At 44.1% G+C, this 288358-nt stretch overlaps 1 protein-coding gene and 1 non-coding gene across 2 annotated transcripts; both read left to right on the top strand.

Moving 5' to 3' along the window:
• The first annotated feature begins 103751 nt into the window (after positions 1 to 103751).
• Positions 103752 to 103858, top strand: LOC122469695. The gene has a single exon (XR_006293590.1). It is a non-coding gene; the product is annotated as a U6 spliceosomal RNA (small nuclear RNA).
• A 2067-nt stretch (positions 103859 to 105925) lies between these two features.
• Positions 105926 to 265912, top strand: LIPC (lipase C, hepatic type). Its single transcript, XM_043555323.1, has 10 exons — positions 105926 to 106165; positions 126900 to 127026; positions 235535 to 235722; positions 240109 to 240291; positions 241063 to 241180; positions 243439 to 243672; positions 246481 to 246726; positions 258666 to 258783; positions 260436 to 260654; positions 265673 to 265912. Exons 2-10 carry the CDS (start codon positions 126942 to 126944, stop codon positions 265782 to 265784), a joined length of 1503 nt encoding a protein of 500 aa, XP_043411258.1. The 5' UTR covers positions 105926 to 106165; positions 126900 to 126941; the 3' UTR covers positions 265785 to 265912.
• The last annotated feature ends 22446 nt before the right edge of the window (positions 265913 to 288358 follow it).

Below are 288358 nucleotides of genomic sequence, written 5' to 3'. Positions count from 1 at the left end.
ACAGTGGCATCTCAAATTCCTGTGTGCACACACATAACAGCTGTGGCATGCCTGCACCCTCAAAGTTGTTTCCTGCCTGCCCAGCAAGTGTGAACCCGCTCAAGTCTAGGCAGCTGAATAAGCTTCTCTGCCTTCCTGTGAGCTGAACCACACCTCAGTCAAGTCTGACCCTAGCCTTGGGGAAACCCCCCATTCCAAGTTTTTCCTTCCTTTTAGCATCCTCTTTATAGATTTTTATACACTTTTACCATAGCTTAACAATCCCTTATATTACACTTAAGTTTAATTTAAATTATTCTGTGGCTTCTGTCTCCTGATTAGGCCTATAGTAATATAACCGAGAAATCAAAACCCTTGGCCTATGTCTTATTAAGGCTTCAAATTTACATTACAAAAACATTGGGAAGAAATAGTTCCTCAATCTAGTTTGTACAGCATTCTCACAAATACAGCATGCTGAATATGAATTCACAATTCAAAAATTTAAAACTCAAAACTCACAAAAAATGTAATCCTTCTTCAGGAAGTGTTATCAAATATAATAATTATGGGGCTTAGAACTATAATAAATCAAAAATCTAAAAAGATTATTTAACTATGCTTCAAAAATTGGCAACATAGAAGAAATTACTAAATGTAAATGGACTAAATAATTCAGCTAAAATACAAAGATTATGAAATCTTTGTTTTATTTCCTGACTTGGATGGTGTCACATGGATTTGTTTACACTGTGAACATTTTATACAGCCACGTTTTTATGGTTACACACTTTTCTGAATGTATCATCTATTTCCTATGTATGTTTGTAAAAATATACGTACTTATACATAATTTGTAGGTCAAAGTAATAAATCACTAAATAAAATATAGCATATCAAAATTTGGGAGATAGAGATAAAGCAGTATTTATAGAAAAGAAATTACGACTTTAAATAGCCTTATTAATTAAAAAAAAAGTCTAACTAAGAAATTAGACAAAGAAATTAGATAAAATAGAATAAATTCAAAGAGCATGGAAGGAAGGAAATCAAAAGGTTAGGAAAAACATGCCTGAGAAATTGCAAATATTAATTGCTTTTCCAGTTTTAGTTTGTCCTTGCCTTCATGGAAAGTCCATCTATGTAAGTAGGACACCTGAGCATTACAACTACTTTTGCCCTGAGGGCTTTTGCTGATCTAGGCAAACTTGGACTTCAGTTTTGGTGTTCTCATGGAGTAAGAAAAAAAAGAAGTAAGTGCCCCGAGTTTACTCTGATACGGGCAATCTAATAGGACACCCTCTTTCATATCAAGCTTGTCCCAAAAGACCACACCCTCAGAATAAGGCAAACCAGAAGTATATCTGCCCCTAACCCAACCCAGGGCACTACAGTAAAGGTCATCTCTGTGCTGAGCGCAGGTGGTGTTGAACTTGCTTGTCTGGTTCCTCCTTTCCCTTAAATTCTAGCCTGATAGTGGTTTTTTTCTTTTTTAAAATATAATTTTGTCAGTTCTTTAACACTTTTACTAGATTTTAAAATATAGCCTAGAAAAAAATCTCTATATATACTTTAGACAGCATTTAGGTATATATATCACAAGGAAGGCTTGAATTATCTAGCCCAGCATTATCAGAAACCAAGCTTCTATATGTGGTAAAAGTATAAAAATCCATGTAGGAGTTACATACACCAACTTCAGGATAATGGTTAGTTCTGGAGTGGAAAGGAGGGAAAAGAGATGCAGATAGGCCTTTAGTTTTATTGTCATAGTTTATGTCTTTAAAAGAAAAAGATCTGAAGCAAATTTTCAGAATATTAACATCTCTCTCTCTCTTTTTAAATATTAACATCTCTTAAATCCTAGTAGTAGGTAACAGCAGACATTGGTGGGTTGTTTGCCCAATATCTATTATCTCTTTCTTTCTTATTAATGGAACTCGAATTTTGATGAGATTGGTTATGTTACTTTGTCAAAGCCCCTTGTGGCCTTGGAATGGCGTCATGAACATAGTTCTGGCCAAAGCAAGGTATGCAGAAGTCCCAGGGAAGGACTTCCTGACACAATAAAACAAAAAGACAACCAAGTTCTGTGTATGGAGAAGCCACTCTTCTGTGTTCTTGCTGCCTGAGATAAAAAAGGTGGTGGTGGCAATGACCATCTTCACATCATGAGGACGGAAGTCACCCAAGATGGTGCTAAAGGTGGAGAAGGAGCAAGAAAAAAGGATGGTCGCTGCAGACATCTCTAAGATACTGTATTAGCTTTGGACTGCCTACATTCAAACTTCTTCTCATGGTCAAAAAATAAACATTTTTAAGCCACTAATCTTCATTTTTTTGTTACAAGCTCCTGAACCTATTCCTATTAATACACTAGTACATGGATATTGTTATTTTCTTTATGTGGAAATATCTCATAAATTATTTAAGAATTTTAAAATGATAGCAGAAAATACAGGAAAATAGAAACAGTTTTACCACATGAGTGTAGCTTCTCTGGTCCGTTTAGATTGGCTGAAGGGAACAAATGGCTGTACAATGTCATTCCTTCTATTTATAAAAAGTCTCTTATGCAGAATCTCCATTTCCAAGTTTATAAAAGAAATCACAGTAAAGTAGTGTTCAGTTCTACTATATCAAATAACTTCTTCTATGGTTCTAAACACAGTGGAGAGAAAGACTGTCTTCTTGTCTGCTTAATAATACTACAATTCCAGCTTGTTGAATAAGTGGGTTTGACCAATGTCACCAACATCACTTAACTGTAACATGTTCAGTGGCCTGTGACCCTCAGTCATATTGTATCATAAAGGGAATCACATTTGGGTAGTTTGTTAGCAAACAGCAGAAAATAACTCTGTAGTCTTGGCAGAAAGAGACTTTCTGAGAAGGAAGTTTCCATGGCTTGAGCTGACCAAGGAAACCAAGTGAGGAAGAGGCAGAAATAGATATATTCAAAGGTGTCAGTGGCAGGACAGCTCAGAGACCTTGGCAGATCATCAACTGACTAAATGACTCCAATTATTTATCTCTTCTTTGAGACAAATTCAAAGGGGTGTGTGTGTGTGAGTGCATGTGTGTGTGTGTGTGTGTGTGTGTGTGTGTGTGTGTGTGTGTGCATGTGTATGACAGAAAGAGACAGAAAGAGAGAGAGAAGGTGAGACAGAGACATAAAGGGAAAGAGGCTTAATAACTAAGCATAAGCCTAAGGCCTTCTTACTGCTACCAAGATTTGGAATTGAAGACTCTGACAGACAGAGCCCTTAGATTCCGAAAGGATGCACATCCACTGATGTGCCATTTCCCTGCACATAGTTAAGAACGCTGCTGCTCTGAAAGAAATTTGAGCCACTATAAGGAGGGGTGTGGGTGCCAGGAGGCTAAAGCAATGATGAATACCTGCTGCTGACGTTCAAGTGCAGAAGGAAGGGACGTGGTCCTAGAGACTCTCTTAACCACTATTTCCCTACAGCATTGAACTACACAAACTGCTAGTGAAGAATCCCATTTTTGCAGATACTGTTGAAAGTATATTTCTAAGTGTTTTTGTCAAGTGAATATATGAGTATTATTATCAGCTGAAAAGGATACTGCCCAAAGCATGGGCTTGCTAGACATTAAAAACAAAAAAAGAGCAACTTTGAAACTTATTTTCAAGAAGGCTTTTAAACTATTGCCATGTAAGTAGCCCATCGCCTCCGTGAATAAGAGTGATTAATATTCCAAAAACTCAAATACTATTTCAAAATAGAATGTCGTTACCTCATGGCATCATTTATTCAAATGATCAAATAAGTACGTAGACAATGACCCCTTTCATACAATAAGCTAGACTTTCTTTTGAAAAAAGCTTTGAAAATCTTTGGAAGTTACTTTCTGAAAGTGTTAAATATTTTTTCATCATTTTGAACTTCATTAACTAAATGACAATTTTGTTTTCCTTAGAACTTATCTTGACATTTCTATTTTCTTTTCATCTCTTTTTTTACTGTGCAGTTAAAACCACCAATGAACAAAGCAGAGCATATTTAAATCTTAAGTTTAAAAAACCTGTTCTGCTTTGCAGTTCAGAATAATGCATGAACACACACACACTTATCTCCTCTTTTTCCAGAGCCTACGTGAACATGAAACTAAAGGAACAAAAAGGGACAAAGTCAACAACAATGTAGAATATTAGAAGAGCCAATGGGTGGAGGTGAAATGTTAGCACACATATACAGGATGACAGTGGATAGACTTCCACTCTGGGAGCACAGTGGGCTGAATATTCTGAAGGGTCCAGCTGCTAAAAACTAAGTCTCATATAAGTTGCAACAAACATGATTTCAAATGCAATGCTCAGATCACAAGAAAGTGAAGGAAGTCTCTAAAAACCAAAAGTCCAAAAGAAAAAAAAAAAGGAATAGAGGGAAAAGAGAGAAAAGGAGACAGAGAGGAGCAAAGGAAAATGATAAGTGAGCCAGACCCATGGGAGGGAGTAGCGACCAGTATAACATAACTTCATGTTTCATGCCCTATATATGCCTGCATTATTTTCACCAAGCTATGGAACTTTGCATAATAAAATGAACAGGACACACAGGAAATCTAGGATTGGGGAAAACACTCCAAAGCTGTACATAAAAAATTCACTGAAATTTAATAATAAAAGTAAATAAATGCATACATAATGCTACTGCCACTTTGTTTTCTAATAAATAAATATTATCATAGTCATAGACAAAACATATCTGTTTGTTTGCTGTGGTGAACTGTAGCTTCCAAGACATGGAGAAGAGGTGGAAGGAAGAATAAGGTTCTTAGGCTGAAATGTTGCCACAGCAGAGATGGAGGGTTCCGGTTCATTGTCTGTTTTCCTTTCTTTTCCTCTGGCTTAAAATAGAAACCCTACCTTTGTTGTTTCCCAGTTTTCTTCTTTCACAAAGAAGCTGCACACACAGCTCAATGCGGCCAGACACAGAGTGCCATCCTGCTGCTCTGAGCACTGTACTGTCTGCTCCAATCCTCACAAACGCTTCCCAGTCCCAATTAGCACAGATGATAACTGGGATGTGTCTATCTCTCCTCTCTTTATTTTTGTCACAGTGCTGTCTCTGATAGAATGCAGTGTGGACTCCTTATTTCTTGGATATCACATGTTCATATGTTTCTTTTAAAATCATAATTCCAAACTTCCTCTCAATACTTTAAGTCTGTTTTGTTGTTGTTGTTCACGACTTGGATTCATATAACCAGAATGTTTACTTGTGCTTGAAATGCCATCTTAAATATTTATATTAAAAAGAATACACAAGCTTTGGAGAACAGTGCAATACATACTTGCAGGTTATATTAGTAAATCGAGGAAAGAGAGAGAAATTGAAGGGTATGTACATGCATGTGTGTGTGTGTCTGTGTGTGCGTGCTGAGTAGGCTTGCATGAGATGCTATGTTTGGCAGTGTGGCCTTTTTTTTTTTTTTTTAATCTGATGTTTGGCTAAAGCATAAGCATAGTCAAAATGTGAAAAACTGTGGAAAGGCTAACACAGTTTCTAGCTTTGGTGATTTTATTCCTTGCTTATTTATCTTGAATATATAAATGTACCCATTACAAAACAAAAACAAAAACAAAAACAAAAGAGATGGTAATGAGGCAAAAGGCAAGATTGACCCAGAGGCAAATGTTGATAACACCTCTGCAATCTGAAGACTAACTCTTTGGCCCAGGGCAAGGTGTGTGAGCTTAATCTGAAATTCATCCATTAATATAAGACTCTTAAAGGGGGCTGAAGTATTATTGGTAGCACCACTAATTCTTGGGTGCTACCAGGACCAGAAACAAATGCACAGACTCTCTGGATGAAAGTAACCAAATTTAGGCTCTCGGGATTCCCACAGGCTAATCGTCTTCATGAACACAAAAGCATAAATTTTAAACAAATTATTAACAAAGCAAATCCAGTGCTATATAAAGGAATTATACAACACAATCCAATAGGGTTTTTCTAACAATTCAAGGGTAACTTAATATTTGTGAATCAGTTCATGTAATTCACTACATTAACAACAAAAAAGGTGGAGGATAGAACATACAGTCATCTCAATAGGTAGAGTAAAACCTTCTGATAATTTACTCTTAGCAGATTAGGAATAGAAGTAAATTTCCTTAATCTGATAGAGTGTCCATACAAAAATCTACTGCAAATACCTTTATGATGAAATATTGTAGACATCCCCTAGAGATGAGAAATGAAACAAGGATGTCTTTTTTTTTTTTTTTTAACAAGGATGCCTTCTATATTCACTTTCATTCATCATTGTACTGGTTGTAGCCAATGCAATAAGGCAAGAAAAGAGATCACAAAGATTGGGAAGAAAGAAATAATACTGATTTATTCACAAATGATATGGTTATGTAGATAAAAACGTAAAAACATAAAAACATCAAAAGGTAACTGGCCAAATGCAGGGCCAGATGTGGGGCTTGAACTCACAAATCGTGAAATCATGACTTCAGCCAAAGTCAGACACTCAACCAACTGAGCCACCCAGGCACCAGAAACTTCAGTATTTTAAAACAGCAATCATTTGTTATGTCTCATGATTCTGTGGAGTTCCTCCATTGATTTTTCTTGGGCTCACCCTAGGCTATATTCTCAAAAAACAGCTGGGCTGGCCAGTACAAGGTGGCCCTACCTGAACATCTGGCTGTTAATGCCAGCTGTCTACTGGGGTTCATCATTTCTCATCTACATGACATCTCACTCTTCTGTAGGCTAGATCAATGTCCTTAAATGACAGTCTCAGGACAGCATTCCAAAAGGTCAAAAGAATAAGGTGAAAGGTCCATTGAGGCCTAGCTTTAGATTTTGCAAAATGTCACTTCTGCCTTATGCTACTGGACACAGGAAGTCCCAGGGCCAACCCAGAATCAAGGCGGGGGGTGGGGGAGGGGTGGAAATAGACCTTGCCTTTGATGGAAGGGGTTGCAAAGTCACCTTGCAAAGGGGTGAACATAACAGGATAGGAGGAATTTGTGACTATTATTCACAACGCTACTATCTGCCCTCTGCCCACCGTTATTTACATGTCCATCATGTGCAGAAGAAATGAAAACAAAACATTAAAATTGATTGTCTCTGAGAAAGAGAATAGGGGGTAAGGAAGAGTGGGGACAAAGGTTTTTTCATTCTAGGCCCTTCCATACTCTTCTTTTTAAACACATGCACGCTCTATAAAAACAAATGTTTCTGATGTTCTATAAGGTGCATATAAATCCCTTGCTTTAAAAAGAAAAACTGGAAGGATAGTTTCTCCTATCCTCATCAAATAAATAATGAACAGTATTTACTGAATAGGTATTCTAAGAACTGCAAGATTCTTAAACTACTCAGATTCAACCTTGTTCAGTTTTATTCTGCCTCCTAAGAATTCAATTAAAAAATGTGATTGTGTGTATGAAAAATGCTTCCTAAGTTATAAATGTTTTATAACTCACTATACATTATCCACTGCAACTGTTCCTACGTTGTGTCCAGCACTGTATTAAGCTGTGCAGAGGCCACAAAAGGACCAGAAAATAAGTTTTCTGCCAGCAAGAAATTAACAGTCTAGGTGAAGAGACCAGATGATACGCACAAACCAATTACAGTACATTACGCTAGACTGTACGAGTCCGTGCAGACAGTACTCTTTGCTCAATGTAGCCTCATCAGGACCCCACATACAATAAGACCTTGATAAATATGCACTGATGGAGGGATAGATCAATTACCTGGCAGCCTATAACTCAGAGCCTGGTCACAGTACCAATTGCAAATGCTGGAGGCATCTGAGAAGCAGCGATCAGAGGAGTTGGTTGTACTCAGCCAGGCACCCAGGCTGGGCTTTATTTCCAACCAGGATATGACAAAAAGAAAAGACTCAGAGATGGGAAGGAGGTCAAACCAGGGAAGTGGTAAGAGGGCTATAAGATCTCCCAGAGCACCCACCTTCTGCCCTTGCAGCAGGCATCTGGGCAGACAGGAAGCAGGGCTGGGGAGGAGTGGACAGGATGGGCTGGCAAGGGACAGGAAGCACTTGGAGCACCAGGGAGGAAGGGAGGGGACAAATCCCACCACCTAGCAGACCACAGGAAAGCCCCAATCATGGGCACTTCTGGCCTTCCCCACAGAAGAATCCTGCCTTTTCCTCCACACTGAAATTGGCAGCAGAAACAAAGGTGAATTGGACATTCTCCCACTCACCAGGATATTAGTGCCTCTTACAGGGGGACAAACACCAGTGACATAAATAATCAAGGGCCTTGAAGCATCCCGAATGACAGCAAGCCAGGACTCTGAGATGGAACTAGGCACACCGGAGTTCCTATCCTGATTCCAGGCCCAAGATCCTAAGGTAAGTTAACCTTTGTACACCTCAGTTTTGTTACCTGAGACTAGTCCCTGCCTCACAGGTTGTGAGGATGAAATAAGGTCCCCCACATAAAGCTCTCAGAGGACTCCTTGAGCCTTAGTATTGTTGGAGAGAGCCACAGCTGTGGGACCTGGGAGGCTCAGAGGAGGTGCTGGGGACTTGAAAATGAGCAGAATTTAGACCAGCAGAGATGGGGGATCCAGGGCAGCCCAGGTGAGGGCAAGAATCAAGCCCCAGCACAGGAAACTAGGGTGTGGGGGTAGCCGTGAAGTTTTCCCTTTGACTGGCTGTGGGGAGGGGAGCAAGGGAACTACCTCTGGAAGGGCAGATGGGGTATTCTGTGGATACTGGCATGTCCAGAGCAAGAAACCAGACCTTGTTCTGGAGTCAACTGGGAGCTGTGAAGTGTTTGAACAGGGTGACCAGGTGAGCAGTGGGAGGTGGGATAGGAGGCGGATGAGGTGGACTAGTGCAGGGAGGTCATGGGGCCCAGGCACAGCTCTTGGAGAGGGGTGGGAATGTGGCTGCCTTTCAAATAGATCAACTCTGACACATTCTGGGAAGGACCTAGGGTGGAGATAGAATTCTAATTCTTAGGACTTTATCTCTTTCACAACTAGCTTCAAAGGGGAGAAGGCTGGGTGACAAGGGAGGAGATAAAGGGCCACGTTAATGATTGGAGAGGCCATATGGTGCAGGAAAACATCGATACACCTCGTCTAATCATTCACAAGGAAAGTGGCTGCAAGAGAGGAGTGAGAGATGAACAGCTCTGCAACCTCACCAGGGAGCTGTAGTCCAGATGTGGTCTGGCCTTGGGAGACATGAAAAATGGATTGCTTCCTCAATCTCCCTGAAATGTCTTTACGGTCCCATTGCCCTATTAGGACTACCCTTTCCCTCAATTGCCCAGACCTCATGGCCACACCCAAATACACTATGCTTCCATGTGAGGGTGTGGTGTAGACATCTGAAAGCTCACAGTGCTACTCCCCACCTATGGCACTTCGGGCAGATGACTTATATTGGTCCCTTGAGACCTCTGTAGTAAATTGAGATGCAGATGAATCCTTCAGCAGTGGACTTAACAACTTGGAGCCTCAGTCTCAGAAATCTGTTGAAACTCTGACCTCAACTGACTGCTGAGCGTACCATGAGAGAGTTCATGTGTTTCCCTTTCAAGTTGACCCTAAGTCCACAGATGTTGTTTGCTCTTAATACGAAGATATGTCCCAATCTGTGAGAACACCTGAATTTGCGATAAACTTAGAGTCAGGTGCCAGGGTACATGTTCCAGAGACTTGTAGGTGTTCTAAGCCCCATTTTTTTTTCTGAAGAAATTACTTGAAGTATTGACACTGGTGAAACATTTCCAAAATGCAACCCGATTCAGTACATCTTCCTGAAGAGAAATGGCAGGAAAACCGAAGGCTACACAAGAAGGCAGTAATCCAAATGCAGAGAAAAGTAAAATGTCATATGATTTTAAGCAACTGGTATATTGAAAGAAAAGAAATACCATTTGACTTTGACTTTATGGTGCCTCTTTCCCCTTTGAGTAGCTCACAGGTCCTGACAATGGATCCATAGAGAGGACCATGTGATCCCAGCGTATTGACCCTCCCTGTGGTGGGAAATAATGAACTGATGGTAATAACACAAGTGCATTTTTTATGGGTTATAACTTTTTAAATCAACCATAGAGAAAGCCTCTATTACAATTGCAAAACTGAACAGAGAGCTTGTGAATGTTGACAATATTAAAAATGAAAGTGTCACTGACAAAGGGGCTCCAGATTAATTCAGTGGGTTGGCTTGCATCCTCTAGAAAAGTGAAATTCCTGAGGAGGAATCCAAAGCAATCACATCAACATGAAATGCCCAAATCCTACATTTGGTAAATTTGGCAGATTTGTTATTCATCAAACTGCATTTTAGAGAATTGGGCTGCTTCTTACAGAAGGTAGGAGATGAAAGATGAAGAGTGACCTTGCCTTTCAGAGAGGGAAGTAAATTACTGACTGAAGATGAATAGAACAAAAAATAGAGGTTAAAGAATAATATTTAAAGTTAAAAATATCAGCAATTGAGGAATTTTTAGGAAATAATAATTATCAAACCTTAGGAAAAGAAGAGGTAGGGGAAGTACAGAATCATGTGACCTAAATCCTCATCGTATTTTCATAACAAGGAGTCAAAAGACTGTTGTAAATCTGAGGAAATTAAGAAACACTGGTATAAGATTGTTGTTTTGGGGGCCTTGATTTCAGCTCAGGTCAAGACCTCACAGTTCATGGGATGGAGCCCCATGTCGGGCTCTGCACTGAGACTGCAGAGCCTGCTTGGGATTCTCTCTGTTCCTCTTTCTCTGCCCCTCCCATGCTTGTGGTGTGTCTCAAAATAAATAAATAAACTTAAAAAAAATAAGCTTATTGTTTTGAATTATGGAATAAACCACAGAAGAATGAAAAAGAGAAACAGGAGAACAGGACTATGTTTGGGGCACATAAACCAGGAGAGCATTGCTTTGCATTGCAAGCTTTCTTTTGCTATTTTGTTTTTTACCAGGTACATCAATGTGTCAATAATATGTTTAGGGTGTGTGTGTGTGTGTGTGTGTGTGTGTGTGTGTCCCTTATAGGCAAGGACCATGACATAGCCATCTTTTTTTCCCTAGGTCTACCCTTGTAATTGGCACAATAGCAATAAATTAACAACAATAATAGGAAAACCATCTGTTAGTTAAGTGCCTACCATGCCCAGAGGCTGAGCCAAGCGCTTCACAAATATATTGTTATTCCTTACACAGCCCTGCAAGATAAACATTCTGTCCATCCAATGAGGAAGTGGATGTAAAGGAGTTCAAAAAGAAGAAGAAGAAGAAGAAGAAGAAGAAGAAGAAGAAGAAGAAAAACAAAGAAAGAAAGAAAGAAAGAAAGAAAGAAAGAAAGAAAGAAAAGAAAAGAAAAGAAAAGAAAAGAAAAAAGAAAACAAAAACAGAATTGTCCAAGGAAAAACAACTGATTAATGACAGGATTTGAGCCCATGTCCTGAAATCTAGCAGGATTTAAAACTAAATCTGACTATCTCTAAGACCTGGGGATTTTGTTTGTTTGTTCTTTTTAAAACTAAACCACCATTTGAATGAATAATTGTGAATAAATGATGGTGAATAAGTCAATGCATATGAAACTTAAAATGATGTCAGTTATGTAGTTCCATGCCTCAAGAATATTCTATCAAGTATCACTATCTAGGTCCAAAAAGCTTTAGACTCATAAGCTTACTATGCCTGAAATAACTGGAAGAGAGTATTGTAAAGTCATAAATAAGGCCTGGTAGAAGCCAGAGGGAAAATTTAGATTCTTAAAGTAAGTGGCAAGATTTTGTCCAGTAATGGAACAAATTGAAGTAATCCAGGCTGAAAGAACACTGGGTAGTAAATATACATTGAATCAACCTCAACACTTACAGCTTTCTGGACTAAAATATTATTTTCATGCAGATTTAAATGGCTTAGGCATTAGGGCTTACTGCAAAATTAGTTTAAGTGGCTATGTCTTTGAGCCCAAAGAAGGTCATACAGATGCAAGAGTGTGTTCAGCCTTAGAAGAAAGAAACAGAATGTCCTCATATAGGTATCTACAAAGTATATTCTGATATACTGGATTAAGATACACATTATAGCACATGCATAAAAATAAGAAACGTAAAAGGATGAACTGAATACTGCATATAAACACAAGTTCTACTTTTTCTTCTTACTCCCCAATTGGTAGTCTTATACAACCCCAGCTACAGTCCACTCAAAAGAATACTGGTATATGGGGTGGATTATCATATACTGAGCAAGAAATGATAGAGAATAAATGGTCTACAGGAGGAAATAAAAGTATTATAATTAGAGTCAACATTTATCAAGAACTTACCCTGTACTAGGCACTGTTCTAAGCAGTTTGTATTAACTCATGGAATCCTTATAACAACCCTATGGGCAGGTTGTATGGTTAATCTCCATTTCACAAGAGACGAGACTGAGGCACTGAAAGATTAAATAATTTACCTGAGGTCACACAGCTAGTGAGTGTTGGAACTAAAAGGCCTTTTTAAAATAAAACATTTGATTTTGGAATAATGTTTGATTTACAGAAAAATTGCAAAGATAGCACAGAGAACTCCCGTATACCTGTCAAACAGCCTCCCCATGGTTAACATCTCATCTCACCATGGTGTACTGGCACACTAAGAAACCAACATTAGTACATCACTATTAACTAAACTCCAGGTTTATTTGGATTTCAACAGTGTTCTCACTAATGTCCTCTTTCTGTTCCAGGACCAAATTTGGATATCTCGTTGATCTAACTGTCCTGTCTCCCAAGCCTCCTCTGGTCTTTGACAGTTTCTTAGTCTTTCTTTGTTGTTGTTTTTAATGGCATTAACATCTATGGGAGTATCAGACAGGTATTTTGTAGAATGTCTCTCAATTTGGGTTTGTTTGATGTTTTTCTTATGATTCGCCGGGGGTTATGAGCTTTTGGAAAGAAGACCACAAAAATGAAGTGTACTTCTCATTATATCACGTCAGGGAACACAGGATATCAACACGACATCACCATTGACGCTACTTTTCATCACTTGATTAAGGTGGTGGTTGCCAGTTTTTTCTCCCGGGTAAAGTTACCATTTTTCCCATTCTATACTCTGTACTTTGGAAGCAAGTCAATAAGCCTAACCTACCCTGGGGAGGGGAAGGAGATTAAGCTCCACATTCTAGAGTGAGGAGTATCTACATCTACATATATTATTTGGAATTCTGTAAGGAAATTTTGTCCCTTCTCCCTTATTTATGTATTCATTCATTCATTCATTCATTCATTCATTCATTTACAATAATATGGATGCATATGCCTCTATTTTATAGTTGGGGTTATACTGCAGTACTATGTTAGTTGTTTTGTTGTTTAAATTATTTCAGTGTTAGCCATTGGGTACTCTTTCAGGCTGGCTCCTGTGTCTCTTTGACATAGCCCCCATCAGTGTAGTTGGGTTTATTATTTGTTTTGCTCTAGCTCCTTCTTATTCTCTGGTGCTACAAGATACTCCAAACTCATCTTGTATATTTCTTGCCCTAATCCTAGAATTAGTCATTTCTCCAAAGAGCCCTGGTTCCTTTCATTGGAAAATAATATTAGAAATCAAGATCTGGGTGCTAGGTGCTCATTGCTACCAGGGCATCATTGCTTCTAGGTCCTCTCAGGGAACAGAGCAAGGAAATACACATATGTATATACACATCTCAACAATTGTTCCTGTGTCTGTCCGTCTATCATCTACCTACCTACCTACCTACCTATCTAAACATGAGTTCATATTGATGGCTTTAGACTCTAATTCAGTACCACAGAGTTTGTTTTAGCTTCTTTCTTGATTACCTGTAACTTCCTTCCCTGACAATGAGAAACCAGGCTCCCACCATCTGCCACCCATTACTTATTTGTTAAACCCTGGTCTACAATAAAGCCGTTTCAGAACTGTTAGCCTGTACCCTGTGAGAAACAACTTTACTAAGTGGAATACAGTGTTTTTGTGCACTTTCTTTGCCTTTAGCTTGACAGTTTCTGGTTAAAATAACTTCTTCCAGAATTACTTAGTTCAGCTTCTTTGGTCCCCACCCACTTCAGTGCTATTATATCATCATTTTGCATCAGTCAGGGTTCTGTCAGAGAAATTGAGTCACAGTAGAATATGGAGATGGCTACACATATGGTGCTCCTTTGCTTGTAGGTGACTATCTCCTCTCTGAATCTGCACATCATCATCCTTCTATACATGTCCATGTGTCTAAATTTCCCCCTTTATAAAGACACAGTCATATTGGATTAGGGCCCACCCTAGAACCTCATCTTAATCATCAGCAAAGATCCGATTTCCAAGGAAGATCACAATAACAGGTACAGGGGTGACAACTCCAACATCTTTGGGGAAGGGGGGGCACAATTCAACCCATAACTCTAGGCACGTCTGAAATCCATAGGGCAGACCATCAGAAGGGCAGGCTGGAAACTCTCAGGCAGAGACTGAGCTGCTAACCACAGGCAGAATCTTCACCTCTGCTCTGAGATCCTTCAGCTGATTGAATGAGGCTCATCCAGATTATCTAGGATAATCATCTTCCTCATTTAAAGTAAACTTATTATGGACTTTAATCACATCTACAGAATACCTCTGCAACCAAATCTAGCTTAGGTGTTTGATTGAATAAGTAGGGACTGTAGCAAAGCCAAACTGACCATCCCACATTGTGATGTGTTTATATTCATTTGCCATAGTCTGCATTCCACAGGATGCCTCCTGAGGTCAGAGAATATCCAAACCAAACCCAGAAACTGCTGTAACTATGAACCCAAGTGGGATTACATTTTATACCTCTCACTACTTTATACATGTTTAAACAGAAAGGGACTGTTTTTTTTTTTAATTATTTTTTAATTATCTTAGAGAGAGAGAGAGAGAGAGAGAGAGAGAGAGAGCAAGTGGGGGAGAGGGGCAGAGGGAGAGAGAATCCCAAGCAAGCTCCATACTCAGCGCAGAGCTGGGCATGGGGCTCAATTCCATGACTCTGAGATCATGACCTGAGTAGAAGTCAAGAGTCAGACACTCAACCAACTGAGCCATCCAGGCATCCTGGGGCTTTTTTTTTTTTTTAAGGGGTTACAAGATTGTTTCCCTAAAACAGCAGCAAAGCCAGGAGCAGAGTCTTGGGGCAGCAGAAGGAGCTTCCAAATGCACAGTTGCCCACCTGCAGCCCTGACCAGCTCACTTGGAGCTCTGACATGCAGGTCAGAGGCCAACATCAAGACACAGGTAACATTTTCAGGAAAGAACGAGCAATTTCACAACCCTGGAAATCTGTTCAGTCTACTCCAAGTTGCCCACACAACCTACTCCACCCCCCAACAGATGAGACCCAACGCTTTACCCCCGACAAGTTCCACGGCTACTTCTCAAAGGCCACTGTGAACAATAGTGACCCAAATGGACCCCTGACACCCTTGGGCATCTTTGGGAAATCCTCTCTTGCTTTCTAGCCAGAATCTCAGATCCGTCTGAGAAGGGCAGAATCAAACTTTACCCTCCCCTGCTGAAGGAGGTAGCCTGGAGTCAAGGGTGTTACAATGTGAGGCTAATTACTGTAGCCTTTTAATATTCTCTTCTCTGAGGCCCTCCCGGGAAGGATAAAATAAAACTCTGCATAATAATAGGTGAAATGAACGATGGACTGGGAACCTTCAGTAGCTGTGTGACCTTGGACAAAGCAGTTGACCCAGACTGGCTATCTCATTAACACAAAGGGAAAGAGAGTGAGAGAAAAGGCCCCTTCTCCTTGCCAGGGCAAGGAGGATCAGGCTGGAGCCAGGGCATGTCAGAGAGAACACTCCTCTGTAAAACAGACCCAGGGAGGCAGTGCTGCCTTGTGGGAGACACGGTGCCCAGTTCCTCCGCCTGGGGTCTTCTGTTATATCGCCCCACAATTTTTGTCCAATTGACAGTCTCAGTTGTATTTGCCCAACAGCTTTTGTTTTGTTTTGTTTTGTTTTGTTTTCATCACGCACTGTATCATATACACGGAAGGATATAAAAAAGCTTCTGTACAGTTTGGAAAGTAATAATAACATAACACCAGTGTATTCACCATTCAGGAAAAGAAATAGAATCTTACCAAACCTGAAAATCCTCATGTGCCACCTCCAGGTCACTTTTTCCTCCTTTCTCCCACCCAGCCAGCTAAACTTCCTAGCCTGATTTTTGTGCTAACAGCCTCTCCTGCCTTTTCTTATCACCTAGAAATGTGACCTCTAAAAATTAATTTTGTTTTTGACATTTATATCAGGAGCACCAGACTGTCACGAGTTAAACTGTGATTTGCTCCTTGTGTTTGGTTTTATGTTTTTAAGACCCCTTCATGTTGCGGCCCCTGGGTGCCTCAGTTAAGTGTCCGACTCATGAGTTCAGCTCAGATCATGATCTCACATGAGATGGAGCCCCTGCATCCAGCTCCACACTGACAGGGTGGAGCCTGCTTGGGATTCTTTCTCTGCCCCTTCTGCACATGCTCGCTCTCTCTCTCTCTCTCTCTCTCTCTCTCTCAGAATAAATAAATAAACTTAAAACAAAAACAAAAAAACTCAGAGGAGCCAAGATGGCAGAACAGCATGGGTCTCCCGTGCATAAAATACAGCCAGACCAACACTAAACCATCCTGCCCACCTAGAAAACTGATCTGAGGATTAACACAACAATCCGCACAACCTGAACCACAGAATTCAGCAGGTGCGAGGCACGGAGAGGTGAAGTGGGGGAGAGAGAAGCTGCAGGGGGCAGGGGAGCCACTTTTGCATGTGGAGAGAGGACGGAGACGGGGGGAGGGGGGAGAATACGGGAAAAGCATCCCCTTCCCCAAAAAGCAGCTGGAGGGAAAGTGGAAAAGTGGAAACAGCCGCAGGCACTGAACTAAAAAGGGAGAAACGAGAGGGTTTAAATTCCATTAAGACCATCAACAGGGGAAGCGCTGAGTCTGAAACTCCGCAGCTCAATACCTGGTGGTGCTCTGGTGGGAAGGGCGAATCCCCGGGAGCAGAGTGGGGTCCGGAGGTCTTCAGGCCACGTGGAGAGAGGCGGTTCCCCTGCTGGGAGAACACCTGGTAGAAGCTGTGTGGGTCCCCCAAAGGCAAGGCCCCAGTGGACCTGGGAGAACGACCACATTCGCTGGTACTGGAACAAGGTCGTTAAGGGTGAAGCCTGGTGCCAGATGTGTGTTGTGATTTTCCATAGTCCCTGAGGCGCTGCTGCTACACTATCTCGCGAACTTTTTCTGGGGCGGGCTGGCACCTGGCCTCACTCTCTGGGCATCGGCAGCAGCAGGGTCCAGCAAGCGTTGCTGGCACCCCGCCATTGCTGGGCGAGACCCTCCTGCAGACGGGCAGAACAGGTCAAAGCCACAGTCCCTCACAAGCAAGGGGTCAGGAAAAACAGCCGCATCTGAGACCAAACTCAGGAGGGAGGTGCTGCCTAGGGCTTGGTCACGGACTGTGTAAAAGCGGGGAGTGGATGGAAGCCGAAGACGAAGGACGGGTGCGCGATTGCTGATCCGGGAGAACAGCTCTGACACTAGACGTCGGGTAGTCGGGTGACGCCATTTTTGCCGCTCCCGCGCATGCGCATACGCACCTACAAGCGCCATAACAATCCATCCCAGTAAGCTAAGCAACGCCATCTAGTGGAGAATGGGGCCATTACACTAAGCCCCGCCCAGCTGGGCCAACCTCGCTCTTCAGGAACACAAGTCTCTCCGCCTGCTTAGTTTATGGACTATAAAGCGCTTCCTAATTTGACTTCTAGGGGGAAACGAAGTCATTTCACTCGTATTTCAGTCTGTTCGCTGGTCCATCTATTCAATTTTCTTTCTTTTTTTTCTCTCTTCTTTGTTTCTCTTTCTTGAATACAGAAAGAGAAAAAATTCATTTTTACTTTCAATTTTTATGAAAAATATTTTTCTTTAATTTTTTTCTACCATATTTTCTACTGTTGTGTAAATTTTTTCAAATTATATTTTACTTCCATCATTTCATTTTAGTCTGCTTCAGGGTATTCATTTTTTCAAATTTTCAAACGATTTCCTTTTTTTTTCTTTCCCCTCTTTTCTCTAATCTATCAAGCCCCTTTCAACACCCAGACCAAAACACACCCAGGATCTAGCATCATTTATTCCAATTTGTCTGTGTGTGTGTGTGTTTTGTTTTTAATTTTTTAATTTTAGTATTTTAAATTTTTTTTATTTTAATTTTTTTAATTTTAATTTTTTTTAACCTCATTTAATTCCTCTTCTCCCTTCAAAATGACAAAACGAAGGAATTCACCCCAAAATAAACAGCACGAAGAAACGACAGCCAGGGACTTAACCAACACAGATACAAGCAAAGTGTCTGAACCAGAATTTAGAATCATGATAATAAGAGTACTAGCTGGAGTCAAAAATAGATTCTAATCCCTTTCTGTGGAGATAAGGGCGGCAAGGATGGATGAGGCAGAACAGAGAATCAGCGATATAGAGGACAAACTTATAGAGAATAATGAAGCAGAAAAAAAGAGGGAGATTAAGGCAAAAGAGCACAATTTAAGAATTAGAGAAATCAGTGACTCTTTAAAAAGGAACAACATCAAGGGGCACCTGGGGGCTCAGTTAGTTAAGCGGCCGACTTCAGCTCAGTTCATGATCTCACAGTTTGTGAGTTCGAGCCTCCCATTGGGCTCTGTGCTAACAGCTTGGAGCCTGGAGCTTGCTTCGGATTCTGCGTCTCCCTCCCTCTCTGTTCCTCCCCTGCTCTCACTTTGTCTCTCTCTCAAAAATAAATAAAGATTAAAAAAAATTTTTTTAAAAAGGAACAACATCAGAATTATAGGGGTCCCAGAAGAGGAGGAGAGAGAAATAGGGATAGAAGGGTTATGTGAGTAAATCATAGCAGAAAACTTTCCTAACCTGGGGAAAGACACAGACATCAAAATCGAGGAAGCACAGAGGACTCTCATTAGATTCAACCAAAACCGACCATCAACAAGGCATATCATAGTCAAATTCACAAAATACTCAGGCAAGGAAGGAATCATGAAAGCAGCAAGGGGAAAAAAGTCCTTAACCTATAAGGGATGATAGATCAGGTTTGCAGCAGACCTATCCACAGAAACTTGGCAGGCCAGAAAGGAGTGGCAGGATATATTCAATGTGCTGAATCAGAAAAATATGCAGCCAAGAATTCTTTATCCAGAAAGGCTGTCATCCAAAATAGAAGAAGAGATAAAAAGTTTCCCAGACAAACAAAAATTAAAGGAGTTTGTGACCACTAAACCAGCCCTGCAAGAAATTTTAAAGGGGACTCTCTGAGGGGAGAAAAGATGAAAAAAAAAACCCAAATAAATAAAGACCAAAAGCAACAAAGACTAGAAAGGACCAGAGAGCCCTACCAGAAACTCCAACTCTACAAGCAACATCATGGCAATAAATTCATATCTTTCACTACTCACTCTAAACGTCATTGGACTAAATGCTCCAATCAAAAGACACAGGGTAGCATAAAGGATAAGAAAATAAGATCCATCTATATGCTATTTACAAGAGACTGATTTTAGACATAAAGTCACCTTCAGGTTGAAAGTAAGGGGATGGAGAACCATCTACCAAACTAATGGTCAACAAAAGAAAGCCAGAGTAGCCATACTTATATCAGACAATCTAGACTTTAAAATAAAGACTGTAACAAGAGATTAAGAAGGGAATTATATCATAATTAAGGGGTCTATCCATCAAGAAGACCTAACAATTGTAAACATTTATGTGCCAAATGTGGATGCACCCAAATATATAAATCGATTGATCACAAACATAAAGAAACTCATTGATAGTAATACCATAATAGTAGGGGACTTAAACACCCCACTCACAGCAATGGACAGATCATCTAATCAAAAAATCAACTAGGAAACAATGGCTTTGAATGACACACTGGACCAGACGGACTTAACAGATACATTCAGAACATTTCATCCTAAAGCAGTGGAATATACATTCTTCTCCAGTGCACATGGAACATTCTCCAGAATAGACCACATACTCAGACACAAATCAGCTCTCAACAGGTACAAAAAGATCAAGATCATACCATGCACATTTTCAGACCACAACACTATGAAACTCGAAATCAACCACAAGAAAAAATTTGGAAAGGTAACAAATACTTGGAGACTAAAGAACATCCTACTAAAGAATGAATGGGCTAACCAAGAAGTTAAAGATGAAGTTAAAAAGTTCATGGAAGCCAATAAAAATGATAACACCACAATCCAAAACCTCTGGGACACAGGAAAGGTGGTCATAAGAGGAAAGTATATAGTAATTCAGGCCTTCCTAAAGAAGGAAGAAAGATCTCAGGTACACAACCTAACCTTACGCCTTAAAGAGCTGGAAAAATAACAGCAAATAAAACCCCAAAACAGCAGAAGACAGGAAATAATAAAGATTAGAGCTGAAATTAATGCTATCAAAACCAAAAAAACTAGTAGAACAGATCAATGAGACCAGAAGCTGGTTCTTTGAAAGAATTAACAAAATTGATAAACCACTAGCCAGTTTGATCAAAAAGAAAAAGGAAAGGACCCAAATAAATAAAATCAGAATGAGAGAGGAGAGATCACAACCAACACAGCAGAAATAAAAACAATAATAAGAGAATATTATGAGCAATTATATGCCAATAAAATGGGCAATCTGGAAGAAATGGACAAATTCCTAGAAACATATACACTACCAAAACTGAAACAGGAAGAAATAGAAAATTTGAACAGACCCATAACCAGTAAAGAAATCAAATTAGTAATCAAAAATCTGCCAAAAAAACAAGAGTCCAGGGCCAGGTGGCTTTCCAGAGGAATTCTACCAAACATTTAAGGAAGAGTTAACACCTATTCTCTTGAAGCTGTTCCAAAAAGAAAAATATAAGGAAAACTTCCAAACTCTTTCTATGAAGCCAGCATTACCTTGATTCCAAAACCAGACAGAGACCCCACTAAAAAGGAGAACTATAGACCAATTTCCCTGATGAATATGGATGTAAAACTCCTCAACAAGATATTAGCCAACCAGATCCATGAATAATTCTTCTTCCATGAAGAATTATTCACCACAACCAAGTGGGATTTATACCTGGGATACAGGGCTGGTTCAATATCCACAAAACAATCAATGTGATGCATTACGTCAATAAAGAAAGAGAAAAGAACCACATGATCTTCTCAATAGATGTAGAGAAATCATTTGACAAAATACAGCACCCTTTCTCCATAAAAACTCTCAAGAAAGTGGGGATAGAAGGATCATACCTCAAGATCATAAAAGCCATATATGAAAGACCCAACGCTAATATCATCCTCAATGGGGAAAAACTGAGAGCTTTTATCCTAAGGTCAGGAACAAGAAAGGGATGTCCACTCTCACCACTGTTATCCAACATAGTATTGGAAGTATTAGCCTCTGCAATCAGACAACACAAAGAAATAAAAGGCATCCAAATTGTCCAGGAGGAGGTAAAACTTTCACTCTTCGCAGACGACATGGTACTCTATATGGAAAGCCCAAAAGATTCCACCAAAAAACTGTTAGAACTGATCCATGAATTCAGCAAAGTGGCAGGATATAAAATCAATGCACAGAAATCAGTTGCATCCCTATACACCAACAACGAAGCAACAGAAAGAGAAATTAAGGAATCGATCCCATTAATAATTGCACCAAAAACCATAAAATATCTAGGAATAAATCTAACCAAAGAGGGGAAAAGTCTACACACTGAAAACTACAGAAAGCTTATTAAAGAAATTGAAGAAGACACAAAAATGGGAAAAGATTTCATGCTCCTGGATAGGAAGAACAAATATTGTTAAAATGTCGATACTACCCAAAGCAATCTACATACTCAATGCAATCCCTATCAAACTAACACCAGCATTCTTCACAGAGCTAGAACAAATAATCCTATAATTTGTGTGGAACCATAAAAGACCCTGAACAGCCAAAGCAATCTTGAAAAAGAAAACCAAAACAGGAGACATCACAATCCCAGACTTCAAGATGTATTACAAAGTTGTAATCATCAAGAAAAAGTGGTTTTGGCACAAAAACACTCAGATCAATGGAACAGAATAGAGAACCCAGAAATGGGCCCACAAACGTATGGCCAAGTAATCTTTGACTAAGCAGGAAAGAACATACAATGGAATAGACAGTCTCTTCAGCCAGTGGTGCTGGGAAAACTGGACAGCGACATGCAGAAGAATGAACCTAGATCACTTTCTTACACCATACACAAAAATAAAATGGATGAAAAGACCTCATGTAAGATGGGCAGCCATCAAAATCCTCAAGGAGAAAGCAGGCTAAAACCTCTTTGACCTTGGCCACGGCAACTTCTTACTCAACACGTCTATGGAGGCAAGGGAAACAAAAGCAAAAATGAACTATGGGGACCTCATCAAAATAAAAAGCTTCTTCACAGCGAAGGAAACAATCAGCAAAACTAAAAGGCAACTGACGGAATGGGAGAAGATACTTGTAAACAACATATCACATAAAGGGTTAGTATCCAAAATCTATAGAGAACTTATCAAACTCAACACCTAAAAAACAAATAATCCAGTGAAGAAATGGGCAAAAGACATGAATAGACACTTCTCCAAAGAAGACATTCAGATGGCCAACCAACACATGAAAAAAAAGGTACACATCACTCATCGTCAGGGAAATACAAATCAAAACCACCATGAGATACCACCTTACACCTGTCAGAATTAACATTAACAACTAACATTAACAACTCAGGCAACAACAGATGTTGGCGACGATGCAGAGAAAGAGGATCTCTTTTGCATTGCTGGTAGGAATGCAAGCTGGTGCAGCCACTCTGGAAAACAGTATGGAGGTTCCTCAAAAAATTAAAAATAGAACTATCCTACAACCCAGTAATTGCACTACTAGGTATTTATCCAAGGGATACAGGTATGCTGTTTCAAAGGGACACATGCACACCCATGTTTATAGCAGCACTATCAACAATAGCCAAAATATGGAAAGAGCCCAAATGTCCATGGATGGATGGATGAATGGATAAAGATGTGGTATATATATATATATATATATACACACATATATATACATATACATATATATGTGTATATATACACACACACACACACAATGGAGTATTACTTGACAATCAAAAAGAATGAAATCTTGCCATGTGCAACTACGTGGATGGAACTGGAGGGTATTATGCTAAGCGAAATTAGTCAGAGAAAGACAAATATCATATGGCTTCACTCATATGAGGACTTTAAGACACAGAACAGTTGAACATAAGGGAAGGGAAGCAAAAATAATATAAAAACAAAGAGGGGGACAAAACATAAGAGACTCTTGAATATGGAGAACAAACAGAGGGTTGCTGGGAGGGTTGTGGGAGGGGGGATGGGCTAAATGGGTAAGGGGCATTAAGGAATCTACTCCTGAAATGGCTGTTGCACTATATACTAACTAATTTGGATGTAAATTAAAAAAATAAAATTAAAAAAAATAAAACTCCTTCATGTTACTGAAGGTAGCTGTGTGGGGTTTGATGAAGTTTTGGGGTGATGGTGGGTGGTCCAGAGCCGACAACCAAGAAAGAATTCTTGAAGACATCTTTGGTGCAGAAAGGTGATTTTATTAAAACATAGGGACAGGACCCACTGGGCAGGAATAGCTGCACTGGGGTTGTGACAGGTAACTCATTACATACCCTCAGGGTGGGAGGGGGTCAGGGATAAAGTAAGTCTCTAAGGTATTTTGAAAGCAAGGTTTCCAGGACTTTGAGAGGCTAGCTGTTGGTAAGGAAATGCCACTTACTACCATTTAATAAAACCGCAGTCATGAGACCCTTCAGATGTATATTGGGGGGCCATAAGCTTGGAGTATGGTTGCCAGCATATATCTTGGGGCAGTTAATATAAAGGAAGTAGACTTACAGGATCCTCCAGATGGGGATAAGGTTAAGCTAAGGTTCTCTTTTTCCCCTAGAAAAGTGTCATCATTGAGGCAGCTGAGCTCCTAGAGGGCAGTCACTCTGCCTGTGACTTGTCAATGGGTTTTGGGCAGTGAGGGAATTTAATTTTTCATTTGCCTTAGTTTCCCACATTACCATGGCAAGCACTTAAACCCCTTTCCTTTGTTCTTGGGTAGCCAGGAATGTCCGAGGAATATCACACATAATCCACCTGGGCCAGGGGGAGGGGTGCCAGTCTGTATTTTGCCCTCAGTTTGCCCCATGCCCCCTCATCAGGGTTCATTCATTTTCATGGCTGTGTGGTATTTCTTCATGCACTGAATCACATCTGCCACAGTTCATTCATTCTACTGTGGATGAGCATTCACGTTGTTTCGAGTTTGGAGCCATTAGGAACAATGCAGCTGTGAAGGTTCTTGCACGTGGCTCCTGCACATGCATGTGGTAGTTTCTTCAGACGGGAGTCAGCCTTACTGGGTCATATTCCTTAACACCACACTGTTTTTCAAAGTGGTTGTACCAACTTAGACTCCCACTAGCAGCGTGTGATTTCCCCTCTACAACACTGTAAATTATCAACCTTGCTGTTTTTGCTAATTTGGTGGTATAAAATGGTTTTACACTGTAGTTTTAATGCAGAATTCCCTCATGAATAATGAGATTGGACATCTTTTCATGCGAGTATGAGTCAGATGTGTATTCCCCTTCTATCAAATGCCTGTTCGTGTCTTGCCCACTGTTCTACTGATTTATTTGTTTTCTTCTTATTGCTTCATGAAAGTTGGTGTATATTCTGGAAGGCTTTTATAGTTATAGATTGCAAATCTCTCTCCCCATTTGTGCTATTTGTATCACCTGTTTACTGTCTTAAAGTTGTCTTCTGGAAAGAAAAAAGTTCTTAGGTTGAACATAGCTGAATTTGCAATGATTTATCAGAAGCTTTGATCTGTAGTACGCATAGTCCCACCACCTGCTGTTGCTTCTTCAACATTGTCTTGACCATCCTTGGACTTTTGATCTTCTATACAAATTTAAGAATCTGCTAGTTATGTTCTACCAAACAATTTAAAAACACAAACTCCTACTGGAATTTCACTAAATCTATAGATCACAAAAGGAGAAATTTACATCTTTATAATATTGCTTTCCTATTCAAAATGTAAGCATGGTGTATGCCATGGTTTTAGGACTAATTTAAAGTTTTTCAGTAAAATTTTAGAGTTTTATCTATAAAGACTTACATCTCTTTTATAAATGTCCTACTAAGTGCTTCCTATTTTTTGTTGCTAATGTAAATAGTTTCTTTTAAAATTATATATTTCTAACTAATTACCTCTGCTATATAGAAATGCAACTGATTTTTATAATATAGAAATGCAACTGATTTCTATATTAATTTTATGTGCAGTCATCTGTCTAAACTCTTAACCCTAATAATAAAGATACAGATTGTCTTGGACTTTCTAGATCTGAAAACAGTTTTTTTCTTCCTTTCCAATTCTTGTACTTTTCGTTTATTTTCCTTGTTTTACTGTCCTAGCTATGACCTCAACTACATTGTTGAATAGGAATATTGGAAGTGGGCATTTAGATCTTATCCTTTGAATTTAAACTTTTGACTATTAATGATATTTGTTGTAGGTTTTTAAGAGGTCCTTTTTCAGATGAACAAATATCTGTTCTATTCCTAGTTTGCTTTAATTGCATTCCAGAAGTTTCAAAACAATATTTTCATCATATTCACTTTATGTATTTTTAAATTTCCATTATGATATTTCCTTTGATCTGTGAGTTGTTAAAGCATGTTTTCCATTTCCAAATGTAAGGGGTTTTTTTGCATTATAATTTTTGTTACTGATTTCCAGCTTAATTACATTTGAAATTTATTCATAGAAAATTCCATTTATGTTTAAAAAGAAGTAATCTCCAACTGCGGAGCGCAATGTTCTCTATATGCCCCCTTTATCAAGCTTATTAATGTAGTCTTTAAATCTTCTATATGCTTAATGATATTTATCTGCTGAATCTATGAGCCACTGAGAGAGATGTGTAAATTCTCCTACTAGCACAATGGATTGGTCTAGCTTCCCTTGTAGTGCTGTCATTTGCTTTATGTATTTTGAGCATAAATAGATAGAAAATGATAGATAGACAGGCAGATAGATAGATTGATAGAGTCTTACAAGTTTGAAATTGTTTCACGTGTTTGGGGTATTAAGCATTTTACCACAATGCAGTGACCTTTTTATCACTCATAAAACTATTTACCTTAAAATCTGTTTGTTTTTTTTTTCTGGGGGCACCTAGGTGGCTCAGCCAGGTAAGCATCTGACTTCAGCTCAGGTCATGATCTCATGGCCTGTGAGTTCGAGCCCTGTGCCAGACTCTGTGCTGACAGCTGGGAGCCTGGAGCCTGCTTCAGATACTGTGTCTCTCTCTCTGCCCCTCCCCTACTTGCATTCTGTCTCTCCCTCTCTCTCTCAAAAAATAAAAATAAATATGTTTTTTTCTGATACTATCATATTTTCCAGATTTCTTTTAATTAGTATTTGCCTATTGTATCTTTCTCACTCTTTTAACTTCCAAGATTTCTACATACTTATGTTTGAAATGTGTCTCATGTAAGTAGCATATGCTAGATTCTATTTTTTTATCCAGGCTATCAGTTTTTGTCTTTTTTTTCCCCCAAGTTTTTATTTAAATTCCAGTTAATATATAATGTAGTATTGGTTTCAGGAGTAGAATTCAGTGATTCATAGCTCACATATTACAACCAGGGCTCATCACATATGCCCTCCTTAATACCCATCACCCATCTAACACATCCTACACCCACCTCCCTCTGTCAACCCTCAGTTTGTCTTCTATCGTTAAGAGTCTCTTATGGTTTGTTTCCCTCTCTCTCTCTTTTTTTTTCTTTCCCCTATGTTTATCTGTTTTGCTTCTTAAATTCCACATATGAGTGAAATCATATGGTATTTGTCTTTCTCTGACTGACTTATTTTGCTTAGCATAATACTCCCTAACTCCATCCACATTGTGGAAAATGGCAAGATGTCTTTCCTTTTGATGACTGAGTAATATTCCATTGTATATGTGTACCACATCTGCTTTATCCATCCATTAGTCGATGGATACTTGAACTCTTCCATAATTTGGCTATTGTTGATTCAATTTTTGTCTTTTAACTGAGGAGTTTAGTCCTGTTATATTTATCATAATTACTAATACATTTGAATTTATTTCTACAACCCTACTGTGTGTTTTACATTTGTCTAACTTTTTCTGTTTTCCCACCTCCCTTCCTTGCAAATTAATTGAGGTTTTTTTTTTAATTTATTCACTTGTATTTCATTGTTTTTCCCCTTCTTTGGCTTCTATTTGTTTGGAAGTGACATTGTCCACATCTTTTCTTCTTGTGATTGCCCTAAAATTTTTAAGATGCATTTTTAATAATTCTAAAATTAATATCCTTAACCTCCTCCTGAAAAATTCATGGTCTTTAAGTTTTTTTAAAATTCCAGTTATTCCCCCACTCAGTCCAACATTTATTTGTCTGATATCTTACTTCTCCTATGTTTTTCCACTGGAAATTTGATATTATTATCACTTTATATAGTTAAGGTTTATTTAGATTTAAGGTTTATTCATGCTTGTCCACACACTATTCCTTCTCGCATCACACTTTCTCCCTCTTGGATCATTTTCTCCCACCGATATTGTGTAGAATTTCATTTAGTGGAGATGTTCTGGTGGTAAATATCTGTTTTATTTCTTTTATGCTAAACATCTTTACTTTGCCTTCATTTTTAAAAAATCATTTGGCCAGACATAGAATTTTTGTTACCAGCTATTTTCTGTCAGCACATTATGCCTTTGGCTTCCATTATAGTGAAAAGAAGTCAGAAATAACACTAATTGCCACGATTTTGTAGAAGACCCATCTTTCCTCTCTGGCTGCTTTCAACATCACCTCTTTTTCTTTATTCTGTAGTTAATATGTCTAGGAGTGTGTTTCCTTTTATTCATCCTCATTTGGATTTGTTGAAAATTAATGTCTTCCAAGAGTTCTCGAAAATTCTCAGCCATCATCTGTTGGAATGAAATCCTCTCCCCATATCTGACTGAGACATCTCATTTGGTTCTCTCTCTCTTTTTATCACTTTTGCCTTTTCTTAATATTGCTTAACTTCTCAAATTTATATCCATGATAATGTCATTGCATCCATCTTCATTATTTCTCTCCAACTGTATCTAATCTTCTGGTTATTCCATCGTTTGAGGTTTTAATTTCAATTATTAATTTTTCACATTTGGGAGTTATATTTGGTTGGTTCTTTTTCAAATCTACTTGCTCCCTGCTCGATTTTTCAAGATTCATTTACCTCCCAGAGTTCTTGGTTTCAGTCTGTGTGGGAACTGAGAGAATTTCTTATTTCCATGTCAGCTCAGAGATACATTTGTAAAGATTAAAAAAAAAAAAAAAAACTCTATCCAGCATTTCAGTTGTTTTGGATGGGAAAAGTGTTCTGGCTACCTAATCCACTCTATTGCTGGAAACAGAAATGATCAAGCTGTTTTATTTTTAGCCAAAGCTAATTTCCAGATTACTCTGCACCTGTAAACCTAAAACAATCTGTATGAATGCTCCTTCCTTTTTTAGCTAAAAAGAATTTCCAAAGATGATAACCAATAAACTTCAGTTAGAGGAAAACATACCAGTCTATCTGTCCCAGAGGCTCCCAGAATGACATTTCTTTTTAAAAAAACTTTTTTAAACATTTATTTATTTTTGAGACAGAGAGAGACAGAGCATGAACAGGGGAGGGGCAGAGAGAGAGAGGGAGACACAGAATCTGAAACAGGCTGCAGGCTCTGAGCGGTCAGCACAGAGCCCGACGTGGGGCTCGAACTCACGGACCATGAGATCATGACCTGAGCCGAAGTTGGACGCTTAACCAACCAAGCCACCCAGGCGCCCCCCAGAATGACATTTCTAACTCACATTTGAAACCATCATGTCAAATGTACTAAAAAATTATCATTAGCTAGTTCATCAGAGTAAGGCTTATTATTGTTTGCCAAACATACGCGAATAATATGTATTATAATTTTGCCACCACCTTCTGAGGTAGTTATTATTACTAGTTCCATTTTACAGATGAGAAACTGAGGAGAGACATGGTTACATATTTTGCCCAAAGAACATGGTGGAAGTGGGAAGCAGTTGGGCTCCAGAGTGCACACTTACTCTCAGCTTCCATGCTCTGCTATCTCTGTTAGAAGATGAGCAGTCAGTGGATAACTAGCTGCCTGAGAAAGATGGCCCATAATGGCTTGTTCAGGAGAAATTATCCCTCTAACACCACGGTTCTTAACCTGCATAGCCCATCAGAAGCACCCAGAGAGTGTGTTCAAAATACACTTGGCACCTCCCAAGCAGAGATTCTGAGTTGGTTGGGGTGGGGCCGCATGCCAGGTCTCCCCTGCAGTTCCGTGGACCCCCTCTTGATCAGAACCACTCCTCTGTGGGTTTTCCAGGGCTTCACCCCTTGTTCACATGTTAGAATGCTTTACCCGGTTTCAGCTTCCCGGAAACATGGACGTTGGGCAAGAAAGAGAGCTGTCATCTCCCCAGTCACCATCTGGTTGTCCTTGAGCAATTCCCTCCCCCAGATCTGAGCCTCAGCTTCTTCCGGTTTAAATGAGAGACTGTTTTCGGGCTAACATTTAAGGTTCTCAGTCACTGAATAAGCCCTGTCTCTTTTGGATGAGCACTGTGTAGCAGGAGGTCAGGGCTCGGAGAAGGGCAGTTCTGGCTTAAATTAGGCCTGGGGATTATTGATGGATTTCATATATCCATTGCTCCGTATGCATGGATGTTTGGGAGTGAGAGTCCCCACTGGATGCTGCCACCTAGGTGATCCTGAATGATTTCCAGCACAGAAGACCCTTGCTGAAAGCCCGTGCTCTCTCCTCGCTAGTTAAGTGCTAGAAAAGCACCAAGTACAATTTAACTGGGGAAGAGTCACTAAGGGACAAAGTCCTAAAAAAAGATGGGGAGGCCCAGACTGAGAATGCCACCCACCACCACACACACACACACACACACACACACACCCTTCTGTCAAGGCTGCTGAACCATCTGGTCAGAAAGAAGCTGCTTTTAAGGAATTTGGCTTTGTTGGGCCTGCATATAAAATTCCAACACAGATGTTCCTTGGCAACCAAGCACCTGACTTCTCTGGACCGACATGGCCACAACTCTCCCTCTCTGGCTGCTTCTGGCCCCAAGTTAGTCCTTCCATTCTGTGCCTCTGGCCCGAGCCCTCCTAACTGTGCTATATCTCTCCCCAAAGGCAACCAAATATTTCCCCACAGGGTTGAGCTGACATGTCCTCCTCCCCAATGCTCCCCACCCTGTGCTCTATAGGATTTAATGGCTCTGCTTTGTCCACTCACAGTACTCCCAACCCCAGAAGTCCAGGAGAAGTCCCTCTATGTGTAGTTAGATATGTGAAGGTTATATGCTGAGCTTTCTGAGGACCCCAAGCAGCCATGGGTGTTGATTCATAACTCAGCCTCACTCATTCGGGTGGAACTGCCCTGAGAGATGACCTGGCTTCCTTGCCAGCCCCCAGCCTGTCTCTGGATCACCACCTAAGCCTGGTCCTATCTCCTAGACGCCCTTGGCCTCCTGTAGTTGCCTCTGAAAATCCCAGGTGAGATGTCAGACAGGTCATCAGTTCTTAAGGAGAGGGGTTAGGCCTCCATTCTGCTTCCCTCACAGAGGGTGCTTAGGCCACTTGGCAGGGGGTTGACAGAGAGCGCTGAAAAAACAGAAGTTCAGAGAAGTTAAGTAATTTGTCCAATGTCACACAGCTAGCAGCAGTCTGGATTCAGATGCAAAAGAGTCCAACTCCAAAATCTGGACACACTATTCTAGGCTGTCTTAACTCCCTTACAAAATGGCAAGCTTCTCAATGCATTTGTTTCTCTTTTTTTCTAAGTTTATTTATTTATTTTGAGAGAGAGAGAGTGCACACAGAAGGGGCAGAGAGAGAGGGAAAGAGAGAGAATCCCAAGCAGGCTCCGTGCTGTCAGCGCAGAATGCAACACGGGCCTCAATCCCACAAACCATGAGATCATGACCGAGCCGAGATCATGACCAAGCCGAGATCAAGAGTCAGACGCGTAACCAGGTGAGCCACCCAGGTGCCCTTGTCCTAGGTTATTTTGATTTTAAGGAAGATAGCCGGGAGGAAAGTCTCTCTGGGAGCAATGCCATGGAGTGATGAAGGAGGCAGACTCTCGTGACATATCCGTCAGGGTTCTCCAGAGAAACAGAGCCAGTAGAGGCAGGAGTTGATGCTGCAGTCTTGAGGCAGAATTTCTTCTCCAGGAAATTTCAGCTTTTGCTTTTAAGGTCTTCAACTGATTGAATGAGGCTTACCCACGTAATTGAGAGGAATCCTCTTAACTTAAAATCAACTGATTGTAGATGTTAACTACATCTACAAAATGTCTTCACGGCAAAACTTTGATTAGTATTTAATTAAATAATGGGTAGTATAGCCTCTCCAAATTGCCATAAAACTAATCATCACACATGCATATCCAGGAACAGGAACTTCCTATCATGGCCTCATGAAGCCAGAACAAAGAACTGTTCTGGATCTACTAGTACCCAGAAATTAATGTGATTCAGCCACTTCTTCCCAATCTCTTCTACTCCCAAATGGCACATTCTTTTTGTACGTTCAGTTCAGATTTCTAAGAGAGTAAACATATTGATTCAGGACATTTTTTTCCCCAGGCCATGTTAAGGCCAGTGTGAGGATTGGTTGTCCTGGAGTCAGGTGATCTCCCCATGGCCCAGTGACTCTTTGACCCTGTGCACATGCCAGCAAGGGGTCTGTCTCAGAGGAGGGAGGAGGGCTGTGAGCCAAGGAGCTTCAGCTCAGTGAGAATGTGGAGCACAGCAGGACCCCTGAATACACACCTACACCACGCCCTTCTACCTTCACAGCACCAACCCCTTGTATCCTAATCACACACATCCCTGCACACCACTCACCTCTCCCAGCAAGGAGACAACCAAAGGTGCTTGTCCAGGAGGCAGTGTGTGCAGTGGCCGTGTTGGGTGGGTCTCAACGTTATTTCTCAGCATCAAGTCCACAATCCCCTGATGAGACTCACTCCTTCCATGTTCCCTCTGCAACCTTTTCTGGGGGTTATTCCTTACCCTTTTGCAAATGAAAGGCACGTGGTGAACGTGACCACTGCCAACATACTTAATAACTATGATGGAAGGAAAACAGAACATTCTTAAGTTGCAATAACTGAAGTAATGACATCCACCTTAAAAACAAAAAAGCAGGGGCGCCTGGGTGGCACAGTCGGTTAAGCGTCCGACTTCAGCCAGGTCACGATCTCGCGGTCCCGGAGTTCGAGCCCCGCGTCAGGCTCTAGGCTGATGGCTCAGAGCCTGGAGCCTGTTTCCGATTCTGTGTCTCCCTCTCTCTCTGCCCCTCCCCCGTTCATGCTCTGTCTCTCTCTGTCCCAAAAATAAATAAACGTTGAAAAAAAAATTAAAAAAAAAAAAACAAAAAAGCAGAGGGGCTCCTGGGTGGCTCAGTCAGTTGAACGTCTGACTCTTCATTTCTGCTCAGGTCATGATCTCAGATTTGTCAGACTGCGACCCATCTCGGACTCTGTGCTGACTGCACAGAGGCTGCTTAAGATTTTTTTGTCTCCCTCTCTCTCCGCCCCTCCTCTGCTTTCTCTCTCTCTCTCTCTCTCTCTCTCTCTCTCTCTCTCTTTCGAAATAAATAAACAGAGGAGAATATGGTATAATTACCCAATTTTCAGATACTTTGGCAGGGAGGGGAAAATAACCCTGAAAAAATGGAAGGTACCATGCCCTTAATTCTAGACTTTGTCCCAAGGCTGTAACTAACGTTCCCTTCCTTGCTTCATCCATGTGGCCTTTGCTTTTTGTTCAATGGAGCTGTCTAACTTTTGCTATCAGAAAGTCTTTTGGCTGCAAATAATAGAAAATCCAACTAATAGTGGCTTAAATAAATAGGGATTTGTTTCTTTCATATAACAAGATGCAGAAAGCAATTTCTAGTATTGGCTTAGCAATAATGTCAGGAATCTAGGGGCCACATCTCTGTTTCACTGTCACTCTGCCTCCTGATCGCAAGATGCCACTGTGGGGTCCTGGCCACGTTCAAGGCGGGACGACTAGAAAGGGATTGACACCGGCTGCATCTTGACTTTTTGTCAGCAAAGCCAAAGCTTTTCTAGGAGCATCCAGCAGGGCGCTCCTTCTGTCTTCTTGGCCAGAACTCCATCACAAGACCACTCATAGCAACACTCGAGGCTGTGAAACCAAATATCTAGCAAAGATATGAGAGAAAGAAATGTCATAACAGACTTAAAGCAAATATGATTTTTTGACTGGGTCATGGCAGATTACCTTCCTCCAAACAAAATGAGCAAGAAGGAGGTAGGAAAATGGCTGTGTAGTTGGTGCGTTTGCTTACATGACATAGTCACAGTGTTCTGCTACCTTTTATAGTTCCCTCTACCCTATTTGACAATAACAGATTCCCTGGATAATCAACATCAATCTCTTTTGCCAGTGTCCTGTAGCCCCAGCATTTATGAAACCCCCAGTGGAAGACCTAGTTCCATAGGGTTTTTATCATGATCCTCAGTGGAAGTATCTCTCCCATGGGTAGTGAAATTTCAAGACCAGTAGAGTCCAGCTGCAGTGGTAAAAATGCATCCTCAGGTTTAAGCATGAGTGGATCCCCACCTCCACCTAGAGACTCCTGGCTCTTTGTTCCTGGCTGTGGGTGGAAATGGAGCCATATGAAGGAACTTAAAATTGTTAATGAATTCAGAGTTGCTTTTTCTCATTGTATCTTTTCTCAACCACTCATTACCAGACAAGAATGATATGAGTGTCTGTGAAATGGTTTTGACTTTCAAAAGGGTTCCTTATGCTTGAAGGAAGACAGAGGCCCACTGGTCCAGTGGGAAGATGTCCAGGAGTTAGGAGCATTTTGTGCTAAGTCTGGGTCTGCAGCTACCTGCCCAGCTGTGCTTCCTTGGAGAGACCATCTCCCCTGCCAGGACCTCGGTGGCATGCCCTGTAAGATCAGCAGGATGGACTAGATAATGACAAAAGTCCCTTCCAGCTTGCAACATCTTCTACTAATTTATTAGGATTAGGATTAATATATTATGATTTTCAATTTATTAGGAAATTTACTAGGATTATAAATTAGGATCTATTAATACATCTTGCAATTCTAAAGTCTTATGAGCCTATTACTTCTAGGGTTGAACTTCCTTGCTGTTCTCAGTTTGCCTTCATTTCAGAAGATAGACATCTTCTCATTTCCCCTGAAGGGAATGGCTTTCTCTCTAGATTCACCATCTAGAGTTACTGCCACAGCATGTAGGAGGACTCCCAGTGGTCATTGGCTATACTGTATTATTCACAACTTCTATTTTCAACAATAAGAAAAAAGAAAAGAAGGAAGGAGTTCAGTTCAAAAACTCTTACATCCCCTGAAAGAAAAATAAAACAAATTGAAACTGTCTGGATATTATTGGGGCCTTTCACCTTCTAGGCTAATTGGCAATGCATCAAAAGTAACACAAGGTTCCAAGAGAATTCATTAATGCCAAAGTTCATTTATTCACACTTGGTACAGAAATGACGGTGTACCAGGGTGAAATAAATCTTCATTTAAAAAATAAATGTCAAGGAAGTTTGAAGAGTTTTTGAAAATTGTTTGAGTTTTGGGGTGCCTGGGTGGCTCAGTCCAAGAAGCATCTGACTCTTTATTTTGGCTTAGGTCACGATCTCATGGTTTGTGAGTTAGAGCCCTGTATCCTCTCTCTCTCTCTCTCTCTCTCTCTCTCCTCTCTCTCTCTCTCTCTCTCCCCGCTCCCCTCCCCCACTCACTCACTCTCTCACTCTCACTCTCAAAAAAAAAAAAAAAATTAAAAAACACATTAAAAAGCTTAAATAAAATTAAAATTGTTTAAGTTTTTATACCTTTTTTTCTTACGCATAAATAATTATGTTGTGTGCTATGGGGCACACGGAGCCAGGAATCAGTTATCAAAAACCATTGGTTTCAGTAACTGTGTGATCTTAACCAAGTCCTTTTAAATTCTTTAGCTTCAAAAGAGAAATGATAATAATTAACACTAAAGGCTTTGGTGAGCATCAAATCATACCAGAAGCAATACGGTAATATATGCCAAAGTCTTTGTAAGCTATAAAATGACATAATTAAAAATAAAGATACCTGTGAGCTAATGTGGAGATGATTTTAAAATAATGGAAAATATATAATTTGTGATTAATAATTTTGTTTGATGTTCAAAAGATCTTCTACATCTGAGATTTTTTTTAGGTATATTTGCCCAAATCCAAAGCAGCTGAACTCCTATAGATACACATACACACATGCACACTCTCTTCTTTAGTAGGATTTTAGAAATTTGTTTTCATTTATTCAGAAAAAAAGAAAAACAAAACATTTCCAATACCCTAAATGTGGTTATTGTTTTGTGGGTGTATACATGTCAAACCTTATCAAATTGCACACTTCAAATACATACAATTTATTATATATCAATTATATCTTAATAAGATATTAAGATATATTTATATTAAAATAATATTATTTTATAAATAATATTTCATATTTTAATGTTTTATTTTAGAAATATATAAATATATTATTATAAAATAATGTTTTATGTTTTATAAATATAGAAATGTTTGTATTTATACATACAAAAATATTTATATTTTATAAATAATAAAAATATTAATTCTAAAAGGTCATTTAACATGGAAGATTATATTCTGGGTGACTCACTCTTCTGGCTTCCTTGTCCTGCATTTTCCTTCATTCCTGGAAATGTCCCGGGAGAAAATAGCACACATTCCTAGCATTAAGCTACTTCCAGTTGGAGTTAACACTTCAAGACTTCCTACCACCTCTGGCAGTCAGGAGGCAGAAATTGAAGACCAGAACTCTGGAAGAAATCTCTGTCCCTGGCAGGAACCCAGCTTTAAGGTAGCGGGTGGGGGTAGAACCAGCCACTGCCCCTTCCTGGCATTCCACACCCAACTGCTTGGCTTATCTTTCTCTGGAATTCAGCACTGAAGGGCAAGCTCATCAGCTCATTCCCCAGGGAAATAAATGGAAGAGGAGGGAGAGAGAGACAAAGAGACAGACAGACAGACAGACAGACAAAGGAAGAGGAAGAATGACCAGGCCTGAGGTTTGAGTCAAATGCAAAAGCAAGGAAAGTATGGTTGCCTTGAGACAACTAGCCCCCCAGCATCCTTCCCCTTCCCCTAATGTTTGCCTGCAGAACACATTTAGGGGAGGCCACACATGAGAACAGACTCTACTGAAGTCATTTCACCCAACACAGAGAATTCTTTTCTTTTCTCTTTTCTTTTCTTTTCTTCTCTTCTCTTCTCTTCTCTTCTCCTTTGAGAGAGAGGGAGCAAGTGAGCGAGGGCGAGACAGAGAGGGAGAGAGAGGGAGAGAGAGAAGCTCACCCAAAGTGGGGCTCAAACTCGTGAACCATGAGATCATGACCCGAGACGAAGTCAGATGCTTAACCGACTGAGCCACCCAGGTGCCCCAACCCAACACAGATTTCTAAACAGAGAGACCATTTTAGGCTTAATACAGGGACAGAAGAGAGATAGGACATTTGCAAAACTACAGAAGTTTCGACAGAGATGCTAAAGAGAAAGCTACTCTGCCCAAATTAAGTCCTTTCCTACCAGCAGCAGTTAGTGATTTATTCCTTTGCTTTAAGGTTTTGACTTTTATACAAAGTAAATTCTCTCAGAAGTGCACTGCTCAGATAATATTTTTATTCTCAGAGGGGTTTGATGAGGGTCAGAAAGCCCTAGCAGAGGTTCTCAGGATTGCTTCCTGGTTGAAATTACCTTATTAGGTTATTAAACTACTGATATCAATCTCTCACCTCCACAGATTCTGATTTCAGTGGCTTGGGCTTGACTAGAGGGATTTTTTTAAGTCCCACAAATGATTTTAATGTGCAACCAAGGTTGAACACCACCTCTCTTGGGCAGTGTACCCACACACCCGACTGATAATCAGATTCCCTAGAAGCCTGGTGAACATACAGTTGTGTGGACCCTCCGCAGAGCTTCTGCCTCGGAATCTCAGGTAGTTTACGCCACAGCCATCCACTGGTGCTGGTGCTAAGACCTCCAAGGAAGTACCCACATCCACTGCCACCCACTCTCCCTTCACCTACAGGGTAAGGCCAAAGCAGTGCTTCTCAATTGTGCATACTGATTACCTGATGATCTTATCAAAATGCAGATTTTGGGGCACCTGGGTGGTTCAGTTAGTTAAACCTCCGACTTCGACTCAGGTCATGATATAGCTCAAGAGTTCAAGCCCTGCCTCAGGCTCTGTGTTGACAGCTCAGAGCCTGGAGGCTGCTTTGGATTCTGTGTCTCTCTCTCTCTCTGCCCCTCTCCTGCTCTCTCTCTCTCTCTTTCTCTGTCCCTCAAAAATAAATAAACATCAGGGTGCCTGGGTGGCTCAGTCTGTTAAGTGTCTGACTTCGCCTCAGGTCATGATCTCACGGTTCGTGGGTTTGAGCCCCAGGTGGGGCTCTGTGGTGACAGCTCAGAGCCTGGAGTCTGCTTCTGATTCTGTGTCTCCCACTCTCTCTGCCCCTCTCCTGCTCTCTCTCTCTCTCTCTCTCTCTCTCTCTCTCTCTCTTTCTCTCCCTCTCAAAAACAAATAAACATTAAAAAAATTATAATAAAAATGCAGATTCTGATTCATAAGGAAGGAGTCTGGGACTCTGCATTTCTTTTTAATTTTCTTTTAATGTTTATTTATTTTTGAGAGAGAGACAGAGACAGAGTGTGAGCTGGAGAGGGGCAGAGAGAGAGAGAGACACAGAATCCAAAGCAGGCTCTAGGCTCTGAGCTGTCAGCACACAGTCCGATGCAGGGCTCGAACTCACAGACCACAAGATCATGATGTGAGCCAAAGTCGGCTACTTAACTCACTAGCCACCCAGGCACCCCATGAGACTCTGCATTTCTAACTAGCTCCCCCCTGATGCCCAAGCTGCTGGTCTGCGGACCCCATTTTAAGGAGCAAGGGCCTACAGCAATGTTTTTCAACCCTGGCTACGAGCTGAAAATCCTGATGTCTGATGCAATTGGCCTGGGGTTCAGCCATACTGGGATTGCTTTTAAGGTGCTCCAGGCAATTCTTGGGTGCAGCCAAGGTTGAGAACCACAAATAAGCAAAACCAGAAAACTATGTTAAAGGTACACCTGCTTTAGGATTTTGTGATGCTTTATTTTATGAGAGGAACAAAAATGTTAAAATAATAGTATGTGTGATTTCTCTGGAGACAACGGATGTTGAGAAAGAGCCTTTTGTTTGCTGAAGAGAGGGCACAAATGCAGAAGCTGATAGTGGAAAGTGAACCCTTTCTACCTAAGAAAGCGCACAGATCTCTGAGGGAAAATGACACACTGAGAGAGATAAAAAGCAGCGGCTGGAGGATGGAACTTGGGTAAGAGGAAGAAATGTCTATAGAGAAATTTAAGACCCTTTCACTGTGCGTAGGGCCGTGTAACCTCCTCCCTCAGTGTCCAGGAACCTTCAACAAAGATCTAGTCCAAATCATATTCAGACTCCCCATCTGTGGTGGATTTTGTTTGTTTTTTTTTACCTGAGTCACTGTACCTAGCAGGGTTCTCCTAACAATCCTATTATTGCCTTTAGAGAAGGTGAACGATATGCCCCACATCTCGTGACAGCCAGGCAGAGCCAGAGCTAAAACCTGAGTATGGCAGAGGGAATCAACCAGACAGCCCAGGCTCTGACCTGCCAGAGAGAGACTGAGGCCTGGTCTTGACTTGAATGGGAAGGGACAAGGCCTCCAGGAAGAGAAAATAAGGAGCTAGATGGAGAGATGAGGCTTTTGCTGAAGGCAGGAAGGCGGCCGGCTCAGCACCAACCTGCCACTCAGACCCCACTCCAGGCCTGAACCCCAGAGAAAGACAGGGGCGGGGGAGAGGACTCAGGAAGTGAGAAGCATAAGGGCTTCTTCAGGCATCTCTCTGCAGAGCTGGGGGCCCAAGATAGCCTCAAGAACCAAATAACAGGGAAACACAGAGGTAGGCCAGGGGTTCTTCTGCTTTAGCAGGAAACATGGCTTCAGGAACTCTATGGAAGACAGCATTCAGTCAACAAAACATTTATTTGGCTCCTACTGTGTGCCCAGTGTTGAGGTTTCCATAACGAGCAATTCTAGTGCTAGAATGAAAATGCTCCTCCAAAGATGTAAAGCTCACCAGAATCTTGTGCCCAGTTCACTGAGGGCAGAGGTGCCCTTTCCGTATGTTTTTCTGCCTACCCACACATCTTGAACATTGCTCATTTCTCCAGTGAAAAATTATTTCTTTTCGGGGGGGGGGGAGGGGCAGAGAGAGGCAGAGACAGAGACAGAGACAGAGAGAGAGAGAACCTTAAGCAGGCTCTACACTCAGCGCAAAGCCCAATACGGGCCTCTGTCTCACGACCCTGAGATCATGACCTGAGCCGAAATCAAGAGTTGGACACTTAATCGACAGAGCCACCCAGACTCCCCTAAAGGAATAATTCTCACATTGGGGGTGGGGGGTGGAGTGTTGAGATTCCCCTCCAGAATCTGAAGAAGGCTGTGGAATGTATCCCTGGGAGAAAAGAGACGTTTTGCACAAGCACACAAAACACTGCCTAGGATTCCAGTTCCCGGCCCCCCTGAATCCCCATCACAGACCTGCTAGGATCTGTGAGACCTGAATTGAGCATGCCCAACCTGGAGGAAAGGGTGGACAGCACACTCTTCGGGGCACCCTTTGTACCCATTCTTGCAACTGGGCTCTAGAGAAAAATGAGGCAGCCATGAATTTAAGGTCATGTTTTCAACAAGAGGCTGAAGTAGCTGCCACTCCACAGTGACATCATAAACACAGGAAATTCATCATGGCTTCTCTGGCCCATCTAACTCCTGCAATTGAAACCCCCACCTCCTCAGTGTACCTCACTTCAGGTGGTTTTGAAGAGGCATCATCTTAAATAACCCACCTGAGACAGAAATGACTAATAGCCCCAAACCCATCCGGGGATAATTTCCACTTCAAAAAGTGGCTGTGTTTACCCATATGGTGACATTTCAGAATAAGTGACAAAGGAAAATAATTCCAGAAGGACAAAAGAAGCGCCTAATACACGTCAGGCACCTCACATATTCATCTGATTTTCCCAGTGTTGTTGTCCACTCTTTGCCAAGAAGGAAGCCGATGCCCAAAAGACAAAATAACTTAATTCCATAGAGCAGGGTTCTCAACGTGTGTGCACGTTGGAATCACCTGGGGAGCTTCAAAGACACTGGGTCCCACCCCAGAGATTGTAGCCTTGGCTTTGGTATTTTTAAAAGATGCTCTGAGGATTCAACTATGCAGACAGTTTGGGAGCCACTGTCAGAGACTAGATGGTGGAGATGTTAATTGTCCCAGTTTTTTCTTACTTGAGGGCATATATTCTGCTAGGTACATCCACACAGTCACCCAAGTTGTATACATTTTGAACTAGTTTTGTATCAGTTGTTACCTAGCTGTCGACTCAAGCCCCTCTTGTCCACCATTACCCCCATCCTTGCTCTGCTTTCCTGGTACTCTCTGTGCTTGCTTGGAGTTGGAAAGCTCTGCGAGGAATGTTGTCAAATATCTTGGAGATCATCCCTGGCAGTTTCCGTGCTATATATGTGAGCAAGGTCAGAAATAAAATTTGGGGTAGTTTTCTGGGCATTAGTTGCACAAAGCTGAAAATCCTTACCCCACCTGTTCACCATATTGACCCTAACTGGAAATACCAACAGCAAATCCGGACCTTTGCTCAGTTTTTGCAAGAAACAGCTCAGGGCTCTGAAGTCAATACATGTTTTGTTCTCAAATGTACCAGATCCATTGTCAGGTGGTCTCCTCGAGTTGTCCAGAAAATAAGAGATACTAAGAAAGAAAAAAGGCTCAGGAAATGATCTCAGACTTCCCAGCTGACTACACTTTCCTGTAATACAAACAGCAGGCCAGGCAAATCTGAGGTTTGAGCAAGAAATTCCTGTCTTTTGGGGCAAAGAGCAGGCGAGTACAGCTTTCCATCATTAACCAGGGTAAACCACATTAAGTGGGACAGTCAGGCAGCAGGCAAAAACAAGCTGGAAGCATCCGGCCTCTATTTATCTGGTCAGAGACAGTAAATACAGAAAATGAAAACAATACATGTCACAATTAGTTCAATCCCTTTCATAATTAACTGCAGAAGAACATAAGTAGTGATAAAGATCTTTATCTTACATCTCTCTGTGCACCCCCACTTTAGTGCCTGTAATAAGTGTGCCCTTCTTTTTTCATTTAACAAACATCAATAGAGTGGCCACTATCTGCCAGGACCTCTGCTAGGAGATAGTGTGGAGTGTAAGCCTGAGTAGGACATGATATTGGCTCTCAGGAACCCACAATCCAGCAGAAACACACACAAATTATTATAATGTGCTCTGAGAAAAAGTAGTAACCAATGTTCATGCAAGGTGCATGGGAGCTGAGAGCAATGAGTGATTATATTGGCTGCTGGGTTAGGAAAGAACTCATGGGGATGCCACATCTGACATGATACTACGGACGGATGGGTCTAGTTGATTCCTACTGTTTATTCCAACCCTCTCTTCAGATTTTATAAAAGAAGAGAGACAGACACACTGGGAGCAGACCTGGATCAAGCATGAATAAAGCCCAGAACAAAGGTTGAAAACATCTTATGCCTCGCTGAGGCCCCTAAGAGTGGCCTGTTAATATCTGCTGGATCTTGAAAAATGTCAGACTAAGGTACGACTTGGAGATTATGTCATGACATTTAATTGCCTTTAAGTAAGAAAATGACATATCCTTTCACTATGAAGCATGCCTTTCCCAGAAGCCTCTGATTCCCTGAAATCTCCTTTGGGGCTCCTCACATGAAGTAACGAGCACCATTTTTGATCATGTTTGTCTTGTCGTTCCAGTAAGGAAAACTGGGCTTAATCTTTCACATTGAAGATTTCATTTCTTCACTTCCTCGCCTGCTGCTTCTTTTTATGGGCTGGCTTGGAGTGGTGACTTAAAATAAAATTTAAGAAGAAACTCCTGAAATTCCTAAACAGAGGCTTTCGGGAAAACTCGACAACGCCTTGGAAGTATAAATGGAGTCACTGAACGCTAAAGAAAAGCCTTCTTTCAACGCCCACTGTCTGGAAGCTGAAGGCATGTCAGGGCAGGGGAGGAGAGAAATTTATTCCAAAAGTAAATCTGAAAGCAAAAGATTTGAGCAAAATGAGCCAAAATGACCCCTCTCATTCCCATCCAACAATCACTGCAGGTAGGGGCTTTTCCCATAAACATGGTTGGTATGTTCATCATTGTATTTACTGAGCATCTATACAACTCAGGAACTGGAGGTGAGGAATTGGAATTATAGGGTGAACGACAATGCTCTCAAAGGATTATATACTTTAATTACACACACGTACAGTGATTTTATTTTTTAAAAATCTTGAACAAATAGAGCATGGTGCTGAGTGTGGAAGTGGCCAGTCTCAGCCTCTAAACTAGAATCAACACTTTTTTCATTATCTTATGGCATTTTTTCTTGCAAAATCTATATAGTTACAATCATTTTGAATACATAATTTGAAGGGGTTTTTAAAGTTTATTTTATTTATTTTAAGAGCGAGAGAGAGAGAGCGCAAAAGGATGTGCATGAGCAGGGGAGAGGCAGAGAGAGAATCCTAAGTAGGCTCTGCACTATAAGCATTGAGCCCAATGTGGGGCTCGATCTCATGAACCATAAGATCATGATATGAACCAAGATCAAGAGTGGGACACTTAACCAACTGAGCCACTCAGGCATCCCTAGAGTGTTTTCTTAGGTTTATATGTAAAAAAAACATGTCCCCTATCATGAAAACATCCTAGTCAATATCATTTTTAAGTAATTTCCTGGTATTACATTGCATGGGTGTACTATAATTCATACAACTTCCACAGTTGGGCATTTAGGCTGCTTTGGCAAAAAATAAATAACACAGTGATTAACATCTGTGCCCATACGTCTTTGTCTGCATTTCTGATTATTTCTCTAAAAGATTCCCAGAAAAGGAATTACTAAGTAAAGAGTATGAATATTTAAGGCTTCTTCAAGCCCATTGCCAAATTGCTTTCCTGTACATAGGGAGCCATGCTTTTCTCCCCACACACTCACCAGCCTTGAGTTGTGCCATAGTCCTAACCTTGCATGATGCAGCAAGGGGCAAATAGTATTTTATTGTTGTGACTTACATTTCTGTGATTACCAGTAAAGCTGAATGTTTTCCCATATATTTGTAAGCTGCTTTTATTTCCTTATCTGTGAACTGTCTGTTCACACTATCTACCTACTTTCCTATATTAATGTTTTGGTGTTTTTCTTATCAAAGTAAAAACTGTTTAAAGACTGAGGCTATTAACTCCTTTTCTACCACATTTGTAATAAATACTTATTTTTAGTTGGCTTTTAATTATTTTGTGGTTTTTTTTAAACATGCACTTACCATATATCCTAGTCCAATTCATTTCCTTCACATTCTCATCAATTTTCCTATGCCTAGTAACTCAGGGTGGTGTATTCTAGAGAAGCCACCATGTGAGCGATAGCTTGGACTCTGGAGAAAGATGATAAGGCCAGGAAAGAGGGGCTGGAAGAACAGGGCTCTGCTGGGGAGCAGGTAGGATATACAGCTAAATGTATGAGGAGGAAATAAACAGGTAAGATGAAGCAAAGGGAAAATGAAGGTGGGAACATAAACAGAGCCAAGAATGAAGCCTATTCAGAAATGCATGCCAAGTTCCACACTCTTGTTATGGGTTGGCTCTCTCAACCTTTTAGCATCGAAGAGTGAAAAGGTGTGAAAAGGCTGTGGTCAGTCAGAGAAATACCGTGGGAGAGAGTTGAGGTACGTATGGAAGGAACCAGAAAACAGAGAGGGAAAAAAGGCAGAGTGCCCATGATAGATGTTTACTAAAGCTCAGTCACCTTCAGACGAGGGTGCTGTGATATTATAGACTCAGTGTGTGAAACACAACAACTTCACCATCTCTTGATGGTGACGTATTAGGTTGGCCACAGAGAAGTGCTAAGATTGATAACATCTGACATTTATACAAAGTCTGGGAGACATACTGCAGAGTGAAACATATACCTCTGCAAATGGCACTGAGCTCTCCAGAAACCAAGGTGCCAAGACTACCAGGGTAGGAAGCATGAAGATCACCACAGCCTACAAGTGTGGGCGCAACATGGACTGAGAGCTGTTGGATCAAACACAGATGGCACCGTAGCATGGAGCTTCTTCTCTACACTGGGAAAAGCATTGCTTGGATTTTTCAGGTTCAAGTAATGGCGTACTAGGTAATTTAGACCAACCTCCCATCAAAGATAATTTAATGGAGGACAGCGAAATGATCTATGTAAAAAACCCGACAGAATACAAATGGTTGTAGGACACAAAATAAATATGCAAAAGTCAATTTTGTCTCTATATACACTAGCCACGATCAGAAATTGCAATTATTAGACAAAACAGACTTTAAGTGGAAAAACTCCCACAGAAGACGAAGAAGGACATTATGTAATGATCAAAGACTCAATCCACCAGTAAGCTATAACAACTATAAGTATATATGCACCCCAGATCAGATTATCTAAATATACAAAACAAATGTTAACAGGACTGAAGGGTGAACTAGACAACGATAACAGTAAGACTTTTCAATACTCCATTTTCAATAATGAAAAATCAACCAGACAGAGTATCAACAAAGAATGGACTTAAAGAATATCATATGCAAAATGGACTAAACAGAAATATACAGAATGTTCAACCCATCAGTAACAGAATATATATTCTTTTCTTTTCAAGCACATAAGGAATATTCTCCAGAAGAAATCACAGGTCACAAAACAAGTCTTAACAAATTTAAGAAGTTGAAATCTTATAAAGTATCTCCTCTGACCACAAAAGAAATTGCAATTAAAAACCAGTACCATTTACAACAGCATCAAAAAATGAAATAGGAGTAAATCTGAAAAAATGATGTGAAAGACCCAAAACTGAAAGCTATAAAATAGTACTGAAATAAATGGAAGAAGACCTAAACAAATAGAGAAATAGATCTAGTTCATGGATTGGAAAGTTCAATATTGTTAAGAAGTCAGTTTTCCTCAAACTGTTGTACAGATTCAAAACTATCCCAATAAAAATCCTAGATGGCAATTTTAAAGAAATTAATAAGCTGGTTCAAAAAAACCTTGAATAACTAAAACAAATCTGAAAGAGAACGAAGTTGAATGGCTAATGCTACCTAGTTTCAAAAATTATTACAAAGCTATAGCAATCCAAACAATTTGGTATTTACATAAAGACAGACAGATCACTGGAACAGAAGAGGATTCAGAGATAAACCTGCATATATGCAGACAACTAATTTTTGACAAAGTCTCAAAGGCAACATAGTCCAGAAACAATAGCTTTTTCAACAAATCACAGTGAGATACCACTTCACACCCAACAAGACGGCTTCTAACAAAAACATTTTAAAAATTAAAAAAATAATAATAATAAGCATTGGTGAGGATGTGGAGAAATTGGAACTTTGTGCATTGTTGGTGGAAATGTAAAATGGTGTAGTTGCTATGTAAAACCATATGACATTTCCTCAAAAAATGAACAATAGAACTACCATTTGATTCAGCAGTCCAGTTATGGGTCTAGACCCAAAAGAATTGCAATCAGGACCTCAAGGAGTTATTTGTACACCCATGTTCACAGCAGCATTACTCACAATACCCAAGAGGCAGAAGTAACTCAAGTGTCCATCAACAGATGAATGGATAAACAAAATGTGGCCTATACATAGAATATTATTCAGCTTTAAAAAGGAAAGAAATTTTGGGAACGCCTGGATGGTTTAGTCGGTTAACCATCTGACTCTTGATTCTAGCTCAGGTCTTGACCTCAGGGTCATGAGTTCAAGCCCTAAGTTGGGTTCCATACTGGGCGTGAAACCTACTGAAAAAAAAAAAGAAGGAAGGAGATTCTGACGTATGCCACCCAAGATTCACATGGGTGAATCCTGAGGACATTACAGTAAGTGAAATAAGCTAGTCACCAAGAAAAAATATTATATAGTTCCATTTATGGAGGTAACTAGAAGAGTCAATAGTGGGTTGGGGAAGAGGATGAGATTCCACTTTGGATATCTGAGTTTGAGATGCCTGCAAAGTTCAAGTGTCAAATTTGTATTGGCAGTTGAAAATATAGATCTGAAGCTAACAAGAGTCTTTCAAAGCTAGAGATACATCAAAGTATCTTTTTAAATAATAGGCGTGACTGAAAAACTGGAGTGGGTGGGGGGAGGCAATTGTTTTGAGAAAAGAAATGAGCCCTGAGGGGTTGTTGGTAAATTGAAGTCCGGAAGAGAGAAGGTAGTATCACCCCATTTTATAAATGAGGAAGAGGAGAAGGTTCGGAGAAGAGTAGGCAGCTTGCCCCAAATCACACAAGTCAGTAAGGGGCAGGGCCTGGATTTGGACTTGTTATCCACCCTTGGCCACTATCCTCCTCCCACCATAAAACAAAACAAAACAAAACTCACCCAAGCAGGAGAGCGTGCCTTGCCAACAGCTGCCTCCTGGGGTGAGGCCCCCTTGCCAGCTGAGACCTGGTGTCCTCGCCTGCAAAATGGAGAAAATGTGACCTCTCTTTCCTAGTGCACAGGGCTGTGGCGAGAGCCAGGTGAATCACAGATACAGACAACTGTCAACAGTGAAATGTTCGGTGGGGCTACAGCCTCTGTGCACTGGTCTCTGAACAAGGGAAGACCCTCCTCACAGCTGTCCTGCAGTAACCTTAAAGGCAGAGGTCAGAATCTTCCCACGAATCTAGACCAATAGCCCAGTTAATGAGTTCGACCTCAGACCCACTGCCTCATGTTTACCTTTCTCTGGGAACCGTCAGACCCAGCCCGGTTCACAGGCTCTGCCAGTTCTATGCCAAGCTGGGGCCACCCGATCCCCACCTACGGGCCCAGCCCCCTCTCTGCAGACCAAATGCCCAGTGCAGGAAATTGAACGCTTATCCTGTTCTAACACTTTGAGACTAGAAACTGCCTTGTTTTTGGCAGGGACCCACCTCAGTGTCAGGACTGGAACCTGGGTAAAGGCAGGAGTCTGCAGGTGGATGGTGCTGTCTAGCCAGGACTCCTGAGAATCACCTAAGGCTAAGAACTGCTGGCCACTGGCCCCTGCCCACTGACCACTTTGTGGCCTCAGGCTCATGGCCTGCGTGGACCATACCCTTGTCTTAGAGTCGCAAACATACTGGCTGCTGTGTGTGTACCGCTCACCAGGCTACCCATTCTTTCAGCAGCCGCCATGGGGCCCCCACCCTTTACCCAGCATCCCCATCCACCAGTGCCTATCCCCTTCGTGGCCTCCATGGCCTTTTTTTTCCTGTACCCCTCACCCCCAAATGTGCATGTTTCCTAAGATTTTATCCCAATGTAAATTTTCTTCTCTGGATCTATTGTCCTTTGACAATCTTACCTACTCCTGGGGTTTTAACTAGCACCCCCAAGTGGAAGAGGCCCAAGGATATAAAAATCATTTTCAAATTAGAATGACCAGGGCCTTGGGGCTCCTGGGTGGCGCAGTCGGTTGAGCGTCCGACTTCAGCCAGGTCACGATCTCGCGGTCCGTGAGTTCGAGCCCCGCGTCGGGCTCTGGGCTGATGGCTCAGAGCCTGGAGCCAGTTTCCGATTCTGTGTCTCCCTCTCGCTCTGCCCCTCCCCCGTTCATGCTCTGTCTCTCTCTGTTCCAAAAATAGATAAACGTTGAAAAAAAAATTAAAAAAAAAAAAAAAAGAATGACCAGGGCCCAAGCCTGATTGATGGGGGAGGAAGAAAAAGGGTGAGAGTCAAAGGGGAGCCTGGGTCCCAAGAAGGATGGCGCTTCACCATAGCGGTGGAGGAAAAAAGCCAGGTCCCTGTGTTCTCTGAATCCTCCAGGCCTAGCACAGTTCCAGGCATAGGTGGGTACAGAGTCTCTGCTGGATGGATGAATGAATGAATGAATGAATGAACAAGTTGGTGCTTCCCTCTCTGGGTCCTAGTGCATTTTCTGGGGCCAACCTTGCTCTGGATAGGAGGCATACACAAAGCCAGGAGAGGAAGTAAGGAGGCAGCCAAGTAGAGAGAGGAAACATTAGTCCCTATGAGATCTGCCCAGGAACAGGAGACCAAGAGAGAAATAGAATGGGCACCCAGCACCCCAGCGCCTACTGTCTCCCTACAAAACTTGGGTCCTGCAGGCTTTTGTTTTCTCTGAACCACACCATTGCTGGGGTTACTGGCAGGCTAAGCCCCGACTGCTTTTATCTTGTTTAATCCTCCCAAAGACCTTCTGAGGTAGGTACTATTATTTTCTCCACTTTACAGATGAGAATATAGAGGCAGGAGGTCCAGTAACCTGACTGAGATCCCACAGCTTACAAAAGTAACAGACCTGGGATTTTTTTTTTTCTTTTTACTGCAATGGTGCTATTTCATCTTTAAAATACCAGCAATTTGTCCACATGCTCGGCTTTGCTAGGATGTGTTATTTTCAGACCCAGCAATGAACTACAGCATGGTAGAAGTGGAAAAGCCTTTGAGATGAATTAGCCCAGGCCAGAGCTGGGGAGAAAGGGGGAGGAGGGCTGAGCATACAGGCTGCGCATCCTCCCCTCCCTCTTCCTTCAGCTCCTAAAATAAAACAGAACAAAAGCCTGGAAAGTTACCGGATTCGAGAATTCAGCATCTCCCTCCTAACTCCCTGTGATTTTATTATTCAGGATAGCAAGCAGGACCTACTTCCCAGAGCAAGATAGGAGCTACGATGTCTCTGCTGGTGGATGTGATTTTGAAAGTGCAAAAGGGCAGGAGCGTCTGGGTCCCTGCTTCCAGGGGAGGGCCTCCTGCTAGAGCCCTCTCCGGGATGCTGGGAAGCTGCAGACAGCAAATCCAGGGCCTGAGGCCTTCCCAGGATCGGCTCCCCAGGAAGTCAGCCCTGTCCTTCCACAAGCCCTCCCCTCCCCTCTGCATCCCTAATTGGCGTCTTCTGGTGACTTCATTTTTCACTCTTGGCTAAAATGGGCCTCTGATGATTTATTCTATCCTAGGTGTTGACAAGCTCAAGAAGTTGTGCGGGGCCTGCTGCCAGGCACTGGTGGTGACAAAGCGTGACTCACCACTCCCAGGTCAGCGGGGGGGGGGGGGGGGGGGGGGGGGGGGTAGGAGGCAGGGGAGCCAGCTGACGGCGCTCGCTGCATCGCTGGGCCTTCTGCCCTCTTGCGAGGCAGCTCCACTCCTGGATGGGAAACAGACACCCCAGAACCCTGTGACGGAGACAGGACTGGCAGCCCACAGGTCTGTCACATCCCAAGGCTGCTTCTCTGTGTTGTTTCCCACCCCCAGTGCCAAATGCTAAACTGCCTTTCAGAGAGAGCTCTAACAGAGAAGTATCAGCCAGCCCCTTCCTTGAGTCCCCTCAATCACATGTTCACAGAACATGAGCAGTTGGGAGGGGGGAGCCAAAGACTTACAGGTCATTTAACTCAATCTTTTTATTTTGTGAGAAAGAATTTGTGGCCCAAAGGGGCACCTGGGTGGCTCAGTCTGTTAGGCATCTGATTCTTGATTTCACTCAGGTCATGATCTCAGTTTCATGAGTTTGAGCCCCACGTTGGGCTCTGGGCTGACTCTGCAGAGCCTGCTTGGGATTCTCTCTCTCTGCCCCTCCCCAGATGGCACTCTCTCTGTCTCTCTCAAAATAAATCAATGCATTTTTAAAAATTATTAAAAAAAAAAAAGAATTTGAGGCCTTGACTTTGAGAGGTCAAGCAATTTGACCAAGGTCACAAAGTGAGGTCAAGGTGGAGCTAGGACTAGAACCCGGGTGTTTGTTCCAGTCTTGTGCTCTCTTGTCAACCAAGATGTTAGGAGAATGTCACCAGCGCTCCTTGGGGGAAAGGAGGCTGGCTCTCCTCCAGGAAAAGGGGCAAGAAGCACTTGCCCAAGGCGAGATGAGCTGGCTGGACTTTGGCTTTTCCCTTTGATCCTCTCTGATGGGTCTCTGTGGTTTCCTGGCTTATGGGGAACCCAGAGTCCTTGGTGCTCTGGGCTGAGCATCCCCTCTCCCAGGGATGATGCTTCGCTCACAGGAACGTGCCAACGGCGGGTGATCCACAGACTGTTCCTTGGCTTAGCCAAGAGCAAGTTGCCCTCATAAGACTCTGTTGCATCAGGCTGCTAAATGACCTCACTTCTCTTTTTCTGTCTACTGACCTTTTCTGGGTAAACAGTTTGTGAGTTCAGGGAGACTTAAATTCATGGAGCCAGTAAATGAAAAGGGGCCACACAATTCCTCTGGTCTGTACCAACTACACTCAATCCAGGGACCGCCTCCACAACACCCCAGGCCGACACTACCCTCAGCTTGAACACTTCTCAGGATGAACCATTCTGCTGTCCTCACTCCCGGCTCCTCTGTGGCTGGGCAAACCCAAGTAATAGAGATGACTCTCTAGTCCTGCCTGGACTCAGCCACACTGTGATGTCCCTTAGGTTGATATGAACAGAGTGAGTATTTACCCTTCTTGGACTACAGCTTGTGTCTGTGCTCATGACTTATAGGGATGAGCCCAAACAGATATAACCATTCTTGATCCTCTAAGCCTCAGTGTCTGTTTGGTGGGCTAGATAGGGTTCTCACTGCCCATCTGATCTCCAGGAATAAAAAAAAAAAGAAAGAAAGAAAGAAAGAAAGAAAGAAAGAAAGAAAGAAAGAAAGAAAGAGAAAAATAAAAAGAAAGCTTGCCCACCTCCCCTAGAGAAACTGAATGTAAGAAGAAAAGATAAATGCCAAACTTGTCCATTTGCGTCTTGCTAGCAATTCTGCTGGAAAGTCTGACTCAGGAGGAGGTTGGCCCCACCCAGGGTAAGATGCCAGTCATCTGTTCTCTGAAATTAACCTCCTTCTTCCTCTTTCCCTCACAGTTGAAGAAGACCATGAAAAGTATTATTATTGTTCTAACTTCCTTATTCCATTCCTTTTAGAAACCACATTAGAGTTTCATCCAGTGACAAAACTCAATTATTATACACCAGGCAGGATTCCAGGAGATATACTAGTGAATGAAGCAAAGTTCCTGACCCCCATAAAACTTACTACTCCAGCAGACAAGGCAAGATAGTGATAGTTAAACACTGTAACATTATAAACATTGTAACAGGGGTTAACATGCACTACAAAGGAAGACAAAGCAACATAAAGGCAAGAGGTGATGTTATTTTGGGTAAGAGGGTGGGGGCAGGCCTGGGAGGTGATGTTGGAGCAGAGGCTGGAGTGGAGGAAGGGATCCCTCCTTGGGAATATCTGGGGGAAGTGTTCTAAGATGAAAGAACTGTAAGAACCAAAATAAACCCCAGAACAGTGTACAACTGGGATCAACTAGAATGAGTTCCAACTAAGGTTTCATAGGTGGAAATCATTTATTTGCAAGCCACATTTTGCCAATAGCTGAAATATTCAACATGACATGACTTGCACTTAGAAGCCTCTAGTATTCATGACCCGATTTCCAGCAGGTGGGACCGTCAGTATCTGAATGAAGTGATCAAACAGTCTTACCTCTGTGGAAAGCTCTATCACATACCATCTTTTTAAATAATCACAACAACCCCACAAAGTAGATATTATAATTGGCAACAGTGTCACAGATGGGGAAACTGAGGTTCTGGGCAGTAAAGTATCACACGCATGGCAGAACCAAGACTAACAATCTGGTGTCTTGACTCCAGTCCCAACCGAGGCCATCAGTATGTAGAAGGGCCCCATTTCTAAAGGAACCTAACCTGTTTCACTGAAACACGAAGTATGGAGAAAAGTTCAAGAACATCTGGGCTTGTAAATTTAACTTCAAATCAGCACAAGATTTGATATCAGAGATCAATATCTCTGTGGCGGTGTGGCTGTGCACCACTACTCGGCTCTCCTTCAAGATGACCTGCCAAGGGGAGCAGAGTTCCTGATGGCCCCCGTGAATGTCCTGTGGACCTGGAAGTGTCAAGGCCACCCTTCTCCCAGCTGCTCCCAGCCATTGGCTGAGCATGGCGTGGGATTCAGGGCAGGCCCATCCTGCTTGCCTCACGTCGCCTCCAAAGGCAGCTTTTGAGCTCTGGGACTACTGCTGGACTGCCCGAGCCCCTGTCAGAAATGGACTGCATACTGGGGGCACCCGGGCGGCTCAGTCGGTTGAGCGACAGACTTCGGCTCAGGTCATGATCTCACAGTTCGTGAGTTTGAGCCCCCCGTTGGGCTCTGTGCTGACAGCTCAGAGCCTGGGGCCTGCTTCGGATTCTGTGTATCCCTCACTCTCTGTTCCTCCCCCGCTCATGTTCTCTCTCTCTCTCTCTCTCTCTCTCAAAAATAAAAATTTAAAAAAACATTTTAAAATTAAAAAAAAAAAAAAAAGATGGCAGACTGAAAATCTACGTAATTCTTCCTTCCCTCTTTACTCTCACAGTGCCAGACCTGCATTACAGTATGAAGGCTCCCTCATCATCTCCTGAGAACACCCTCTCCTCCCTCATAGACATTTCTCCCAGTAAACCCACTGCCTGCCCAAGCTCATCACCCGGTATCTGCTACCCAGAGGATCCACACTGACATCATTTCTAATCTCAATAGTTTCATTTTACCTCTTTATAAAAGGACTGTATTATTAGTTCATTTTATCTTGTCTTTCTGAACCTAAAAACACATAAGAGAAAAAAAGTATTTTGTCAACTACCAGTGTCAGACTTTTGGCCTCATTAATGGTCCATTTTCACCAAAATGTAAGGGGGAATTCTGGAATTTTACTGGTGTTAACTGAGGTGAAGTTTTGGCCTGAGTTCCACCAACAGCCTTTTACCTTAGCAGCCTCCAATCTGCTTGCACAGGTCCTGCCGAAGAACATTTCACTGCTTTGTTTCCAGGCTGTGAACTCCAGCTCAGAGCTAATATGGGCTGTCAGTGCATATTCCAAAGTATCTAAGTGGTTACAGGCGGTCACAGGGGGTGCTGTAGGCAGACGCAGGGGTCTGAACCAGCACTGTCCAAAGGAAATACAATGTGAGCCACATATGTAATTTCCATTTTCTAGTAGTCACATTTGAAAGGAGAGAGAAACAAGTAAAATTAATTATAATGATATGTTTTGTTTAACCCGGGTGCATCTAAATTATTACCATATCAACCTGGAATCGTACTTAAACATTATTGATGAGATAATTTATATTTTTGCCACACTAGGTCTTTAGATGAGGCACATTTCAAGTGCTCAATAGACACCACATACAGCTGGTGGCTCCCATACCGGATGGTGCAGGTCTAAGAACTTTTGATTCTGAGAAAGAATATTTGAATATGGAGAAGCTGACAGCTCTTTTCTTAGTGTTCCTCTAAACCACTTATAGATCCCCAACCCACCGAGGAATTTTCAAATCATCACCCAAGGGGATTTTTATTCAGAACTTTTTTTGTTGTTGGCTAGGAAATAGAAAATATTCATTCTGATATAAAATATAAAATGAGACGGATTGAGTTCTTAGGCATATATAAGATATCAGCTCCCACAATTATTTTAAATAAATCTTTGTAGCTGGAGAATCCAGAGTGCAAACGTTAAGAAGCTATTTCCTTTTCCCAAAAGTGTCTGAGTCTAGCAGCTTTCAAAGGTCCCATTCTGTGACTGATTTCTTTGGCCTCATCCCCAAAGTAGCCACCTCTTGCCCACCCCCCACAATTTACACCCCCAGCACAGACCACCAATCATACTGTTACTATTGCAAGAAAACACTGATACCTCAATTTTTAAGCCAGAATCATACATTTAAAAGCCACTCCAGGGGCGTCTGGGTGGCTCAGTCGGTTGAGCATTCGACTCTTGATTTCGGCTGAGGTCATGATCCCAGGGTCATTCGATCAAGCCCCACATCAGCCTCTGGGCTGAGCATAGAGTCTGCTTCAGATTCTCTCTCTCCCTCTCTCTCTGCCCCTTCCCCACTTGCGTGTGCTCTCTCTCTCTCTCTCAAATTAAAAAAAAAATTAAAAGCTACTTTACATGAGGCAAGTATTTGTGTCGTCATGTGCTGACTTATTTTTCAACTTTATATTTTTCTCTCCATTTTACTGTTTGAAGAAATCAAGTTTCAGGAAGTTAAGTAACTTGCCTGATGCCACATTGCTAATCATTCTACAACCCTTTAAAAGTTGGCACTGGGAGACTGACATCCTGAACCAATTTACAATGTTGATGGTGTTGTAAATTGGTTCAATCTTTTCTGAGATTAACTTGGCAATGTTTAACAAGTTGTAAAATGGCCCATGCCTTTTTATATACAATGAAGTTGGAATTTACTCTAAGGTAATACATAAAATATATATGGACACCCACATCAGCTTGTGCAAAGAGATTTATGACAGACAACCTATGTAATTAAAAAAAAAATTTTAGATACCCCAATTTGATATTTATTTAGCAAACATTTCTTGTCTACCATGGGCCAAGCACATGCCAAGGATTCAGCAGTGGGGGAAAAAAAAAAGGACAACCATGATCCCTGTTTTGATGGAGAAGCTTATACATAAAGATCATAGAGGTATAAAAGAATGGATAATGAGAGCCACATACATGATTTTAAGTTGTCTAGTAGCCATATTAAAAAGGTAAAAAGAAACAGGAGAAATTATTCTTTTTTTTTTAATTTTTTTTTTCAACGTTTATTGTATTTTTGGGACAGAGAGAGACAGAGCATGAACGGGCGAGGGGCAGAGAGAGAGGGAGACACAGAATCGGAAACAGGCTCCAGGCTCTGAGCCATCAGCCCAGAGCCCGACGCGGGGCTTGAACTCACGGACCGCGAGATCATGACCTGGCTGAAGTCGGACGCTTAACCGACTGCACCACCCAGGCGCCCCGGAGAAATTATTCTTAATAATATATTTTATTTACCTCAATGTTTCCAAAATATTATTCCAACATGTAATCAACCAAGAAACTAATAAGATATTTTGCATTCTTTTTTCATACTGTCTCCAAAATCCAGTGCGTATTTTTACCTCTAGCACATCTCTGAACAACAAATTTTCTTCAGAATTACTAGATTTGTATTTAGATGTCATAAAACTCACCATTAAAAAATTAGATTCACACAACCAAGGTGTTCCAAACATACTTAAAGATTCCCAATAATTCAGTTGAATATCAAAAATAATTTTCTGTTAATATTTGTATCCATATCGACCAAGAGAGTTCAATTTTTAGAAGGAAGGATTTGACTTCTGAGCAAAAGCATGACCACTTTCAAAACGATTTTTGTCCAAGTTAGGTAAACTCAGTACTTCTTGGGTTGGCTCAGTCTTATTGACACAAATTCAAAAGGATATTACATAAACTGAAAAGCAACTCTAAATTTATCAAAAGCAGCAAAGTGTTCTTCAAGTTCTTCTTGCAATATTTTCAGCCAAACTGTATAACACTGTTGATTATGACTGAAATCTTCTGCAATTGATTCACATTAGAAAAAAAATTAATAAAATTGTTCTCATTGATTTGGATTATAAAAAGTTTCAGTTTCAATACAGGTTCTTGTGCCTATCTTGCTAGGTCACAAATAAGCTTTTTCTTTACTTGGAACTTCAAATTTACCTTGTCCTTTTGCAGTGTAATATCAGCGAGAAAAACAAATCCCACTGCCATTTTGTCTTTGTTTATTGACCACTTGGCAACTATTTCTTTTGTTTCAAGGGGGAAAAATGAACTTACTAGTGCAGTAAATCTTTGTAAAATTTTCCCACAATTCAAACAATCAGTAATGGCAAAGAGCAATGAATTCATTACATCCATTGTCTTCTTTTTTTTTTCAACAGCTCTGTAAACTGGGGGTGATTCATAGCATTTCTATGTGTATACTGAACAGTCTTAACAATTTCATCCACAACACCTTTCTTAGAGTCTCCTTCAGAAAACGGAGTTCAAATATTGCCAGAAAGTATCACACAGAGTGGGATGAAGCAATCAGAAAAAGTCTCTCATTTCAAAATTCCAATAAATCTGGATATTTAAAGCGATATACCTAGATCACAGTACATCGTGATAGAAACAAATTTCAGTAAGTTCTTAAAAGATAGAATAAAACATCCTACCATAACAACAATGTTATGTTTAACAGAATAATATTTTATACCGCTGAAACTTTTGAGTTAAATTAGATTCATTTAAATTAGATTAATAATTCCATCCCTCAGTCACTTTGTCCACATTTCAAGGGTCAGGTAGCAACAGGTGACTGGTATTGGACAGGGAAGAAGCTAGTGGAAGACAGGAAGAGACTCCAGATCACCGGACGTCTTCAGAGCTGCCTGGGGTTGCCTTGAGGTTCCATGAGTTTGGAGGAGAGAGACAAAGCCCTGGGTGGGCTCCCAGGCACTCCCTTCACTTCAACCAAGATGGCTACCCTTCCACTTGTTTTATTTACTGAATCTTCACATTAAGATTTGGTTGGGAAAAGGGTCTCAGTGTTTTTCATCAAGACTTTGGACACTTTGGTGCTCTACTTCCTTGCTTCTCAAAGTGGTGGATCTAGCGTTGGCATCCCCAGAGAGCTGGGGGAAATGCATGTTCTCAGGCCCCACTCCAGATGATACACATGCACATTACAGTTTAAGAAACAGTGGGATACGTGGTTTTTTCAGCCCCATGATCTCCTTTCCCTGTGAATCACACACACACACACACACACACACACACACACACACGCATGCACGCACGCGCAGTGTGTTTTAATGAGGAATTTGCCCATCATGAAACCATAGCCAAACTGTAGCATTTTAGACACAATCACAGGTCAGGGAATATAGCCCTTAGCACCTCCTTTCCCCAGCTGTGACCTGTGTGGAGCTCCTGGATTCTGAGTGACTGTCCCAGCACTTCTATCCCACCCCGGATGTTGCCGTCCTTGATGGAGCCCCCAGGAGCACTGTTACTGTAGAAGACACTTCACTGACATGGTGGAGAAGATATGCTTAGTAGTGAATGAACTCTGGAGTCAAACTGAGTGGATTTAAATCCCAAATTCTATCACTCTCTAGCTCTGCAACCTTGGGAAAGTGTCCTTGGATGATGATGATGATGTGTCAGCATAGGTTCATCAGTTGCAACAAAAGTATCACTCTGGTGGGGGATGGCGACGGTGGGGGAGGCTATACATGTGGGGGGGGGTGGGGAGGACATGAGAAATCTCTGTAACTTCCTCTTAATTTTACTGTGAACCTAAATTTGCTTTAAAAAAAACTTTCTTTTTCTAAAAAGCCATTCAAGTATTCATTTGGTGGTGGACACTGTGATAAGCCCCCAGATGAGAATAGAAGCTGGAATTGACATCTGCTCCCAGTTCCGTGGTTGAAGTTATAAAGATGATGGCGAGAAGGCCCTTGTGTTGGATTGTCACTATTTGGAGGATGAGGTTGGACAAGACGAAGAGAACAAGAGTGACATTTTCTCCATCGGGGAAGTGAGGTTTCAGTCCATTGGAGAATTGGAATGGAAGAACATGTATTAAATACTCAACACAGATTCTCTGGACTGGGCTTTGTATGATCGCCTAACGGATTTCCTTGTGGACCAAGGGGTGGAGGACACTTTTTCAGATGAGCTCAGCATGGCCCTGGGTCACCAGGAGAACAAAGCTTTTCTCAGAGACCTCAAAGGTTTTGTCAAGAGCTAGTAGAACAGACAAGATGCTGACTACCTTGATTTTAAGGCATGCTTTGGCCAATGAACAAAACCTACTCTGAAGCCAGACACGTGTGCTTTGAAATGGTTTTCATCTTTTTTTTTTTTTTTAACATTTATTTATTTTTGGGACAGAGAGAGACAGAGCATGAACGGGGGAGGGGCAGAGAGAGAGGGAGACACAGAATCAGAAGCAGGCTCCAGGCTCTGAGCCATCAGCCCAGAGCCTGACGCGGGGCTCGAACTCACGGACCGCGAGATCGTGACCTGGCTGAAGTCGGACGCTTAACCGACTGCGCCACCCAGGCACCCCTGAAATGGTTTTCATCTTAATATCATAGAAAATAATTCAAATTCGTTTCGGTTGCCTTCCTATTTACTATTCCTTTGTTTCTTCTCTGCAAATCCATTATTTTCAGAAATTTGTGTAACATAGTGATAGACAATAAAATTGGTTTACCCACCCCCTCCAAAAAAGAGAAAGGAACGAAGGACTTCCCTCGGCTGTGGAGGACAACACTCCATGGTCAGCAGCTCGGGAACTGCCTCAGCTGAATGAAGAGTCACTTCCCCAAGGTCATCTGGCATTTATGATTGATACAGAGATAGAAATACCCAGCTCTCCTGTCTCAACTCAGGACTGTTCTGAAGGATCATCCATCTTTAGAACTGCCCGCAGGGCCACTGTCGCAGCTTCTCTTGAGACTCCATCACAGCCAGACTACGTACTCTGCCGAATCAACTCCCTTACCAAGGACATCCCTGGTAAACATCCCACATGCTGAGCTCTCAGAGTCTGCTTTCTGGGGAACCCAGAAATGAGCTGTCCATTTTCAAAGAAAGGAAGTCACACACACAGTATTCATTCAGAGTTTCTAAATTACAGACATGTAAGTTAACTTCATGACATAAAGTTCCTTTGATTTTGGCTAATTTCCCTATTTGATACCTCCCACAGATGAGAACCTACTCATTTATACTTCTATATTTATAGAGAGGTGTATATGTTTATTAGATGATAATTATACCTTCCCCGGGATAGTGTTGCTCATCATTACTATAAAAGAAAGTTGAAAGAAGTAGATAATTCACCAGAACTCTTTTTAGTTTTTGTCAATTATTAAGTGAAAAACTGGTGATCACCTTGTTCTTTTAATTGGCATTGCCCCAACCAGTGAGGTTGAGAACATCTGCAGGTGTTTATTAGGCAGGTAAATTCCTCTCCTGTGAATTGTCTATTCATACACTTTTGCCCATTTTTCTTTTTGATTCGCTTGTGTTTTCCATAATAATTGGTAATACATTGTTGGATATATGTTGCTTTCTTGGCTTTCTTGAATGGTGGCTTTCATCACTTATTAATGTGTTGGTTTGGGGAGGGTTATTTTTGTTTTGGTTTTAAAAGCCCATATATACAGAAGTAGTATCTAATAAACGAAATAACTATCTTAGTCCATTCCTGCTGCTATAACAAAAATAGCTTATAAACAACAGAAATGTATTTCTCACAGTTCTAGAGACGGAGAAGTCCAAGATCAAGGCACCCACAGACTCAGTGTCTGCTGAGGGCCTGCTTCCTGGTTCCTAGATGACTATCTTTTTGCTGTGTCCTCACATGATCAAAGTAGCAAAGGATCTTTCTGGGGTCCCTTTTATAAGGCACGAATTCCATTCATAAGAGCTTTGCCCTCATGACTTGAGCACCTCCCAAATGCCTCATATCCAAGTACCATCACACTGAGGATTAGGTTCCAATATATGAAATTGGTGGGATAGGGTGCACAAACATTCTGTCTATAGCAGCAATAATCACTTAAAATTTCTCCACTTAAAGAAATTACTTTGAAATTTTTCATTTTTTCTTGAAATTTTTCCATGCCCAGTTTTCAAAGTGAAATAATATATTAAACTTCATATGTAGTTTTGAATTTTTTTCATCTAATATAACCCAACCATTTCCCCAGGTCATTAAAGCCTTAATAAACATCATTTAAACCGCTGTCTAATAGTTTATCAAATGGATAAATCATCATTGGGTGTAATCCCTTCAGAAATGTTAGACGTGTGGATCATTTCCAATTCCTCACTACAAATAATACTGTGATGAGCCTATGCAGAAGTATCTGTTTGTATTTCATATTACCTCTTTAAATACATTCTCTAGATTGGAAGTGAGTTAAAAATAAAAGCATGTAAGGGCTCTTGTTATATATCTCAGTTCGTTTTTGAGGAGTCATTTGCAAACCAATGTTTTACTGCAGAGAAATACTGCAATGAAAACATTACATTCAAACTTAGCCCAAGCATTGGAGGCCCCAGCCTTCAATCGCATTTGATCAAGCAAATGTATCTTACACCTTCTACTTACGAGCAACTGTTTTAGGCACCAGAGGGATGCCAATAATGTTGAGCAGAATCCTGACTGCTGTCAAAGAGCAAAGAGTCTGAGAGAAAAATGAGCAATAATTGATTAACCATAACACAAGAAAGCATGAAACAAATCTTTAACAAAATGGTAAGTCAGTGCAGGTGGGGGATGTGGTGAAACAGTGAGGCCAGGAAGATAAGTTGTTATATTATGGTCTCGTAAACACCCTTGAGGGCGCTGGGACCTTCATAGATTCAATACTGGAAGTACATGAATGCCCAGTCTAGGATTTGGAATGTGGATTCAGGATTTTGCATAATGACATAGCTAATGATTTTTACAGCTTTGCTTTTATGATCTGCTATTGGTCAACACTATGACTTTCTTGAAACCAGGTTACTGGCATTCAGCCTCCATGTTTTTCCTAGAGAGTTACATCCTCCAGAAGCCCACTCTGCACCGTGGGCTTAAGGACTGCAGGGTGTCTTCAAAGCAAAGACCACTTGTATTCCTGGATGGTTCAGTATATGTGCTGCTCAGCCCTGGGAGGCCCCGGTAGGTGGAGATAGACCTGATGGCTCCCAGCAGAGTGTGCCTTCTCTACTGCTCTGAAGCTGACAGGACCCCACACACCATATCTCAACCTGAATGACCTAAAGGCAACATGGTGGATGGCCATGGAGGTAGAGTTCTGAATTTGACCTTTGCTTTTCTCACTTAGCAACCCTCTGACCTGGACAACCAGTTTAAACCCCTCATCTTTCTTTCCTCAACCATAAAACAGAGCCAAGAGTGGTCATGAAAAGACAGAAAGATAATGGATGTGAGAGCACTTAAAAAGAGGAAACTGTCTTTGAAATATCAGCATTTATTATGTTTTGCGAAATCTAAACAAAAGATTTTCTAGTCCCTCTTCTCTGAACAAATGTTGATGTCCACGGGGATGGAGAGCCAGAAGCTGTAGTTCACTGATTTATTCTTTGTTAATTGTTAAAAGGCCTGCCTTAAAGCAATGTGACAGAAGAACTCTTTTACTGGCTTTGCTATATCACTAGAGACTCAGACTTTGGCTAGCTGAGAACACATTTTTGTGTGCATGTAGGGTTTTGAAAGTTAAGAGGGGAGTCTCGTAGAGGGTTAAGTGAGAAAGTTTCTTTAGGGTCTACAGGCTGATTTCAGGCTCTACCCCATAACCATGCAGACTCTGCACCGTCGGGGACTTACCTTCCACTCCATCATGTATGAAGGGGCCCCTGGGGAAGCAGATTCTAACATGATGGGGGAGATTTAGCCAATCTCCTGGACAAGAGAAGCTCAAAGGATTTTCTAGCAGGGATTTTCAGAGAAGCACCTCCACTCTGTGAGCTTATGAGGAAACCTGCAGAATTGTTGTGTATCCCACTTTTGTTGGGTGGAGAAAATATACAACTTCTTTAAAAGCCTACCCACAAAGTGAAGGAAGCATTACCCTGAGTGGTGTAGTTAGACACACAGAGAGGCCAACTCAAAGGGACTATACCTTCATTCAGAGATGCTCAGGAGAGAGACAGAAGTGACCAGACCATGCTCCCCAATATATCTACCCATCCCCTCGACAGCCAGCCACATGACAGCCAGCCACGTAACAGCCCCTGGAGAGCAGGACTAAGGCATCCCTCCTCACTCAGCCCCCAATTTCCATCTTCACTGGCACGCGGACATGGACAGAGTCCAGGCAGACAAGGAACTGGCCCTCTGCTGGCCACCCTTCTGCTTTCCCAGACTGCCTTCAAGGACCCTCTTCTGTCCCTGAAATGTCCCAAAGCGCCTCCCTCTCCAGGTGAAACCCAGGCCTTCACGACTGATGTCTCCCATGGCCTCTCCCCAGCCACTGGGCAAGGTCACCCCATTTACCTCTGCTTCAGGCTTCCATGTCATCACTGTTCCCTAAGGATCCCCTTTCTACTCTCTGCTCTGAGATCTCCATGCATGCCTGTGCTTGAAAGAGGGTCCAGAAAATCCCCAGGACACTCTAAATATAACTCAGCTCCTGTCCTATGAATTCTCAGCTCCAGGCAGAAACAAGTGGAGCCTTGCCTCAGCTCCCCACCCTGGAGAAGTGGTATTTTTAGAGGCATTGCTGATGGGAGAGAGTCAGCCCAAGTGAAAGGGCAGGTCTGCTGAATAGAAACATCTCTTAGAGAATAATAATCCTAAGAGTAAGAGCTATCATCTTCTGAGACACTTTCCTTTTTACGTGTGTGCTCATAGCCACCTTCTGGACACCTCAGCATCACTCAGTGAAGAAGACAAGCAGGTGTACTGGCTCTGATTTACAGGTGAGGAATTGTAAAGGCGAGAGCAGGTACCTTAAGTGACTACAGCAGAACCTCAGACTTGGGGGTTGTTGATATTGGAGCCCCTCCAGCTTTGGTAGTGGAGATAGAGCACAGGGCAGCAGGGAGGCCAGTGGTGTACCCCTGGTCTCTGGCAACCAACCGCCCTGCCCGGCAGCACCTACTCCCCCGGTCAGCAGCAAGGAGCCTGGGCCCAGCCAGCCAAGACTTACCAGCAGTGGAGCATGCTGCCCTGGGGAGAGGGAGTTGGGCCTGGCGTCTGGACGACAGCCTCCTGTCAAAGCCTGGTTGCGACTGTCAAGCAGCAGCCACAGATGCTAAGCTGCCAGAGCTATAAACCTCCATCGTCACGTGAAGCAGGAAAACCACACTCCAGACTGGGCTTAACAGTCCATGGCTGATTCTATCACAAGACAAACTCCACAGCACATCCTCCCATCGCACTCCCCACGGCTCCCCTGTGGCACCCTCAGGGGTGGCTTTGGCTGCGTGCAGGTTGTTTTCTTCCAACAAGTGGGCAGAACCTGGTCTGGAAGACATCTTCTGCCAAGAGCAGACATGGTTCAAGGGCCTGAGGCTGAAAGGGGTCCCAGAAGTTGTGTCCCCTACCAGGGGCAGGCTCCTGATCCCAGTGCTGGGCAGTCTTTCTCCTGAGATGGGGGACCCAGGGAGGGTCCCCCCTCCAGCTCCCCACCTCGCGCAACCCTCCACCCCCTCCAGGCAGTTGGAAGTGGCTCTGAGGCTGCCCCAGCCTGTGTGGACACGGAGGGGATTTCTTCTCCACCACACATGAGCCAGAATATGAGGATCCACTTTTCAGGGTCATGTTGCTGTTTTCTCCTGCTCTTTCTACCTCCAAAGCTCTGTTCCTTCCCTTAAGAACTGACTTCTCCTACCAGGAAGAAAAAGGTAGGTACTCATCAAAGAAGAAGTCCCCTGAGATGTTGAGGACACACAAACATTAGGTGCTTTTGCAAACATTGGCTCGTCTAAGCATTGGAGAGCCCTGAGGAATAAATGGAAATGCTGGTGTTTGTTAGTATTGGTATTAGTAATAGTGTTAGTATCATTCTTCTTATGCCTGCTGCTATTGTCGTTCATATTAGCATTTGTATTTATATTAGAAGTTGTATTCATATTGTTATTCATATTCCTATTGGTACCCATATTGGTATCAGTATTAGTATTTTCCAAGGAAGAATGGTGGGTACACAAACAGCTAGAAAGCCCAGTGCTGTCACACACTGCCTTCTATTCTCCATAAACACCAGAGATTGCCTTTGGCAATAATGACAGGTATAAAGGCTCTTGAGTTCTGGGACAGGAATGGGGTGGCTGTGGTCCTTCCAGGGCTCTGAGCAAAGAGAAATTACACAAGTAAGGTCTTAAGCATGCCCCCACCCCAATACTACAAATGAGGGCAGTGCTATAGCAAGGCAGTGGGAAATTATGCTGGAAACGAGGACAAGAGGGAAAATTCTGATATTATGATGACATTATAGGTAATGATAAGGGATTTGTCCTACTACAAAAATATGGCACCAGTGAGGTGCCAAAGACTCTCCTAAGTTCCAAGACCCAGAGTTAGAACTCCTTCCCTACCCAACACACCAAATACAACTCCTACACACACACACACACACACACCCCATATCACATGCACCCCCAACATGCATACACCCCAATACTCACCCTCCAACACACCACACATACCCCCAACACACCACACACACACACCCCACATATCACATGCACCCCACATACTCACCCTCACATACACATCTCACACATACATACCACACACATCACACCCATCACACACACATATCACACATACATACTATATACACACCACACCACATACACACACACACACACACACACACACACACACATACACCATACACTCTGCACAGAGCCTCTGACTGTCCCCATGTCCATACGTGGCTCTGTTGCTTTGAAAACCCTCACAGAGCACAGTCAAGCTTGTTACCCTAGCCAGAATAAGTTTGAGGCTTGTTCCACAGATGTCAGCCCCAGGGTGACTGGTGATAGCTGTTATTCACAGACAGTCTACACCATCTCAGCACTTCTTTGTGACAGGTAACCAAAGCACCAATAGGCCTGCTCTTTCTGGTAGCATCCAGCCTGTGGTCACACCCTGAGATACAGAGGCTTTTGTGGGGAACAGGGCTCAAGGTGCCTCAGTTACCTTCTGTCTCAAATGTCCTTCCAGAAATGGCCAGCACCTCACATCCTATACTTCCTTCATCTCACGTCCTGCTGTGGGAGGACACAGTACGATACTGCACATCTCTGGGACTTTCCACCACAGGAAGCCAATACAAAGCCATGGGTTTCCTCTTATCATGTTATTTCATGACATAAAAGAAAGCACCCACCTGGAGAGCTAGAGTCTGAAAAATATGCACATTCCCTTACATTAGCATCACTTTGATGTATAGGGACAGCAGAGGGAGGCACACTAAACTAGACTATAGGCACTGTATCCTTCCCTGTTTGTCTATTACCTTCCCTCCCGCTTTAGGGGCAGCGAGCCTCATATGTGCCTGGAAACCAGGTAAATGTCTGGGCCAGTGAAATGCACAACTTCCTGAAGCACACTGACAGTCAAAGTCAGGCATCAGAGTTCAACCTTTAACATCCCAAATGCAAGCTTCTTATACTTTTATTTCTTGCCACTGGAAAGAATTCTAAGCCATTCCAACTGAAAAATACCAGAGAGCTCATCTAACTTCATCATTCCACAGATGAGGAAATTTAGGGAGGATCCATTTCTCTAAGTGTGATCCTCTGACCAGCTGCACCAGAATCACCTGGGGGCATATCCCTTGGGTCCTTCCCCAGATTTTCTGAATTAAGATTGGCAGTAGAAAAGTCTAGGAACCTACCTTTTAAGCAGACTCTTTAGGAAATCACATACCTGAGAATGTTCTAGACGTGCAGCTGGTTGATACAGCTCAGGCCATAACAGCAACAACAATAATAGTAACTACAACATTGAGGAGTGGTAAATCAGGAGAGCCTCAGAGATTCATCTCATCCCCACTTTGGAGCTTAGCAAGAGCTGGCTCAGCAGTCTGAGCAAACCAAGAGAGAACTCAGTTCCCAGTCACAGAGCTCCCAAGGTTCCCCATGTCCAACAAGCCTATTTCCTCAACCAGGAAGCCCACTGATCCATAAGTGTCCCTTACTCTTCTGTCCTGTAATGAGGCAAGGTCATCCTCCTGGAGCTCTTTCCATGGTATTAACAGTCCTGCCAGGTCCAGCCCAAATGTGCCTCTCATATTATTGATTCCATAAACATCTATTGAAGGAGTTCTGTGCCACACACATTTGCTAGGTACCAACAATATGATGATGAAAAAAATGAGTATGGCAACCAAACGTGGGTCTCTACAGAGAATAGGCTAAGAACCACTCCTCTATCCTTCATTTAGAGATTAGGTGGGAAAAGCCTTCAGATTTGGGTTGAGGAATTCCTTCTTTCCAGACAGAAGGCAGAAAAGAAGAGCTTCCTTCCAGGGTGGCTCTGAAGGGGACACCAAAGAACATGCCCTTAAAATAGCCCCAAAATGTACCTCTTGACCTTCTGTGCCACGTCAGTCTCACACAGGAAATTGCATAGAAAACAGCTGCCAGTTTGGAAGTTCAAATGTGCCCACTTATCTGCACCTGCCAGCCACGAAGCAGCCATCTTGTGACATAATCTCTTTCCACACGTTTTCCCCAGAGTTCAGGGCAGGTCCACTGGGACTATGCACTTGCATCAAGCCATCAGCCTTAGGCAACTTCATAATAATGCGCGCGCGCGCGCGCGCACACACACACACACGCGCTCACACACACACACACACACACACACACACCTTGATGACCCAGAGCCTGTTGCTGCTGTGCTGACGGAGCAAGGGCTCCTGCATAGTCCTCCAGTGTTCCTTCTCCCCCAGCCCAGTTGGGTAAGTTAGGTTTCTTTCCAGAGTGACTCCTCTGGGAGTGTGCCCTGATGAGTGGGCTCTGTCAACGCCCTTCTCTAGGGTCTAGATTCCTAACCCCAAGCTGCTGATTGGGGCCTGCTCCCCAGGTGACTCTGGCCCCAGCTGACTGCTCTGGCTAGTAAAATGAGATCAAGGGTTGACTCCAAAGTCAGATAGACCTGAGCTACAATCCCAAATCCACCATTTCCTAGCTTTGTTACCCTTAGTATTTCCTTAATCTCCCTAAGCCTCAATTTCCACATCTGTAACAGAAAAATAAGACCTCCCTCTCAGGTTGTATTGTGGGCTAGAGACGACCTTCATGAACACCCAGCACATTTCTGTAGCAGGTGCCCAGCACATGATGGCTATTGCTACCATCGTCTGTGTGCCCTTGGACAAATAACCTATGTCCCCCAAAGGACCCATTCATTTAGCCAAATACTTGTTGAGCACCTACTCTGTGCCAGACACTGGAAATACACTGTGAACAGGACAAAATCCCTGTCCTCATGGAACTTAAATTCATAATAATATAGAGGGTCTGTATTCATTTGCCAGGGCTGCTGTGACAAAGGTCCACAAACTGGACAGCTTTAACAACAGCAATTTCTGATCTCACTTTTCTGAAGGCCAGAAGTCCAAAATCAAGTTTGTCGGCAGAATTGGTTCCTCAAGGGCTATTCCACCCTCTCTGCCCCCTTCTGGTGGTGTTCTGGTCTGATTTCTATCTCCATCTTCACACAGTGCTTTCCGTGTGTGTGTGTGTGTGTGTGTGTGTGTGTGTGTGTGTGTGTTCTGTCTTCTCCAGTCATTTTGGATTAGGCCTACCCTAATGACCTCTATTTCAACTTGATTACCTCTATAAAAACTCTATTTCCAAATAAGGTCACATTCTGAGGTCCTGTGGGTGAGGACTTCAGTGTATCTTTCTGGGGGGTGGGATGCGTTTCAACCCATAACAGTGCGCCTTTCTATCCACTCACTCGGCCTCATTTTATTTCTTTTTAAAAATTTTTTTAAACACTTATTCATTTTTCAGAGACAGAGAGAGACAGAGCATGAGCGGGTAAGGGGCAGAGAGAGGGAGACACAGAATCTGATTCAGGCTCCAGGCTCTGAGCTGTCAACACAGGGACCTGACATGTGGCTCGAACTCACAAACCATGAGATCATGGCCTGAGCTAAAGTTGGACACTTAACCGACTGAGCCACCCAGGCACCCCTGATTTCTGAATTGAGATGATTCTGCACAGGCCTCCTTCCAATCCAGTTTAGTCTGGAATCAGGTGTATCCAGAATGTTCAGTGCTCTTAAAGGCTATCTCCCAGAACCATCTCTGACTCCTTTCTGCTCTCAAGGAGGTAAAAGACCTAGACATTGACCTTCCCTTGACTCGAAAGAGGGACTGCATGGTGCCCCAGCCGGAGTCCAGGTCATAGGGTAGTAACCCTGGCTCCCTCCCTCAGGCCTCTGACTCCAGCCACCTGTCCAACAAACACACATGTGATGTGAGCACCCTTGCCACAGGCCTAGGTTTGCAGGCAGCACGTAGCACATAGAGTTCCTGCTTTGCACATAGTCATCTCATATAAATGGAGGAAGCATCTCTTTGTGAAATTGCCTATCTCCTGCAGGTTAAGCTGGAAGAATGTTTACTTATTTGGCCCCAGGGAATCATAAACATCTTGCAGCATATGTTAACAGTTACTCCATAACACCATTCATTTTTAGTATCTGAAATTACGAAATGATCCCCCCCAGGATTTACCTCCAGTTGTTAACAGGCTGATGGACCAGGTTCTCCTTGTTTCAGACCTCAGAGGGACAATTTTATTAGTTCTGGTTTGTCCCCTTCAAAAAAACATCCTCTCTTGATGTGAAAAAACAGAGACACCAGCCACCAGTAACAAGGCTCATCGCAAAACTTCTATAAATGCCCAGATAGAAGAACTGTCACCGATTATAAGAGATTTAGTGAAGCTATGGTTCCTGAATGCCAGTGAATGAGCCTGGGTGAACCTGAGATTTGAATATGGGACATCTGGAGCACCCCTCCACACCCCCACTGCCTACTAGAAATCAGAATTTAGTAGTAAAAGGAAAGAATCTTCATTTTTAAAGAACTCAAAGGAGGTGGTGAAAAACAGCCAGGTTTGAAAACAGCCTGTTACAGGACAAGACAACACTCCTGTACCCATGCCCCTTCCCCCACCGCTGCTCTCTGGGCCCCTTCCAAATGCTCTCTGCCCCAGCCCTCCTGGGAACCTACCCAGGGACCCTTCTACCCCAGGTCTGCCTACCCCTGGCATAACCACTGCACTGCCCCTTGATCTGCCTCCTGCTCCACCACCACCATCAGGTCAGTCACCTCTCTCTAGGACCCCCCAGCACTCCGTGCTCCCCTCCACAGGACCACTCACCATACTCACTTTGTTCGTCTGTCTCCCCAGCTTGGCCATGAACGCAAGGAGAACATGCCTTTCTTCCTGACCCCAGCCCAGCCCCTGTCTCATCACATCCTTGCTACCTGCCTGAATGACAAACTGAACTCTCCTAGGGCCCTCTATGACCACAGCACAGTGGGCAAGCTCCCTCTGTCCTGCCCTCTCGTTCTGTGTGTCTGTCTCTGTCTTCAGTGTGTGCCGTGTCTCCCCCTGTGCACCTGAACTCTCAGCACTGGCCCAGGGCTGTCACTCAGAATGCCCTCATACCGCTGTGAACTGGTCTTTTTTGCTCTATCCATCTATTTGTAGCCCCCAAGCATCTAGCACCGTGTTTGGCATCTAGCAGATCCCTGTAGCGATTTGTGGATAGTTAGCTGGTGGAGACACAGGATGGTACAGAGGAAAGAACTCAGTTATGCAGAAGACCTGGATTCCGGTATCACCTTCACACCCGCAGAGTGAATTTGCTGCACAATTCAGAGCTCATTCATTGACACCTGTAGCTCTTGGCTTCCTTATTTGTAACCCCTCCTGTGATGAGGGTAAATTAGACAGGGTGAGGGAACAGTCTCAGAGCCCTGATGAGCTACGGTTCCCTAAGTCCGTGGATGCAGATGTGTGGTGAGTTAGAATACAGCCTAGCTGCAGTGGCATGGTCCCGGGGGGACAGGGGGGGAAGCACCCCCAGGCCCTGGAGAAGGAAGAAGCAGGACTCCTCACCTCAGGCAACAATCTGGCCATAGGGGCTGAAACCAAAAGCCAGTCACCCTCAGAGAGTCTCAGTCATGCCAAGGAATTGCCATCATCAAATCCATGACCGTTGGCCCTTCTGTCCAGCAGCAGAATGTTGGCTGAGGCACCCAAGTCAGCCTCCCGGAGCCAGAAATGAGTCCACCACACCTCTGCCCAGGTCACTAACCTGCCAGATACGAAGTGTACAATGCAGGCCTGCCTCCAGGCCTCATGGCCCCAGGGGTGTTGAGGTCTTTCACCACATCCTACATGGTAGGAAGGCATCACCTGTTTCCAGGAGAAGAGGCTGCTAGCTGACAGCTCAGAGGAAACCACGGCCTGGCAGATGCTGGGGATAGACACTTTGAGATGAACCAGCCCTGCACAAACTGCACAGGGCATGGTGACACTCCTCTCCTAGGAAGGAAGGCTGTCTGAGTTGCCCCTTAGGTCCCCCAAGGTGCCCCTACCAGACCTAGCTGGGATCCTTGGAAGGACACCCCTGCTTTTCCGCCCCAGGATCAAACAGGTGAGCACACTGGGGGCTTCACGAAGCATCCATATCCTACAGCCCCTCTCTGGACATGTGCAGTGTTAACTGCTGTCCCTAGTGCCGTCCCCCCCTTATTCTTTGTCTACCCTTCCTTGGGACTGTGGGAGAAAAGCTGCCTCCAGGTTTGGCTAAGTAAGTGGCTACCTCTTTGCTGGGATTTCATTCAATTGTCCAGCATACACGGAGCATCATAGGCTGTGCCCACCTCCATGCCTAGAGCGCCCACTGACCCCTGCCCTGACCTGAGGACTTGGGAATTTCACAGTTAGAAGAGACCCCTTGTTAGGAGGTCAATGTGATATCTCTGGGGACACCTGGGTGGTTCAGTTGGTTAGGCGTCTGACTTCAGCTCAGGTCATGATTTCATGGTTCGTGGGCTTAAGCCCCACATGGAGCTCTGTGCTGCCAATGCAGAGCCCACTTTGGATCCTCTGTCTCCCCCCCCACCCCTCCCCTCAGTGTTCTTGTTCTCTCTCTCTCTCTCTCTCTCAAAAATAAAGGAACGTTTTTAAAAAACCTTTTTTTTAAGTAGTCATTTGTCAAAATACTTTCAAAAATTTTTATCTGTGGATGAGAAGGCACTGGGTAGTCTTTATTTGACACTTACACCTCACTTAAATTATCTGCACTTTTCCAGAGTCAGTTTTCATTTGCAAAAGGAAAGAAAGCAAGAAAACTCCTCCTTCCCCTTCAAGACCTGGGTCAAGTGTGTCCTCCACAGAAGTTAGTTTCCTCCCAGAAAGAAAACAGCATCTTCACTTCTCATAGCTTGTTTACATTGTGCAAGTTCTGTTTCCTGTGCTGTCTCCACAACAGTCTTGACAGTTAAGCATGGAAAGCAAGCCTCATTTCCCCCCTGAACAACTGAAAAAACAAAACAAAACAAAACGAAAAAAACCATAAAGCGTGTATCATGTTTAAAAGAATCTGACACTTTTCATTTTTATTTTTAGTTGAAAATTTTAAGGGAATTTTAAGTTTATAAATAGTTGTGGCATGTTTAAGAGAACTTGACTTACTATAATTATATGTTTACTGGATACAAGAGTAATTTAAAATTCTTAAGAGGGTTTTGCTAATTAATATTGTAAGTATACCCTCCCAGACATTTGAAGTGTCTGAAAAGTAAACATATTAAATCTATACATGTTGGTTGAAGATGTTTAAGGGACTATCATTCATTAAGTTTGTAAATGGGACTAATTTTCATCTTTGCCCATGAGTTACTAGAAAATCAGTGAGTAAATGAAAGTTATTCACAAATTTTTACAAGAATCATTAGATGTAGAAATAAAGATATTTAAGAGTTGGCTTTAAAAGCATAAGGAAAATGAGCCTTTCACATCGGAACTTGGATGTCTAAACAGGCATTTCACACACTCCCCAAGTCTAGCTGCTTAGCACCCCATTGTCCCCATCTCAGTCAATGCCAGCTCTATTCTTCCAGTTACACTGGCCAAAAAAATCCTAAGTCTTCCTTGATTCTTCTGTTTTGCTCACACCAATCCAAGAGAAAATCCTAATGCTTTTACCTTCAAAAGGCAGATCCAACAATGTCTTAGGGCCTCCCTGCTACATCCTGGCTCAAGTAGTTGTCTTTGCCTTCCTGGGTTACTGCAATCACCTCTCCCCCACCACCTGGTCCCCTCTAATCTATTCTCAACTAGCAGCCAGGGAGATCCTGTTAAAACAAAGTCAGGTCATGTTTCTCCTCCACTCAAAACCTCTGAGTGAAAGCCAGAGTCTCCACCATGGTCCACCGGGCCAGTACAAATGGGCTCCCTTTCCCCCATGACCACACCTCACCATGGGTTCCTGTTGCTCATCCAACTCCACCCTCATCCACCTCTGTGCCTTGACTCTAGCTATTCTTATGCCCTGAAGACTCTTCCCTAGATGTCAACATGGCTTCCTCTGGGCTAGGCAGAATAATGGCCCCCCAAAATATCCATGTCCTAATTCTCGGAAACTATGAACATGTTGGGTACATGGCAAAGGGGAATTAAAGAAACATATGGAATTTGTGTTAGGGATTGAACTGTGTCTCCCCAAAATTCCCATATTTTAGCCCTGACCTCCAGTACCTCAGACTATGACTGTGTTTGGAGATGCTGCCTTTAAAGAAGTCATATGAGGTAACTGAAGGGTAGACTCTAACCCAATATGACGGGTATAGAGAAGACCATGTGAAGACGTAAGGAGAAGACAGTCTCAGTGATAGGTATTACTGCCCTCAAGCTGCTTAATCTAATGGAAGGGAGAGATGCCAAGACACAATGATCAAATGTGAGAAGAGGTCTCACAGAGATTCACAGGCACAGAATGGTGTGGTGATTAAGAACACAGGCTCCACAATAGCACTGCTAGGAATTTACCCAAGGGATACAGGAGTACTGATGCATAGGGGCACTTGTACCCTAATGTTTATAGCAGCACTCTCAACAATAGCCAAATTGTGGAAAGAGCCTAAATGTCCATCAACTGAGGAATGGATAAAGAAATTGTGGTTTATATACACAATGGAATACTACGTGGCAATGAGAAAGAATGAAATACGGCCTTTTGTAGCAACGTGGATGGAACTGGAGAGTGTGATGCTAAGTGAAATAAGCCATACAGAGAAAGACAGATACCATATGGTTTCACTCTTATGTGGATCTTGAGAAACTTAACAGAAACCCATGGGGGAGGGGAAGAAAAAAAAAAAAGAGGTTAGAGTGGGAGAGAGCCAAAGCATAAGAGACTGTTAAAAACTGAGAACAGGGGCGCCTGGGTGGCGCAGTCGGTTAAGCGTCCGACTTCAGCCAGGTCACGATCTCGCGGTCTGTGAGTTCGAGCCCCGCGTCAGGCTCTGGGCTGATGGCTCAGAGCCTGGAGCCTGTTTCCGATTCTGTGTCTCCCTCTCTCTCTGCCCCTCCCCCGTTCATGCTCTGTCTCTCTCTGTCCCAAAAAAATAAATAAACGTTGAAAAAAAAAATTAAAAAAAAAAAACAAACTGAGAACAAACTGAGGGTTGATGGGAGGTGGGAGGGAGGGGAGGGTGGGTGATGGGTATTGAGGAGGGCACCTTTTGGGATGAGCACTGGGTGTTGTATGGAAACCAATTTGACAATAAATTTCATATATTGAAAAAAAAATAAAATAAAATCCAGTCTATCTCTAAATAAATAAGTAAATAAATAAAATTACCCATGATTTTTAAACTTAAAAAAAATAAATAAATAACACGGGCTTCAGTGTGAACTACTCACATTCAAATCCTGCTTCCACGTCTCTCTAGCCACATAACCTTGCACACATTGATGTGCCTCATTTCCTCCACTAAACTGGAGAAAAGGAGAGCGCAGACTTTATAAGGCTCTTGTGAGGATAAAAATGAGACAATGCCTGAAAGGGGCTTGAATAGCACTAAGCACATGGAAAGCTCACTAGTTATTCAGTTCTTTGAGTTATTAGACAATGGAAGAACAAAGAAGGAAATGACTAAAATAGACCAACTCCACCCAAAGGGACCTGCAATGGCTTCTCAGAAGAGGAATATAAGGTGAATCCCTTTCCAGGAAAGGAAAGGGTTGGGCATTCCAAGTACAGGGAGTGAATATCCAAGTGCCCTGAGGGTGAAAGGGAACCAGGGAAATTTTCTAAGCAAGAGAAGGACATACACAGATGCATGATTCAGAAGAGAATAGAATGGAAGGTGAGAGTCTGAAAGCCAGGAGGAGAGTTATGATGCTATCAGTCACACTGAGCGGAAATGAAGGGGGCCTGGAAGAAGGCAGAAGGAAAGAGAGGAAGAAATGATTTCAGAGGTAGAATTTCTGACATATGTGGTGAAGGGAAGGAGAGGACCAGAAAAGAAAGAACATGTTTATCTTTAGAAGCCTCAGAGCTCCTTTCAGCCCTCCTTCTCCAGGGCTAACCAGGATCTCACTGAGCAGCCTCTGGCCCTTTGGCTGGTAAAGACATAAAGTTAACTCTCCCCTAGGAGAAGGGACTTCCAGAGAGAATGAGCAGATTCGGGAGGTCTCTGAAAGTGAGTTCTGGAGCCAAGAGAGAAAACAAAATCTACCCCAAACACAGAGAGAAGGTGATAGGAAGTTCTGGAAAGCCAAAGACATCACCTCAATGCCATGATGTGAGATCCAGAGTCTTTCTCTGGACACTTGCTCAGGGTTGGTTAGCACGTGTCAGATATGAATGAAATTCGGTGCTGGAGCAGAGGAAGAAAATAACTAATAACTTTTTTATTTCTTTTAACATTTTTTTAATGTTTATTTTTCAGAGAGAGACAGAGCTTGAGTGGAGGAGGGGCCGAGAGAGAGGGAGACACAGAATCTAAAGCAGGCTTCAGGCTCTGAACTGTCAGCACAGAGCCTGACGTGGGCCTCGAACTCATGAACTGTGAGATCATGACCTGAGTCGAAGTCAGATGCTCAACCGACTGAGCCACTCAGGCGCCCCAACAACTAATAACTTTTAAGAAACAAAGATGGATATCCCCCAGCCCTATCCCTTGACATTTGCTCTTAGCTCCTCAACAAACAGGACTGCAGGGCACAAATAATCAGGGTACCTGGAGTCGGGAGCTTTATTCACCCATGTTTCTTCCTAGCAGAAGTCATTCCACTGACTCTAACACTCGAAGGAAATTTCTCCGGTGGCTCCAAAGACCCATCACTCAGTCACATTATGCATGGTAGGGTGTTGTTGTTGTTTGTTTTGTAAATCTGGGCAGCAACAAAGTCCCAAATATTAAACATGAAACCTTCAGATCTATATTTCCCTGTTGTTGTCACTGCTACTGCTGTTTATCGTCACCAAATACACAAATCCCACACATCTGAACATTGTTCCTCCAAGTATAACTTCAGAATTCAAATGAGGTTTCCATCTAGAATTTTCTTTTGTTCTTGAGATGCAAGGTCTGAGAGTCCTGAGACCAAGAGAAATAAAGATGTTGAATTTTCTGCAAAGATTGTGACTGCCCGGCCACTGTAAAGAATCAGGATGTGGCTGGCAGTGGCTGCTCCCCTCTGGGTGGCAGCGGAGACAGGGGACCCTGGCCACCCCGAGGAACCAACTGTTCCTTTCCTGCTACAAATCTCAGCAACTGTTTTTTCCTCAAAATTTCCATGCTCCCTGCCTTCTGGGTCTTCTCCTTCCTGCAGATAGCTTTAAAGCAAACCAAAGCAAAACAAAACTAAAAAACAAAACACAAAAGCACTAGAGGTTTATACAGTTCGAAGAGGGGATGGAGAGCTATAATCTCCCAGTCCCAAGCTGAGCTCTGGTGAAGGATCAGTCCACTTCGCTGTTGTTTCTCTCTGCCATTTGGTGATGCTTTTGAACAAACATGGTCCCAGAACTTAGAGGGCAAGCCTCCACTGCCCAGAGCTGAGCTCAGCCAGGGAGGCTGTGGCTCAGGTTCCTAGGTCACACCTTGAATGCTCAATGATTTCTGCCCTATGCACACCCATGTTCCAAGGAGCCTGTTTCCCAGCCCCCTATGCCAGAGATTCTCACTACTCCTCTCACCTTCACTGTCTGCTTTCTGTGCCCAAGGAATCATACTTCTTTTCAATCTTTCAAAGGGCTTCATCACTCTCTTTCCCCAAAGAGGTTTTCCCCAAATAGAGCCACCACACCTAATCTTAAAAATGGGTTATCATGTTAGTTTCAAGGAGTTTATCTTAGTCTTCTTGGGCTGACTTAATAAAAAACCATAGCCGGTGGGGGGGGGGGGAAGGGGCGGGCTTTAAATAATATGCTTTCATTTCTCACAGTTCTGGAGGCTGGGAAGTCCAAGATCAAGGTGTTGGCAGAGTCACTTCTTGGTGAGGACCCACTTCCTGGTTTACAGACAGCCACCTTCTTGCTGTGTGTTCACACAGAGGGAGAGAGCTCTGTTCTCTTTTCCTCTTCTTGTAAAGACACTAATCCTATCATGGGGACCCCACCCCCATGACCTCATCTAAACGTAATTACCTCCCAAAGGCTCCTTCTCCAAATACCACCACATGTGGGGTTAGGGCTTCAACATATGGGTTTCAGTAGAGACACAAATATTCAATCCACAACAAATCTGAAGTCCAAAAAGTCTGGTTGTCTATTTCCCCTTAGGGAGGGAGCTCCTTTAAAGCTAAAAGATTTGTTTTCCTCTAAAGCTGACATGACTGATTTGCAGAGACATCCCTCTATGGAACAAATTCATGGGAAACACACATAATACAAGTTGAATTTTCAACAGGATGAACTGCTGCACATCTTGATAAGCTATATAGTGATATGGCACATGGGCCTCACTTTTCCCATTATCTACGCAGATGACTGTCTCCATTCATGGTAGAGTGTATGTAGTGGAGGATCCTGTGAAGAGGAAAATACATGTAAACTCTACTAATGTTTTCAGAGAGGTTGAATCCCAACGTTGAAAGGGATTTTGATATCACTCTATTCACCCCCCACTGAATACTTTAATTACCTCTATGTCTCTGGCTGGTTATTCAGCTTATAATAAATACCCCCAGTGCTAGAAAACTCACTGCTTTCTAGGTACATTCTTGCTTGCTTGCTTGTTTATTTGCTTCCTTGCTTCTGAAAATACACACACATTTTTGGCAAGTTGTAAGTATAGTGCAGCAGACAAAAGCCTGAGCTTTGGTGTTAAACAGACCTAAAATTCCCAGCTCTGCTATTTCTGTCTAGTTTTAGAGAACTGTTTGAACATTTTTGAGCTTTAATGCCGTCATCTACTAAGAAGAGAAGAAATGCAATAATGCCTACTTCCTGGATTCTTCCGTGAATGTATTACACAACAAAGTGCTCAGGATAGATAGAGTAGGTTAATTAATGTTAGTTTCTCCCTTACTTGCTAATCACCTTCCCTTTTAGCCCTCCATTTATATCCTGCAATACAGATATCTTGACTGATGGTTTAGATTATACAGAAACACTATAGCCAAAATACCATTGATAAAAGCATCACAAAAACACCATAAAGGAATCATTATGTTGAAAAGGGGGACCCTTGCCTGGCAAGTAGACTCATAAATCCATGATGATAAGTAATGTCCTCACTTGATTATGAATTGTTCAAGGGCACGGATCTGTCTTATATGCCCTATAGAATCTACTACAGGTCTTATGTGTGGCAGACACTCAATAAATGTTTCTAAATTGAATTTTGTTGTATTTTTATAAATTTTATTTCAGAGATTTGTATAGATTAATGCAAAATATGAATAATATTTGGATGTATGTTATTTTGGGGGACATCTGTTTTTGGAAGCTATTGCATTAATAATGAGGCATTAATTATAATCAAACTTCCATAAAATTTAGCTATTTTTATTATATACATGACTGACTTAAGTTTCTTTTTTAGGTGACTAGAACATTTGAAAAGTTTATTCCCAATTACCCCTACATTCCCAGTATCTATGTGCCTGACAGTATTTCATGGGTAGATAGATAGATGGATCTGTGGATTCCTGAGTTTCTACTCTATTTTGAGTATATTTATTGAAAAACATAATAAAAGTAGAATTTAGGATTATACTTAAAAGTCTGGTATACACATTATTTACTTAACTTTAAATATTCACATAGTAATTTAAATTTTAATATTGTATTCTGTCTGGCTTATTGAATTATTATGTAAGGTATGGTCAGAATATAAGCTACTCCAAAATCATAGAGATAAGTCACTCTCTGTGAATGAATTTGGTATAAATCAACAAATAATGAGCTTAATCACTACAGAAATAACCCTTCCCAAAAGATAATTTGTAAATGTGTTGCCGTTACCAACTTAACAATAATCAACATACAATCAAGCTGATTAAAATGTGACTTTATAGACTTCATTAGAGAGAAAGATAATGTCAGATAAAGAGATGTGGTCAGTAATCAGTCTTCTTGAGTAGCTCTCAACACTCTGTATTTTTTTTTTTAATTTTACTTTTGAGAGAGAGAGCGAGAGAGAGCGAGAGAGAGAAAGAGACAGAAAGAGAGAGAAAGAGAGAGAGAAAGAGACAAAGCCCAAGCGGGAGTGGGGCAGAGAGAGCAGGAGACATAAGATCCGAAGCAGGCTCTAGGCTCTGAGCTGTCAGCACAGAGCCCGACACGGAGCTCAAACTCATGAACCGTGACATCATGACCTGAGCTGAAGTCGGATGCTTAACTGAGCCACCCAGGAACCCCTCAACACTCTGTATTATATTCTTATATCTGTGCATGCACCCCATGAAACTATAAAATCCAAGAAAGCAAGCAGGCCCTTTGTTTTTCACTATAAAAACTCCCAGCTCCTACCATAGGGCCTGGCACATGGGGCACAGTGGTGTTTCTAAGAGAGCCTAGATGGTCCCCTCTTGTCTTCTCTAGACTCTAAACCACTTGGAAATATCCCACTCAGTAATCAGTACACCAGCTTTCTTTTTTTTTTTTTATTTAAAAAAATTTTTTTTTAATGTTTATTTATTTTTGAGACAGAGAGAGACAGAGCATGAACGGGGGAGGGGCAGAGAGAGAGGGGGAGACACAGAATCGGAAGCAGGCTCCAGGCTCTGAGCCATCAGCCCAGAGCCTGACACAGGGCTCGAACTCACGAACCGTGAGATTGTGACCTGAGCTGAAGTCGGACGCTCAAACGACTGAGCCACCCAGGCACCCCATACACCAGCTTTCTTAATGATAGAGCTGGAAACCCCAAACAGTTCTTACTATTTCCTCCTGCAGTGAGATCCTGGTCCCCAGACAGAGACTTTGGTCCCCAGGACAGACCCTCATTGTACAGAAGAGGCAGTGAGGCTGGGAGTGTGAAACATATCATTGTTGCCTGCAGGGAATCAAGGCCACTTACTATCAAAATTGTGGAGGCTAATAAGCCAGCCTGTAACTGTTTCACGGATGCTGGCAAGAAGATATGAAACTCCTGGATCAGAGACAAAGAACTTTATTACAGCAAATGTAATAACCAGAGTATCAGCATGATAGTCATATCAGTTCCACATGCCCTCCTCCCAAGTCCCATGGAGACAGTGTAGGTGGCCCTAGATGGACCCTGGACATGCAGAATTGTGTTACAGGAGAGGAAGTTGCAGGTTGGGTGATCACCACTTTTATAACAAGGGAAGACAGGCCTGTTCTTTGTCTTTTTTGTCCGGGGAAATAAATTACCTCCTTTCTCAAGGTTGTTCATGGCAAAGGCAACCCTGAGCAATGGCCTGGGTGAAGAGTAGTCAGACTATTGCATTCATGGTGCACCCTGGAAGAACATGTAGAGATTGTCAGGATTCCCAGGAGAGTGCCTCTCCCAGCACCAGTTAAACGAGGTCCCCATTCCCATGGAAGAAGAAGAGGGTGAGGAGAATAGACAAGTGCTATTCCAATACTTCTTTCTTCTGAGAAATAGAGATACAGCCCCTTCATGGGGCACTTCCCAGCTTTTGCTCACTTAACTCATTGGGTTTAACAAGCAGGTCAACAGGCTTGTGACTGCCCCTCTTTGGGGAGAAGAACAGTAGTTTATCAGGTAATACTGCTCCCACATTTACTAAGATATGTCCAAATCTACTATTGTTTTTTCTTTTTTTTTATTTATTTTTTTTTAATTTTTTATGAAATTTATTGACAAATTGGTTTCCATACAACACCCAGTGCTCATCCCAAAAGGTGCCCTCCTCAATACCCATCACCCACCCTCTCCTCCCTCCCACCCCCCATCAACCCTCAGTTTGTTCTCAGTTTTTAACAGTCTCTTATGCTTTGGCTCTCTCCCATTCTAACCTCTTTTTTTTTTTTTTCCTTCCCCTCCCCCATGGGTTCCTGGTAAGTTTCTCAGGATCCACATAAGAGTGAAACCATATGGTATCTGTCTTTCTCTGTATGGCTTATTTCACTTAGCATCACACTCTCCAGTTCCATCCACGTTGCTACAAAAGGCCATATTTCATTTTTTCTCATTGCCACGTAATATTCCATTGTGTATATAAACCACAATTTCTTTATCCATTCATCAGTTGATGGACATTTAGGCTCTTTCCACACTTTGGCTATTGTTGAGAGTGCTGCTATGAACATTGGGGTACAAGTGGCCCTATGCATCAGTACTCCTGTATCCCTTGGATAAATTCCTAGCAGTGCTATTGCTGGGTCATAGGGTAGGTCTATTTTTAATTTTCTGAGGAACCTCCACACTGCTTTCCAGAGCGGCTGCACCAATTTGCATTCCCACCAACAGTGCAAGAGGGTTCCCGTTTCTCCACATCCTCTCCAGCATCTATAGTCTCCTGATTTGTTCATTTTGGCCACTCTGACTGGTGTGAGGTGATACCTGAGTGTGGTTTTGATTTGTATTTCCCTGATGAGGAGCGACACTGAACATCTTTTCATGTGCCTGTTGGCCATCCGGATGTCTTCTTTAGAGAAGTGTCTATTCATGTTTTCTGCCCATTTCTTCACTGGGTTATTTGTTTTTCAGGTGTGGAGTTTGGTGAGCTCTTTATAGATTTTGGATACTAGCCCTTTGTCCGATATGTCATTTGCAAATATCTTTTCCCATTCCGTTGGTTGCCTTTTAGTTTTGTTGGTTGTTTCCTTTGCTGTGCAGAAGCTTTTTATCTTCATAAGGTCCCAGTAATTCACTTTTGCTTTTAATTCCCTTGCCTTTGGGGATGTGTCGAGTAAGAGATTGCTACGGCTGAGGTCAGAGAGGTCTTTTCCTGCTTTCTCCTCTAAGGTTTTGATGGTTTCCTGTCTCACATTTAGGTCCTTTATCCATTTTGATTTTATTTTTGTGAATGGTGTGAGAAAGTGGTCTAGTTTCAACCTTCTGCATGTTGCTGTCCAGTTCTCCCAGCACCATTTGTTAAAGAGGCTTACTATTGTTTTTTCATACTAACCTTTTGGGGCAAGTTACAGGCAGTTCAAGTGTTGCCCACTATGATGGTTAGTTTTATGTCAGTTGGGCTAAGCTATAGTACCCACTTATTTACTCAAACACTAATCTAGGTGTTGCTGTGAAGGTATTGACAAATGTGGCTGACATCCACTATCAGTTGAGTTTAAGCAAAGACAATTGCCCCCGATAATGTGGGTGGGCCTCATCCAATCAGTCGAAAGGCCTTAAAAATGAAACTGAAAATTCTCTGAGGAAGAAGTTTTCTTGCAAGACTGCAACATTACCTTCGCCAAGAATTTCCAGCCTGTCAGACTGCCCTAGAAGTTTCAGAGCTGGAGCCACCACAGTTACGTGAGAAAATTCCTTGAAATATATCCTCCCGGTTCTGTTTCTCTGGAAAACCCTGACTGATAAACCCATATATCAGAAATATATATCAGAAAAAGATAGTAATTATGTGAACCTATAGTTCTGCTGCATCCTTGCTCACCACACAGCCTTGCCATTGCTTTCTCAGGGCCACAAGTCTCTTGATACCAGACAGGGCCTAGACCTCAATAGTCCTGCTAGTGTGATATAATAAAATAGCATCTTGGCTATACTGTCCATATTTTCTAAACCAAAATATCAGATCACATGGCCTGACAGAGATAAGTGTACTTATAGGGAAAACTGGAGAGAATATTTGAAACCGGGTCTGTTTCAAAAAATCTGGGACATACATTTGATGTATTTATATATCATACAGGTTTGCTTTACCTCCGCCAGTCCCCCTGGTCCAGATAAATGCTAAATAAACCCCCACAGAGCCCAGCTTCTGGACACTGCAAGACTGAGGATCCCCAATTATCCAACAAATATCCACTGAGTACATAACAGACCAGGCACCATCTTGGCATTCAGATAAAAGATAGAAGTTACCTATCCTCATTAATAGCTCCCTGCTGGGACAAATGGGCAAGTGAGGAGGCTAGTACGAAACAAAAGCACTGACAAAGCCAAATCCATGGTACCCCCCTCAAGGCTGAACCACTTCACCCCAGAGGCCCCCACAAGAGGGCCCCCTTCTGTGCCATTTCATCCCTTTTTAAGTTCAACAAAGGCTGTCTGTAATGTCCAAACCAACTAAACTCATCTCTCTCTAGCCCAAGGTCATCTCAAGGGTCCATGTTTGTGACTCTCAGTCATCTGAGAAGAAATCACAGGGACAAGGCCTAGCCTGGTGATAGCCATCCACCATCAGCTTAGCCCTTTGCTCTGCTCAGGTGGCCCTCGTGGTCACCGATGACTGTCCTGAGCCTCTGGGTCCAAGGCCTCCTTCCTCACATGCAGCATTTGAGAAACACTAGACTAAGAAATGTTAATTCCTATATCCTCCCCTCCTAGACAGTCCCCACCCCGCTGGCTCATAGCTTTGGAATGTAGGAAACTGCTTTCCCAGAGCCTGGGGCCATGCCTGGTCCAGTCTCAGGGCTCAGTGCCCCATGTTGAAGGGAGGGAGGGAAGAAGGGGACAAAGGACTGAAAGAGATATTATAAATGAGAAAATCCAGTGGCAAAATAAAAAAAGCACTAGCCTGCTGAGGGAGATTTCCACACTGCCAGCTCTTAACTTTTAGTGTGCCTTTGGGGAAATGACTAAACCTGTCTGACTCTCAGCTTCCTCATCTGTAACAGCCAGATACTAAAAGAGCCTACCTCACAGAGGTAGAGTGAGAGGTCTATAGGCCCTCAGCAGTGTCTGCCAGACAATTAACACTCTATATATGTTAATATTACTATTATAATTATTCTATCACTGCTCCTGACCTGCAATTCCTCACCTATAAAATGAAGGCTTAAACCACATGACCCCCAACTCCCTTCAAGTACAACAGTCCTGTGACTTGGTAAGGCAGAAACCAACTCTTTTAATTTTTTTTAAATATTTTATTTATTTTTGAGAGAGTGCAAAGGGGGGAGGGACAAAGAGAGAGGGGGATAGAAGATCTGAAGCAGTCTGTGCTTACAGCAGTGAGCCCGACGTGGGGCTTAAGCTCACGAACCAAGAGATCATGACCTGAGCGGAAATCGGATGCTCAACCCACTGAGCCACCCAGGTGCCCCAGAAATCAGCTCTTTTTACATAACCTCCGCATATGAAAACAGACGAGGAGAGCAGAGGTGTCAGAGTCCAACTTTGAATTCTCCCCCCAAGCGTGCAGGCCAGCCTCCAGCATCCACTTCAGGACCACACTATTGCCAAACCCAGCTGAGAGCTTGCCCTCCCTGGGTCCCCCCCTCCCCGGTTTGACTTGTGTCTTGCCTCTTGTTGCAAAGCTAAGCTAATATTAAATCTTACTGTTCAGCACACACCGCATTGCTATTGATTATCACATTGTGTCTTGCACTAGCTTTAATGCATTATATATTCAGCCGTGCACAGCTTGCTAAAACCAGCAAACAGCCACATCTCAACTCCCCACAGGCCTTAGAATGTCTTCAGGACTGTAAGTTTCTTAGAGAACTGAGCAAAATTTTCATTGAACAACTGACAGCTTTCACTGGGCAACTGACATTGAACAACTAAGGAAAGGAACCTCAAAAGCTCTGTCTGCAAAGAATATAAATTACTAATGATCAATTTCAATGACTCCCGGTGCATGAATCATTTCAGTAATAAAACTGTTTGGGGAAAGACTGAAGGGTTGTGTCTCTTAATCTTACACTCCCAGAATTCTGTTATTAAATGTGTCCAGGGCAACAATGGGTTGTGGATTCATTTGAAGAATCACCTAATTCCTCAAAACGATCAGGACTCAAGTGGAATTTACAAGTGGACTTGGAAGATTTGTTGCTCAGTAGAGCTAGGCCGTAGAGCAGAGACATATAGGCAATTTTTCACTCATTAAAGAATCTTCCAATATTTGAAAAGTGATAACTCCTTAAGAATTACCCTTGTCTGGGACAATCAGGGTAGAGCATTGTGCTTTTTCTTACTTCATGTTCCACATGACTTGCCTTCTCCAGTGAAAGACATCTTCCACTTTTTCTCATAAAGGTTTCTTCGATTTCTCTCTCCTCCTCCCCAAAAAGAAAATCACAAATTTAAGTAAAAATTAAATCGCATTGTGTTTCACAAGCTAGTAGTTAATTGTCCCCATATGGATTCCTGACTGTCGGCGCTGAGTCCTAAAGAGACACTGAGGTCCTTGGCAGCAGAAACCCTGGCAGAGGCACTTCCGGAGTTCTCCCGCATTCCTAGGACAGTGGCTCTCAACCAGGACAGTTTTGCCGCCCCAGAAGACATTTGGCTGTGTCTGGACACATTTTGATTGTCACAACTGGGCTGTGGTAGATGCTACTGGCATTAAGTGGGTAGAGGTCAGGACGCTGCTAAACATCTAATGCACTGGGTAGCCCCTGAAACAAAGAGTTATCTTGCCTGAATTAGTCAGTGTTCTCCAGAGAAACAGAACCAATAAATATATAACTTATACTTATTTATACTATATATAATTTATTTTTATTTATACTTTATTTTACTATCATATATTTGTAATAATATAATTATATTTATTTTATATATATGGATATATATGAGGAGAGACTTATTATAAAGAATTGGCTTATTATAAAAACTGGCTCATGATCTTACAGAGGATGGCAAGTCCAAAATCTGCAGGGCTCATGTCCTAGTTCAAGTCTAAAAGCCAGCAGACTGCTATACACCTTGGAAAATCTGATCAATGTTCCAGTTCTAAGACCACCATGCAGGATAATTCTCTTACTCGGGGAAGGGTAAGCCTTTTGTGCTCTTCAGTCCTTCAACTGATTGGATGAGGCCCACCCATATTAGGGAGAGCAATCTACTTTACTCACAGTTCTCCAATTTAAATATTAATCTCATCCAGAAACACCCTCACAGAGACACCCAGAAAAATGTTTGACCAAGTATCTGGGCACCCCATGGCCCAGTCAGGTTAACACATAAAATTAACCATCACAACACCCAAGATGTCATAGTGCTGTGGTTGGGAAATCCTGATCCAGAATCATTCTAGCCACATAATAAATGTTTAAAAATGTTAATTGGTGGAATACAACTGGCTTGTGTTCACTTAAGACAAAGGAGAGGTCAAAGTGGGGGCAAAGGGGTCAAAGTAGTCAGGGGAGATCATGGAGGAGATGGGCTAAGTAGAAACTCATAAGTATGGGTAGAACTTGGGTGGACAGGAAGAGAACAGGAGACATTCCATAATGAGAGAAGTGGCTTAAGTGTGGCACATACAAGGGGTCTCAGAGGAAAAGACCCCATTGGTTAAAACTCTAAAGGAACACTTGAGACCATGAAGATCTTAGTAGAACATAACCCAATATCAAATTTGAATAAATGATGTAGCTTTGTTTGTAAAACAACTGAAATTATGTGTTTTGAAGAGGAGAGGAGGAAACCATTTATCTTTAGCGCTATTTATATAAATAGAACCGCTAATTTATATTAGCACATTTTATAGATGAAGGAACTGAGACACAGAGACAGTAACTTTAAAGTTTGGGAGTTTTTGCTCTTCAATACCGTAAATTTACTTCCTTGTGTCTTTTGACTTGAGTTGGTTATTATGAGACATAGTGCCATTAATGCACAGTATCAGTGGGGTTTACAGCATAGGCTCTGGAGCCAGAGCATGTGGGCTAAGACTGGCTCCACCACTTAGCTTGTGACCTTGGGCAAGGGGCCAAACTTGTGAATATTAAATTAGTTCATAAATGTAAAGCAGGCAGCATCGGGGCAAACACATACAAAATGCTCAGTCATGTTGGCTGTTTTTATTATCATCATTCTTTTTACTGATGATTCCTTAACTCCAGCCTACAAGAGTCCACTGGATTCCCACACTAAGAAGCAGCATCAAATCGCCTGGTGGTGGCAAAACTGAGGGGCAAGAGCAAGTCCCTTTCAGGACTTTCCCAACCTTTTCCCACAGGATACTCTCATAAATTGCTCAAAACTAAGTGAATTCAGAGGCAGTCTTTGAGCTGAAAACATTTCTCCTGTAGCCTCCTTACTAAGCCTGCAGTTTGGACAAGCAAGCAGTAAAACCAGCATATGCAGGCCACTGCTTTTTTGTAGCCAGCTGAGGATTGATGCCCCCTAGAAGAGTGTGTGTGTGTGTGTGTGTGTGTGTGTGTGTGTCGTGGGGAGCAGAGAGGAGGGGAAGAGAAAGGAGATCGCATTAGGACAAGCCAGAATTTCTAAGAATACAGCATCAGGCTACAGCAGGCAGCCCTTACACATCCCCAGTAATCAGCCCCTTTACATGCAACTTTTGTGTCAAATAAAAAAAATGTAAAAAAACTTGTGGGAGGAGGGGACATTTCCCATCAAAGTTAACATCCTAGTTTTTAATGGCTCATCAAATAGAGAAGGACCCAGAGGAGAGCCAGCAAACTGGTGTGGGGGCTGGAGCCTGTGCCAGTGAAAAGGACTGAGCAGATTGAGCCCAGAGAGGAGACACTAATGGGGCTATGGTGGCTGTCTTCAAGTAGCTGAAGGGCCAATGGTGCAGGTGTGAATGAAATATGTGTAGGAGCCAAGGTGCAAGGGGCAGGTCTCAGTACAATATACTGAATGCCTTTCTACTCATTAGAATAGTCCAAAAATGCAATAGCAGTGAGCTCACTGTCATTGAGTTATACAAGCAGAGGTTGGATGATCATTTTGGGGGGGCAACGGTAATGATTTCATACCCTAAAGTGACTTCCAGTTATGTAGTTCTGAAATCTAAAACTTACATTGCCTATTTGGATGAGATCTAGATACTGCGTAGTTTCCTTGACTTCTTCCTTGAGCTTAACTCTTTAGTGATCAAAAATTGTCCATGCCTCCAAGGCCACCTCTTGATGATTGTCCCTGACTACCTGCAACACTGCTAAGAAGGCTTCCAAAGCTGTGTAATATGATAGGTAATGTCTGCTAAAGGCAAAGAAAAGGAGCAAAAAAAAAAATCCCATTTTTCACTACTATTGTATATGCAGCAGCTATAATACATAATACAGATAATATTTTTAAAATATTTAAAAATCTGATTTTCCTTCTCAGTAAGGAAAAGCTTTCCCTTTCCACATTTCCTTTCATCACGGTGGTTAGGATATGAAGTTTCTTGCCTCAGGGAAGGAGCAGTAGCATGGATCCACCTAGAACCGAGTCCACGGGTAGGAAAGGAGATGTGACATAGAGCAATTTCCAACAGACAGAATGGAAAGTAGAGCTTTACCTGGGAGGACATAGAGAATTCTGGAAAGATGAGCCTGGGAAGAAGTAGCTACCTGAGACCCCATTCCCACCCCATCTCTGAGCCTTAGCACATGGCAGGGGGTGGGGTAGATAAAAACTGAAGGGAAAGAAGGAAAAGCTGAACTGAGAGCACGATTCACTGCATTTCCATTTGGAATTCTAGCAGAGACCACCTCATGTTGCACCTGAGCCACCATAGGGTGGCCATGGCTGGTCGGAATGACAACGTGGGATGTTCAAGAAGAGAGAAGACTCAGTACCCCTGAATGTCTCCACTTCCATGTGGTGTGGAGGTGTCCAGAAGTTCTCACCTGTGCATAGTAAGGGACAGAGTTGAGAGCAAGGGACCCACGTTGGGTGGCCATTGTGAGAGAGGCCAAGTGACCAGATGGAGAATGTGGCTGGTGCTCAGGGCATCTCTGTAGCCAGTGAGGTCTGATGTGGGTCGAATCAATGAGAGGGGATGACCAAGCACTGAAGGTGCCAAGACAGCATACCCCAAGTTATACTGCCATGATGTGTCAGTAGCAGATGCACAAGGACAGACACCAGGGCTAGAAAGAGTCCAGGTGGAAGTCAGTGGAAGCTGACAGAGAAGCGCAGAGCTCAGACCAGAAGCCTCTCTCTCTAGGATGTGAAGATGGAGAAACTTCTCTTGTTCAAAGGCAGTGGGGAATGGGGAAGGAAGGGGACATCCTCTGAAAGCTGACAGGGGCCCCGAACTTCAAATTGACTAATTGCTCCAAAGGCCCTTTAAACCCAGGAAAGACTGAGTCATGGTGTAAGGCATGGCTGACAGGGAACGGCTTTTTCCAACTCTGAACGGGACCATTTCAACATTTGCATGATCTCCCTCACGTGCCGCACATCATGGGTGCATGCACAGTCAACTGCAAGAATCTGGTGTTGCAGGAGGGTGAGGGAGACACGGGTCCTTGTCTTACAGAATCAACGAATGAATCTCGCGGACAGCAGAGAGCGAGCAAAGTGATAGAGTTTATTGAGGGAAAGTACAAAGCTCTCAAGAGTGAGAGGGGTCCCTACTGGGTTGCCACTGAAGAATTTTGTCCCCGACTCTTTATTAGGACTTATCAGAAAGTCTGTGAGACTCCATGCATGGCACCTAGCCCAGGGGGTCGGGAATACCTTCATCCTTTTTTCCCCCAAACCTGCCGCTTCTTCAGCCTCCCACTTGCAGCTGTAGCCTGCCTTCCCGAGGCTCTCTTGTCTCTCCCCTAATGTTAACCTTTTCCCTATTCACTGGCAGGAGCTGCCAGCGCACAAGATCTGGAACAGAAAGAAAGAAATGAAAGTATGAGGTGTGCAGAGGCCACAGTAGTGTTGCAAGGAGAAAGAGAAGGAGAAATCCATCTGAAGGATAACACTGGCAGGACTGAATGTTGCTCACCGAACAGGCATTCTGCATCCCCCTGCTCCAAGCATGGCCTGGAGACCACCCGGAGCTTGTCAGAAATCCAGAACAGCAGGCCACACCCTAGACCTATTGCACCTATTTTTTTTCTTTTTCTTTTTCCAGCTTTATTGAGATATAATTGACATATAGTATTGTGTAAAGTTTAATGTGTACAGTGCGATGACTTAATGAATGTATATATTATTTACCATAATGTGTGTATATATATATATATATATATGGGTGTACCACAGTAGGGTTAGTTAACATCATTCACCTCCCATAATTATCATTTCATTGTTGTTATGATGAAAACATTTAAGGTTTGTTCTCCTAGCAACTTTCAAGAAGACAATACAGTGTTGTTAACTACAGTCATCAAGTTGTACATTAGCTCCCCAAACTTATTCCTCTTATAACTGGAAGTTTTTGCCATTTGCCTAACATCTCCCCATCTTCCCCACACACCCCCGCCCCCATCCCCTGGCAGCCACCATCTACTCTCTGTGTCTATAAGCTCGGTTTTTTTTTACATTCCTCATTTAAGTTAGAGCCTGCAATATTTGTCTTTCTCCATTTCTACTGATCTTCATATGAACTCAGGTGATTGGTGAGCACATTGTTTGAGAGGTATTGTGTTACATGATTTAACACGATCAATTCAATACAACAATTCCATGAGTTAGAGTATTCTCCCCATTTTGCAAATGAGCAAACTGAGACCCAGCCAAGTTCACATATCCAGTAAGTGCTAGAACCAAGATACCCACACAAGCAATCTGACTCCAGGACCCACCCTCTTCACTATTACCAAAAGCATGGGCTCATCCACCGATTGGTTCCTGGTCGAATGTGCATGTACAATGTGTTGATGCCTGCCTGGAACATTTGGAATGATCTGTGGACCTACAGCAGTGATGAGATTTCCTTGTCCAATGTGTTTTCCAAAGTAAAACACCAAATATTCATGATTCAAACCATGTCCAAGATTCTGCGTGATCAAGAGCACCCAGTATTTTAAGCTTTAGGGCAATTCATAGCTATCATGTCTAAATTGTTCTGCTTCTTCTAAATTTGCCCTGCATGTGTACCTTTCAAGAATAGTTCTTTTAGCTGATAACCCCCATTTTCAAATGCAAATGTGTTTTGAAATGTATCCGTTCAATCACTTCTCCCTCAAAATCATACTACCGCTGAATTACTCCAAAGGAATCCATAGTGAAGCACGGAACATTTTCAAGCTTAATCCTGTGGTGCTTTTCATCTAAAAAGGTGACTAACAGCTTGCATAAGCTTATAACCAGACTTAAAGCTTAAAATCCCTGTGGAGTTTGCAAAGGGCATCGAGACAGCAAGCCAAACCTGGGAACCACAAAATGTCTTTGCATGCTGACTTACCTACCCGTCAGTCACGAAACCGGTCTGAATTAAAATTGCTGTTACTCATTTCAGCACCGCAACCTGTATTTTCCTGACAGTGAATTGAAAAAGGATTCCCTCGGTTAAGAAAAATAAGAAACAGCTCCTATCTAACAAATGTTAATTAGGTCATGCAATGTGGTGAAAAGCGATTTGAAGCGTGAGGAAACCCATGCACCACTACCTGACATCAAGTGGGTAATTATAAACATATGTTTGAAGAAATGAATCAAATCCAGTCTCAGGTCTGGAGCTCACCAGCTCTTTGAACTTAGGGAACTCACTCTGCTCTCCAGGTTCATTTTCCTTGGCCTCAACGATTTCCTAAGATTCCTTCTAGCTCCACAGTCTCAAATTTTAAATCAGACCTTAATTATGTGCTAAGTAAAGTATAATATATTTCATTTGAAGGATGGCATACTGACAAAGATAGTTAAGAAGATGACAAGGCAGCATGGAAAGTACTCATTACATAACATGGAATACAAAATGTTGTTTATACTTTCTAAAGCTATAAGGAAGATTCTGTGCACATTTGGACAGAAGCTGGAAGGAGAGGGAACAAAGAAAACAGAGTGAGATCATGGGTGGGTGAAGTTTCCTTGTAGTTGGATTTCCACTAATTTGCTGTTTAAAAGTCATACGTTTAGGGAAGCATATCTTGATGTTCTTTGGAAGAACTGTTTGCCTGGTAGTTTGCTGTCATTTATTTTCCCAGCTTCTGAGTCGATGGTAGCCAGGCTGATCTCTCTGCTATTCATGGACTGCATCAGGAGAGCTCAATATTGTTTCCAAAGTGGTCACATGCCTGTGTCCGTAGCCAGGCCCCCATCTTCTGAGCCCACACAAATAATCACAAACTCTGCACTTGTGTTTCCCTCCACTGCTGGCTGGGAGGCAACAGGTATGGAACATAATGGTCCAGTAGGAGAACCTCAGGTGGGAAGAGAGCTCAAGGTTTGCTCTGTCCTTCCTCTGAGGTAGCCCATTTGGAGTGTCTGCCTGATTCACAAAGAAGCCTTTCACTGCCTACCCTTGATCCACAACCAAGGGCTGCAGCAGCCATGTTGGACAATACGTCTCTGCTCCCTCCCATGGCAACATTCAATAGGTCCATCAGAGCGCCTGACCTGAGATGGCCAAGCAGACCCTCTTTGCCAGAAATCTGAAGTTGGGATGAAGAAAGGGTCAGTCTCTCAACACGGATAAATCCAAAACGTGTAAGCATGGGTGCTGTGGGATAGACATTTCTGATCACCCATGTAGACGCTAAAAGCAAAGTTCATATCAGGAGCAGGATGTCTCTGTGCTCTCTGGTCCAGCCCCACTCCCAGAGATGCCACAGCCTGCCCCCTGGGTTCTGGGAAACAGCCTAAATTCTTAAATAAGGTCCCCTTTCAGGTTAGGCTAAGGCAAGTTGGTTTCTGTTACTTGCAATCCATCATGTATTAATACAGTTTATCTATGGGAACCTCCCAGGATCCCATACAAGTGCTTGTGTGACCTGACCCTGCCTGGAGCCCCACCCGGTCACCCACTGGTCTCCCAGCCAAACCGGGTCTCAGCTGGTAGCGCCACACAATGGGTCTTGCTGGGCTTTGCTGCTGCTCTGCCTGAAATGTTCACCAGCCTGCTGAGCTCTGTCCCCATCCCGAAGGCATCAGCAGGTAAAAAAGCCTGGCTGCAGGGGTCTGCTTACCTCCTCCCTTTACTTCAGCCTTGCATATGATTAAAGCACTCAGAAAGAGTGCTGCCTGGGATGCCAGGAACTTCTCTTTCTAATCCCTGCTAGCCAGAACAGACTTTGAGTGTTCAGAGAGCAGATCCTCCCGGGGAAGCTAAGGGAGGCTCACTGCTGCAGCCTGAGACACTGCTGCTCTCATTCGGGTTTGCTGCATTCTTTATTTATAAGGATCCTGGGCATCCAGGTTAAAAGCTGGCAGTACCCAGCATCCCCACTGTTAATGAGGAATCAATACCCTGGTGAAAAACTTGGTGCAGGGAGCTTCTCCGAACTTGCCTGAGGAGAGGGACACCTTGCCTCCCAAAAGACGTTCCAAAGAGCAGCAGATGTACACAGTTTAATCCTACCTATTTGAAAGGCACAACAATGACTTAACATTATGTAGTACATAACACAGTGCCTCACAAAAGTCGTCTAACCCAGGTGGTATTATCAGCCCTAGTTAACAGATAAGGAAACTGGTTAGGCAACTTGCTGAGGTTACACAGGGACAAAGGGGGCCCCCAGGTCCAAAGCTAGTGGCTTGGCCCCAGCCACTGTCCCCTAGCCAGGGGTTCTCAGGGCATGCTCCCTGGACCAGCAATAGCAGCATCTCTTAGGGGGTCCTGGTTAGAAACACAAGTTCTTGGGCCCCCACCCAGACCGACTAAATCACAGACTTTGGTGTCAGGGCCTGGCTGGCAATCTGGGTGTTAACAAGCCCTCCCCAGGGGATTCTGATGCATGTGCTGGACCCTCACTGTTCAATGTGGGTCTCAGTCCAGCTGCATCAGCATCTCTGGAGAGTTAAATAGAAATGCAGACCCTCAGGCCCTGCCCCAGACTCAGCGAGTCACAATCTGCATTTTTGACATCTTCCGGTGACTTGTTTACACATTAGAGTTTAAAAATTAAAAAGCAATGCTAGGGGCACGTGGGTAGCTCAGTCAGTTAAGCACCCAACTCTTGATTTCGAACCAGGTCATGATCTCAACAGTTTGTGGGATCGAGCCCCAAGGTGAGCTCTGTGCTGACAGCATGGAGCCTGCTTGGGATTCTCTCCCCATCTCTCTCTGTACCTCCCCTGTTTTGCTCATGCTTGCTCGCTCTCTGTCTCTCTCCCTCAAAACAAATAAATAAACTTAAAATAAAATAAGCAAATAAATAAAGAAATAGCACTGCTCTCCACTGTGAGAATCAAACAGTTGACCCTTAATACAGTATCCGAGCTCTTAGTCCCAGGGCACATGCTGCTTTCTAAGTAAATGAATCATAGCTCCATTTTTCTTACCAGGGATTGGTTTCAAAAGAGGCATGTGAGCATAATTCTAACCAACAAGACAGGAGAAATTAACATAAATGTTTCCTTGGTATAAAAAAAGAAATACATGGGGCCACCTCAACTCATTAGGATGGCTACTATCAACAAGAAGGGAAGGGAAGGGAAGGGAAGGGAAGGGAAGGGAAGGGAAGGGAAGGGAAGGGAAGGGAAGGGAAAGGGAAGGGAAGGGAAGGGAAGGGAAAGGGAAGGGAAAGGGAAGGGAAGGGAAGGGAAGGGAAGGGAAGGGAAGGGAAGGGAAGGGAGGGAGGAATGGAGGGAGGGAGGGAGGGTGGGAAGGAAGAAAACAAGCATTAGCAAGAATGTGGAGAAATTGGAACACATTGCACTGTTGATTGGAATGCAAAATGGCACTAGGGAGAAAAGTTTGGCAGTTCCTCAGAAAATTAAAAGTAGAGTTATCAGGTAACCCAGTAATTCCACTTGTGAATTAGAGCCAAAAGAATTGAAAGCAAGGTCTCCAAGAGAGATTTGTACACCCATGTTCATAGTAGCATTATTCACAATGGCTAAAAGGTGGAAGCAGCCCAAGTATCCAATCAGAGTGAATAGATAAATGAAATGTGGTATATACGTAGAATGGAACATTATTTAGCCTTATAAAAGAAGGAGATTCTGGGGCGCCTGGGTGGCTCAGTCGGTTAAGTGGCCGACTTCGGCTCAGGTCATGATCTCGTGGTTCGTGGGTTCGAGCCCCGCGTCGGGCTCTGTGCTGACAGCTCAGAGCCTGGAGCCCGTTTTGGATTCTGTGTCTCCCTCTCTCTGACCCTACCCCATTCATGCTCTGCTTCTCTCTGTCTCAAAAATAAGTAAATGTTAAAAAAAATTAAAAAAAAAAAAGAAAAGAAGGAGATTCTACCACATGCTAAAGCATGGATAAAACTTTAGGACATTATGGTACGTGAAATAAGCCAGTCTCAAAAAAACAAATAATGTATGATTTCACATATGTGAGGTACCTACAGGAGTCCAATTCATAGAGACAGAAAGTAGAAGGGTGGATGCCAGAACCTGGGGCAAAGGGGGAGTGCGGAGTTGTTGGTTCATGGACATAGAGTTTCAGTTTTGCAACATGAAAAGAGGTCAGGAGGCCTGTTGCACAACAGTGTGCATAAACTTCACATTACCAAACTGGACACTTAAAAAAAGCTAAGATGACAAGTTTTATGAGATATATATTTTACCAAAGTTAAAAATAATTTTTTGGGGCACCTGGGTGGCTCAGTCGGTTGAGTGTCCGACTTCAGCTCAGGTCATGATCTCACAGATGGTGAGTTCGAGCCCCGCATGGGGCTGTCTGCTGTCAGTACAGAACCCGCTTCGGATCCTCTGTTCCCCTCTCCCTTTGCCCCTTCCGCTGCTCACGTTCTCAAAAATCAACAAACGTAAAAAAGTGTTTTTTTAATAATAATTTTTTTAAAAAGAGACACAAGAGAATATCATTTTTTTTTTCTGCCTCAGAATTTTATCGTGTCCTCATATAGTAACTGGAATAGCTGCCAAAATTTGGGGACCCTCTGTGGAGAGGAAAAAAGATGAGAAAAATACAAATCTTTGCTGATGCCTTTGAGTCACTGCATTAACAAGCCCTGGATCAGCCATATCTCCAGGATTCGTATAATGTAAAATATTTTTAATTACTTAAGCTACTTTGAGTTTTCTGTTAGTTACAGCCAAAAGCATCTTTACAGATACCAGGCTCTAAGTACCCAACAAGAGGCAAGAAGCCAGTATGGCTCACGAAGATGAAAAGGCCTGGCTTTGAAGCTTTCAATTTTGCTGCCACAGCAGTGAAATTGTCTGGCAGTGATTATATAGAGAAAGTCTCCATGTCCTACTTGCTCATAATTTTTTTTTTTTTTTTAGTTCTCAGATATTGCTGTGCAATATATGCTTTTACAAGGAATCACTAAATTACGCTAACTGCTTGGATGGCTATCATTTCATGCAATACAATGCAGCCGATAGAACGATGCTAAAGGCGAATACTTATTAACATGAAAAGCACCTTATCAGTGTACTAAGTGGGGGTAAATGCAAGTCACAAAGTGGTATGATTCAGTTTCCTATGTATCAGCTCCAACTACTTATAGATAAGTAGGCAGGCAGATAGATGAATGGATATGAATACACAAATCTATGTGAAGACAGAATAAGAAAGCAAACCAGATATTTACACCGATTATACCTTGGAGTCAGGCACTATAACCATGCTTTGTTTTATTCTTTTCCATATATATTTTTCTAAATTTTCTTCAGTAAACCTCCCTCTTTTCTGATAATGAAAACATAGGTCTTTTTAAAATCTTATGGAATAATTTGATTCACTTTGCTTCCACAGACATGATTTTTCTCCAAGACCTGAGTATTTAATTTCCTACATATCTAACTTTTTGTTTTAACCCTTTAGAGAGGACATCACCATAACATATGATATAGATCTCTGCCCCTGAAATGGTGCCTACTGATCACAACTAATGATGCTGATGACACGGGCTTATTATATTATACCCATCATTACACAGTGGTGACCTCAGGCCATATTCAAGGGTGTGGCACACCTTGTCCCTCTCTGAACCACCCCAGTTTGCTGTGGCTTTAGTTCTTGGATCTGCTTTGAATAGTTTCAGTGTCTTCAGGCATTCCACATTATTTGTCCATGTGTCTGTCTGTTTCACACCCTCTTTTCCCCGCTACTCTGCAGTCTCCCATATACCGAATCCTTGGAAATCTGATGAACTCTATGGTTATCACTGAGTGTCAAGGAGAAGTAATTATTTTCTGTGTGAAACTTCAAAAAAAAAAAAAAAAAAAGAAGGCTTTTTTTTTAGAAGAGAGGCCCAAGAACTTTGGTGTGAGGAAGGCTATGCCGTTTGGCTGCACACAGCCTTTGCTGGCTCGCCTCCTGGCTCCTGCATGATTCAAAATTGGCAAAGATGCTGGAGACCAGAGTTCTGCATAAATGAAGTGGGAGTGTTTCTGATAACTAAAAGCTACTCGATTAAGAAATAGCATGACTCTGGATCTCTGGACACGTCTCTCCTAAAGAAGGCGGCTACAGATGGCAGGAACAGAGCCAACTGGGGTCCCTTCTACCCCCATCAAAGTGAGGTTATTTAGGTTCACCACCTGGTTATTAGATTTGCCAGATGGCAAGCCTGAGTAACTGCTCGGAAAGAGAGTAACCAGCCAATCCATTACCCGAGCACACCCGATACTGTTGATTTAACATGTGATGCACATACTAGTACATAATACGGGTAATGAGGCATCACAGAGCCATCATAGAGGCAGCCATCTGGGCTTGTGTGGGACAGCCCTGTGCACAGTGGCCATGGGAAAAACCCGACTGGGTTTGCTGAGGCAGGGACCAGGGGGAGGTGGAGCTGGGGGAGGCAGGAAGTGGGGTGTGTGCCCACACGTCTGCTGTCCACAGTATTCAAATATTTTGCTCCCATCGCTGAGACATTGCTGATTCCTGCCCAGTTCTGAGAATTGTCTGGTTCTCAGGTTTTCCATGTTGTTATTTTCCACTGCGATGAAAAAGCATATTTACACCAATGAGGGGGAAATGGAACCGTGACTAGAGGTGGATTTGAACACTTTGACAGTCCTAGTCCAACTCTGATGGTTACTGAGAGTAAGGGTGGGGACAGTGTCTTTGGCTCTCCTCTAGAACAGGCTCGTGGAGGAAATCTTCCTCTGTCCCCCCCACAGTCCCACTGGGGCTGCCACACAGAGGGCCTAGGAACCACAGAGAAGAAGGCCCAGAAAGAAACCCAGGTGAATCGGGCCATGCCACATTGGGCCCTGGAAGCTGCGTGGAGACAGAGGGATTCCTTGTCACAGTTCCTATCCCCCCATGTCTTCCCCTCATCCCCCCACAGTGCCCGCCACGGCACCGCCCAGATCAAGCAGTCAGCTCAGTTATTTATTCAGCAAACACTAGTTGCTGGGCACTTGGAGACACTGTGTAAAGGGCTCCCAGAATCTCTGTATTGTTTCTTACCATTACATACAAATCTACAATTACCTCCAAGTAAAAAGGTGTCATTAAAAATTAAATTAGAAAAGCTTGAATATGCCTGATAGAGAGCGACCAAGCAGAAACAAGTGAAGAAGACCCAGAAATATTGTGAGAGAGACGGAGCCAGGGTCAAGCATCTGACAGACTGCTACGTGGAAGAGGGCACAAATGTGTGCTGAGGGTCTCAGGGGGCAGTGGGACGGGGAGGGCAAGTCAAGGCGGAGGATGAGACCTCATGTTGGAGGACACCAGGACACGGGAGAAAGCAGAGGGACCCGGCAGGGGTGCGGCACCCTGAGGCAGGGATCCCCTTTCCTGGCAGGGCTCCGGCAGACCCTGGGCAGCTATTCGTTAGGCACCTTCTAGGTTTCTTCCCAGCTCTAGGAATGTATGAGATGCTGACCTATTTTCAAAACCATTTTTCCTCACTGGCTCATTTTTTGTTCCGACTGACCTGTGACTGTAAATAAGGCGGCCGGTGTCTATAATCCAGCTTTTCAGAAGCTGAGCACTTTCCACGACTGAACTTCTGAGCCATCAGGTGGGGTGGAGAATGCTCTTGTGACCCACTCTAAGGGACTGTCACCCTCCCTGCTGCCATCTAAGGAATGTCCTCCTCGAGGCCATCCCCATAGCCTCCATCATTCCCGCAGGGGAGGAGAGTGGCTGTGAGAGCCTAGAAAAGTCCTCACCCATGCTTTGTATCAAACATACAGGAATAAACCCAAATGCCAAGGGGAATTCAACATCCATCACATTTTTATCGTGTTGTCTATGCTATTGTCATGCTCATTTCAGATCCTCGAAAATGCACAATAACCCCATGAGGCCACAAGTGCCGGGGTCTCACAGAAAGAGTAAAAGTAAGAGATAGAGCAGGCCTCACACCCCCAGCTTCTGACTCTGGTGTGCATGCTTTATACTCAACCCCACCGTTCCCAGCCTATGGCTTTGCCTTCTTAGTATCAAGATGTTCTTTGCCTCTTCTGATCTCGGCTTTGCTCTCTCATCATTGACCCCCATGCACCCTCATCCTATTTCATCAGTGTTATACTGTCTATGTCTCAGCACTTCAATGTTATGTTCAGCTTCTCTGTGACTCTCCAAGTTGCCCCCACTGTAGTGTCTCCAATCTCGCTAGCCTGATGCATTTTAGCCCCTGAGCACCGGATCTTCTCCTCTGTCTCACTCCAATATGGGGAGAAACCTGAATTCTTAGATGCCAATCTGTTGGTTCTTGGTGGTGTTTCTGCATGTTTCACAGCCACTGTGGCAAGACCAAAACCCAGGATTGCTTAGCCTCAGAGAGTCAGCAGCAAGCAACAGTCCCAGGACTACAGCAAGGAGAGGCCAGCTGAGTGGTTGGTGAGACCCGGCAGTGAATATATGAACTAAGAACCATGGATGAGGAGTCAGGAAGGTGGATAACCTTATAGGGGGCCAACCTGAGAAAGCAAATAGTATCTCGGTTTGTCTGAAATAAGGAAGCTTTTAAAGGGCCAGGTATGGCTGTCTCTTTTTGCTCCACAATGTCTTAAAGGCACCACCTGTCACCTGCTGGCTGACTGACTCAGCAGCCTGGGAGTTCACAGGGGGCCGGCCTGCCTTGGACACAACCCTGTTGATTGGAGCCAAAGCACCTCACGCAACAGTCTTAGGTCAAAGCCAACAGATATCTTCACACCCTAACTCATAGAGAAAGTCAGGATGGGAGAATAATAATTGACTATATCCCTCACCAAAACAAATGCCTCATCATGGCATATTTAGTGTTTCCACTAATACATGGAAAACAAAAGTTGAAATCTTTCTCAGCTGCAAAGCCTAATACATCACTGCCAAGAAGGAAGCATTTAATAAAATCCTTTTTTTTAGGTGTTCTATGGAGCCCAACCTCCAAGCTCACAGTGCAATGAGAATAACCCATGCACAGCACATCGACCCAACAAATATTTATTGAGCATACCTACTATATGCCAGGCACCAAGCTAGGCTCTGACAGTTTTTCAGAGCTGCCCTTTAATGTTCACATATACAATCAAGTCTGATCTGCATGAAACTAAGTGACATGGGTGTTATCCCCATTTAGCAGATGAGTAAACTGAGGTTCACCAAGTTTAAATTTTTTTTAAGTTTATTAATTTTTGAGAGAGAGAGAGAGTGAGCAGGGGAGGCGAAGAGAGAAAGAGGGAGACACAGAATACAAAGCAGGCTCCAGGCTCTGAGCCGTCAGCACAGAGTCCGACAAGGGGGGGGGGGGGGTGGAGCTTGAGCCCACGAACAGTGAGATCATGACCCGAACAAAAGTTGGACACTTAACCGACTGAGCCACCCAGGCACCCCTGAGGCTCACCAAGTTTAGATGAATGGTCCAAGGTCATAGGACTAGTGCTTAATATATAGCATAGATACATGGCCATATAAACTTTTACGCACTGGGAAAGAATCTCAGGGAATACTCATCCTTCATGCCCCTGGATGCCTATGGACCCTTTCCTACCTGTGCCTCCTTTCCACCCTACCATTTTTAGGCTTGTCACCTCGTGTCTATAAAATGGCTGCTTCAACTCTAGTTTCATGTCCTTGCAGGAGTTTATCCAAAGGAAGAACCAGGTCATATGACCACCCAGCAGCAAGGGTAGCTGGGAAGGCAAGAATCTGGTATTTATAACCTTAAGGGGGGGGGGGGGGACAGGTGCACAAGGAGGAAAGTTGGATGGCTATTGGATAGCCATCTCTGCTGCAGGTAACTTTCTGATTCCTAATTAGGGCCAGCGCTGAAAACTATTTCTTCCTGAGTCGAAATATGGATTTCTTGACACTACCTATAGGTTGCTTTATTAGTTTTCTATGGCTGTGTTATAGCTTAATGCAGCTTAACTCCTGGCAGCTTAAGACAATACCCATTTATTTTCTCAGAGTTCTATAAGTCAGAAATCAGGGAAGGCTTGAGTGGGTTCTCTGCTTAGACACTTGCAAGGCTAAAATCAAGGTGTTAGCGGCCCGAGCTCTCATCTGGGACTCTGGGGAAAAATTCACTTCCAAGATCATTCAGATTTTTGGTAGATTTCAGGTTTTTGCAGCTGTAAGACTGAGGTCTCTGTGGCCTTGCTGACGGTCTGCCAGGATCACTTTCAAGTCCAAAGGCCATTCTCCACCCTTGAGCGAGGCCCCCTCCATCTTCAATGCCAGCAATGGTGCACTGACTCCTTCTCATACTTCTATCTCTCTGACTTTCCCTTCTGCCACCAACTGAAGAAAACTCCCTGCTTTTAAAAGAATTAAATTAGAGGGATACTGGGTGGATCAGTCGGTTAAGCATCCTACTCTTGGTTTCAGCCCAGGTCATGATGTCACGGTTTTGTGACTTCAAGTCCTGCATCGGGCTCTGCACTGACAGCACAGAGCCTGCTTACTTGGGATTCTCTCTCTCCTTCCCTCTCTGCCCCTCCCCTGCTAGTGCACTCTGTCTCTAATAAATAAACTTATAAATAAATAAATAAATAAATAAATAAATAAATAAATGACTTAAATTAGAGTATGCCCACACAGATAATCTGCATTTTGCCATAATCACAGGAATTAACACCAGAGGATGAAGATCGTGAGAACCATCTTAAAATTCCGTCTACCTCAGTTGCCATTAAAAAAAAAAAATCAGGATTTATTCTTATAGTTCAAGGTAGGGTCACCCTTCCCTGATTCACAACAAGAGAAGGAGGACTTCCAATCAAAACAGGGATTCTGCAAGCAAAAAATTAAAGGAAAGAATGGCTGTTGGGTAGACAAGCAAGGGTGTCTGTGATCGACTTTTTTTCTGTGAAACTGAGATATTAACCCTAACTTAGTTACGCAGTGGAATCCCACCTAGCTGGTAGACATTTTTTTGAATGAGAACATGGTACATAAATGAGAACATGTCCACTGACCAGGACATGTATTCCTGCTTCCCTTAACTTTCCTCCCTCCCTCACTCCCCTCCTCATCCTGTACCTCATCCTTAGCCTGAAATGTGCCCCCCCACACAGACTCATGAAGAATGCTGGCCAACAGGGAATTTTAAAGGGTTTTCTTATAAAAGCATTTAATGTGGCTAGATTTCTCATGTTGATTTTTCATTGGTTTGCGTCTATCAGGCAAAAGGGAAGGAAAAGGGTTTACAGGAAGAGGAGGCCCATCTCTCAGAGCTTACACAGAGCAGGCCTAGCAGTGCCCATGGTGTTTCTAATGAGCCCGGCTGGCTTTTCCAAGTCTTTCCAAAGAGAAATCACCCACCCTCTCCTCTTCAGAGATGCCTCATTACCAGCTCTTTCAATGCATTGTTTTCTGTTTCACTGCCTTAAACTTGACTCAGACCACCCATGTTTTTTATTTCAATTAGTTTTCCCTGCTTTATGACATCTGTTTGGATTTCATCTTTTTTTTTTCTTTCTCCTTCACCAAAAAGTCTAAAATCCCAAGTCAGATGTCTCCAAAGAGCTTATGCGTGTTTGCACAAAACACATGAAGATCCTTAAGAACTACAAATTATCAACAGGAACAGCTCAATTCCTTTCAGAATTCTTTACTTTCATGGAGGCTGTGTTTACCTTTTATTTTAAGTACTTTCAAGCCCATTCTCTTGAAGTACCTTGCCTTACCATGAGCCCCGTTTGTTTGTTCTTGTTGCCTCCTTCATTCAGGAGAACCATCAATCAGTTTCTGAAACAAGGCAGCCTCTGTGCAGAATCAAAAGCCACCACATCACAGCTGATGGCAAGAGAATGCAGTGGGCATTGTTATTTGTACACAGGCCTTCATCCCTTTGAGAAGTACCTCTGTTTGAAATGAATGAGGCAGACAAGAGTGCTGGCTTCAAAAGCAACTATCCTCCTCTGGGCTTTTCTTGTTGAAAGTCCTGAGCAGCACAGTTACTAGAAAGTAAAGAGAATAAAAAGCAAATCTGAGGCAGGCTACAGGTTTCCTACACAAGAGATGCACACCTGGCCTCAGCCAGGCTGTGCGGCCAGACATCTGCCTTTACTTCGTACAGTTGGGTTTGCAAGGTTAATGTCAAAGAGGCTGTTTATTTTCTACCAGTGATTATGAATGAAAAATACATAAATTTCCTTCACCAAAGGCCTCACCCAGAAGTATGACAGGCTCCTCTCTTTCCTGGTGCCCCTTAAGGGTATCAGTGCTGGTAGGAGCAGAGCTACAGGAACTACTGTTGCCATGGTGATGACTTCAGGACCAAGGGATTGGCTGATCCTTGGCCCAGCTCTTCCACCCAGCTATCACCTCCTCTGCATCAAGAGGCCTCCTTATTCCTTGATCCATTTTTCATTTGGCTGGAATGTTGGAGAGCACAGTTTTCCAAGGCACTTCATGACCCTTCTGTAGATTCTTGATGACCCTGATGTTGATTTGGACCTAAAGTCTTGGGATAGTGGAAAAGTTAAAACAATATTCAGGGCTCATATAGATGATCATCCTAATAATCGGCTTGAGAATCATCACGGTCATCTCTCAATTGCATAGAGTTTGCAATGACTGCTTGAAAGTTCAGAGCAAATATCTGGCCCATGACCAGGACGTGAAATGAACAGCACAATGTGTATTTGACATGACACCTCATTCATGAATTCACCTTATTTTTCCCATCCTTATCTGCCATGTCTGAATTTTCTTTTTAAGAAGTCTTATATTGTTTGCATCCTTAAAAAGTGTCTTAAATTCATTTGAAGCAAGGTTAACTATAAAGAAAGTATAAGTATATCCCTCAGAAATCCAATGAATTCTTGCTATTAGGTTGGAAGGAAAAAGTGCAAAGGCTTTTCTGGCCAGGAAGGGGACGTTGCATAGTGCAAAACATCTAGACCATATTCTGTGTAAAATCAAATGGGATCATTTAATTTTTTATTCATTTTTGAGAAACAGAGAGAGACAGAGCCCAAGTGGGGGAGGAGCAGAGAGAAAGGGAGACACAGAATCCGAAGCAGGCTCCAGGCTCTGAGCTGTCAGCACAAAGTCTGACGCACAGCTCAAACTCACAAACCAGGAGACCATGACCCGAGCCAAAGTCAGAGGCACCCAGGTGCCCCTCAAATGGGATTACTTAAATGAATGTTTTCTGTTGAAGAAAAGAAAATGTACACTTGGTGTTTGCTTTGGCAGCGCATATGTTAAAACTAGAACAATACAGAGAAGATCGGCATGGTCTCTGCTCAAGGATGACACACAAATTCATAAAGTGTTCCGTATTTCTAGATACTGGTCAAAGGGTACAAATTCCCAGCTATAAGAGAAATGAGATCTGGGGGTCTAATGCACAGGCTGGTGACTATAATTAACAATACTTTGTTATATATTTGAAAGTTATTAGCAGAGTAGTTCTTAACACACACACACACAAATCATAATACGCAAAGGAATGAAGATGTTAACTAACTTTATGGTGGTAATCATTTTGCAATATATACATGTATCTAATCATCACGTTGTATGCCTTAAACTTACATATGTTATATGTCACTAATATCTCAGTAAAGCTAAGGAGAAAAAATTGCCTCAATGCAGAGAAAATATAGACACACACACGGGTATATGGATGATTGGACTCAAGAAAACTAGAATCTCTTTTTTTTAATTTTTTAAAATATTTTATTTATTTTTGGGAGCGAGACAGAGTGTGAATGGGGGAGGAGCAGAGAGAGGGAGACTCAGGATCAGAAGCAGGCTCCAGGCTCTGAGCTGTCAGCACAGAGTCCAACGCAGGGCTCGAACCCATGAACCACGAGATCATGACCCGAGCTGAAGCTGGCCGCTTAATTGACCTAACCACCCAGGCGCCCCACCGGAATTTCTGGCACAAAGGAGGGATAAAGACATGACACTTCTAATCTCAGGGAGCCCCCTAAACAACTAGGGACCTGCTACATCAAGTCACTTACACAAGATTTTGGTCAGTCCCTTTAAAAGCCTGGGGTGGGCCGTGTGGACACATCACACCATCAGGGAGGTGCTTAGGGCGTTCGAGAAATCCAAGTTTTTGCACACATTAAAAGCTTTACAAATACCTGCTGAATAAATGGAAAAGATAAGTAAAGCAAAACAAAACACCCACAACAGCAGAAGCAAACAAAGAATTGAAAACCATTTTGCCTACATGCTAAGTAAGTTCGCAGATAACATTCAAATGAACTCAGGTAGAAATGATTGAGCAGCACCCACAAAAGGAGGTGTGATCCACAGCTCTGGTTCTTTTAATCCTTTCAACACACTTTGAGGGAGATGTTTTTATTTCCACTCTTTTTCAGAAGAGGTTAAGTAAGGTTAACTAATTTGTGCAAGACCACATAACTAGTAGGTGAAAGAACCAGGATTTCAGCCCAGAGCTGTCTGATTCTAAAAGCAGACTATTCCTTCAGTTCACGCCTATATTTTCTTTTCAAGCTTTTCTTGTGTCAAGAGCACAAATCTGAGGCCACATCCCAGTGGCACTGAATCAGAATCTCTGGAGGACTTGGAAACATACATTTAACAAAGAGACAAGATGATTATTATTATGGGGCACCTGAGTGGCTCAGTTGGTTAAGCGTCCAACTTCAGCTCAGGTCATGATCTCATGGTTCATGAGCTCGAGCCCCGCATCGGGCTCTGTGCTGACAGCTCAGAGCCTGGAGCCTTCTTTGGATTCTGTCTCTCTCCCTCTCTCTCTCTGCCCCTCTCCCCCCCATACTTTGCCTCTCTCTCTCTCTCTCTCTCTCTCTCTCTCAAAAATAAATAAAACTTTTAAAAAAAACCATGATTATTATTATCACAGAAGTTTAAGAAAACAGCTCTATGCATCAGGTGGGAAATGAACTCATGTCTGTTTCCCTTTTACTGATCAAACAGAAGCCATCAGAGATTTGAAGCTCATATGACAAAAATAAATCACGTCATTCTATAGCTTAACAGATTATAATATTACAGGATATTTGTTCCTCAGTTTGGTAATTATGCATTGTCTGATTGAAAGTTATCTGGGTCCCAAAACACAGAGACCATCCTCTTAAGTTAAAAATAGACATTAGTGGAAACCTCAGACTTTTTTTTAGCTTTCCTCTTTGGTCTTTCAGAGCAGAAGAGAGAATTCGTTTTCAGTTCCTAGCAGCTTTAACCTATGCAGAGGTTCCAGCTGTACAGGAGCTGAAGGACGGCTGGAAGGAGAACCCCAGGCTGAGAGTCAGTCCTCTTGTCTGGTTGCCCACCAGATGGCTTTCATTGGATGAAAAGTTCCATGATCCAGGAAGGAGAAAACCATCATGGCTTGGTTTGCTTTTCTTAGTTTCAGTTTTTCCATGCTTGATGAGAAGAGCAGAGGCCAACTACGTCTGCAGCTCCAATCCCTATCATGGAAGCAAACGATGTCTTTGTACAACCTAAATACTTAATGAATTAAACGGAAAGCAAGACAGTGATTCCTGACAGGGCTAAATGTAAGTCAAGCTGTGAAACTCCACAGCGCAGCCCGAAGTAGAGACGGACAAGTTGAACTGAAACCTGACCACTGCTTCTCAGCAATTTTACTGTAAGTTATTCCTGTTATCTCAGAGAGAAATTTGAGACAGAGCTAGAGAAAAGTATGAAACTGATTTCCCTCATGTTGAGCACAGATTGTTGTTTTAGAAATTTGTTTTATACACTATTGCCAAGGAACTTGCTTTGAATGAAATTTCCGGGCATGGTATCTATAATAGCAAATAACGACAGTTACATTTTACAAATACTAGTTTAATATGTTTCTATTCTGATCTCATTTAATCTTTGCAACAACTTGTTAAGGTTTATACTCTTAATTAACATGATTTTACAGATAAGGAAAGAAAACTGGTAGCTTCCTCAGAGAGTTTTTAAGTAACTTGCAGAAAGTCCTCAGCTTGTAACCAAGAGCCCATCTCGTATCACTATACTAACTGCATCCCCAAGGAGGCCATATACATAGGCCGTTAATGTCTCAAAAGACAAATTCCCATACTGGATGAAAATATAAGACCCAACAATATGTTTGTTGCTTAATGATAGGTTTCTGTAATGAAACAATGCAGAAAACCAAAAAAGAAACAAGTTTTATTGAGGAACCTCATGCAACAAAAGGGAAACAGCTGGTCAAGGTGGTATCATATAAAAGAGATTTTGAAACCAAAAACGGTGGAGGGAGGGTGCAAAGAGGCTCCAGATTACAAGGAAAAATATAAAAACAACAGTGAAGACATGGCTTACCAAAGTTAGAAATGCAAAAACAAATGGAATAAATCAAAAGCAAACTACTGTCATGGGAGGTATGAATTCATGATCAGGCTAAGACAAAAATTAGACAGTCTTGAAAATTAAATAGACACATTTCAATAGACAAAAATTTAGAAGTCATTGGAGCTCTGACAAAAATAGATATAAATTTGAAGACTATATATAAATATATATAAATCTGAAGACTATCTGTATAAATATAGAGGCTAAGAATGCTATACACTTGGTATGTTGGAACCAATAGACATATATTGAACTTAGTAACAACATAAACTCTACATTTTTCTCAAGGTATAGGGCATTGGTATATATATGCTAACTCTTAGTTAAGATCCCAAAAATGAATCCAGAGGAAAGTTACATACTTTCTCACCACAGTGCAAAAAAGCTAAATGCTAATAAGTAAAAAAAAAAAAAAAAAAAAAAAAAAAAGAAAGAAAGAAAGAAAGAAAGAAAGAAAGAAAGGAGATTTGGACAAAATAATGATCTAATCTATAGCCTCGGAAGTAGAGCATCCAAGGGTTTAGACCTTAACTCCCTATCTTACTGTTGTGTGACTTAGGCAATTTATTGAACCTCTCTGAACCTAAAAATGTGGCTCTACTTTGCAAAGATGCTGTGAATTTTATCTATAAAGTACATACAATAATATAATACTAAGGCTTAAAGGAAGGTAAAACCATATGTCATACAAGTATGATGCCATATTTTTAATGTACTCATACTTTATTTAACTAGAAAAAAAGCTCAGAATTTTTGCTCATTAAAAGCCAAAGTCTAGAAAACATACATCTAATTACCAACAGTGCTCATCTCTATGACCTGTGATTTCTGATTTTTGTTATTTTGCTTCATTTTTTTACTGTAAATATATAGTGCACAATAAAAAAATAATAAATATGAAAATAAATATATACTTCTTTAAAACATAGTATAATAAGAAAATAAATATTAATATATTGAGTGCCCTCTAGGTGGGGGTTGCTGTAAACATGTGGCCATTTCAGTTGTTGTTAGTCATCATAATTACTGTAAATTCTGAAATGCTCTCTTTCTCTTTCTCTCTCTCTGTGTAGATAGATAGATACACACACATATGTACACGGTGTATTTACAATATATAATAAAATACACACCAATTTAAATTAATTTTAAATTTAAATATAAATTATAAATTTAAATTACATAAATGTATTTATCTAAATATAAATATGTATTCTATATATATATACATACTATACCGTTACATATAGTACTAAAGTATATAGTATTATCTATACTAAAGTCCTATGTATTATACTATAGTATATATACAGTATACACATTTATATTTAGATAAATAAATTATATATAAATATATACATATATATTTATGCATATAAATATATGCTATGTATAATACTCTATACCTCTATAGCATATAGAGTGTTATATATAGTATATAATATATAGGATTGTATATAGTATTACTTATATAGTATATATAGTATCAAATACATAAAAACAATATTGGGATAACTAATAATTTGAATATGGGCTATAGAATCAGATAACTATATTGTTATCAATATGAAACTTCACAATTTTCTTAACTGTTAAATTTCATAATTTTTATAAGAGAAAATGTCTGTCTTGGGAAATATATACTGAAATATTTCAGTCTGTATGTATGTACATCTTCAACTTATTCTCAAATGGTTCAGGGGGAAAATTCATATAGAGAAAGAAAATGAGTAATAAAGCAATCCGGGAAAATGTAAACAAACAAAATATAAACAAATGGTGAATCTGGGTAAAAGATGAACCAGGATTCTTCATACTAGTCTTTTAACATTTCTGTAAATTTAAAATAATATAAAAATAAAAACTTACAACAACAAAAAACAAATTAATAACAACTTTTAACAACAGCAGCAAAAATTCTCCTCAGCAACAGGGTGAAGTAGGAAATTAAGAGCATGATATTAACTTCAGGAATATTATAAAATCGAAAATACCACCTGTCAAAAGTCAGGGGAGTACAAACAATCAGGGCCCAGAGGGAAAGACAGAGATGCATTTTAGAAATATGAAATAAGTCAACAAAGCATGTGATTTCAAATCTTATAAAAAGAAGAGAGTCAACATAAGGAAAAATAGGAAGAAATTAATAAAGATGTAGAACAAAAATAAATAAGCTGAAAAAAAATCAGTGAAAATAATAAATAAATTTAACTGTTCACTCTCTTGAAAAGATTATAAGATAAATCAAAATGCTTGGAAATATAATAAATAAAAGAAAAGGTATGAATCAACAAAATTAAATACAAGCAATTGATATAAGGGATTTTAAACTATAAATGATTGCAATGCACAGTTTATTGTAATTCAAAATGTGCAGCCAAATGGACAATACAAAATATAAAATCAGCAAAAGAAGATGTAGAAAACCTGAAAATAATGGTGAAGGAGGAAGAACTCAAGAAACTCTTTAGAAATGTAACCTAAACAACTTCTGAACAGTATTTCTGTATATTCAAGAAACAGAATTTGCCACATTATGTAATCAGTTCCAAATCATGGAGAAACAAAGCCCAGTACTCAATGCATCCTAAGAGATAAGTATCATCCTCACCCACAAATCTGTGAAAAATAGCACACGTGCGCACACACACACAAATGCAGTCTTAGGATGGCAAACGTACACAAGTGCCAATCCCAGTAAAACTGGACTGAACAGATTACAACCAAGTTCAGGCATACAGATTTTCCAAAAATAGTTGTTGGCTAAGCAAACAAATAAATATACAGGTATATGAATGAAGAACTTAATGCAGTCAATTAGCAAAGTCCACTGAGGCAAGAATGCCTTGTGCAAAGCATACATTTGCTAACTTATGAATCACCTCATCCACATCAGACTCAACAAGCATTGGCAGAAAAATCACTTTTCACTGAGCTTAGAGAGTGCAGGTGTGACAAGAAGAGTGTGATAATCAATAAAGGTAAATTCTAGGAATGCCAAGAGATCACAACAAATCACAGATACCTTTGGTAAAGGGATCACTTTTTTGTTGTTGAAACTTAAAAGGAAAAAAATGAAGAAATGGAGATGCTACGGATGGGAGGGTCCTCAAATATTCCACTTTGGCATAAGGATTATTTTGAGCTAAAGACACTCGAAAAACGGCTTATTCATAAAGGGCATTCTAATCTCCCCTTTTTCCTAAACCAGGAGATAAGGATTCCCATGTGAAAGATGCCCTCCCAGTACCAGGGGGCAAGAACCGTTCTTCAGTGGAGAATAAAAGCTAAAAGAAATCTGTACCAACAAACCTTGTTAAAAGGCTTCTTATCTTCTGTTAGCTTCCCTACATAATTCAGTTACTCGTCCACATTGCCTGCCTTTGTTTAACCCCATATAAAAGCACGTGGGTTTTGCCATGTCTTTGGGTCTTCATTTCCTTTTGAGGGTTTCTGTGTCCTGTAAAATCATACAAATCTGTATACTATTCTTCTGTTAGTCTGTCTTCAGTGGGTTTAATCCTCAGGCCCAACCAAAAAACCCTCAGAGAGTAAAGATAAATTTGCCTCCTCTACAGAATATTCCTGAAGGAAAAGACTGATGGATCTGACTACATGAAAATTTAAACCTGTTCAACAAAATAACACCCCAGGCAATGTGAAAAGACATAATGCAGATTGGGAGGAGATGTTTGCAACACATATAACCACAAAGAATTAACATCAGTAAGAAAAACACTAATGAACTAATAGAAAGATGGGCAAAAGGTCTGAAAAAGCAATCTATAGCACAAGAAATCTAAAAGACAAATGATACAAGTAAAAAGATTCTCAAGCTTGTTTTACCGGTAATCAAAAAGATGAAAAATGAAGGGTGTCTGGGTGGCTCGGTCAGTTAAGCATCTGACTGTTGACTTTGGCTCAGGTCATGATCCCATGGTTTGTGGGTCTGAGACCTGCATTGGGCTCTGTGCTGACAGCTCAAGGCCTGGAGCTTGCTTGCTTCATATTCTGTGTCTCCCTGTCTCTCTGCCCTTCCCCCTCTCGCGCTCTGTCTCTCCCTCGTTCTGTCAAAAATAATCACAAAAAAAATTTTTCTTTAAAAGATGAAAAATGAGATACCATCAAATAGTCTGGCACTATCAAGTGCTGATGATGACATGGAAAAATTAGATAAACATTCACATTTTGATGATTATGTGCTTATTGGCATAACCATTTTGGGGAATAAATGGTCAACATCTAACAACACTGAAGAGAACCATATCTTACAAACCCAGAGATTTCACTTCTAGGAGTAAACTGTAGAAGCGTTGCACTTGTGGACAATGCAAGTCCATTGCAGCATTGTTCGTAACAGCAAAAAACACACAAACAAAAAAGTAAACCAGACAAATATCCATCAACAGAACCAACCAATTGTGATATACAATGAGACCACTTATAGCAGTTTTATCACTAGAGGTCAATCTCAAAAATATAATGCTGGATTAAAAGCCAAGTACAGATAAATAGGTAGAGTGTAAAAATTTGTAAACATACAAAATAATGCTATATATTTGAACAGCTACATACATATGTTGCAAACATATACATAAAGGAGAACCATCAGCACCAGACTTCAGATGTGGTTGCCTCTGAGCAGGGAAAAATGAGATTGGGTTTGGGAGGAGGTACACAGGTATTCAATTTCATAACAAAAATAAGAAGCATATATGGTTTTGATGGATCTGGGTAGCAGGGTGGAATTCACAAATATTCATTATACTGTGTTTGAAATCATTAAATGAGCTGCCCAGTTTTAAAAACACATAAAAGGGGCGCCTGGGTGGCGCAGTCGGTTAAGCCTCCGACTTCAGCCAGGTCACGATCTTGCAGTCTGTGAGTTCGAGCCCCGCGTCAGGCTCTGGGCTGATGGCTCAGAGCCTGGAGCCTGTTTCCGATTCTGTGTCTCCCTCTCTCTCTGCCCCTCCCCCGTTCATGCTGTCTCTCTCTGTCCCAAAAATAAATAAACGTTGAAAAAAAAAATTTTTTAAAAATAAAAACACATAAAAAATACAAAAGTATATAAGCTAGTATAAACATCATTAATAGGTAATTCACAAAGAAAATATCTAATAAAAATGGGAGTGGTGGGAAATCCAACTTTAACTCACTAATTAAAAAAATTTAAATATACACATACCATTTTGGCTTATCAATGGAACATGAAATTGCAAAAATGTGAATAGCTAATGTTAACAAGGGGGAAAGGTGGGTAGGAGGGGAGACTACATCCATTCACTCTGCTGATGGAAACTTAAATTTGGCAGTACATGTGAAAAACGCAAAAAATTAAAAACTTAAAAATACACACACACACACACACACACACACACACACACATTTATAACCTTTGCCTCAGAAATTCTACTTTAAGAAACTTAAGAGCATAGGAAGTGATCAGCAATGTGGGCCAAGATTTATGCTTAGGTATATTTATTGCAGCACTGTTCATCATAGTGATGTCTTAAAAAAAAAAATAGAAAATTGAGGTCATTATGATACACATGTAACTGTTTCAAATAATATTTTATTTTATTATTTTTCAATGTTTAGTTATTTATTTTGAAAGAGACTGAGATAGCACAAGCAAGAAGGGACAGAGACAGAGGGAGAGAGAGAACTGCAAGCAGGCTCCACACTGTCAGCACAGAGCCCTATGTGGGGCTTGACCCCATGAATCATGAAATCATGACCTGAGCCAAAACCAAGAATTGATGCTTAACCCACTGAGCCACCCAGGCACCTCCAAATAATATTTTAAAAGAATATCTAATGCTGCTGAAATATGTCATTAATATGTTATGACAGGTTATAAAAGCATTTGTACAGTATGTTTGTTTGCAATTGTATTTTTAAAAACAGATAAATTTGGAGGTATCCAAATCACAATGTCAACAGTGGTTATCTCTGGATGGTGAAATTTCATTATGTTTTTCTTTTTGCTCTTCATTTTCTTTTCAATAACAAATATTTAATGATTTTACAATAGAAAAAGTTATTTAAGATAAAACATTCACCAAAATAAGCTTTGGTTGGCTAAAGATTCCAATATAAAATCTAACTATGGAAGAATTTGCAAAAAGTTTTGAAAAAAAAGTGTTTATCACCTCTCTGGGGGAATTTTAACTTTCTCAGCTTTGAAACAATTTTAATGATTGCACTATAAAAATTAGCATTACTAAAGATTTTTGAAAAGGGAAAATATTTCTATCAAACATTACAAAGAATTAAGATCTATCACAATTAGCTAATTCAAATTGTAAAATCAATGTCAATTTGCAAAAGACAAATAGGTAAAAGACAGGACCATTCCCATAAGGGAAATATAATTAGTAGAGAAACAGAGGGGGAAAATGTTAATTCTCTCTAGAAATCAAAGAAATGTAAATGAAAGCAGTCTAAAGATGACAGTTTACATATTCTAAAAGAACCACACACACAAAAAAAGTTGAATGCTAATATCCAGTGCTGGTGAAGCTGCCCAGAAATTGACTCATAAATTCATTTACAACTATATCATTCCTACCCTTTAGGCAGAAATGTTACCACTCAGAATTTATTCTTAAGAAATACTTTGGCAAAAGCAGGAAGGTCCCTCTTCATCTACTTGACTACTAAATGTTGGAACTTCCAGGACTCAGCCCTTTGGCACCTTCTCTCTTCCATGCATGTGCATGCACAGTTTGGAGGAGCTCATCCATACATGCACCAAGACCTCTGTCTTCAAAGTTCTCCAGGGGGACAACGGACCAGTGCAGAGATTTTCCTGGGGATGGATGAAGAGAAATGGATGGGCCTTGAGGGCAGTTCAAGGACTCTGAATTCAGTCAAAGAGGCAATAAAGACAAGAGGGGCCAGCAAAGAGAGTCAGAGAGATGCCTAAAGCAATTTTCACCATAGTATTAATCACTTAGGTTAATAACCTAACATTCCAGGCTTTATCCACTAGGGAGTACCAGTGAGGTCATCAGTAATTTCCTAATTGCACTAGCCCTCAGCTCACCTGTAGGCCACAAGATCTCAGCTGCCCTTGAACACTACCTCCATAAACCCCTTGAACACTCCCTCTAGAGCCCTACCATGCTAGCAGCCAGAATTTTCCCTCTGCTAGTGGCCCCCCAGGACTATGTGGCAACAAGGTGCATCCTACTTGGAGGTCAGGAAGCAGACCTGCTTGAACCCCACGTCTCACATCATATCTTGGTTCCACAAACATACTTATTTACTTGGTGTCCCAGTCTGGGGTCTCCACTTCATGTGAGTCCTTTTACAGCTTAAGGATGTTTGGACGTTTACCATCTTTCATAATCATGACCTCATGAGGTCACCAGTTTCATTATCTCCACTGTTCAGAGGTCATGACTGACCCAAGGCAGAGCTGGGCTCAAGTCCTGATATTTTGCCATTTGTCCATGTCTCTCTCCATGGCACCAAGTTTGGCCAAGACTGGGTCCTGCTACTCAATTAACAGCCTACCATTTCCTTTTTTGTTTATACACTGTCTGTGAAAAAATGGACAAGGTGAGTTACTTTTCTATCAAGAGCTAAAACAAGCAGGTTTGCTGCAGAGATGATATGACAGCAAAAAGAAAGAGTCCCCAGAGGCAAGGAGCCTTGTATAAATCTGACTGTGTTGTCGGCCCAGCTCCAAGATCCCAATTACACACCAGCTGACCTCTGAGATCTAATCTCCGCTGTTTCCTAAGGCATCAGGACAATTCGCTATCCCAGGAGTTCTCGGAACCATCAGATTAGGAGTAAAATTGTGGAGTAAAAAATGGCTCTCTCCAGGGTAGCACTCCAGGCCCATAAATTTAAAGGAAGCCTAGACACAGCAATATTTTCCTCCTCCTATCCCTGAACTTTGCCTAGAGGTAAAACACCTTCCCCAACCTGGCTCACTCAGGATAAATACTTGCTCCTCTCCTGCAGAACGCAGGCTGCTAAGGGGAGGGAGGGCAGGTGTCACACCTGTGGGGTTCACCTGAATGATCTGACAGTTTCTCAAGGTATAAGAAATGGGGCTGATGGAACCCTGAGACATTCAGAAATTCCTCTTTGGAGCTGAAGAGATGCCCCATCCGCCAGACTCAAAGGGAAAAAACAAACTTCTCAAAGGCAGATTTGCACCAACTGGCCTGGGCAGGACCATATAGACAATCTTCTCTGGTGCCCACTATGCGCTGCCCCCAGGGGTGCATAGATTCTCCAGCCCATGGACATGTCTCCTAGGGTCTGAGGAGTCCAACCAGGGATAGATTCACCACCAAGCTCCTAGACCTGACTCAAGAAAACCACCTCTCCAGGCCGTGGGATACTATCCCCTGAAAGGAGGGCCCTTCCCAGTCTAGAGACTGTTTTCTCTGGCCACTAACTTGAGAAAAGAAACCACGTTTTCAAATTTAAATTCAGGGTAGCTGGTTCAAGACGGGCAATGGGAACTACTCAAAAAACAACAACAAAAAAGCAAATATTAGACAGAGGAGGCTTTATTTTTTAAATAGAAGGGAATACATCACATCATAATCTACACAGTTAATTTCAAAATCAAGAACAGGAAACAGATGCCATCTATACTTTTTTTCAAAAACAGTGTAACTAGTTCTCCTATTCTTTATTATAGATGGAGGGGGGTGGAGAGAAAGGGAAGGAACATGTAAGTGTAGGAAAAATAAAAAGCACAGTGAAAAATTGTAATCAATAAAAATAATAATAGCAGGCATGTGTTGTGCTGGGCACTGTGCTAAGCACAGTTTATGGTTCTCATTTATTCCTCCCCCAAACCCTTGAGATAAATAATAGTACTACCCCTGAGTTAGAGTAGGGAACTGAGATTTTAAATAATTTTCCCACTAATCGAGCCATGAAGGGAGAGGGCAGCATAGAGATCCAGCTGTCTGTTCTCACAAAGCCTCCTCTCAAGAGACAAAGATACAGAGACAGCCTTTCCTCTGGAAGGAAACTTATCCTGCTATCTTTAGAATTCTGTAGCTAAATACTTCCCTTTATCATTTCTCAACAATAGGAGTTACAGGGTAAATTTTGTGCTTCATTGGAAAATGATGCATTGTCTAACCACTGCACAGCCTTCCTGAGTTATCTGATTCGAATCTTCATTGCCCTTGAGGCATTTTACAACGCTGTACATCACAGATAACTAATAGCAATGCAAAATGCAAATCCTGCCCTGTCCTGTGTGGATGTCCGATTGACTTTCCTCCTGCAATGGAAGAAGCTAACTGTGCCTCCATTAGCACATTTCAACATTCTTGTATCCATATATATTTGGGGGGGGGGGGGTTGGCTTCTTCTTTGAACTAGTTATAGAAACACCCTTACCAGCTTCCTCATTAACAAGTTAAATAAAATATTTACCATATGTTCATTTTTAATATCTGAATGAGAGCCATGATTTTATCTTTTTTAAAAAAAAAAAATCTGTCTTAACAGAATTATCAAAGCTTGTCAAAGCATCCCATGCCTTTCTGGAGGATCCTAGGCATGATCTAACCCAAATGGTTTCAAGAGCACCTGGGTAACTGGCAATGCTGTATAAATAAGGTCATTCGTAGCATAGACTTGCCCTAACAATTTCCAACAAACACTGTTCTGTCCATGGCAAAGCTTCATGGGCAAGAACGCCAGTCCCCTCGTTTTCCCTGGACTTTTTTTTACTGTTGATTGGGGAACATTCTTCTGTATATAAATTATATAATTCCATCACACCATCCATTGTTTTTATCCTGAGCTAGTCTCATGGACTATCTCAGGGCTCTCTCCATGAAATAGCTGAGAAAGCATTTGAGAACACTTGTTTTGAAAATAATAATCTAATAAACACACAATCTATGTCTTTATCAGCAGTTCAAGAGCACACAGCACAATCCCAATTTTTTTTGACCTTAGATACACTAGGATGTCACCCTTGGCAAACTTGCCTTTGGTTGGGTTTTGGAGTTAGACAATTGTAATTGAAATCCCATTCCACCACTTACTAGAATGTGGATTTGGGCAACTCAGTAACTTCCTTAACCCTCAGTTTTCTTCACTGTACAAAGAGGAATAATCACACCTGTGTCATAGGATTATTTCTGAGGTTTCAATGAGTTACATGGCCAGCCTGGCACCTTTGGGAATTGGTCCCTGAGCTGTTAACCCCTGACTTCTAGGCCTGTCTACCAGTCAATGACTACTGCATCATCAAGACACCATATGTGGTGGGAAAATGGTGAGTCATTGGTAGCCCTTGAAGCAGATCACTGGGAACTTCTCTTCATTTTTTGCAGCCAAAGACTTCATTTGCTAATGAAGCTTTTGTGAGATGAGTGTGTGACACAGTATATAGACCCGCTGTTGCAGAGAGGTTTGGGCATCTCAATTTGAGATACTTCAGCCCTGCCTGATGCCCAGGATGGTGTCAGTGCTACTGGGTATCCCATATTCAGAAGCACGGGGACCCAGCATGCTGACACCCCACCTTCCCAACCTGTGTCTTTGGTCTGCTTCAATCAGTTACTCAGTTTGTGACTTCGTTGGTCTCCCTGAGGAACCGAACATCATCACTCATCACCAAGCCCAACCAACAAGCCAAGCAGCTAGAGGAGGCAGGCAGAGTCTAGACTATACCCTCCCTCTTTCCCACAGAGGAGAAAACCCTTGGCCAATTTTAAGGAGCCAGCAAAGTTCCATGCCTATCTGGTTGTTCTAAACCAACTTAAACCTTTATTTCCTTTTGCTTCCAAGCAATCAGAGAAATAAAAAGATTTTCCATTCTACTGAAACTACTAAAGTCGTAAGAGGCATTACTGATTCCAGAGTATCTGGTGACCAAAAACAAAACAAAACAAAAAGGCTATTCTGGTTTTGGGGTTTTGGTTTGTTTGTTTGTTTAACTGTTCCACAAACCACAACTGTAATTCCGACAGGGAGAGTAAATGGACCAGCACAGAGCAGGAAACAAAAATAAGTGCAGAAAGAGCTCAATTCTTTGCTGACCAGCTACCTTGATCTTCACTTTAGACTGGAACTGAGAGAGCAATAGAGGTCACAGGGACCTAGAAGTCCTCACATCCAATGTGCATCAATTAGACACGTGACCTTGGACAAGGAATCTGAAAACCTCCGTTTTCTCACCTGTAAAATGGGGAAAATAACTCCTACCTCATTTGTTACAAAAGTCAAATGAGCTTTGACTCTGCCAACAGCTGTCAGAGGTGCCTTCCACGTGATAATGTTTGATCTCATGATTCCATTTGACAGAGGAGAAAACTGAGCCTGAGAGAAATTACATAATTTGCCCCGGGTTACAAACCTAGTCTGAGGCAGAGCCAATGCAAAGTTTATCTGCAAAATTTTATCAATAAAGGGATGGTGATCTTGATGAATAAATATCTGCTTGAACTTCTTAAAACACTTCGTTCTTTTGAATAGTCTAAAAGCTTACCTGCAAACTTGTTTTCACCTTTCATTTGTCTACTGATCTTAGAAAAACTTTTAAAAAAGATATGGAAAGGTTAAACTCCAGGCCAACCCCATTCCAAAGGAGGATGTGTTCCAAGCCTTCTTGTTTTCATCATAGTCCCACATGGTACAAAAATGTCTACAGACTGATCGGTGGCCCAATAAAAGCTGGGTCACTTTCCCGATGGCAGCCTGGCCCCAAGAAGGAGTGAGAGGTGTCCTTTTCCAATGACATGACCCTAAAAGTGTCATAAATTTCATCTTGGGAGCAGAGTACGGTTCAGACATAGGGAAGAAAGCCCCATGCAGTTGTGAGGAAAGCCAGACACACAGGGCTTAAGGATTAGTGGTTGTTAAGAAAACTGATCCTGGACTCAGATGGCCCTCATTTCCCCTCTCTCTGCCTTTTACTGGTAAGATATGGTTTTGTCCCAGTTCTTACTCTCTTAAATCTCAACCATAAACCAAGGGAAATAATAGTACCATTCCAAAAGTTATTGTTTCAATTACTCTTTTCTGAGAATTCCAACCTGAGGCTGCCCTTCCTCCCTATCCCCAGTTTCTGAAGATGAAAGCAAGAAAACCTGATTCTGAATATAAAACTCTGTTTCTTTCATAAGTGAACTTCACCACAATCCCCTGGCTTCTCCCCACCAGGGACTTGCTCTCTTTATCTCTGTAAATTATTTATTTCTTTTCTTCTGATTAACTTTCTTATCACCATTACACTAAAAGAAAAGGTTACCGTCAGGTCATCAAATGCCAGTCTCTTGAAATGTCTATTTCTTCCAGAAGCTTTTCAAATTAAAAGAGAGCAAGAATTGGGCAATTTTTAAGAATCTAATTATAAAGCCATTATTATTTTAGACGGAGGATTATAGACAGTGCTGATAACTCTGCTGGAGACTCCAGCCTCCATGGGATCAGGCCTATCCCCTTCTCAGTTCATGGGAAATGAAAAGTGCCCCTAAAACCACTGGACTTTCTTTTTTTTTTTTTTTTAATTTTTTTTTTTTTAACGTTTATTTATTTTTGAGACAGAGAGAGACAGAGCATGAACAGGGGAGGGGCAGAGAGAGAGGGAGACACAGAATCTGAAACAGGCTCCAGGCTCTGAGCTGTCAGCACAGAGCCCGACGCGGGGCTCAAACCCACGGACCGCAAGATCATGACCTGAGCCGAAGTCGGATGCTTAACCAACCAAGCCACGCAGGTGCCCCACCACTGGACTTTCTTGAACGTGCAAATGACTAAAGACCCCACTAATGGATCTAGTGACTTTGCCACTGTATTAATGGAGTCAACCACGTTACAGTCAAGTCATTAAGGCCTAGGAGCCTGTCTATCCCTCTACCTCAGAGTCTTCACCCCTTTTCAATGGAGCACCTTTATCAGTTGTAAAAAAACCTTGAGCACTCCCCCCCTCAAAATATATGGGTATGTATATGCTTACAAATTATATAGCACCAATATATTACATAGTGCCATATACTAATTATATAGTATGAAGGTATATCAAATATTATATATAGCTCTTGGATCCAAATGGCGGAACAGCATGGAAGTTTTTTGTGTGTCTCCCATCCATGAAATACAGCCGGACCAACACTAAACCATCCTGCCCACCTAGAAAACTGATCTGAGGATTAACACAACAATCCGCACAACCTGAACCACAGAATTCAGCAGGTGTGAGGCACGGAGAGGTGAAGTGGGGGAGAGAGAAGCTGCAGGGGGCAGGGGAGCCACTTTTGCATGTGGAGAGAGGACGGAGACGGGGGGAGGGGGGAGAATACGGGAAAAGCACCCCCTTCCCCAAAAAGCAGCTGGAGGGAAAGTGGAAAAGTGGAAACAGCCGCAGGCACTGAACTAAAAAGGGAGAAACGAGAGGGTTTAAATTCCATTAAGACCATCAACAGGGGAAGCGCTGAGTCTGAAACTCCGCAGCTCAATACCTGGTGGTGCTCTGGTGGGAAGGGCGAATCCCCGGGAGCAGAGTGGGGTCCGGAGGTCTTCAGGCCACGTGGAGAGAGGCGGTTCCCCTGCTGGGAGAACACCTGGTAGAAGCTGTGTGGGTCCCCCAAAGGCAAGGCCCCAGTGGACCTGGGAGAACGACCACATTCGCTGGTACTGGAACAAGGTCGTTAAGGGTGAAGCCTGGTGCCAGATGTGTGTTGTGATTTTCCATAGTCCCTGAGGCGCTGCTGCTACACTATCTCGCGAACTTTTTCTGGGGCGGGCTGGCACCTGGCCTCACTCTCTGGGCATCGGCAGCAGCAGGGTCCAGCAAGCGTTGCTGGCACCCCGCCATTGCTGGGCGAGACCCTCCTGCAGACGGGCAGAACAGGTCAAAGCCACAGTCCCTCCCAAGCAAGGGGTCAGGAAAAACAGCCGCATCTGAGACCAAACTCAGGAGGGAGGTGCTGCCTGGGGCTTGGTCACGGACTGTGTAAAAGCGGGGAGTGGATGGAAGCCGAAGACGAAGGACGGGTGCGCGATTGCTGATCCGGGAGAACAGCTCTGACACTAGACGTCGGGTAGTCGGGTGACGCCATTTTTGCCGCTCCCGCGCATGCGCATACGCACCTACAAGCGCCATAACAATCCATCCCAGTAAGCTAAGCAGCGCCATCTAGTGGAGAATGGGGCCATTACACTAAGCCCCACCCAGCTGGGCCAACCTCGCTCTTCAGGAACACAAGTCTCTCCGCCAGCTTAGTTTATGGACTATAAAGCGCTTCCTAATTTGACTTCTAGGGGGAAACGAAGTCATTTCACTCGTATTTCAGTCTGTTCGCTGGTCCATCTATTCAATTTTCTTTCTTTTTTTTCTCTCTTTTTTGTTTCTCTTTCTTGAATACAGAAAGAGAAAAAATTCATTTTTACTTTCAATTTTTATGAAAAATATTTTTCTTTAATTTTTTCTACTATATTTTCTACCTTTGTGTAAATTTTTTCAAATTCTATTTTACTTCCATCATTTCATTTTAGTCTACTTCAGGGTATTCATTTTTTCAAATTTTCAAGTGATTTCCTTTTTTACTTCTTTCCTCTTTTTTCTCTAATCTATCAAGCCCCTTTCAACACCCAGACTAAAACACACCTAGGATCTAGCATTATTTATTCTAATTTTTGTGTGTGTGTTTGTTTTTAATTTTTTAATTTAAATTTTTTTTTAATTTTAATTTTTTTAATTTTAATTTTTTAACCTCATTAATTCCTCTTCTCCCTTCAAAATGACAAAACGAAGGAATTCACCCCAAAAGAAAGAGCAGAAAGAAACGACAGCCAGGGACTTAACCAACACAGATACAAGCAAGATGTCTGAACCAGAATTTAGAATCACGATAATAAGAATACTAGCTGGAGTCGAAAATAGATTAGAATCCCTTCCTCCAGAGATAAAAGAAGTAAAAGCTAGTCAGGATGAAATAAAAAATGCTATAACTGAGCTGCAATCTCGAGTGGAGGCCAGGGCGGCAAGGATGGATGAGGCAGAACAGAGAATCAGCGATATAGAGGACAAACTTATGGAGAATAATGAAGCAGAAAAAAAAGAGGGAGATTAAGGCAAAAGAGCACAATTTAAGAATTAGAGAAATCAGTGACTCATTATAAAGGAACAACATCAGAATCATAGAGGTCCCAGAAGAGGAAGAGAGAGAAATAGGGGTAGAAGGGTTATGTGAGCAAATCATAGCAGAAAAGTTTCCTAACCTGGGGAAAGACACAGACATCAAAATCAAGGAAGCACAGAGGACTCCCATTAGATTCAACAAAAACCGACCATCAACAAGGCATATCATAGTCAAATTCACAAAATACTCAGGCAAGGAGAGAATCATGAAAGCAGCAAGGGAAAAAAAATCCTTAACCTACAAGGGAAGATAGGTTTGCAGCAGACCTATCCACAGAAACTTGGCAGGCCAGAAAGGAGTGGCAGGATATATTCAATGTGCTGAATCAGAAAAATATGCAGCCAAGAATTCTTTATCCAGCAAGGCTGTCGTTCAAAATAGAAGGAGAGATAAAACGTTTCCCAGACATAAAAAAAATACACACACACACACACACACACAATTTTCCAAGGTAATATTTTAGTCCATCCATGCTGCTGTAATAGGTTATCATAGACTGGGTGAACAACAGAAATTTATAAACAAAAGAAATTTATTTCTCACTGTTCTGGAGGCTAGAAAGTCCAAGATCAAGGGATCAGCAGATGTGGGGTCTGGTGAGATCCTCACAGATGGCCATGTTCTCACTATAACCTCAGAGGAGCAAAGGAGCAAAGAATTGGGGTGCCTGGTGGCTCAGTTGGTTAAGCGTCTGACTTCGGCTCAGGTCACAATCTCATGGTTTGTGAGCCCAAGCCCCACATCCAGCTCTGTGCTAACAGCTTGGAGCCTGGAGCCTGCTTTAGATTCTGTGTCTCCCTCTCTTTCTGCCCCTCCCTGGTTCACACTCTGTCTCTCTCTCCCCAAAATAAATAAACATTAAAAAAAATTTTTTTAAAGAAGCAAGGAATCTGTGTGCAGTCTTTTTTACACGGACACTCCCCCCACTCATGAGGGCTCTGCCCTCAGGACCTTATCACCTCCCAAAGACCACATCTCTAATACCATCACTTTGGGGGCTATGCTTTAACATATGAATTTTAGAGAGGCATCCAGCCTCTAGCAGAAAATATAAAAACATCTTTAGGGCCTATTCTGTTCTTCTTGTGCCCTGATAGACCTCACAGAAGCCAGTTAGAGGCAATGGTTCAAACTTCGTGGAGAACTTGTTTTTCGAATGAAAGCTCTCCAGGCCTCAGTCCTAGAAGCTTTAATTGGATTGTTCTTGGGCTGTCCCCAAACCTGTCCACTCCCTGAGATCTCAGGCTGACTCTGATTCCAGTGCTCAGATTTTGAAATTACTGGCCCAGACCCTCTCTTTGGCTACCCTTTTCATTTTATCACTATGGTCCTACTGTTATCTACCTCCTGGAGACCCTCTTGTTTCCCTATGTAAATTAAAACAATCAAACAATAATAATAACTGCCATTTATTATTTCCTGCTTGCCAGAATTGCTTTATCTCTTTCCATTATGCCCTTTAACCTGATCAGGTAGATATCAGTAGTCCTTGTACAGATGGAAGAAAAAACACTAAAGCTCAGAATACTCAGGTCTTGCCCCAGGTTACCCAGTTAGGAAGTGGTAGGCCAGGGATTTGAACCTAGACCTGTCTGATTCCAAAGCCCGGGCTCTTGGCCACTGAGTATGCTGTCTCCAGAATAAGTGACTGCATTTACTGAACTTCTACTATGAACCAGGCACTGGGCTCTGCACCTCACATGCACATCTCTAATACTCATGATGTATCTGCTTTTGTACAGAGATGATTCTCAGGCTGCAAATTCTGATGTACACGAAATGTCTTTACTTTCTGTAAGCCATCTGAATTACTGACTCCAAACTCCTGTTTTTCAAGCCCTCCCGGATTTCTTCTTTCCACCCCACCCCTACCCCCAGTGTGCCATAGTTCTGGATCAGACACAGCAACACCTAGGCCTGGGGGGGGGGGTGCCGCCTGGTTCTCTCTCACCCACCCCCCCAGGTGGCCATGGAGGGGCCTGTCCTCCCCATCTTCCATGACCTGTTAGTGTTGGAGGCTCACTGCTCTCCTACTTCCCTCCAGGCACAAGGGCATCCTTTTGCCCATCTGCCAGCACCACATAGCCATATCCCCCTTGTGTTCTTACCAACTTCCGGCAGGGTTTCTGGGAAGCCAGGGACGGTCTCCTTTGCCCTCAGACCTACAATCTTTTCATCTCCACTGACCTGCGAAGCCCAAGAGACTTTCTTTCTGATGATGGGAAGGTGGGGTGCTCCTGCTTCCTTTAAAATATGTTTAGCCTTGGGGTGCCTGGGTGGCTCAGTCAGTTAAGCGACCGACTCTTGATTTTGGCTCAGGTCATGATCTCACCGTAATGAGATCGAGCCCCATGTTGGGCTCCACACTGGGCGTGGGGCCTGGTTGGGATTTTCTCTCTCTCCCTCCCTCTCTCTCTGCCCCTCCTCTGCTCATGTGCATGTTCTCTTTCTCAAAATAAATAAATAAACGTAAAAACAAAACAAAACATGTTTAGCCCTTTGCTTGTCTTTCTTGGTTACGATTCATTTGTCCTAGGTCCTAAGTTTGGGGAAGAAAGAGGATTTGTAGAATTCTCTCTAGTTTGCCCTTCTTAAGTGGAAGCGAGAACAAGGGGGAGATGTTGGGAGAAAAATCATATTAAGTTAGTATTTCAAAGTATTATCTCTGGCTCATGCTATCCCATTTTACAGGTGAGGAGATGGAACTCATTAAGGTTAAGTAACATTTTGCTTGGCTAATAGATAGTAGACCCAGCATCCTCAGGCTCTGGAAATCTTATTCTCTGTGAAGTCCTCCTCTCTTCCCTGCCAGTAGTCTCCCCGGCAAACTTCAAGAAAACACAGCAGAGCTTGTGCATTAAAACCACCACACAAGGGTGATGGGTTAGGAAGGCAGAGCTTGGGCAGACAGGTGCTGTCTGTATAGCACCCCTGAAAGGGAACAGGCATCTTTCCTCCTATCCCACCCAAAGAGAGCCTCACAAAATGAGTTGGCATGCGATGATCGTAGGGAGATTTTGGTGAAGCAGGGACTTACAAGGGCCAGAACTTTGAAAGCCTCTTCCCATGTAGAAAGTGGTAAGAGAGTTTACTCTGCAGACATTTGGGAGGGAAGCGTCTTGGATATTCCGAAGCCACTTGGATACACTGGTATCTTGATGAGTTAATTTGCAGAGCAGACGCCCAACTTACCTAACTGCCTACTCAACATTTCCAGTTGAATGTCTGAGAGGCATCTCAGACTCCACAGGGTCAAAGCTGATTGCCTAATCTTCCCCCACCAAGCCTGTTCCACTCACAGCCTTCCGCACCTCAGCTGATATCAACCCCATTGTCCACTTGCTCAAGCCAAAGTCCTTGAAGTCATCCTCAGCACCTCTCTTTGCCTTACAGCCCACATTCCAGTAGTCAGGAAACTCTGTTGCACCCGCCTTCCAAATATACCCAACACCACCCAACCACTCCTCAATTCCGCTCTTATCATGCTGAACCAAGCCACCATCACTTCTCACTGGATCACTGCAATAGCCTCCTCACACATCTCCCCAACTTGCACCCTTGCTCATTTATAATCTGTCCCTGGCCTTGCAAACCAGAATGATCTTTTAAAGATATAATGCAAATCATGTGACTCTTCTCCTCAGGATGGTTTCCTATGTCTCAGATCATGAAAGTCAAAGTCTTTATAAGGGTATCTCCTTGATCATTGGCTTCTTTGTTGTTCCTGGAACAGACAAGGCATGCTCCTACCTCAGGGCCTTTGCATTGGGTGCTCTGGCTGTCTGAAGCTCTCTTTCCCAATATGTCCACAGAGGCAACTCACCGAAACCCTCGTTTAAAGTTCAACTTCCCAACAAGGCTCATCCTGACCATTTAAAATCACTACCTCCCCCCCACCTCCTGATTTCTGCTATACTTTCCCTTTTTCCATAGCTTATTACACTCTACAATCTACATAAATCTCTTGTTTACTATGTTTATTTTCTATCATCTGACTCCTCCTCCCCCCAGTGGTATATAAGCTTCACAAAGCCCGGAATCTTGGTCTGTTTTGTTTACTTGTATGTCCCAAGAGCCTAAAACAGTGCCTGGAACATAGTAGGTACGCAGGGGGAGAAAAGTTGGAATAAATAAAGTTGAAATAAAACTAGAGACCCAAGGAATATCAAAAGAGTCATACACAGTAACATTTCCCCTGCCTGACTTCTCAGTCCTCTACACAAGGGAACATTAGCACAGAGGAGAGTTTTCTCTGGGGTCACCCCCAATGGGGCCCCCCTCAAAGGCATTCAGTCCCACATCTTTGCTTCTGTGTCATCCTCTTCTTACACTGAGGTTAGAGCTTTCCTGCCCCCTTCCGCTATAGAAACGTTTACCTTACCAACTTTTTGACTTGAGGCACCAGCCATTTTGCTAAATTCAACAGAAAATGGGCCCTCCAGCTGCTCTCCACCTGGCAGAGCCCTTCTCTTTTTCTTTGTGCTTAGTCTGCAATTTGAAATACCACTGCCATGAACCAGCATCCCCTCTATCAGAGGGAGAGCTAGGCAACCGTGTGGGAGCCACCGACCCCTGACCTTTGACAGAATTTCCAAACACAACACATTAACCTAAATTGATTAATTTGGAACTATGACCTTGGCCCAAGAAGGTAAGAATACAAGACCAGATATTTGATTCTCAAAATGTATCAGGATTTTTAAAAAGCTTTTGTAAATCAACTTTTTTTGTATTAGATATAGTTAGATCTGGGCTTGCGAGGGGGTAGCAAGCGAGGTGGACACTGGGTAACATGGTTAAATGTTAATTATTAATCAGCAGGCTTCCATGACAAAGTATCAATAGGCAATCTCGTCTTTTTAACTTCAGGAATTAGCAAGAAGACCTTGGACCCCGGATGAAACAGGAGAAATGGAAAGTCCCCTGTGTGTCTCTATTTTCTTGGTTTTGTGCGTCTTTATCCAATCAAGTGCCCATGGACAAAGCCTGGGACTAGGTAAGAGCCTGCCTTTTCTGTGGAAATGGGCATGGATTTTTCTTTCTTAAATGTCTGTCACAAAGAACATTTGTGAGACAAATTCACTGAGTGTTCTTGACGGTGTGGGACAGAACTTGATTCTATTAGTGGCATCACGGGTCACAGGGACATGTTGCCGTTCGTGCAGGACTGAAATTTTAGGAGATCTCTCTGGGGATAGAAGTCTAAAAGCACTTGCGGCTTGCACTGAATTCTCTCCCTCATGTCTGATTCAGAACCCGTCATGCCAAGACTTGGGTCTTGGAAGAATGATCTGAAAGAGTTTGGGATCTTCCAGAGAGTTAATTTGGCATCTAATTTGTGGTTGGGGAGTGCAGCTTGCAATGAAATGCTCCGTTTTGCTGAGGTTGCCTGATTGCTGGCTGTCTGAGGAGAGAGGAATTTGTAGAGTCCTGTTTCCGGTCAGGTCTAAAGAAGAGATAGCATTGCATATTTTCTAGAAAAACTTCATGTATTTCTGCCACAGTTTTACTCTGAGACGGAGAAATCCAACAGCAGTCACACTTGTTTGATTTATAAATTCATAAACTTGATTGATGGCCAAAGGTAGATCCAATTGCTTGACCAGGTAGGTGGATTCCAGGTTCCTGGCTAAATAGTATATTGGATCAATAAATGATGGATATGAAGGAAACTGAACAGTTGGGCCAAATTAGACAGGTATTTGGGATTTGTGTGTGTGTGCTGGTTACTGGTCAGGAGCTACTCACTCTGAGGAAGAGACTTAGATTTTTCTTTCCCCAAAGACTATCTTTGGAAGGAGGTCCAAAAACCTTGAGAATCAGGAATTTAGTAACCAGGAATATATGTGAAATTTCCAGAACCTTTTGTTTCCCCTATAAGAAAAAAGGCCGTTGATTATTTTATTATTATTTTGTATCCTACATCAATACTAATTGGTAGTATTATTACCACTTCCTGAGCATTTTCTGTGCCAAGCACTATGCTGATTATTTTGTATTCATCATCTCATGTGTAAAGCCATGTCCAAACATGACAATAATGATTTAGAGCCAGCCAGGCAAAATTGCTGATGATTTTCATTCCCTGGGTTGACAGGGATTTTGCTAAAGGGCCTGTCCTGACCTTCGGCCCAGAATGTTGTTTTTGTTTGTTGATTTTCCGTAGATCTAGAAAAGTGCCTGTATCATAACTGCTCAATGAATTTTCATAGTCAGAACCTGCATCCCAGAAGCCTCCCTTGTGTACCCCTTGAGCTTTAACGTAGAGTATTTTGCCTCTGGGGGAACTTTTCATTAATGGAACCATAGAGCATGTGCACTTTTGCCTCTGGCTTTTTCACTCAACATTATCCTGGTGAGATTCATCCGGGGCACGTGTATGTGGCGGTGACTCGTTCATTCTGGTGGCAGCAGCATTCCTTTGGGTAAACATACCTCCCTTTGTTCTTCCATTGCGTTGTTATTGGCCCAGACTATATTCTAGTGGAGACTTGGAGGTTGGAAGGCATGAGTGCCAAGGAGGAGGCTGAAGGGCAGGACGGCCTCCCCCAGGCTGCTGTGCATCCAGATTCCCTTCACCAGCTCTTGCGTCGCTCAGCTGCTGCTTTCCCGGGGTCTGGTTTGTCCAAAAGCTGAGGGAAACAGCCATGATTAGCAGGAGGGTTCTTCCGGGAAAGGGAGCAGAGTCAGGAGGCCTCCTGTTCCTTTGAGAGTAGAATCTCTGGCAAGAATTCTTCCCGAAAGGAGTGAGCCAGACAGATCTTGTGTGGATGAGGCTGGTGGGTCATCTTCCAAGGCATTGGCTGGAAGCAAGCACCCACAGTGGAGGCCTTGTCAGACAAGTACCTAGACTGGTGGCTCTCAACCAGAGGCAAAATTATCCTCCACAATGTCCAAAGACATCTTTGGTTGTCAGAGTTGAAGGGAGAGGGCTATTGGCATGCAGTGGGCAAAGGCCAGGGATGCTGCTAAATAAACATTCTACCATGCACATGACAGCTCCCACAACAGGTTATCCAGGGCAAAGTGTCCAGAGTGGTTGAGAGTTGAGAAACCCTGGTCTGTACCAAGCTCCCACTGTCACTAGTCATGGGCCAGGAAGTACTCCCCCGAGGACCCTTCCTCCTTAGCCCCACCCCTCCCAGCCTGCCTCTTTTTGTTTTTATTAATGACATTACTAATGGACCCACCAAGGTACTGTGTTCCCAGTATGTGCCCGATGTTACCCCATCCTCACCATGTGGTAGAGTGAGCCAGCACATAGGCAGCTTGCAGGGGTCCCATGGCTGTTCAGAGCAGAGCAGGGAGAAACACCTAGAGCTCAATCTGACTGAGCCTACAGGCCTTTCTTTCTGTTGTCCTCATTCTCGATGATTTGACAGCCAGAGGCCCCTCAAAACCAATACTGCCCAGTTCCCACCCAGAAAGACAGATTGGGACAGCTGTTCCAATCTGTCAGCACCAAGGGGAACCAGGCATGGGTAGCCTCCTGACGCCCCCGGGACACGGACCTACCATCACTGTCATCCCCAGTCCTCACTGCCTGACCCCCAGACCCACCACACTGATGTTGCCATGAGAGCTAATAGTGCTCTCAAACGGAGGATCCTGCCTCTAGACCCCAGCAGCCCCCACCTTCCAGATGTCCACCACCACTGCCTCCAGGGGCCTGCTCCTCCCTCCAGTCTCAGCCGCAACTTCCAAATACCAGAAGCAGCTGAAGCCCATCCGTTCAGTGGCTCGTTCGCTTAACCCTGTGGCACAAGCATCTGCCATACACAAGGCAATGCATGAATGCCGCAGTTCTCAAACTTCCTGGTCTCAGGGCATCATGACATCCTGAAAAATGCCTTAGGGGTCCAGAGAGCTTTTTTTTATATGGAATACAGCTATCAGTATTTGCCATATTAGAGACCAAAACAGAGACATTTTTTAAAATGTGAATGCCGTTAAAAATAACGGCGAGCCAATCCCGTATCAATACATATCATATTATGAGAAATACCTTGTAGTTTGCAAACAATGACAATAAAAAGGGAGTGACATTGATTTACAAGAAATGTTGCAAATTTCTTTAATGTCTGGCATCAGAGGAGAGGACTGGATTCTATTACCGGTTTTTGTATTCAGTGCATTGTGGTGTATTGTTTTGTTTGGAGTACATGAAGACAATTAGCCTCACCTATCAGCCATCCCCCTGGCCTCAGCCCACACAGAGAACCACTGTGTTCCTGCCGTGGACACTGCGTCCCGCCTTGCCCCACCGGCCACTGTCCCCAACTCCCACCTCGAGCTGTCAAATCAGGGGTAGGCTGGGGGTGGGAGGTGGGAGCCACGTGCCCTGGAAGTCCACAATCAGGAGGTCATCCTTCATAGGGACGGTCATTACAATAGCAGAACCTGCTGAAAGTTGGTCCGTCTTTCATTTTATCACAATCCTAAATAATGTCAGTGGTAAAAAATAAACCTCCTACCCCCCAAAATAGTTTTTTGGTCAAAGTTGCAAATAACTTCTATGGTTACTGTTGAGTTTTATATATGTGTTACCTTCAAAGGATCACACTTTTGTATTACTTATCCTTTAGTTAATATTACGTTCTCCATCGACGTTCATTTTGAGCGCTCCCAGTTACACAGTTGGCGCCTGACCTTCACGCATTCAGTGACGCGCTCACTGCAGGAGGAAGTGTGTCACGGTTCCAAATCCCCCCAACTTGCTTTGATCGTCTCATGCCTCCAGCCCCTGTGGGACTTATTGCATGTTCCTACATCTACACAGCAAATTCAGAATAAGAGATGATAGAGTGATTGTAAAAGCCAAGAAACAAAACCTCAAAACTTCAATTCTGTTACCCTCGGTGACCACTTAGAGTTTCTGTGTTTACAATTTAAAACAGTAAAACAGGGGCACCTGGGTAGCTCTGGGTTAAGCATCTGACTTCAGCTCTGGTCATGATCTTGTAGTTCATGGGTTCACGCTCAGCCTCGGACTCTACACTGACAGCACAAAGTCTGCTTCAGATTCTCCATCCCCCCCTCTCTCTGCCCCTAAGCTCCTCTACCCCCCAATCTCTCTCTCTCTCAAAAAAAATAAACATTTAAAAAATCAAAATGAAACAGTAAAACACATATTACAGTGAACTGTGAGGTGTAATACAGTTGGCCCTTGAACACCATGTGAGTTAGGGGCACCGACACCCTGTGCAGTCGAAAACCCACATACAATGGGGTGCCTGGGTGGCTCAGTCAGTCAAGCATCCAACTTTAGCTCAGGTCATGATCTCTAGGTTTGTGGGCTCAAGCCCCACATCAGGCTCTGTGCTGACAGCTCAGAGCCTAGAGCCTGCTTTGGATTCTGTGTCTCCCTCTCTCTCTGCCCCTCCCCTGCTAGAGCACTCTCTCTCTCTCTCAGAAATAAACATTTAAAAAAAATTTTTTAAAGAAAATTCACGTATAATTTTTGACTCCCCCAAGACTTAACTACTAACAGCCTACTGTTGACCAGAAGCCTTACCAATAACATAAACAGTCAATTAACACATATTTTGCATGTCATATATGTATTACATACCGTATTCTTACAATAAAGTAAGCTGGTGAAAAGAAAAAATGTTACTATGAAAATAAGGAAGAGAAAATAAATTTACAATACTGTCCTGTATTTATGGGGGAAAAAATCTATGTACATTTGCACCCACATAGTTCAAACCTCTGTTGTTCAAAAGTCAACCATATTTTGTTTGGTAAGTAAAAATTTTAGTTCTTACAGGGAATACTTTTAATGCTTTTGATTATCTTTAAAGCGGCAATAGACTCTTCCTCCTAAAGTGTTCATTGCTCTAAAACTAAAGAACAAATCAAGAAAATAGCAATTCCTGATTTTTGAAATATTCCTGAAAATAATTTTGTCTTACAGAGCAGAGGCATATTAAAATGATCCGTTCTGGGTATCAGATACATGAAGTATCTGAGTCTAATAAAGGAGATAAGATGTGTATATAACATTTTCTCACAAGAACATGGAATGTGCTGAGTACCAGCAGAGAGGAGTACAATAGATTGAATGCATGTATTCCCCCCATATTTGTGTTGAAATCCTAACCCCAATGTGATGGCATTATGTGTGGCCCCTGTTCATAAGGGTGGAGGCCTCTGAATGGGATTAGCGTCCTTATAAAAGGGATTCCAGAGAGCTTGCTCTTTTTCCAACATATGAGGAAACGAGGAAGCAGACTCTCGCCAGAACCTGAACGTGCTGGCACCCAGATCTCATACTTGCAGCCTCCAGAACTGTGGGATACAAGTTTCTGTTGGTTACAAGCCACCCAGTCTATGGAAGTTTGTTAGAGAAGCCCAAACTGATGAAGACAAGGGGCAGGTAGAGATGCAGAAGACACACACTTCCACGTGTAGGGCAAGGGAAAGCTCTGGGGAGACCCGCAGCACGTGAGCAGGGTCTTGCAGGGGGGAATCTTAGACCAAAGAAAAGGAGCCTTTCCTTGTGCATAAGCAAAGGTACGGAGCCAATAAAGTCCATGTGTTTTTCAAGCCCAAACACCTCCCCAAAACAGGCCTTGTGGGATGAAGAAAAAAAAATGCAAACTGTAGGTAGGAGTTGACCGCAGCATTGGGTCACAACTGCCGACAACTGGAAACAACCAGAATGCCTAACAATATACCATCCAGCTAGCACCAAATCCATCTTTAAACAAGCATTGTCTCAAATACCTACTAAAGTACTAAAAGTTCCAGGAACTTTGGGGGATCATAAAGATGGAATGCACAAATATAAGGCTTAATGCTGACCCTTGGGTGCTCATAGTACAACATGAGGGATCTTCACCTGGCATGATGTTTCTGAGAGTCTGGAGGTCTCCTCAGATGGCACCCATGTCTATGTGCCCTTTGAGTTGGGGAGAGAGGTCATAACTGACAGATTATCAAAGGGAACTGTGACCTCCAAAAAGTTAAACAACAACTGGTCTTGAGGCTTTTAAAAACAAGTACAAGGAGGGGCGCCTGGGGTGGCTCAGTCTGTTAAGCATTCGATTGTTGGTTTCAGCTCAGGCCATGATCTCACAGTTTTGTGAGTTCAAGCCCCGCATTGGGCTCAGTGCTAACAGTGCAGAGTCTGCTTGGGATTCTCTCTGTCTCCCTCTCTCTCTGCCTCTCCCCAACTCATGCTCTCTCTGCCTCTCTCAAAATAAATAAACAAACTTTAAAAAGTAAAAATAAAAAAATAAGTACTAGGAAATTCTGTAGGCAATAGAGGAAAAAACAGGATTGAATAATGTACATATTAATCACAACTGAAAAAACTATATACATGCATATTGCCAGTGATTTGAAGTATATTTAAAGATATATATATATATATATATATATATATATATATATAAAGAATTTAAGGCTATTAAGTGTTTTTAAATTATTTATAAGTAAAAGAAAAAAAATTTTTAAAAGTCCTGGGGGTGCCTGGATGGCTCATTCGGTTGAGCATCCAACTCTTGATTTTGGCTGAAGTCATGACCTCATGGTTTATGAAATCAAACCCTACATCGATCGGACTCTGCGGCTGGTGGTTCGGGGCCTGCTTGGGATTCTCTCTCTCTCTCTGCCCTCTGCAGGCTCTCTCTCTCAGAATAAATAAATAAATAAACATTGTTTTTTAATCCTGATTATCTGCAGTTAGATTGGTCTTGGATTTGTTGTCCCAAGAGGGCCACTGGGAAAAGCCACACCTTGTATGATGCCTTCAGACCTGCCACCTCCACTATCATAGGCTCAGGCCCAGAATTATCCCCCCCCCCCCCCAGTGGGATGTACAAATCCCTGACAGGCCTCAACAATTGCAGGGAAGGTCACTGTGAGTAATGTTGCAGGTGATGTCCAGAGATGGAGCTCGTTCCTTGGGAGTGTCCAGGGAACAGGAATCCACAGGCCAGCCACTAGCATGCTAGTGAGACTCTATCTTCTCTCTGCTAAAGGGCAGATCCTATCCACTGCCAGATGTCCTGGCCCAGCCCCTCGAGCCCTCCTGAGGGTAACACATCCAGAGAGGACAAGCCTGAGGTAAAAGGACAGCAGCCTGTCTTCCACGCTGCTTGCCTTTCACAGGGGACCCAGGACCTGAGTCCTTATTCTTTAATTCTGGGTCGGGTGAATGGTACATTTTCAAAAAGAAACTGATTATTGAAGGAAGTGGGCCTGGGAACAGTGTTATTCTAGCACTTGAATAACCAAGTGAGTAATCCAGCCAAAGCCAACTGGCCAGTACGGAGATCCCTGCGGCAACCTCCTCCCGCTTTGTTTCCCCCCACCAGCTGCCACAGTGCTGGGTCCTCACAGGCAGGTCATCAGGGAGGGGACAGGAGGGCGGGGGCTGGTCTACACACAGGACTGAGCAGTCCCGGTTACACTGCCCATGGGAACGGGGCCACGCTGACCTCAGCCTGGGGTGTCCCTCACCTCCACAGGATCCATGCTGGGCAGAGGGCACAGCCATTTGCACAGCCAGGAAGGAGGGTGGTTATGCTAGGTTTCCCAGGACGGTGTCCATTTTAGAGAGGGACCCCTTCAGCTGGGAATTGAGGTCCAGCCCCCTAGGGAAAGGGGCTGGCCAGGGCCAGGCAGGACACCTGGATCCCTGACAAGCAGGCTAGGGGTCGTGGCTGGACTTCAGTCCCAGTGTGGAAACCAGAATAATGGGAGGGAGCCCAACCAGTGCTGCAGGGAGGGGAGCTCACACTCAGGCACCAACCTAGGGCAAGGAGACAAACTCCAGTGGCTCCTCCACACTGAAAGATTGGGGTGCCAGCCACGCTTGTCAAGAGCAGGTGCAATTCATAGACGCAGCCACAAGGTAGCACAGTGAAGACCTAACTGTTTCAGGGTTTCAGGAGGGGATTTCAGGTTTGGGAGAATCCGAGTTTCTGGATGACTCTGGAAAACTCAGGGCTGTTGGCTAACCTCCCTTTCCTCTCTGTTTAGGACTCTATTTCCAGAAACACTGGTAGTTTTGATCTTCCCACAATGGTGCTTTAGGGGGAGGGGTGGGGAGGAGTGAGGAGAAAATCAAGTGCCTCAAAGGGGAGGCCTCCTCGTCTGTCCCGAGCATTTTCACCTCCACATCCACAAGTTCACCAGGGCTCTGGTGAATTACCTGTGGCACTATTTCATGAAGAGTTGTGTGGCCATTAAGAATATTTCTGATGAGGGGCGCCTGGATGGCTTGGTCGGTTGAGCGTCCGACCTCGGCTCAGGTCATGATCTCGCGGTCCGTGAGTTTGAGCCCTGCGTCGGGCTCTGTGCTGACAGCTCAGAGCCTGGAGCCTGTTTCGGATTCTGTGTCTCCCTCTCTCTCTGCCCCTCCCCTGTTCATGCTCTGTCTCTCTCTGTGTCAAAAATAAATAAAGGTTAAAAAAAAAAAAGAATATTTCTGATGAAGGGACGCCTGGGTGGCTCTGTCGGTTGAATGTCCAACACTTGATTTCAGCTCAGGTCATGATCTCAGGGTCATGGGATAGAGCCCGTGTCAGGCTCCATGTTGGAGCCTGCTTGGGATTCTCTCTTTCTCTTTCTTTCTCTCCCTCTGTCTTTCTCTCTCTCCCCCTCTGCCTCTCTCCAATGTTCACACTCTCTCTTGCTCTCTAAAAAAAATAAAAATAGTTCCAATGAAGATACGGAAGTGGCAACACTGAATAGTATTTACAGTATTCATATTAAGCAGGGAAAAGTCAGTATGCCTAGTTCTGTGTGTCCTGTGATTACAACACTAAAAATATGTGTGTGTGAGGAAAAGAATGCTACTAGAAAATGTACAAGAATGTTTATACTTCAGTTGAATTTATACCTAAATTTTTGTTTCTTCCAAATTTTTTACAATGTTATAGTGTGTGTATATATATGTAGTACATTTACTTTAATGACTGGAATAATTTTAAAAATAAATTTATAGCAAAATGATAAAATGGATTTGACCAGATTGGTTTAGTGGTTTAGAATCTATTAACTTTAATTAATTAATTAATTAATTAATTTTATTTATTTTAATCTCTTTATTTAAATAAATTTAAATTTATTAAACAAGCAAATCTTATTAAAATAAGATTTCTGGACCCCCATCTGCAGTTTCTAATTCAGTGGGGACTGGGGCAGACCCGAGAATTTGCATTTCTAACATGTTTCCAAGTGCTGTTGCTGGTCTGAGACAATGTCTGGGGAACCACTAGTAAAACAAAAAAAGCTAGTCAATGGCAAAACAAGACTTGAACCCAAGTGTCCTGACTTTCAGACTCAGGGCTCTCCCTACAGAAATAACGCAGGCCTCTGGGGCAAACCTGGCTTCTTTTCCAAGTTTTCTGGTAGGGAAGGGGGTGGGATCAACATTGATTGATCCTGGATTTTGACCTCCCTCAGGGGTAGCGATAGCCCAAATAATACAAAACCTCATGATATTCATCCAATTTATTCCTCTGAAATAAAATATGGGCATGTCAAAAAGAAAGTGATTCTTGAAGAAAAATCCCCAGCTGATACTTACTTGTAATTAGTGGGAAAATACTAGTTGCAATAGCTAATTAACCATACACAGTGAACCCCTCCTTGGCAGGCCTGAAAATAGGATCAAGAACATTCTTTTCAGATGAGCCGGGCATTTCCCAAAGCTGGGCAGAGCTGTGGATTCTCAGTTGACTAGGGCTGGCCTTTCTGATTGCGAAAAACTTTCCAGTGACAAATGTTCCAGCTTCCTTGTCCTCAGAGAATCCAAAATAGTGAAAACAACATAACTGCTTTATACTGAAACAATAACAAGATCAACAGCAGCACGTTATAACACTTATTAACCACCTACTGTGTGCCAGGCCCCACTGTCAGTACAAAACTGCATCCCTGAAGTTACAAAAATGAAAAAGCATGTTTCATTTCATCAAGGAGGTTTCCAACTGACGGGGTCTCTGGCTCCTTACGTGTGTGTGTGTGTGTGTGTGTAAAGATTGGGAGAAACACAATTTCAGTACAATGTGGTAAGTACACAAATAACATTATGTATAAAACACCACAAGGCCATGAGGCAGGAGAGGTTGGCTGGGAAGATAGAGGAAGGGATATTTGGGTTGAGTTTTGAAGGAAAAGATGTGGAAGGATGTTGTAACCAGAAGAAAAAGCATAAAGCAATCTTGGAGGCTTGAAAAATGATAATGAAATTGGGAATCCCTGAGGTCCTTGGCTGTGGCTGGGGTAGGAAGGGGGCAGGAAGGGGGCACGTAAAAGAAATGGCCAGAGGTGAGGACATCCAAGACCATGCTAAGGAGTTTGGTCCTTACCCTGGAGCACTAGGGCCACCACTGAAGCTGGTTTTTGAAAAAAGAGAAATAAGGCTGCATGCTGCTTTTTTTTTTTTTTTTTTTTTTTTTTTGCTGAGTGGATGGTTTTTTCCCTCAGCCTGAGACCGTGGCCTCTCTGTGGTAGAAGCAATGGTATCCTGAGGAAAAGACAGGGGTGGGCTCAGAAGCCACCAGCTCTGCTACATCACCTGACAGGCACCCACAAACACTCAGATCTTCCTCCCAGGCAGGCCCCAGCCTCAGGCAAGTGTCTTTGAAGTTTTTGTGTTAAGTGCCATTCCTAAGTGGGAGGAATTTACACCAATGAAATGAGACGGAACACATAATAGAAGCTTGAATAGGAATCTTCCGTGTAAAAAGTACTGTATTCTAAGTCCGGAAAGAGAGTCATTTGGAAATTCCACGTTGTACTAGCTTATAGACCCAGAGCAGTTTCAACTTGAAAAACACATTCCCCACCCACATGATACTGCTTGCTTCTTACAACATCTCTATAAAGAATGTTTCCTAGGCAGGTATCAGTATGCCCAATTTAGAGATGTAAAAGCTCACCAACCAAAGACCATCAGGAGCACACTTGAAGTCAAATGAAAGGCTTATTTACCTTACTGCAGCAAGAAAGAACACACCCAGAGAAACCCTGGGGTATCCCAATGTGAGATGTCGAGGGGAGCTTCTTAGAAGATTGGGATTTGCTGGCTGAAACCAAGAAGTGGGGGATGCAGGGGGAATTCTGGATTGAAATCTATCAAAGGGATAGTGGGCAACTCAATGACCACGCATCTTCATAATTTAATAATCAATTAGTTATTGTTAACTCACTATTGCACAGTTCAGTCAAGAATGATCTAGGCAGGAAGGTGAAGGTGGGGCTAGTGATCGAAATGCTACAAGAGCAACATTCAGTGCTGTTAGTCCAAAGAGGGGAACGTGTAGTCACGTTTTCAGTTTCAATGTGGCCTCCTCTCTGTCTTGCCACAAACACAGACATAGAAAGTCCTGGCGGCACTTTGTATCTATTCTGTGGGCCTTTGGGCGGCACTTTGTATCTATTCTATGTTCATTTGGGAACTTCAGGATCTGGCTGCCCACAGGGCTGGTTTTTGGTGCTGTTGTGTTTTGTTCTCGTGTTCTCATGCCCCAAGAAACCGAGGAATGTTCCACTGCACCAGCTGCACAGACCCTTTGGGTGGCTGCGTCCACCATCTGTGCCTCTGACTTCCCGTGAGTGTCATGCAGGGTCCCTTCCAGCACTGACACCCTGGGTGTCACCAGGACTCATCGAGAGGTTGCTGCAGTGCCCTGAGACCTTCGATGTCTGCCTCATCTGATGTCAGCCATTTAAAGGTTAATGGGAGAGAAAACTATGAAAGCCAAGTTCTGTCTACTTTAAACATGAGACATTGCCCCCTGCCTTAACCCTAGTGTGACTCAATTGCCTGGAGCGAATCAAAGATTCCCAAACACCAGGAGGACAAAGGCACAATTCTGTAAGAACAATCCAAACAGTAAATGACCGTCAGACCATTTCTTTCCCAATGTGTTTCCTACAGGGTCAGACATGCGTGTGGGCTTGCCTGAAGGGCAAGGGGCAGGAGAAGCCTCCCAAGGCCCCTGGGAGTCTCACTGATGCACATTTCTGGTGGTCCCAGGGTCCCCCACAGAGCCCAAATGGGTATCTTGGCCTTCAGAAGTACCCTACTATAGATGTGAGTGCCATGGGAGCCTGGGACGCATGCTAAGCCTCTCTGGGCCTGACCACTTCTGACCAAAAGCTTACCCTCCCCACACTCACTATGAGTGACAGCCCCCTCCTCAGAGGCCCAGGAGGAAACTGTGTCTGGACAAAGTCCTGGTCCCTCTTATCTCAGCTTCTTTCACAGCTCCTGGTTCCCCAAAGTCAAGCTCACAAACCAGGTGCAACCACAAACCCAGGCAGCCCAAAGAAAGGAGAGGCCCCATGATTCCAAGACTGAAAATTCTGGGCCAATTTAAGGTAACCAAGGGTACTTTTAAAAAGCTAACATGTTTTTATTCACCCAAGAATCCTCTATGTACAGAACTGCTTTCACAAACTGAGCTGGACTCTCCAAGACCTCTCTGAGGCTTGGTGATGCCACAAGAACATCTGAGAAATCTCCGTTCACAAGATGCTCCCTGCTTCCTATAACATGGGCCTTGCCATTATTCCATGACCAGGTCCTCTTGGTGTGTAACTGTTCATGCCCTGGCCTCCCCCCTCATGCCACACAGAGAGGCTCCTGCCCCTGAGATTCACGATAAGGATGGGTGATGTTGAATAGGAAAGATCTGGAGGAAAGACTCATGAGGGAGGGTGGGGGGTCAGCCTGTCCGCTTGCCCCAGAAAATACCCCGAATGACCCATTCAAGCAGAGAAGTCCATACTCAAAGGATGATGTCTGGGGCATGGATTTATTCCCAGATTTAGCCACACGCCGGCTCTGTGCCTGGCCTGTGCTAGGACTCCCACAAAGTCAACATTTGTCCAGTCCACTAGTGCTGTAGCTGCCACGACAAAGGGCTCAAACCACAGAAATTTCTTTTCTCGCAGTTCTGGAGGTCAGAAGTCTGAGATCAAGGTGTTAGCAGAGTTGGCTCCTTCTGAGGCTTCTCTCCTTGGTTGGTATTTGCCTGTCCCTTCTTTATCTTCACGTAGTCTCCCTCTGTGCATGTCTGTCCTAATCTTCGTTTTTATAAATCATGTGGAATTAGGGCCCATGCTGGTGACCTCAATGAACCTTAATTACCTCTTTAAAGACCCTGTCTCCAAAGACGGTCACATTGGGACATACGCAGAGGGTTAGGACTTTGACATATGAATTTGGGGAAGGGTGGGGGACATAATTGAGCCCAGAACATCCAGCCAGCACTTTCAAGACCCTGCTCTGACCTGGGCCCCGAGCCAGGCACTGGGGACACTGTAGACATGTCACAGTTCTATTTGAGCTTCAGCCACCCCTAGGGGCTTCAGGGTTATAAAAAGAGGTTTATAAATATACATGAGATTGAAAAGTGAGTAGTAAGTCTGCATGCTCTGAATCAGGCCCAAACAGGGGAGCCTTTGCTGTGGGGGTGCAGGAAGCCGTGGCCCAGCTGAGAGGCCCAGGAGCCAGCTGGCAGCTGGCGGGGGGAGGGGGCGCAGCCTCTTTCAACAGCATGATTAAGACTTTCTGGCAGCACGAGCAATAACTGGCAGGAAACCAAGAAGGAGCCATTTATCTGGCTCATATTGCGGGTAAGTGATAAAACTTACCCTCTGGCGTGGTGCCTGAAAGACCCATCATCTTTGCTGGAGTGTGCTCAATGTGAGCCCGTACAATGGCTCTCTCTGGCTTTGAGAGGTCGTTTTCCCACACAAGCTGTCTTCAGCCAGGCTGTTTCCTAGATTGGTCCTGGCCTCAGCCAAGGAGAAAGGACCTAAGGTCAGCTGCCATTTTGTCCTGGGTGCCTGCCTCCCTTGGTCTTCACCCCCTGCAGACCCAAAGGAGAAGTGGATGGTCGACCACCCAGGGACGAGGCAGGACTGGGAAGATAAACACTGAGCCTCGTCTTCCTATCTGGGCACTGGCCCCTGGTAGAGGCAGAAAACAAACCATCCACTCCTGAGGGAGACTCTGGGTAACAAAAGAGAACTGGATTTGGAGTCTAAGAGCCTGGGTCTCAGTCCCAACTACGTCACTTACCAGCAGGTGGCCTTGGGCAAATCACTGTGGTCTCTAGGCCTCTGCTAGTGAGCAGGGGTGATTGTTACAGACCCCATAGGGTTGTTGGGAGGATGGAATGGGGTCACATGGGGAAAGCACTTCACAACTATGTATTGTGAGCCATAAACAAATATTTGTAAGCATCTACCATTTACTAAGTCATCTGACCATTATAATACTCACCTGATTCATGCACTACCCCCAACATTTTTCCCACTTTTTAAAAAAAGTTTTTTTTAACGTTTATTTTTGAGAGACAGAGAGAGACAGAGCACGAACAGGAGAGAGCAGAGAGAGGGGGGGACACAAAATCTAAAAATGGCTCCAGACTCCAAGCTATCAGCACAGAGCCCGATGTGGGGCTCAAACTTATGAACCATGCATGAGATCATGACCTGAGCCAAAGTCAGACGCTTAACCTACTGAGCTACCCAGGCGCCCCTCTCTCCCACTTTTTATTAAAAAAGCATTCAAGTACAGAAAAAGTTGAAAAGATAGTACAATGAGTTACTGTATTCCTTCTAGATAGGTTCAATAATTGTTAACATTTTAGTATATTTGCTTTATCTCTCTATATATGTATATTTATATGTGTGTATGGATTGCAGACCATTTAATTCTCTCTCTCTCTATATATATATGTGTGTGTGTGTGTGTGTATGAATATATGTATCTTATCCCTCTCTCTCTCTATATATATATATATACACTCTCTATCTATATATATATATACATATATGTGCGTGTGTGTGTGAATACATGTATCTTATCCCTCTCTCTCTCATTCATATATATATATATATATATATATATATATGCGCCAACTCTTCCATGGCACTTGGCTCACCGCTCTTTCATTATCTGCCAACATATCTCTCTTTCCACCACACTATGAGCCCCTCAAGGCAGAGTCAAGTCTTAGTCACCACTGTATCCCCAAGACCCACACAGGCTTGCCATGGAGTAGGCTCATGGCAAATGACCATTGAGTATATGCCTCCCCATCAAGGGGCTAAATAACATACATTTAAAAAAGATTTTTTTTAATGTTTATTCATCTTTGAGAGAGAGAGAGAGAGAGAGAGAGAGAGAGAGGCAGAGTGTGAGTGGGCGAGGGGCAGAGGGAGAAGGAGACATAGAATCTGAAGTAGGCTCCAGGCTCTGAACTGTCAACGCAGAGCCCAAAGTGGGATGCAAACCCATGAACCATGAGATCATGACCTGAGCTGAAATCGGATGCTCAATCAACTGAGCCGCCCAGGCACCCCCATCTTTTTTAAATCAATGAGTTTTTAAGTCATTTCATTCAGCAAGTTCCACATCCCTGCTGGAGATAATGGAAAACATCCCAGAGGTACAGGAAAACCACCTCAGATCCTGCCCTACTTCCCCAGCTAAAAACACAGGGACTCTGAAGTCATTCGGGGCTCTTGATTAGAAGCTGCAGTCAACATCTATGACAGAGCTATCGATTGGCAGGGAAGGAATGATCCCCAGACCATAGCCTACTCTGAAAAGTACACACATAGGGACACATGGAAGCTGGCTCTGCTCCCATTATGGATCTTACAGAAGTGATTATTCTAAGTCCTTTGGGTTTCCACAGAACCAGGAAACCGCTTTCAGGCTAGTGAGAGTGGGGAGAGGGCATGCACATCACGTGTGTGTCGTCTTCTTGCCTGTAAATTTCCCACAATGTTGGCTACCTTAATGGGAGTTTAAGCTTCCCCCAGCTTCAGATGTTGCTCTCTAAAGCAAAGCTTCTCAAACTTTAATGTGCATACGAATCATCTGGGGAGCTTACTAAAATGAATGTTGTGTTTCAGTACATCTGGGATAGGCTCCAAGATCTTGCATTTCTAATAAGCGTCCAGGTCATGCCAGTGCAGCTGGTCCCCAAACCACACTTTGAGAAGGAAAGTTTTAAAGAACATAAAATAGCTCCTCATTTACTCAGTGATTTAGGATTTAGCACCTACGACTCAATATAAGGCAGCGTGCTTGCACTGGAGGCACAGGGAAATGAGAAGAAATATAAAGACAAATAAGACATAATTCTTCACCTCAGATCAGCTGGATATGCCTAATTACTGTGTCTAGCATTTTGCTTCAGTTGGCTTAATTCTTACAACAATCTATAACCTATAAATTGTGTGTTGTTATTCTCCTTTCACACGTGAAGAACCCGGAGGACATACAGCCTAATTGCTTTGTCCAAACGAGGAAAAGGATGCAAGGAGATTTGAACTGAGCTCTACTTGACTCCAAGGCCTGTGTCTTTCCCCCACTCAACCTTCTGACAGCTGGTCTTGAACTTCTCATCGAGTCCTCAGACTTGATGGTAGGCGGGCAGGGAGAGCCCTGCTACAGCAGACTGGCAGTAGCCCTGAGAGAGAGAAGGGGGGCAGTATGGGACAGGGGGTCCTGAATAACGACCAGCGGGGGGCAGGGATTAGAACCCAGCAGTTTGCTCTCGAGTCTTCTACCTCTTCTAGGTAATACATTGTCCTAACATGGTGGATCGGACACCCCCACTGGCAAAACTTTAGCCATGAATTATGGCATGAGCTTGGTCACCAAATGGCTGTGTGACTTTGGATAAATCACTGCCCTCACCTGGACTCAGAGGTGGGTGCTCTGTAGGTTCTTTCCTCTCTGACAAAAGTCATCCGGCTTCGCTTTTTGTTATGTTCCCACTTGAGGTTCCCTCAGCCCCAACCTGTTAGCTCAGGACCAGGAGTTACTGGAGCTAACCCTGCAGTCTTCTTCCTCTTCTCCTTCCTAATCTCACACATGTTACCAAGTGCATACCTTGCCCCAGACCCTGTGCCCAGGGCTGGGGAGGCAAAGGCAATAGGATACACTCCCTCCCTCAAAAAGGAGACCCAAATTAGACCTAAGATATGGAGCAGAATGGCCTCCCTCAGGCCCCTGGCATGCAGTGCAGAGCATCTAACTCAGCAAGGGTGGGCAGCTTCCCCGAACACCAAGGCTTCCCCAGGATAGTCCACTTTATCCCCCAGCAACCCCCTGGGGTGAGTGCTATTATTGTCCCCATTTTAAAGATAAGGAAAAGGAGACTTACAGAAGTCACGTGACTGGCCCAGAGTCACACACTTAGTAGGGATTAAGTGCACAAAAACTCTTTCCAGAGCATCCGGCAAGTAGTAAATGAATGGGAACTAAAATGCCTCTTGTAAATGGCAGAGCAGGGAGTAGAAGCCAGTTATCCTTCTCAGACAGGCCACAAATGGGCAAGTTAGAGCAACAACTTCCCTTGAGAACAAAGACCAGGCTCCTCACTGGCCACCTGTGGTGAGAAAACTGCTGGAGAGAGGCAAATGAACCCTTGAGAAAGAGCCTGAGAGGCTCCAGAGCACACGAGAGGGGGCGCTGCATGCACCATGGAGGTGGCAGCGGTCAGGCACGCTGGGGAGGCTGTGGCGGGCAGAGGCAGCCCCAGGGCCCTTTGTCCTTCCTAGATGGCTGCTCAGCCCAGCCCAGCTGCTCCACGTTTCGGCTGTCACGCTCCCCATCTGGGTAATGGAGTGTTATGAAGCATGTTGGAGGCCATCAATTTGTGCTTAACTGCGTGTTCATTGGGTTGAATTTCCAGGGATGCTCCATTCAGATCCACAGCGGAGGTAAATCTTGCTCCTTCTCATTCGACGGCATAGAATTAAGATGCCGCCCAACATCTTCTCCCAAAGAAATTGAGATTTATGGGTCACTGTCAATACCAACACATGTTGGCCATTATTTGTATGTCTCCTCGCTCCTCGGGACTGATTGCTATTTACTCTGAAAGATAAATGTGGCTTTATAATCCATGAGTGTTGCTGGGAAGGATAGGTTTTAAAGTACACTTGTTTCTTCCCTTGGAGACTTTTTCATCCCACTTCCTTCTGTTTTGTCTGGTGGTGTAAGCCCCACCCTGCCCCCACCCCTTGGATACTCTGATGTATCTGAGGCTCCAGAACAGACACCAGAGGAGCTGGTGTTGGTGCCAGTGTGACAATACAAGACACTTAGCACCTTCATAGCAAAACGACTACTGTCTTGTGGGGTGACACCACAAATACATGATCAGGTGCCAGAGACCAACGAGCCTGCTTGAGGAGCAGTAGGTAAGCCCCTCTTGAACACTTATGGCCTTCTGTGTTGCTGGATGGGCTGTGGAAACTGAGGCAGGAACGGACTCACGAACTCACATAAGTCATGGTTTTGACAGTAAGTCTCAAACTGGAGCCTGCATCCGAGTTGCCAGGAGAGTTTGTTCAAACAGATGTCTGGGCCTCATTCCAGACCTCCTGATTCAGTAGGCCTAGGGCAGAGCCCAGGAATTTGCATTTCTAATGAGGTCCCAGGTGATGCTAACACTGAGACTGGTCCTGGATCCCCGCTGCAGAAGTGCCTTAGAACAAGAGGGAGAAGTATTTCAGGCCGTGAGTGGGAGAGAGGAGGCTGTTGGCAGTGTTTGGCACTCTGGGTAAAGAATAGCAACATCTAAAGAGGAATTTTTATCGTTTTGCTGGGCAATGTGTGATTTAAATCCTTTTCTATGAAGTCTTCAGTTAAAGGTCAATTTCCATTAATAAGCTGTCAATTTGAATCTATTCTGGAAAGGCATTGAAGTGCTAATGAGTCTGGGACCACCCAGGCTACCCATTGGTGGTGTGCTGTACCTAGATTACTAGGAACGTCATGGTCTGCCTACTGGGAAGTTTTCATAACTTTATTGGGTGACATTTATGAGGAGATCCCTGGTGTTAATAACAGAGCCCTTGGTGCTGGATCCCACAAAATGGTCCCTAAGAGATTTTTCCTGCAATAGTCAGGATTTACAGGTGAAAGTAGACCCCAGGCAATAAAGGCACATAGTCTAAACACTCAGAGAATTCCATGTTGAATATTAGAAGGCTGTTGGAGGCAGATGATAGCCTTTTCTGTGCACCAGAGATCGCACGTTGTAAGTCATAGGGCGGCAGTTGCCCAAGGAAATGTACTAGGATGAATCAATGTGCACTGAAGCTAGACAGACCCAAGCCATCCCCATCAGAGTCCAGTGGGCTGGGCGGGTCATCACTTGGGACTCATTACCTGGAGGCAGGCATTCCCAGAGCAATCAAAGGTCCTGATTCTCACAGGATTGGGAGGCTGGTAGTAAGGCAGGTGGTATGGTGGGAGTGGAAGAAGATCAGCCTACTTGAAGATGTGAAAAAGGTAGGCAAGAATATCCCATGATTGTATTAGTCGGGACTTTGGATCACAAGGACAGAAATCTAACTCAAATTAACTTAAGGAAAGGAGGATTTACTTACTCACATAACAGGGATGTCCAAAATACAGGCTTCAGGTACAGCTGGATTTGTGCCTCTAATAAAGTCACCATGTCTCTCAATTCTCTCTCTCTCTCTTCCTCCTCCTCTTCTTCCCCCACTGTCTTTCTCTTTCTTCCTTTATCTCCCTCCCTCTATGTTGACACTTGGGAGTCCCACATCTCTTTGCTCCTTAGAGCTTACAATTCCAGAGAGATTATATCTTACCATAGACCTCTGGCAAACATTCCAGAAAGAACTCTGCTTGGCTGGGTGCTCACCCCTAAATAGATAAATATGGCCAGAAGGATGGGATCTCCAGCTCGCCTGCTTTGGGAACCGTACATACTCCTTGGGTAGAATCAGCTCTGCCCAAATTTGACCGAGCACAATCCACAGAGAAAGGGCACTTTCTCTGAAGGGGAGACTGCAACCAGACCAGAGAGGATTGGAGGTGATGTATGAGGGTGAGGGGGGCGGGAAGAATTTCCCTGTCCCTGCTTACAAACCCTGACTATGCACATTGGGCCCCTGCTGAAAGGTTTGTCACAGCAGCGAATTCATGGACACAGAGCTGGCCTCAAGAGTGTGGGAAAAATCCTGATGACCTGGCAGGCTCAGTTGGTTTGTAGGGCAATGGATTGTCAATTGGTTTTTTAACACATAGGATTGTTCCCTCCAAGGACAGTAGATGCGTAAAATACATAAAAGCAATCAATAAATATTTTTCTCAACTTTGAGAACCACTGCTCCATACATACATTTGATTCGATTTAAGTTCGAAGGGACCGCCTCCTATAAAAACTGAGATTTACATTACAGGTCTGAATTTCGAGGGGTATAAACATGAAATTGTTTTAAATCTCTCCTAGCCCTGACTTCAACTGTGTACTATCAAGCCAAACTTTTCCATCCCTTAATAACATCTTGGGCAGATTTAGAACTTAATAATAATGATATGAACTTAACTTTTGGTCAGTTCTATTATGAAAATTAGTCCAATTTATTATTACTTAATTCCAAGGCCTCAGTCTTGCATCCATTTGACATTCTTCCTTTTCTCCTCATGAGCTAGATTCAGGGAGAAGGTGTGACTTGAAGTGGGGAGGAGAGGTTTCTATCCTTTGACTCCTCTTCCCACTGCATCACTGTGAGATAGGAGAGGAGAGGAGGACTGGTTCTGGAATTGCTCTCTGGGGGAGCTAGGAGCAGGGCACAGGTGGGGGACACAGATTCTGTTTGTTGGTTATCTAGTCTCACTTTGGCTTATTCTGGGCCCATCTGCTGCTGGTGGCCTTAGCTCCAGGATGGTCCTGTGAGGACAGGTGCATGGCTTTCTGAGGGTCCTGTCAGTGTGAACCCAGCCCATCTGTCACAGAGAAGGACAGTTGTGGCCCCCTTTGGCTTCTCCTGTGGTCCATGCCCTCCCAATCTGTACCCCTTTACAGAGCCTCAGAAACCGCTGAGGTCTTCCTCTTCCCACCCACTGTCTTGGGGCTGAGGGAAACTGAGGTGAGGGAATCCCTTCACCCACCTTGTCTGAGCCTCCCATCTACCAACAGCAGACACGGGCACAGCCTCCACATTCACACAGAGCCCCACAAACTCCTATAGACACAGGTCAAACTCTCCGCCAGACTCTGTCAGCATATCCCCACCACAGGTGGGGCCAAGAGTCTGAACATCTGAGCAAGCATCCAGCCTAGAGAAGTAAGATGAGTGCTGCCTCCTACAGAGAGCCTCACCCTGCAGCCTCCATAAACAATTCTGACAGATGCCCCCAAATTGACCTCAAGATGAAGAGTCGCAACGGGAGGGCACCATGGGAAGTTGTCTTCCCACTTTTTCCTACCTCCCTTCTCCCACTTATCTCCCTCCTTGTGGCCAGAGGAGGGTGGGTAACGGTAACCGGGCCTGCTTCCTCAGGAATCTGGCCCCGTGTACTGACAAGTCTCTTTAGAGACTATGGGTTACTAAACACCTGGGAGGTTCTGCCGCCAGTCCTGTTCTCTGTCCTCTTACACTTGCTATTTACAATGTCTTTTCATATACATTATCTCAGCTGGCCTCACAATAATCCTGTGAGACATTTAGCCTACAAGGAAACAGGCTCAGAGGGGTTAAGCGACAGGCCCAAGGTCACACAGCCTAAGTGGCAATGGTGGGATAGGAGCCCAGCACTGTAGCTCCTGGGCCCCTGTCCTCTCCCTGCTATTTCATGCAGGTGCCTCAGCATCACTTCCTTTCCAACTCTAGCAAACTTAAAGCAAGGAGCCTGAAAAATAGCTTGTTTCCAAGGCCACCAAGCACCTGAGAGTAGAGGGTTTTGAGGCATGGGATTTCCTTAGAGAAAACACCAAGTGGTTCAGATCATGGGTCCTGATTGTTGTTTTCCCCGAACAAAGCCACAAGACTCCAGGGAATCTTGAGTTGGCTTCAGTCAGCCTGCTGCTTCTTCTCTCTCTTCCTGGGGTGGGGGTGGGGAGGGGGAGGCTTATAACTTGGTACTTCCGAAGCAGAAACCTGCGCATACGCTGACAGGGCTGACTGGCCAGACCCTGTGCTCTATTGCCATAGAATGCCCACCCAGGTCATGCAGGGTCATGGCACCATCTGTGCCTTCTGGATGGCCCTGTCTGGAATGACTCATTTCCACACATGGTGGCTAGAGGTTCATGGTTTATACTCCTTATAGTGGCCAGAGTACAGGGCAATTTTCTAATCAACAGATGGGGTTGGAGCCCCTCCTATATGCAAGAGGCTCCTTTCTTCAACTTTAAGTAAAGACTAATGGTGAGTATGAGACTCCTGCATGCTCTTGTCCTGGGCAGAAGTTTCCCCAGGGCTATGGTGCGGTGAGGTGCCACCCAGATGGGCTGGGATCATATTACCCCCCGCCGAAGATCAAAGCCCTCACCCTTGCCAGAGCCAGTTTTTACATTTTCAAGAATTTTGTGCACTGACTGTTAAGCATAACCATTATTTCAAAATCAAACTATAAAAACTTACAATTAAATAAATCATGTTTAAAAACAACAGTAGTAAATACTCAAGACTCCTCTGTTCCTATTTATCTTGCTACATATTGCTATTATCTCTGTTCTTAAGGGTATTGACTTTTGTTACCATTTATGATGTAAATACTACATAATGATGTGCTGAAGCACATGCCTTTCCAACTCCCCGTTAGCAACATCACACTGGTAGTAAGTATTTTTCCCTTTGTTGGTCACGCGGTCTTTGTCGAAATACACAACTTTGTCAGTATAGCACAAAAGCAGCCACAAGCAATAGAAAGATGAATGGATATGGCCGTGTTCCAATAAAACTTTATTTACAAAAATAGGTAGTGGGCCAGATGTGGCAGGCCATCAACTGCTAGCCCCTGGTCTAGACTTAAGAAAGCCATGGAGAAAATGTTAATAATGAGGATTGAACTTAAAAGTGCATTGTGTCTCTAGTTGCTCCAATTGTAAATAAGACAAAAAAGGAGGAAATGTTGTGTCAGAATTCAAAAACAGTCGTCTGACACAGCACAGAAGGAGCTCATGTCACTGTTGAATGACTGAAATTCCAGTACATGTCTTTATTGTTTGATTTTTGTCTTACTCATTAATGTCAATGAAAATATCAGCCATGGGTTGGCTCATGATAAAAAAAAGTTCAGCAAAAATCACTGAGAGCATTCTGTGAGAATCATTTGGCTATGCAGAGTTTGTGAGAAAGAGTATTAACTATTTTATAATCATTTGTAAAGTGTATAATACACATCCTTGATATAGATAAAATATATTTTAAAAGTATGTATGTGGGGATGCCTGGGTGGCTCAGTCGTTTAAGCGTCTGACTCTTGATTTCAGCTCAGGTCATGATCTCATGGTTCATGGGATCAAGCCCTGCGTTGGGCTCTGAACTGACAGAGGAGAGCCTGCTTGGGATTCTCTCTCTCTCCCTCTCTCTCTCTGCCCCTCTCCCGCTTGTGTGCATGCTCTCTCTCTCTCTCAAGATAAATAAATAAACATTAAAAGAAGGAGGAGGAGGAGGAGGAGGAGGAGGGGAGGAAGAAGAAACTTGCTATGAGGCTGAGCCCAAAAAGTCCAGTTACAAAATGTGTACATTCATGTTAAGGAGAAAAAAAAAATACATTAGAAGAAAATGCACTTAAATGCGAATAGCTCTGGGTGATAGGATTCTAACTGATTTTGTTTTTGTGCTTCTTAATACTTTCCTGTCCCTTCCTGTTATGCTGAAGTGGTGTGTATTACTTGATAATCACGAAAAAAGAAGTTTTCCTGTATGAAGGGCAAAAAGGAGGCAGCTCTGGAGTGCCAGACCATGCCTGAAGCCCTAGCCAGGGACAGGGCACATCTGGCCTGATACAGCCCAGAGGCCCCCAAAGGGAGGTGCTGAGGAAGGAGGTAGTGGAGACTAGGGGGTGACCCCCTCTCCTGGGAGAATTGCAGAAGCATGTGAGTAATCACCATCGACACCCCATGGGCCTGAAGGAGCCCTCCCCGTGCCAGGGATCTGCCCCACCCCTTAGCCTCAGGTAGGTGTCTCTGTCTCTCTTTCCTCCCCTAAGTACCAGTTTTCAAAGGTTTCCCTCTCCACAATCACAAAGGCAGAACAAATTGGGAAAAACAAGAGATTCTCTGCCTTTCCAGGGCTTCAACATTGCTGTTTTCCCAACTGAAGAAGTATGTTTTTTTAAAGTGCACCTGATTCATAGAATTAGAAAATTGGAAGGGCTCCTAGAGAAGAACATCTAGTCCAACTCATTTCTTCTGACAATAAAGAAATAGAAACTAAGAAGGTAAAGGGGCATACCCAAGGGTGCAGGGCAGGGTGGAAAGTGGTCTCTGGCAGGGATGACACCTAGGGCCTGGCCCCTTTGTCCTCAGCATCCAGGTATTGTCACTGAGCCTCGAGGCTCACGGCCAGGTAATGTGGGCTGAGCAGCTCTGCACTTCAGAGCATGAAAGATTCTAATTCTCCCTCGAGCTTACCCATGGAAAGCACGATTACCTACATAGCACCCAGCTTTTTTTTTTATTTAATTTTTTTTTCAACGTTTATTTATTTTTGGGACAGAGAGAGACAGAACATGAACGGGGGAGGGGCAGAGAGAGAGGGAGACACAGAATCGGAAACAGGCTCCAGGCTCTGAGCCATCAGCCCAGAGCCCGACGCGGGGCTCAAACTCACGGACCGCGAGATCGTGACCTGGCTGAAGTCGGACGCTTAACCGACTGCGCCACCCAGGCGCCCCAGCACCCAGCTTTTTAGATGCCACTTGCCTCTCCAGGGCAGGGCCACAGCAGCTGTGCTTTTCTTTCCCCTTTGTAGACCACACACCCAGAATAGCTTCCTCGGTGCATCAGACCCTCTTCCTCCCCACTCATGTTGAGATGAGACCCTCAAAGCCATCTTCTCCATAAAGTCTTTCAACGAGGAAGACCATGTGATTTTGTGATTAATCACCTTTGTGCTTAATATCTTTACTTCTCAAACCAATCGGGTAATCCCATTTGGTGAGCAAAAGGGCTAAAAACACTGGCCTGGTCATTTTCTCCATATAAATTTGACCTAAGTGGATATAAGGTAAGGATTTTCACCTTGCACCTATGTGCCCAGCGGCCTTTGCCACTTACACAGCTACTTGGCCTCTTCCTCCTAGACGAAGTCCCTGTCCTGATCCCTGCCACCGACGCTGGCTCCTTGGGTATTTTCTGTACGTCCCTCTGTGTTGTGTATGCCATGTTGTTAGTCTTAAATTATATGCTCCTGGAGTACAGGGGACATATCAGTTTATGCTTTTACTGATCAGGAGCATCTGTAGCTAGAGGATTAAGAAATACATTTTCATGAGCTGGATAATAACAAAAATTAAATGGCAAAAGTCCTTGCTGTCCCCAGTAGCTGGAGAGCTTTAAAAAAAAAAAGTAGCTATTTTAGTTTTTTACTCCTACAGAGACAGGGAAAATTCCAGAGAAAAATTTGTGTCCATATATCTTGTGTCATGCTTCTTCAAAGAAGAATAAAATTTTAAATGGGGTCATCAGGAAAAGCTTACTAAATGTTAGGCTCACAAGCTGATTTTTGAAGCCAGAACATGGATCTCCCCAAGCAAGGTTGGCAAGAATAGCTGGTAAGAAGACTAGCTGAGCCTCCCCACCACATCCCTCTACCTCATGCAACGAAAGCATAACCCAGACCGATGAAACCAAACAACACGAACAACTGGGTTTGTTCTTTGTGTTGTGCATGTTGTTGTTGCCTTTTAGAGTGGAAAGATTATCCTCATCCCTGGCTCTTTCCTCCACATCCTAGGGTAACACCTTTTGAGGAGCAGTCTCTTTTGAGGCTTTCCCATCTTCCAACCCTGTGTCTTGGATACTTTCAGCTTTTAGACCAGCTTTCCACCAGACCCAAATGATACTCTTGGTTCTTTCCCCATGAGGAAAGCTCAGAAACCAAAGGACTCTCTGTTCCCAAGCTCTTTCCAGCAGAATCTGGGTCATCCTTATGCCCCAGGAATTAGACACCGAGTACCACCCATCTCTGTTCCACAACAGAATGGGGACATTGGGGATTACAGCACCTTCTGCAAAGGGGCCCTTGGCAACTACCTCTCCGGTCTTTAGGAGATGGTTTAATTGTGCATTAGGTCAACCCTAATAACACCACTGAGGTCCTTACATCCATGGCCTTTTTATTTTTCTAAGCAATATTTAAGAGGAAAAGTTACCAGATCGTAGAATGCTGAGAAAGCTATAAATCTCCCTTTGGCTATGGATGCAATACATTCTAGGAAGCAGAGGTAGAGGACTCACTTCATATTTTTAGGTGAGATCACGTATCTTCTAGTTCTGCTGGGACAACACCAGCTTTTGGTCATTGAAAGCTTGTGGCCTAGTGGACACGATGCAGGGCTGGCCTCTCTCAGCACAAGAAGACCACTTCAAACTCTAGTCAAATATCTAGTAGGCAACTTTTGACCTTTCCCAGCAAGCAGAAAGCACTCCAGAAAGCATCTTCTTAGAGCTCCTGCTTTGGATAGTGCTCACTGAGGGGCAAATAATCGCTAGTGAGGTTCTATTTTAGCCCTTTTGCTAAGCTTGAGTGGGACCATCTCTTCATAACCTTTGGGGGAACTAGCTTTATTGTTTTTTTTCCTTCTGGGATCCCTTTTAGCAAGTTAACAATAAATACATGCATACATCAATCAAATAAAAGCCAAAACGACATAACAAGTCCCAGGCTCTGTCCAGGCTTTCCGGAAAGCAGAAGTTTCTGAAGGAAGTTGCACCCACTCTTAAAAATGGAAAAAATAACTAAGATGAGAGTCCACCAGCAAACAGGTGTTTTCTATTTCCTCTAGTCCCATAAGTCTATTATACATTTATGGGAAAACAAATAAACATTCCCCCAAATTGGGCTTGGCCCGTGATGAGGTCGAAACCAGCCCCATGTTCTGGGTGAGTTTGCAGCTGTCACAGGAAGGAACTGGAAAGCACACACCCCCTTCCCAAGGGCTCCTGAACTAGAACAGATACTGGTTCCCTTTACCCTTCAGGGAGGGACAAAGTTATCTTACAGCCTCACGGGCCCTGTGCACGCAGCATGGCTTCCTCCTTGGCATGAATGCCCTGGGTGGCCCTGGGCAAGGACCCTGGGTTCCTCAGATATCAGAGCAACAGTGACATGTGGGTACAGCTGGCTGCACTTGACAAGATCTGGCCCCCTCCACTTTCCTAAGGAGGGAGAGCCACTCTCAGGATTCATCTTAAAGGCAGGGCAGAAAAGGTCTGGGCCTCCGTGCCTCCAAGCCTGCCAGTGGATGTCTGAGTATGGCCCTGTAGGGGTCTGCTCTGGATGTCCTTTCTACTCCTCATGAGTACCGTGCCAAAATACCTGAACCCCCTCAGCTCCTAGAGCCTTGGCCTCCAACCAGTCTGGATTCTGTCTATAAGGACATTTCAAGCATAGCTTTGAAATGAGATTCAGCCCTTTTCCTGGAGTTCTAACTCTGTACGTGAAGTGGTGAGGTAGGGGCCTTGGGGATGTCGGGAGTGGAGAACAGCTTATGGGGCAGGGGCTGGTGCTGAGCTATCAGAGTGACAGGGGCATGTAAAATGGAAAGGGAAGGAAGGCCCAGATAGGGGACAGCATGGCTAAGAGTCATGGTAGGCGCTTGGGGCAAGAGACCACTCACCCAACTGGACAAAAGGAGCTTCAACATTCCAAAGCCTCATACTGTGCGCCAGACACCCTACCAATCCTTCACTTAGGTTAGAATCCTAAATGTCACCCTGGTTCCCACCTTGTAGGGAGGTCTTCTAACATCTCTTTCAATGCCTAAGGAACATGGGCTCTGGATGGTTACCTTACTTGTTCAAGGGCACTCAACTAGTGCGGGGGCTGGGCCGGCTGCACACTCAGTGTAACTGCTGTCATGATTTGTGCAGGTCCATTTCCCATCATGCCATGGGGAGGATGTGGAGAAGCTCTGGGACATTCCCATATCCCAGAAGGGATGTGGAGAAGCTCCAGAACTGGGAAGTCATAGGACACCAGAATAGGGAACTGGGGACAACAAGGCAGCCTATTAGAGGGGGAGGACTCGGAGGCAAGAATTGGAAGATCCAAGATCCTGCACCAGTCAACTTTGGAGTGTGGCCTGCTCATTTAGCCTCTTTGGCCCATGGCTCTCATCTATAAGGGGACAATGGCCTCATTGGTACTTCCCCCAAACAGGGCACATCAAGGCCTTTGAGCAAAAAAGTGACTAGACCGGGACACTAAAGGGGCTCAGTTTGGGGCTGATCCACAGGCTAGTTGCAGGGGCAGAAAGCAAGCCGGCAAGGCCAGCTTCATAGCTATGCAGAAATGCAGATGTGAGGTGAGTAGGGCAATGGTCAGGTGCAGTGGTCTGAGCGGTCACTGCTGCAAGAGAGTCAAGGCAAGACGCAAGAAACACCTCAAAGGAAAGATTAAGAATATTTGGAGATGAACTGGAATAATAACAGTAATAACAAGAGCTAACATTTACTGAGGGTTATGCCTGTTGTCCCATAAACACTCAACTGCTAATCCTCATAGCAGCAGGGCTGGGATGTGAACTCAGGCAGTCTCCGCGCAGAGACTGTGTCTTGCATCCCCACGCGATACTTGCCTTCTGGCTGTATGCTGAAGGAGAGGACAACACCGTTCTGCTTGGGGCCTCTGCCTTCCATCCACATTGACTTTCTTGGTATGCCTCCTCCCCTCCTTGGTTAAAATTCCCTTCAAATTCAAGATTTCAGCTCCTCCTTGAAATTTCCACCCATCTACACCTACCTCCCACTGTTTTTCCTGCAGCGCAGGACTGCAGTGGGTTCTGCTCCCTTGTCCCCTCACCTACCCATCCAGGGTCCACACCTCACCAGCCAAGCCGCATGTTGAGGGTCATCCCTCTGTCTCAGAGTTAAGCGCCCCCTCTCCTCTATGCTTCTATCATCTCTTCCTGCTTCTGGCATATATCACACTGTATTCGTTCTATTTTTTTGTCTGGGCTTTAGTCCAACCTGTGCACAGTGCATGGCATATCGTGGGTGCTAGATAAATGTTGATAAGTGAATTTACATGATTGATTGATTGGCTGCTTGACTGGCTTAAGTAATTAATTAGTTGACATCTGGGTCCAGGAGAGGGGTCCTTCTGGCTCTGACGCCAGCCTACCCCACTAAACAGGATCACATTTAGTATTTATCATAAAGGCTTTCTACATGCTCCTTGAAAAGTTGGTGTCAGTGGTCCCCTTTCTGCCTTGTCTGTAATCATTGGTTTAGACACACACACTCTCATACACATTAATGTGTGGGCACACGTGCACACATGCACACACACACACACACAAACACTTCTTCCCTGAATGGACGGCCCACCAAAGCCAAAGAAACAAACACCCCTTCCCTGCTCTGTTCCCATGCAGACAAATTAGTTCCAAGCACGAGAAGAGACCCTCCCTGGGCAGGGCAGGAGATGGGCTAGCTGAACTGAAGCCAGCACCTCAGAAGTAAGGCTCGGTGGGGTGGGGTAATTGCCACTTTGGTTTTCTCATCTGCTGGCAGCCCTTGGCTTCCTTCTACGTTGTGGGAGGGACACAGCCCTGGTTCAGAGGCGACTCCAGATCATTCTCCCCTCCCAGGAAGTACTGAAGGGAATCTGTGAGCTAAACCCTGGCCTCTGCCGGCTCAGGCAGAGGGAGCAAGCTGCAGAACCCCTTCGAGACCACCCCAGCTCTGCTCCCCTGCCAGGCTCTGCCTGCCACGACAGGTCAGTGGAGTTATTCTTGGTCCTCATTAGCACTTGCACAACTTCTGGAATTATTCCTGTATCGCTACGTGGTCCCCAGAACGCTGCAGACTCATCCTTGCTTTTGAAGTCACAGGACAGTCCAAGAAGTAGATCCCAACTCTCTCCACCCCCCAGCCCGGACCCACTGGAGCAGCACTGCTATAGAGAGTGGAAGCCAGGGGCCAGGTCCCCAGTGATAGATGACACACTGTGGCAGGGGCCTCCCTGCCTGACTGCCTTATTTGTGTCTTTTGTGGACCACTGGGGTGGGAAGGAAGTCATGTGTCACATGCTCCAGTGTCCTGATAACCACTCACTCAGAGCAGAGTGCTGCTGAAATCTGCATTCTGGGTTCCGATTTCAGTTTCAGTGCACTGTGTGAACTCAGGAAGGGCTCAGTGCTGTAACACTTATCTCTAGTAACTGTCCTCCCTCCTTAAAGGAGAGAACAGTGATCACATATCTGAGTGGACTCTGAAGAATAAAGAAACATGTCAGTGGTGCCTGGGTGGCTCAGTCAGTTAAGCGTTGAACTCTTGATTTGGGCTCATGTCATGATCTCACGGTTGTGAGTTCGATACCCCCATCAGGCTCTGCACTGACAGCACAGAGCCTGTTTGAGATTCTCTCTCTCCTTTTCTCTCTCTCTCTCAAAATAAATAAATAAACATTTTAAAATAAATATAAATAAATAGTCATGTCAGTCTGACTCTGTGGGCCACAGAAAACTCCCTGTGCTCTCACTACACTTCAGCAGATAGTTTGGAGAGAAGAACAAAAGACCCTGACCCCTCACAGCTGATTGTCACGACAGCTCCAAAGAGCTGGTTCCAGAAAGTTGCTTTAACCATGGAAGACAGAGAGCAAAGGACAGATTCCCAGGCTGTGATTTCTCCTGGGCCCTGGGGCCTGAGCAAGTACCACCACTGGGTCATTCAAGACAGAGATTTGGGGGACCAAGGTTAGGAAAGAAGAGGAACCAAGTGTCTTGGGGTAGCACCTCCTCACAAGCAAAACAAACAGAGCCAGATGTTGGGGGGGGGGTTGCTGTAGATCATTGAAGCTCAGCCCACTGAGACTCCTTGTCTTTTTAATGTCTGGTCAGGCCCTGTGCCAGTCTGTCTTGTGTGTCTGAGAGACAAGACAAGAGTAAGGAAAACTGGTTATCAGCTTCTAGCCCAGGGAAAGCATGGTAGGAACTAGCCCAGAAACATCAGCCCCTCAGCCACACCACACCTGTGTACATCTTTGCTATTACAATCACACACACACACACACAGACACACACACACACACGCACACACGCACACACGCACACAGAGGCAACATCCAGGCAGCCTGACCTCTATTCCAAAGTTCTTTACCTTTTCTCTCAGGTTGCCTAGAGGCCATTTTGCCTCAGCGACTGCAATGGCCTGGCCTGGTGTCCTTGGAGGGGAGGGACAGTCATATTCCCCACCACCACCCCCAGCCTCATTACACTATTTGACCTGAGGATGAGTTCAACCAACCAACCAACCGACACCAACCCTTCTCTGCCTTATTATTCACCTTTCCATCCCTCCTTCTCTTACTCCTTCACAACACTTGCTTCAAATGATGGACACCCCCTCTTCACTCCTGTGAGCTTCCTTCTATCAGGCTCCATCCGTTTCCTAAGATCTGACCCAGGCCTCACCTCCCCAAGGAGGCTTCTGATCTCCCCTCTTCTCTGGATGCTGTGCTACGTGCGGCTAACATGTAATGAGCACTTATGGTGCCAAGCTGCATGCTAACCCCATGCGGGAGCCATTGTCTTTCCTCTCCTCAATGACCCCAGGACCCTTGTTCATCAGATGAGGAAACTAAGGTTCAAAGAGTTTGCACAACCTACTCAGTGTCACACACACCCAAGGGCCTGACTCACAGCCAGAATGATGATGTGCAAAGACTGGCTTTCCATTCCACAGATGTGAGTTTGAATTGCTTCTGTGGCACTGACCACCTTGGGGAAGTCCTAGCTCTGAGCTTCCGGCTCTGTTTCTAACCCTTCGTCTGTGGAAGGGGTCAAGGAGACATCCCCGTAGAGCCCATTCCACTTTCCTGGTCGGCCCGTGGTTACTCTAATACTGGTCTAGCACCTTGTCCTGTCTTAAAGGCAGCTGTCTGTGCAAACTAGGAGTTCAACACCTTTGAGGGGAGGCTGAGGTTTGTCTCCTGCCTTCCTACAACCTGGAGAGCCACTCCAGGGGAAGTGCCATAAATATTATAACCGGCTGATTGAAGTCTTCAAATGGGAGTGTCACTAAAAATGCTTTTACCACTACAGGAGTCTATGCCCTAGACCAAATCAAACTTTTGGAATACATTCTGCTCTTTCCCTCCCCCCTCTCTTGCTGCAGGGTGTCCACCAGGCAACAACCCACACAGACTCCAACTTTCTACCCACAACTCACCTTCAAACTACAGCACCCACCACATTAACCCCATCAGAGCCCCTGCAACCAGCCAGCTCAGCCACTCTCCTCGTCTCCCCAGGAGAGAGCCTCCTCTCCACCTTGAGATGGACTCTCATTCATCTTCTTCACCCCTGCCCTGCCCTTTCCCTCAGGGACCCAGCACTGGGTACCGACCGGCTTCTCCAGCTTGCCATCACTCCCTCAGGGACCTTCAGCTGCTCTGCTCATCTGGGAACAAACATCACATCAAGGCACTCATTATCTTTGAACATTTGATATCCCAGTATATCTTGCATGACTCTCAAATATGAGGTCAATACAAATAAAATCATTTAAATTGCCTGATATTAAACATGTCTGACCCAAAGAGTAAAAAGCTTTTTGAGTGATCGTTCCATTGATACAAGAGTCACAATGACAGGTTTCAGAGATGAAAGTAATGGGTCAGAAAATAGAACAGTAGAGAAAGCACAGATGAAAGGCAAATAACCCCATTTGAAATCCAAAGCTTTCACTTTTGGGGGAAAAAATGCCAAAAGCACTAGTTTGCGTTAAAGAGATCATAATGCAAGAAGCACACACTCGCCATCCACTTCAGTTTTCATCCCCCCCATAAACATGCCACCTTCCATCATTAAGGACCATGGCCTTTGTTGTGACTGTTTCGTAGGCTGGTGATGCCAGTAATGTCAATGTCACGGACACTGCAGGTGCGCGCTGCTGCCTCCAGGGAGACAGCCCAGCTCCCCAGCCACAGAGTTAGCCCAGCCAGCTACCAGCCTGTTTCCCACATAACTGGAGTTCAACAGGGATTTTCACTAAAAGAGCACACAACAACCAAGGACTAGTAGGTGTGCTGCCGAAGCGAGCATAACCAACAACTAGTACAAACAGTGTTTTATTTCGAGCAAGATTTAAAGACCTACAACTATTAGATCAGTCCTTCCCAGGTTTCTTGTTTTTCTAGAACTTTTCTAGAACTTTCAGTGACTTCATCTTCTTCTACTTTATCTTTAAAGTCCAAAGAAAAGAATATGACTACTGGGGCACCTGGGTGGCTCAGTCGGTTAAGTGTTCAACTTCAGCTCAGGTCATAATCTCTGGGTCCATAAATTCAAGCCCCGTGTCCGGCTCTGTGCTAACAGCCCAGAGCCTGGACCCTGCTTCAGATTCTGTGTCTCCCTCTCTCCGCTCCTGCCCTGCTCGCTCTCTCTCTCTCTCAAAAAAATAAACATTAAAAAAAAAGAATATGACTACTACTGGTTTGCAGTGGCATAAAGAAAAGCCCATTATTGCAGCCCTATCACTTCTCTGGACATTTGGAGTTTCTGTATCTTACCCCTCCAGGGATCAGAGAAAGAAAAAGATTCTCTGTCAAATATGCCCTACATTTGCTGGTGTCACTCCCATCGTTCCAATCAGAAGAGGTTGTTTACTGTCTCTCTACCCTCAGCTCTTTGCCTTTTGGAGCAGGATATGTATATTGATTGATTGATATTTACTTAAAATTGGTACTTACAAATTCCAGCAGTTTTTACACTTGGCTCTGACATAGACTGTGCCCTTACATAGTTTTAATGAAGACCTAAGACTTAAAAAATCACATTTAGAGAGAATGCCATGGAACTCCATGTGAACAATGGAAACAGTTTTAAATGGGAAATTAAAGTGACCAATTAAATAAGGATTACAGGAAATGACCGACGTGCAGGACTGGACAGAGGAGACAAAGACCAAGTGTCCAACTAGAAGTGAGGTGATATGTGACAGGGGGTGTTAAAAAATAATACAATAAGCCAGAGGGAGGGAGTGAAGAACTTGGATGAGGCATTCTCACTCCTAGGAAATCAGCTGTCACAGGAAGGCTCAGACAAGTCCTGGGGGTCCAGGGACAGGGGATTAGAGTATGAGAGTACAGTCATCACAAATAAGACATCTGAAGAGCAGTCCCTGTCCTCTGTCATCTTCTCTCCCTCTGAAATGTGTGGTCAGTCTTAGTATAGGTCCACTGAAAGTAGAGAGAGCATCATAGCCCCTGATGTCTGTCACTTCTTAATTAACATGGGGGCAGAGGAGTTACATCTTCTGGTGGATATCTAAAAATCCTCTGAAGTCCTATCGAGCCTCATCTCTGATGATTAAATGCCAGTTCTAAAATCGGAAGACTTAGTACCAAAACCAACAGATGTTTGGGCTGTCATCATTTTGCTTGTTCTAAACTCATTTGTGATTTCACTGTGAAGCTCCGTCTGTGTGATTAATAGGAATCACTTATATAAGATTATTTGGAAAATCTTACTAGTCATGAAGGATCTATCTATCCGTCTCAGTGGCTTTGTCTTTTACAGGAGTGCAGTGGGGCATTTTGAAGGAGTATTTGGTCAATCTTCCACCTCATCAATCTAAAAAGGTTTTAGAAATTCCCCATACACTTCAAGATGGCCTTATCAGATACCTTGGTTTCATGAAAGGTAGATTAATGTTTTCCGTCTTGTATACAATGCATTCCCTAATCAGTTAGAGGACCTTGGACAAGCTACTTAGCTCTACGGGCCTGTTTTCTCACCTACAAAATTAATTAACAGACTACATTATTTCCACAGCTTCTTTAAGTTCTAAGGATCTCAGGTTCTTTTAAATACTTTGTTGGTTATCTTGACCAAACTAGCATTACAGGTGAGAAACAAGCTCCAAAAGTGGAAATTCTTCTTTATACCCATTAGGTCAGAGCCAACCACTTTATATGCTGTTGTGTTACTTGTAGCTGAACGTACATGACCTTGTCTACATTGAAGATCATCTGCTTTTCTGCCCATTCATGCGGCCCCCTTTGTCATCATTACCATCAGCTGAGCGCTTTACCTCCTGGGATGCATCTGGATTCTTTCTTTTCTTTCCATATCATATAAAACTCTTACATGTTATTGCAATTATTAAGTAACATCACTTTTCACATCTCTTCATTCAGAAAATTATCCCAATTTTTATGATGCCTTTAGTCTAATGAATAACAATTTCACTTTTCAAAGCATTTTTCAGACATCCACTGACTTACCTGACCCCTCACAACAATTCCATTTTTTAAAGTTTCTTTATTTATTTTTGAGAGAGAGAGTGCACCAGCAGGGGAGGGGCAGAGAAAGAGAGTGACAGAGGATCAGAAGCAGGCTCTGAGATGTCAGCACCAAGTTCAATGTGGGGCTTGAACTCACAAACCCCGAGATCATGACCTGAGCTGAAGTTGGATGCTTAACCGACTGAGCCACCCAGGTGCCCCTCCCATTTTTTAAATAAGAGTTATTTGTTATACAACATCCCTACGTATGAGCAATAGTTATAACAAGTTCTTTCCCTGATAAACTTTGGCATGACATTTCATAATTTTTTTTTCTGATTGTTAAAATGGTTTTCAATCATTGTACTATTTCCCAAAGACTTGCTTACCTAGGGAAAGAAATCTGGAAGACCAATGAAGCAGGAACCCAACTCACAGAGGATCATAGGAACTGAGAGCCAAGGTGGCTTTCAGTGACCATCTATCCCACCCACCCCTGAATATGGGCTCTCGTTTCCAGTGACCGAAAGGTACTCACCTCTGGGGCTCCCTATTTTGAGGTACAGAACCTTTGATTATGGGCTCCTTATCTCTGTGAGCTCCGCTGAGTTGCTCCTGAGCTCACAATTTCTAATTTGTACCTATTGGGTCCCACTTGGTGGCTTTTCCTGGTCCCCTGTTGTGAGGATTTTTTGTTGTTGTTGCTTTTCAGAGCTGCCCTTTTCCCAAGATGGCCGCTTTGACTTAATGAATCAGCTGCAACGCTTGTGATCTGTTGCCAGGTTTTCTGGGAGGCAGCTTTCCTGGGCTTCCATCAGGCTTTTTAAAGAGCCCTCTGGTCTTCCTGCTGGCTGTTTGCTCTGCTCCTTTCTCCTCCTAATTAATGCCTTCGTCTTATCTGAGTGGCCTGTTCTCAAACATAGCAACCGAGTGATTGATGTGTTTTGTTGTGTTTTCTTTTGGAACCCTCCCTATCTGCCCAGACTTGATTTAATTGGGGTTTGCTCACTGTGATTTAGACTGATTCTCCCACTAGGTATCCCTTACATCAAATCCTGCTCCCCACTTAGAAAAACCACAGCTAAAGATTGTTTGGCAAATCTCAGTGTTCACAGGGCTTCCTACCAAGGGTCAGGGTTGACTCAGCGATCGAGAGCTTGGGCTCTGGGTCAGCTGGAATTGCTTCTGACACAGTGCCCTTGACAAGATAATGAAGCTTCCTAAACTTCAGTTTCTGAACCTATAAAATAAGAATTATAGGACCTACTTCATAGAAATGTTGAGAATAAATTAAAATAATGCATGGAGAATGATCAGTACCTGATAAGGGCTCAGTGAGAGTTATTACTGATTATCCCACTCAGCCTTTGGAAATAGGCAAAGCAGCTCATCTTACCCCCCAGGTTATGAATGAACACAGAAGGCTCATAGGCTCACCCTATGTCACACAGTAGATGAATGAGCTATGGTGTGCACTGGACCCCCAGACTCACATTCTATCCACATCCCCAGCAATGCCTCTCAAAGCCAAAACCTGCATCCTCTACAACAGTAGTTCCCAAAGTGTGGTCCCCAGACTCATAGCATCAGCATTACCTGGGAACTTGTCAGACATGTCTCCTTTTGAGTGCCAGGCCTAATGAATCAGAGGCCCAAGACTGTGATGTAAGCTCAAGTTTGAGAGCTACACCTCTAGGGAATAATAATTTATCTCTTGATCTAACACCTGAAATGGAGTGATCCCCACAAATCCTGGTGTGATCCCCAACATGAGTTAACCCTTCCAGCCCTGTGACCTTATCCTCTTTGCGAAGGATACCTAATGATACCATTTGCGGAGTGGTCCTTACCCCTGGATGCACATTAGAATCATCTAGGGAACTTTTCTTTTTTTTTTTTTTTTTTTTTTTTTTAAAGTTTTTATTTATTTTTGAGACAGAGAGAGACAGATCATGAGCAGGGGAGAGGCAGAGAGAAAGGGAGACACAGAAGCAGGCTCCAGGCTCTGAGCTGTCAACACAGAGCCTGACACGGGGCTCGAACTCATGGACTGTGAGATCATGACCTGAGCCGAAGTCGGACGCTTTACCGACTGAGCCACCCAGGCGTCCCGGGAACTTTTCAAATATGCAAAGGCCCACCCCAGACCACTTAGCATTCAGTCATAAAGACAGCCTGGAATGAGAAGCCAGGAACTTCAAACTACCCTGTGCACACCCTTCAGAACCCTTCTAATCTGGGAATATGTTTATCTCATTAACGTTTGTGTGCTTTACAATCTACTTTCAGTGTATTGTTTCTTTCCTTCCTGTACACATTGGGTCCCCTGCCAGATCAAGCCTTCCACCTCATGCCCACTTATTTGCACAGCTGCCAACATTTGTACAGAGATATTTGCCTCAGCTTCACTGCCCTGTCCACACCCAGAGTTACCTGCTTGATCTAAAGGTAGTGACAGGATACGATAAGCATTCAACATTGACTTACTATAATTCTTATTTTCCTTCTAACTTAGAAGGAATAGGGACAAATAGTTTTATGAGCACACTGGAGTATTAAGGATCCTAACATCACTCCCTGGCCCTCCAGGGTCAGAATCACACACAGACTACTGAGCAGCTAAGAAAGAAGACAGTGTCAGCCTTTCTCACCCTCACAAAGGACAGGAGGATCTGGCTTGGGCTCCACAGAGGTCATAGTGAGGACTTGTTCTGCAGCCCCTCTGAACTGAAGATCAGCAGCCTCCAAAAAAAATCCACCTCAACTTGTCCAGTGGCTCAGATAAGGAAGCTGAGAATCTTGGGGCTGCCTTACTCACCCCAGGAAGGCCTGGCCACTGTTTACAGTGTAGAGCAGAGGAAGACCTTAGCTTTTGCTGGACTCCATCCATAGAGGTGACTGTGCCCTCTAGTAAAAATGTGGCCCATGGATTCCAGTTATTAACAGATAAGGCTCCTGGGGAAGAACCAAGAAAAGAATACAGATTAAGGCAGGTGCTCCCTCCCACTTGCCCAACAGAGTAGGGTTGATAGATATTGAATCATGTGCAGACCAAAAAGTACTTCCCCCTGTACATGGGCATAGCCTGGTCTTATGGGGTTTAAGCCCCATATAGGTTGGAATAGGAAGGGGAGGCTCACTTTAAGAAAAAGAATACAGGGGCACCTGGGTGGCTCAGTTGGTTAAGCATTCGACTCTTGGTTGTAGCTTAGGTCCTGATCTTACAGTTCGTGAGTTCGAGCCCCACTTTGGGCTTTGCGCTGACAACATGAAGTCTGCTTTGGATTCTCTGTTTCCCTCTCTCTTTGCCCCTCCCCATACCCCATTCATTCTTCTCTCTCTCTCTCTCTCTCTCTCTCTCTCTCTCTCTCAAAAATAAACATTAAAAGAAAAGAAAAGAAAAAGAATATAAAATGACAAATACCAAATTAGGCATGAAATTTCAAAAGGGGCCTTGCACACCAAGGCTTAATTTCAAATTCCATTTGCTGCAGAGTACTTTCCCCTCTACCTAAATTCTCTTAAAAAGTGTTCTGGATTTTTTTTTTATTTTTTATTTTTTATTTTTTTTATTTTTATTTTTTTTAATTTTTTTTTTGTTTTCAATGTTTATTTATTTTTGGGACAGAGAGAGACAGAGCATGAACGGGGGAGGGGCAGAGAGAGAGGGAGACACAGAACCGGAAACAGGCTCCAGGCTCCGAGCCATCAGCCCAGAGCCCGACGCGGGGCTCGAACTCACGGACCGCGAGATCGTGACCTGGCTGAAGTCGGACGCTTAACCGACTGCGCCACCCAGGCGCCCCTGGATTTTTTTTTTAAATGATCACCTCCAGGTGTGCATCCTTCACAGTGCCAGATGACTTTCCACTATGTCATTATCTTCACAAAATATATTCTTTGAATTTCAAAAGACTTCGTAAATGGGAAATTTGCTCATAAAAGAAGGTAGTCACATGTACAAAGACCACCATTTAATTTATTGACTTTTTTTTTTTACAAGGTAGCATATTCACATGGCCCATTGTTCAAAAGGTACAAAAGGATATAAAGTGGTTTAAGTTCTGAATAGGTTTTATAAACTTTTAAACTAAAATGCATTATTATAAAACTTTTTTTTTCTATTAAGAAAGTAATATTTGCTTAACACAAAATTTTTTAAAACAAAAACACAGAAAGAATCACACTTAACCCATTATCCAAAGTCAAAACTTAGGATATTTCCAAACACCTGCCAAAAAGGAGTAGACAAAGGTGGAGGCCTGTCCTTTTGTCTCTCTGCCTTTCATCCTCCTAACAACACCTAACGCTTTTCTACTCTGTCCAGTAATGAGTAAGAAATGGGCTTCCTTAAAGAAAGGTGGGAAGAATTGAAGCCTAGTAGCATTTTGTGGGGAAAATTGCAAGCTTTTGAAATGTATAGAGGCATCAGGCCATACCCAGTTTAGGCCAAAGATGGTAAGTAGCTTTCCTCTCAGGGAGCAATTCCTTCCCTTCAGGGATGACTGCCATGGGGAGGATTGTGACATGACCTCAGGCTCGGTGTGGAAAAGTGCTGTGGTCCATTAGCTATCTCTGTCACAATCATAGGGAGGTGACAATCTGAGTGCCACACACATGTCACAGTGATCTAGGGGTGGGCCAAGCAGCAAGTGGAGGTTTGACTAAAAGAACCATCTAGAGTCAAGGCTCCAAAAATGAGAATCAACTGAGTAAATTAATTAAAGCAAACAGAAATGCATGATTATCAAATCCTTGTTGTGTAGAGAAGGCAGGTGCCTGAAGGTCCTCCGCCCATCTTTTCCCCTCACCCAGTGATAGCTGTCCTTGTTGGCAACACTTCCCAAGCCAGGCCAGGCACATGCCCTCTCCCTCTCCTAATGCCCTTTGGGCTCCTTTCCCGGATGTTGTTTGCTTTCCCTACTGGAGTGCCTGCAGGGCAGGGGCCAGTCCCCTACTTCCTCCCATTACCAGAAGCCCCTCAGACATTTACTAGTTATTTACTCTGCCTTTTGTATTCAGAGATGAAGGAGATCTAGCTCCTTCCCTTAAGGGGCTCACAGTCTGTGAAGGGAGTAAAGCACACACCTAAATCATTATATTTAAATAATATATTATAGCACCATAAATGTTATCAACTTAAAATGCAATTATTATTAAATTATAGTTATTTAAATTAGAAAGAAGAGAAATTACCTGCCAGGTATGGATGCTCAGCATTTTACTTAATATACCATATTTAATATAATATTTGCAATGGCCCTGTGAGGTTTACTGATATTATCCCCATTCCCAAATAAAGAAACTGAGGCTTAGAGCATGTAAATCACTCATCAAGCTACTCAGTGGAGGAGCCATAATTCAAACCCAGGTATGTCTGTCTTGTTAATAAAAGGTGAAGGGGGTCATTTCAATTTGGGTTTGACTGAGAAGGATGAGTAGTATGGGTATGGGCCACTTTGAAACCACCATCGTGACCCCCACGCTCCAATGTTGGCAGAGGGGAGTTGGACACCTGGGGAGGGGCCAGAGAGCCGCCAGAAGTATCCACTGCAGTCCCAGCTACTGAGACCCAACATTTCAACCAAGGCCCACCCTGGCCCCGGCCCCCGGCCCCAGCCCCTGAGCCCTGGGTAACAGCTCAGAGCCTAGAAGGCTACTGTGAGCATGTCGTTACTGCATTTACTGCGCACATGCTGCTGGGGTGGGTTTTATGAGACCACAGAGAGGCGGGGAAAACTGATGAGAAATCAGAGATCTGCCAGAGAGTGGGGAGATGAGCCACAGGAAATGCTTTCGTCTAAAAATATGCCATTTCTGAAAGGAAAACAGTCATTAGAGGGTGTGAGAAGCCCCCGTGGCGAGGAAAGCAAAACAGTAAGACTCACTGGGAGGCCAGTGGAACAACAGAGAAGCCCATTACCCACCCACTTCCTGTGCGATTAGCGACACTTTAGGAGGATGAAAGCCACGCAGACAAAATGACAACCCACAGTCAGAACTCCAGGGGAAACGTCTGGGGACAGCCTCCCAAGATGCAGCCTGGAGGTAGGAGGAGAGGAAACCGCTCCAGTTAATACTCTTCTCCCATCAGTCGGATCAGCTATACATTCGGCTAAAATTGCCTGTGTCCTTACTGTATGCCAGGCACAGTGAGGGGTGCCGGCAGTCCTCGAAACCACACTAAGAAGGAGGAACACGAGGCCAGGTAACTCGTCCTAGGTCATAGAGCTGGCAGGGGACAAAACAGGGCTTCCTGCCAGAGTTTCCTGACCCCACATCTCTCACTCATTCCCAGTCTACCAAGATGCCTCTGACGAGATCAGGGTCCTGACCATCTCCAACCTACACAAGTCAGGGCCAAGTCACTCCAGTTTTCCTGGTGGACTACAGCTGTTTCACCTTCTTTATCTTGTCTTAGGTCATAGCAGATCTTGTTAAAAGGAAATTCGCCATCGTTTTACTAATGACTCATTGTCAGTTAAAACACATTGCAGCCACACCGGCTCCATCTACTCACCCAGGAGCAGTGTAATCTTGGGATGGGAAGGTAACACCTCAGCCACTTGATCCAAGGTCCTTCTACCTCCATCGTGAAGCAACTGTCCCTCCCCTGCTGAGAGTTCCAGGGATTGGGACAGGGAAGCATGAGGACCTTTGGTGGAGAGGAGGGGACAGTTCCTTCAGGGGCATCCTGACCTTCAGGAGAACTCTCCTTCAGGGGAGCACAACCTCTGTTCTGGGAGCAGGGAAGTTCCACGCTGACACAGGTAATTTGTCACCATCTTGTAGACGAGGAAGCAAAGTATTCCCTCACATTGAGCCCAGATCAAGCTCCTTCTGCTTCTCACTTATGTGTCAGAATTTGGCATTCGGAAACACAAAGAGTTAGATCTCCTTCATGAACACGGGAAGGGTCACTGTGAGGGTGACAGCTTCTTCGGCCCCTCTCATTCCCGTCCACCCGGGCTAAACATCCTCAGGCCCCTCAACTGCCCTCTTGGACACAAAGTCACTCCTGCCCTGGGGCAGCCAGAGCTGGCTGGTGAGTCTCCCGGCCATCCCCACAAGTGTAGGGGACAGCTCCCAGGTCCCTGATGACTCAGACCTCAGTCCAGCAGCCAAAGCAGAAAGGCACCCACCTCTGTCTACCCAACTGGTCCTCCTCAGCCCTTCCCTGTTAGTTAGACCTTCCTGAGTCAGAGCCCTGGGAGTCACTGTGGACCTCTCGTTCTCCCTCATACCCCATAGCCAGTTACTAAATCCAGTGATTCAGTGGACATGGAGGCCACTCAATGTCTCACTTCATGTCTCCCATATACCCCCTCCCCTACCCCCCTTTGCTGCCATCCTGTTCACGTCCTTACCCCCTCCTCCCTGTACTGCTGCTCTAGGCCCTTCACAGGCTGCCCCCTACTATCCTTCCCTAACCTGGAGTCCTAGTGATTTTTCAAAGAGGCAGATTTAATCAAACTTTCTCCCTATCTAAAATCCTTCCAACAGCTCCTCATGGCCTCCAGAGAAACACAACTTAGCCTGGCCCCCCAGGCCTTCCATCATCAGCCCCCTACCTGTTTACTGACCATCTCAAATGACCTATGACTTCCTGCCTCTGCCCTCCTTCCCCTCCTCTGCCCACAAAGTTCTGTTCTTCCTTCAAGACCCAACCCAAGTACCTTCGGTCCCCCACACCTTTCCTGACCTTCCTGCCCTCACATCAGAGGTGATGTGCCTCTCCTGTTTTCCACGAGCACACCTCACACTCACCTTGCTGAGGCACTCCTGGACTACATTGCAACCTCTGGCTCACACGTCTGTCTCCGCCAGTAAACCACTGAACTGGGAGGAGCCGTCTTCTGGACCAGGCCTTGAGCAATGCACGGATTTACAACCAAGAGAGATGCTGAAGGACCACATGAGCTAACTCATGGCATTCGGTCCCCAGGAAAGCAGCAGCCCAGGACACGGCCCAGACCTGGACAGGTTTAACCGTGCAAGACACCATATTAACGACAGGAACCACTCTGAGCACTTTCCATGTGCCAGGAACTATGTGAAGCGTTTAGCCTACATTATGTCATTTAGAAGGATTGAGTGAGTTAATTTATGTAACGTGGTTAACACAGTGCCCGACACAGGGTGAGCAGTGACAAATGTTAGCAATAAAAGTGACAGATCATTTAGGGAACACCTAAATGATCTGCCTGAGCCAGGCAGTGTGCCACACTCAGTCCATGCACTGTCTCACTTCTAACAACTCTGGGAGGACAGTAGTTCCATGTGTCCCCATTTTACAGATGAAGACACTGAGTCTAGCTGGGCTAAGGGATCAGCACAGAAGCACCCAGGTTCTCCCTGTCTCTGGTACAGCAGAGCGCAAGCAGGTCCCTGGAACTCATTTGGAAGAAAGCAGGCCAGGTTCTTTCAGAGCAGAACCTAACGAGATATCCAGAAGAGACATGTGCCACTGAGAGGCTTCCTGTCAAATTCATACCATCCTCCAAGGAACCCGATTCCCAGGAAGCAGTGTAGATTCATTCCTCTTGATTACTTCTGTGTGCCAAGTAGTTGTGCCTTCCTTCTGGGCTGGCATCATAGGGTAAGCTGGAGTTAGTCCCCTCCTTCGTGCAGCTAGGGAAACTGAGGTCCAAACAGAGGGATTCACAGAGAGCTAAGACATGGGGGTCAGTCCGTCAGCCAGGCTGGGCCCCACTCTGATAGCTGTATACCAAATGATAGTGGCATGGTGCCATGGGTGGAGCACAGGGTTTAAATCTGAAGCCCCAGTTCTGCCAGGTGCTGGCAGCTCTGTGATAATTTGGTCAAGCCATTTGCCTTCGCTGAGCCTCAGTGTCCTCACATATGAAACAAAGCTGAGGCCTCCTTCCTAAAGGGCTGTGGTCACAATCAAATGGATGGTGTGTGTCCCCATACTCAGGTGGCAGGGGATGGGAGGCTGTAAAATGCTCTACGACCTGGTAGCATTTGCTCAGAGGAAAGTGCATTTGGCCTTGAGCTCCATGGCCTCTCTCTCCCTGTTTCTGCTGGACTGCACTGTGCCCGGGTTCTTATGCACCCCAACAACAAATCAGGCTCGTTCTGCTCGATCTGCACCTCTAGTGGCTTGTCAGGACGTTCAGAATAGCCGGCCGGTCCTGCACCACAGCAACATCATGCTGAGCTGCCAGTCAGGCAGTGTTTGTTGAGCTCTGAGTGGGGTCTTTCCCTGCAAGCTTCTTCATGTTTCCCTTTTAAAACAATTTTCCCTTCAACTGTAGCCTGCGGGCATTGGATGATGAAGTCAGCCAGAGGTCTGTAGAGTCTCTTCCAGGGAGGAAGAGGGCTTCGCTATCTCCTGCCTTTTAAACAAAACCTGCCTTGATTTTCTCTGCCAAGATACCTCTTTGGACAGAGATAAGGTGCTTCTGAGGCTCCACAAGTTGGAAAAAAAGAAGTGAAAGAAGAAAATAGGAGTGAAGTGGCCATGTTCAGGGGCTGGGTCCCTGCTTTCCAGAGAACCTGCCTGGTGGCTCATCCACCATGGACTCGACTCCTGGGGACAGACTGGAAATAGCCCAAAATCAGGAGACATTTCAGGGGCCAAACCACCTTTGAAATTTAATAATTTGGGGGACAATATTCACCATGTGATCATAAAGGGCATGAACCCCACACAGAGGAAAATAAAAGGGTTCAAAAATTATTGACAATGCTTCTCCGTTCAAGCTTGTAAAAGACATGTCTCCATTCACCCTGACTAGCCCTACTAGAAGTTGCCCAAAGTGACTTAGAGCCAGATGATGTAAAAGTTAGGAAATGCCTGTATTTTCTGCTTGCTTTAATTTGGGGAATTGCCTGACTGAGCAGTAACTGAATTTCATTTTTAGGATAAAATACTTGATCTCCAGGGGAGCCAACTGATTTTTACCAGGTCACTTCTCCTTGACATCTGAGGGCTTGCCTGATTCCTGGAGAAAAGTTTAACCACTTAACATTCTGCAGGGGTCTACAAGTCCCTCCATGGTCTGATCCACCTACCTCCCCAACTGTATCTCATCTCCCTCCGCTCCCATCAGAGGGACCTATAACCACCCACACCCACCTTCCCAGGCTCTAGCTTTCAGCTCCTGCCCACAGAAAGCCCGCCTCCTCCTTGGGTTCAGCATACCCAAACTTGACCCAGACCAAAGCCACGACCACCTGTCTGGCCTCCAAGCTAGAAGAAATGATTCAACTCCAAGAATAGCAATTATTATTATTATTATTATTATTATTATTATAGCTTGCATTTCTTGAGCTGAGTGCCAGGCATTTTATAAGCTTTCTTTCATTTACTCCTCTCAGAACCCTACCATATAGGTATTACTGTGATTTATCCCATCTCACAGATGAGACATCTAGGACTTAGGGAGGTAATGCAAATTGCCCAAGGTCATATAGTTGGTAAGTATAGGAGGCAGTAATTGACCTCAGAGTCTGGTTCTAAGCCCATGGCACACCACCTCTCCCAGGGGCATTGTTTCATGCCACAGACCACCTCCCACCTTGCACTATTAGAAGTCCTGTGCACCTGTTTTGAAACTGTTTATAGAGTTATAGTTCAGTGGGCAAATACCACGCAGAATTCTTCATATCTCCAAGAATACTGAGCTCTCAGGAATGAATGAATGAATGAATGAATGAGAAAATGTACATCAGACTAGTGAGTTAAGCCAACTTTTATAAGCATTAAGGGGTTGTCATGTCAATAAAGATTCATTAAGTACCAGCCATGTGGCCCAGATTCTGATGGACTTGAAGTCCGTCGGACTCTCAGATGTTTGATGAACATTTTCCAACCTACAAGACCCAGTTCTCTATGGAGCCCTGATTTTAAGTCTCCTAGCAGCTTCTCTGCTCATTACTGCTTGGCAAACAATGTGATTTATGCATGAGACACACATATTAAGATGCAATGTAGTTATTTCAACTGTCATAACCACTAAATTGAATTGAATGTCACTCCACTGACAGTTCAACTTCTACAGGTATAAAAAAATAAAAATCATCCTGAAAATAATCAATTCAATAGTACTTTAGAGATATTGCTGGAAAGAAGTGTATAAACAGTAGGAAAGGTGATGCCATGATTGTCATTTAGTAACACACGGAGTTTTGGTGCTCTGCACTGAGATGAAGGCCACTGAAATGTGAAGCTAATTTGTCCAACAGAATTTCTAATAAATACTTTTGATTATTCCTTTGTCTCTATCCTTTACCAAAGACAGGCAATTAGCCGCGTTTGCAATATTACAAGCAGATGAAATTGGGTCTCTTCCCAGCCCGCCTACAAAGGACTTCTATAGCAATAAAAATAATCAATTGGGTTCTTCATTTTCTGCTGGGTCCATGTGATTTCCTTAATAATGTCAATGCAGATTGCAATTTGCAGGGAAAAATAAATACCACTTGCATAAGGCATGAAATTTCAGACCACAGTAATGTCATCTTTTCTTACAGAGTGGTTTTGTTACAGGGTATGCAGCTTGGACGACTTGAATAGGCCTCAGGTCTGGTGCCCAATTTGTCTTTCATAGACTGACCTACATTTTGTCTCCCAAATGCATCTTGTGTGTTTCTCCTTCTGTACTTTTTCTCTTCAGTAGTTAGCAAGGGAAAGTACCACAGTTAGGATCAGAACCAACACCAAACCCCCAGCTTGGCCACACAGTAGTCCAATGACTTAGGGCAAGCCATTTAACACCCCCAGAGCCTCAGTTTGCTTCCCTGTAAAATGAAACATACAAATGTGGAAGTGCCAAGAATCTAAGCTCTCTAGGCTCCTGGGACATTGCATGGCCCACAATAGGCATGAGCAATATCGCTTGAGCAAATGAGTGAATGAGTGTCTTGCAGGGTATCTGGCAGGTGATCAGCATAAACTAATTATTGCTTACAAATTAAAAATTGGGGGGCACCTGGTGGCTCAGTCAGTTAAGCATCCGACTTTGACTCACATCATGATCTCAATGGTTTGCATTTTTGAGCCCTGCATCAGGCTCTGTGCTGACAGCTCAGAGACTGGAACCTGCTTTGGATTCTGTGTCTTCCTCTCTTTCTGCCCCTCCCTTGCTCTATCTCTCTCTCTCTCTCTCAAAAATAAATAAACATTAAAAGAAATTTATAAAAAAAGAAATTAAAAATCCACCCCCGACCTCTAACACTCACCTTCTTCCTCTTAGCCCAGAAAAAGCTTACTCATTCATCAAATTCTGCTCCCTCTGAGAAGCCTTCCCAAGAGGCGACCAGCTAAAAGTGATATGACTCCCCCAAATTCCTAAGATATTTGTTGTCCATAAGCCTCACTTAGAACTTTAGCTCCTGCCTGGCCTTGTATTGTTGCTTCTCTTCTCATAAGATATTTGTTATCTGCCCAGTCAGATTACAAGCTTCTTGAGGGCAGGTGCAGAGTCTTTGATTCCTGATGATTCCTACAGCTTCTGGTAAAGTGCATGGCATGTAAGGGATGCTCCATAAATATCCATAGATTGGCTGGTTGAGAGGGGAAAGCCCAGTCCCCATGGAGAGGGGCAAACACCCATGAGTTCCTAGGTTCCTGCCCCTGCCCCGAAGAGGCCACAGCACCAATCTTTACAGCTCTCGGTCGAATGCATTGTGACTTGTCTTTCTATAGAAGAAAAGTTTGCTCCGCTTTACAAAAACGCTTCTTGCTTGTAAGGAACCGACATCTTCACGCCTTGTGTTGGAATGGCAGTTGTGTGACCTCTTCAGAGGACAGCATGGCAGTATCTGGCAAACTTTAAATCTCACCAACAATTTTTATTTTTATTTTTATTTTTTTTTTTAATTTTTTTTCAACGTTTTTTATTTATTTTTGGGACAGAGAGAGACAGAGCATGAATGGGGGAGGGGCAGAGAGAGAGGGAGACACAGAATCGGAAACAGGCTCCAGGCTCTGAGCCATCAGCCCAGAGCCCGACGCGGGGCTCGAACTCACAGACCGCGAGATCATGACCTGGCTGAAGTTGGACGCTTAACCGACTGCACCACCCAGGCGCCCCTCACCAACAATTTTTAAAAATTAAAGACATACAGATATCTTTTGAGCCAGCAATTAGATGTCTAAATGTTTATCTGACTTGCACATGTATAGAAATATATTAAGAATATTCACTTTGGGTCAGCACAAGACTGGAAACAATGTAAATGTCTATTAATAGGGAACTGGATAAATAAGTCTTGGTACATGCACATAGAAGAGATGCCACCTTTAAAAAAAAAAATGACATAGACCTGATGTACTGATGTGGAATATCTTCCAAGATTTAAGTGAAAAAACAAGACACCACCCATCCTGTGTGGCCTAATCCAACTTATGTAAAAGAGGACACGTGCACATGTGTACTTGTATGAGCATCAAGTGTCTCTAAACAATAGCAATGGCTGACTGGGGGAAGCAGGTAGCAGAAGGGCCTGGGAGTCAGAAGCAGGAGGAGACTTGTCACTGGGTTCTATATTCCTATTCATGCAGACTAAATTCGTTAGCAAGTGCCTGCATTATCTTTCTCTTCCTTTTTTAAATTTAAATGTTATGTATTTTTATAAGGTAATGCATTTGCACATAGAAAATTATAACAGGTGCAAACAGTGTATGGTAACAAGCCTTCCTCCTAACCTAGCCCACAGCCTCCCGGCTTCCACCCCAGAGGCCACTAGCAGAGGCTCTTTCTTCTCCCCCCTTTGAAAGGTAGCCCATGCACTACAAGTACTCTCTTTAAAACTCATCTTAATAAAGTGAACTGGGGTGAAGCTTCCATCCGCTTCATCTGCCCCGTCCAGCTCTCCAACCCTCCCTTCTCCACATAGTCAAGCCAACTTTTGGACAGCATTGTCTGTTGGCATGGAGTCATGAGAAGAGCTTTCCCAGGATTGGGAGTCAGGCAGACCCAAGTCTTCTCTGGGCCTCATTGCTCATCTGTAAAATGGGCGAGTAATACATACTCTCAGGTTGTAATATAACCTTTTAGGTTGTAAAGGTGGAAACAGTTCATGAAAAGAAGGAGGGTCACTAAGCGGATGTATGGAGCCACTGTGGCTGCTGAAGCTCTGGGCACCCTCCTCGCTTGCACGCATCCACCCTGAGCAGTGTTCCTGGGGACAACAGGAGACCACAAGACCCCTGGAAGTGCCCTCCAACCCTCTGATAGGCACATCCCATGTTTTCAAGGCAACATTCTATGGCAAACATCTACAGTAAGCTGAAAAACTTTGTGGCGTGGTTTTAGCCAAATGATAAACACCGTCCCCTCACCCTGTGTTTGGGGACTTTTGAAAGGGCTCAGGGTTAGAAAGTCAGGAAACCTATTTTTGAGACCTGACTCTACTGCTAACTGGGCAATGAACTCTACTGCTAACTTGAGCAATGAACTCTCATCCGGAGACTTGCACAGATCGGGTGGGTGATTTCTCAGACCTGGCCAGCATTATATCCTCCTGTTGGGGATGTGTTAGGGGAGCACTTTATTCAGTGAGAGGGTAGCTGGATGTGTTTCTGGGCCAGTGTGATTTCCAGCCGAAACTATGATCGGCCCCTGATGATACAGGTATAGAACAAAATGATGTGGCTATGGAACAAGTAGTTTTGAAATTCTTCAAAGCTAACCAACCACATAATTAAATTCTTCAGAAAGGGAATAAATATTTTAAATTATCTTTAATTCATTTTTATCATTCCTGAGATGAAATGCAAATCATATGAACTATGTAGAGAATCCCTCTGTCAAATGCCAGGTTACTAAATATTAAGACATGACCATTGGTTACAAAAGTTTTGCAGACCAATAAAGTAGCCATTGGGGGGAGATTTTCTATGACTCTGTCCAACTCCAGGAGGCTCTGATCTGATGTTTGGCAAATAAGCAATTGACACCCGGCATTGTGACTTAGTCACACTTATGATCCTGAAGAGAGAAGGGGATTTTGCACCTGACAGAAGATTCCCAGGAGCACACGCACATGCACCCCCCCCCCACACACACACACCACTAGAGGCATAAGTGGGGGGATGGGAGGGCCAGATGTCAGGATGGAAGGAGGTCACCCGTGTCCCTTCACCGTGTCTCTCTCATTGGCACATCACCATTCAGCATACATACTCCATCCCCCCAAATAAACCGCAGATATAAAGTAGAAATATGGTTCTCCATCTATTTTTTAAGTAAATTTTGGGGAGTTAAAGAGCCCGCTGCCTTCGATGATACCACACTCATTGAGTAAAAATATCTCTTAGCAAGTTGTCCTAAATCTTTTTTTTTTTAATGAGTACTCTTTTTTCCTACTTAGTGTTAGTAATTTAATAGCTCTGTGAAAAGTGCTATGGAAGCAAGAAAACTAAGTATTTTCTAATTTATTCTATGGGAGATTTATCTGTTAATCAAATCTCTTAATTTTGTCCATACTTAAAAAGGGCATTTTAAAGTGACTTTCCCAGACATCCCAGATCACTCCTCAAATTTTTATTGTCTGTTTTTTAAATTTATGTCCAACGTGGGTTCTCTTCTTGAGGACTGAGCTGGTTGAGAAAACTGCTGTGGAAATTTTGGGTGAATCTACCAATGGTGTTGAGTCTACTGAGAGGGTGGGCCACTAAAACCTGGCAGGATCATCCCCTCTGACCCTGTCTTTTGGCCTGTCATTCTCATGGGTCTAGGCAGAGCTAAGCATGCAGGTCTGCCTCTAGTATTCTGTTCTATCTTTGACATTTCAACCCTCTTCATCACATTATTCCCTTCCAACTCTGTTTGTCAATAATTCCCTGTGCACTGGGTGCTTTTCCAGGCACCAGCATGGAGAGAGGTGCCTAAGCCACATTCCCTGCCTTCAGAAAGACTTTAAGACTGGGCGGAAGGGGGAACGGTCACACTATGTAACTAATGTTAATATAGCACTTACTATGGGCTGGACATGGTGCTCTTCAGGGCATTACCAATATTAACTCACTTAATCGTCACAACCACTCACTAAGATGGATACTATTATTATCCCCTTGTACTGATGGGGAAACTGAGGCACGGTGTAGGTTAATAGCTTGCTGAGGTCACACAGCCAGTGTCAGCACCAAGTTCTGAGCCCAGACACCCTGGCTCCCAAGTTCATGCTTCTACCTTTGGGCACACTGCCTCTCAAAACACCTTCTTGGGGCACCTGGAGGGCTCAGTCGGTTGAATGTTTGACTCTTGATTTCAGCTCAGGTTTATCTCCCAGTTCATAGAATCAAGCCCCATGTCAGGCTCTGCACTGGCAGAGCAGAGCCTGCTTGGGATTCTCTCTCCCTCTCTCTCTCCCCCTCCCCAACTTGTTGTCTCTCAAAATAAACATTTAAAAAACTACAAAAACATAACAAACAAAGAAAACCACTTCCTTCCCAAAATTCAAAGATGCTTGACTAAAACCAGCCACAAATAGAACACGCTGAGAATGCTACAGAACACAGTGAGGAAGTGACCCTTACATAAAACCTAAATGATGAAATAGGAGTTAGCTAGGCTAATGGGAAGGAAGTGGGTTGCAAGTCAAGGCTGTGGGTGAAGCAAAAGTGAGATGTGTTCTAGGAACTGAGCAAAGCCACCATCGTAGGAGGGTAGAGATGAAGGAGGAACGTAGCTCAAGGGGCAGCTGAAACGTGGGCCTGAACCATAACATTCAGCAGCCTCCCCATAGGCCATGGGTGGTCCTGTGGCTGGGTTCCCCAAGAATAATAGGTAACTAGCAAAGGGCGTGCGTAGGGGGACGACAGCATCAGCTTTGAATTAACCAGTGATCCCTCCGGCTGCTGGTGTACAGAGGGTGCTAAAAGGGGCAAGAGAGGAAGAAGAGACCCACAAGGGGGCAGCAGCCAGGAGAGAGCTGGTGGTCCCTTGGATGGGGTGGGGACGTGTAAAAGTGGATGCAAGAGAGACTTAGGAGGTAGCATTAACAGGAAATGACGATCGATTATGAGGGTGAGGGAGAGAGGTGTCAATGATGGCTCTAAAGATTCCGGGGATCCGTGGTGTCAGGGAGTGCTGGAGGTGGGACAGGGTTATAGCATGAGCCGCACACACCATTCACCATTCCCCTTGTTCACAGGCCCCTTTGGGGCTCCAGGCCTTCGGTCCTCTGAGAGTCCTTTCCCTCCTGGACCTCAGAGCTTGAACGTCAGTCTTCCATGCACACATTCCGTGCTGGGCACAGTATCAGGCACTTGGGCAGACATCCTCTTATTTGGGCCTCACAGCATCCCTACAAGGAAGCTATTGGCATCCCTGTTTGACAGATTACTGAGAATCAGGGAAGGTCCAGAGTCAGCCAGGCATTCAGGGGGCCTGTGGGAGAGCCAACAGACACCCAAGGCCACCTTCCCGGTGACACTGAGGGAAAGGTGAGCTTGGCCTGGGGCCCCTTCTCCTCAGAGGCATTGAGGTTATTCACCCAGCAGAACAGAGACACAACTTAAGGAGCAATGAGAAGCTAGGACGCCTGGGTGGCTCAGTTGGTTAAGCGTCTGACTCTTGATTTCAGCTCAGGTTATGATCTCTCGGTTCCTGAGATCAAGCTCCGTGTCCGGTCGGGCTCTGTGCTGACAACTGGAGCCTATTTGGGATTCTCTCTCTCTCTCCCTCTCCCTCTCTCCCTCCCCCTCCCCCCACTCATGCTCTCTCTCTCTCTCTCTCTCTCTCTCTCAAAATAAATAAACATTAAAAAAAATGTTTTTAAAAAGGAGCAGTAAGAGGCTCTGCAGCATGACTGTGGGTGTGTGAGGGCCTCCGCAAGACATGTGGATGAGGACTGCCAGCCCCAAAGCCCATGTGCACCACACAGCACGCTTCTCTCCATGTCTCCCCTAAGTGAAGCACCCCCAAGCAGCCGGCAGCCAGGGCTTCCCTGTTCTTCCTAGGAGTAGGTTCCAGCAGACAGCCCACACCATGACTGAGCACGGACTCTGTGCTTCCTCTCCGACCACTCTTTGATATGGACCCTGCACTCTGACCATGCCACTGCCTCGTGCCACTGTCCCTTCACCTGTGTCTGTCCCTCTGCCGTCTTCCCCGCCCCCTCTCTCTTAAATGTGCCCAGAGAGGTCCTACACTTTGGATCTGTCTCACCTGGAACATCCCTTCCACATCCCCTCAGGCTGGGTGAGGGTGACCGCTGTCCCAGTTTGCCTGGAATTTCCTGGTTTGTGGGACTTCTGGTGCTATATTGGGCAGACCCGTGTAAACCAGGACAGCTGGTTGCCCTAGTTAGATGCGTGGACTGCCTCAGCTTGCTGCAAGCCCAGCAAGTGTCCGCCTGTCTCATCCTCGTTGGTTCTCTCCTCTGTCCCCTCCTCTAGGAGACCACATATCCTTGCAGTCTGGGTGCCGCGTGCAGTCAGTGCTTGTGGGAGGAATGTCTGATATGGCCACAGACCCAGAGCACGCATGGTCGAGGATGACTCCTACCACCCAGCAGTCAGAGGGCGAAGCAAAGCACCAGAGGGCACCTCAATAAAGAAGGATGCGAGTAAAATTCGCAGCTCGAAAAAGAGTGAACACTGGCCCATGAGAGGCAAAGAACTCGTTTTTCTTTTTGTTTGTTTGTCCCATTTGCCAGCTGGGAGCTTGGGGGATAATGTAGTGGAATCCCTTCCTAGATGCATTTAACTTGAAAGAGTTCAACTACAGGTGCTTGGCCAGCAAACCACCAAACAGTGAGATAGCATGTGAGAGAAATAACGACAATAATCACAAGCACGGGGATGGCCCCTCTCGCCAGGCCACTTGGTGAGCATGAACCCACAGTGGGTGTGAAGTAGGAGGTAGGGTGCCCTTTCCTCCTGCATGCCCCACGTTGTGTGAACATCTCGCTGCCCCGAGGATGATTCTAGCATACAAAGAAAGACACTTGTTTTTCATTCAACCTGGCCTTCATCTGATGATCCACTGGAAAAAAGTACAGACATACCTTGTTCTATCATCCTTGGCCTTACTGCACTTTGCAGATACTGTGTTTTTTACAAACTAAAGGTTTGTGGCAACCCCGCATTGAACGAATCTATCGGTGTCTCCGACGCCGTTTGCTCACTTTGTGTCTCTGGATCGCATTTTGGTAATTCTAGCAGTATTTCAAATTTTTCATTATTATTATATTTGTTACAGTGATCAATGATCGGCGATTATGACCTGCTGAAGGTTTAGATGATGGTTAGCCTTTTTCAGCAATAAAGTATTTTTTAATTAGAGAATTCCTTTTTAAGACATAATTCTATGGCACACTTAACAGACTACGATATAGTATAAACATAACTTTTCTATGCACTGAGAAACCAAAAGTTTTATTTGACCCACTTTGTTATGATATTGGCTTTATTGTGGTTGTCTGGAACCAAACCCACAATGTCTCCCGCATGAGGTATGCCTGTATTGGCTGAACTCCGTATTGTATGAGTGATTACCAGATTTTCAAGGGCAGTTCTGAATACACATGCATGCTGACTTTAGAACCCTCATGAGTGAGACTCTGGCCCTTCCAGTCAAATACCCCCAGGTTTCAGTCCCAGCTGGACTGCTTAGCAACTTAGATCTTAAGCAGGTCAGTGATCTAACCTTGCAGAACCTCAATTTGCTCTTGTGTAAATGGGGCTGAGGGTATTACCTCTACTTCCTCGGCTTGTTGTGAGGATTAAAGACAATGCATGTACCACATGTAACAGAGTGCTTGGGACATAACAAGCACTTGGTAAACACTAGGTGTTGTTTTCTAGTGGTGGTAATGGTATTGCTTTTATTGGGCACTTAAAACTTCTAAAAGGAGCGTGCCTGCATGACTCATTCAGTTGAGTTACGGCCCAGGTCATGATCCTGGGGGTCACAGGATCAAGCCCCATGTCAGGCTCCGTGCTGAGCATGGAGTCTGCTTGAGATATTCCCTTTCTCTCTCTCTCTACCTCCCTCCCCCCCTCTGCCCTTCCCCTGCTTGTGCTCCCTCCCTCTCTCTAAAATTACATTAAATTAAATTACATTAAATTAAATTAATAAACTTCTAAAAATGAAAAAAACTGTAGAAACAATCTGGACCTTTTCGGATAGTTCCTTAATAAATAGCTTCCAGAAGATTTGTCCCTTGAAACTGACTGCATTTCTGTTTCTGGGTTATCAGGCATGCTATTTCCTACCTGCTGGTTTTGCTCCAGAACATTGTGGTGCAAACAGGCTGACTGATCTGTATGCATTCCCAGAGCTTGTACCGTCATTCAGAAGTAGCTTTCTCAGCAATTAGTAGGTTTAACAGGCTTTTCTTTTCCCTACCCCACATCTGGGACCTCTAACACGTTAAGTTGATCACAACAGTTATTTTAAGGAAATTTGGCTGAGGTATGTGTGGGTTTTGAGGTCAGCTTGGTTCCACCATGGATGCATCATAAAATCCTGCTGTCAGGAATATTGTGAGGGTGTGGCCCGGAGGCTGGAGGTCAGGAAAGCCAGGGTCTGCCCCCCAAGCAGCTGTGTGGCCTGGGGCAGATTGCTTCACAACTCTGGGCCTCAGTTTCATCCTCAGTAAGGAAGTGGACTTATTCAATCCCAAAGCCCCCTTCCACCTCAGGAACTGGGTGGGTCTTGGAGACCAGTGTCCATGCTCAGGTTGGCCACTGAAGTGCACGGAGCCACCGAGTGCCTCAGCTTCCTCCTCTATGCCACGCATCCAACAGCTATTTATTAAGTCCCCATTAGGTGCCAGACACAGTGCTGGTGTTTGGAAGAGTCACTCCGTAACCATCCTATCTGGGCAACCTATAGGGATGACTTTTGCTCTCAGAGTAGGCTCCTTGGAAAGGAAAAGACTCCCAAGTTCCCATTTCCTTCCTGTCCCTGCCTGAAATCTTCAGAAACTGCCTCTTGGACCTGCCTCATCCTCTGAATTACGTCAGAGGAGTAAAGCCCAGGCTTGGAGTCTTCAGTGCAAAGGGCCCAGGTCTGGGGAGAAGGAGGAGTTTCAGGACAGAAAAAATCCTGGGATTTTTTTGGCCTCTCATTATCCAGTCTTAGTAAAATCATTCTACAGATGAGCAAACCTCTTTCCCCTAATACTTCCTTTTGGCAATACCTGGGACCCCGTCTATGAAGGCCATACCCCAGCATCTTCTGACAACCTAGAGATGAATTCCCTGGTACATCTTAACTGGAGGGAACAAACCCGGATTTAGGAGTCCAGACCTACAACTTGAGATGGGGACTTAATCTTGACCTCTGGTTTTGTCATCTGCAAAATGCGGCATTCATATAGCTAACTTGATGATGCTGAGTGTGCATTTGAAAGATGGGGGCCTGGGTGGCTCAGTCGGTGAAGCGTCCAACTTGATTTCAGGTCAGGTCATGATCTCACAGTCCATGAGTTCAAACCCTGCATCGGGCTCTGCGCTGACAGCACGGAGCCTGCTTAGGATTCTCTCTCTCCTCTCTCTCTCTCTGCCTCTACCCAGCTTGCACTCTCTCTCAAAATAAATAAATAAACTTTAAAAAATGTTTTTTAATTGAAGAGCATTATAAACTGTAAAAACAATGCCTGTGTCCCTCTTGGCCTTTATCCACTTCATGATAATACAGGGCTGACCCTACAAAAAAGCTGAAGGGATGGGCATCTCCATAGAATTTGAATGGCAGCAGAAAGCTTTACCTGTCCAAAAAAATCTTCCCCATCACTTGAAATTTAACTATTTGTGATTCATTCAAGCACCCTTTTAAACAGCTTTGTCGCCATGCCCTACCTGCTTATATTATGAAGAACAATTACATGCATTGGGAAGTTGCCATGTTCCAGGCCCTTTGTAATAGTTAATTTTTTTTTTTTTTACCCCAAATGAATATGCGAGACAGGGATTATTATTGAATACATTTTAAAAACTGGGAAACTGAGCCAAAGAGAGTTCAGGAAACTTGTTAAAGGCCCACATGAGTGATAGGGTCAGGACTTAAGTAGGGGTGGGCTGGGAAGGTGGTAGGCCCAGGGTGACATACAAGACCCCTGCTGAGGAGAGGGGTCTGAAGGAGATGGGCACAGGTGCTGGCTTAGGCCACTTAGGCCACTTCCTAACTTTGATCCCAGTGTCCTCAATGCATAGGGCATCTCCACCAAGACAGTTGGACTTTCTGCCAGAAAAGAAATAGAGAATGTTGATGCTGTTCACTTTATGGAACAGCATATCTTGTCCTGCTAATCTGGAAATATTATTTACAGGGCTCTAGAATGCCCCTTTGTCGCTAAGTGGGTAGATAGGTACCGCGAATATTTGTCACTGCTGCTCCTCTGCGAGGCAGCACTGCTCATTGGATAATTACCCTGTTGTCTTCTCACCTTGGAGGGGGGAAAATGCAAGACGCCCTCTTTCCAAATCTGGCCCATCGCACTAGCAACACTTGTATTTTTAGAAGCTGTTTTTCCCTGATAGTTTCACAACCTCTAATCTGCCACTCTCTGGATGCATATAAATTAAAACACCAGAGTGAAATATGGAGGAATATATTCTCCCATCATAATCTCTGGCTTTCTGAACCCAGGGCTGGGAGTGGGTGGAGCCCTGATTTGTCTCCAAAGCAACCAGGGAGCAAGAGACAGCGAGGAGGGGTGTTACCTGCTTGCTTCCGGCTCTGATGAATGACTGCCAACTGGTTATTAGGGAGGGGAGAAGCCCTTGCAAAACCTTCAGGTCTCAGGTCTTTCAGGTCTCTGGAAGTGTACAGGATTATAATTACACCCAGGTGGAAGCCTGACTGAAGCCCACCTGCTAAGGAAAAAGTGCTCCCATTAAATAGCCAGGATGGAATGGAGTTCACGGTTGGGCGCGGGGGAGGGTGGATTTTTAGACTGCAGCGTCAAAGTGATTCTCAAATTTATCCCCTAAAATCTGGAAGTAAAGAAACAAAAGCACCCTTTAAGAGCAGGTAAAAAGAGCCTTGTCTGTAGGGAAGGTGACCCAGTCCTTGGCTCCTGACGGCCATCGCCTCAGGAGGACACACATCCTGTCTACACAATCCTGCCCAAATAGCCCAAGAAAGCCCCAAAGGCGGAAGCTCCGAAGCTGGAATTTCAAGAAATGACAATACCCCCCACTCCGCAAACACAAGGGAGAAATCACAGTGGCTTAGTGCAGCACGGCCTTGCCACAGAGTGGTTGAGCGTGGGGTTTGAGCCGGTCACAGGTTCTAATCCTAACTCTATTTCTTACTAGCTGGGTCGTCTGCGGCCAACCACTTTACTCCTCCGTTTCCTGGCCTGTGAAGTGGGAGGAATTATGCTATTACCTCTGTTGTGAGGTTTAAGAGACAACATGAATTGAAGTGCCCGGCACACTACTTAGAACATAAGAGGTGCCAAGGCTAGTTTCATCAGTCCCTCTCCCCATTCCCATACAGCAGAAGGCAAATTCCTGATGGATTCCTAAGCACTATCTCTGCTAAATACTCGTTAGTGTTGTAGCCGGCGGTCAGGCAGCAGAAGCTCCACAGCCCTGCCCCCTCTGACGCATCGTTCAGTGAGTGTCGAAAGTTCAGGCACAATGATCAGAGATTCAGGCTTTGGTGGACACCTGCCATAGCCTGACCATGTAGCACTGTCCCTCTCCCCCATCCTTGTACTAAGCACAGGCTGTCATCGCCAGAGGGCTGAGCCACCACAGGGCTGTCCACCCCAGTGACAACTCAGTGGTGCTGAAAACGCTGCCTGGAGCATGATTCCAGGTCGACCCTTTCTGGCTGTGCCACCAGACCTGGAAACCGGACAGCCTCTCTGCCCGCACCGTCACACACAACCTGGAGCGGGCGGGGGGGGGGGGGGGGGGAGGCTTCTACTTGGCTGCATTTCTGACCAAGTTAGATACCTTGACACAGTCCCAGCAAGCAACAGAGCACCCATTGTTCAGCCTCCCCGGCCCCCGAAAGGGACCGTGTCTGCCAAGTTCAGAGGTACCATCCAGATTCTGGCAGCAGAGAGAAAGCCTCCCCAGCCCTCCCACCCAGAAGCCCAACCGCTCTCACCCACATGGCCTGAGGCCACTTAGCCCACAGCTCCTGCAAGAACCTCAAATCTGTCTGCTCTGCTGTTGGTGAAGGGGTGGTCAGAGAGGCCAGGCAAGCAGAAGAAATCTAAACCACGCTCTCCGCCTGTGGCCATGGAGATCTGAGAGTATATCGCTGTACTAGAGTAATAATCCTATAACTAATATTATTGGAATTAATATTACTATAATATATATGTAGCTATAATATAAACATATAATGCAGCTGTAATAACTAACCATTATTCTTACTATATGGCAGGTCTATGCTAAGTGTTACCTCATTCTGAACATCAAACCTTTGTGGGTGTTAGGAACCCCAATGGCTAGAGAAACTATCACTCTATCCATTTATAGATGAGGACAGTGCAGACAGGCTAAATTACTTGCCCAAGACCAAACGTAGGAGCCCAACTTCCCACTCGGGTAGTCTGACCTAAGTCCTGTGCCATTCGGCTCTATAAATGTGAGCACCCCAGCCCTCGAGCTGGTCATGCTGGTGGCAGAGTTCTGAAGACCAGATCCAAGGGCCTAGAAAATGTACTGTGTTCAGCAAATGCCACTCCACTCCATCATCACTTGGTGCCTGAAAATTGCTTAATTTGTGTTGCTTTGTTTTCATGCTTCAACCTCTTCTTAAATGCAAATATCCCTTTCAACAGTCTCGAAATCCACAATTAGATGCCATGGTGGGACTTATTTATGAGGTCTTTCCCTCCAGACAGCTAGCTGAGAGCAGGAGAAAGGGGCCCTGAGCAAATCTTCAATATCACATCAAAGTTTCTTTTCCCCCTCGTGTGCCTCTCATTTCTCATGCTTTCTCATTCTGCCCATGATCCAGAACTTTCATGCTGTTGTAAGGAAAACTGACTTAATAAATAAATTCACACTGAGAATGTTTCCTCAGTGATAGCCCATATCCTCATCAGACCCATATATATGTATGTATATATATATATATATGTATATATATATATATATATATATATATGGAAAATATATATTCATGTGATTAGGAAGGCTGTGTAAATAGCAAGTCAAGGAGGTCCTCTCTGCCAGCAACTCCGTCCCCGACACTCCACCCACCACAGCCACACAGTGGGTACTGTGTGCTCACTCAGACCAGCATCTAGTGTTGTAGGACCCAGAGTATCATTTTGAGCTGCTCGAATTTAATTCCACTAAAATTATGTCACAAAATTGGGGCATTATGCGGAACTAAGAAAAACAGAATCAATAAAGCCTCCATATATGCTTGACTGGTATTTGAGTCTTGCCCAATTTGCATCCATTAGGCCCTATGGGTCTCAATTTTTTTTTTTTAAATATAGGGCCACATGTAAATGGCTCTTATCTATAAAAATAAAAACATACGTAGCTTTACAAAGGATACTCCTTAAGTAGTGACTTCATCTCCCAGGGGCATTTTCCTAGTAAGAGTCCTATGGTCCTGGTTAACCCAAAGGGATGAATAAGCTGTGATAGGATATTCTTCCCTGGAATACCCAGGGCAGCAGAGGGTTTGAGAATGAGGGAAGGGGCTTAAGCAGAGGTCTTCCTACCTCCTAGTCAGAGGGTATATAGTTATCAATTGCCACATTACAAATTACCTCCAAATCTAGCAGCTTAAAACAACAGACATTAAAATGTCACAGTTACAAAGAACCAGACATCTGGGAGCAGCTCACTTGGGTGCCTCGGACTCCATGGGGTAGTCTTTCATGAGACGGCACTTGAGCTCAGGGCCTCTTACGAGGCTGCGGTCAGCAGGGGCTGCAGTCACTTCAAGACTCGACTGGGGCTCGAGAATCACTAACAAGCTCATTCAGTGGGTTATGGGCAGGACTCAATTCCTCACTGGGTGCTGGGCAGAAGTTTCAGTTCCTTGCCATGGGGGCCTCTCCATAGAGCTGCTCATGACTGGGCAGCTGGCTTCCGCCAAAATGAGACATCAGGGGGAAGGAGAGAGAAAGAGAGAGAGAGAGAATCCGACACAGAAGGTCTGGTCTTTTACGATCTAATCCCAGCAATGACATCCCTGTGCTGTATGCTAGTGGTCACACAGATGAACCCTGGTACATTGTGGGAGGCGCCCACACAAAGGGGTGAAGACCAGCAGGCAGGGGTGTTTGGGGCCTTCTAGGAGTCTGGCTACCCCAGGAGGGTAAAGAGCACAGGGAGGTCCACAGTGAGAGGTATCCAGAGTGCAGCCACATGCCCTTGAGCAGTTGCATTAACCTCACCCGGCCTCAGTTGGCACTTACATAAAATAAGGGTAGTAGAGTTGTCAGGGCTCAGTGATGTTCATGAAAGCATTGACCAGAGTCCTGCAAATGTAAGGCAACACTATTTTGGTTGTTCAGCAGTAGTGGTGGCACACAGTTCTGGGGACTCCTACTCGGTTGAGCTCTCGGGCCCAACCCACCTGTGTAAATCAGTGCCAGTGCGTAGCTCAGATTGCCAGTACCCAACGTCAGATAACGAAGTGTTGCAAAATACAGCTTGGGTGGAACCTCTTTAACATCTGTTAGAGCTAATTTATAATTAGCCTTTCACCTGAATGCAAACAGGGAGTCTGAAGTTCTCACTAGATCTTGCTTGGAAATCATCTGTACTCTTCATTTCTATGCCCTCCCTTCATTCTATTTCCTTAGCGATCCTGGTGCTTCTACTTCACAGACAATATGATACGAAGCGTTCTGTCCAGCCCTCTCAGAGATATCACAGGTTCACAACCACTCAGCTCTAGTGTGATTGATCCCATCTGAGACCTGCCCAACCATCCGCCCCTGCCCCTGCCCTAGGGGCTTTCAAGACAGACCTGCTTTAACTCCAGTCACTTAGGGCACTGAGAACTTTCTCACTAAGAAATGCCTTTTTCTCTTAGAACCCCAACAGTGCTGGTCAGACAAGTGCCGGTCCAGTAAGAGCACTGGACAGGAGCCAAGAATCTAAGGCACTAATCCTGGCTCTGATCTTTGTCTTTGGTGTGGCCTTAGGCAGGTCACTTCATTGCTCTGAGCAATTTAGATCTGTATCAAAGCCTCCATGATTCTACTTGTTATTCACTGAGCCCCTCTGAGCCTTCTCCAATGCCCCCCCTCCCTGGCCTACAGCACCCCACCAAAACAAAGTATATGCATCCTTCAGAGGTACTCCTTGTACTTCTGTTTCTCTCCCTGTGAGGTTTTCTTTCCTTCTGAACACTGGCAGGACTCACCTGTGTGCATCACGCACTGAGCGCGGAGCCGTATGGACTGGTGCTGATAATTCAGCCTCATCTTCACCACAGTCACAGCCAACCCTTACTGAGCACCATGCACGGGGTTCTGTTCTATCTCATTAAACTAAACCTTCACAACAGTGCTGAGGTCGTAACTATCACCATCTCCATTTTAACAGATGAGGAAATTGAGGCTCAGAGCGAAGCAACTTATTCAAAGCCATAGGGCCTGTGTGAAGCCGGGCCAGGATTCAAACAGGCAGACTGGGCCCAGGGTGGGCTCTCTTGGGACTGACGTCTTTTTCCACAAAGAATGTAAATTTCTTGATCACAGGCCCTATTTCTGTTGCACATAGTTTCTGTAAGCCTTTGCTTATTAATATTTTTTTATGTTTATTTTTATTTTAAGAAGAGACAGAGCACGAGCTGGGGATGGGTAGAAAGACAGGGAGATACAGAATCGGAAGCAGACTCCAGGCTCTGGGCTGTCAGCACAGAGCCCAACGCGATGCTCAAACCCACAAGTTGTGAGATCATGACCTGAGCCGAAGTCTGACGCTTAACTGACTGAGCCACCCAGGAGCCCCGCTCATTAGAATTAATGGAAGTATCAGGCTTCTGTCCTAGGCACTCTAAGTATATGGTAAAGCATAAACTTCATCCCTACCTTTCCAGAGCCAGTGACATAATACGTTACAATCGATAAATCCAAACTTCCATAGACTCATAGGACTGGGAAGGAGTGCTTTCCCAACTCTCATTTTGCAAGTAAGAAAAAGGAAGCCCAAAGACAGTAAGCTAGTGGCTTGTGATCACATAGCTCACTCCCTGCAGCGGAGCCAGGAAAGGAGCTCTGTCCTGTGGGGAATTCAGTCTCGGGTGTGGTTCTCAGTGTTGCTTAACTGGGGCAATTTTGCCCCCTTGCAACCCCCCACCCCTGGGACACTTCACACTTTCTGGAAACATTTTTTTTAGTCACAACTGGGGAAGAGGGTGCTATTGGCACCTGGTGAGTAGAGGCCTGAGGTGCCACTCAACATCCTACCGTGCACAACACAGCCCCCTAGCAAATAATTATGCAGCCCCCAGCGTCAGTAGTCTGGGATTGAGAAACCCATTCTATGGGGCTTGCCAATTCCCTCTGAGGCTCTTCTCTCCCATTTGTTTACATGCAATCATCCACAGTCGACACCTTGTCATATTCATCCTCTATTCTGGTGCCCAACAAAGCACTTGGCATGGAGCAAAAACCCCATGAAAGAGAAGGAGGAAAGGACGGAGGAGGGAGAAAGGGAGAGGGGAAGAAAGGGAGAAAAGAAGGAAGAGAGAGAAAGACAGGAAAAGATAGCAGGCTTTTCATGCGGACAAAGAGAGTCAAGCCCTTTAAATCAAGACCTCAGTTCACAAAGCAGAAGACTAATGACTTCTTACATATTTTTCCAGAGAGAAGACTAACTCTGAATACCTTAATTACACCTCAGCGTAATTTAGGCCATTTCTAACAAAGTGAATTAAGGAGAGAACCAAGCCTTGCTGCAGAAATCTTCTCCCTATTAGAGTAAGTCCTGATTGATGGGTGTGATGGAGCTGGTGAGGTACAAATGCACTGCCTTTTTAAAAGTAACTGGTTCCTTAGAGGTGTCCATTGGGAAAATTGCAGTAGTTACAGCTGCCACTGAGGAAGACATAATAGACAGCTCTCATTCCCAGGCAGCCGAGCCGCGGAGGAGGGCTGGCCGGTGGGCTGTAAATCCAAATATCCAAGTATGGTTCACGCTTCTGCCCCCGACCAAATGACAAATGGCTCCCCTGCCGGAGCTGGCAGGTGATGCACCACTCCTCACACCCTGCCCACCGCGGCGGGACAATCTGTCAGCCACTAATTCTCGGGAACGGATAAGGAAGGGGAAGAAGTCAGCCTGTGGCTCTTGGGCAAGGAGAACGGGGTCTATGAGCCCAGGACCTTCTTGGGAAATGCAGCTCCTGCCCTTTGAGGCAAACAAGGCTCCACTGCCAACCAGAGGAGAACGTCATCTCTCTGTGTTTTCAACAAGGTACGGTGGCCACCTAGAAAATGCCTTGGAACCATCAGATAGAAATGTGCTTACACATATATCCCTCCCTCCCTCCCTCCTTCCCTCCATAATTCTCTCCAGTGTCCTCATTGTAGGAGCCTTCCCCTTCTTCATAGGTGTGCCTCTTCCAGAAATCAAACAACACTTCCCACGGGGTTTTCCCCAGACTCCACACCAAGGCGATGCTTTCCCCACTCCATGCCCCGACTGCATATGTGCCTCTCTGGCAGGTGCTTGGCACACTCCACCCCCTGCCCACCACTGGCCGGCAGTAGACTATCCTGCCTGGCTGCCCATCTGTGTGACCTGTAGGACTGCCACCACCCACTGGATCTTCCACGGGGCTGACTTGCATGGAACCCATGGAGCTTAGGTTTCAAGACCTCCTCACCTGCACAAGCCCCTCCCTAAGCCCCCTACCCAACTGTGTATTCATGATTTCTTATTCCTTTTCCTAAATGAGATACCTAAATTGTATCTACAACTCAAGCCCCAGAGAACCTGGCTCTTTCCTGCCCACAGTGCCCTGCATAACTTGTACAAAAAAGGTGCTTAAAAAGGACTGGAGGATTAAAAAAATGGATCCTGACTACGATGGCAATTAATTAGGAATCAGTGTTTAACAAGACAGTGAATATTTGCATTTCCCTCAGGCAGGCTCTAATAATTCTTCATCCATTGCTGAACCGAAAAAAAAAAAAAAACCCCAGTGGTGGTCTGTATCAGCTAGTCCAGTGGTTCTCAAACTCCAGCATGCAACAGAACCCCCTGGAGGGCTTACTAAGGCACCTCCAGCTGGGCCCACCCCCAGAGTGTCTGGTTCAGTCAAGTTCAAGGCAGGACCAAAAATTTGCATTTCCAACAAGATCCCTGGTGCTGCTGCTGGTCAGAGGACCACACTTTGAGAACCACCGTGAGTCTATGCATTCTCAACAAGGATGATACTGCTCAACGGGGATGAAAAGTTGTTCTTGGTGGGGGGAGGACACAGGAATCTTACCTTTTTTTATTATAAAATGGATAGACAGGCAGTGCCTAAACAGATCTGGCGGTATTAAAATTTCATGGATGGGCAATTAGGAAAAAATGTCTAAAAAGCCTCCTTAGGGAGTGGGGCGCCTGGATGGCTCAGTTGGTTAAGCATCCTACTTCGGCTTGTGGTTCACATGGTTCACGGCTTCACGGTTTGTGGGTTCAAGCCCTGCATGAGGCTTTCTGCTATCAGCACAGAGGCTGGAGCCGGCTTCAGGTCCTCTGTCTCCCTCTCTGCCCCTGCCCTGCTTTCTCGCATGCTCTCTCTCTCTCTCTCTCTCTCTCTCTCTCTCTCTCTCTCTCTCAAAAATAAATAAATATTAAAAAGACTCCTTTAGGGAGTAATAATGAAAAAAAGTTAAGAACATTGATCTGGCCCAACTTTCTGCTTGGTGCTGAATCCCTGGCAACCTGAACCGGGACCCCTCCCCGTTCACCCCATATCTGATACCGTGGAAGGAGCCCAGGACGTGGAGTCAAGAACCCAGGTTTAAATGCCAGCTCTGCCCAGCAGCTGTGAGTTCCTTCCACCCAAACCCACGTTCGCTTCCGAGCCAAAATAAAGAAAGTAAGATTGACTAACTCTACCCTCAAAGGGAGTGCTATGTGTGGTTGGGAGACATACTTTAGGCGGTTGTTATAAGGATGGAGGTGAGTGAGGTCCAAAGAGCTTCAGGAGTAACGAGAGCAGCCCATTAAAGCACCTTCCAGCAAGGGTGGGGCTTCTGACAACTTGCTTTGCTGAGCAACAGAAGTGAGAGAATGCTCATCTCAGGACAGAACCAGATTGCTCCTCACAAGAGAGGCACGAGAGAAGAGGTCTGGGGCAGGATGCAGCCAGATGGTGCTGGTGGCAGCCTAGAAAGGAGAAAAATGCCTAAAACACACATCCAATCCTGCTTTGGGCAGTTTTCTGATTGGCAGCCTTATAAACTCTTTCTTCATCACCCCTACGAATTCTGCACTAAGTTACTTCTCACTGAAGAATGCTAGAGGAACCAGCAGATTATCTGGGGGTACAGCCAAGATGTGTCAAGTCTACATGAATGTGTTGCCCAAAACCAGAGGCTCCCACAAGGTGATTGTCATGCCCCTGGGTTACATTCTTATCTCTGCTACTATTTGCCCAGTCTTCCAGGCCCCAAACCTGACTCCCACCCTCCTTCAGTCCTCAATTCCAGCCAGACACCAAACCTTGGGGATTAGCCAGGGCAGGCCTCTTTTTGTCTGTAGGTCTCTGATTTCCCGGGACCTGCTCCCCTGTGTCTCTTTAGGGAGCTTCTGCCTCTCATCAAGCTCTCTGGCTCCTGTCGACTCCACCTAAGACACCTCCTGTAGCCCTTCTCCTCTGTATCTCCAGAGCTCCACACCTCATCAGGGCCTTTACTATCTCCCCCAGAGCACTCAGCAGCTTCCTGATTGGTCTTCTCCCTTTATACCTACACTCTTTCTGGAAAAGATTCCAGGCAGCTCAGCAGGTGCATATTCAAATGCATCCACCCCATCCCACTATAACTACCTGAAGGGCACTCTTACTATTTTTTATGCTTTAACTTTTTTCTTGTTGGTTTTTTTTTTCCAGTTCTACACTCTAAGATTTCTTTGGTGATGACAGATCTTCCCCCAAAATGACAAAGAATTTAGAAACATTTTCAACTTATTTTTAACGTCTGCGTCAATGAACAAAGAAATCATAGCTGGTGACAGGGTGGGGAGGAAGGAGGAAGGGAACTTAATTAGCTTTAGCTTTTATAGGGCACTTTCATCAGTGCAGGTTGAGCTGGGATGTGACATCTGATGGGGTCTAATCACAAGAAGGAAAGGTACACTAGATTGCCACAAATATATTTACCAGTTTTTACAATACCATTTTTAAAACTCTCTGCAGAAGTCAATTTCCTCATGAGGAAATTTCTGTACTGAGATTTTTTAGAATAGGCAAACCTGAAATTTCTTTCTTAGCTGAAGTCAGTTTATCTGGCTCCAACACTGTGATTCTGAGAACAAACATCAGTGCAATCTTAGAGCCTCTGGCTCTCCACCCTTCAGGAATTTTCTGCAGCCTCAATTTAGGTAGGGAAACCTGAGGATGAAAAGATTAACTAGATAGCTGTTATGTTTCTTGGTGTTAGAGGGTGGGAGTAAAATCCCAGCTCAGCCTCACACCTGGGTAGGCTAGAATTTAATGAAATCCTACAGATACATGGGCCAAGAGAGAGGGAGTAGCTGAAGGCCTGGCTGGAGAGGCTGGACCTAAGGCCTGGCTAAGTAACTAAGCAGCCTAAGGCCTGGCTGAGGCCAGCGAGTTGGAGTCTTGCACGGGCCTTGGTGACAATACAGATGCTGGACTGTGGCAAAGGAGGAGCTGACTTACCATGACATCTTTTTCATTCCCTTTCTCTGCTGTTTCTCTGACGTCTCACCCCCATAGGTCCCTTCCCTCCTCTGAAGCCCCACAGCCCTGTCCACCCCACTCCCACACAGGGCTGCACCCTACATGGCTCTTTATGCATAGGACCTGCCTTCCCACCACACTGTATGCACCTGGACTGCAGGCAGTGACTCACTCACCTATGTATCCTGAACACTACCCAGCACACAGTAGATGCCAAGTGTATATTCATTAAAAGAAAGAAGCATTTGTGGTGCATTATTTCTCAAGTCCTACATTTGGGCTTGTAAATCATGTGCTCAACTCCATGTATATTTCTCTCTCTTTTGCAAAAACATTATCATTTAGCTTGCCATCACTCTCTTTTTTTAAGTTTTATTATTATTATTATTACTATTATTCATCTTGAGATAGAGAGAGCAGAGAAGGGCAGAGAGAGAGGGAAACAGATCCCAAGCAGGCTGTGCACTGTCAGTGCAGAGCCCAATGTGGGACTCGAACCCACGAACCGTGAGATCATGCCCTGACCCAGAGTCGAATGCTTAACCGACTGAGCCGCCCAGGAGCCCCAGCTTGCCATCACTCTTTTTTTTCTTTTTAATTTTTTTTAATGTTTATTTATTTTTTGAGAGAGAGATTGACAGAGTGTTAGCAGGGGAGGGGCAGAAAGAGAGGAAGACACAGAATCCGAAGCAGGCTCCAGGCTCTGAGCTATAAGCACAGAGCCCAAAGTGGGGCTTGAACCCACAAACTGTGAGATCATGACCTGAGCCGAACTCGGATGCTCAACCGACTGAGCCACCCCAGGCACCCCAGCTTGCCATCACTCTTGCTTTGAGGTTACAAATGTCAAAGTAGCCCCAAATCACTAATGTAGTGGTTAGGGTATAATGTTCCAAAATTAGAAGTAAATTTTCTAAAACTAGATTTTCAATGCTGAAGAGAAGTATAAAACTAGTAGGGTATATCTATTCATCCATTTATGTATTCACTAAGCAACTTTTGGGGTATTCCCATGTGCCAGACTATGTATTGGATCTTGGGTGCATAAATATGAATAAGATACAATTACTACCAGCCCGAGAATCTCTCAGCCTATAGACCTTTCCTTTGTCATTCAGCAAGCATTTAATGAGCCCATGAGGTAATGAAACGCTTTACTTGGCCGTTCTTTTTTTTTTTTTTTTTTTAAAGAACAAACACCTCCATCATACGTGCCAGGCAGCACTAAAGATTATATATGAACAGAAATAATTTATATATTTTATGAACATCAGCTATTACCTTTATCACAACTCTATGAGGTACAATTAATTAGCTATTATTACAGGCAAAATCTCTTTTAATCCTCACAGTTGAATGAGGATGCCAGTACCATGACAAGAATGAAGGAACTGGGGCTCAGAGAAGTCACCTAATTTGCCCAGAGTCACACAGCTGATGAAGTGGTAGAACCAGGATTTTATTTTCCTTCTGAGATAAGAGAACTCGATGTGTTCCTTACACCCGGGTCAGAACTGGTCACCAGCTTTGCCTGCCATTGATTCAAAGGCTGGAGGAAGAGGGCAGAGGCTAAGGTCAGAGTCTAAAAGAAGGAGTCATGAGGGGTAGCTGGGTGGCTCAGTCAGTTTACTGTCAGTCAGTTAGGTGACTCCTGACTTTGGTTCAGGTCATGATCCCAGGGTCGTGGGATCCAGCCTCATATCAGACCTTGGGCACTGGAGCGGTTGCTATCATTGTGAGACCCCACACGTGCTAGGGACCAAGCACAGAACAAGCATCTGAGAGCAAAGAGAGCAGTGGGAGAAACCATGGAGAGGTGGCATATCAGGGCCAGCCGTGACCCACCAGGCACAGGGGACCCACAGCACTCAGAACCCAGGGTAGACTTTACACACACACACACACACACACACACACTCTCTTTAGGTCTGTGTCCTCAGGTGGGCATTTTCAGAAGAAAACCAGAATGCCATGCTACCAAGCCCATGAGCTGTTTCAAGATCTGACAGGGCATAATTTTCTAAAAAGAAAAGATTTCTAAGAAAACCCTGTTTACTCCAGAACTCCATAGCCCAGTTTGAAATCCCAGTCTGACAGATTAGGCCAGAGTATGGCCCGCATGGCATCCTGGCTGGAGTAAATGAGCACCGTCTCAGCTTCACAGAAACCCCAGGCCCCTTGGCTTAAATGTCTCCTACATAGTGAGGTTATATTCCAGCCCCATCTAGGGCAATGACCTCTCATGGCAGAGGAAAATAAATACGCCATTGTTGGAAACCACAGGGCTGGAGTGATGACAGCTGTCCTTTCTAAATTTTTCTTTTTTATACCTGTGACCAGCCTTGGACCTTTCAGAAAAGAGATGGTGTCAGAGTCTCAGGCAGGCGATTCTTCAAGCCAAAGCCACAAAGAAATTCCCATTATCTCCAGTTCTATCTCAGGAGGTCAACCCCCCACGCCTCCTCCCAACGTCCAAGGGGACTTTGAGGCGGTCAGACTAGGCAGAGTGGAGCACAGTCTGGGGACTGCACTGCTGCATCCGTCAGCCTTGAGGCTTCTATCTCCTTGCCGCTCTCCCCACAACCCACTTCCTAATGTTTTGGTGGTTAAGAACAAATTTGGATATTTTTTCCCCTTTTTGTCCTTCTCCTGGCAATTTCAAATGTGTCTAAAGAAAGGAAATTTCTGCCATTGTCAGAAGTGAGACCAAAATAACATGGCACCATGAAACCCCAGGCTTTTTGTCACTGGAAAGCAGCACAACTCGAGTAACAGAGCTCTGAGCACTGCCCAGTGCACGTGAATCAGTTGGCCCCGTTAGCTCAACACCAGGAGAGCCGGGCAAGCTGCACCCTGTTTTATAAGGCCCATCATGTTCTGGTGGCAAAGAAATGATGTCCTGGTTCCTTTTTTTTTTTTTCACATCCAAGTTAGTTAACATATAGTGTAATAATGATCTCAGGAATAGAATCTGGTGATTCATCACTTACATATGACACCCAGAGCTCATCCCAGCCAATGTCCTTCTTAATGTCCCCTTTGCCCAATTAGCCCATCCCCCCACCCAAGACCTCTCCAGCAGCCTTCATTTTGTTCTGTGTATTCAAGAGTCTCTCATGGTTTGTCTCCTGCCCCATTTTATCTTATTTTTGCTTCCCTTCCCTTTATGTTCATCTGTTTTCTGTGATCTCCCGGATCTTAACGTGGTACGAGGAACACCAAGCATAGTTAGAGGAAGAATAGAGCTCACGTGGTCAGATATCTTGAGTCACGTGAGGCTTCAAAACCTGAGACACACAGGAGCTGGAGGAGCCACTAAGGCAAAGAGAACGAAAATTCCTCAGACACTGGACATCAGAGGGTTCCCCAACTTCCTGCAGCACCTAAAGCCTGATGTGACAATGTTGGAAGAGATGACCAGTCCATGCACTGAAAGGGACCGATGGGCAGAGAAGCCACTAGAAAGCTATCTGGGTGTTAGGCCAGGGTGGGGCTGGTGGGAGCAGACATAGACCCATGTGCTGACCAGAGCCTCTGCTACCAGTGTTCCCAGCTCCACTTCTCCCTAGCCAAGTGGCCTCAGGCAGGTTGTGCAGTCCCTGAGCCTCAGAGTCTCTGTCTTCAAAGGTGGAACACTAAAAGACTGATATACCTCAGTGGTCGTGAGGATTAAATTATGTAATATACAAAAAACCGTTTAGAACAGGCCTTGGCACACCGTAAGCGCTCAATAGTTGTTGTTGGGCAGGAGCCTGGTGGGCAGGGGTTTCTATGAGGTGGGACAGGCATGCCATGAGTATAAAGGCAGACTGTTCACTGCTGTTAGAATGCTCCTCCCTTTATTACACCAAGACGTGTTTCCTTCATACTCCACCCAGCCTCATACCAGCCTTTCCCTTCTTTGGCTAAATATCCCTCCAAAAGTTCTTCGGGTGACATGGCTGCCAGTCCCCTAACCCTTAGGTCGGTCTTCTTGGAACAAGCTCAAGTTGCTGGATGTCCAGCCTGCAAGACAGTTCCCGCCCAAACCAACAGTCCCAGATCAAAACCACCACGTCCATTGCTGAGCATCCATTTCCATTCGTGGCACTTCAGACTGCATTCTCGGGGCTGCAGGCCACCGACCAGCTCTGGGGGATCCAGCGCCATGCAGGCCCTCAAGCCCCCGCCCCAGCTCACAGCAGATGGCTGTTGCCTCCTTCGGCCAGCCCTCCCAGGCCTCAGATAGATGAATCCAACTGCTTGGAGTCTCTTTCTTACACAGCCAACCTGGAAGGAATGCCTTAGAGGGGGTGGCAACCACACAGCCACCATCCATCTCCCTTGACCGCACCCTCCTGGAGTGCACCCTGTCTAGGCTGCACCTGGACCCCTCAATAGCACCTGTCTGCCCTGCTCTGATCTCCCACAAACACCAGGACCTGTGCCTTACAACTGGACTCTCCTTAGCCAAGGAACCTCCCTAGCCTGGGAAAAAGATGGCCACACTGCCCATGGCATCGTTGGGGACAAGGGTGTTGTTTTGCCACCTTCATAGATCGTTAAAACCACAGCTACGCCAGAACCCAGAAATAGAAGCCACACCCGGCCTGCTGGGGAGTGACACATTGGCTCAGTTCTGCCACAACTGAAAGGGCACGTTTCCACAGAAGACCCTCGACCAGCTGTTCTGGGACAGCCACTGGGGAGATGGGCCCTGAATAGGGTAGGGGCTGAGGAGAAGGCACAGCAAAGGGCACACAGGCACCTTGCTCACTCCCCCTTCATTCCCAGCCAACTGCCCACAATTCCAAATCTAGACCCCTAACTTCTATTTTTTTATTTGTATTTTTATTTTCGGGGGGTGGGGAGAGAAGGAGCAGTAGGGGGAGAGAGAGAGAGAATCCTAAGAAAGCTCGAAGCCCAGCAAAAAGCCCGATGAAGGGCTCAAACCCATTAACCATGAGATCATGACGTGAGCCAAAATCAAGAGTCAGATACTCAACTGACTGACCCACCCAGGTGCCCCCAGACTGCTAGCTTCTGAGAAACCCATGCAGGCAGCAATGTTCTTTTTCTCCAGATGATACCAACTGCTGAGAGGCCCCTCCAAAAAAGCAGTAGTGTTCTCCCTGAAGACACAGGCTCAAACTGTGCTCTGCTCCAAGCTGGCTCTCTTTCTCAACTTCCAAGCCCTCCTGGCTTCCCCACCACCACCCACCCCCCCACCCCCCCCACACACACACCTGTCAAGGGCAGACACTCCTGAGGTGTTGGGCCAACCAGGCAAACACCATCATATTTACCTGTACTGACGGACTCAGAAACAAAATTGGTTCTCACAATGGCTAAACTGTTTGAATTCCTTCTTGTTTTCTCTTATCTTCTCAGGTGTCTTTTCAACCAAAAGAGAAAAACATGTCTGTTTTCTTTTTGGTCTCTTAAAAAAAAAAAATGAAACCAATATAAGCCAGACTAACTTGACCTGACTTAGCTCACTATTAAACATACAAATGGGATCACCCCTGTTCTTGGAGTATGATCTGTCACCTGCCATATCTGAAATCAAGAAGACTCAGACTAGAATCCTAGACAAGCCATCCACCAGCTACGGAAAGCTAGCTCTTTCTGAGTGTCAGTTTCTCCGTCTGCAAGGGGCAGCAACATCGTCCAATCCAAGGGTTTGTGTGAAGATTAAATGAGCACATGCTAGCCTAGCAGGTGTTCAGTAAATATATATATTCTCCTTCAAAATGCATTTCTTGGCATCACGGGCACTGCCCTAGTTCTTTTGTACCTTTCTTTTTAAAATTTTTTTTCATGTTTATTTATTTTTGAGAGAAAGAGAGACAGAGTGTGAGCGGGGGAGGGGCAGAGAGAAAGGGAGACACAGAATCTAAAGCAGGCTGCAGACTCTGAGCTGTCAGCACAGAGCCCCATGCGGCGTTCGAACTCACGAACTGCAAGATCATGACCTGAGCTGAAGCCGGACGCTTAACCGACTAAGCCACCCAGTCTCCCCACTTCTGTGCCTTTCTAAAGCATAACAACTATCCTACAGCTTGCCAGTTCTTCAGCAAGACAGGGACCCCTGTGGAATCGGAGCACTTTGCCATATCATTCACAGGGATGCAGCTCTGTCTCCTATAGTCCCAACCTTACACTGCCCGGTGACCAAGAATCACTCCTGTCACCACCTGATAGCATGTCTGTGTCTAGAAACAGAAAAGTGTTACACGCAATTAGTTCACACGATGATATTCAGAATTCTATCAATGGGAGTCAACCATTATATTTTCCAGTCAAAATTTAGTCCTTGTAATTGGTATCACCAATTATATGAATTCAGAACAAAAGAGCTTTCAAAAACAGCAGAAGCTATTTATATGCTATTTTATTTCCATGAGACTTCAATCAATTCCACCGCTAACAAAAATGTACAAGTGCAGGATTATATTAATTCCTTCATTCATGTGACACATATTTATTGAGTTCTTTCTATATCCCAACCTTGTACTACAGTGTTGGACACACAGTGGCAGACACAGCTGATGACAACTCAGCTCCCTGGTAGAGGAAAAAGATACTTTATTTGATCAGTTCTGAAGCATTTTCTTCATATGTAAAATACGTTTGAAATTGGAATATATCTTACAAATGCTGGGGTTGTGAGGTTGATCAGAAGTGCTCATGTTATCATCACTTCACTGGAGTTTTGTGCATTGTTGGTACTACATGGGTCAAGGTTCATTGCCAGTTAGAATGTTTTTGAAAAGACTAACCTATGATTTGCATGCAAAAAGGCATGGAGACAGCGTTAAGGCATACATTTGATACTTATTATTGGAGAAATGTCAGCTATCCCATAATTTTTTACAAAGTAACAAACAAGTGTTTTATGGGAAGATAATCACAGTGTATGAAATGGTGCTTTGCTGATGCCTGTGCAAAAGGATTGTCCGTTACACTCTAAGCAAACCAACTGGCTTAGGAGAAACTGCCAACCCCTCAAAATAGATGAAAGAAGTCTCAAAGTAATGAGAGGCTATTGTGACCAATTCATGCATGACACAGGACTATCATTAAAGCATCATGTCACAGCTTAATTTGTAGGTTTCTTTTTTTCCTTTTTAGCGGTATATAAAACAATGGTGTATCATACTTTCCATGGCATCATGTTAGATTCAGTGAAATACTGTAATAAACAAGTAAGCAAAACAAAATCATTCCAGGTCTCAAGAAATGTTATGGAACACTCAGAAAAATGCTGTGATAGGGAAAAAGAGAACAAGCTAATTTTTACAGAGGTCAAGAAGGCCTCCCTGAGAAGGTAAATTTGAGGCAAAGCCAGCCCTGCAAAAGGCCAGCAGAGCATCCCAGGCAAAGGGCACCGCTGGTGTAAAGGCCCTGAGGCGGGCAAGGGTTCCGGTGTTCTGGAAGGATTTTATCACTGGTTATGAGGTCTTGGTCTGCTTAGAAGCTCATAACAACATCATGAGGCCATAAGCCAGTCCTACACATAGCTAACTTGGTGTATAACAAACATTATAATAAAAATAATTTGGAGGTTACAGAAATATTTATTGCACTTCATCCTGATAAAGGCAATGCCATTGGCAAAGGAACTCAATAGTAAATAATTATGGGGGGAAATGAATTAATACCCAATTCAGATAAGGCAAATCTCACTTCTCTGCTGTCTTTAGTTTAAGTGTGTTATTCTCCAAAAGTGCTCTGTATCTATCTAAAGTTAGCATTATTCACAACCATGTATTTTGCAGCAATGCCGTAAATCCCTTCAAACCAATGGATAATTTGGGTCAAGAGATTTTCAGGAGTTTAGAAGCCAGTTAACCTCAAATTCATCAGTATACTGATAACTAGTTAAATTCCCAGAGCCTACATGCCTGCTATATGGATTGACTTACATTCAGACACCTAGATTGACCCTCTAGGACTAACTTTCAACAGCTGATCCTTTTACCAGATTTGTGATGTTTATTTTTTTACAAGATCTACGATGCATGTACGAAGCTCCATTGAAAGGCAAGGAAACTGAAGCTCAGGCAGGACAAGCGACTCACTTGAGACCACACAGCTGGTCAGAGCAAAGACTGAAGCCCAACTCGAGGCTCTTTCATTTCTTTTTTTTTTTTTTAAGTTTATTTATTTTTGAGACAGCATGCATGTGTGCACGTGAGTGGGGGAAGGGCAGAGAGAGACAGAGAAAGAGAGAATCCCAAGCAGGTTCGCCCTGTCGGTGCAGAGCCCAACATGGGGCTCTATCCCATGAACTGCGAGATCATGACCTGAGCTGATATCAAGAGTTAGACGTTTAACTGACTGCTCCATCCAGCGCACCGAAGCTCTTTCATTTTCTTAAATAGGTCATGTGACCTCAACAGTAAAGAAGCCAGAAGAGGCGTTAGATTGAGGTTGTCAGATAAAATACAACACATCCGATTAAAATTTGAATGCCAGATAAATAATGAATAAATTCTGATATATGTATGTCTCGTACTTCAAGTGTCCATTATTTATCTGACTTTCATATCTAACTGAGTGCCCTATATTTTGATTTGCTAAACCCTACCACTTAAATGGCCGTGGGCTGTTCTTTCCCACCATCCTCCACCTTTGTACCTGGCTGTGTAGTTACCATTTCTCTCTTTCTCTTCCGGTCCATCCTATCTCATCGTAAAAGATTCTGGTTACTCCCTACCTCTTGTCAGTCTACACACTAGTTTTCCCTCCCAAGTGTTAGCATAGAGTTGTCTATGTACTGTTTTTACCCACGCGGGGCTTGCACTCTAAGCTGGACCGTTCACTTCACGTACTACTCTTACAAGCATGTTTTATATAAGGAGACTCAGCCTCTGGGGTTGGAAAAAAAGAAGTAGCAAAATGGTCAGAAGAGCATCAGAAGAGAAATAAGGAGCCAGGCAGCTCCTTGCTAATTCACCAATTTGGTGTTCGTCCCCAAACAGACTGGTTCTGCTGTACTTCAAGGAATAGCACCTGCTCAGACCAGAGGGTACAACACCTTAAAGGCTCGCTGTTGGGATTCTACTGGAACCAGACAGGCCTGATTTCAAACCTTGTTTCCCCCACTGACTGGCTGTGGGGCACTGAGCAAGTCTCCGAGCCTCTGTTCCTCCATCTGTTAGAGTGAGGTATTAATGCCCCCCATGCAGGGCTGTTGGGGGGTTGAACGAAATTACTTTGAAAAGTGCCTGGTTCTCAGTGTTCCTCACTGAAGGGGCACTATATGATATCTCTGTCTTCCATTCTGGACCCGCCTTGGTAAGACAGCATAGACATATCATACGGAGGACAGGCGCATTCTCTCTGGCTCACAACATTCTGCAGCTTCCTAACCAGACACCTTGCTGGCACCTTTAATTTTCTTCCCAGCTAAATAACCAGCCAGCCGAGCAGCACAAAGATGTGCCCACAGCATGTGAGTACTGACCCAAGTTGAGAGAGACATTTCGGGCGCAGAACAGGAACCTCCCTTTGAACCACGGTTTCGTGACCTTCCCCAGCCCCCACCCCATCTCACCCCCACCTCATCTGCAGCTTGAGCAGGCTCTTCCATAGCAGAGATAACAGTTTTCATAGGAAAGACTGTCTCTTTCCCAGCATCATTCGCATAGACAAAGATGATGCCCCACGTGTTTCCCTGAGTCTACTCACTGTCCCAACCGCAGAAGAATTTACATTTGCCTGTTTAATCTACAGGTGTGCAAAATGATAGAAAACTGAACCCTCCGTGTGCCAGGCATTGTGCTAAAGATTTCACAAAAATTTTATTTCAAATTAAGCTTTGTTATAAGGTCGTGAGCATTAATCTTGTCTATATTAGTTCCTGTTTTATTCCTAGTATCTAGCCTAGTGCATAACCTCTTAATATATGTATATTATTTTCTTTCTACGTATAGTATATATATGAATATATGAACGAATCAATGAGATAATATCAATAAAACACATGGTTGGCACTCAATAAATTGTAGCTTTTCCCATTGTATTTCTGTTGCCAACTTGACCCTGCCTCAGTAGGTCATCTGGACACACCCTACAGAATGCAAGGACCTTGTTCACTCAGTTCAGAGATGAGGAAGTTGAGGCTCCGAGGAAGTTACATGATTCGACAAAGGTCACAAAGCCACTGGGTGACCAGGTCTGGGACCATGTCTTCCAACTAGAAACCTCAAAGCCTACAGAAATGACTATACTAAGAGCATCTGTAGACAAACCAGTGTCCTGATGTATGCCATTTTGTCCAGTCTCTGATGACCTACACCAGGCAGGTCTAAACTCAGCAGCCCAAAGGTCCACAGACGGCTGTGCCGAAACTCAGTGAGAATAACACATTGCCGACAGCGTTTCATGTGGACAACAGCACCTCCCTCCAGGTATACTTCGGCATGCAGAGTCCTAACACACAAGATCTCCCTTCAGTATCCCAACAACCACACCAGGAAGGCATTATTATTATGCCTATTTTACAGAGGAGGGGGCTTGAATTGGTTAAGAGACCCCCTCACTCAGCTAATGCCTATGGAATCAAAACTAGAACCCAGGACTCCTGCCTCCCTATGCTGGATTTTCCTTCTGTACTACATGAAATGGTGCAAAATATGAATTAAACGATCATCCACATTCATATGTAATTCTGGCATGGTTCCAGCTGAGACTTCCCAGCTGTTGATCTACCTCCAAAGTATCCTCAGTTCTCCTGCCTAATTCCTTTGCAGTCCCTGGGGAGGGAGTGTGGTGAAAGGAAAGTAACTGAATCCTCATTAAATGCGAGGCACAGACTCAAGGAAATGTAGGCAATAACTCATCTCATTGCACCTACCCTGGGGCTCTCCAGTGATGATGGCAGATGCTTCAGGAACATGAATGATAAATACCATACCCCCAAGAGTTAGGATCTCGTGGGGAAAGTATAGGTATGGCTGACTTGGGAGAGGCAGGACCCACTACGTCCACAAGCTATGTTGGTAGTTTGCACGAGTAAGAGCAGTAAGAATAGAGTGGGGCTAACAGACAGTGACAGTGTGAATTAAGAGTCTTAAAAGATCAGGTCACTTAACCTAGTGTCCACTTCCAGGAATTCATTCGAAATGGTATCCATCTGGGATGTAGAAAGAGGTTCACGAATAGAACTGCATCACGGTGTTGTTTACGTTTGAAAAAAAAAAAGTGAATGTAACTTAAATCATAACAGTAGTAGATCAAAGAATCCCGGTAGAACCACACACTGGGATTATCTGTGGCCATCAAAGCCAATTATTGACGTCGTGGGGAAATGTCCAAGACAAAATATGAAGTTATAAAATCAGGACTGTAAATAAGAAATACATACCTCTTCAGGTACACATACATATAGATGCACATGCAGACGCATACCGCATTTTAAAGACTAGAAAGAAACCAAGCGTGCCAGGAGACCAGCAGATACATGTGTCCCAGGGTTAGTTACCAAACGTAGGCTGAGGGTGAGTGGCGCAGGGTACCAGACTGGGGGTGGGGGATGAAAGATGAAATCACGGCCCCTATCCTTAAAGTGCCTGCCGTCAATGTGAGGAAGTGAGACGGCCCTAAGCGAGGACCTATCACAGTGAGGCTCATTCCACAAGCATCCTCCAGACCCCACTGCAAAAGTTCTGCCTTTTGACCGCCATCCAACTAAACAAAACAAAAAACACCCACAAAAACAAAAGTCAAAAAAAAAAAAAGTACATAGAAAAGGAGACACAGAGGAACACAGAAAAGCAAAACACACACACACACACACACACACATGCACACACACACACACCCCCCAGAAACTCCTTCAAACTGGTGACTGTCTCATCCCAAAGGACATCCGACCTTTCTGAGGCATTGTGCCACTGAAGAAGTCAATTTTTCATGGCCCACAGCCCCCAGATTCCACCTGGCACAGTCTGGAACCAAGGAGTTCATTTAATGGAAGCTTAGCAGATTCAGATTTCTCTAAAATTCCACATCCCTTTCTGCCAAGAAGCTGTTTTGAAAGCTGACACTCCCTTGGTGTGAATTTGCAGCCTGCCCCATTAACAGGGCTTCACTCAGAAAACATTTTTAGATCGACCCTGTTCCAGACACTTGCTCCCAAGGACAAACGAGGAGAAATTCTGTACCAGCTCAAACCTTTTTGAGCTCTTTGATGATCAGAAATGAGGGAAAATATTAGAATGAATGTGATTAATCCAAATATTCTCAACAACCTTCAAAGCAAACCACACAGCTCCTGCAGAGTCGGCCCCTGTGGCCCTGATTCCTATCAGCCAAGCCAACCCCTTAAAAACAGACCTCAGAACAATGGGGGGAAGTGTTAAAAATCAAAGGTGAGGAAAAGAAAAAGGAAGGGGAAGCAGGTAAATGAATAAGGGGAAAGAGGATTGAAAAACTGGCTGCGATTAGTATGGTTTATGAAAAGAAAAAGATAACGTGCTCAAATGGCACAGCCCCCTCCGAGAAGCCCCCTTCATTCACTCTTGTGCAGCTGAGAAGTCTGGAGAGACCCTGAGGCAGCAGGCATCTGTGCCCTGTCTCCACTCACAAATGGCTCAGCACTGTCCCCACCATATGCAGCTGTGGCTCTCTTGGGCAGGGTGGGAAGGGCGTTTCCATTTCCAAACCTCAGAGCCAATTGCTCTCAGATAAACAAACACCTCCCCAGCCTTTGCCAACCTCGCCCAGCCGGAAAGTCGTAATGCTGAATTAGTAGCATTTCAATCACTTTTGTGACAAGCCGGTGACAAGCTAGAATATGATGAGTGGAGCAATCAGATGTTGTTACAGGGAAAAGGAATGAGGAGAGAATAATAACAGAGCGGTACAGAAATAATAATCACCATAATGGCCCCCATTTAGGTAAAATTTATAATTGCCAGAATAGCCATAGGAATGAGAGCACATGTTTGCCGTCAGACAGACCTGAGACATAATGCCGGGTCCTCCACTTTTTAGTAGCGTGACCCTGAGCAAGTTTCTTGACCTTTCTAAGCCTCAGTTTTCCATCTACTCATGGTGAATCATGATCTCTGCTTCCTAAGATCATTTCAGAGTTTGAATGAAATAATGTTGGTAAGGCATTTGCACAACATGAGAAGTAATAGTGCCACTCGTAATGTTGATATGAGAAGTAGTATTTCTATCACCTCAACTAGGATCAGGTACTCTTTCGTTTCATGTTTGCCTCACCTGGGGGAGATAGTTTTAGCCCTCCTTGGCTGAAAGCAAAACAGAGACCCAGAAAGGTTAAATGTCTTTCCAGAAAATATAAGGAGTTAATAGGGACACAAGGACCGTGTATTACCTTCTGTATGGTACTTCTGTAACAAGTTATTACAGTTTTGTGGCTTAAAATAATACAAGTTATTACCTTACAGTTCTGGAAGTCAAAAGTCCTAAAATCAAGTTGCCAACAGGGCTGTGTTTCTTCTGGAAGCTCAGAAGAGAGAATCTGTTTGTCTTCCTCAGTTTCTAGAGGCTCCCTGCATTCCTTGGTTCGTGGCCCCATCTGACATCTTCAAAGTCTGCAGCCTCTGTCTTATAAGGACCCAAGCAACAATATTGAGCTAGTCCTGATAATCCAGGACAACTCCCCATCTCCAGATCCTTAACTTAATCACATCTGCAAAATCCTTTTTGGCCATATAAGATAAAATTCGCAGGCTCTAGGTGTGGTGAGGGAGTGGACTTCTTTGGGGGAGAGTCATTATCCAGCCTACCACAAACCAACGCCTATTCTGCAGAGTATAATTATTTGGGCTTGGTTGGGTTTTTGTTTTGTTTTTGTTTTTGTTTTGCCTTGAATTCTCATTTATTCATTCAGCAAATGCTTTGTGCAGGATGCATTTATAATTTATAATGTGCTCTTCCAGATAAAACCAAATCAGAATCAAGCTTCCTTAAGTGTGAAATAAAAAGAGGTCTGTCTGTATATATACATGTCCTAAAACATCACTGAAACCCAGACTTTAATTTTTTTAACATTATCATTCATTTTTGAGAGATGGAGAGAGACAGAGCATGAGTGGGGGAGAGGCAGAGAGAGAGGGAGACACAGAATCCAAAGCAGACTCCAGGCTCTGAGCTGTCGGCACAGAGCCAAATGCGGGACTCAAACTCACGGTCTGCAAGATCATGACCTGAGCTGAAGTCGGACGCTTAACCCACTGACCCACCCAGGCACCCCAGAAACCCAGACTTTAAAAATGAAAAGGACCTTGGGAGGCTCTTAGCCACTCTTATTTTATAGAAGGGCATACCAGACCCAGAGGGGTAACATGACATCTCAATGTCAAATAGCAAGTTTGTGAGAGGTTTTGAGGGAGGGCCTGGATTAGAACTGGAGGAAGAGAGACAAACTAAGAGTCATTTGGGAGACAAAATCATTGGGGTTTAGGAATCAGCTGGATGTGGGGTTAAAGAGATGTAAGAATCAAGGGTGCCTGAAGTTCATAGCTTAGGGGTGTCATTCACTGAGCGGGGGATATATAACAGAGGGAACACGTTTTCTAAGGAAAATCATGTATTTAACGTGTTCTGGAACTTGGGCCTCTCTTTGCAGGACCAGGACTAGCTTAGCATTACTGTGAAACTTCTAGTACTCTTTCTCTTCTCCATATTCTCTCGAAAGTGTGGGCACGGAGCTATAATCCTCATCTGACCATCACCTGTCAGTCCTTTTTTTTTTTTTAATTAATAAACTTTATTTTTTAGAACACTTTTAGGTGACAGCGGAATTGAAAGGGATGAGAGTTCTCATATGCCCCCGCCCCCACATACGTACCACCTCTGCGACTAGCAACATCCCCCATCAGAGCGGTACACGTGTTACAATCGATGAACCTACGTGCCACACCACTGTCACCAAAGCCCATCATTTACAGCAGGGTTCACTCTTGGTGGTGTAGATTCTGTGGGTTCTGACAAATGTGTAATGACATGTGTCCACCATTATGGTGTCCAATGTAGTTTCAGTCCCCTAAAAACCCTCTGTTAGCCACCTATTCATCTTTCCCTCCCCCCAGCTCCCGACGCCACTGATCTTTTTACTGCCTCTACAGTTTTGCCTCAGTGCTTTTACTTTCCTACTCCTACTGGGCTGGGCCTTGAGGATGAAATTCTGTCCCAACACCTAGCAATTTACATTTGCCCCAAGGCCTTGGAGATGGCTACACACGTCTGTTTGATCTCTGAAGATGTTGTGTCACAGTCTTCTGCCTTGCTTCCGGGGAGATGTCTGTTAAATTCTTATCTGTGTTCCTTTGTATACAATGTGGCTTTTTACTCTGGCTACTTTTAAGACTTCCTCTTCGCCACTGGTTTTAAGCAATTTGACAACGCCTTGGTGTTTTTTTGTTTTTGTTTTTCTTATTTCTTTTGCTTTGGGGTTCATCAAGCCTCTTGGATCTATGCATTTCCAGTTTTCCTCAAGTTTATGCATTTTTCTGCCATTATTTTTTCGACCACTTTTTTCTGCCCCCCCCCTTCCTTTGGCATCTCCAATTACGCAAATATGAAGCTGCTTAAAATTACCCCACAGCTCCCTAATGCACTGTTCTTTTATTTTCGGTCTTTCTTCTCCCTGTGTTTCATCTTGGACAGTTTCTATGCCTTCATGGACACTGATCTTTTCTTCTGCAATGCCTGATCTGTTGTTAATCCCACCCAATGTATTGTTCGTCTCAGACATCATTTTTCAATCTGCAGGTTCAATTTCGATTTTTTAAAATATCTTCCGTATTTCTTCCCACCATGCTTACATTTTCTTCTACCTTCTTGAACATATGCAGTATAGTTATAACAACTGTTTTAATGTTCTCATCTACTGGTTTTCTCATCTGTAGCATATCTAGGTTGGTTTCAGTTGATTGATTTTTCTCCTCATTATAGGTTGGTATTTTCCTGCTTCTTTGCATACCTGGTAACTTTCTATTACATGCAAGACAGCATGAATTTTACCTTGTTGATGCTGGGTATCCTCGCATTATCTTAAATATTCTATAGCTTTGTTCTGGGATGCAGTTAAATTGTTTGAGAATCGTTTGATCCCTTTGAGGCTTGCTTCAAAGCATTTGTTAGGTGGAGCCAGAACAACCTTAAGTCTTGAGCTAATTTGCCACGCTCCTGAGGTGATGACTTTTTGAGTATTCTAGCCAATGTCCTATGCTTACAAGGGTTTTTTCCCACTCTGCTGGTGGGAACACAAACCCTTCCCAGACCCAAGAGTTCCTGGGGACTGTTGCCCTGGTCCTTTCTGGTCATTCTTTCCCCAGTTTCACATGGATTCCTCACATGCCTGTGCCCATCTCTATCAGCTGAAAACTGCAGGGGACCCTCTACAGACCTCAGACCTCTGGGGCTTTCTCCTCTCCAGCACTCTTCTCCATAAGCCCAGCTCTGTCTCCCATTTCCCACAGGAGGGGTCCATCCCCTGGAAATGCTCCCCAGGTTGCAAACTGAGGCAATGATGGAACTCTGCTCTTCTGTTCCCCCTTTCTCAAGTCCACTGTCCTATATGCTGCTTGTTGCCAAGTGTTTGAAAACTGCTGTTTTGTATATTTTGTCCAGTTGTTTAAGGTGAGAAGACAAATCTGAATAGTCTTATTCCATCTTGGCTAGAAGCTGAAAACTTTGCTAGACACTTCGGAATACTAGAATTGGAGGCGGCTCACTTAAAAAGATTCAACCCACCACAGCCCTGTATTTAGATTCCAAACAACACTGCTTATATTGTTAATAATTATAATATGGGGTGCCTGGGTGGCTCAGTCGGTTAAGCGTCCAACTTCAGCTCAGGTCATGATCTTGTGGTCCGTGAGCTGAAGTCTCACGTCGCGCTCTTTACTGGCAGCTCAGAGCGTGGAGCCTGCTTCGGATTCTGTGTCTCCTCTCTCTGCCCCTCCCATGTGCACGCTCTCTCTCTCTCTCTCTCTCAAAAATAAACATTTTTTAAAAAATAAATAATTGCAAAATGATGGCCAGCCGTTCTGTTCCACACTATTCCTTACCACACTAAGTCTCCCCTCAACATTGTATTTGAATAGAACCGTTTACTGCCTCACTTCATTCTCTTATTGACTCGCAAAGCAAAATTCTCCAATGTTTTTAATAAATGCCAAACAGCTTTTTACACCAGCTTTGCACAGGACCGGACCTCTACGTCTTTCTCACAGTGTTGTACCCTGTCTACTCTACATGGTGTGACCCTAAGCCAAACAACATGCTGTCAGACGGACGTCGTCATAACATCCCATATCCTCATCTAGGGCGGCCTATGGCACTCAGCCTCGCACACGACAAAATCAAACCCAAGATTCAGCACTAAAAATATCTCGTTTTTCTGAAGTGAACCTCTTCAGGGGTCTCACAAGAATTCGAAAGAGAATTTCGAGACTGCAAGTTTGTGTGTTGAGAACTACAACCTCAGAGAATTGTGGAGACCTTAGAAGCCCTGCCCATGGTTCCAGGAAACACCCTTTGTAGATGAGCTCCTTCCCCACACAAATGTGAGAATGAGGCTATGGCCCTGGAAACTGAACACTGGGAAACAGAAATCCTGCTGAACATATTCCTGCACTGACATTAGACACAAAAACACCCATATAAGCATGCTTTGCTGTCACAGTCAAATAAAATAATCATATGTAAGCATTTCAAAGCAATTTCCTTGACATTCTCAATTGATCCTGACAAGTCTATAAGTATGAGGCAGGCAGCAAGTCCCCAGCAAAAGATGAGGGGAGTGAGCCTCACAGAGGTTAAGTGATTTGAACAAAGTCAAATAGCTAGTTGGTTGGCAGAGGAGGGCCTTGAACTTCTAGGGGTCTTCTATCTCTCAGTCAAGAGCTCTTTCCATGATGCGCTGTTTCTTCTTTTCCTGAATCAGAAAAGGAAACAACTTCTAGAGTCAGTTGACCAAGGCTTCTTGGTCCATTTACATTTTGAGCTGGATAATTTGGGGAGTTGAGGGTGCTGTCCTGAGCATTGTGGGATATTTAGCAGTATCCCTGGCCTTCATCTACTAGATGCCAGTAGCAACCTCTCCCCCAGTCCTGACAAGCAAAAATATCTCAAATTGGCTACCATATTGTCAAATGGCCCCAGTGGGGGAAGAGGGACAAAATGGCCCCTCAGTTGAAAACCACATCCTTAAATGCCTGAAAATTGCTGCTGGCGTGTTTGAGGAGGTGGCAGTGACAGATTCTGTCCTGTAAAAAGAGAAATACAAAAGCAAAAGAAAAGCTTATGTTTATGCCAGTGAGCCTAGGATCATGGAAGTCAGCAGTGAGGAACTGAATTGCACAGCCCCTGGGAGTTCATCTAAAAGATACTCTTTTTGGCATCTGGGTGGCTCAGTCAGTTGAATGTCCAACTCTTGATTTCAGTGCAGGTCATGGGTCATGGGATTGAGCCCCACATTGTGCTCCGCACTGAGCTTGGAACGTGCTCTCTCTCTATCCCTCTGTCCCTCTTCCCCTCCCGTGCTCTCTTTCTCTCTAAAAAAACAAATATTGAATAAATAAATAAATAAATAAAATTTTAAAAAGTTCTCTTTTTGGCCCCACCCTGAACTTAACCTTCTGGGATCTCACTCCACCCCTTCAGGCTCAGTCAATTGTGCATAACCCAAACCACTTTCTGGGAGACATTTCCAGAAGGCAGTATGGCGTTAGTTAACTTGACAAAAGGCAGTATGGCACAGAAGTGAAAATACAGGCTCTGTACATTCAACAACACGAATGAACCTCCCACACTGTTGAGTGAGGGGAGCATGCACAAAAAAGCAAGTGTGGTACGAACCCACTTACCTGATGTTCAAAAATAGCCAGTACTAATATCAGGTGATGGAAGTCAGAATAACAGTTACATCTTTGGTGGTATTCCCTGGAGACAGGTTTGAGGGAACCAGCTGGGAATGGAAATGTGCTCTGAGTTGTTCTGGGTGGTGGCTACAGTGGTTATAAACATATGTAGAAATTCACAAAGCTATACACTTAGGATTCGTGCACCTTGCTGTGCATACATTACACTTCATATAAATCAATAAGCTCAGGGGCACCCGTGTGGCTCAGTTGGTAAGCATTCGACTTTGGCTCAGTTCATGATCTCATGGTTCATGGGTTCGAGCCCCGGATCAGAGTCTGAGTTGACAGCTCAGAGCCTGGAGCCTGCTTTGGATCCTATCTCTCTATTTCTCTCTCTCTCTCTCTCTCTCTCTCTCTCTCTCTCCCTTTGCCCCTCCCCTGCTCATGCTCTGTCTCTCCCTGTCTCTCAAAAATAAACATTTTTATAAGTTTAAATAAATAAATAAATAAGCTTCACCGCCTTAAAAATAATGTCCACTCTGGAAGCCAACCACCTGTGTTTGAGGATGAGTCTGGCTGCCTCAGAGTGTTTTTGAGAGGTTAGTGAACTGAGTGAGGCACAGTAAATACTCGGCGATTATTAACATCACTATCATTAAAAGGACTACCATTCCCACCAGCCAGGCAAAGGGAAGGACTGAGAAATGTGCTCCTGAAGCCCTCTTTGTCCCCTTTGCCCCACCCCACCACTGCAATGAATGCAGAGTGTTGCATACAGTAGGTAGGTAGGTATCCGATAACTCAATCTGTAGGCATCCCCATCCCGGTGATCAAGACACGCATGTCTGCCATTATTCTCTGTCTTCTTTAGTTCCTCCCGAATTCTCTCAGGAGGCTTGCTTAGGAGCTGCCCCTATTTGCAGAGCTCTTCATCAATAGACTGAATATTTACAGAACACAGCAGTTTTGATTAAACAGTTCATTTCACTGGAGACTGGGGTATTGTACTGTGTCTGCTTATGAGTTATTCTTGGCAGAAGCTGCCGTCGCTCTGAGCATACATTTCTTTACATTTCAAGGCCCAGCCTAAGGAGGACGGCAGGGAAGCACATGAAATGAGGAGCAGATGGCATTGCTCTGTACCTTTCGCCCAACTGTTTCTCCGTGGGGTTAGTGCAGTATCTTTGCTGCTATTCGCTCCTTGCTGCCTTTTATTCTTCTCTTTGGAAACTGAGTCAGGAGGAAATAAGCAAATGCAGGGGTGTGGAGAAAGGGCATTCAGTGGCGTATTGGGAAGCGTGAGCTCTAGATCCAGTATCCAGAGGTGTGATTGATTAATTAACATGAGGTTTAACTTTTTGGGACCACAGTTTTTGTTTCATTTTAATATGTTAAGTTGATTGGTCTAGATTTGTGGGTTTTAAATGTATGTCATCCACAGAAACCCTCCGACAAACAGAATCTCCAGCAGAAAATGTTGACTCCTGAAGGCAGCATTGTTTGGACTAAAACAGAGGTGGGCAGTCAGGAAGCTGCCCTCTCAACCTGTGCCTTCCCTCCTCACCCCCCGCAACAGCCCGCTCCACAGGGCCCTCGGGCTTGGGATCCTAGGAGCACAAATCGAAAACAATTCAACTTGTCTGTTTTTTTAAAAAAGATCATTTCCCAGCCAGTTAAAATACTATTTGAAAGTGGCCCCATTTCTACACATTCCACAACTTTTGATCAACAGACCCTCTGCACTTCAAGAAAACCCGTAAGTAAAATCCTGCATGCTGTATATCTGCGTGGGAACAATCTGTAAGGAAATACACAAAGATTTCAAGACAGGGGCCATCTCTGGACAGCAAGAATATTACGACAATGGTTGCTGCGGGTTTCACATGGTTCTCACGTTCCTGTATCACCACCTACAGCAAACACCTTGTACGCCTCAAAGTGCCCAGGCCTGTGTCCCACACCTAAGGTCTTGCTCTCATTAGAGAAGCTAGTGTCAGCCTTGGACACACACACACACACACACACACGCAGAGTTGAGCGTGAGTGCAACTCTGTCAGGATACAAGCATGATGGAAAACTGTCTATCCTCCAACAAGATGTACTCAAGTGTGTCCCAGAGATGAGATATCAGTCCCAGAGTTGCGGGTACACACAAAGGCATGTGGGGGGCAGAGGCATTCTGCTCCAAAGTAATTGTGTTTGAGAACCACTGCATAACATTTGCCCCTACTAGAGATTACATACACAGTAAGTAGTGGCTTAACATCTCTGTCTGGCCAACAGGAATGTTGATTAATGTTGCTTAATATAGTTCTCAAATTTATTTGACCACAAAATTCCTTTTCCCCATAACCCTTATTAATATCTCAACAAACAGTTTCAGATCAGAAAAGCCTTCACAAAGGCAGTTTTTAAAAACTGAACTTTAAGGCTTGAAAGAAAATGAGGAATTACAGATGAAGGGAGGTGAGGGAAGCAGGCGGGCTCAGGGTCTCTAGGACTTGGAGGTGAGGACAAAACAAAGAACCACTCATAATTTCAAAGAATGTCTGGAACTTTCTTCACATCTGTTAGTGCCTTTTTTCCAGCTCATTCCTAGAGAGTGAACAGAGGCAGGGATAACTGCATTAGTAGCTCACAGCACTGAAGGGGACTGTGGGTATTAAAAGTGACACAAGTGCAGGGCGGCTGGGAGGTTCAGTCAGTTAAGCGTCTGACCTCAGCTCAGGTCATGATCTCATTGTTGGTGAGTTCGAGCCCTGGGTGGGGCTCTGTGCTGACAGCTCACAGCCTGGAGCCTGCCTCTGATTCTGTGTCTCCCTCTCTCTCTCTGCCCCTCCCCCACTCATACTCTGTCTCTCTTTCTCTCAAAAATAATTAAGCATCAAAAATAATTTTTAAAAAAGTGACACAGTGCAGGGTCCCTGCCTCTACCCTTGCCTTCCTCTCAATATTGGCTCACTGTGACAAATGTCTCCCTAGGAAGAGCAGAACAATAAATGATCCTGCTAATTCAATCCAGGAAACCACCCACCTCTGTGCCAGACTCGTGCTAGGTGCTGGGGCCACGTGAATGCATAAGACACGCCTTAGAGCTGAGTTGTGAAGCCAGCGGAGAGACAAAGAATCCCTTCCTCAGGATCTGCATGGGAGCCTGGGGCGCACACAGAAGGGGCCCTTCACCTGACCGGTTGTCAGAAGGTTCCTGAAACATACATTCTCGTTCCTTCAAGCTGAGGGCTGAGGTGTAGGAAGGGGAGCAAGAACTCCTGGCGGAGGGAACCACAAGAGCAAAGTCGTGGAGGCAAGAGGGGACAGGCATTGGGGGATCTCCAAGTGGCTCTGGCTGGAGCAGCATGTCAGGGTGTCTGGCAGGATGGGGAGGATGTGGACAGAGAAGGCTGGAAAACCCATGCAGGCCTCGACAGGTTAAGCAGGTAGAGCTGATGCCAGCTTCTCCATCCATCCCCAACACCCTGCCCCCTTCTGTCCTTCTTCGGGAGACAGGCTGGGCTGGCCCAGCTGGGTCCTGTACCACCACCGCCGCCGGAACCCCTGTGCTCACATCCAGACTCCTCACAGCTCTCCTCTTCCGTGACCAGCCTACAGCTGACCTACTCGCCCAACCTCAGCCCTTCATGGGACGATCCTATCCTCCTTCTTCTGGCCAGCCACAGGCCAGAGTGGCCACCACCTCAGCTTCCCCTTCTCCCGGCTCCTGAGTACCTGGGGGTGCACCCCCTTCCTGCAGAGACAGAGAACAGCGACACCGGGTGCAGAATGAGGCCATACTGGAAACAGAATACTGGGGCGCCCTCCTCTTAGAACGCATGATCTTCAGGGTAGATGTTGAATTCTAGTAACACATTCCCTGGGGTGTTTTCAAATCCAGACACACTGGAGACTTGTTCCAGCCTCTCTCTGGCCCAAGACCTGGGCTCTCATCCAGGCTCCGACTGGCTCTGGCTGTTGCCCTCCGCTCGTCCTGGCCGGCAGTGCTTACCAGGCCGGCCTTGCGGTCCCAGGGCTTCCCAAGTCCACTCCCTCCAGCCTCAGCTCCCGAGTGCTCACTCTTTGATATGCTCTTGCTCCTGAATGCCACTTCTTTCTGCCAAGACCTCAGGCTCTGCCACACCCGGCCGAGTCTCCACTGACCTCGTGGCGCTCTGACCACTTGGAGAGCCCACCTCACCCGCCACCTACATCTGGGATGGTGAGCAGGAGCAGCCAAGTTTTAAAGACTTGCCAATTTCCTCTGGAGTTCAATTTCTTCCAAAGAGCCTGGCACATCTCAGCTGCCAGTATGAACTGTGAGTTCCCAGAGATGTCGATGGCACTTTCCAACATTCATCACTTTTGACACATCTAAAATATCCTCGCTCCCAGCACTCTGTGAGCACCAGCCCAGATGGACCGGCTGCCGAGGAAGTGTCAGTCTCTGAGAGGTCTCTGAGAGGCCCTGGGCAGAGGCTTCCTGACTGAGAAGCGTGTGCTCTCCACTCCCTCCCTCTGCCCCTTCTGACGCTGAGCTGGTGAGTGGGCACCACTGGGCCCCATCACAGCCCTTGCTGCCCAGCTTCCAAGCTCTAAACCAGTCTCCTTCCATAGAACCCCTCACACCTTGGCTCCCCATGGCTCCAAGCACTTTGCCATCTTCCAGGCTCAGTTCTTCCAGAAGGGAAGCTGGCTACTTGGGAATTCCCTGTGGGGTCACCCTACTCTTTAAGGTCATGTGGAAAGAGCCTGACCTCCTGACCCATCCAACAGCTGAAGTCAAGGGCCCATGAGGCCAAGGTCAGTGAAGGCCTAGAAGCATGACAGGCAGACGCCTAGTGAGGCAGAGAGGTAGGCCTGGGAAGACAGATGGGGCTAGTGGAAATTTTGGGTGCCAGTCAGGCAGTGAAAGGTCAGCTCCCAGAGCCCTCTGGGGCCTGGGAGGGGTCCAGCAGCAGGTGCACTTTTTCTTATTTAAGATTATTTTCTGAAGAAGGAAAACACTCACACGGCTCAAACGAAAAGAATATAAAATGGATAGATTTGCAAAGTTTTGCCCATCCTCTCATGTCCTCATCCATTTTATCCCCCTCTCTTCCACCATGGGTAATCACTTTTTTTTTAATTCATGGGGAATCACTTTTTTATTGATTTCTCCTGTATCTTTCCAATGTGTCTTTATGCAGATAAAAGCAAATGTGAATTTACTTGTTTATTTCCCACTTTTCCACAGAAGATGTCACACTCTAGATACCATTCTTTACTTGACTTTTGTCACTTAGTAATACATTCTACATCTTCTCAATCAGTACAGAGTGTTTCTTCAGTAGAGCCACATAGCATTCCACTGAGGGACATGTCCCCAGCTTGGTTATCTGGTCTGCAGATGGACACTTGAAATGTGTCCAGTATTTTACAATTACAGACAATACTACAATGACCTTGTATTAATTTCATCTCATGTGTGCAGATACATCCACAGGGTAAATTCCCAGGAAGGGAATGCTGAGTAAAGAGCAAGTGCATTTGTAACCTTCATGGCTGTCTCCAAATCCCGCTCTATCATTACACTGTTTTGCATTCCTGCTAGCCTCACCGCTGAGGAGTGTGATCAATTCTTTAATGTTTACCAACCCAATAAGAAAGACTTGTGCCTCGGTATAATTTTAATTTATATTTTTCCTCTTCTTAGTGGGGTTGAGCATAGGTTGTATTCCTTTTTCTATGAAATGCACCTTTATGGTCTCAGCCCATTTTTCTTTGAGTTGTTGTTCTTTTCTTCTTGATTTCTAGGCACTCTTTATATATCAGGGAGAAAACCCTTTTGTGTTATGAGTTGCAGTTATTTTCTTTTTGTTATTGATATTTTGACTTTGCTTATAACATTATTTTATTTTATTTTATTTACTGAGTTGGCCATTCAGAAGGTTTTTTTGTTTTGTTTTAATATCATCTAAGTTAGTTATCTTTTCCAGATTCTGAATTTTCAGTCTCAGAGGATCCTTGCTTACAAGGTGATAAAGGACTTTGCCCAAATTTTCTCCTAGTCATTTTATGGTTTCCATTGTTTCATTCAAAACTTTGATCCATTTGGAATTTTTCTGGTATATGGTGTGAGGTGTGGTTCCAAATTTTATATCTTTCTATCTTTTGCCAGGTGTCCCAAAACTAATTATTTAATTTTTTTTTAGTGTTTATTTATTTCTGAAGGAGAGAGAGAGTGAGCATGAGCAGGGGAGGGGCAGAAAGGGAGACACAGAATCCAAAATAGGCTCCAGGCTCTGAGCTGACAGCACAGAGCCCTACACAGGGCTATAGAGCCCTACACAAAGCCCTAACAGCACAGAGCTCTACACAGAGCCCTATCTCACAAACCACGAGATCATGACCAGAGCCAAAGTCGGACACTTAACAGACTGAGCTACCCAAGCACCTCGCAAAACTATTTATTTAGAAGTCCATCCTGGGGCACGTGGGTGGCTCAGTCAGTTAAGCGTCTGAGTCTTGATTTTGGCTCAGGTCATGATCTCATGGTCGTGGGATTGAGCCATGTATAGGGCTCTGTGCTGACACCATGGAGCCTGCTTGGGATTCTCTCTTCCTCTCTCTCTGCACCTCCCCCACTTGCTCTCTCTCTCTCTCTCTCTCCCAAAAGAAATAAGCAAACATTTAAAAAACAAAAAATAAAAGAAAAGTCCATCTTTACCCCACTGATTTGAGAGGCCACTGCTATCAAATCCTGAATTTCTACATGTACTTAGGTGTTCTGGATTTCTGTTCTGCTTCTTTGGTCTATCTGTCCACACACCAGTACACACAGTTGCATTATTGAATTTTTATTGTAGGTTTTATCATCTAGTAAGGAGAGCCTTCCCTCATAGTTCTTTATTTATTTTTTTTTTTCAGAGTTTTCTTGGCCGTTACTGACAAACTGAGCTCTGTCACTCAGGTTCTCCCCTTGCTCAGTCATATTCTCTCATATAAGAAGTCCAGCCTATACCTGCAGGCTTCCAACCAGAGAAAGAGCCAAGCACAGCTCACTCCTCAAACAAGTCAGAGATACTCTCCTCCTGGGAGAGTCTCAGTAGGGCATGTCTATGCACATATTTGAGATAACTGCGTTGGAAAAAAGCCAAGGATGAGACCTATGTCTTCCTAGGTGCTTCCTAGGGGCTTTACCCTGCAGATTCCCAACACTGATATTCTGGTCCATTCCAACTTTTGACATGAAGGTGATCCCATATCATTTTGACATGAAAAGTTATCCTATCTGACATTCTATCTATCATGATAAGTTACTGACAGGGCGTAGAAGGACCCTTCAAAGAGCAAGATGTTGTAATAGCAACACCAATCACTACTTCTGTTACTGCCAATAGGATGATAGCCATCTCCATTCATTGAGAACTTGCCACATTCCAGGCATGTGGGAGGCACTTTACACGTTTATCTCACTCCAAAGAGGGGCCTCCTTTTGGCACAAAGGCAGAGCATCCTTGCCAAGACATGTGATGTGCTGCCTAAAAGAGGTAAACAGAATTCACAGAAAGGTGCTAAGTAGGCTGGCAAAAATCTTTGCAAATACTTATCCAAAAGGAACTCTGCTGGGTCAAGTCATGAGACAAAAGAGATCTTAGGTAAGCTTTGAAAGGAAAGAGAAGCTGTATATTGAATGTCTATAGTGGACATTTCACCAAGTCTCAGATTCATGGTGGCAATTTAAGAGAAGGAAATGGAAGCTCCCACAGGTTAAGTGAACTTTTCAAGATCACACAACTAATAACTGATAGAGAATCAAATACAGGGCCAGCTGCCTCCAAAGCCAGCGCCCTTCCCTCTGCACCTCTCTGCCTCCACCATCGCTTCCCGTGGTGCCCCAGAAATTGTTGGAGTCCATGTCCGTGATCTGATGGGGACAAGCAGCAGTGAGCTATGCCTCCAGACACAGGCAGGGAAGGGAAGACAGGGGTGTAGAAAACTGTCTTAGGGAAAGTGAAACAAGGGTAAGAGCACATGGCCAAAAGGTCTTACAGTCTCAGAACTTAGACATATGGAGAGAGAGGTCGAAAAATGAGATTCTGGGCCTGGTTTGATTTTTTCAGCCAGCTGTTGGCCTTGGGCCAACCACTGAACAACTCCTTATTTCTTCATCAGGAAATGAATATGCACGTGATGGGGACAGCTGTGCTGCAGACCCCACAGCCTGAGGAGCCTCAATGGAGATGAGGGCTCAGGAAAGCTGAAGGGCCCAGGGTGCAGTCTACAGCCATGACCTCCAGCTCTAGAAGTAGAGAGGTGACCACATTGGCCACATGTGGGCTCATCCTCCTTCCCCATTCCATAGTCTTTCTCTCCCCTCAGGACCAGCCCTTGATTGGAATCTCCAAGAGTGTCTGGGTAACTGGTGACACTACCTACCAATGGGATTCCTCTGGCTGCCTTCACCCCAGGCACACTATGGCTGGGTAAGTGCCTCTCCTATTCTTTCACCATCAAAACACTTACCAAGCCGCATAACAATTGTCTACTCACTTACTTCCACCATAAGACATGAGCTTCTTGAAAGCATGGTTTGTCTTGTTCACTGTTGTATCTTCATCGTTAAGAACCAGCCCTGCCACATAGTAAGTGCTCATTAAATGTGTGGTAAAATGAACGCATGAATGCATGAATAAATGGGCCATGGTGGTTCGTCAGCCTCTAAGATCATACCCAGTGACTGGCCCTCTCAGCTCTAGGCCACAACACAGGAAAGCCCCAAGGAGGCTCAGGGATCAGGTCAAGCTCATTCCTTCATCAGGTTGCCTCCAAGGCCCTGCCCTAGAGAACATAACCCATGTGCTTCAGCTCACGTTCCCCACCTATGATTTACTTTTGCCTGAAAGAATAACCTTGGGGCTGTTTGCCCAAGTTAATGCTTAGTGCTTTCCTCATGCTGCAAGTGTTTACCTTTGCAAAGCGTCAGGTTCAGATTCCAGCCAGGGAGAGGGGCACATTCCTGGGGGAAACACAGCTAGGAACATGACCCAGGTCATGCTGCTTTGCTCTCACTTTTCTTCTTGCCTGGCTTCACACGTTCTTCTCTCTGGCATCTTTTACTCATTGCAACTCAGAGATGGGACAGTCTTAGGGCTTCTCCCAACCTCTCAGTGTTCCAGAGGTGGAAACTGAGGCCCAGCTGGTCTGGGAGGAAAGCCAGGTCTAGAACCCTGGCCCAGCTGACTAAAGGAGATGAGGACGTCTCACTGAACCACCATGGAGACCTTAGGGCTGGCTGCTCCAAACCCTTCATTTTCCAGACGAGGAAAATGAGGCCCAGAAAGTTAAATAACTTGCTCAAGGTCAACAAGGACAAGTTAACAGGAAACTAGGACCTCACAGAGATGTTCCAATGCACAGTTACAACAACAGCCAAATATGAGTTGAACAGTTCTGGGTCTAAAGTCATGTTACCTATAAAAGCAGATGCAGTGGACCCAAAAAAGAACGTGTTCAGTTGCTTGTCTCATGTGACATGCCCTCAATTCAGGTTCTGGGCCTTCTTCAAAGCTGCCACATAAATGCAGTTCAACACAGCCACACCCGTGACCACGGAGTGTAACTCTAAGACTGATTCCACAGCCTCGTGGTCAGCATGTGTCCTGTGGGGTTCTGAAGGCCTCACTAAGGATGTTTGTGGGTCTGAGCAGGTGGCTGACTTCCAGGACCTCAAGGGAGCCACCCTCGGCATGAGACCCTGCCCAACAACCACCTGTGTGACCTTGGCCAAGACCCTTATCCTCTCTGAGACCTTGTTTCCTTTCGGAATAGCACTTACTCGTAGGGGTGTTATGAGGATTCGATAAAATAAGGTGTTCTGAGTTACTAGCAAAAAGTAAATGATAGCCACATAAACAGGCTTTTACCCTGCCTCACCAATTACACCCACTCCCCAGCCCCCCATCATCACCTTTAATGAGAACATTCAAGGTCTTATGCAGTTCTCTGGCTTGGTAATAATTGTAGCTGACACCCTGTGGGGAACTTACTTGTAAAATTGCTTCAGCTCCCATGTCAGCAAAATGATCTCACCATTTAACCAAGTGATCCCACGCCAGGTAGTTCCTTGTAGTAGAAATAATTCTCTGAAAGGAAAAGCTTTCTGCATCAAGTTCATTGCAACCCTGCTTATAAAGGTAAAAAATTGGAAACATACTGCTTGTCCCAGATAGGGTAATGGATACATAAATTATGAAACATCCCCTCAGTGGAATATTACTCAGCCTTTAAAAATGATGAGTATGAGCACTGTTGGAATATGGAGAGATGTTTATTATATAATGGGAAATGAAAAGAGCAAAAAGCAATTATATTTGTGCAGTTACATGAAAAATATATTTGCTTCTGGATACAGAATAGAAACACAGGAAAATAAAAAGTCAATCCATTAAGATGATAAGAATGTGAGTATATATTTTTTGAATTTTGCTTTCTGCTATTACTCTGCTTTTGTGCAACAAATATATTTTTTAAAAGAATAGGGAAGAAAACCTGATACTTGCTCCAGAAAAAATTCAGCTGAAAGCAACTTTCATTTGTGGGGAAATGCCTGGCACAGCACAGGCACTCGGGAAGTGATAGAAAGAGGAATGAATGAATGAATGAATGAATGAGTGAACTGAGTACCCCCACCTCAATATCAGCACCAAAGCTGTGCCACTAGGAAGCTAAATTAGATGAGAAGGATTTGTGTTGTCTTTTCCCATTCAAGCCACTGTCCCAAGGTCTGTTTGGAAAAGCCATCCTGGGTCTGCCCTTTCTCTGGAGCTAAGAATAAGAGAGTAGATGAGGCATTGGAGATCTCAGCAGGTATAAAGTAAAATAAAGGCTTAGCAGAGTGTCTGTCATAGAGTAAAAACAAAAGCTGACCACTTGTATGCCCATCAGTAGTGCACAGAAGCAGAACCAGACTTGAAGAGACCACCTGAGTTTCCAATGGAGATACAGGATTCCCACCCACCATTGCTCCCAGGGTGCTTATCTCAGTGAGGTGGGTGGCTCTGAGCTGGGAAAAGACTCAAGTGCTCCTAGAGCCCTTGACTGTGATACCATCTGATCATGCCCTAAACCCCATAATTAGAGTTAAGGTCGTCTGCCTTGACCTGTCCTTCTGTTCCTTGTAAGCCTCCTTGGCAATTGTGTAGGTCATGTCAAGACAGACAGGGATAAGAGGACATGAAGCTCAAAGTCAAGAGTTAATCGTAATCACGGCAATCTACCCCCAAAACCAAGAGTGCACTGTATACACTGTATGTTAGCTAACTTGACAATAAATATTATATATATATATATATATATATATATATATATATATATAATAAGACTTAGATAGTCATTATACAGCCAAATAAAATTTTGAAATAAGAACGTCATTCAGTTCATCTGTCTATTAAAACAGCACTCAGAAAACTGATTTTAAACCAACATCCACCATTCCAAAAGCTGTTGAAGGACTTGCTCTTTGACTTGTCCAGCTCCTAGCCAGCTTACCCCAGCCAGACGCTGGTCACACACCTACATCACAGTCTCTTGGCTGTGTAAGAATTCTAGTGTTATCCACTGTGATGGGAGGAAAAGACATGGAGTCTGAGGCTGAGGCTGGCAGACAACAGTTCTGGCAGGTGTTCGAGGAGGTCGTGGGTCACCTCAATCATTTGGGGGCATTTCCCACAGGCAAGACAAGGCCCTAGCAACTCTCTTCTTAACTTAAGACACACTTTCTCTTTGACATCTAGGGGCCTCCCTTAGTGAGATGAGCCTTTGTGAGGCATGGTATGTGAGCCCTCTGAGCTTTACAGTAGTGACAGGAACAGAGTCCCAAAAGCCTGGCCAGTTTGTGGGTTGGGACTTCTCAACCCCAGCCCAGTAGAAAGATGCTGGGAATGTTGGGAGAGCTGAGTTCTTCTGATTCTGCTGTTAACCAGATGCACAGTTTGGGGCATGTCAGTTGGCCTCTCTGGGTCCTAGTTTCAACTACAAAATTAGGAAGTTGGACTAGGTCATTCTGGTCACTGGTCCCTAGGGAGCAATGGTTGGGGGTCAGCAAAGGGCATCACTGAGCTATTTCAAACAAGTTGTAAAGAGATTGTATAACACAAGTCAACTAAATGTTGAGTTTCTTTGCTTTTTGCTGGAATTCTAGCTACTGATTCTCTCTAGAGGACTAGAAGAGCAAATTGATGGTGTTGTCTATACCCTTATTAAAAAGAACAGGAAAATGAATTACTCTTCAATAAATGTAGGCTATTTGACATCCACAGAAAGAGAACTAAAAAAGAATTAAAAGTCAGAAACCAGACTGGGTGCCATGACACTGCATGGTCTCCAAGTCCCTTTCATCCCTAACCTTCTCTGGCCAGATTATTTGGTTTCCCAAGAATGGTCTCCCCAGGCACTCCTGGTCATCCATCCCTAGCCAAAGGAACTTGGAAGGCCCTTCTAGATAAGCCAAATCTTCCTCAAGTCTTGGAGGGCTAGACATGTCCCAGCCTGATCCTATCATTTGGTTCAAAGTCAGGGCTGGAGCACTCTCTGCAGAGTGACACCAACTCCCAGAGGACTCAGAAATATCCTGCCTTCTCAGGCCAGCCCAGTCCTGCACAAGTAACTGACACAGAAAATCTGCTGTTCAGCCTATAGTGCCCCGGCCTGAACCCTAAGTAATGTGGAGAAACCACAGTATTGCAGGCTATAGTTTATTTTTCCAACATTTTTTTAAATGTATATTTAAGGGACCATTATCATCATAAAATACAGAACATTTCAATCCCTCCAAAAGATTCCATTTTGCCTTTTCTGTCCCTGGCCCCTGGAAACCGCTGGTCAGCTCTCTAGGGCTAGCTTCGCCTTCTCCAGAATGTGATATAAATGGAATCACACAGTATGCAACCTTTCAAGTTCGGCCTCTTTCACTTAGTGTAATGCATTTTAGGTTCATCCATGCTACGTGCTTGCATGGATCAGAAATCTGTTCCCTTTTATTGCTGAGTGGTATTCCATTGTGGTAGATTCCTGTATATATTTACTCATTTACCAGTTGATGGGGATTTGGGTTGCTAATAGTTGGGGGCTACTGTGAATAAAGCTGCTGTAAACTTTTGCATCTTTGTGTGGACATATGTTTGATTTCTCTTGGGTAAGCTCCGAGGCTTGGACTTGATGAGCTTATGGTACATTTACCTTTGTAAGAAATTGTCAAACAACTTTCCAAAGTGGCTGCAGTGTTTTGCAATCCCACCAGCAATGCGTGAAAAATTCTAGCTGTTCCACATCCTCACCTACAATTGATGCTGTCCATCTTTTTTCATCTTAGCCATCTTAGAGGAGGAGAAGTGGTATCTCATTGAGGTTTAAATTTGCATTTCTCTCATGAATAATGATGTTGAGCATCTTTTCGTGTGCTTCTATGCTATGTGTGTATCTTTTTATAAGATGTAGCCGCTTAAACCTCTTGCCCATTTTATAATTGGTTGTTTGTCTTTTTATGCTTGAACTGTGTTTTTTACATATTCTGGATAAAAGTCCATTGTCAGATATATGTTTTCTCCCAGTCTGGCTTGGCTTTTCATTTGCTCAGTGGAATCTTTCTAAGATCAGATGTATTTAATTTATCAAATTTTTCTTTCATGATTTGTGTTTTGGTGTCCAAAAAACAAAACAAAAAAAACTTTGCTTTCCTCAATGTCATCAAGATTTTATCCTGTTTTCTTCTAGAATTTTTATGGGTTTTGCTTCTAAATTTGGGTCGGTGATCCATTTCAAGATGATTTTCATTCCTCCAACATTTTTTTATGGCAAATTCATAATAGTGAACATTTATATAGCACATGCTACATGTCTGGCACTATTACAGAATGTATTAATACTAATTCAACAAATAATTCTCTAATATAGGTACTATTATTACCTCCATCTTAAAGATGATACAATGAAAAAATTCAGGCACGGCAAGGTTAAGAAATTTGCCCAAGGTCACGCAAGTAGTAAATGTCAGAAGTGGACCTTGAACCCAAGCCACGTGGCTCTTAGTCTGGATGCCTGGCCACGACACTCCACAGCCCCTTGGTCTACTGGATAAAGTTTTAATGTGAGCAAAACCAGACCTAGGTTCTTCTTTCATGGAGCTTATCATCAAATATAGGAGAGAGATATTTATGTAATGACTGCTCAATTAGAAAATTATAACTGTGAAATCACCTAAAAGAACAAATAATAGGAAGATGTGACCAAGTCAGGAAACTCAGAGAGATTTTTCCTGAGGAAATGAAGATTGCATTTTGACTTGGAGAAAGAATGATATTAACTAGTCAAATAGGACACAACAGCTGAGCATGTCAGGCCAGGGGACCACAGGAGGAAAGACCAGGCAGGAAGGTACGTCACACACTGGATGTTGAATTAAAAACTCAGAATAATCATCAACAAGGATGGCAATTTTTATTATCATTTCTCTTTCCACTTATTCACTCGGTTGCCCTTGAACTGGAGTGACCAACTCATCCTAGTTTGACAGGACAGGTGGTCACCCTACCTTGAACTGTTCAGGGCAGAATGTGACCATGACCTTGGAACCACTTTAAGGAATTAAGCACCATTACCTCCAGAGGATTCCAATACAAATGGGAAACTTTTCTGAATGGCATACTCTTTCATAATCAGATTTTTTGAAAGACAAAAACTCATCCTGATTCTCGCCAGAGTTGCAGAGGAATACAGCTTAAGAAGAAAGTCTGGAAGAAAAAAAAAATATCTCCAGCAAGAAAACTCATCCTAGAGTTACTTTCTTCCCTGGAATCTCCAAGTAGAAATGAATTGTAGTCTCAGGCTATAGGATGGCTAGCAAAATCAGGCCAAAGTAGACAAAGAAAACAGAATAAATCAGACTTGTGAAAATAGCTTTCCTTCCATCCCTTATGTCATCATCTTATTTCACAGCAAAATGGCGATGGGAAAAATTCAAGATGGTGGGAGTCAGAGAAGCATTCCTAATCACAGCCATGGGCCCAATCTGCTTATCACCAAAGATCAGCAACAGCTAAAAGCTGAATCTCTAAAGACCCAGCTATGACTAAATTCTCATTCAAGTTTTTCCATCCTACCATCATGCTAGAAATTCTGAAGTCAGTGTTGTGTATGTACACATCACAGGCATGACCACAGCAGCCAGGAAGAGCTATGACTACAATTTTCTTGTAGGTTCCATCCATCCTGAACAGAAGACACGGTCGGACAAGTTTCCAGAGGGGTCTTCTGGAGGACCCCTCTCATTAGTCCCAGGTCTAAGAATATTTTCAGCAATGTGTAATAACAAAGTCACAAAGTTTATTAAATGACACACACACACAGAGTTTAGCAATTTAAAAAATGAACATGAAGACATTTCACAAACAACTCTGTGAAAGGCATATTAATACCTGTGGCCTCTGTATTATGCACTTGTATCCTCAGCACTAGTCACGCGAGGTCCTCAACAAACCTGGAACTGAGCAGAAGCACCCAGCCCAGGCATCACGGGCAGAAAACAGAATGATTACTACCAAGGCCTTCTACTGCAGAATCCATGGCTCTCTCCTCTGCCAGCTCATTTGCCTGCAGTCACCACCTAATGATGTCCTTACCCAAAAGAAAATGAAATTTGTTCTTATACGAAACATTAGGAACCTCAAACCTGGGGACTGACTTAGGAATGGAGAAATCATTTGCTGCAAGGAATCTAATATTAGAAAATGCAATGGCCTACACCCAGCTTCTGCTTCTGACTGATTGTGCGGAAGTTCTGCTGCCCCAGGAACTTGCTGTCATGCAGAGGGCAACCCCAAGGCTCCTTAGTCCGTCAATCCACTTTCCAGGTGACAGGGGCTGACTCCCTCAAAGGGATCCACCGTTTACCTTTAATAGTCTCTCAAAACCATAGCCTCATCCCCAGGTTCTTATCACTGGTGTGTCTTTATCTCTTCTAAAGACAGGAGAATGTAACAATTATAGAAGACACACCCGGGGAAGGAGATACTCCTATCAAATACAATTGGAACGTATTTCCTCACTCATAACAGAATCATGGTGTGTTCTCACAACTTGCTCACAGAGTTGCTGTGAGGTTTACATCAGTTAATGCAAAGAAGACTGTTAGAAAAGTGCCTGGCACAGAGGAAACACTCAATAAATAGTGGCTTAAAAAGTGCAGAAAGTCAGTCTGAATATATATGCATATATAAAGATATATGAACAAGATCACACCTAAGGAGCTAATGATTCTACTTTCAAAAGTCTAGACTAAGAAAATAGTCATAGATTTTCTAGACAAAGATTTATGTATAAAGATGGTCATCAGAGCATTGTTTGTAATAAAAAAAAAAATACCGAAACAACCTAAATGTCCAACAGTAATGGAATAAGTACACAAACTATGCCACTTTTCAAAAGCAAGTTTTTTTTCTTCTTTTAATGTTTGTTGTTTTTTTTTTAATTTTTTTTTCAATGTTTATTTATTTTTTGGGGGACAGAGAGAGACAGAGCATGAACGGGGGAGGGGCAGAGAGAGAGGGAGACACAGAATCGGAAACAGGCTCCAGGCTCTGAGCCATCAGCCCAGAGCCTGATGCGGGGCTCGAACTCACGGACCGCGAGATCATGACCTGGCTGAAGTCGGACGCTTAACCAACTGCGCCACCCAGGCGCCCCAAATGTTTGTTTATTTTTGAGAGACAGAGCATGAGCAGGGGAGGGGCAGAGAGAGAGAGGGAGACACAGAATCCGAAGCTGGTTCTAGGCTCTGAGCTGTCAGCACAGAACCCAATGAGGAGCTTGAACTCACAAACTGTGAGATCATGACCTGAGCTGAAGTCAGATGCTTAACTGACTGAATCACCCAGGCACCCCTCAAAAGCATGTTTTTGAAGAATTTGTAATGCTATAGGAAAATTATTAAGACGGGTGAAGAAGGATATGAAACCATTTGCGTCATATGATTTCGATTTTAGATACTCCAAATAAATATCTATGGAACGAATATCTCCACAAGATTAGAAGGAAATACTCCAAACATTACTTGTGTTCTCTCAGTAGTGAGATTCTTTACTCATTTCAGCACTTTTCAAATTATTTATACATATACAATGAGTTTGTATTAATTCTACAAATAAAAGTTAAGACTCTATTACAATTTCACAATTAAAAAAAAAATTGCATGAAGTTTTAGACTAGGCCAGTGGCAAGGGACAGAGAAGATAATCCTGAGGATGGGTTCTCAGTATTGGGTGACCCGAGAGCATTCTAGAACAGCTCTCCGTTTTCTAGCTTGAGCAATAGCATGGACAAATAATGGTGTTTTGAATCATAGTAGGAAATGTAGAGAGAAAGGAATAAAAATGGATTGGGAGGAAAGAAAATAAACTCAGTTTGGCTACACTGGGTTCACAGTACCAAAGGATCCGCTGGGAGAGGTGCCCAGTCAAGAGCTGGCTACAACGCGTGGCTAGAGCCTGGGAAACATTTTGGTATACATGTGGGTATGGGTGACAGCAGTGCATCCTTGACGCCATGGCTCAGCCCAGAATGCACCAGCATTCTCTGTGTTCTGTGAAGGGGACAATCAGACTCTGCCCCCATGGAAACTCAGACACTCGAGCTCTGGAGCTCTACCCCTTCCTGCTACCCAAAATGTGACCTGAAGTGGCCCGTGCCTCCCTTGGTCCCAGAGACGACTGCTGCAATATAGCGAAGAGCCTCACAGAGATTTGCTGTGACTCAAATGCTGTTTGGAAAAGTGACTCTCAGAGTCAACCACGTAAAACTTACTACTGCATATTTTGCAGGAATGGTGTTCAAAACAGTGGCCATTGCCTCACCCGGTGGACTCCTTTCACAATAACATAGAAGGAAACCATCTCAGGCTCAAGGACCAGAAATGTGTGAGCCACTGGACGCCAAGAATCCTATAATTGCTCTTGTTTCCCTCTCCGATTTGGCCAATAAGAAGCTCATAATAAAATCTGTGGCCTATCTTCAGCAACATTACATGATCACACAGTGTGCCTTTTAGAGTACTAATCTATTAGCATTTCTGTCTTTGTTGTTTTACTGCCCTTATTTTCTCGTTGTCCCAATTTCTTCAACTATAAATTTTTGTAAACTACTTAAAGTCTAAAATTTTCTGCCATGTCACACCCACTCACTGATGCCATTTCTATCTCCTAGAGTTGCACAAAAGAATTCTAGGCTCTCTTCTCCATAACAGCCCTTCAACACTCATGTCCTCCACGAAATCTTTTTTTTTTTTTTTTTTTTTTAGATACCAGAGTCTCACTTTCTTCAGCAGTTTGTCCTAGATGTGAGCTCCTAAAGCATCTTTCATCCTTCTAGACTCAAATGGTGCCTCATCTTCTCTGGACATCTTCTCTAGCCCCTATTCAGGGCACCCCTCCCCTGTAGCACCTACAGCAACCACATGCAATGACAGGTTCTCACACTTGCCTCTCCCACCAGACTGGGGACTCCTGAAAAACAGAGGCGGTGCCCTGTGTGCCTTCAAAGAGTAGCTAGCCAGGGCGCAAGGCATAATATAATAAAATATGCTTAATAAGTTTTTGTTGAGGAAATAAATGATTGAATATACACATACATACAACATAACTTCCTCACTCCTATGCGTGCCAAAAGAAAGCCAAGCCAGGAAGAAAAGGGAGAAGCCAGTTCAGTTCAGTTGTTTGAGGGCTTCTCCTTCTGACAGCTGTTTCTCCATAGGACTCTCCCGAAGAGCCTTGAGGCCCTAGACACCCGGCCAAGCTTATTCTCCAGCCAAATCCAGAGTAAATGCACATAAGACAGAATGGGTCCTGAGAGGGCAACTGGGCTAAGTTTTCACAGAAAGAAAGGATCTCACAGATCAAAAATGCAAGATGCTGGATGCTCCAGTTGGTATTTATTTTAACAACACAGCCTCACATAGGTGCTAATTATGTGCCAGGCATTGTTCTGAGCTCTTTACAAATATCTTATTTAATCTTTGTAACAACTTCATGAGATAGGTACTATTTCTATCCCCGTTTTATTTTCATTTATAGTTTTCTTAGCATTTGAGTCAGCTATCCTGAAACGAAGGAAGATATAACTATTCCATCACTAAGTACAAGAAAATTGGTTGCATTTAGTACCAGTGCATACATGGCGGACAAATCAAACCTTAGCCTTTGACCTGAGACCTGGATGCATGGAATACCGCATCATTCAGTAAGCATTTATTGAGCACCTACCAGCACTGCCCTCCGGGAGCTCACAGCCTGGTGGAGGAAACAGCACACACCTAAACAAATAAATTACCAGGTCCCATGACAAGCACATTAGAACCAAAGATGCAATACAGTGCTGGCGGCAAGAGGAAGTAATGATCTCTGACTAGATGAGAAGGCTTCCTGGAGGGTATGATGGCTGAGTTCCATTTTAATGGATGGTCTGGGGCTTACCACGGAGCAGCAGAGATGGGGGAGGGGGGAGTTTGCGAGAGTACAGAGGTGCAGGGAACCACTGGCAGTGGGGAGCAGGAGGGGAGGAGCTGGGGAGCGAGGGATTATCACTGGATGGTGGCCTTGGCTACAATACTACGAAGCTCAAAGTCACTAATGGATATGATAGGCATTCCTATTCTAGGAAGATTCTTTGAGAAGCAATGTGAGAGAGGACGTCATGATCAAACAGAGAGAGAGAGAGAGAGAGAGAGAGAGGTGTTGGGAGGCTGTTGCAATCAACCAAGCAAGAAACCGTGTGCTCCTGAGCTAGAGAACTGGATTCTAGGCATATTTGGGAACCCAAAGCTTCAGATGGACTGGAAGGCTGTTGTAGGGGGTCAAGGTGACACTTCAGCTTCTACTTAGAAGACCGGGAGGGCGGTGCAGCCAGGGAAATGGGGAGCATGAGCTGGGAACCCACCTGGCAAGGATGAGGACAAGTTCAAGCAGCCTCCAAGCTTGGGAAAGCCAAACGGGTGGCAGACATTTTCTTAATTATCACCGAGCAGTACTGCAGTCTCACTCACATTTCCCTTTAATAAAATATGATGCATTTCACTCTGTCATCATAGTGAAAAATCATTGCCCTTTGCAGGAAATTAATAACCTTTCAAATTAATAACCTTTGGGTAGGAAAATTGGTTTCATTAATACCTCCCCTTGCACTTTGTTAGGTTCATCATCTCTCTATCCTGCTGTCCCCTGAAACCAAAAGCCCAAGACTTAATGTCTGAGAAGCCTGAATGACTTTATGCTCAGAATGAATGGTCGGGATCCTTAGTAATTGGACTCAATTGAATTCACTGACCAAAAATGCTGGTGTGGCCTTATGGCTGCCCCTCAGTCCTGGAGAGCCCACCCTGAGCTGGAAGGGAGGATGAGGGCAACCTTCCCCAGCTCCCAGCCTGATCCCTAATCATGGCAGAAAAGATGTCACCCATCTTGTTGTCACAACCTGAGAAACTAACACCTCCCTGGGCTTCTCCCAGCCCCTGAGCAGAGGCGTCAGTCTTTGGCCAACACCACGGCCTTGACAGCTGTTGGGCTGCCTGACAGAGTTGTGTGACTGCTCACTACCACTCCAAAAAGGCTCAAGATCAAGGTCAGGCTCCCCTAAAAGAGAGACTAGAAGGCATTTTGAAAAAACAACAGAAGGTAAAATCTTGAAAACAATCTTTCGCTGCCTATCTCATTCTTCCACAGTCTTTGAAAGATTCCAAATGGATACACATTTATCCTTTTCTACTGAAAAACTCCTTAGCAGCAGCCTTATCATCTAGGGCATCAAGTCCAGACTCCCCAGCATCCCAGGGCCCAGGACACTCCAACTGCCCAGCCTTGTCTTTCTCTTCCTCATGCCCACAAGGTACCACCCTCTGAGCCCTAACTTTTCTGTTCCCCCAGCTCAGAAAGCCCTGCTCTCTCCCGCCACCGATGCACCCACCCCCCAAAAGCCCTTGTCCATCCTTCCAGGCAGGATCAGCATCACTTTCCCTGAAAAGTCTTCTCTGAATGTTACTCCCTCCATCAAGCAGAATCAGCCACTCCTTTGAGATCCTCTCTGCCCCAACCCTACCTGGTCTGTGCAAGGCTGCATAGTATAGTTTGACTACAAGTGACAACAGGCTGAGCTACATGAGCAAATGCATAGTGTCATCTAACTAAGGTGCTCTACTCATGGTTTCGGCAGCATAGGGATGTAGGCAATTGGAATCAGAGGGAGTGGGTTCAAATCCTGACTCCACCACTTACCGGCAGTGTGATTTGGGGTGAAATACTCATCTTCCACAACTGCCTCTTCCATATCTCTAGCGTCTCTGAGTTACTCCACTGTCTGACTGGCTGATCCCATAGTCCCCAGGATGGCAGGACGGAGGATCTGGTCCCTCCACCTCTGTGTTCAATTCTCCTCTGTCAGCCTTCATCATCTCCCAGGGGAGAAATGGCCATTCTGCTGGACACGCTCTTTTGGGTTCCCTGAAGCTGCAGTTCGTGCCTACCTCTAGCACCTCACAGCAACCCCGCTGGCTGGTGCTTTTAGAAACTTCTGGGCTGTCCCAGAGCTGGCAGAAGCAGAACAGATGCCAGGGTAAATACTGTCTCCAATCTTATATTCCAGGGCCATTTGGAAGAAGACCGAGAGCTGCTGAAACAAAGGAAGCATCGCAGGAGACAGAGATCAGATTCCTGCTTTTTCAGGAAGAAACGGATAAGGGCTGTCAGATTCGGCTCAATCACCCAGACACGTTACAGCAGTGTGGCTTCAACTCCTCTCTGCCTCTGGTGATGATAATCCACGGGTGGTCGGTAGGAAATGCTGACATGCCTTTTTTCTCTCTGCTTTTACATTTTCTGTTTTTTTCTCCCTCGTGTGTCCAATTTTAATAAAAAGATAGGAAACCAATGATAAAAACTTCATGCATAATATTAAAATGTAAAGCACATTCTAATTTTCCAAGTGCTTCCCCACACAGCATCTCATTGATTATCTCAATGCCATGAATGAGCAGGATAGGGAAAATAGAATTATCTTCACATTTCAGATAATAAAATATGGCTCAAAGAATCACACAGCACACGAAAGCCCATAAGTGATTGCAGTCCATGCACGTGAATCTGCATGTTTCACAAGAGGAGGTAGGAAGCCACAGAAGACATAGTCTCCCAGTGAAATGTTGCAACTGTAAGGTTTAAATACAGGTGCAAGTAACAGAAACTCAATTGGCAATAGTTGAAATAAACCAGAAGTTTGTTCCTATTTCACACACTAGTCTGGAGGTATGCAATCCAAGTCCTCAGGGACCTAGCTCATTTCCAGTTTAGTAGTCTGCCATACTTAGACTGTAGCATTTGTCCTTATAATCCAAGATGGCAGCCAGAGCACCAGTCGTCACATCTTTATTCCAGGTAGCACAATTAGTAAGTAATTATTCCAGGTAGCACAATTAGTAAAGGGTGTACACAAAGGAGTCAAGGAGTAGGGTTTTTTTAAACAGCTTTATTGAGATATAATTCACATACCATGTAACTCATCCATTTAAAGTATACAATCCAATGACTTTTGCTATAAAAGAGTGGTACTTTTTTGGTTAGCAACCCAGAAGCATCTGTGAAATGCTTCCAGTTACAGTCATTGGCCATAGCTAAGTAGAAATGTGACTGAGACATGCAGCCTCTTAAGGAAAATGTAGTCCTTCTCGGATGCTGAAAATCCTGGACAAAGGGGAGAAAGAATATTGTAGGCAATGACTGAACTCAAACTAAGCAAGGACTTGTCTCCAAGACAAAATTGTGCCTCCCTGGCTCCCCAACAACCCACGATTTGAAGCTCAGTTGACAGCTTGAAACCTCCAGAGATTTGGGGGGTCTATTTCATGACTTGGAAATTTTTCCCTGACTTCTAGTTGAAAAATACTCTTGGGACTCCTGGGTGGCTCAGTCAGTTAAGTGTCTAACCCTGGCTCAGTTCATGATCTCACAGTCATGAGCCCTGCATTGGAAATAGAGCTCAGCATGAAATAGAAAAAAGAAAGAAGAAAGAAAGAAAGAAAGAAAGAAAGAAAGAAAGAAAGAAAGAAAGAAAGAAAGAAAGAAAGAAAGAAAGAGAAAGGAAGAAAGAAAGAGGAAGGAAGGAAGGAAGAGAAAGGAAAGAAGGAAGGAAGGAAGGGAGGAAGGAAGGAAGGAAGAAAGAGGAAGAAAGAAAGAAAGAGAAAGGAAGGAAAGAAGAAAGAAAGAAAGAAACTCTTGAAACCCTCATCTCTCCTACCGTAGAGAACAAAATGAGCCCGTCAACCCACCAGCCACTCTTTCCACATGTATTCAAGGAGAGACTGATATGTGCAGGCTCACAGCCCCCATGAACAAAACAGACCCTGTTTCTGGTCTCACGTGGTAGACCACGTGGTGATGCCACATGGGTATAGCCACGAGGTGGGGTGCTGCCATTGCTACAGGGGAAAGCAGTGGTGACTATAGCCTGCTAGCAGCTTCCCCGTAGGATTCAAAGAGCTCCCACCCTAAGGAAGTGGAGGTTCCTAACACCCCAGGGTCCGCAGTGAGGATGGTGATGGGTTTTCCTGCTGCTCAAGAAGAGACCTAACATAGATTGAGGCCTTACCGTAAGTGAGACCCTTTACATTATACACCAACCCATTTAATCACCACACCTCCCTACGAGGTGGGTTAGTATCTCAAATCAGGAAAATGCACTCAGAGAGGTCAAGCAGCTACCATAGTCACACAGCCAACAGTGGACACAAATTCACCCAGAACACTCACACTCCAAGTTCACACTCTCAAAGACTCCCAGTTTACTGGGCCTTTGTCAGAGGGGGCCCCCCAATTCTGCAGCAGGCTTCACACTGCAAACTCCTAGCAGTGGCTTTCTCCAGCTGGGGTAGGAGCTCAATCCATGCTTCTTTAAGAAAAACAGAGGGCAGAATGCTAAGATGAAACATGTTTTTAAAGGGAACCAAAGGGGGCGCCTGGGTGGCACAGTCGGTTAAGCGTCCGACTTCAGCCAGGTCACGATCTTGCGGTCCGTGAGTTCGAGCCCCGCGTCGGGCTCTGGGCTGATGGCTTAGAGCCTGGAGCCTGTTTCCGATTCTGTGTCTCCCTCTCTCTCTCTGCCCCTCCCCCGTTCATGCTGTCTCTCTGTGTCCCAAAAATAAATAAAAAATGTTGAAAAAAAAATAAATCTGTAAAGGGAACCAAAGAGCAGACTCTCTCCAATGGGTGGGAACCCTGCGGGAAGATATGGATTAGAAGGAGGCAAGTCACTGTAGAGAAGAGTATCCTATTTCTTCAGCTACTTTAGCCAAACAGACTTTCCTTACAAGAAAACAGAGAGAAAGTGGGAAGGAAGGAATGCATCCAGAGGAGAGATGTGCAAAGGGGTGGAGGAGAAGCTGGAGCTGAGAGCCACAAAGTCACAAAGGCTGCACACAGCACAGCTGGGGCTTCTTCCAGGTGCTCTCCCTCTGACCCTGCCCACTACACCCTCCCTGCCCCCCTCACCCTCCCTGCCCCCCTCACCCTCTCTGCTCCCCTCACTCTTCCTGCCCTCCTCACTCCTCCTACCCCCATCACCCTCCCTGCCTCCCCTCACCTTCCCTGCGCCCCACTTAGACTCCAGCAACACTCAACTGCTTGGAGCTCCTTCCAGTCTCCTGTGATTTCTCTCCTCTTGGCCTTGGCTCAGGCTGTGCTTTCTGCCTACAGTGTTCTCCCTCTTCTCCTTCGGAACAGTATCCATTATATGTAAGGTGCTCCAAAAATATTTGTTAACTGAATTAATGACTAAATAAGTATCTTGTTTACAAAATGCTACATGAAGATAGCAGGGTTTTCTTACCAGGGTCTTTTACCAGAATGCACTCTTCATTCTTAAAATCTAGATGGGAATATATCTATTACTACTAGTAATAACAACAACAACAGCTGCGTCGCTATGTAAATAACTATTAACATAACTGCATAACTAAATAACTCTGCGTAACTAACATCTCCTGAGTGCTTACTACATTCCAGGCACTATTCTAAGTGCTTTCCATCTATTAACTGATTTCATCTTCACGACAATCCTGGAAAAAGCGCTATTATTTTCCCCATTTCCAGATGGGGAAACTGAGGCATGGAAAAGTTAACAAACTTGCCTAAGGTCACGCAGCTAGTAACTGACAGAGTCTGGATTTGAACCCAAGGTGCCCTACGCACACGAAAAGCACTGGGTGAACATGAGTAAGTGGACGCACCTGACCTCGGAATGACCTGCCGCGTCATCAGTATTGTTCTCCAGCCTCGCCTCCCACTGTCTAGTCTTGAGCCACACCAGACTCTTCCCCTAAACATACCGTGGGGCCCTTTCCTAACTCTGTGTGCTCTTCCTTCTGCCTGGACCACCCTAGACAGCCGTGCCCCACACTCACCAGCCCACCCTTATTCTTGTGAGTGAACTCCTATTTGTCCTTGCAGGCGCAACACAAATATCTTTGTTCTGTGAGCCTGTCAGGAGTGCCCTGCAGGCTGGTTCTCAAACAAGGCGCACACACAGAAAGTTTCTCCATAAACGGGTATTGAGCTCCTGCCATGCTCCAGCCCATGGTGCTTTATTCCCTCGAAAGCGAGCAGATGAGTGGGCCAGAGGAGAGCAAAGGAGCGGGCATTCAGAGCCGTGGCTGTGGCCATGGCCCAGCAGGCCTCCCTCCTGGAGCCGAAGGTACCAGGGCTGATGCTCAAAGGATAGGTCAGCTTTAGCACCTGGTTACACAGACTTTTCCATGATTTTAAGGCTCAGAAACTCTTAAAATAGGGACACATTAAGAGAACAGCTCTCAGTTGGAGGCCAGGGGTAGCCCCCAGGGGACATTTGGCAAAGCCTGGAGGCATTTTTGGTTTTCACAGCTTGGCGGGAAGGGTACTGCTGGCACCTATGTGGCAGAGACCAGAGATGCTGTTAGATATCCTACAACACACAGGAGATCCCCCACAAGAAGAAGGATCTGGCCCAAAATGTCAGTAGTGCCAAGGTCGAGAGACCCCTCCCTCCCCCCACCCCGAAGCCTTTTTTTCTGGAAAGAAGGATCCAGCATTAGTTAGCCAAGACTTGGAGAATTTAAAAAGTGAAGCGAGAGAAAGAAGAGGCCCCTCTGGCCCCTCCTGGTTACACTGACTACTCTGTGGGCCCACGTGCAGGTGGATGGCTTTCTGGAAGACTGGATCTGGCAGATGGTTGCTGCACTGAAGTCTGGAATGGCCCAGCCAGTGAACGTGGGGCTGGCAGACTGGCTCACCCTGGCCTACCACCACTACACCATGGCTGTCCACAACACCCGCCTCGTGGGCCGCGAGGTGGCCGCTCTCATCCGGTGGCTGGAGGTGAGCCCTGCCCCGGCCTCCCCTTCCCTCCCTTCCTCTCCCTTCCCGGAAGTGTCAGTGAATTAAGCTGGTCTCCAAGCAGCCCAGGCGGGAGGACCGCTCTGCTAACCCTGTAGAAATGGGAGGGCAGGGGTGGAGATGGGACATCAGGGCTCCCTCAGATGCCTTGCTTAAACCCCTATTTTGCAGAACTATCTTCCCCTCTCCCATCCACTGTTTCTTTTATGCTCACTCCCTAGGATGTGCTGAGGGATCTAAACATACCTGTAACACCATCAAACCCCATACAAATGAACAGCATCACTGTGCAAGGCATTAAGGTGCTAATAAAGGCAGGCAGAGGGGCAGCATCACCAGGCAGGGTCCCAGGTAGCTGAGACTGAAAGGCGGGAGCCAGCAAAAGTGAGAAACCAGGGGCGCCGAGGTGGCTCAGTCAGTTAAGCATCTGATGTCAGCTCAGGTCATGATCTCACAGTTCGTGAGTTCAGGCCCCATGTGGGGCTCTGAGCTCACAGCACAGAGCTTGTTTTGGATTCTGTGTCTCCCTCTCTCTCCCCGTCACCTGCTTGTGAGCTCTCTCTCTCTCTCAAAATGAATAAACTTAAAAAAAAAAAAAAAGGGTGAGAAACCAGTTTGGGTCTGGAGGATGAATTAAGCACCTCATTTGCCACCCAGCGTAAAGAACAGGGTGGGAGCCAAGAACAAGCTGGACCCACACGAGGTTACCGTCCAGCAGCTCTCCCCTGTAACCATCTTGCCTCTGTCTTCCAGGAATCTGTTCAATTTTCTCGAAGCAATGTACACCTAATTGGGTACAGCCTGGGTGCACATGTCGCAGGATTCGCTGGCAGTTACATCGGCGGAAAGCACAAGATCGGGAGAATTACAGGTAACGTGCCTGATAACTAACAACCACGGGGGCGGGAAGAGGGGGGCAGGGGGAGGGGCGGGGGTGGTCGTGTGCAGGACCCGCTTCTACAGCAGTCCTGTAATTACCAGGTCCCCAGCTTCCTTCACGCGGCGCCGGTGTTCACGGGAAGACTGGTTACAGGGCGTCAAACATGACCACTGTCACAGACTGCTGTTCCTCAAGCATTCAGAATAAATTACAGCCTCAACTTCTGGTGCCTCTCCTCCAACAGGTGCCTCTCGTAGTCATGCCAAATAGGACCTAAAAAAGTAGGCTTTCTATGCACTGTTCTACCAGCAAAGAGTTTTTCAACCTGTAGTTTAAAAAGCCCAATATGAGCAAGTTAAAAAAATCACAGGCTGAAATGTGCAGTAACATCGGCCACGTTTGTGCCTCAGTTTCCACGTTTGTGAAACATACGGGTCTTACTCTGGGACCTATTTGGACTGAGGCAGGGAGCTCTATACTCACTTGGGAACGGCCCCAGATACCCAGGAAGAATTGGGGTTGTGTGAGAAGGTCTTTCCCCCCAGGCATCATAGACACCAACCTCATCTCCCATGCTGCCCCGAAGTTCTGTTTTTGAAGAACACGTCTCACCAGATATTTCCCTAACCAAGTCCCCAAAGCCCCCAGATACCCACAGGATGAAACTCAGAAAGCCCAAACAAGGCCCCAGAGTTCTCCGACCTCCCCTCCAGCCGTTCCCTCCCTGTAGTCCCAGGCGTCCATGACACTAGGTCTTTCTCCACTTCACAAACATGCCATTGCCTCCTATGCTTCTGGGCCTTTGCATGTCCTTTTCTTTTTGCCTGGAACTTTTTACTACCACTTACCCACCCAGCCCTGGTCTAGCTACCAAACTCCTACTCATCCTTCAAGACCTAGCACGTCAAAGCAATAATACTTCACAGGCTAAAACAATTCAAAGGAAATTTGAGATGACTAGCGTTGTTGTGGCCTTTAATTTTATCAAGTCAGAACATTTTTGGCAGCTGACATCTATGATTCCCATTACTTCACCAAAGAAGAGGTTAAAAGATAATGGCAGACATTTAAAAGAGACAAATTTGTCATTGTGAGAACTCACTTCCTCACCCTTATTTTATTTATTTATTTTTTTATCTTGCTGGTGACTGGGGAGCCCTGCTTCACAGGCCACTGTTCATGGCCCCACCTCTGTGATTTAACCCTCCATAGGCTGGGGGTGAGCAGACCTTCCACAGAAGGCCAATGAGACCCATTGCCAAGCAACCAGGCCTCGAAGGCTAAGTCAGAACCGCAGGGAGGTGACCCCAGGCCCCAGCACCCTCTCCACTCTGGCTGGCGTCATGGGCCACATCAGGCATTATTAGCCAGGCTCACTCATGTCAGAGGCGGCAGGACAGCTAATCACTGCTGTCATCTCATACTCATAGCCATGAAGAACAGAATAAAATCACACCAAGACGTCTTTCATTTGTAACCATGGGTGAGAGCTGGAGACAGGCGCTCTCACCGCCTCCTATCAATTCCTTCACCCCCAACAGGGATGGAAGCTAGGGCTGATGTGGGACATCAAAGGGCCTTGCAGTGAAGGTGAAGGAAAAAAGACAGAGGAAAAACTCTGAGTGCATAAATACTCCCCAACCACAGTCAGCCAGGAGCTGCGCTCAGTCTCATGCACACACATCTGTCACTTGACCAGAGCTTTGAGCCGTCCTATTTGCTCATGACATTTTCACCGGGAAACAGTGATGTCCCAAGGCTGTTCTGGACATTCCAAGGAAATGACACTGGTGTAGGAGAAAAGCCAGCTCATTTAGGGAAATTGTTGACAACATACAGGCAAATAAACTCCTTCTTTGATGGGTAGGTTAGAACTACTTACAATAAGCACAGCGGGCTTTTTTTTGTATGCAAACAGATGCTCTTGAAAGTAGCTTGAGAGGTACTTAAAATTGATTCGCTTAAATAAATCAAGCATTCCCTCATAACCTTATTTCTACCACTGGATAGTTCCAGCAGACCTCTCTCCCCATTAGATAACGCACAGCCTGTGTCTAATTTTCGGCACCATGAATTACTGTGGTTTTACTGCGAAAGGTTATAGCAAGATTTTCTAGAGAAAGCTTATCCCCTAGGATTTTCTTCTTCCTGCTAGCTCATGAATGTATAATAACATCAAAAAACTAAAAAGGGCATTCTCCTTGTGTCCCCTTGCTTCCACCTAACCCTTACCGTTGCTTTCCTGTTAGGGCTGGATGCCGCAGGCCCTCTGTTTGAGGGATCTTCGCCCAGTGACCGTCTTTCACCAGATGATGCCAATTTTGTGGACGCCATTCACACCTTTACCCGGGAGCACATGGGCCTGAGCGTGGGCATCAAACAGCCCATAGCACACTATGACTTCTACCCCAATGGGGGCTACTTCCAACCTGGCTGCCACTTCCTACAGCTCTACAAACACATTAGCAAGCACGGCTTAAATGGTGAGAAGGAGGGCCAGGCCGAGAGCACTAGCCTGCATTGGCTTCTACCTCCCACACCTGTATGCCGCCCCCAGACCCAGTGAATCTCCAGCTCTGTGGGACTCTGGGAACCGTTGAGCAATGGTCAGTTCCCAGGGTATATGGTCACCAAACCCACTAGGAGAGAGGGCTTGTGGGAGTGGGTAAGGGCTGGTGTCCCCCCAGGAGGCCCTCCTCTTAACTGGCAGTGGTTACTGGAGGCTAAATTCCGACGGTGAGCTGGGGAGCCCCAAGAAGGAATCCCTGCCTCTTAGCCCCACCCAGTGTATGCAACAAAGTCTTTCCAGGGGTACTACCCCTTCTGAAGGTGGAGTCCTGATGCCTATGGTTATTTCTCCTTCTCTAGAAGCTTCCTCACCCCGGGGGACTTTCTCTATTCTGGGGCACATGAGGACGCACTTAATCGAGCATAGCTTCTTGATCCTTGGTCTGACTGGAGTGGCAGTACCTCTTCCACTCTCATGAGGTTTCATCTAGCTGGTCCCACAGGACCTTACTGGGATTCTTCGGATTCAAAGTTCAGCTCTAATTTGTCACTTCCTTTCCACTGGGGCAGGAACTGGATTGTGGCATGATCTGGGCTGTGATCCCACTTCTCTCTCAGATCTGAGACTGAACCAATAATATGCACATTGACAACATGCACAGGATTAACGAACAAAACTGTCAGCAAAACTCATACATTCCATAGGCATTCCAAATTTCTCATTATTATAAAATATCATCCTGATGAAAACATGCCAACTCACACTAAGCCAGCTGGAGACCTCCACCCCCGCATACCTTCTTCTCACCTCCATCATCCCAAACCAAGCTGAGAATATGCTCTCTTGTGATTATATCACCACCTTCACCTCTCCAGCATCAGAATGACCTTCACACTCAACATTATCTCATTTTGGCCAGCATCCCAGCCTTCCACCCGCCCACGCCTTACAGAACCTTCTGGGAACTCCCCCTCACCATTCCTTACATACCCCTCCCATTAGTGTCCCTCCAGTCATTCACGGGTCTTGTTCCATCACCAGCTGACCAACCAGCCCTCTTCCCAGATCTACTCCCTCCCAACGCTCAACACAGGCCTCTAGGATTAGTAACTAGTTGCCTAGTTAAGTAGTAGTTTTAAGTACCTCTCTGACCACTTAGTGCCATTTGCTCTCTTGTACTAACCTTCAAAGTGATGGAACCAAGTATGTTTATTTTGCTTGCCCAGTTTTGAGGTGGTTTTTCTCAGTTTTCTTCACCTTTAAGTTTAAAAGCGATCCCATTCTCTGGGCACCTGGGTGGCTCAGTTGGTTAAGCGACCGACTTCGGCTCGGGTCATGTTCTCGGGGTTTGTGGGTTCAAGCCCCGTGTCAGGCTCTTTGCTGACAGGTCAGAGCCTGGAGCCTACTTGAGATCCTGTGTCTGCCACTCCCCTGCTCATGCTCTGTGTCTCTCAATGATAAATAAATGTTAAAAAAAAATTTTTTTAAAGCGATCCCGTTCTGGGGTGGTTCTCCCGACACACCTGAACAGAAGGTAGTTTGGTAACTGCTTTAGCACCTCAACACCTCCTGGCTAGGTGAGCTTGAATGAGTTAGTGAATGCCTTTGAAGCTCCATTTTCTCATCTATAACAGCTGCCTCAAGGAGCGGTGGGGAAGATTCAGAAAGTGGATGAGTGAAAGCCCTCAGCATGGTACCTGCCTCATAGTAGGTGCACAACAAATGCAGCACTAGTCCAAGAATTAAGGTGTCCAATCTTGGCATTTAGCCTTCAATACCTTTAGGCAGAGTGACCTGTGCTGTACCTCCACATCAGGTACTTTACATACCTTATGGTGGTTCTTCAACATTCCTTAGGAATAATTTATTAAAGACTAGGTTAAGATTTGGAGAGTTAAAAACAAAAAAAGGTCAAAAATCTATGCTAGATAAACTTTCTAAACTTGCTGTTTTGGTTTAGGCCCATGCAAACCTGGTTGCTCGGATATATCCTTCTAGAGGCCAATCCCCTTGCTGGTTTTATAGGCCAGTTACCCAATGGAGGCAATGGCTGCTTTAGGGCAGAGAGTAGACATTGTGGGAGAGACCTCAGTTTTCACCAGACCATTAGCTGAGCCCCCAGAGTAACTTGGCAGTCATCTTCCTCGCTTTGTTAAGAGACATTCCACACAAGCCTGTTCCAGCTAATTCAACCCAAGGCATCAGCCCGTGCACATTTTTAACCATTTAAGACATAAACATATATTTTTTAAGGTTATTTATTTTGCGAGAAAGCGAGTGTGAGCAGGGGGAGTGGGGAGCAGGCAGGCAGAGAGAGAGAGGGAGAGAGAGAATCCCAAGTACGTTCCACACTGTTAGCAAGGAGCCTGACGCTGGGCTCAATCTCATGAACCGTGAGATCATGACCTGAGCCGAAACCAAGCATAGAATTCTTAACCGACTGAGCCACCCAGGCGCCCCAAGACATAAATATTTTTTTAATAAATTACACTACCCTGTTTTCTTAAATAATTCAGTATTTTCTTAGTGACTTAGGCTTCCTATTCAAACACCAGGGTGCCCTCAGGAGCCCCCTACCCCTGAGGTGCCTGGGGTGACAACTCTCCACCACGTGACTGGGAGGGGTCCACTCCTGTAGTTTTCAGTCGATGAGTGGGTCGGCCTCAGCAACCGCCCCCCTCCTTCCCAACATGCCACTGATCTGTGCTGAAAACAATCATCCTTTGGGTTGGGGGTACTTTGGATCAAGGGGTGATAACGTCCTTCCTGCCCTGTGTTGCAGCCATCACTCAGACCATAAAATGCTCCCACGAGCGCTCAGTACACCTCTTCATCGACTCCCTGCTGCACGCCAGCATGCAGAGCACGGCATACCAGTGCAGCGACATGGGCACCTTCAGCCAGGGCCTGTGCCTGAGCTGCAAGAAGGGCCACTGCAACACGCTGGGCTACCACGTCCGCCAGGAGTGGCAGGGCAAGAAGAGCAAGAAGCTCTTCCTCGCGACGCGGGCCCAGTCCCCCTTCAAAGGTGAGTGTGGGTGGCCCATGAGGCAGCCACTCATCGGAAGGGTCAGAAGTTCCCCCAAGTCTTTTCCTGTGGCTACTTCAGGCTCTGCTCTTTCAGTGCTTCTGAAACCAAAGATTCCAGACGGTGATGTGGACACGGCCTCTCTCTCGTGTGCACCTTGCTGCCAAGTGCTAGGAGGAGAAAACTTGATACTTTCTGGAACAATCCTTGGGTCAGCCTCTCTTCATCCATCCATGTTCATGGTGCCCCAGAACGTTAGATCCGGAAGGCCCTGAGCAGTTACTCTGACCACCCAGGTCTCACTGTGCAGGGACCTGGAGGTGTCTTCAAACCCCAACTAGAACCAAGTGCTCTCAGCTCTGCTCACAGCCTCCATGGGAAAAAAAAAAAAAAAAAAAAAAAAGAGCAAGGCTCCAGGCTATGTTTATAGCTTCTCGTTTCCTCTAAAGTTTGGATCAGCCGATCTTACAGGGCATTACTGCTCTACTGAGACCCTCCCAAGATGAAGTTTGGCTTCTTCCAACTTTCCCAATCAGATCCTTAACCTCAGGGCAGAAACCAAGCCCCGACCACTCTGGGTTGAACCAGAGGTCAGAGCCGTGGCCTCGTTTGGGGCTGGAGCCAGCAGAGAAATGCTCCAGTGAAGCCAGAGTCGTGTCCTCCATGAATGAACAAGCTGACATCTGTTGCTATTAACATTTCTGTCTAATCCTTTAAACAGCTCGTGAGTGATTTAGCATCTTACTGTTTCACTGCACATGCTCACCGGTGCCGGGAGGAGCTCGGCCCTGCACTGTTTGATTATTACTGTGCAGAATATTTGTAGCTGCAGAAGGTGAACATGCCATCACCACCACTTTGCATTTATGTGCACCGCGTTTTATACAAAACATCAGATGCAGCCATCAACTCTTTGTGGTCCCCACAGCAGCCAAGCAAGGTCGGCAGGGCCGGTTATGATCTCATTTTAAAGAGGAGGGAAGCACAGCTTGGGTGGAGTGACCCGCCCACGGCCATACAGCCTGGAAGGAGGCCAAGAGCCAGGTGCATCCGACCCCCAGCCTCTATTCCTTTTATTATCACACTACCAAGTTCAAGTTCCCAGGCGATTTATTTTTTAGGCACAGGATTCCTGTTTATCTGAACTTCTGCTCTCTAGCCAGATTTCCCTTCCGTGAAGCCCAGGAATGACAGAAATCCGCTGTGGGCAGCTGATAGCTTCTGAGAGCATTATAGTGAAGGTGGACCTTTCCTGCCTGAGGGGCCAGAGGGTCCCCTCTGCTGTCTGACCCTTTGGGGGTGGAGGAGGGAAAGGTACCACCCCGGATCAGGCGAGTGAACTTGGAAGGCCTCCTGCTTAAGGGAGCTTTCCCACCGCAGGCTGCCAATTGGACACTCATTTGGGTTAACCAGCTCCTCTCTTAAATGGCAAAGCTGCCTGGAGTGATTAAGCCCCTCCGATAATCACATTTCTCTGGATCTACTTTAAATTGTGGAATGTTAGCATTTCTAGAGACTGTTCTACCCTGCCATTTCATGGACACAGACACCCAGGCCCATATGGGGGAAATATTTGCCCAGGGACACAAAGTAAATTTCTGGTAGTCAGCATTTAGATCTGGACCTCCAAACAACTGGCTGAGTGATTTTTTTTACCTCAATAATCTGCCCCTGGTCTGTTCGTGTGGGTGAAGGAGGGAGGAGAGAAGAGGGGGAAGGCTTTGTTTTCTCCTTGACATCAGCTGAGAAGAAAGGAGGCCATTTTTCACCTTCCAGAGCTGAGGTGTGTGTCTGAAGTGAAGAGTTTGGTCTAGTCAGAGGACATCTATGGGGGTGCTTAGAACTGGGGGTGCCATGGGGGGGCAGGGGCAGGCAAGCACACAGAGAAGGAAGAGGGGAAAGGAAGACCAGTAGACACAGCCAGGCTGAGTTCCTTCCTTTTACCAAGGACCCACCTGCCCGACCACCACACACCACTGGTGTGAGCTCACAGGGCTCTCTTTCCTATGAAGGAGGACCAGAGAGTTGCATTAGGGCAGCACCACCCCACCCCAGCAGCTCCCAAAAGCCATGTGTTCATCCATTCATTCATTTTTCAAGTGTAAGTTGAGCCAGAGTAGGCAGAGTCCCTACTTCACAGGGCTCAGTGGAGACCAGCCACCTCCCACATGTCAATGCTCAGCACTATCCCAGGAAGATGGGCCATGAGTCACTTGGAGACAAAAATCAGGTGTCTTTATTGCCAACTGCTGATCTTGCTCCAGACACTTCTGATGTTCACAGGACCCACGAGGCCAGTGATACGGAGGCTATGAGGCAGGACTGTCTAAAACTGATCAGAACTCACGTTGGCCTCTAACCCAGACTCCTGTGACAAGCTGTAACCTGCACTACACCTTCCCTTCTTTGGGGCCTCCAAATCCTCCCTGGTTCTGCTTCAGTCCTTCCAGTGAGCAAAATCCTATTCTGTTCATTGGTGGGGAGCAGCATCCCTGGAGTCACACCAAGCTGTCCTAGGTATGGCCAGAAATTATCCCCAGTTGAGACTGCCTGGTCAGGAGCAGCTGCTCATGGGACACTGCGGTCCATATAATGCTGCATCATCCAGTATGGTAGCCGCTCACCATATGTGGCGATTTAAATTACTTAGAATTGAATACGATAAAAAATTAGATTCTCCAATCACACCGCCTTCCAAGTGCTCACATAAGTGGCAGCTAGATCAGAGACCACAAAAATGGATCACTTCCATCATCGCAGAAAGTTCTATCGATGGTACTGGCATGAGGCCTTTATTTTTTTTTTTTTAATTTTTTTTTTTAACGTTTATTTATTTTTGGGACAGAGAGAGACAGAGCATGAACGGGGGAGGGGCAGAGAGAGAGGGAGACACAGAATCGGAAACAGGCTCCAGGCTCTGAGCCATCAGCCCAGAGCCTGACGCGGGGCTCGAACTCCCGGGCCGCGAGATCGTGACCTGGCTGAAGTCGGAGGCTTAACCGACTGCACCACCCAGGCGCCCCGGCATAAGGCCTTTAATCTAGGTCCCCATAACTACACCTCTCTCCACCCATCATGGTCATGATCATCTCTGACTTGGGCCCCCAAACCTATTTCTCTGGCATTTGATGAATACTTATAGATTCTTAAAAAAAGAGACTTGCCCAACCCTGGTTACAGAGAACCCGTAATTCATATTTTTCAAGAACATCTAATTGTACGATATATTTTAGTGCAGGATCTGGCTGGGCAAGATAAACATCACCTCCTGATTGTGGCTTCACAAAGGGTGACTAACTTAACCCTCCCACCTCTGTCTCCCAAGATATTTCAACAAAACCATCAAAGGATGTGTTTCTTACAACTGCTGGCTTGCCAGAACCCAGTGCCCACTGGGAGAACACACAGCAGCGGAAGAGAATGGGGAGAGTGACGCAAAGCAGTTTATTGTCCACTTCCATTTTCAGTCTCGCAGGAAGAACCCTCACCAGTCCGGGAGCTTGTGTTTTGCTTTGTTTGTTTGTTCGTTTTTATTTGAAAGAGAGAAAAAAAAAAAGCACAGGAGCACACTCCAGCAGGGGAGAGACACGGTCGGGGGGAGGTGAACAGAGAGAGAGAGAAAGAGAGAGAGAGAGAAGAGAGAATCCCAAGCACAGAGCCCAATGTGGGGCTCAATTCCACAACCCTGGGATCATGACCTGAGTCAAAATCAAGAGTCAGATGTTCAACCAACTGAGCCACCCAGAGGCCCCTAGAAGCCTGGCTTCCAAGAGAGAAGAGAGGGGAACATATCCATCCTGAGGAAGTCCTGCTTAGCAAAGGCCACATCTAATTAATCTCCTGGGGTAGGACGAGGCCACTAGGAAGTGAGGAAGGCGGTGTTTAAGGGGGCCTATTCTGTCCAGGCTCCATGAAGGGTCTGTCGTACTCCTTTATCATTTAATCCTTGCGACAACCCCAACAGGGAGACAGGGAGACAGAGATTGAGACGGGTGGGGCTGGGAACGAATTATGGTGAATTTCCCAATAAATAAATTGAGATTCAGAGAGATTAAGGCTTCCCATAGTCACACAGTTTGTGAGTAGCAAATGCAGCGTGTGACCCCAGGTCGCACTGATTCCATGGCCCTTGCTCTTCCCCTTCACGTGGCCTCCTGAGCCTAGCACCAAGGCAGGTTCTTCCCCTCTCTCTCCCTCTCTCTCTCTCTCTCCCTCTCCCTCTCCCTCCCTCCCCCTTCTGCTCTCTCTATCCCTGTTCCTCTCCCTCTCTCCCTACACTCTGAGCCTCATCCCACCTATGCGAACTTCCTTGAGTACTCTTTCCTCCTGGCTGACCAGACAAACTCTGACTTTGGGTGGTGGGGTTGGCGGGGGGGGGGGGGGGGTCGGTTTGTCTTTGGCTTCTCTCGATGACTTCTTTGGAAGGTTTTTGCTGATTTCCACGGAGAGGTCTAGAAAAACTCATGGGTGAGTAGACACAGCACAGGCTTGAGATTGGGAATAAGGAATGTCCAGAATTTGGCTTTGTTGCCAACCTTATATGTGACCTTGACCTAGTGACAAAACCTATGCGGGCCTGTTTCTTCAGCCACAAAGTGATCGTATGTGGCTGAGCACGGGGGTGAACCACTAAAACTGGCACCTATGGGTGCAGCTTGGAACCGTGCCTGGTAAGGTCTGTGTATAGGAAGGGAGTAGGTGTCACTGGGTTAACACGTTCTACAAGTCGGGCGCTTTTATACCTGCCGGCTCATCACATCCTCACAACAACTCTGTGACAGTGCTCTACATGCCCATTTTACACATGAGGAAACCGAGCTTCAGAGAGGGTACGAGGGCTCATGGCCATGTGGCATAGGTGCGAGAGAGAGGATTCCAGCCCCTCAGTTGAGGGCTCGTATTACCCTCTCACGTGAAGCACTTAGGGCACAAACAGCAGGAAGCAGGGTGCCACTCCTTACCACACACACACTCCCTCATCTCCAACCCCAGCAGAAGAGGCAACTGCCCACAGAAAGGGGAAGTGTCCAGGCTCATGACAACAGGGTGTCAGGGAGGAAAATTTTTCCTCGACCCTTTTGAGGTTCTTTTGAAAAAATTTTTTTAATGTTTATTTATTTTTGAGAGAAAGAGCACGTGCGAAAGTGCGCTTAAGCAGGGGAGGGGTAGCGAGAGAGGGAGACAGAGTCTGAAGCAGGCTCCGGGCTCTGAGCTGTCGGTGCAGAGCCTTATGCAGGGCTCGAACACACAAAACGTGAGATCGTGACCTGAGCCAAAGTCAGACGCTTACCGACTGAGCCACCCAGGTGCCTCAACACTTTTTAGGTTCTTTTGGCTGGTCTCTTAATTAAGTTCACATCAAACAGATTTGCAGGAGAAGACCGTAATTTTATATGTACGAGAACCTCACATAGACACGAGAGATTTAAAGAAGTCAAACATCTGAGGCCTCTTATAAGGAGAAGGGAGCAGGCTAAGGGGCTTCAAAGAAAAGGAAATTAATTTCCAGGAAGATGGGAAGATGTTTGGGAAACAAATGCTTGTCACACCAAGCAGAGGTAATGGGACACAGAGAGGAATCAACCAACAGGCCCGTCTGAGCTCTGGCTTACCACACCTCACCCGGACTCTGCACCTCTCTGCTGTGGGAGCTCTCTTCCTGCACCAGCTCCCCTCTCCAAATTCTTTGGGGCAAATAAGGGGGAAGCAAGAAGCTCTTCCCGAGTCTTTTGGGCCTTGATTGTCTTCGGCTCAAAATCACCCACGTGCCAAAGTAGCACATTTGGGAGAGGCTCATTCGGGAGTGCTTCGGGGGTATCACACGTGTGGTGCGGTACTATTAAGCCCAAATGTGGGCACCAACATAAGCACATAGCTGCAAGAGACACATGGTCACAAAACCACGTGTGCCTGGCTGTCCTCCAGCCTGCTCTGAGCACGGCTGCCCCTGCCCAGCACCCTCCTCGGGCCTCGGTCCCACCATCTGAAGCTGCCCCTCTCGCCTCAGAGGCCGTTCGTGTCTAAGGACAAGCCCTTGGTGCTGGAAGACAACACAAGAGATCCCATCCCTCCGATCTTCATGAAAGAAAATCGATACACTGAAAGAAAAGACCTCTTTGATGTGTGCAAAGAGAGTCGTAATATGTCCCAGAGCCAATATCTAATGATCCGCAATCATTTTTTTTTTTCCGTGAGACAAAAAAGAAAAAAAAGAAGAAACAAACTATTCTCTTTCTGTAAATTCCACAATCCAATGCCGACAGCAGCTGGCTTATGCAAAGAAACCTAAGTTTTTTGTTTTTTTTTTTTAACGTTTATTTATTTTTGAGACAGAGAGAGACAGAGCATGAAAGGGGGAGGGTCAGAGAGAGCGGGAGACACAGGATCGGAAACAGGCTCCAGGCTCTGAGCCGTCAGCCCAGAGCCCGACGCGGGGCTCGAACTCACAGCCCGCGAGATCATGACCTGAGCCAAAGTCGGCCGCTTGACCGACTGAGCCACCCAGGCGCCCCTTAAGTTGTTTTTTAAGTGGCACCAGTGGGGCTCACGTGAGATCAGAATCCAGGGTGCTTGGGGTATTTGAATCTCAGAATGACTCTCTATAGGCGGAGAATCTCCAGAGGCCTCACACGTCTGCTCTAGATGGCATTTGCCCGATCTCATTCAGGGTTAATGGACTGTTTCATCCTCTTTATCTTTAAGACCTGAAATAATTTCTTCTGCCTGAACTGAGGAATGCATTGGGCTGGCCCCTTTGCAGTCACAAGATCAAAAGCATTTCTCCTAAATCATTTTTTAAAATCCTTATTAAACATGTCAGAAGGGAAAGTGAGCAAAATTACTCACCCTTTTTTCCTTAATCTTTGTAACAGCATCATTGTCCCGGAGTTGCAGGGAGAAGGGATGATAGGCAAATTGTCTTTTTTTTTTTTTTTCTTGTAAAGGAAAACACAAAAATCCAAAATAAGAACATCTAATTAGTTCTCAGTAGGAAAGGCTCTTTCATATTTACAAAAATTATGTCATTTCAAGATTTCACCAAAAAAGTGACTTTTCTAGTGCAGGTAATTCAGGACTCTGTGCTGTCAACCTGCTGAGTTCTGCAGCTGGGCTCTTGCAGACACAAGGGTGCCCTCGTCCACTCACCCCTGTGCCCCTCCACAGCCCATACATCTTTCAGGAGCTCTTGGGAAGCCGGTGGACTCAGGCCACTACTGCACCTTTGGGGTTCTGACTTCCTGCACAGGCCCCACCCCAGGGAGACAATGAGGGAGGACCGGAGATTCTCATTCAAAGGATGCTAAAGGGGTCCTGGCAGGCCGACCCCTGGATTTTACACCTTTCCCCAGAACCGTGGAACCACAGCATTTCAGATGTAGGATTCAATCTCCTCCTACTCACAGTTTAAGAACAAAGGAAGACAAAAACCCATCTCCAGTGCAGGGACTTGAAACATTTATCCCCACTCAGGGGCTAGGCATTCAGGGGACAGGCAGGAGGAATCTGCAGCAGTGATAGCCCAGGAGGGATGTCAGTGGGTGAGGCCCAGCAGGCACTTGTCTTGATGGCTTCATTCCAGGCAGGTTTTGACAGCAGCTTTGCTTCAGGGGCTGAGTGTTTGCCATTTGCCGTCAAAGGGCAGATGCAGCTTCCAGAACCAGAACCCCAGGAGACAGTGGGAAGGGGATTTTAGAATGAGACAGACACCTGAGTTCAAATTCTGCTCCACTTGTAACACTCTGGGTGGCCTTGGACATGTGTCCAAATCTCTGCTTCCTTGTCTGTAATCCACCAGAATAACTGACACCCTACCTCTCTAGGTTTCAGGAGAAAACAGGACTCCGCCAGCCGAGGTCAGCTCCAGGGAGTGGGCAGGACTCCTTACAGAGGGCGGGTGGTATTACAGAAACCACACAGCAGCTACTTGTGGGGCACAGTTACTTCGTGGTCCGGCTCCAAAGCAGGCGGGAGCAGAGGGAAAAACACCCTGGCCTTTCTCTGCTCTGCCCTCATCACCTGCTCATGCCTCCCAACCAGAAACCATCTGGCAAGGGAACCCGGGAGATGTAGGCCATGGGGCGGGCAGAGAGTGGATGGGGATAGCAGGGGTAGGTGGAGAAGATGGAACCTGACCAGCATGTTATCCTTATTTAGTCTTGTTATGAGGACCAAAAATGATGTATGTAAACGCTTAGTATGTAGCCTGATGTATAGCAGGGTCTCAGCAAATGAACATTATATCTCATTATGCCAATTCACAGTTAGGGTCTTTCAGGCAGCAGACGTCCTGCCTTATTTTCACACAAAGAGCCCCCCAATACCCCTTAGACACCTGGTGCATGCTGAGACTCGTGGAGATAGAAGCCTTACTATGACACCAAGCCTGCCCTCAGGGAGAGAAGACATGGACATTGACGCCCATGAGACAGGAAAACAGGAGGTGACCAGGGTCACAAATGTGACTCGGCTTCCCAGCTGCAAGGTCCTCTAAGTCCGGGCCATGGCTTCTGGTTCTCTTGTTTTCCATTCTACTCTGTTTAAAAGCTTTTTCTTCTTCCAATAAAATTCTAATTAGAATCCCTGCATATTGTAGAAAACACAAAACTTGCAGAAAAGCGTAAAGAAGAATAAAAATTACCCCTCTTTCCTCTCCAAAGACAAGCACTGTTATATTTTTATGAATCTCCCTCCTGTGTGCTCTGTTTTATAAAGTTGGTCTCATGTTAGATATGCAGTTTTGTATCCTGGTTGTTGTTTGGGGTTGTTTTTGTTTTCGTTTTCCACTTCTTTTATAAGGATTGAAATTGCTCCAAAAATGTCTTTTAATGACTCCATAAGAGTAAATCACATGGTTGGGAACATGAACCCAGAATCAGCAGACTCACCTCTAATTGCAGCTTCACCAGCCCTTAGCTGCGTGACAATGGACAAGTTACTTGACTTCCCCCACCGTCAGCTTCTGCGTGTGTTAACCACTGCGGAGGGAGGATAGAGTGGGCGTCTCACAAAGTCATCGTTAATGAGAAATGAGATAATTACGTGAACCAATTAGCTCTGTGTCTGAGACATGGTAAACAGCTGAATGGTAGTTATCATAATGGTCATTATTAGTCCATAGTCTCTCCTCTGTTGGTGAGTATCCAAGGTGCTTCTGATTTATTTTTAGTGAAGTAATCCTGCTATGACACTCTCTAACTTAAATCTCTTTCCATACTTCAACTTTTTCCTTAGGGTATATAAAGTATGGTCCCAGGTACAAACACTTAAAAGTTCAAGTCCTGGAGCCGGGTGGTCAGGGCTTACATCTGGCTGTGTGATACTGGAAAGGTCACGTAACCTCTCTGTGCTTCAGTTGCCTCTTCTCTAAAAGGAGGTGATGATAGTGTCAGCTGTTGTGAGGGTTACATGAGATAAGAGATGCAAAGTGCCTGGCACAGGTAAACAAAATACATATTAGCCAGTGTTGTTACCGTGCATACTCCCAATTGTACTCCTTTATCCCTTATCCCCAACGGCTTTTAGCACTGGGCTGAGCACCAGTAGACTTCAATTAATACACATTAAATTGGATTAAAATTGGTTGGTAGGAGGGTTCCTTGAGTACTCGGGAAGATGCCCCGCCTCCTCGTTGGGAGGTTAACCCTCAGGCCAGCCCTCCTGCCCCGTCCTGTCCTCATCCAGCCCCACCCACACCTACAGCCTGTGTCTTTGGAAGGACCTTTCCTTTTGCCTCTGTTCAACTTACAACACTGTCTGCCCGTTACAGGCTTCTCTTGACAGACCCCAAATAGCATAAGGCCTCGGAGGCTTCTGAGATGATAGGCCAGAGTCCCTATTTCCATCACTGCGACCTAAGGTTGAAGAACCCTTTCTGAAACCTGGGCCCAGAGCCTTTCTCCTATTTCTCACCCACAGCCTCCTAGTCCTGAGAGCATCAAACTACTTTATCCCATGCTTAAGGATCTGAGCTTAAGGACCTGAGCACCTATGATGCACGCGGCACTGTCCAAGAGGCCAGATGATGCCCAAGCTGGCTCCTACCTAAAGCAGAAAACTTCATGGCCTAAAAATCAACTGTTAGTGTTTGGTTCTTGCTGAAAACATAAAAATACATGAATAAACTTTGGTGCTTCAGAGCAAACCCTAGAGATAACCCCAGGAACATAAGCCAATCCACCGTAAGACCAAATGAGAAGGTTGATTTATGTCAAAGGGGTGGGTGGGGTAAATAACCCAGAATCCCAGCAATACAGGCAAACCAGGACACCGCAGCTGGGGTGTTGGCAAACACACCATGAGCTGCCGCCAGGTTTGCACATAGCTACCAACCTCCAGTAGAAATGCATCATTTGGCAGGTAGTAGGTTGATTCACAAAGAGGGTGAATTTCCACACACTGGATGTATGGGATGGATGAACAAGGGGCTAGTGCCACGATCTATGCTTTCCGGTGGGAATTCTCCTACAACACAGCTTGAAACTCGGGTGTTGGATTCTCAGAGGTGACTTCCATCCTGCTTAATAGGAATACCCTTCTTTTTACTCCAGAGCAAACTGTCAGTGTGTTCATCCCACAGAATTTATTAGACACCTACTATGTGGAAGGCACTGTATCAGGATTACTGGATTAACTATTACCTAGAACAGGAAGGGCAAATACACAGCAAGCATGCCATAAATCCCTCTCCTTTGCCCAAGGCAGACACCAGTCTTCCCAAGAACCTGGGTGTAGCCTCAGAACCCATCTCAACACAGGGCTCTGGGCAGTCCTATCAATCAAGTGGACTTGGCATACCCTATGAAACCTGTTTGCCACGTTGGAGCTAAAACACATATTTAGAGAATATGTGGACAGCAAAAGAGAGAAGTCCAAGCAGCAACCTGCCATTTTGGAATGAGGTGGGGTAATTTCAGAAACAGCCCAATAGACGGTTGTGACAACGCAGGGGAAGTCAAGGCCATCTTAGGAGCCTTAGCAGTAGGTCCAAGCGAAGAGTCAGACTCTCCTATGTGATCTTGAACATGTGCCTTCACCTCTTGGGCCCCAGGTTTCTTATTTATAAAAGGGGGACGATGATGACAATACCTACTCCATAGGGTCGTTATGACGAGTAAATGAGATGATGCCCTGTGAAGTGTTTAACGAACCCGTCTAATAGCAAGGAGTGTACTTGTAGTGATTATATATAGACTGCATTTAGGTGAAGAAGAGTAAAATAAGTTCCCCTCTCTAAACAGCCCAGTAGAAGGACTTTCTGAGCATTTGACAAGATGGAAAAATTTTAGGCCCAAGTGCCAGAACTAGAGTTATCTTATTTCCATCAGAAAATGTTCTCCTTGACCCCCACAGAGCTAGTGCCCAGGAACTGTTCCAGAATATAGAGATGTGGTCATTAGGGCATATGCTTCTTAATTAGAGCTCTGTCCACCCCAAAAGTGACCCCATCAAACAGAGGCAAAGCTAAAAAATGGCAGTGTGTTCTCTCGCTTTTGTCAGATGCCTGAAAGGTGATAATATCCTTCAATTTATGAAAGGGGACTCTTAACAAATACTAACTACCAGTTTATGAAAGGGGACTCTTAACAAATACTAACTACCAATTTATGAAAGGGGACTAGTCCAACAGGATTGTATCTAGAAATGGGTGAGAATGCTAGGTATACCAGATTCCTATTCTGCCTTCTTCTGTTGGATAGTGATTATTGTATTACAAATACACCAGATGTCCCCTGTAGACATTTAGCAAATACAGAGAAAGAAAAAGAAAAATACATAAAGCATTCATAATCCCACCACCCAGGGGGAAAAAACGTTGGTATCAACCCATCTAGACTTTACCCTCTGCATTTTTAAATTTTAAAAGTATAAGATTTTTAATTTAAAACATCCACTTAAATTCTCTCTGTCTCTCCCTTTCCCCCTCCACCTTTTCACTTCAGTGTATCATTACCAGTTCAAGATCCAGTTCATCAACCAACTTGAGAAACCAGTAGAACCAACGTTTACCATGACACTCCTGGGAACAAAAGAGGAAAACCAGAAAATTACCATCACTCTGTGAGTACAAGTTGCAGCCCCGTCTCTGGTGACGACGTGCTGCTTTTTCTCGCAGGGTCTAGATGGACCCTGTGCTCTTCAAGGGTCAGGCCGGACACAGCTTATTCTTCTCAGCCCAAATGACTGTTCCAAACATCTTTCAGACGGGACGTACCCCCGAGCCCAGCCCCGCAGATTGCTTTATGATGGAACTACCCGGGTTTGCAACGATTCATTGCCCTGTGAGCTGAGTGGAGAGGGAAGCCGGAGGTGGCGAGAGCCATCCACAGTGCAGGAAGAAGAGCCGGGCAGGGAGGAGCAGGGAGGGCTGGAGCAGGTGTCCACAGGACGGCCCGGAGTCCCTTTCCAGTGAGTTCTGAGAACCGTAACACAGAAATAAAACTGGTTTCAACTTTGCACACATTTCCCATCTCGGTCAGCCTGCACTGCCAGCCTGCCCATCTGTCCTTTGCCCTGTTACACACCTGCTCACAAGGCAAACAGTGGCCTCATGCCTCCCTCAGAGGCTCACCAGCTTCACTGGCCAGAAAAAGGCTGCTTTTTCTCAGCATCTCCACCCTCAGCATGGGGTCTTTCTGGGAAGCGACACTCCACCTGCTCCAGGTACAGTCCTCAGGTCTGGAAAATGGCCCCCAGCTTTGGATCTCTGATCATCAATCACATTGATTCCATCGTTCAGCAAGTGTTTGTGCTATGCCCCAGAGGTAGAGGACCCTAGCCCTAGTATGCTCATAGCCGAGCAGGGTAGATGGATTCCTGAACAATTCTTGACAACATTCTGCAGGAAGAGCGATGGCGAGCCGTGCAGGGGAACCCTCCATCTACCTGTCTCGCCCTAAATCCAGGGTTACCTCTGCACTGTCCTAGATCTCTCCTGGGAAATAGCTCCATAGTGGGAAGTCACTGTGGCTTTCCATGCTGCTCAGTCATGTTGGGACATGTTAATGTCTTGGAGATTAGTGAGTAAAGCTGCTAATGATATCTAAGGACCTGCATTTAAATCTTGCTCCAAATTGGTCCATCACCTAAACATGTGGTTTTCTGTTACTGTTATACTTTGTTGTTTCTATTTATATGGGGAGAAAAAAAAAGCACTAGTGGGAAAATAAGAGTGTGGTGTGGCTTTACTTAAACCCACAGACAGCTGAACTGCCCCGAGGTCATTGCCAAAGCCCCATTGTCTTCTCTTTCCTGATGTGTTAGTGTTGAAGCTAGGAAACCTGAGCTAAAGAAGGTTACCAGATTCACTATGGCAGAACTCTCAGAGCCTTTTAAATATGCTAACACAGGGGCCCCTGGGTGGCTCAGTCAGTTAAGTATCTGACTCTTGATTTGGGCTCAGGTCATGATCTCACGGTTTGTGAGTTCAAGCCCCACATAAGGTTTTTTGCTGACAGAGTGGAGACTGCTTGGGATATTCTAAATAAATAAATAAATAAATCCTAACATAGGATGTAGCATGGTTTTCCCAATATTAATAGTCTGGCATACCATTGCTTTTTCTAAAAATAGTCTGTCCAACACCAGTTTGGGAAAAGCAACAGAAAAGACCTCCCTAAGTCACTCAGGCAAGCCTAACATATCCTGCATGTGCCCAAACATGACTTTGCTGTTACAGATAAACTGGGTCTGATTTCCTTTGTATCTTCAAGGGATCAAGAAATTACTAGTAATAAAACCTATTCCTTCCTTATCACGTTGGATTTGGATATCGGTGAGCTGGTCATGATCAAGTTCAAGTGGGAAAATGGCGCAGTATGGACCAATGTCTGGAACACGGTCCAAACCATCATCCCATGGAGCAGAAGGCCCCTCTACTCGGGTCTTGTTGCAAAGACCATCAGAGTCAAGGCGGGAGAAACCCAGCAACGGTGAGTGCAAACACAGCCTTCCCTGACACCAGTCATGCACCTGCATGTACCAGCACTTCCGTAATTAATACTTACATTTATATCATAAAGTGTGCATTATCATGTCCTCATGATGGCTTGTAGATGCTCAGAAATGTGAAATGACCATCCTGAGTTCACACAGCCATAGGTGGAAGGACCAAGGTCTTCTGACTCCCAGTCCAGCCTCTTCCCACTGCCTGTGGTTAACAGCTACCTGCCTCTGGAGTTTGAGAAACCACCTCAGTGGCACAGTGCTTTTCAAACTTCAGCATGCAGGTGAATCACCAGGAGATGTCCAAGGACCATACTTTGGCAAGGACCAAGTTGTGACATTTCCTTTTTATTGTTCACCCAGAGAAATGCTTGTAACAGATCACAATCTCAAAATCTCATTCTGCGATGGTGCCTTTCAAATCTTAGAGTGCCAAAGAGTCAGTGGGAAGCTTATTAAATATGCAGAATTCCTGAAGCCACCTCCAGAGCTCCTGATTTATGGTGGTTTGTGAAGGGACCCAGGACACACATTTGCTAATAAAAGCCCTAAGAAATTCTGATGTGGACCAATGGAGTAAGCCTTAAGAAATGCTACTTTGTGTGATTTAACATCTCCCTTGGCCCCAAGGTCCCCAGGGACAATAAGGGGTTGGGGACAGAGTAGGACATAAAAGAAAGAAAGGGTGGTCCAGCTGTGCCTTCAGTCCTATCAGCAGAGCAGAGGGATGCCCAACATATTTTGCCATGGCAACCATGCTTTTCTATAGTTCTGCAGTTCTCCACGAAAGGAGAATTCTGTCCTTCCCCAGACCATTCCTCCTCCTCCCCACTGTATTCAGGAAACTTGTCTCTCCTCTCCCACCTTCCTTTGTTGGAAAGCCCATTTCTCTCTTTGGCTTGTCCTCAGTAGAGATGGAAAACAGCAGGCCTCTCACCTCTGAACTACATTCCTCCCTCCCCCCACAGGCTTCATGGCCAGGAGCGGTCCCACAGCAGATTTATGCCCCGGAGTCCTTTACACAACAGCGCTCTGAGATTTTATCTCCCTGGGATACAAAATCCTGGCAATTACTAAGAGCATACTCTGCAGCCTGCCAACAGATTTCTCCACATGATCAATTTGAGAAAATTAAACTGTTTCTCTCCTCGTATACACTTAGCTATTCTTGCATGACTTTCTGGCCCTTTAGAAGAGCTCTACTTCTGAAAAACACCCTTCCCCGCATTCTCTCAGCTAGATGGTAATTCCTCAGTTCTAGTGGCTGTTCACCATGACGATTCTCTGTGACTTGACCTGAAAAGCTGTATAAAACACAACACAACCTTCTCACTGGTGCTTACCCACACGGTTCTGAAGAAGGAAAGGGCAGAGGGAAGGGAATGGCGCTTACAGAGCTCCCACCGCATGGTGGGCACAGGATTAAGTCTAGAGTGTTAGTCTCATGTAACCTTCCCAATGACCCTCTGAAATGGGTAGGACTGGCTGTGCAGATTAGGAAGCTGAGGCTCATAGATAGACATTACACAGCTTGGGCTGATAATTGTCTGGGCCCAGATCTGATTCAGGGTTTGTCTGATTCATTGCCTATTTACTGCTCATGCACTGTTTCCAACAGTCCCTTCCTCTATTAATCTTGGCCCCATGAATTTGACTTTCCTTAGTCTAAGCCAGCAGAGTTGCAGGGCTGGACATTAATATACATGCATATCAAACCCTTCCTTGGAGCTGTAAGAGGTACATGCTGGACCTCTTAAAGAGAAGGGGTTGTGGGACCCATTGTTTTTTAAGTTGCAAGTACTCAGTGCCTCCCTGTGTATCTTCACACTATGAGGTGCCATTAGGGGAAAGCAAAAAAATCTGAGCTGTGACTCTGTATAAAGAAATTCCAGGGCCTAATTAGGAAAACAAGACGCATTAATTTTACTAATAACACGCTCCATCCCAGTGCTTCTCAAGCCTTAATGTGCACAGGAATCATCTGGGAATCGTGTTGAAATGCAATTAAAATGCAGGGTGGGCGGGGCCTGAAATTCTGCATCTGTAACAAGCTCCCAGGTGCTGCTGATGTTGCTGGCACACGGACCACACTTTGTGTAAGTGAAGGTCTAGTATTGCATGGTCTAGGAAGCCTAGAAGAAAGACATCGGGTCAGGGGTGCTGTGCTACAGCAGGCTTTGGGGAGGCCAGGAGGCGTTCCCGGAGAGACAGGCAGCGAGCAAAGCAGTAATGTAGGCAGAATCCACAGACCCACGTCTGCCAGTCCTAAGCTCAAATTCTACTTGGTCGCCACCTGTGTAGCCTCAGACACCGACTGCACCGCTCTGACTCAGTTCTTCCGTGATAAATGGAATTCACAATATATGTCTCGTGAGACTAATAACAACTACCAATTTTTGAGCACCTCCACAATCCATAATCCCAGAGCCAGGGTGTAAATATTCAACCTCATAATTCTTAATCTCTCTGCTAACTACAAGGGGGAAAAAAATGGTTAAGTAACTTGCTCTGTGCCTCCATGGGAGGAATTCAGTGAGAGGTGATTTTCTCTTCCAAAGACACAGAGTCAGGGATGAAAGGGCCCGTTGTGGTTGAAGAGACAGGACAGATAACATTGATTCTACAGCAGGACATAAAAAGTGATCGGCTGAACATAATGAGAAAATGTTCAATTTCCACAGTAATCATGTAAATGCAAAACAAAGATCAATGAAATTAGCACTGGTCACCCATTAGTTTGGCAGGAATTAAAAAACAGACAATATCCAGAGTTGGTAAAGGAGTGGAGAAACGGGCATTCTCATACACTATTCGTGGGAATGTAAATTATGGAGCTTCTGCAGGAGTATTTCATTCAATGACTAACATTTAGTGAGCACCTACTTTATGCTAGGTATACAGCAGTGAACAGAATAGACAAAGCCTTCGGTCTCATGGAGCTTACATTATCAAAATTTTAAATACACCTAAGACCCAGAATTTTAACTCTAGGTATCTCTCCTGGATAAATACTCCAAACATCCACAAAACATATATAGATACAAAAATGTCTATTGCAGTACTATCTGTAAATGGTAAACCATTGGGAAAATCTCAATATCCATCAATAGGAAAGTGGCTATAGTGTGCGGTGGTATATCCATACAATGGGATTTTGTGCAGGAGGTGAAAAAGAATGAAATAGATTCATATGGATTGTTATGAACAGGTCTCCAAGTATGTTACTTGATGACAATGAAAAATTTCAGAAAAATGCATACATTATACATACATTACATACAAAAATACATACATTATAATCCCACTTCTATTAAGAATTCTTCTGTTTGGGGCACCTGGGTGGCTCAGTCGGTTGAGCGTCCGACTTTGGCTCAGGTCATGATCTCACGGTCCGTGAGTTCGAGCCCCATGTCGGGCTCTGTGCTGAGAGCTCAGAGCCTGGAGCCTGCTTCAGATTCTGTGTCTCCCTCTCTCTCTGCCCCTCCCCTGCTCATGGTTGCACGCTCGCTCGCTCTCTCTCTCTCTGTCAAAAATAAATAAACATTAAAAAAAAAGAATTATTTATGTTTGCACATGAACATTGATATATGTATAAATGCATAGAAATAGGTCTGGAAATACATAAGCCAAACCAGGAAAGTGGAGGAGAGTGATATTGATGAAGGGTGATGGCAAAGAGGACCTTTTAATATTTGACTTCACTTATATCTTTACCATTTGAATTTTTCAAAATTGCATTCACAAATTACTCATAATACTCTTTATTTTAGCTTTCTTGAGATATAATTGACAAAATTAAGATATTTAAAGTGTACATCAGTGTGATTTGATATATGTATACATGTGAAAGGATCCTCCCCATCCAGTTAACTAACACATTCATCACCTAACACATACATAGTACAGTGTTACCAACTATAGTCACTGTGTTTTACATTAGATCCTCAGACCTTATTCATCTTACAGCTGAAAGTTTGTACCCTTTCACCAACCTCTCCCTATCTCCCCTCCCTCCAAGCCCTGGGAATCACTTTTCTACTGTTTCTATGACTTTTACTTTTTTTTTTTTTTTTTTTGGTTCCACATATAAGTGATACCATGCAGTATTTGTCCTTCTCTGTCTGCCTTATACACTATTTTAATTATAAAAGTCTGATTTAATGAAGACTTGACCTTAGATATAATTCAAAAAAAGTGAGGAAGGCAGGCAGGCAGGCAGGAAGGGAAAGAGAAAGAAAGAAAGAAAGAAAGAAAGAAAGAAAGAAAGAAAGAAAGAAAGAAAGAAAGAAAGAGGGAAGGAAGGAAGAAGAAAAACCATAAACTAGAATTCTTTGTGACTACTGACACTTTCGTCCTAATGGATACAAGTTAGCAAACAGCATCTCAGGCCAAGCTAATGAACAGTCAGAGCAGTCTAGCGGTTGGTCTCCAAGAGAGACCACAAACACACAGCAATGTCTTCTCGAGCTGGACAGTGTCTGCACCAATAAGAGGAAGGGGCTGGGCTTACAGGGCTGAGCCCTGCAGAGGCTGGTGACAGTGGCCTCGTGCCCGGGGACCTTTCAGAACAGCACTGGCAAACTGGAGCCTGCCCAAAGAAAGAAGGCTGGGGAGAGAAGCCTGCCTTGTGAGGAACAGTTGAAGGAACTGCAAATGTTTGCCCTGGAGTCAGGGCAGTGCAGCGAAAGGAACAATAGTTACCCTCAAATCTTTGACGTGCTGTGGTTGGGGAGAAAAAAGGAGAACAGCCCCAAGGACTTTCTGTTCTCACAGAGCTGAAATCACCCCAGTGCAGAGCTCTAGGAAGCAGCCTTACACTGATTGCTTTTACAGACTTGGGTTTGGTTTTTCTCTGAGGTTATGAAAATATTTGTGAACATAAGAATCTAATTTTTTAAAAATAGCGTGCATTACATAAATTGAGTATTTATTTACAAAGGATGAAACACTTCAATAACCTCCATCTAAAAGCTGATGCTCTGTTTGCTTTATGTTTTCTGTTCAGAATGACATTTTGCTCCGAAAACACGGATGGCCTACAACTCCAACCAACCCAGGAGAAAACCTTTGTGAGATGTAACAGAAACTCTAAAAAACTGAAGGGAAACATCAGATGAGCTTTAATGAAGACCCAATGTGAAAAACAAATGATCTTATTCCTCCTCTGGAATGGTTACTTTATCTGGAAACCCAAGTTATACAAACAATGTTGCATAAAGTTGAAATAAAGTTTAGATTTAAAGGAGGTGTACAGTTTCAGGATTCTAAACTGAGCTTTTAAAAACTTTATTATGGGGGAACCTGGGTGACCCAGTGGTTAATCATCTGATTCTTTCCGCTCCGGTCATGATCTCACGGGTCGTGAGTTCAAGCCCCACATTGGGCTCTGAACTGATAGCACGGAGCCTGCTTGGGATTTTGTCTCCCTCTCTCTCTGCCCCTCCCCCATACTCTCTCATTTTCTTTCTTTCTCTCTCTTTCTCAAAAGCAAACATTTTAAAAAATTGAGATAAGTAAATGAATACAATTATGTTATGTAACTGTATTCAAATATTTGTAACTAAAAATTTCCTGATTAGATCGCTGATTAAATAGTAATATACGCAAATATAAGTACAAATAAGAGCCATTTTAGATTCTTTGTCCTAATTTACAATGTCTTTTACAGTTAAGTCAAATTTTCCATATTTCCTTCCTAGTTTATTCTGATCCGTTTTTTGAACCATGCTGGAAAGGTACTTTTTCATTACAAAACTAATGCTTCAATAAAGTGAAATTCCAATTAATCGCTAGTCGTATGTCCCAAAGTACACATCCTTTAAGACAATTTAGCTCACTAAAAGAAAAATTCTAATTAAACTAATAGCTGCCATCATACAAATTATACAATTATTTCACTGACTCAAACCAGTAAAAGTAGAATTCTCCTAAAACTATAATGATAGCATGAAAGCTGGACAGTTGGTCATTCTAACAATTAAATCACTATGGCAATAAGTCCAATTTTTCTCTTTCACTAATGCTTGCAACAAAAGCTAAGGGAAAACTTACCTCAAAGAGTTAGATACCAAATTTCAAACTGTCCGGTAAATGAAAGAATGATGCTTTAACCAGCAAATTCCATCACAAAGCATGGGAAGGAAATATGAGACATGTCAGGACTTGGATATGTATGTGCTTCAAGCAACTCAGAGAACACTGTGCACACTAAACAACCTTCCCTGACATTCACACAGGCTCAGCTCTGCACAGCTCATAACTCGCCTGCTCTTCTCAGAGCAGGATACAGCAGAGCTGGTGAAACACAAATCCCTAAAAGACATCTGCCTCTGATGCAATCAATTTTAAGATTGTCTTGTATGATTCACTTTAATTTCCTTTGGAAAGACCCACAAGACTAAAAGACAGGAGTGTGGTGATGGGGAGGGGGGCGGGAAGAACAGCTTGGTCAATGTCACCTTCTGTCCTGAGTGCTAATCTTGCCTGCAAAAGCACCTGACCACACTTTTCAGTAAAGTGTGTTGTGTGTGTGTCTAGAAATGATAGATAGTCAAATGAACAGTATGTCCCATCATGTCTAAAATACCAAGATTTGGGGTGCCTGGGTGGCTCAGTCAGTTAAACGTCTGACTTCGGCTCAGGTCATGATCTCACGGCTCGTGAGTTTGAGCCCCACATCAGGCTCTGTGCGGACAGCTCGGAGCCTGGAGCCTGCTTCGGGTTCGGTGTCTCCCTCTCTTTCTGCCCCTCCCCCGTTCATACTCTGTCTCTCAAAAATAAGTAAACGTTAAAAAAAAATTTTAAATACCAAGATTTACAATAAAATACCAAGATTTACATTTGCATTGAATTGGCATGTATTATCATTTAGTGAACCAGAAGGAATTTAAAATATCACTTTTTAAAAACAACACGAAAACACTCTCGGCTGTAAACCCTACCGAGCCTATGCACATGCATGCCAGGAAGCACGGAAAAGAAAACTCATATCAGCCTGAAGTCTTGACGACCAGAAACAGCCCGAATGTCTGCCAGGGTGACACGTAAAAGAACTGTGGTATATTCTTACTAATGGAATGCTAACCGGGAGTGACAAAGATGAACCAAAGCTACATATACAACAGGAATAGGGCTGACCCTAGGGGGATGATACTCAGTGAGGCACCCAGGGTGCAAAATTTAAGGGAGCACTCATGGGTTTGTATATTCACACAAAGGCATAATATATATACATACACACACACACACACATATACATACATACATATGTATATATATGGTATAATACAAGCAAGACTAAACTATATTGTTAGAGATGAATACATAAGTGATAAAATCCTAAGCTAAAAGCAGTAACACCACTGCCACAACACCACCACCGTGGTACCTCTAAGGAAGCAGGAAGTGACCACCAGCGTTCCAGGGGCCACCAAGACGGTACTTGTCACTCGGATGGTAATGCCAGGTGTTCATTTTTAAAACCATTTTTTAAACTGTACCTATGTATGTTATGCACTCACTTTTAGTATGGATGTCACGTTGTGCGATAGGGGAAAAAAAAACAAGAAGATAAAACGCGGAGTCAAAACCAACATTTGTCTACTACAGTGATTGATGCATTTCGGTGTGAATGTCGTTTCACACAAAATACAATTAGAAATTATTTCATCTTTAGAAGGAAAACTTGAAGTGACACGGCACGTCATAACATTTGAGGCAGAGAAGTCAATAAGGAACCAGCATGACAAATGGTTAACTGGAACATTCGAAACTCCTCTTGGCACGGGTTATTTTCACTTGGGAAGATGTGTTCGTCGACATCCCATTTTCTGAAGTACGTCTTGGTAGGGAAGTCAAATAGGGAGACTGAATAATGCAGCCACATCTGTTCATCGCACATGCAAAATGCTGGCTCGTGCACTGATTATACGCACCTCTCTCCAAAGAATCTGTATTTATGAGCCCACTCAGGAAAGATAACGCTGGCATCCTGCCTTTCAGGCAAAAGCCTGTTTGTGCTTTTACTTCTAAGAGAGCACAAGGAAAGAAACGGAGGGGCGTCAATTACACTGCAGCTGGGCTCTCGGAGGTGCGTGAAGTCAGAGAGGAAGAAACAAGCGCTCCATTCAACTCGAAATGAATGCTCTCTCCTCCAGAGCAAAGCCGACCGTCCTCAGCGTTCACCTTCATAACGCTGCTGCAAATATTGTGAAAGCTTTGACTGTAGTTGCACATCCCTGGGCGGCAAAGCAAGAAGGCGAGCAGCCCCGGGCACTGCCTGCTCCCCCACGGAGCCGGGTGAGAGGAGAGTCAGATGGATGGGAGACAGAGACAAGCAAGGGCAAGAAAAAAGAAGGCAGTCCCAAGAGTCGCCATCTACCTGCTAACCTTACAGGATGCTACATACTTCTCCTGGAGTCCCAGCCGCCAAACACCCCATCCTTTTCCCATCTCTGTCTTTTCTTATACCTCCTCCCCACTCTTCTCCTCTTTCCCCAGTTCCCTCCTCCCTGCCAAAAGTCATCTCATCCAGGCCCGGTTATTCTCGCCAGTTACTTGCTAGGTCAGCCCAGCCCTCGGGGATCTTTCTTGTCTCTGAGTGCCCGCTGCGGCTGCCTTGGTCCTCCTCCGTCATTCCATCCCGTTCAGCCTCTGTGGCTCCTCCTCGGTCTCCTTGCACTCTGCTCAACCTCTCCAGGTTGGCTCTCCCAGGGGCTGAGCGTCCTCTGCTCCCTCAGTGCTCTCTCCTTGGGCATCCTCGGCCACTCTGCTGGCTTTGTCGTTGACCATGTCGTCGGCCAACCATTCCCACCCTGCGGCTCCAGGGTGGGGCTCTCCCCTGAGATGCAGTTGCCCACATAGCAGGGCCCCACGTCTCACAAGCCCAGAATGTTCCAAACTGAACGTCTCTTCCCTCCCAAATCCGCAGGTCTCCAGGCTCCCTGCTCTGAATGTCCTCACCATGCCTCAACTGCTGATGTCTCACATGGGGGAAAGGGGGACACGTCATCTACAATGTTTCCTCTTCTCTGGGCCCCCATGCTATTGAACAGTCACCAAAGCCTTCAGCAATGTGTCCTCATCTCTGCACCATGGCTGCCATCATTCCAGCCTCCGCCTCCACTCCCCATCCTGGACGCTTTCAACAACTTCCCACCTCTTCCTGCTGCATCCACTCTTCTCTTTCAATCCATTCTCATCGCAGCAACTAGGGCGAGCCTTAAAAAAGAGGGAAAAAAAGAAGGTCAGATCCTATCGTCCTGCATAAAGCCCTTCAAAGGAAAAAGTCCCAAATCATTATCCTGAGCTCCAGGGCCTCTCGCCAAGCCCCGCTCTTCCCTCCCATCAGTCTCCTCGCCCAAGTTCACTCCATTGTCATCCACCAAGTCCCAACCCAGCCCACACATTGGAACTGCCCCAGAAGCACCCATCTATCTGCCCTCGAGATTTTCATTCACTTGGTCTGGGCAACACCCCGCATCAAGACTTAAAACCTTTCCAGGTATTTCTAACATGCACAACGTTTGAGAACTGTCAGTCTAGACACTCGGGCCACTTTTCAGTTCCCTCAAAAATGCAAAAGCTCCCTCCTGCCTCAGGACCTTCACTTATTCTGCTGCCCACACCCCCTCCTCTTCCAGGCTCTCACGTGCGTGCTTCCAGTGTCACTGCATCAGGGACAATTTAACAAGAATGACCCCACCCTCCACCAGCCTCTACCAGCTTACCCTGCTCTACATACTCTTAACGTCTTTTTATTCTGGTAAATCCGTGGAGCCATGAACAAAACGAGAAATCGGTGATACTGATCCTGTCTTTATATAAAATTTTGATATTTTATTCATCATAGGTTTTTCTTTTTCCATTGATTTCGATCTTTTAAATATATTGTATTAGGGGCAGCTGGGTGGCTCGGTTGGTTGAGCATCTGACTTTGGCTCAGGTCATGATCTCACGGTTTGTGAGTTCGAGCCCCGCATTGGGCTCGCTGCTGTCATTGCAGAGCCCACTTCAAATCCTCTCTCTCCCCCTCTCTCTGCCCCTCCCTTGCTCATACTTGCTCTCTCTCTCTCTTAAAGATAAACCTTATATATATACATATATACACATATATATAATATATATATGCATTATATATATTGCATTATACATATAATATATATATATATTGCATTAAAATATTATTTATTTTCATAACAGGTTCTGGAGCCCCTCTTAAACTGTGTACCCAGGGCCACCACCTCACCCTTGATCCGGCAATTTGTGGGACCGATTATTCAATGTCTCTCCTCCCCCACAGGAAGTGAAGCTCTATGAAGTCAGGGAGAGTTTCTAGCTGTCGGCTGCTTTATTTGAAGTGCCTAGCCCACTGTGGCACAGAGTTGCCATCTTGCAAATATGTGTTGAACCCACAAGTGATGGTCATCTTTTTAGAGGTAAGTCTTATCTTTCTGAGTAAATTGTAAACTCCAACTAGTGCATCCATTCACAATAGAGTTCATAGCTTCCTCGTTACAATCAAGCACACAGCCAGGTTGGTGTCGGGCTTGGCTTCCCGGCCCACCTCAAGGACACCCCCATCACTTCCCACCTACTAGCCCCCTCTCAGCCTGGCTCAGCCTCTGCCTGTCAGTTCATTAAAAGCCCTTGTGTTCCTTGACTACATTTTTACTTTTCATCTGTGTCTGTCACAAAAAGGGTTTTCTAGAGACCGAGAACTCTCTTCATGCCAAATAAGTTAGAGTTGTGAGTGACCCTAAAGATCATCTGGAGCAGTGCTTCTCAGACCATACTGTGCATGGGGACCTTGTCGAGTGCCATTTCTGACTCAGTAAGTCTGCCATGGAGCCCGAGATCCTGCATTTCCAGCAAGCTCCCTGGTGATGCCATTGCTGGTCTCCAGGTCCCACTGTCAGCACAAACGTAGGAACGCAGACCAGCGTTCCCCACCCTTGTCTGGTGTTACGCATCACCTGGGTGCAGATGAAAACACCGCTTCCCAGACCCCCTCCCATGGAGATTCTAATTCAGCAGGGCGAGCGCAGATCCCAGAGATTTTTATTTTTACAAGTTCTCTGGGTAATTCTTCTCATCAGAACATTTGGGACAACACTGACCTCATCCAAAACCTTCCTTTTGGGGGAACATCACACCTGTGGCTGAGCACCTGCCCTGAGCAGAGGTCCCTACCCTTGCAGAGAGGAAATCTGATTGCCCATAACTTCCTCTCCTCAGTTTCTTCCCTGGAAGCCATAGAAACAAAACTAATGCCCCAAATAGCTGATGACAGTCTGTATGAGACTGTGAGCACGAAAGGGCAGAAGCTATCAGGTGTCCTTGGGTTTTGTTTATGTGGTTGTTTTAAATTTCATTTTTAAGATGTTTTACAAAAGCATGAAAGCAACAAATGAAACAATGCGGAGATGCACAGAAGAAAAACTAATCATCTCCTTGCATCCCCTTACCCCCTGGCCCCAGTGAGCTAGGAACAGCCTCTCACCTTATTCCTCTGAACATCTGCAAGCATTTATACTTGCCCAGGGTTTTGATTGTCTGTGATTTTCACCAAAAGAAAATCAGATTATAGATTACTCTGCAACTTACTTTTATTTTTTATTTTTTAGCTAATGATATATTATTAGTATCCCTATAAGGCAGGAGATACAGATCTTTTCCTCATTACTATACAGGTAGAATTACACATGCTAGAGAAGTTACTACAGTATTTTCCTCCTCTTCTTGCTTGGGCCAGTGCCTTGTCTCCCGGTCCACATTAGTAACTAGAGGTGTCAGTGAAATTGGTTTACAGTCATATGCCCAAACACACATCCACATTCTCATGTAGAAGGGAGGTAGAAGGGAGATGTCACTATTTTACAAAACTGAAATGATATTATATATTCTTTTCAACAAATCGATTTTCTTACTCAACAGTACCTCCTGAAATCTGTCTAGGTATTCAATGGGTACACCTTTCGTTATTTTTGATGACTGCATAATATTCCACTTTGTAGTGGCATCTTAATGTATTCGATTAGTCTTGCACCAAAGTGCCTTCACTTGCTTCCAGTTTTTTGCCCCTCTGAAAAATGCTGTGTTTAGCATCATATCCCATACATACCTATTTAAGGGAAATATTTCTAGCAGTGGGATTGCTAATCAAACGATTTTTTTCAATTTTATAGATGTTGCCATGTTGTTTTCCCAAAACACTGCCATATTGTGCAGCTCCACCAGCAATGTATGAGCACCTATCCTTTCCCCACCTTCTTCCACGCAGAAATATTTATAGCTTACTTTAGTTTTTGCTTGTCTGATGAGTGTAAGTGGTGACCTCACTGTTACGTTATTCTACATTGTCCTACCTACTACTGTGTTTGAGAATCTTCCCAGATGCTTCTTGGATTTGCTCTTCTGTGGATTAAAAGTTCAAACCTCATTTGCCATTAGAATATTGTCTTTTTCTTATCGGTTGGTAAAAAACTATGTCTTATGAAATATGTTAACCCTTTATCTTTCAGCTTCTTTGCAAATGTTTTTCCAAAGCTGTTCCTCTATTGGTTTTAAAGACAGCGTCCTTTGCCATACAGTTGTTGAAGTTTTTTTTAGGTTAAAACGTCTAACATTACTTTTATAACATTGATTTCCTGGTAATTTTATCCAGTTCTCTCCAAACCTCTGTTAATGTTCTAACTGGGAATCATATGAAATATAGAAATTAGCACAGGGAGAATTTTGTTATATGAGGCCTTCTCATTCATGAGTGAAGTATGTTTTCCATTTGCTCAAATCTTGTTTCACGTCCTTCAATAAGATTTTATAGTTTTTTAGTTTTCATTTATTCCTAAGTATTTTAATTTTTTATCATTATTTAGAACAGAATTATTCATTCTCTTTCTATTTAATGGTGGTTATTAGTGTATGGAACAGCTTCGGATTTTGTTTATTTATTCCATGTTTGTCTACTTTACCAAACTATCTTACTAAGTCTATTTGGTTTTTTTCTTACCCCCATCTCATAGTATACAATCACTTCAACACCAAAAAGACAATATATGTTCAATGTTTTATTTTTCTCACTTTACTGATTTTTTTCAGGACTTCCAAGACAATCCTAACTAAAAATGCTAATAATGGGCACCCACTGTTTCGTTATCGATATTAACAGTTTTAACGTTTTGCCTTTATAATACATCTTTTTTTTTTTTCTGAAAGTAAACTTTATTGTATTTAGGTGGTTTTCTTCTTCTCTTTTTATTATAAATGGCTGTTGAAATTTAGGAAATGCCTTAGTAATATAAAGACTGTCTTCTTTAGTTTATTCAGAAAATAAATTATGCTCATAGACTTCTTGACACTGGCTCCTACTTGCCTTCTTGGATTAAACCCTCCTTGGGTACAGTGCATTTTTTCATAGCATTGCTGGACTTGACTTGCTAAAATTTTACTTAGAATTTTGCCTTTGTTTTCATAAGTGAAACTGATCTACATTTTTTTTTTGGTACTATTATTTTCATGCTGTGATACTTTACAGCTTTAATATATGGTCTTGAATAGTTTAGATAAGATTGTGATGATCTTTTTATTTTTTTAATTAGAGAAAAACTCAGCTGTGAAACCATCTGGTCCTTGTGCTTTTGCATGTAAAATTCTTAGGTTTTCAGCTTTTACTTGTTTATTGCATGTAACATTTATTAAAATTATTTTTGCAAAATACCTTCAAGCAAGAGAAGTACAAAGTTATATATGATCACAATAATGAGTAAATGAAGGCATAACACTAAAGCACAGGAAAAAATCCCAAACTAAACTCTGAAATTCAAATAATTCTGCCTGAGGTAACTGAGCAAATGCACACATTTTTCACAGAAAATAAGAGTAAGTCACAGGAATGCTATGTAGTGCTCTGTCCAGCATTAAACTTAGATATAATCCACCAAAGGAAAAAAATGGGAGGGGGGAACCAATAGACTATAAAGTGAAGTTAGTTAATTGTAAAGAGAAACTATGTTAGAGAATGATAATATTCCTCCCAAGATCTAGAGATGCTCCTTACAAATATCAGTAAAACCTTGGTTTGCAAGCATAATTCATTCCAGAAACATGCTAGTAATCCAAAGCACTTGTATGCCAAAGCAAATTTCAAGAACCATTTGCTCAGATGTGATCATGTGACATTCAGCGTGGCCTACTACTCGTATGGCAAGACATCGCTCATTTATCAAGTTAAAATTCATGTTTTTTTAATGTTTATTTATTTTTGAGAAAGAGAGAGAGAGAGAGAGAGAGAGAGAGAGAGAGAGTGGGGGAGGGGCAGAGAGAGAGATGGAGACAGAAAATGAAGCAGGCTCCAGGCTCTGAGCTGTCAGCACAGAGCCCGACATGGGGCAAGAACTCATGAGCTGTGAGATCATGACCTGAGCCGAAGTTGGAATTTCAACCAGCTGAGCCACCCAGGCGCCCCTTCAAGTTAAAATGTATTAGAAACGTTACTTATCTTGTAGAACACTCACAGAACAGATTACTTGCACTGCAAGGTTTTACTGTGTTTAAATATCTGGACTATCTTTTTAGAACATACATTTGGAGTAATTCTAAGTTCTTGCAATTGCTGGGTGACTGGTAGGTTCATCCACTGCATGGCTGATGCTCTCTGAACATCACCCACCACTTGTTTGTGTCCTACCTTATATCCTGAAATCCTAATGGAATAAGAGGTACAATGAGTCTTATTATTATATTTTTTTTTAACAATGACATACACTGATGTGGGTAGGCCCGTCAACTAGGCCCATCAATTTAGGAACACAAAGTAAGATAAGAGACCTAATGTACTTTAAAAAAACAAAATAGTTTTTAGGAAAAAAAAAAAACAAACCTAATGGACTACATAACATCTCTTCTGACTCTACTCTCTTCTAGGCTGGAATAAAATTAGTAAAATTAAAAGGTCACAAGAACAAGCATAAATTACATCCAAGTTATTACGAGTTTAGTTAATTTAAAAAAGAAAGGAATAGAAATACAGGCCAATGCTTTCTTTTCTCCCTAAAAAGGAAGCTGTTACTTTCACAGTCAGGGCCAGGACTAGAGTGAGGCAAGCAAGGCATCTTTGTTACAAAATCCAAAAAGGCAAGATTGTTCAGGTGCCTGCCCCCCTCACTGTGTGTGACCCTGGGAGTGAGTGCTTCCTTAACAGTGAAGTGCCTGAGGGGCGCCTGAGGGGCTCAGTTGGTGGAGCTGGAGCTTTTGACTCTTGGTTTCGGCTCAGGTCATGATCTAATGATCTCATGGTTTGTGAGAAGGGGTCCCTCCCGCGTTGGGCTCTGAACTGGCAGTGTGGAGCCTGCTTGGGATTCTCTTTGTCTCCCTCTCTCTCTGCCCCTCCCGCTCTCAAAATAAATAAATGAACTTAAAGAAAAAAAAAAAAAAGAGTGAGGTGCCTCAGGTGCAAACGGTTGCACAGCCTTGTCTTCTCGAATTTTGTGCCCTAGGCACCTCGCTTACAGATCCACACTCCCAACTCTGTTTATAGTCCTTCCTTGTTCAAACTTTCTTTTGCCTAATTTTGTTCTTTCCATAGAACTTGTTGTATAGAAAAACAAGGACTTTTATTTTAGTTACTCTTCTTTAATTATAATGGTATGTAAGTTTAATAATTTTCCTCTGAGTACAGATCTTGATACAAAGCATTCCCCTTTCCAATTGCTTTTCTAGTTTGCAGTTTTAGTTCTATGTTCCTCTTTGCTCCAGAAGTTATCTGGAAAGTATTCCTTAATTTATAAATAGGCTATTCTGGACACTTAAATTATTTATTTCTAATTTTATTAAATGTGGCCACAAAAATCTCTCACTTCTAAATTTGGTAAGGTTTTCTTCATGATCAGGCACATAATCAAATCGATTTTTATAACGTTCTTTTGGATAGATAAAAAAAATTCTGTTTTTTTACCTAAGGGACATAACGTTATATGCTTATCTGTTAAATTGAGTATGCTGATTGTATTATTTCGTTCTTCTATATCCTTATTTTTTGTATATTCTGATTCTGAAAAAATGTTTTGAAATCTAAAATATTTTTATTAAGTTGTCTTTGTATCTACATCGTCTGATACCAGACAATAGGTTTATTAATGTTAATTTTGCATATGTGCTTCATATTGTTACGTAATATTCCTCTTAGAGTCCCTTTAACCTTAAATTTTTCCTTGTCTGCTATTAATTTTGCTATACCTATTTTCTTTTTCATTGTATTTGCCTGCTATCTTTGTCTATCCCTTTATTTTCAACTTTCTTTATATTTTGTTTCTTTAAAATTTTGTTTCAGATGTTTTTCTCTAGATAGTGCAGAGTGGGCTTATTTATATTTTTAGCTCAATCTGTCTCTCACTTTTAATGGGAAAATCCAGTCCATTCACATTTAGGGCAACGATTAGATGACTCCTACCATCTTATTAGTGACTTGTTTTACTTATTATTTCCTCCTTTTACTGTATTTATTCTTGCAGGTTGATCAAATTGATATCATTTTCCCTTTCCAGCTTGTCACTAGGACTTCTCTTGTGAATTTCCACTGTCTATTCCAGCTACTCTCCCTTTCCCGTTGCTCATAATCAGATACATATTTCTTTACCATCATATGAAAACCAGACGTATATTTCTCCCACCAAAATACTGTACCCCCCCTCCCACTTCCACTCCAAACTTTAGAATACTTTCACTTCCTCCACCAGTTCCACAGTCACTCCCCAGATGAGACCTTTGGAACACTTCCCTCCTTTCTACCCACCCCCGATGCCCAGATTTGCTGAGATTCGCTTATTATTTTTAGTTCCAGACTGTTTTTAGAAAAGTTGTCAAGGCAGATGGTGATGTGATCAATTCGGAGAAAGAATATACTCTTACAGAGTGGAGAGCCCAGCCTCACTCAACAGCCTGAGAAACGGGCTTCTCCACTTTGAGTATCCAGGTGCTGAAGATACACTCAGAATTGGGTGATGAGCCCTTTTACCATCCTCCTAAGATTTTATATTACCCTGGCCTTTCCCCAGCCTTCTGGAAACTTTGACTCTGAATTTATTTGCTAGGTAGAAGCAAGTGGTAACCTATTTGTGGGTTAATCTGCAGGACTGAGTGAACTGAAGGTACAGGAGGTTTGCTTTGGTGAATTTCCACACCATCCTCTTCTCTGGTCAGTTTTTCACACTGTAGCTTCCAGTGTTGTGGATAAGCAGTCCAATGGTAGGATGGTCCTCTCCCCTTGAGGGGAGACTTGTTCTTCTCTGTGGAAACTTACAAGATTTTTCTCTTTCTTGTAGCTCAAAGATATAACACGCTTAGGAGCCTTTTCATCATCAACCCTTCCTGGAACTTGGGGAGATGCAAGTCTGTCTTCAGCTAAGAAACTTTTCTTGTATTATCGATCACCTCTTCTATCACACCCCCACTCTCCTTTTGGATTTCTATCCATCTTTTGATTTATATCTGTGTATTTTTGCTCTGTGCCTTTAGGTGTATCTTTCTCTTATCTTCCAGAACACTAATTCAGACATCCATTGTGACCTCTTTCTCCTTCAATTCGTCTCCTGAAATTTTGACATCAAAATCAGTTTTGGTCTCAGAAAAACCAGTGTGGGGTGTGTGTGTGGTAGGGGGGCACTTAAATCTCCTTAATTTCTCTTAGTCTTTTGGTTCAAGTTATCTATGCCAGCAGCTATTTCTGTCCTGAGGGTCCTCCTTGTAATTCTTCTCCATTAGGCTGCTGGGCCACATGAGGAATCTTTTCCGTTATTTGCTCCCTGGGGACGCTGTCCCATGTCCTGGGATATCTTAAATGGCAGCATTCCCAAAGCAGTAGAAGGAACAGTAGTGTCGGCCTCCCCTGGCCCAAGCTTAGCAGCAGATGGGCCTCCAGTCATGTGGTGGAGGCACTAGGAGGAAGCCTTCCTCCTCTTCTCACCTCTGCAGCTCAGGGGTGGAGGCAACTCAGCCCATCTGTTCAGCTCTTCAGGAACCAGGGAGCCCAGGCACACTCACAAGGACCCTCCCCCTGCTCCCCTCCTTGTGGCCCCTGTTCGGGTCCTCTGTCAGGATTCTGCCAGAGCCTGGAGCCTCACTCACATTCCGGACCTTGTCTGCCTCCTGGGGGCCCCAGCAGCTGCTTTTCTCAGGAGAGGCAGATGGGTTAAATTGCAAGTAGGAAAGAGGCAGGATGTGTTCAAGTTGCTTTCTTTCCAGAACCCCCATTCCTAGTGCTTGAAGCTGCTTCTCTTGTTTATTTTTGCATTCCAAGGTGCCCAATAAATATGACTGCATAAATACCATCACTCCTACCTCAAATCTCCTCCGGTGCAGCTTCTACTAATCATGATGCTTTGGGAAGCTGAATGAAATAGGCTTCCATTAAAAACAAAAAAATTTTTTTTTTTTTTTAGTCTTACAAAAAAGTAAGTTCTAAGGTAGGGTGGACTTCAGGGATGGTTGATTTAGCAGCTCAGTAATGTCATTAAGATGAAGGAGGGTTTTGTTTTGTTTTGTTTTGTTTTGTTTCTCTTTTCTCTTCTCTACCATCCTTAATGTTGGCTTGCTGAGAGAAAGTTGGCTACTGCGGTTCCAGGCAGCACACTTAAGACAAGACAGCATCCAGAGAAACAAAAGTAGAAACCCCCTCCTATCTCACGGGCCAGACTGAGTTACAAGCCCATTCCTAAACTTGGCTAGGATAATGGGATTAACCAAAGACCAATCATCCCTAACCACAAGGCTGTTTGAGGAGAAGAGACTAAAAATCAGGGAACACCTGCTTGCAAGCTAAATGTTCTCAGCTCAGTGAGCAGTTTTTCACATGGAAACAAGAACGGTTCGCATTTGAGTACTCACTATATCCAAGGTGCCTTCCAAACATCCTCACGTAATCCTCATCTCAGTACCCTGAGGTGCCTAGGGGTATGATCCTTGCTTCACAGATGAGGTACCTGGAGCTTAACTGACTTTTACAAGGTCACACAGTTAATGAGCCATCATTTCCCTCCTTCTAGATTCTATATGTCTATGAATGCAGTCTACCATACAGTAAGCAACAGAGAACGTCCTGTACATATTAATTCCCCTGAGCCCCATGTGAGCGCTATAATTAGATACCCTACTTAAAGATACGGTCTTTCATATTCTGGAACCTGGTAACTAGCTAACAGTGCAATTCATTTATGGCAGACCGCTAGCTGTGCTCTCCCTGATGCTGCTGGAACTATGCAAGGGGCTTTGTTTATGCCTGGAGTTTCACCTTTGTTTTATTATGTAACAAGCTCAAGAATCCTTATATTATAAAGCAAGCCTCAATATCTTAACATGGAACAGGTGAGCCCTGTACATTAAACACTCTTGGCTGGCACGTTCATTTTGTCTTTTCCCTTAGAAACTAACAAGCATCGGGGAAGTCAAATAAGTATTTTAGACTCCTGTCTACACACGAAGCTCTTTGCACTGGGGGCTCTGCAGTGTGTGTGTGTTTCTGTTTAATTATGTGTTTTCCCACTATAAAAGCAATACATGCTCATAGAACATATCCCAGGAAAGGTACCTAAAGCTCTACTCCCCAACTCTCTTTCTCCCAACAACAAGATAAACACTGTTAATGATGTGGCTTAGAGGAACCTGGGTGGCTCAGTTGGTTGGGTGTCTGATTCTTGATTTCAGCTCAGGTCATGATCCCAGGGTTGGGGGATCAAGCCCCACATTGGGCTCTTTGCTGAGCATGGAGCCTGCTTGAGATTCTCTCTCTCTCTCTTTCTCTCTCTCTCTCTCTCCTTAGCTCTCTCTCTCCCTCTCTCTCTTTCTCTCTCTCAGTTCCTGGGTGGCTCAGTCCATTAAGCATCGGACTCTTGATTTTGGCTTAGATCCTGATCTCATGGTTTGTGAGTTTGAACCCCATGTGGGGCCCTGTGCTGAAGGTGCACAGCCTGCTTGGGATTCTCTGTCTCAAAAGTAAAAAAAAAAAAAAAAAAAAAAAAAAAAATTTCTTTCTCTCTCTCTCTCCTCTGCCCCTCTCCCCCACTCACTCTCCTCCCTAAAATAATAAAATAAAATAAAAACCTCTGTGCTTTATTTCTATAGACTTTTTTTTGCAATGCATTTATTTTCATTTATGTTTAATTTTTTGCTATGGAAATATTAAACATACATAAAAGTAAAAATAGAATAATGAAGCCCAATGTTACCATCACTCAACTTCAACAGTCAACATTAACAATGTACTGGGGGCACCTGGCTGGCTCAGTCGGTAGAGCATGCAACTCTTCATCTTGGGGTCATGAGTTTGAGCCCCATGTTGGGGGTAGAGATTACTTAAAGAAAACTTAGGAAAAAAACTATGTGTTGTAACATGTTTGACATCACAATGGATTTAGTGATTTTGAAAATTATTTATTATAAAAAGAATCCAAGTTCATAAAAAATGCAAACAATATGGAAAAATATAATCCTCTTCCTTTCCCAAGACCCTTAATTTCAGTGCTCAGAAACAACCATTTTTAATGTATCAATCTAGACATTTTCTATATATAAATTATACATTTTTACAAACTTAAAAAATTTTACATACAAGTGGGGCACCTGGGTGGCTCCGTCGGTTAAGCGTCCTACTTCAGCTCAGGTCATGATCTCACACTCCGTGTGTTCGAGCCCCGCGTCAGGCTCCGTGCTGACAGCTCAGAGCCTGGAGCCTGCTTCGGATTCTGTGTCTCCCTCTCTCTCTGCTCCTCCCCTGCTCATGCTCTGTCTCTGTCTCAAAAATAAATAAAAACATTAAAAAAAATTTTTTTTTAATTTTACATACAAGAAATCAAACCATACATATTTATTAATACTTGCTTTTTCCACTTACTCTGTCTTCAACATCTTTAGATGTAAATATGTAAAGGTGGCCTGCATTCTTCAACAGCTACAATGTTCCACTGGAAAGCATACTTAACGCAGGAATTCAGGAAGGGTGACAGCTAGTGATTTGAAAGATACGTAGATTCTGTCTCTAAAGCCAGAGGTTTACAAAGTGGGATGTTTACACACCCAGGTATGTGAAAAATGACTCACTGGAATGTGGGAAGAAATAGTACAACTTCCATTGACTTTTAATTTTGTTCCTTAACAGTTTTGTATCTTTTCAAATGTACATAATAGTGCTAGTGCAATAACACATTTGTATAATTTATAAATATTTCCATATACTCAAAATCTTTAAGTAGGGGATAAAAAGTACAAAGATGAAGACCACTGTCCGAGGCAGCTTGTTTTAATGAATACCACAGACGGCAGAGCTGCTTCTAAGAGGCCAAGGAGGGGCTGGATCACCTGTCCCCTTGAGTCTCTGTGACCAGTTGTCCCTCCACACCAAGACATGTAGCATTCTTGAAACTCCAGCTCAGTGAGAACTCCTTAGGTAAGGAGAACCAGTCAGGGTTCTCCTAGGAACTCCTCTCCTGGAACTCCTAGGTAAGGAGAACCAGTCCCTGGTCAGGGACCCGACAAAGGTACCCGCCATCTAAGCAGTAATCCCCAAAATGCTTCTGCAGAGCCCAGACTCTTTGAGGGGACAAAAAGGACCAGAGCTAATTAGAAGCACTGCATACTCCCAAGCCCTTTTAGAGATCATAGTAGAGGCTCTAAAAGGTAATTCATTTAAATGAAATCAATAAATGAAAATAAAAATAAATAAAAACTTGTTTGATTTTAACCCAGCATTTCCATTTGACCCTAGGATCCATACCCCCTCCCCACCTTTTTTTTTTTTTCTTTTTTTTCTGGATATTTGTCTAAAATGCCACAGAACTACAATTTTGTAGGAAAACTTTATAGAAAAATGTTGATCAGGGGGTTTGTGGCAGGAAAATACTATCCATAAAAAGTTTCACTTCTACTTTTCATTATGAAATAGTCAAATAAAAATTGCCAAAGGTGAGGGGCGCCTGGGTGGCGCAGTCGGTTAAGCGTCCGACTTCAGCCAGGTCACCATCTCGCGGTCCGTGAGTTCGAGCCCCGCGTCAGGCTCTGGGCTGATGGCTCAGAGCCTGGAGCCTGTTTCTGATTCTGTGTCTCCCTCTCTCTCTGCCCCTCCCCCGTTCATGCTCTGTCTCTCTCTGTCCCAAAAATAAAAAAATAAAAAATAAAAAATGTTGAGAAAAAAAAATTGCCAAAGGTGATTTAGCTAAAGAAAACACTTGTTCACACACATGAAGTAGTTAGGGACTCCTCATTTAATTTCTAATTCGAGCTCTCTGAAACCACTTCTCCTTCTGCCAGGAGCTACAATTTGTTGCTTCCGCAGTCCAAAGCTAAGCTGTGCCTTTCCCATTTGTGCAAACGATGGTGGGTATATTTTATTTTCTACAAACACAAGTGCTTATTAGATTTTGAAAGAGAGTTTCTCCCTTGGGGGCAAAGAGAGGAGGTCATGCAGCCAGGGGATTTAGAATCAGAGATGTTAAAAGTTATAAGTAAGGGCGTCAGTAATGTGTTATAATGGGACCAACTTTTGTGCTTATCTCGTGAAAGTAGCTTCGTTGCCTATTTACAAAGAACACACCCTTTATTAAAATACAAATATTTCTGGGACACTTATGACAGCCAAGTTCAAGGCCACAGATACTAGTAACGTGGAGGAACCAAGAGCGAAGGGGCAATCCAGGCGGAGAGAAAAACATAACCATGGGTAAGAAAGAATGACAGAGCATGGAACAGTCAAGGAACCGCCCTGCAATTACATCATGGCTCAAAGCTTGTGACAAATTTGGGTAAGTCAGAGCAAACTAGAACCCTAAAACTCAGCTCAAGTATATCTCCGTTCAGAAGTCATGTTGGTTCACACGTGCATCTCCTCTGAGTTTCTAGCCACCCTGTATCTGTTTATTTTACAGCACAAATCCCTCAGCATTATGATTGTTGGGTTCTTTTTTTCTACTAGACCATGAGCTCCCTCAAAGCATGGACTGCCGCCCCTGGGAGTTGGATAAGTGAATGGGAATTGAGGTAGCCACTGCATATAGATGATTCCACAGCTTGGCTTAGATGAAGCAGGGTTACCCCACGGTGTGGTATGTGCTGTGACAGAAGCATGTAAAGAATGCCAGAGAGCAGATCTGAGCGTCACCTCACGAAGCATGATATGAAGTTAGATGTCCTGATGCCGAGTTTATGGTAGTCCTGATTCAGAAGAAAAGGTCTGAAAAGCCAGGGGCCTTTCACACCCTCCATAACTGGGAGGCCAACATCCTTAAGAACCACCACCAAGTATGACACATCTGCCAAAGAAGAAGCCAGCTTTCAGTAAATGAATACAATGCTGAGCAAAAATGAAAAATCACCTTTAAAAACTACACCAGGGAATGTGAATGGCTAGGTTTCCATATAATAAAATCAAGAGCTAAAAAACATTACCTTTCCCCAAAGAAAAATTAGCTATCAGTACCCAGTACACAACCATTCACCATTTCTTAAGAACTCTGTTTGCGCCACTGAGCCTTTCCTCAACTCAGATTTGGGCTCAAGCATCACCTTCTTGGGGAAGCCTTACCTGAACTTCCCGACTGGGTCTCACCTTCTCTCTCAGTCCCATCCCTACATGATCAGCTCTTGGATCACCAGAGGTGTTCCCTTCGTAGCACTTATCAGGGCTGGAATTGTACATGTACCCACACGATTATTTGATTAAAATCCATCTGTCTTACCTACCAGATAGTAAGCTTCACGGGGGTGGTGGAAATTGTTACGCACACCACTACATTCCTATTATTCAGCAGAGGTGCGGGCACAACCAATTATCTGCCCAGGGGCGCCTGGGTGGCTCAGTCAGCTGAGCATCCAACTTCAGCCCAGGTCATGATCTTGAGGTTCATGGGTTTGACCCCCATTTGGGGCTCTGTGCTGAGAGCTCAGAGTCTGGAGCCTGCTTCAGATTCTGTGTCTCCCTCTCTCTGTCACTCCCCCACTTGCACTCTGTCTCTCTCTCTTTCTCTCACTCTCAAAAATAAAAAAACATTAAAAAAAACAAAAAAGAACTATCTGCCCAATGAATAACTGAGGTAACCAACGCAAGCAAACCAGCATATGCACACCATAGGAGCCAAAGAATTCCAAACATCCTCTGGTAAGATTTCAAGGAAGCAGGGGGAAAATGGTGGAAAGGTCATTTCATTACATCAGAGGTGCTACTAATAGGGACTGATGGAAAATGAAAACTAACTACAATCACAAAACTAAATAATGAAAATTAATCACAACATATCGACACCTCAATTTATAGAAGGCAGACTTTTTTGTTTAGAAGTACAAAGTAAAACTCCCATGCCCAAAGGCAGAGGGGGGATAAATAAAATATACATTTAGAATGAAGAATTGCTTAATGTGTTCAGCATTCACCTTCCCAAAATTATTTTGAAAACTCATGTAATGGAATTACTTTTTATGGAAGACAGCCTACACCATATCAAATTGTTCTCATTTCTTCATACCAAGAACAAACAACTCCAGGATATTTTTTAATTAATTTTATTTTTAATTAATATTTACTTTTGAAGAGAGAGAGAGAGAGACAGAGCACGAGCAGGTAAGGGACAGAGAGGGAGAAACAGAATCCGAAGCAGGATCCAGGCTCTGAGTTTTCAGCACAGAGCCTGATACGGGGCTCGAACTCCTGAACCATGAGATCGCGACCTGAGCCGAAGTCGGACACCTAACCACCTAACCGACTGATCCACCCATGTATCCTTCCAGGATATCTTCTTACAGACACATTTCCACCTCTGGGGATCATTATCATTTCAACAAGAAAGAGTAGAACCTAGTTTACTGTACTGAGTTACTTAACATTTATTCTAATATGGGACACACAGGTTAAATGTGAAAAAACCTAATCACAGACCCTGACATGGTTTAACAAAAACTAAATATTCCCCTTAAATAGTTAGCAAGACAAACTAGTGAGCAAGGAGGGATGTAGTGGCCTGCTTACTACGACTGCTGAAATGACTGACAGCTTCAAGCATTTACCCTAGCAGTGGAAATCAATTAATCATTCATTGTAACTGGAGCAGAATATAATTAATTACGTTAGCTTGACTGATTCAAGTTTAATTCCAGTGGAAAAAAATCATTATACAAAATCACTGTAAGTACAGGCCATTATCATGAATTATTAAAACAAAAACAATAATGAGTTTCTGTATGAATTTGATTCACATTTAAAAAAAACACCTTTCATGGGAAATTTCTAATATAAACACAGGTAGAGAAAATAGTACCTGTATAATGAATTCCCAAGTATTCATCACCCAGTTTCAATAATGGTCAACTCATGGTCAATCTTGTTTCATGTATATTCCAACAACTACCCAACTCTAACTCCTCAATTATTTTTAAGCAAATCCTAAATACCCTATTATTTCATTTTTAATGTATTTCAATTCGCATCTCTAATAGGGTTCCTTGTAAAAATGTAACCACAACGCCATTATCATACCTAAAAATAATCATTAAAATCCTTGAAGTCATCAAATATTCAATTAGTTTTCAAACTTCCCCCATGGTCTCATTTTTTTATTAAGTTTATTCAAATCAGGATCCTAATAAGCCCATAAATTGTCTTGGTAGATATATCTCTTACGTCACTTCCAATCCATCTTTTTCTTCCCCCCTTGCAATTCAGTTGTTAAAGAAACAGGGTTACTTGTGCTATAGTTTTTCCAGAGTCTGGATTTTGCCGATTGAATCTCTCCTGGTATCATTTAACATGCTCCTTTCTTTCCCGTATGTCTAGTAAGGAGGTGGTTGGCTACGGAGGCTCAATCAGGATCAGATTCAACTTTTGGAAGGACTGCTTCCTAAGTGGTACGTGTATTTCCATTAGGAAGCACCAAATGTGTGCTCTTTGTGAAGTCACGGGTGATCACTGTCTAGACCCATTAATCTTTGTGGGATAAAATGGTGATATCTTATCATTCCTCTTTAACTTCTTAGCTGGTATATTTCTTTAAGACTATATTCCAGGGGCGCCTGGGTGGCTCAGTAGGTTAAGCATCTAACTCTTGGTTTCAGCTCAGGTCATGATCTCATGGTTTGTGAGACTGAGCCCTGCGTCACGTTCTGTGCTTCACAGAGCATGCTTGGGATTCTCTCTCTCTGTCCTTCCCTGGCTTGTGTATTCTCTCCCTCTTTCTCCCAAAACAAACAAACAAACAAAAGACAAAAAGAGTATGTTCCACAGGTAACTATGATTTTGTAAACTCCTAGAGTAAAACATAACATGAGCTTCAATCTCTTGCAGATACTATCCTGTTGCTAAAATTAGCTGTGGCCGGTGGGAACTTCTTCAAGGAGCCTCCTGAATCTTTTTTGACAGACCTTTAATGCCTTACTTTGCTCTCTGGTAGGATACAGTGGTTTTTAGGCTCTTCTTGTACATTTCTTCCTCTAGATCTGGAATTAGCCATTTATCAAGGATGTCCTGTTTCTTTGAAGAAAATGGCGTTTAGAGACCACAACTGGGGCACTACATTTGACTTCCATTTGAATTATGTTCAAAGCTACTGAAGTCAATTAAGAAGCAGTCTTCTACTATTTCTCACAAATTCATGTAGCTGCATACATGTGAAATTTTAAGCCTGGGGCTCTCAGATTTTAAAATAGTTACATAATACGCTGGGGCACCTGGCTGGCTGTCAGTAGAGTGTGTGACTCTTGATCTCAAGGTCATAGGTTCAAGCCTCACGTTGGGTGTGGAGATTAGTTTTAAAAAATTATATAATATGTTAATATGCTAATGGTGGAACTATTCTTCTATGCTAATAGTGGGAATATAACTTGGTACCATCTATCTGAAAGACAATATCATAATTTTTATCCATGACCTTCAAAAAAACCTTTAACCCAATTAATTCCACCTTTAGGAATTTATTAAGGCTCAGGATTTTCCTTGTAGGACTGTTTAAAATAATAAATAGTATAAAAATCTCTAGGTACAAACCACAGGGAATTGGTTAATTTTAAGAATGTACAGTACATCCATAGAATGAAGTCTTCACAGTCATTTAAATGATGTAGATACTGTATCAATATATTGTTAAATAAGAAAGGTGGGTACAGAAGTGTTCATATTATGCCTTTGGCCACATGCCTGGAAAGGAAGTCTTGAAGGCTATATCCCAAAATCTTCCAGGGCAAACTGGGCTATTCTCCTGCTTCCACCGCTGGTTTAGGACTTGGTTTCCCTGGATCTGCCAAATCAGACACTACTCTTCCTGCTTTCCAGTTTCTAAAATTTTGTTTTTGTTGTCTTCTCTTCAATATTCCTTGTCCTTGTTGGATTATGCTCTCTTCTTTCCCCAGTCACTATGACTTTAGTGGAGATTTTAGGAAAGAGCAGAGGCTAATAAGTATTTTGGTCAACCCTCCATTTTACCTAGCATCCCATTGTTTTTTATGGGAGAGAGCACACACTCTGAAGGGCTTATCAATTATAGAATATATGAATTTCTACTGAAAAAAGTGCACCCATGTATGTAACTAAGACACACAAACACAATTGTGATATAGCAGCACATAAGGGCTCACTTTGTATGCTAGTAATATAAAGGATTGGATACAGACACAATAGTGGAAAAACCAAAGTGGTAATAGATGGAAAAAGAGATTTAAACGAAAGTTG

This window comes from Prionailurus bengalensis, chromosome B3 (assembly GCF_016509475.1).
Source record: "Prionailurus bengalensis isolate Pbe53 chromosome B3, Fcat_Pben_1.1_paternal_pri, whole genome shotgun sequence".
In the NCBI taxonomy this organism is placed as follows: domain Eukaryota; kingdom Metazoa; phylum Chordata; class Mammalia; order Carnivora; family Felidae; genus Prionailurus; species Prionailurus bengalensis.
Note: the sequence above shows the minus strand (reverse complement) of the source record. Positions and strands in the feature narration are given on the sequence as shown.

What these genes read in the sequence shown, in the direction of transcription:
- LIPC (XM_043555323.1), top strand. Translation starts at nt 126,942, where the DNA reads ATGGAAAGTCCCCTGTGTGTCTCTATTTTCTTGGTTTTGTGCGTCTTT. An exon ending in CTCTCATCCGGTGGCTGGAG is followed by an intron (nt 240,292 to 241,062) that starts GTGAGCCCTGCC and finishes TCTGTCTTCCAG; the next exon opens with GAATCTGTTCAATTTTCTCG. An exon ending in CAGAAAATTACCATCACTCT is followed by an intron (nt 258,784 to 260,435) that starts GTGAGTACAAGT and finishes TGTATCTTCAAG; the next exon opens with GGATCAAGAAATTACTAGTA.